Source organism: Rhineura floridana, chromosome 4, assembly GCF_030035675.1.
Source record: "Rhineura floridana isolate rRhiFlo1 chromosome 4, rRhiFlo1.hap2, whole genome shotgun sequence".
Taxonomy (NCBI): Eukaryota; Metazoa; Chordata; class Lepidosauria; order Squamata; family Rhineuridae; genus Rhineura; species Rhineura floridana.
In genome coordinates, this window is record NC_084483.1 from 15,444,185 (window position 1) to 15,656,903 (window position 212,719).

General features: G+C 42.7%; 5 protein-coding genes and 1 long non-coding RNA gene across 9 annotated transcripts in view; 1 reads left to right on the forward strand and 5 right to left on the reverse strand.

The window, feature by feature from the left end:
- Window positions 1–25,844: 25,844 nt before the first annotated feature.
- On the reverse strand, window positions 25,845–35,677 carry MKKS (MKKS centrosomal shuttling protein). Its single transcript, XM_061622549.1, has 4 exons — window positions 34,686–35,677; window positions 31,041–31,216; window positions 28,232–28,342; window positions 25,845–26,611 (listed from the first exon to the last, which is right to left on the reverse strand). The coding sequence occupies exons 1-4, from the start codon at window positions 35,674–35,676 to the stop codon at window positions 26,171–26,173; spliced, it is 1,719 nt and encodes a 572-aa protein (XP_061478533.1). The 5' UTR covers window position 35,677; the 3' UTR covers window positions 25,845–26,170.
- Window positions 35,678–35,700: 23 nt separating this feature from the next.
- On the reverse strand, window positions 35,701–47,936 carry LOC133382907 (uncharacterized). The gene is made up of 3 exons (XM_061622551.1): window positions 47,852–47,936; window positions 47,051–47,239; window positions 35,701–36,009 (listed from the first exon to the last, which is right to left on the reverse strand). The coding sequence occupies exons 1-3, from the start codon at window positions 47,913–47,915 to the stop codon at window positions 35,810–35,812; spliced, it is 453 nt and encodes a 150-aa protein (XP_061478535.1). The 5' UTR covers window positions 47,916–47,936; the 3' UTR covers window positions 35,701–35,809.
- On the reverse strand, window positions 35,920–48,908 carry LOC133382908 (uncharacterized). 3 transcript variants are annotated; one of them, XM_061622554.1, is made up of 3 exons: window positions 48,658–48,908; window positions 41,654–41,892; window positions 35,920–36,009 (listed from the first exon to the last, which is right to left on the reverse strand). In XM_061622554.1, exon 2 carries the CDS (start codon window positions 41,871–41,873, stop codon window positions 41,682–41,684), a length of 192 nt encoding a protein of 63 aa, XP_061478538.1. In that variant the 5' UTR covers window positions 41,874–41,892; window positions 48,658–48,908; the 3' UTR covers window positions 35,920–36,009; window positions 41,654–41,681. The 3 variants fall into 3 exon arrangements, with proteins under 3 accessions (XP_061478538.1, XP_061478536.1, XP_061478537.1); XM_061622552.1 differs by lacking the exon at window positions 48,658–48,908 and adding an exon at window positions 47,852–47,940; XM_061622553.1 differs by lacking the exon at window positions 48,658–48,908 and adding an exon at window positions 47,051–47,139.
- Window positions 45,853–151,730, forward strand: SLX4IP (SLX4 interacting protein). Its single transcript, XM_061622550.1, has 8 exons — window positions 45,853–45,914; window positions 60,476–60,529; window positions 117,046–117,135; window positions 118,022–118,145; window positions 133,777–133,854; window positions 135,695–135,783; window positions 147,717–147,811; window positions 151,542–151,730. Exons 1-8 carry the CDS (start codon window positions 45,879–45,881, stop codon window positions 151,642–151,644), a joined length of 669 nt encoding a protein of 222 aa, XP_061478534.1. The 5' UTR covers window positions 45,853–45,878; the 3' UTR covers window positions 151,645–151,730.
- On the reverse strand, window positions 52,840–71,914 carry LOC133382909 (uncharacterized). The gene is made up of 3 exons (XR_009762122.1): window positions 71,795–71,914; window positions 70,789–70,887; window positions 52,840–53,223 (listed from the first exon to the last, which is right to left on the reverse strand). It is a non-coding gene; the product is annotated as an uncharacterized LOC133382909 (long non-coding RNA).
- A 17,378-nt stretch (window positions 151,731–169,108) lies between the features above and the next one.
- Window positions 169,109–212,719, reverse strand: part of JAG1 (jagged canonical Notch ligand 1) — a 60,614-nt gene continuing 17,003 nt past the window's right edge. The window contains exons 4-26 of one of the 2 annotated variants that reach the window (XM_061622556.1): window positions 200,339–200,593; window positions 198,656–198,716; window positions 193,217–193,347; window positions 192,854–192,973; window positions 191,881–191,994; window positions 189,441–189,554; window positions 187,337–187,450; window positions 186,812–186,858; window positions 184,884–185,057; window positions 184,318–184,471; window positions 182,875–183,039; window positions 181,100–181,213; window positions 179,807–179,920; window positions 178,721–178,834; window positions 178,391–178,507; window positions 177,741–177,768; window positions 176,511–176,596; window positions 175,505–175,618; window positions 174,828–174,937; window positions 174,502–174,738; window positions 173,242–173,373; window positions 171,847–171,997; window positions 169,109–170,762 (exon numbers count right to left, since the gene is read on the reverse strand). In XM_061622556.1, coding sequence (XP_061478540.1) covers window positions 170,305–170,762; window positions 171,847–171,997; window positions 173,242–173,373; window positions 174,502–174,738; window positions 174,828–174,937; window positions 175,505–175,618; window positions 176,511–176,596; window positions 177,741–177,768; window positions 178,391–178,507; window positions 178,721–178,834; window positions 179,807–179,920; window positions 181,100–181,213; window positions 182,875–183,039; window positions 184,318–184,471; window positions 184,884–185,057; window positions 186,812–186,858; window positions 187,337–187,450; window positions 189,441–189,554; window positions 191,881–191,994; window positions 192,854–192,973; window positions 193,217–193,347; window positions 198,656–198,716; window positions 200,339–200,593 — 3,224 coding nt within the window. In that variant the 3' untranslated portion in view covers window positions 169,109–170,304. The remainder of the gene's footprint in view (window positions 170,763–171,846; window positions 171,998–173,241; window positions 173,374–174,501; window positions 174,739–174,827; window positions 174,938–175,504; window positions 175,619–176,510; window positions 176,597–177,740; window positions 177,769–178,390; window positions 178,508–178,720; window positions 178,835–179,806; window positions 179,921–181,099; window positions 181,214–182,874; window positions 183,040–184,317; window positions 184,472–184,883; window positions 185,058–186,811; window positions 186,859–187,336; window positions 187,451–189,440; window positions 189,555–191,880; window positions 191,995–192,853; window positions 192,974–193,216; window positions 193,348–198,655; window positions 198,717–200,338; window positions 200,594–212,719) is intronic. The other variant, XM_061622557.1, reaches the window with a different exon arrangement.

Here is a 212,719-nt window from a genome sequence, read left to right on the forward strand (position 1 = left end):
CCAGCCTGGTGCCCTCCAGATATTGTTGGACTCCAGCTCCCATCAACCCTAGCCAGCAAGACCAATGGTCAGGGAAGATGGGAGTCGTAGTCCCACAACGATGGAAGTTTGGGGAAGTCTAAGCTGGAGAAGATGTTCTGTTTCACCTTTGCTCTGCCTTTCCATGCCTCCCCAGCTCCTCCCCTGCAAACACGGTATTCTGCAGCCTAACCCTATGCACGTTTTCTCAGAGGTCCTGCTGAGCTCAGTGATACTAACTCTCAAGACAGTGTGCATAGGGCTTCACTGTGAGATGATGCAGAGTTCAGTCTCTTTCAAAATCATGTGCAGAGCTGATTGTACAGTACCGGTGGTGGTGGTGGTGGGGCAACTTTAGTTTCCGTGCCTGCCAGTAATATACAGTGGTATAATCTTGCTGTCATTCTCCCCATTTTGTTTTGTTTTTGTTTAAATGTGCACCTTCTTGATGCGCACTTCATATGCAGGAAAGGGGAAGAGCACAGTTTTCAAAGAATGGAATACAATAGAGCAAAACTCAGAGTGGGGTATTAATGTGGGCCACTTGCACTATAAAAAGTCTTACTGTGCCATTCAGACAATTCCTGCCATTCAGACAATGAGGAGAAAGCCCTCATTGGGGTTGGGTGCCAGTTCTATGCAGGGGTTATCCGGGGTCTTGGGGGGATCTTAGAACCCTTACGTTTTTGGGAGCCAGGTCCCGGCAGGGTTCCTATGTTTCCAGGGTCCTATGAGCCAATCAGCAATCAGTGTTGGCCACTGAGAAGAGTCTTCTAACTTGCTTCGTTGTCCTTTCCTGCTGATTGGAGCGAGAGTGAAAAGAGGTGAGTCAGACACTGAGGAGACTCTAGCAGCAGGTAGATAAACGTGTAGACTCTGAATTCAGTCATTCAAGCAGTATCTCTGACAGTGAGAAAGGTCAGTCAAATGGTGACGGTGACAGAGAAGCAGAAAGCAGTAGTCAAGCCTGGCCAGGAGACATGGCTGTGAGGGGGCATGGCTGTGATTATTATGAAAGGAGCCTGCATTTGCCACTACGCTACTGGTTCTGTGGAGTGTGCCTGGCTGGCATTTGCCTTCTCAACAAAGCTGTGAGTAAAAGGAACAAAATAGGAGTGTGAACCGCCAAAGAAACAAAACTGACAACAATGCAATCGGGGGGGGGGCGGCACACATTTGACGCCCACATCCTCACTCCCCATTGGCTGTGAATATTCCCATTTCTAAAGCACATCCTCTATGTAAGGGATGGGGAACCTGTGCCCCCCCTCCCAGATGTTGCTGGACTCCAGTTCCCATCAGCTTCAGCCAGTATGGCCAACGGTCAGGATGATGGAGTCCAGTGGCATCTGGAGGGCCACAGGTTCCCCATCCCTGCTCTAGTCACTTAGTCAGCTGTCTCTTATAGATTCCAAAGGGGGAGAAATGAGTTCAGTGTATAGGACACGAAACCACTGTTTGTTTTAAACTAACATGACACTCAAACCAGGGTGTTATGAATATAAACTGTAAAAGATACTGACTTTTTACCTGGCCTTTTACTAATTGTAACACTATAAAATATTTTCCACAAGCTAAAATACCAAAACACTAAGCTTCTATTCTGGCCTAAAAATAATCAGTCTATTTTTTCCTGTGGAGAGAGGATCTTTTCATGTGATTATGATAAAACCAAACACATTTGCTTTCTTCATACAAAAAAATCATCTTGCCTAAGGCTCAGAATCAAGTCGTGTTTCTGCTTCCCTAAGTTATTTGCAGAAATCTATTTCTTGCACATCTTGAAATTGCTTTTTTGAGATCTAGTCATTGCCACCAGCATTGCCACACTCCTTAGCAATGCATTCCTTTTTTGTAGCCAAATTCTCCCTTGCTGAAAAGAATAGAAATAAAGGGTTGTAGCTAAGATTTGGACTGGGCTTTGTTTTGCAGTAAGATGCCACTGATGGATGAAGAGTTGAATACTGTATGTGACAAATCTGTAAACCGCCTATAAGGCCTCACCAGGAGAACAAAAGAAATGATGAATTCTAAGCAGATTTGCACATTGGTTTTCCAGTTCTGACATATGTGACTGAGTGTTGAGTACTGCCACCTGTTTAAACACTTTGACAGCTGCTGAAGATTAACAAAGCTTCCTAAATTCTAATCTATTGGGAAAACAGCAGAAGACAGGCCTATTCCTGCCTTACTGATGTTTTGGAAAAGCCGGCATATTAGAGTCGATGGGTGTCTATTGAAATGAGTTGCATGACTGATTCTAGAGTTTTACAACTGTCGCACAAAGACTTTCTTAACGGTTGAAAGCTAGGGCCTAATTTTGGGGCAAGAAATGTACATCCGGATCCTAAGCAGGTCTACTCAGAAGTAAGCCCAAATTATTTAATAGGGCTTATTTCCATGTCAGTGTGCATAGAGTTGCAGCCTTTGATATATTTCCTAGTGGTGATGGAACCCCTTTTCTTAGTTAGTCTGAAGATGTCTTTCTGGATTGCTCGACCAAAGAGGAAACACCCGAGTTTAATCCGTGCCTGTGTTGCGAGCCCATTCTTCAAGTAACACCACGGTAAGTGAACTAATATCATACACAGGGGGAAAGTGGCAAGCACAGGCTACATTTACCAGAATACCAAGCAGCTACTCAAGCATAAAACAAATTTGTCCTGGAATAAATAGAAGAATGACCCCAGTTTAGAGATCCTTACTTTGGCACTGTGTTGATAGTGTTATTATACGGTTTAGTCACTAGGTGGCACTGGACATAGTTGTACATCAGATGAGTCAGGAATTTCCTGTTCCTGTTCTGTTCTTGTTTATTGTCTCTTAAAGTTTTTTCTAGCTTCCCAACTGGGTGTGTTCTCTAAGCCTTCCATGACAGGCACCTATATGCCGTATCTTCACCCACCACGCAGTGCACTTTTTAGTGTGTACACAGTGCATGGCTGCATCCAAAAGGCTGATCTCTTTGTGCGGGCAGACCATTCTTGCTAGATGCGAGAGGATATGTGTTCCACTGGTGTGTCAAAATCTGTCATCCAATTTCTTGAAAGGTTTCTTCATCTGCGAAAGAGACTTCCATCTTCCTGCCTCATGCTCAGGGCCAGGAGTGTAGTGGCAAAATCAAAAATGCACAGTCCCTTCATCATAGTCACAGCCATGCCTCCTAAGATTATACAACCTTCTAAAATGATAGAATAATCTGGCCAGGCTTGAATACTGCTTTCTGCTTCTCTATCACTGTTATCACTAATAAAGCCTTGCTTGCAATTGATAGTCATTGGGGCCTGCATAACCAAGGCTGCTTACAATGAAGCGTTTCTATTGGCCACACCTGGAAGGGGAACAGGTTGATCTGCCAATCAGTTGCAAAATCTCTCTGAAGCGATTTTTTTTTCAAAAAAAAAAATGCGCTCAAGCTGACCCCACCAGGTTTTACAGTAAAAAGGGGCAGGGTCGTGTGCTCCCGTTTTCAGAAAAGAGAGGTGGAGAAGCACTGGAACTGGCAGAACAGTAAGCGTGTCTCTATCCTGACTCAGAAAGCCCTACAGCAATAAAGGCTCTCCCCTCCCACTTTCTTTCACGGGTCGGGGCGGGGGGGGGGTTGGTTGCTGCTGGGTTAAGACAAAACCTGTTTTTCCTAAATGAAGGAATTTATTTATTTATTGTATTTATATACCGCCCCATAGCCGAAGCTCTCTGGGCGGTTTACAATAACTAAAAACATTAAAAACAAATATACAAATTTAAAACACATCTTTTCAAAACAATTTAAAACAATTTAAAACACATGCTAAAATGCCTGGGAGAAGAGGAAGGAATTCACCTTCTTTAAGCAGGCCACTCATTTTGCATAAGAATTTTGTAACCTTTTGAACTTCTAGAAGTCAGGAAGGGATTTTTCTACCCCCCTTCTCCTATCTCACTGGGTCACCCCCTCCTCCCTCCACACATACCTACAGTGTTAGAAAAAGACAGAGGTTTTAGCCCATTCAGATAGTTTTTCATCATCGCTGTAATGTAAGGAACTTTCTTTGCTGAGTTTCCCTTCTTGGCTGCCAAGAAGACTCAGAGTAATTTGGGCAGACCTAACGAGTTTAGGAGAAAACTTAAGCATGACAATTCTTGATCCTAATCTCTGGTGTTGGCAGCACTACACACAAGAGACACACACACATTCTTAGCCATATTCATTTGCGTTTCACTTACCCTGCGTGCCACACGTATATACAAGAACATTAAAAGCTGAAACAGCATCACATACACACTTTCTCCCTCACCCTTGAACATATTTTTCTGTTTTCCTCCTCTTCCCCCCACTCCTGGTTTTGGACTGGAACAAAACCACACTTTTTTGCTGCTGTGTTGAGAATGAGATCCTTATTAACAAACAAACAAACAAGATGTGCAGCAGAGAGAGAGAGAAAGAGAAAGAGAGACCCCTTTTCAGCCCAAGTTCTTTCTACCGCTTTTTCCACTTTCTCTCATCTCCCATCATCTTGGCTGTGTCCACTCTCTTCCTCTGCAAACTCCGTTGGTCATTTGCTCTTCATCGTCATCTTCATACTCTTCAGTCCTACCCATGCACACCTTTTCCCAGAAGAACAGATGTCCTTGGGAGCCAATCAGCAGGAGAGTGTTAGCCACTGCGAAGAGTCATCTCAGTGGTTGACTCGCCTACTTTCACTCTGATTGCCTCCAATCAGCAGAAAAGGACAAGGAAGCAAGTTAGTAGACTCTTCTCAGTGGCCAACACATCTTTCATACTGATAGGCTCATAGGACAATGAAGACATAGCGACCCTGTTGAGACCTGGCTCACAAAAAGTAAGGGGTCTATGCCCCCCCCCAAGGCCCTGGACAACTACACCCCTGCTCAGGGCACTTTAAAATTTTGTTAGCATTTCTTTAGTGGAACTGAGCTTATTTTATCATTCCAGGGTGACTGTGGCTGACTCCTTCTCCTTGATACTTAGTTTTCTGCATGCGGGGATTTATTTATTTACTTACTTACTATGGAGAAGAATTCAGTCCTGTGAGCTGTCTTCTGCAATCTGGAGTGATCCAGTCCAGACGTAAGTTTACCAAGTGATTGAGAACGAGGCCTTCTGCGCTTGAATTATTGAAGCTTTCTTTATACAGAAGTGGAGCAGATTATATGTCCACTTGGATGAGCCATATATATCAGTTGCATTAGGTGTGGGGATTTTTACAGGAGCTTGCTTTAGGGTACTGGGTCAAGACAACTCCTTACCTTGAGGTGAAACTTTAACAAGGGGTAAAGTAGAGAGAGAGCATGTAACCCAGTTGATAAAATAGTCATTTGAAACATCCGGCCAATATTTTTTTGGGGGGAGGGGCAGAAGCACACCTCTGTTTTTCCAGCTTTCTGATCCAATCCTTATCTCCCTGGGATATGTGAAACTGCCAGGTTGGTTTTCCTGTTTCTCGTTTTTCTAATCATAAGTTCAGTTCTTCACAGTTCCACATCAGTTTCCAATTTTTAAAAAAGTCCTCATGAAAATTAGTGTGAATTTCTCCTAAAATTCACATTTTTGTGTGCAACTGCCTAATATTCACCATTTTGCAAAGCAATTTTCCCTAGTATAAAGCATTTTTTGCACACGATCTACATTTTTACACACGCTTTCCTCTAGCATATGCATTTTTATACACATTACTAGGCTGGAGAGCTGCACTTCAAAGTTTGGAGAAGGGTGAATTTCAAAGGATGGCTGCATTTCAGTATTTGTGTTGTTTCAGAAAGTGCAAACTGGGTAGCTTCACCTTTAAATGCAAACAGAACCAAATTTCTCCCCCATTCCCTACTCCTCCATGCTTACCACTGATTGAACATTAACTACCACTATTTTTGGTGGTGGTGGGGAGGATTATCATTTGCATTGCAGTTATGTGTTGCGTAACAAGATTATCAGGTGCGTCTGTATTCAGTGTCTGTTAGAGAGAAAGACAGATCCTAGAAGCCATTTTCTAGCATATTATTAATCGTGCATCAAATGTGCTTGTCTCATAAGTGCTGAGCTTTGTTGCCCTAAATACAGGTTTCCTGCATGCATTGGGGTGATCATTTCTTCCCATGTCACTTGGGAAATTTACAAGGAGGGGTGATGCCTCCTCAGCACCGTCTTCTTCCACAGCTCCAAAGGCATGAAGTGAAGAACCAGAAGATTTCTCAGCAATAAAAGTGGAGGAAGGAGAAGAGGGAGGGGAAGTATTTTGGGGTGTTCTTTTTTAAGGAGTTCACTGGAGCTGAAGTCAGACACTCGGCAGAGAGTGCTAAGCAATTCTCAACATGCACGAATGGTAATAGGATATTAATAATTTAGGAAATTAATCTCCTCGAGGGCGAGCACACAATCTTCCCACTCTACGAGCCAAAACACAGGAGTGACATCTGCTGTTTACCAAGCACATCTAAAGCACTCTTCCCCCCTCTTTTAGTAGCCATTTTAAATTAAACAGATGGCAACAGAACTCTCCTAACCTTCCCAGTAACAGAGTTATACTTTTGCACTAGCAAGGGGAAAGTCTTCTGTGCAAATATTTGATTTCCGCCTGAAATGCAAACATACCAAACCATTGCTTAATATCATTGCTGCTGCCTGTAATGCTGGGAACACTCCTCAAAATAATAATTCACAGCATTCAGCCTTTGGAGAAAATGTATCATCATCATCATCATCATCTATGTATTCAGTTAGCACTAGCGGTGCTGGCAACACTGCTCCAGGCAGGATTGAGGTTGGGTGTTGAGCTTCCATGTGGGAGGAAGGAACCTGCTGCAGATTTGTAAGGGGGGGGGTCGGACTGCCCAAAACCTGTAGCGCGGTCTATCCAAAAGGAAACTTCCTTTTGTGTGTGCCATGAAATAAAGGGGAAATTCTGAGGCCACAGGTAGATTTTTATTAGGTTTAAAGAGATATGCTAGCTACACCAAAAAAAATGATATTTCTTCTGTTGAAGATGATTACAATTTCTTTTTTTTAAAAGCCCATAAAGCTATATACATGTTACATGGGGATATTTTGAAATATCTTTTCACCTGCTAGGGGAAAAGCAGTTGGGGAGGAGCCAAACAGCTGGCAGGGAGAAAGTTTAGCAAGGCTTTTCCTATCCCCCTTGCCCAGGTCCACATTCCCACAGGTAGTGGAGGCTGGTTTATTAGTGCAAATGAAGCCCAGCCCCAACAGTTAGTTTGCTCTCAACCACCCCTCTCCCGTCTTCTTTCCTACATCCTGTCCAGGGAGTGGCATTGCCTAGAATCATTTGGCTCTGGTTCCACCTACTGTAGGTCTTCCTGTGTTCCTCCCCACCGTTTCCAATGAGCAACAGCCACCGTTGCCCACAGGTGCTTAGTTTTCTTAGAAAACAACAACACAAAAACCTTGGTGTCTTTGCCTTAGGGGAAAGTGCCCCCTCATGCTCAATTTGGGCCCTCTGATTTTTACTGATTTCCCTCTTTGTGCTGTAGACCTCTGAGCCATGCCCCATGCTCTTCCAGAGAGTACCCCAACCTTCGCGAGCAGCTTTTCATGGTGGAAAATGTTATTGTGGGGGGGGGGGGTCAACAAAAATTGGGTGCCCCAACTCACGTGACTGGAAACACTTCCCACCACCACCTTGAACAACAGAGTCTCATGCCAGATCACAACCTGCTTTTAGAAGCCTCCCAAGCTTCAGAAGCTTTGCTATGTGGATTGGTAAGGGCTGCTGTTCAAGAAACAGAAGCCCAAAGAGTTGGATTCCAGGTCATATACATTAAAAGCTCATTGCTACTTGCAATATTGTGCGGTGGAAAGTTGTATGCCCGGCAGAGCACTGTAAAGCATCATTTATCATTCTTTCTATTCCCAGTGTTCAGGATATGAGAGCCATTGCTGGTGTCGCCAAAAATGGCACCACCCACAAGAGAGGGGTTTCAGCAGGCTTGGGAAACCCCAAGGTTTATAGAAATACAATAAATCTTTAGTGGGGGGTCAGGAGGACCCACAACAGGCCAGTGAGGCACTGAGGACTGAGCGTGCTCAGTGGGTATGGAATCCTGATTGACTCTTGGAGGAGAAAAATAAAAAGGGGGGGGGAAGGGGTGGCTAGCCTTCCACATGGCAACATTTTGCTGCAAATCTCACTTTTACAACTTATTTCTGACCTGATCATTGCCCACTGTGTCATCAAGAGCAAGTATTTGGGGTCAAATACATGATATTCACATTTTTCTAGGTTCTTTAACCCAAAAGAGACTATTTTTTCAGAGGTATTTTTCATCTGGTATTTTCTAACGCAACATTTTTGGGCATTCCAGACATTCCAATTTAATCTATATTTCTCTCCCCCCCCCTTCAATTTAATTCCTTTTTATGAAAAGAATGGAAGGAAGGAAGAAAAAAACTCAGAGAAGTTGCTTATTTACAGCTACTAAAATTGCTGGTCAAAAAAAGAGAGAAGGGGAAAAAGGAGAGGGAGCGGGAAGATCTGTATTTAATTATATGCTTCAATTTGAATTACACAAAGTGGCATCTTGCTCTTGCATCCCTTGTACAAATCGAAAGAAGCATGAGACAAAAAGATTCTTTGCATGAGTAATTGAGACCTACTTTGTGGTAAAGAATGCTGCAAACAACTTGTCCCATGTGGGCTGAAAAGCGGAGGGTGAGGAGGTTGAAATAAGCTTCAGCAAGAACTGTTGAAATTGGTAATATGTGTGTGAGTGTGTATAAACTTTCCATCATTCCATCTACAGACTTCTTGTAGGATTAAACCAAGCAGAGTAGCTTGGAGCTCATTTTTGTTTCTTGAACAGTAGGAATGGAAAGATCTGTCCATTTCAGTTATCTTCGTTTTTCACTTTTCCAATCTTCAGTTCTCCATATTTCTGCAGTAATTTGTAATTTATGTGTTGTTTTTTTAAAAAAAATCTTCAGGATTTTAGTTTTAATTTCTTCTAACGCGCATATTTTTGTTTGCCATTTTAACTAATGCACACATTGTTGTAAGTAATTTCTACCAATATATCTTTCATTAAGATATTTCTTTTTATGTACACTTTCCCTAATATGGAGGTTCTTAACCTGTGGTCCTTAGGCCCCAGGGCTTCAGAGGGTCCATGATCTAAGCCAAATAAACAAACAAACAAATAAATCCAAAGCAATAAAATAAACGGTATGCACAATTTTGTGTGTATGTGTTTATGTGTATTTTTTCAGAGGAGACAGTCCATATCTTTCATGAGATTCTCAAAGAAGTCCATGACCCCGAAAAAGGTTAAGAACCACTGCCCTAATATATGCATTTTTATAAACTTTTTTGAGGGGAAGAGGGGTTGGAGAACTTCCAAATTCAGATAAGCGTGACTTTCAAAGGATGGCTGCATTTCAGCGCTCATACTGTTTCAGAAAGTGCAAATTTGATAGATTAGGCTTTAAATGCAAACTGAATGGAATCCCTTCCCCCATCCTTTATTGAAGAGACATTCAAAGGAAGGATCGTAACTGGGGCATTTGTAAGTAGCATAGTGAGAGAGGGGATGGGAAAGTCCTTTTGTCCCGCATTTAACTTGGCAGCAGTTGTTTAACTTCCTTTTTATTTCATTAACTTCAGGTTAAAGGTTTAATTTTTCTCTTTTGCTTCTGAATGCTCAGTTGTAGGCCGAAAAGACCACCTGTAGCCATTGAAAGAGCCAGGTCATATGCATAGCCGCACATCCCAGACCAGAGGTAGCCAATGTGGTGCCCTCCAGACGCTGCGGACTCCCAATGCCTAGCATCCCCAGCCAGCATGGCAAATGGTCAGGGATGTTGCCAGTTAAAGACCGACTCCATCACCGCCTTGGCTACCCTTGCCCTAGAAAAGTGCTTCAATGTTAGGAATATAGGCAGCTGCCTTATATACTGAGTCAAACTACTGGGTCTTCTGTTCAGTATTGTCACTGATTGGCAGCAGCTCTCCAGGGTTTGAGATGGGACATTCCCAGCCCTACTTGGGGTTACCAAAGATTGAACCTGGGACCTTCTGTGTGTAAAGCAGATGCTGTGTTACTGAGCTATGATCCATAGGGCTAAATGGCCAAACTATACATGCCCATTGTTGTCCCACTTTTAAAAATATTCATGTATATATGTTTCACTTGAATATAACTTCTTTGAAGTGTTAAGGGGCACGCATATCACCCCTTTTATGTTCTTTTAATGCATCAGGGGTGATATGCACCCCCTTAACACTTCAAAGAAGTTATATTCAAGTGAAACGTATTTTTACCTTAGGTGTCACAGGATTGTACACAGGGCCAGCCCCAGGATAAACAGAACCCTGGGCGATGTTTATCCTAGGACTGCTCAGCGAATGTATGGGGCCTGTGAGGTGTGAAGTTGGGGGTCCTGCTGCTGCCCCCTACAAGGACCCATCCATGTGTGTAGAAAGCTGGAGGCCACATGCAAGAATTGCTGCATGCAAGGACTACTTGTGCGAATTCTCACCTGCAGCTCCTCTTTGCCCTGGGATCAAGCAGAATGATGGGTGTGCTTAATGTTTTCTTACATTGGGGTAAGGAATAGGGTTTGGGTTGTGCTTTTCCTGAATACCTCCTCCAAATTCCAAACTCCTTCCAGCAGCACTTATTTCTGCTTTCTGGGGCTTCATCTCACAGGTCTTCTAGTTGCGGCCTTCTGCTGGCCTTCTGCATTACTCCCTCACTCAGGATTCTTCCCTTAAGGCCTGACCTCACACTAATCCTACACCTTTCCCTGTGGTAACTGCCACAGAAAATTACCCTCTAATGGCACCTTGCCTGAATATCTTGGGTAGCGATCACTCTCTCTCACGCACCACTTCAACACATCCTGAGCAGCAGTGGTGCACTATGCAACACGGCAGAACTATCACAGGTTTTACTTTTAATATTTTTTGTTTTGTAGCAGTTCTATTAAAAGCCAGCAAAGACATACATTATAGTCAATAAAGACTTACCGAACTTACTAAAAACTTAAAACCCATCAAATACTAAAATAATAACTGAGTTGCCACACATCAAGGGCTAAAGGCCTGGGTGAAGAGGAAAGTCTTTGCCTGGAACTTAAAGATGGATAATGATGGTGCCAGAAATATTTCTCTGGGAAGAGCATTCCACAGCTGTGGAGCTACCTCTGAAAGGCTTAGTTTCTCCAGACAAAGCAAGAGCTGTAACCTAGGTTTGTCTAGATTGGAGAGAACTAAACCATGAGCCCTGGTTTGGATGACACGCTAAGCCAAACCATGGCTTAGCTCAGCCATCTCCTCTCAGACAGCACATTTGCTCATTCATGCCAAGTCGTGATTTGGTCTGATATATGTGTGAACTAGATCAAAGAGTCATATGAAGTATTATCTGGTCAATGTTCTGTTTATCCTTCATGTTTTGCAATGGATCAACGCAACTGCAAATATTTTTTGCAACTCTTCCAATTCACCCCAAAGCTTCCTCCCTCCCACCTGGCCTTTTTCATTGTAAAATCAGCATCTCCTACAAGTCAATTTCCTTGTCAAGGTCACACTTGACAGACAAAATAGCCAGACTGTTTAACTATTTATTGAAAAGCTGGATACCAGTTTGCAATCCTTTACCTTCTTTTAGCTCCCTTGATTTAATTTCATTATGTTTCTGGCAGCTTGATTTGTATTTTGCGCTAGACATCCCTCTCTCTCTCTCTCTCTCTCTCTCTCTCTGTGTATATATCCCAGCAGCAGCAGCACTGGCTCCCACTGTCCCTGAAAACAATATGCCGTCTGATGGAGCTTTGCCCCTCCCACCAGCTGCTCTCTTTCTCTCCTGCCTTTGCACAAAGAATTCTAGAACTAGTAGTTCTTGAGAGAGCACCTCACATAGCGTAGCACACGTCTCTCTGTGTCTGAAACTACAGATCCTAGTGTATCTAAAGGAGCGCCCCCAGCATCACCAAGTATGCCGCCTGACGAGATCAGCCTCTCAAGACCTTCTCTTGGTCCCACCAATTAAAACAGCTAGACTGGTGCGGACCAGAGAGAGGGCATTCTCGGTTGTGGCCCCCACCCTCTGGAACTCTCTGCCATATGACCTACGCCATGTCCCCTCCTTGGTAGGTTTCCGCCAAGGACTAAAAACATGGCTGTTTCAGCGGGCATACAGAATCCCTGGTTAATTTTAATTCTACAGTGTACAGATGTGGGTAAATTGAATATGTTATAATTGTATTTATATGTGTAATTTAAATTTTAATGATGTACGCTGCCTAGAGTGGCTGTTCATTCAGCCAGACAGGCGGCCTAAAAATAAAATTTTATTATTATTATTATTATAACTGCTCAGCACAAACTATCTGTTCTAGGAAAGGACACTGGCCAGCAACTCACTGTTCAGAATACTACTTGTTCTGCTCCAACACTGCTTCTGATTTGGCTCCAGTGAATCTCACATCTGTGCAATTAATATATAGATGCAGGGAAGTAGGTTTCACAAATATCTGTAGATTTGATCTACAGTTTAGCCTCTATTTTTTTCTCTTATGGGTAATGCAATTGCAGCCTGGACCAAGTGTTCCTGGATCTCTGAGGTCTAGTAAAGTGCCCTACCACCACCACCCCTTTCAGGCTGGAACCCTAAAGAGAAGCACCCTTCTTAGGATATAGTGCAACCAGTTCCACTTGCATTACCTACTAGTACAGCTGTCTGGATTCCAATTCTCATCAGCTCCAGCCAGAATGGCTAATGGTCAGGGATTATGGCAGTTGTAGTCCCAAACATCTGGAAAAGGTTGCGCTAGTCAGTGTTTCATGATAAAATTCTCTAATAGGCAAAAATAACCCTTGAGGTTTAAGAGCGTACCTATATTATTATTATTTATTACATTTGTATACCGCCCCATAGCTGAAGCTATCTGGGTGGTTTATAATAATAATAATAAGTTTTATTTGTTAGTCGCCTATCTGTCCGAATTGACGGACACTCTAGGCGACTTACACAATATAAAATAAAATACAATATACAATAAAATGCAATATACAATATAAAAACACAATCATCAATTACTCTAACATCAACCATCAATAATATATCAAAAAGCTAATCTACCCCAAAATTCTTGTAGGCCTGCCTGAATAGCCAGGTCTTTAAAGCTTGGCGGAAACCCATCAGGGAGGAGGCATGACGAAGATCATAAGGGAGAGAGTTCCAGAGGGTGGGGGCCACAACCGAGAACGCCCTCTCCCTGGTCCGCACCAGCCTAGCTGTTTTGACTGGCGGGACCGAGAGGAGGTCCTGTGTGGCTGATCTTGTGAGGCGGCCTACTTGGGGATACTGGAAGCGGTCCTTCAGATAAACTGGGCCGAAACCGTATAGGGTTTTAAAGGTCAAAACCAACACCTTGAATTGGGCTCGGTAAACCACTGGTAGCCAGTGTAGGTCTATTAACACTGGGGTGATATGATCCCGGCAACGGCTATGCTTAATTAAGCGTGCCGCCGCATTTTGTACCAGCTGCAGTTTCCGAACCGTTTTCAAGGGTAACCCCACATAGAGCGCATTACAGTAGTCCAGACGAGAGGAGACCAGGGCATGTATCACCTGTGGGAGCAGATGTACAGGAAGGTAGGGTCGCAGCCTCTGTATCAGATGTAATTGATACCAAGCCACCCGGCTCACTGCCGAAACCTGAGCCTCCATGGACAGCTGGGAGTCGAGAATGACCCCCAGGCTGCGGACCTGGTCCTTCAGGGGTAATTTCACCCCATTAAGTACCAAGTCGATGTCTCCCAGCCTTCTTTTGTCACCCACTAGCAACACGTCAGTCTTATCGGGGTTCAGTTTCAGCCTGTTCTCGCCCATCCATCCACTCATGGACTCCAGGCACTTGGACATGGTCTGCACAGCCAACTCTGGTGAGGATTTAAAGGAGAGATAAAGCTGAGTGTCATCTGCATATTGATGGCACTGCAGCCCAAAACTCCTGATGATGGCTCCCAGCAGCTTCACATAGATGTTAAAAAGCATGGGGGAGAGGATAGAACCCTGTGGCACTCCACAATTAAGAGGCCAAGGGTCCAAAACATCCCCCAATGCCACCCGTTGGTATCTGCCTGAGAGATAGGAATGGAACCACCATAAAACAGTGCCTCCCACTCCCAATCCCTCTAGGCGATTTAACAAGATACCGTGGTCAACGGTATCGAAAGCCGCTGAGAGGTCCAGGAGGACGAGGAAGGTATATTCTCCCCTATCCAACGCCCTCCTCATATCATCCACCAGAGCGACCAAGGCTGTTTCAGTTCCATGTCCAGTCCTGAAGCCCGATTGGAATGGATCCAAATAATCTGCTTCATCCAAGTGAGCCTGTAACTGTTTGGCCACCACCCGCTCTATCACCTTGCCCAAGAATGGTAAGTTAGAGACTGGGCGAAAGTTGTTCAGCTCTTGGGGATCCAAGGAGGACTTTTTTAAGATGGGTTTTATCACTGCCTCCTTGAGGGCTGATGGCATTGCACCCTCTTCCAAGGATGCATTTACCACTGCCTTGATCCCTTTGCCAGTCTTTCTTTACAGCTCACAATGAGCCATGAAGGGCAAGGATCTAGCAGACAGGTAGTTGGTTTCACAGTACAGAGCACCTTGTCCACTTCCTCAGCGAGGAGAGGCTGAAACCGATCCCAATGGACCGGTATGCAGCTGGCCGACTCTGGTCTACTTCCTGTATCCACAGCGTACGGAATCATGCTCTTCAGGCGCTCGATTTTATCGGCAAAGTGTTTAGCAAATGTGTCACAGGAGGCTTTAGAATGTTCCATAGGTTCCTGAGCAACTGGTCTGACCAGGCTTCGGACCACCTGGAACAACCTCCTGGGACAGCACTCTGCCGACGCAATAGAGGCAGCAAAGAATTTCCTCTTTGTTGCCTTTGTTGCCACCTGGTAGGCTGCTATTGCTGCTCTAACCAGTGTCTGATCGTCTTCGGTGCAAGATTTCCGCCACCGGCGCTCTAGTCGTCTCACCTCCTGTCTCAGACCCCGCAACCGTGGTGTATACCAGGGTGCTGTCTGAGTTCTACTCAGGGGGAGAGGACGTTTTGGAGCCACCCGGTCTAACGCCCCCGTGATCTCCCTATTCCACTCCATCACTCTCGTGCCCAGGATGAGAGGCAATAATGGAACTCGGGGATGTGATTAATTCTTGCTTTATTAAGGAAATTTCCACATTGAATTTACTGTGCTTCATGCAAGCCCCTAATCTAACTCACTAGATTCCCTAAGTGCCTATTCCTGCAGCATTGAAAGAAAGTTGACAGAGCGAAGTTTTCCCGCCTCCCCACCCCTTATGAAGGAGGGAGGTGGTCGCGCAGCCTCTCACTCCTTCGGAGAGATCCCCCTCCCTCCGCCTTTTTCTGTTCCTCCCTCCTTTGCAGTCTGCGAGCTCGAGGGGAGGGGGGTTCCTCTCCCTCTGAGGCACTGACGTCTCTATCCCGAGCGAGGGGGGCGGGTGAGTGGAAACTAGACACTGGCTTCTTTATGGGGCTGCTGGGCTGAGGAGGGGTTACGTATCCTCTTCTCTCCGTCTCCTCTTCCATCTCCCCTCCCCGCTGCTCGAAAGGAGGCGTGAGAACTGGCAGGGCTGAGTCCTCGGCCGTTGGAATCCCAAGGTCTCTTACTGCAGACATCTCTCTCTCCCCCCCTCCTCTTCACTCCCTAACTGCAACTCCTGGAATTCCAAATCCCTCTCCCCACTCTCTCCCACATCGTCTTCAGGATCCCGATCCAAAGTCTCGACAATCACCAGGGTTTCGACCGGGTGCCCTTCAGTCAGCTCCAGATCCCCCAGCGCATTCAGGAATCGATCAGATTCCATCAGGCGTCTGGGGCGGACCATCCTAATCAGTCCTTGACCCCTGCGGAGGGTATGCGGCATTGAGAAGTCTATATTCACCAGATGGTGATCTGACCATGACACGGGGTTAGATAAAACAGCCCCCATTTTCAGAGCACTTCCCTCCCCTCCTGAGACAAACACAAGGTCAATAGCATGACCGGCTACATGGGTGGGCCCTGTATTACTAAGGTGCAGTTCCCAAGAAGTCATGGTTTCAATGAAATCCCGAGGGGCTCCCATAAGAGCGGTCTCAGCGTGCACATTGAAATCCCCCAAAACCAATAGGTTGGGGGAGAGCAACCGCACAGCTGAGACCACCTCGAGCACCTCGGTCAGGGAGTCTACTGTGCAGCGGGGTGGGCGGTACACAAGTAGAATCCCTAGACTGCCCTTTCGGCCCAGCCTCCAGTACATGCAATCAACAAACTTGGTCTCATGGAGAGGGGGTCTGGTGAAAACCAAAGACTCCCGATAGATAATTGCCACACCCCCTCCCCGCCTACCAATCCTCGGCTGCTGTGCATATTGGAAACCGGCTGGACACATGGCCTCCAATATGGGAGCTGAGGCCTCATCCAGCCAGGTCTCCATAATACACACCAGGTCTGCGTCCTCATCCAAGATCATATCATGGATGATAGATGTCTTCTGCACTACAGACCTGGCGTTACATAACAGCAGTCGATTGGCTGGAGTACTGCATCTCCCAGTTATCTTCTGGTTGTGGACAGGCCCGGAACACGGGATGGATATAATGCATCTATCCCTTGTTCCCCTAGGTTAGCGTGGCCTGCCACCCACATTCCAGGATCTGCCGCCTAGCCTTTTAATGTAGCGGCTCCCCACTCCTCCTACAACATCCCCTTCCGGTCTACACATGCCCCCCCCGTCCGCCGATCAGGCAGGCCCCCCACCCCAAGAAGTATAATTAAATTTTCCGTATCTCTCCTGATCTACAAGATGGATTAATTCGCTTATAGCCGAGGCCTCTGCCCTCTTGCCTCTCGTCGTTCCCGGGTCTCCACAACAACTCTCCTCGTCCCGTTCAGCTGTTATCTCCACCCCCCCTGCCGCCTCGCCAGCACGACCAATAGTACCGTCCTAGTTAGGGTCCATCCGACCAGGGCACCTCGTCATCCACTCCCCATTCATTCAAAGTCCTGTTCTTCTCTCTTGCTCCAACCGCTGTGGCAGATGTAAGGTGGAGACAGGCAGTGGAGCACACCTGACTCACACCTAAATCACAACGCAATTCCCCATCGCCAGTCCAACAGCAGCGGCTGAGTGTATAAGCCACAGTGGTGGCAGCGGCGGCGACAACAAACCCACGCCGCGACACGGACCCCGGCGGGAGGAAAACACGGCCGCAGCGGCGGCGGCAGCAGGGAGAACGGGAAGGGCCCAGGCGCGGTAACGGCGCAGATCCCGGTGAGCCGCAAGAAGCACAGGCCGGACTGGAGACACCGGTCCCAATGGCAGCAGCAACGAGGGAATGGCAGCGGCCAGAAAGCAGAAGCTTTAAAATTAAAAACATTAAAAACAAATATTTTAAAAAAACAATTTAAAAACACATGCTAAAATGCCTGGGAGAAGAGGAAAGTCTTGACCTGGCGCCGAAAAGATAATAGTGTTGGCGCCAGGCACACCTCGTCAAGGAGATCATTCCATAATTTGGGGGCCACCATTGAGAAGAACCTCTCCCTTGTTGCCATCCTCCCAGCTTCCCTCAGAGTAGGCACCCGGAGGAGGGCCTTTGATGTTGAGTGTAGTGTATGGGTGGGTTCGTGTTGGGAGAGGTGTTCCATCAGGTATTGTGGTCCCAAGCCTATAGCCAACAGAAATTTCTAACAAACTTTAAAAGCAGGGAAATTGGGCAGCTGTACTGAATGCCCCAGGGGAGCAGGTGACCTGACCTCCTGTCTGAGATATTGTACTACCCTACAAATCTGTAAAAAAATGCAAACACAATTTGGGTTGCTCTTTCACAGTCCAATCCACTTCCTGTGTAGCTTGGAAGAATTTGGTAACGTGCCTCTGAGCATATGGGAAGACCACTCTGGCCACTGGAGCTCTGTGAGGGGAATAGAAGTCTACTATAAACTCTTAGCCCCTTCACAAACTAAACTTCCCAGGATACCTTGGGGGAAGCCATGACTGTTTAAAGTATAATAAATGTCTGGTGTGGGTGTGGCCCCGATTAGCCAAGCCAAACAGCAGTGAGTCTGGCTTTTAGAACACTGACAGTTGGTTCTTACTAAGCACGCCTGTGCTTATCATTGACTCCAATGTTAAATTTCTTAAATTAATTAAAAATCAATCAGGCATTTTTTTAACTTTTAAACTGCAGATGTTGAAGGTCAGAGCACGGGACAAGGTCAGTAATAGGATTACAGGTACTCTGTGAACATGGCTGATTTCAAATTAATTTCAACAAATTATGAGACCACTGACAGAAAAAATCCAACTGGGGTTTGGATTCTTTTCTCTTGTTTTATACACTGAACTCTTGAACTCGTTTTGTGTATCGCCATGAAAACTTAGAGGGTTGTTAAGCAAGCATTTCTGAGTTCTGGATTATAAATTCTGTAAAGCTTTGTTTTGAAATGAGTTTATGGGAAGCAGCAGAACGGAAGGGGGAGTATTTTCAATTTAACATTACAGAATGCGAAAAACCCATTCTGGCTATAGTTTACAGCCACTCTTGTGGCTTAAAGAGAGTACAGTAGAGAGTAAAGCTTAAAGATAATAGCCTTTTGACTACAGTTCAAAAATATGGTGGTTTTTCCTTTATTGCACAACAGGGGAGGTCACAGTCAAACAAGAGATTTAAAATACTGCAAGCCTCCACATCAAAAATAAAGCAGGAAAGATTTTAGTAACAGGGCCAGTCTTAGGGATTAAAGGCAGTGGAGTCTGGTCCACTGGGACTACTGGAGCACAGCCCCTCCCAATGAGACTGTCAAGCAATTAAAAAAATCCCCCCAAAACTCAAACCACACTCTTTTCCTTGTTCCACGCACATTTTATATTTCTCTTTGAACTCTGAGAAGCTCGGCAAACATTTCTGTCAATCTACTGCTCTCTGGCCAATCAGCTTCTTGTTCTCTGGCCAATCAGCTCTGTGCACCACTAAGCCAATCCTAATCCAAAAGTGTAGCTGTGGCAAAGAGGCCCCTCCCCTTGGTCTAACACAGGGACTAGAGCAAATTAGGGAGGAACCTGGGAAGAAGCTAGAGTGCTTCTAGAACAGCCCCATTTGGTAGTTGTAGCCTATTTTAGAATCATACATAGGTTCTGAGCATGCTCAGAGCTGTGAGAGTAAAAGGCCGGGCATAGTATGAATCTAAGTTTTGTCTTTCTATAATAAATATGAGACTTTTTATTGCATTTGCATTTAATGTTGGGAATAGATGGGGAAACAATTGACAGGAGTCATGTCAGCTTGCTTCTGTTTGCGTGTGCTTTGCTGAAACAACTTATTTAGCTTGCTGGCCTGGGTTGGGGACTAGGAGTGAATGAGGTTTTTTTCAATTAGTATTGGTTAATCAAGAGAGACAGCAACTGCGAACAGTATGAGTTGCTTTCTGTACTAAAGATTTGGTTTTTTTTCTTCTTATGCTATTTACATTTATTTTTGTGAATGGTCTGTGGGATACTACAGGATTTTTGGGAGAAATGGTTGACTGGTCTGCGTCTCTGCACTTGATGGACTGTTGGGAGGGGGATAGCTGGTGAAAGTGAGTTATTTTCCAATTTCCCTGCCCACCCTCCATGTGCTTGGCAGTTGTTCTCCTCTTTTGCAAGTGTATTTACCCCCAAAGGCTTTTGGAAAGTTGGGAGCAGGAGGCTGCAGTAATCCTCCACTCTCCTAATGTCCCACCCACTTTTCTGTACTCTAAAGTAAACCCATGAGATTGCTGACAAGTAGTTGGTAGGAGGGGGTGGATCATTGCTCCAATCCAATTTTTGCTCCCTTGCTAAAGTTGCAATCTGAACCCCACTGACATAAAAGTAAGCCCCAATGAATTCAATTGGACTCAGTTCTAAGTAGACATAGTTAGGATTTTGCTGTAAAGTGGTGACATGCTGAATTAAAGACTTCTGTAAGCTTGTTTGCTCACAAAGGCTTTTGGAAAGTTAGGAGGAGATTTCAGTAAGTACATATTCTGAAATCCCATCCAGGCTCCTCTTTCAGCAAGTTTGTTCACAGGGGCTTTGAGAAAGTTGGAAGGGGGAGGATTTTGTGGTCATAAATCTCTGCTCCCCCATGTCCCATCACCTTCCTCTTCTGCAAGTTTATTTGCACATAGAGATTTTTTTGAAGGGGAGGTTGTGGCTGCCTTCCTCCCCTGTAAATTTGTTTGGCCAGGAGAGCTGTTGGAAAGTTGGGAGGAGGTGTTGGATCATTGTTCCAATCCAGTTTTTTGTTTCCCTTGCTAAAGCTACTATGGAATGCTTTAAAAGAATTGGGGGTGGCACAGCATCAGATTGTCCTGATGTTCAACCTATACTGTGGACAAGAGGCTACTGTAAAGACAGAATATGGAGAAACCAATTGGTTCCCAATTGGAAAGGGTGTGAGACAGGAGTGTATTTTATCACCCTATTTGTTTAACCTATACGCAGAACATATAATACACAAAGCGGGATTGGACCAAGACGAAGGAGGTGTGAAAATTGGAGGGAGAAATATCAATAATTTAAGATTTGCAGATGATACCATACTACTAGCAGAAACCAGTAATGATCTGAAAAGAATGCTGATGAAAGTTAAAGAGGAAAACACAAAAGCAGGACTACAGCTGAGCATCAAGAAGACTAAAGTAATGACAACAGAAGATTTATGTAACTTTAAAGTTGACAATGAGGACATTGAACTTGTCAAGAATTATCAGTACCTTGGCACAGTCATTAACCAAAAGGGAGACAATAGTCAATAAATCAGAAGAAGGCTAGGACTGGGGAGGGCAGCTAAGAGAGAACTAGAAAAGGTCCTCAAATGCAAATATATATCACTAAACACTAAAGTCAGGATTATTCAGACCATGGTATTCCCAATCTCTATGTATGGATGTGAAAGTTGGACAGTGAAAAAAGTGGATAAGAGAAAAATAAACTCATTTAAAATGTAGTGTTGGAGGAAGGCTTTGTGGATACCATGGACTGCGAAAAAGACAAATAATTGGGTGTTAGAACAAATTAAACCTGAACTATCACTAGAAGCTAAAATGAAACTGAGGTTATCATACTTTGGACACATCATGAGAAGACATGATTCACTAGAAAAGACCATAATGCTGGGAAAAACAGAAGGGAGTAGAAAAAGAGGAAGACCAAACAGGAGATGGAATGATTCCATAAAGGAAGCCACAGATTTGAGCTTACAAGATCTGAACAGGGTGGTTTATAACAGATGCATATAACGACGACGACAACAAAAGCTACAATCCTTATCCCATTTCCCTGGGAGTAAATCCCTTTGGACATACTTCTGAGAATATGTGGTAAGGATTACGTGATAAACTGGTGACTTGACCAACTAAAAACGGTGCTGCTCTTTTCAAATCTCTGTCTGCATCAGTAAAGTCTGCAGTGCAGTCCTATACATAAAAACAAGGCTGAGAATTAGCGCAAGGCAGGAAGTGAGCAAAAATATGAAGTGTTTTTGAAATGTTAAATTGCACATGCTCAGAATATCTTTTTTAGTCCCTGAAAGCTTGTACTATAATAAATGTGTTAGTTTTGAAGATAGCACAATACTTATTTTGTGGTACCTTAATTAATGTGTTCCTTTCTAGTAGAAGGGGTCTCTATTTTGGAATTGCACCAGGGCTTGTTTTTTAGGTTGAGTTTTTCATGGTTCCAAACCTGCACCCCCAATCCAGGGACAAGCAGGTTGGAAATAGATTTTTAAAAATATTTTATTGCTTATTTATCAGTATTACATTTATATCCACTCCCTCCACCTTTCTTCCAAGTAGCTCAAAGTAGCATTCGTAGGTGTCCTTTTCATGTCATTCTCACAACAACCCTATTAGGTAGGTTAGGCTGAGAGATAGTAACTGGTCCTAGGTCACATAGTGAGTGTCATGGCTGAGTGGTGATTTTAACGAGGGTCTCCCAGGTCCTAGTCCACTTAATTTCCCTGCGATTGCAAGGACCCCTTCTCAGCCAAGATAAAGATGCTAAGGTGCTAAATAATAACACTGCAGTGTTTGAAGTGTCCAGGGTTTTTTTTCCATAAAGGAGGAGGATAGGGAGAGAACCAGAATAGGTGGAGGCCACATTACTTTTTTGAAAAATAGCGTTGACAGCATGGGCCCCTTCTAAACCAAAGTAAGACATTTTTCAGCTAAGTTAGCTGCTAACTACTGTATTTGTAAAACAGCAGTGCTTAAGTGTCTACAAAATATTTGCAAGGGAGGATGTGGAGAAAACCAGAATAACCTGGCCATGCCCCCCCCGGGCCCTCTCACTGGCCACGTCCCCGGGCCCTCTCAGCAGCCCCATCAGGTTTAGCGAGGCACCAGCTACCATTGGGCATCAGGGTGCCTGCCTTTGTGTAGATGCCACTGTGGGTAAAGAGGAGAGAGTATGAGACAGATCAGAGAAGTATCCAGCCTGAGCCTGTAGTTCTCACAAACAGACACTGCTACTTCTTCCAGGGAAAGGAGTCAGGGAACTATTCGAGGATATTACAGCCACTTCTTCCAGTTCCTGGCCCTATGATTTCTCTCTTATTCCATATCCTCTCTCCCCCGCAAAACAAATTACTCTTTGTGGCTCGCAAGCTGCATCCCCAGAGCGACATAAGGAAAAGTGGGAGGGTAGTGCAAGCTCCTCTGACATGACACTTAAAGTGGACTCCTCTAATCAGGGAGAGGCTTGGCATGCAACCTCTGTGCAAAGTGGCAAAAGTAGCACTGTCTGTTAAGGCAGTGGGCCCTTCTGCTGGCAGTGAGGAGGCTGGCAAATGCCCACATGTGCCACCCTGGAACCAATCCTGTGGGGGAGAAGTGGGAATGCTCCTTCCTCCCATGGGGGCATTTTTGATGGCTGGGTGGTCTGGAGTTCTGTGGCATGGGCTATGAAGAAACCTGGTGCCACACTAGCAGTCATACCCTTTAGCAGAATGCTGAACCTGGTGTAGAAAGCAAAGAGATGAACAGTCTACAGAGACTGCATAAAGACAGTCTCATCCCCCTTTTTAAATTACAAATCAAAAGCAGAGTTGTTTATAGTAACCAGGCCTGCCTTTAAATACATCAAAACGTAAAAATAAAGAAGCCAGCAGTGAGCATTTACACATTCCATACCCATCTGCCGATTTTGTTTTTATTTAGCCGGATTATTTGACATCATATTGCTGCCAGATGGCACAGTATGCCTTTTGAAGTGACCAACTAAAAATTTATTAGGATGTTCCAGCGTGCCTTTTTGCAAACAACTGTCCTGCTTGCCAGTCCCAAAAATAAGATACCATCTTCTCTTAGACAAATTAAAATTGTTATTTGTGGCAACTATAATATTTACTCCCCATTTTTTAAAGAATAAATTACGACAATTTAAATTCTAATAGTCTGGGATCTAACATAGAGCTACGTTAGGCTAGCTTACTGACTTGATCATGCCCAGCGGGATTTGTTTTTATCACACACACACTTTAAACTGCAGGCCCCTGTACTCTTTTGACCATCATCTTAATTTTTCAAAAAATGTGGTTGTCATGTGGAATGGGGGAAACCAATGTTCAAGAAATTCAACCCCAAAGCCCTCTTGGGTTTGGATCTCAACTGTAGCAAGGCAAAGTAGATCTATATCTCTTTGTCATGTATTCTTCTTACATTGGACATTAAAGTCTGTGGCTGACGTCTTGACCTCAGTCTTATCTGAAGCCAGATGTTACTTGTTTTGCTTGTTAAAAGTATATTAGAACAGGGCCGGGTAACACTTGGCCTGCTAGATCACTGTTCTTCAACCTTGGGTCCCCAGATGTTGTCAGACTACAGCTCTGATCAACCACAGCCAGTTAACCAAGTGGCCAAAGATGATGGGAGTTGTAGTCTGACAACATCCGGGGACCCAAGGCTGAAGAACAGTGCTCTAGATACCATTGGATTCCAACTCCCATCAGCCCCAGCCAGCATTGGCAATGATCAGATGACAGAAATTGTAGATCAGCATCATTCTGGAGGAACACATTTCTGCCAAGCACAGCACAGGGAATCTACTGTCTGTTACAATCAAAGTTAAAGTGCAGGTTGTATCTAGTAAACAAGAGTGCATCCTCTGCCAAAGAGAGATGATTTTAACTGTTTTTGCAAAATCTACTATCCTGGTTAAATGTGGTGCAATGACTGCCTGAGAAGCTAGTTCCTGGAAAACCACTGAACTGACTAATAACTTACAGGTCTTGGGAAAGGTGCCTGTGGACATTTGAATGCTGGTTCAGATTAAACATGGGTTTGGCTGGCACAGAGCATATCTGTTTCTAACGCAAGTATGTTCATTATGTAGGAGTTTTTGAAAGTTGTCTGTCCTTTAAAAAAAAATCCCTAAAACCAGAAAGCTAGCAAAACAGGGAGTAGATTAAACTAGAACAAATATCTCTTGGTTGTTGTTGTTGCAGGGTATTTTGAAGGAGAGGGAGCAATTTAAAAATTATCTGCTACCTGCAGTCTGAAGCAGTATAACCCATTCTACCACCTCACCCTGCATATATGTGTAGACTAGGCCTGAATGATCCAAAATGAACCCATTAGATGTAGAAGTGTACAAGTTCTTTCCTGCTCACCTTGGGTTAACTTGGAATCTATTTGACTACTCTTTCTCAAATTAGGAAAAGAATTTGGATGATTTTCCAACCCAATCAGAGGCTAGAGAAAATGCCTCCCTTGCATAGGTAGGTGCAAAGAGCTCCAGTGGAGATGGGCTTTTGCCCCTTCTCTTTTTACCAGGGGCAGTTCTTCAAAACAGCCCCTTAGAGAAAACCATGGAGATGTGCCTCTGCTGCTTTGCTTAGAGGCTGTTTTTGAAAGGCTGCTGCTGGAAAAGGGGAGTGTTTTTGTGTAGTGGCAGGGCACAAGCCCACCTACAAAGGAGCCCCTTGTGACAAGAAAGTTACAGGGTTTTTCTTCTCAGTGTTCCCAGGAGCAGCCCCTCAAAGTAGGGTTTACCTCTTCCAACTCAGATGTTAATCCAAGCCAGAGAAGAATTCCAAGGCTTCTAATTATCATTTCTCCGTTGAGTCTGGCATTTCCTGAGCCTCTGAAGCTCCTTTCCAAGCCTGAGTCCTGTGAACTTTGCTGGCATTTCTAGTCAGAAGAATCCTATATTGACCATGTGTCCTATTCACAGATCCAGTTTTGAAAGCCATGTGGGTAACCAGCTCGGACATAGGCCGGCCACAAAGAAGCATTTACGGAATCATTTCAAAAAGTGAAGACATGAGTGTAAAACACTAGGCAAGATCTCTTATCTCAACCTTCAGAACCAGCTGCCATTTTTTGTGGATTATAATGTAGAGTGGTGGAGCAATGGGGAAAGGGAGATATTTGTATGAGAGAATATTTGTCAGGCAAAGCCAGGACAGATCATCATTCAAGCAAAAATAGAAAGAGCTGCACATGCATGGCCAATTAGTTCCTGTAAACAATTCTGTGTGATAGTTCCTGTAAATTAACCAAGAGGAAGAGAACAAACAAAATCTAGGTTTTTGCTGCGGTGATATTTGTGGAAGTTAATGGGATTACTACTTCAGAACTCACTTTCAACGCAGTGGCATTACTGGGTTCAAAATGGGTAATTTAAAAGCCTATTAGGAAAACACATTTTTAAAAATCTTCCTTTTCTGTTTTTAGTAAAAGATTTATTCTTAATTTCTAGTAAGGAAACAATATACTCTTTGTATTGGCCTCCAAAGAAATCAGAAACAGGAGCAAGTAGCAGAAGAACAAGAGGCATCATTTAATACATCTAACATAAATATCAGGAAAAAGCTAAACGTTTACATCATAAATTATGCCTGAAAAAATATTTTGGCCCGCATTCAACGCTGCAGCACCACTCAAAGGGTTTTGAGTCAAGGATTGATCTATTCCAATGTTTGCAAACAATAATCTTTTTGCCGTTCCTACCAAATATGGAGGCAGGGATCCAGAAAGGCTTGTGTGCATGTGCAAAGTGCTTCTAGGTGTGTGGAAGGGGCGGAAATAGCTGATTTTCTCTTCCAACTGCAGCTCCTTATGTGACATTGAATACATACAAAGAAAACTTAATTACAATCTTCAATTATACAGGCCAGATCTAAAAGTAGATTGGCTGTCTCCACTGCAACTTGTAGGCCATTCCTTTTTGCCGCAAAGCAGTCCAGAATGGGCTTATCAGTGGAGGTTACAGAAGACTCGTTAACACAACTTTGGGGGGAGAAAGGAGTAGAATGACATTGTAGCATCCTCCAATTGAGGCTTTGCTGTGTATCACAGAGGCCACATCCACACTTCAAAAGTACATCAGACCAATCCAACTTGTTAGGAACATCGGGTGGAACAGACCAAGAATGTCCCCAATTTGTATCACTGAGAACGTCGCCATCATCATGCTCTAGGCAGCAAGCCACAGATTCGAGTGAGCAGCAAAAGGAATCAGTCACCAACTGGAACTCTGCCCGAGAACAGCATAGATTATCCAAGGAGCTACTCGTCATGGCACAACTCTAAAAAAGGGAGGAGTTATTAAAGCCATAATTACTCAATGGTCTAGTTAAGTTATGATTAAGATACAAAACAAATATTGTCAGCATGCATTGTTTATTTATTAATTCCCATTCTGTTCATAGAATCATAGAGTTGGAAGGGGCCTTGTAGGCCATCGAGTCCAACCCCCTGCTCACAGCAGGAAATCCACAGCTAGAGCATCTCCCGCAGATAGCTGTCCAGACTCTGCTTGAAGACATCCAGCGAAGGGGATCCCACCACCTCCCTAGGCAGTCGGTTCCATTGCCGAACTGCCCTTACTGTCAAGAAGTTCCTTCTAATGTCCAATCTGAATCTACGCTCCTGCAACTTAAAACCATTAGACCTAGTCCTACCCTCTGGGGCAGCAGAGAACAAATCTGTACCCTCCTCTATGTGACAGCCCTTCAGGTACTTAAAGAGTGCAATCATGTCACCCCTCAGCCTTCTCTTCACCAGACTGAACATGCCAAGTTCCTTCAACCTTTCCTCATAAGACTTGTTCTCCATAGTGCTTGCTCCCAGAAAACTGGGGAGAGGATGACAGCTTCAGTATAGGATTACAGTCATTGAAAGCAAAGGGACAAAAGCATTGCTGATAGAATAAAAAGCTTATTAAATAAATATTTTAGCTGGAAAACAAATTAAATTACCATTATAATCACTTTTATTGCCACTGTGTTATATCCAGACTTGGTCATACTCAAAGTAAACCTAATGAAATCAATGGGAATTAAGTCAGTCATGCCAGTTTTAATAATTATTTGTTACTCTTCCTTCGGAATTATTTAACTTTACAATAAAAAAGTTAATCATGACTAACTCAAATCCACTTATTTCAGTGGGTTTACTCCGAGTATTAAGTCTGGATCTAACCTATTAAAAGTTATGTATTCAGGGCTTATTCTGCAATAATAATAATAATAATAATAATAATACTCAGCTGGGTTTCATGTATCATACATCAGATAAGTAACATTAAAAATATCTAATCTCTATGAAGACAAAATCATTCCATAAAGTATCAGTTTACAGCAATATAAGAATTTTTAAATAGTAATTTACCCAATTCTGAAGAAATATCAGGAATATAAGCAGATATAAGACAGTAAATGTGGCTGAGGCATTTACTAGAATAACTGGATATGATTTTAAAAAAAAGTAAAATACAGGTTTGAGGACTATAAGGCTCAAACTACTCAGTAACATGCAGAGATCTGTGAATTGGGCTCATCAGGGCAGACAACCAGCCCTCACGCCATTTTTCAGTTCAAAATTACCCTTCCTAAGGAGGGCTGTGGTGGGAAATACAGGGAAAATACAGGGCTGCCATATGTGCGACAGCCATCCACCCTCCCTGAAAAGGGAACAAAGGAAGGAGTGAACATTCCCTTTCTCTGCACCCCTCCTTGCAGCCTGCCTGTGTTGCTCTGGATTTAAACCATCAGTACCCTAAACCATATGAAGTTTTAAGAATCACATACTTCTGCATGCTGTTTAGAGCCTCAGTAAGGTGTTTCACCCCTGCTCATAATCCCCTCAATATAATGAGCAGGCTTAAGTGCAAACAGCTTTAAAAAGCCTCCCGGATCTCTGCGTACCTTGTGCCTTATGTAGGAGGACAAATGTGTTTCTGTACAGCCGCCACCTAACAGTACCCAGGGATCATTGACAGTTAATTGCAAGACATGCTCTGCAGTTTGACAAGCAAGCTAGACAAGAAACAAAGGACTTTTGTTATTAAAAAAAGCAAAGAAAGATCCAGGTAAATAAAGGAATATTTGGGGACTATTTATAAAGTGGTGTTCTCCACATGCAACCTCCCTCTCAAAGAAACCACCACAATTCATTAATCATATCCGTATCCCACCCTTCCTCCAAGGAGCTCTGTGTAATGGACATATAGCAGGTGTGAGGAACCTTTGGCCCTCCAGGTGTTGCTCAACTGCAACTCCCATAACTCCTGAGCATTGGCCATTCTTGCTGGGGCTGATGGGAACTGTAGTTCAGCAACATCTGGAGGGACAAAGGTTCCCATACCTGACATAGGGATATCCACATCATCCCTGTGAGCTGATTTAGGCTGCAAAGTCATGACAGGCTCTTATCACCCAGTGAGCTTCAAAGCTGAGTAGGAACGTTAATCCAGGACTCCAAGTTCATTGCTGTAGCCATTATTATCATGCCAGTAAAACTAAAAATGATAAGTTGCTTATGTAATAGATACATTCTGCCTGGTTTCATAAGAATGCCTTCTTACTCTAATAATAAAGAAGGGTTATTCAGTTGTTGTGGCACTGCCAAATCAAACACAGTATTATTCATTAATCTTTAGTCAGTAACAAAATGGCATTTCACAGGTCAGGGCTCATGCAACGTCTGGAAGTGGATAATCTTGAATCAAATCTCCATTTAGGGCCATCCACACCAGATATTTCAGGCACTATTATACCACTGTAAACAGTCATGACTTTCCCCAAAGAATGCTGGAAACTGTAGTTTGTTAAGGGTGCTCAGAGCTGATAAGAGACGCCTATGCCCCTCACAGAGCTACAATTCCCAGAGCGGCTTATAATCAACCCCCCTTCTCGGGGAACTCTCAGCACAAGATAACAAACTTACAGTTCTCAGGCTGCTTTGGGGGAAGCCATGGCTGTTAAAGTGCTATAAGAGTGCTGTAAATGTATGGTGCAGATGTCACAAAGACAACCACACGTGTTGGTCATGTGTCTGCCCTGTATGAAGTGGGAGGAGTCTTGTTTTTACAACAAAAGGGTCATGCGGGTTAGGAAAATTGGACTTTCTCCCCCACCTTACATCCCTGTGCTTTGTCACTGCAAGCACACATCTTCAGGTGCAACAGCCAATATTGGAAATGAGCTAGGTTAAACAGGAAAAGAGCCTGAAGCAACAGGGCACCACAATACAGGACTAAGATGGCTTCTACTCCCCTCATACACGTGTACCTCTGGTTGTAAAAAATAGATCCGCACTCTTCCCCGCACACATTTCATATACAGACAAGGCAGAGGCTTGAATAAGCAACTGTGGGTCTAGGTTGGGCTGGGCCCTCAGCTACGAGCCCTGTGTTTGGCCTTGGCAAAGCACTCTGTCACAGCTCATCTTAAACGGAGGCATCAAGTGGGAGTCCAGAAAGCTGAGCCAGGAGCCAAGCCCGAATCATTGTCCACAGAAAGCCCCATCCTGAACAGGAAGTCTTTATAGCTGGGATAGGCAACCTTAGGCCCAGGAGGCACATGCGACCCTCCCTGCCTCTCTATCTGGCCCTCAGGACTCCCCTAAGTACACCCATCACCAGCCTTGCCTGAGTGTTTTTCCTGGATGGAATGTGTCCTTGAACTCTGATCATGCTTCTTGCTTGCCTGGGTATAGAACAGAGGAATGTGATGAGTGCGAAGAAACTCAGCCTATTGTGCGAAGGGTAAAATTCACTTACCCTTACTTACCTACTTTTGCCCATGGCATGTGGCCCCTGGAAGGTTACCCAGAAGGAAATGTGGCCCTTTGACTGAAAAAAGTTCCCCACCCTGCTTTAAAGCCTTTCCTTCTGAGTTCAGCCAGTGGCTGGCCTGTATAGGCAGAGAACCTGAGAACCTTGCACTGCCCAGGGGGATGGTTCACCCCATAAAGTAGCTGTGTTTAGAGCTGTGGGTTCCTGGTTCTAGCCCCTGCAGACACATTCTCTCTCAATTTAGCATAATTGCTTTGAGGAGCATTCTGCGCAACTTGGAAAGAACAGGAAACAAACACAACAAATACATAATACACAAATAAGAGACAGAACCCACAATTAAAATACACAAAGAAAACCTCAACACAGAACTTGGCTTCGGAGTCTACCAAAAGCATGCTATCGAATTCAGACTCTGTTGCAGCCTGGCAACTTTCCTGACTTCTAGGAAAGGCAGGAGTGGAATTAACTTCGATGTGTGGAATGGTGAGACTGTGCAAACTGTTAAGGTCAGCCTTTCCCAACCTGGTGCCCTCCAGATGCTGTTGGATTGCAATTCCCGCCAGTGCCTGCCATCATGGCCAATGGTCAGGGGTGATGGGAATTGTAGTCACACAAAATCTGGAGGACAACACAATGGGGAGGACAGATTTAGGTGAAACGCCTAGTTCAACTGCAGTTGACTTTGTTACCTGTGTGAATTAGCTCAAGAGATCTCACTTGGAAGTGCAATATTGTGCCTTAAATAGCGTAAGCTCTGAGACCAATATTGGATGATGTCAGTGTAAACTGCTTGTAATCTGCTTTGTTTCTGTTAGCATAAGAAGAGATAGACTAGCAAAGAGTTTTCTAAGCACTAAACTTTTAATAATATGTCCCCTCAATATATTTCTCCAAGAGTTGGCATTACAGTAGTTATTTATAGAGATTACGCCTACCTTCAACTCATCCCATGCAGTTTCGTTCCTATTACAGAGCACGAAGCTGCAGACAACTGGGTCATTAGGAATTAGATGCAAGAACCATTTTGAAGCAAAACACTCAGTCTGCAAGTCCTTCAGACAGCCATAGCAAGCAGGGGACAGAAACTGTAGAGAAGGTATCGGCTGAGAACCTGTTCAAATTTGAAAAAGTAATGACAGGCGTTATTTCATAAAGATACGGTGTAGTCCTGCACGGAACTGAAATGCATCAGTTTGATTCGAAATAAACATTAATAATTAATAATTTAAGAAGGGAAAGTATGATGTTATGCTATGCTATGCTATGTTTTATTTATGTACCATGTTTTGGCCCCAAAGCCCCCAAAGTGGGGAACAGCATATTAAAACGAAAGAAAGATACAACAAAAGTGCAATCAATGCAATCAATCAAAACAATGTAAAACAGAAAATAATCAAATACCCACCAATCACATTGGATATGCGTTCATGAGTTACGCTCATGCTCTCACCAAAGATGCAGCTCCCTGGCAGTTCACTTCTTACTTGGAGGCCAGGTTAACTCACACACACCCCACTCTCTCACCAAGTTGCAAGCCCATCCATAACCAATCACCCAGGGGGAGTGACTTACCCTCACCATAACCCGAAAGAGAGAGCCCAAAGGATAACCTCCTTTGGTGTGATTCTCTTTGGGCACCCATGGCAACCTACCGTCAACACTGGCCTCAAAATAAATGGGTTTCCCCCCTGAAAATAAGCAAAAGCTGCACCAAAGTACTTGTTTTTTATGAGTGGGGCTAGGTGGCCAGAATGTCTGGCTGCTCCAACAGGCTATTGTTTCCCAGGTGCACCAGAAAAGGGGTGGGGAGGCTATGGTTGATATTCAGCACCCAGCTAACACTAGTCCTGCTACTATTCCTTGCCTCCTCATGGAGAAAGTGCTTCATTACACAACACATAATTAACCCGAATTCACTGCCACAAGATATGGGGATGGGCACTGGCTTAGATGGCTTTAAAAGGGGACTAGACACATTCATGGAGAACAGAAATATCAACGACTCAGCCCCATGTTGAGAGATAGTCTACCTCTGATTACCAGTTGCTGGAAGACAAACCATAGAAGGCAATTGCCTTCAAGAATGTTCTGCTTGTGAGTTCCGTAGAGCAATCTTATTGGCCACTCTGGGAAACAGGATGCCAGAATAGATTTGTGTGGCTGCCCAGTATTTTTGCACTTCCTATGCAGCTACATGTTCTCTTATTTAGCTCCCAATGGATAAGTAACAAGGGAGCAAGGATGAACAAGTCCCATGAACATATGAAGTCCTATACTAAGCCAGAGCATGGTCTACTTTGATAGGTTTTCAGGTAGCAGAGCTGGGTAAAACCGAAATGGAGACCCAGCTTGGTTCTGTATATAATACAATGGCCAATCTATGAACCTCCAGCATTTGTTGGGACTCCAATTCCCATCAGTCCCAGCGAGCATGATAAGTGTCAGTCTCAGTAAGGGATGCTAAGAGTTGTAGCCCAACAACTTCTGGGGGCTGCAGGTTAGCACCCCTGGTGGTTGAAATATGTTACAGGGGATTGGTAGAAATCAGCAAGCTTCCCTGCCATGGGCAAAAGTGACTTCTCTGCCTCTAAGCCACTATCTTGTCCTTGATCCTAAGCATCCATTTTTCCTGATACAAGCAAGAGGCGTTGGGTTGTATCCAATGTTAGACATGCTCAGAGTAGACCTACTGAAGTTAATCAACATGACTTAACTTAGATCCATCAATTTCAAGAGTTCTGCTCCGAGTAGAATTTAACTGGATACAACGTCGCATACGACAACTGTCTTTGTGTGGGCAAATAGTCATTCACGCTAATATTTCGGTCTTAGAAGGCACTGATGGTTAGGGTCAATGGGTTTTATTCAACTAAGTCCTAGTAGGAGTAGACCCATTAAAATTAATGAACCTAAGCAGAGCTTGGAAAAGTTACTTTTTTGAACTACAACGCCTATCAGCCCCAGCCACATGGCCACTCGATTGGGCTGATGGGAGTCGTAGTTCAAAAAAAGTAACTTTCCCAAGCTCTGAACCTAAGTTAGTCATGTCCATTAACTCCAATGGGTCTACTCTGAGTAGGGCTAGCACTATGTTATGAGTTTTTCTTGTACCTAATTTTATAAGCAGTGTTTACACTATGTGGATACTAAAGAGGATGCTTTGTTCAGGAAATTGTGTTTCATCAATTGTGGGTTTTTTGTATCTGCTGTTTTAAGATGTTTTGACTTATGTTGTACACCACTTGGAGTTTTATTTAAATATAAGCGGTATATAAATGGTCTAAATAATAAATAATATTAATAATTGAATACCACCTTGTGAATTCTTGGTGCTGTGGTGCAATCATAAATTCTGCCTAGTTGTATGCACAAAGAAATTATAATGGAAAACATTTCCCCTCAGCATTCTGGAGATTATCTTCCCTTGAAATTTCCTCCTAGAAAAGTATCCTTTATATATATATGAGGAGGGAACAGACAACAGTCATCATTCCCACTCTGGGAAAACTCAACTGCTAAGCAGAAGCAAGTCTACAGCCACTGAGGATATGGACTGTTTTGCTTAGGCCAGTGGGGAACCTGTGTCCCCCCATGTTACTGGACCACATCTCACACCATCCTTGGCCATTGGCCACGCTGGTTGGGGCTGATGGGAGTTGAAGTCCAACTGCATTTGGAGGGCCATGGGTTAGCCACCTCTAGACAATTTCTCACTGAAGTAGTAAACCTGTGGCTAGGCTATATTACTTCAAAAGGCGAGGGCGAGCTCATTTCATTTTGTGTATGGTTCTCTCTACATAAGCAACCAGCTGCCAAGAAAGGTTCTAGCCCAGGGATGGGGAGCTCCAGGCCCGGGGCCCAAATACAGCCCTCCAAGCCTCACTATCTGGCCCCTGGGACTCTCCCCTCTGGCCATGCCCCCTCCCAGACACAACCCCTCTCTAGCTACACCCCTCACTGATCCTGATCCACACCCTCAGGTGTTTTTGCCTGGCTGGGATGTGTCCTTAAGGAGCATGCTTCTTGGAGCATAGAGCGAGCTGTGTGAATGTGTGTAGAACTTAGCCTACTGTACAAAAGTAAAATTGATACTGGTTGCTCTGCCTCATTTTGCATCTGGCCCACCCCACCCCTGGCATATGGCCCTCAGAATGTTGCCCATATGAGGATGTGGCCCCTGGGCTGAAAGAGATTCCCCAACCCTGTAACAGCCTCACCCCTCCAATATATTTGTTTTCCACATGCAGGGTGTTAGCAGGGAATAACATTGTTACATGAGCCACCAACTGCATTTTGTGGTAGGAAACACTAGATGGCTGGTGCTGAAGGAAATGTAATGTGCAAGCAAGTACCCTGAGGCTGAAAGTCTCTAAAAATTTGGCTGCAGGACGTGGGAAAATAAGGTGCCGCATGTGGCTTTTGCTTAGCTGTATATGCCACATTCAAATAGCACACTCTAATTATACAAACTAGTGCCCATCAAAAGAATCATCAAAGCGAGTATTTATGCTTATGGTATGTGACATCACTTGCTTGAGAAGCACATCATGAAGCTTTTGAGTACAAAGCTTGTTTATTACCTGTCATTTGTTTCAGGGGCTCCATCATTGCCACTCCAACTCTCTCTATAGCAACAACATGGTTCTCCTTCAGGTACTGTTTCAAAGCTGGGTGGATAACTTTCTGACACACCACAAGGCCCACACCGTCATTAACTATTTGCTTGCCTAAATTAAGCAACTGATTTAAAACTGCAGCTTCCAGAGAAACTCTTTGATGGACAACGATGGTTCCTTCTCCGGTGTCAGACAAGTCTCCTGACAAAGACATACAGAAAAGCGCCATCCTGATTGTGCCTGAAGTAACGGTTTTGACAGGAAGCATCCTTGTCAGATGCAAGTCTGGCACTTCAATCAGAAGTCCGGGATATACAGCAGAAGCTGTAACAGTCTTATCTTTTACAGGTATGTAGAGACATTTCCCTAAGACAACGCTGGCCTCCGCGTTTTGTGGGATTGTCAACAGAAAGGCCTTTAAGACCAACATGCTGATGTGATCAGCTTCATTCTGGTTAAGCATGCAGGCACGTTTGCTGGTTAGTATGCTGCGTACCAAACTGAGGGGAATCTTAGAACTGCTAAAATCCACTGGTATTCTACAACCGCATGCTTCAGATGCTAGATAGTCAGTGCATAGGGTCAAAAGGTGCTGGCTGATTTTAATGAAAGTACATGGAGCAACGTTTAGGGCTTGACATTTTTCAAGCAGGCTGCAGCAAAAAATGGCTGTAAATAAACCACAGTCACTGAAGCGTGCAAGATGATTCTGCACAGAGGCTGTCAGAAGCTTTAATACTGGATGAGTGACGGAAAGGCCACTGAGCAAAGCAGAAGACTGCGATGTGGTACGGACGTATCCTCCCATACCATTGTGAAGCTGTTTAAACCTACCCATGGGGCCATAGCAAGATTTCACTATTTGACTGAACACGGACATAGCATGGCTAATGGCCTCCTTAGTCAAAGGTTCACTGGTACATAATGAAGACTTTTTAACATCAGCGCGAGACATTTTCCCAGGTAAGACTCCAGTGAGAACATTTCTACAAGACACATTTAATGAACTATACAGTCAATGACAAAACAAATGCATATAAAAACACACTTGTTGTGCAAGTGATAAATGTGACGATGCAGAGATCGCTTCATTTGTCAAAATCCTTTGATTTAATTTCCAAGCTTGATTTAGCAGAGGACTTTGCTACTCTTTGAATAAGATAGGTCCCAACATGGATACTGAGAAATGACAGTCCAGCCACGAGCAGCCAGTTCTTCCTAATCCATCTGATCTTCTTCATCCCTTTTGTTTGTGATGCAAGATTTAAATCAATCAAATGAAGTGTCCCTACAATTAAAAAAAAAAGTTTTTACAAAGCTACCATCACAGGCACAGTTTCACAATCATTGTCGATACAACTTATTTCAGTTAGACCTGTGGCCAAACAACAGGCCACCTCTGCAAAATATGTGATCATAGCATAATGTACATTCAAACTGGTTGAAAGCCCCCCCCAACCCTTCCCAATATAATTTGTTATGCAAGCACAATTAAAACATCAAATTTTCCAAAAATCATTATTATTTAATAATAATAATAAAAACATCTTTAAAAACATATTTTAAAAAAAGCTTTAAAAACATCTTAAACCTCTTAAAAAGCAATTGCAACACAGACAGACTGGGATAAGGTCTCAACTTAAAAGGCTTGTTGAAAGAGGAAGGTCTTCAGTAGGCACCAAAAAGGTTACACCGATGGCACCTGTCTAATATTTATGGGGAGGGAATTCCAAAGGGTAGGTGCCACTACACTAAAGGTCCGCTTCCTATATTGTGCGGAATGGACTTCCTGATAAGATGGTATCTGCAGGAGACCCTCACCTGCAGAGCACAGGGATCAACTGGGTATATAAGGGGTAAGACAATCTTTCACGTAACCTGGTCCCAAGCTGTATAGAGCTTTGTACACCAAAACCAGAACCTTAAACTTAGCCTAGTAGCTAATGGGCAGTCAGTGCAATTCTTTTAGCAGCAGAGTGACATGCTGGCAATACCCTGCCCCAGAAACTAGTCACACCACTGCGTTTTGCATTGGCTGTAGCTTCTGGACCAACCCCCACATAGAGTGCATGACAGTAATTCAGCCTGGAGGTTACCAGTACATGGACAACAGTGGTCAGGCTATCCTGGTCCAGAAACGGCCACAGCTGTTTTACCAGCCGAAGCTGGTAAAAGGCACTCCTAGCCACTGAGGTCACCTGAGCCTCTAGCAACAAGGATGGATCCAGTAGCATGCTGAGGGGGAATAGTAACTGATGTAGGCAGCTAAGAAAACACCATAATTTCGACTCGCAGCGTTTTATTTCACCTGTACTTTGGGATATGCAGCAGAAACAGGACTGAAATGTTTATACCTTTTCCTCAGCTTTCATCTTGAGCCAGCTCACACTACACAGATCAGTCGGCATGGCTGTGGAGTCGGAGTCAGAGTCGGGAGCAATTTTGGGTGGAGTGGGAAGCAATTTTGGGAGGAGTCGGAGTCGGTAGAAATGTACCGACTCTGACTTCCAAATAAATTTTGATTGACAAGAAGCAATTTTGGGTGGAGTTGGACAGTAGAAAAATAGAGGAGTTGGAGTCGGAGAGTAGAAAAACAGAGGAGTCGGAGTCAAAGGTTTGGCATACTGACTCCACAGCCCTGTCAGGTTATCATTTTAACAGGGCTGTGGAGTCAGTACGCCAAACCTTTGACTCCGACTCCTCTATTTTTCTACTGTCCGACTCCGACTCCACCCAAAATTGCTTCCAACTCCACAGCCCTGGAAAGGGCTGTAAATGTCTTTTTAAATTGGAAGCTCTCATAGGAGCATTTTTATCGCTGCCTGAATATGCGCTGATCTTGCATCACAGCATTTGTCTTCCTCTGGGTCCTGTGTCATACCCTGACACACAAAATGTTTTCCATCTTGAGTTATGGTGAAATGCTCAAGTACAGCTGACTTCATGGGAAGCTTCTTTGACATTTTGAATTTATATTTTAAAAAATTTGTCAATCAAAATTTATTTTGAAGCCGGAGTTGGAACATTTCTACCAACTCCGACTCCACCCAAAATTGCTTCTGACTCCAGCTCCACAGCCCTGCATTTTAACATAGCTTGGGCCCATTTAAAGTCACATCATGTCTCTAACAGGAGACACATCATGTCATCTGCTGCCCAATAACTCTGGCTGCATGACAGAATATTGGAAATCGTGGAAACATCCCACTTCTTTATGCTAGGGAAATGCTAAAAAGGTCATCTCCATATCCCACTGGCCAGATGTTAAGGGAGTACAGCTGAATGGCATACACTTCAATGGCTTTTTCATGATGCTGACATTTCATTTTCTTTTTAATGAAAAAGAATGTCGCTTGACCTCATGAGGAAAAACTGTGCAGGTGATGCTCTGCTAGGAGCCCAAGGGGAAACTAGGAAAAGAGGGGTTCTTCATTGTGAATGTTCTGTTCTTTCTCAACCAACCAACTCCTGTGCCCCTCCATGTTCTACACATATTGTTCTCCAAAGGGTGTCCTGTGAGTCCTTACCAATACATAAATTTGGAGGCAGGGGGATCGAAACTAAAGCATGCAATAAGCCACAACTCCCAAGGACAGCATAAACCCACAGCACCAACGTTCAGACTGAGGACTACTCTATGTAATCAATGCAAGAGAGGGTGCCCCAAATCAACCCACATATTGAAGTAGCACTGCTAGTAGGCTCACAAAGTTCAGACAGTCCAGCTGGACTTTTCCAATCACTGCCCAACCAAATAGGGGAGCAGCATGCATATCCACAAAGGACCACAATGCACATTATGAGGCTGACATACGTGGCTGGTGGATATCCTTTACTGTCACTGGGGTTATCTGCAAACGTCTTTGGCCATGTGTGTGGCAGTTGGTTGATGTCAGATTCTGTGGCCATCAAAACACTATATGCTGCTAGAAGATAAGACCATGTTGGTTGTTCTTGGCCCTGTGTGTAGGCAGGAAAGGGATCTCGGCCATTTGTGGGCTGTACCTGGTCATGAGTACTGGGAAATCACAATATGGAATGGAACGACAGTGGTTCTTGCAGTTCATGCCCGTGTGATAGAAGAGAATTCTATGGTTTGGTTCCTATACTCACTGTGTCTGGGCACCTCGACAGTAGTCCTTGCAGCCATTCCTGCATTTGTTCTCCCAATGGAGGTTTTTTGGCTGCCTTTGCCCACCGGCTTGTTTTTCCGCAGGGGGTGGGGGAGAGGCTGCTAAGTCCACCCATGTGTCATTTTTGGCTAATGCTTCATATGTGAGACTGAGGGCAGGGTGGTTTGAGTGTTGAACGTGTGCTTCTGAGTTTTGTCACGTGTGGGGTCTCTGGATCACTGCCTTAGGGATTTGACGCAGTATGCTTAATTAGCATATTTAATACATGATGAAATGTCTCTCCCGCCACGAACCCACCCATACACTACGCTCAACATCAAAGGCCCTCCTTCAGGTGCCTACTCCAAGGGAAGCTCGGAGGATGGCAACAAGGGAAAGGGCCTTTTCAGTAGTGGCCCCCAAATTATGGAATGAACTCTCCAATGAAGTTCGCCTGGTGCCAACATTGTTATCTTTTCGGCGCCAGATTAAGATTTCCTTTTCTCGCAGGCATTCTAAGAGCAAGTGCTGAGCTCTGACTCCAGGTCTTTTACCTGGTTTATCTGTGCTTCATGGTTTTAAACTTTGTATGATTTTAAAAAATGTATATTTGTTTTTAATGTTCAATGTTCTTAATTTTTGTAAACCACCCAGAGAGTTTTGGCTATGGGTCGGTATATAAATGTAATAAAATAAATAAATATTTTGCTTTTGGAATGGTGGGAGAGAGGCAGTTAGCCTAGAATCTCCTGTTTGTTCATTGCTTTTCTGATTTAGGCCATCCTTCATCATAGCCAATCCCAGATCATGCCACAATCATGGACATCCACAGGAGCAGAGGAAGGGGGGCATTCCCCTCCCCCAAAGGACTATGATCTTCAGATTTCATTTACGTTTCTAGTATTTGTAGAACCTGAAATCCAAGGCAATACATACAGGCAATATTCTTCTCATTTTTTGGTGAGAAACTAGCTTCAGCATTTAACTTTGCCCACCTCCAGCCTTGAAAAAATTCCTACAGATACAATACTATTAAAACAATCACAATTAAAGAGTCCACTGAAGAACTAGAGCAGGTTAAAAAACATAAGCAAAAATCCTCAACCCATAAAATGATCTTTAAGACATTTACACATGAAGACTGTATATTGAAGTCCCCAACTCTGCTTGCACAAATCAGCTGAAAGGGTTAGTGAAAACTGCACTTATATTGGAAATTAGCAATAAACATTTATCTATGCTCACAGAAACAGATATTTTTTAAAAACTTCAGTTATAATTATTGAAGTTTGCAGACAGGCAGGTTAAGAAAAAATAGGTTCAGGATGTGCTGCAATGAATTATGCATACAGAATTGTATTTACAGCAACTCTGCTAAGGCAGCTGGTGAACTGCAGCTGCAGTACCTCACATTCACTACAGATGTGATCAGCGCCCACATCCAGTTTTACCATGTATGATAATGTAAACTTCTGAAAAATGTCAAAGCAGATGAATTCAAACAACCAGGAAAGGACACTTAGATAACATAAACAGGTGATGGGGGTGAGGAAATGGTTATTCCTTAAATTTAAAGCAGCAAATCCCACAGTCAGATGTTCCTTCACAACCAAAGGAGAAAAGATAAAATCAAAATGAAAGCTCAGATTATAAAAGAACCCAGTTGCCCACCGCTGTTTTTACTATTGCTAATCCCAATACATTTTCATGGGTCTTGGAGCTGCCAAGTCTTCAGAGTTTTGAAAAAAGAAACTTTAAACCCGGTTAGTTTTGTTTGGAAATGATCCCATGCTGCCACTGCAAACAAAGAACTGCACACAACACTTAGCATTTATAGTCTGCTTTTGAGTTTTCATGTGCTTCACATTTTGTTCCTTACAACAATCCTGTAAGGTAGGGTCTGTGTAATTATTTGAATATTCCTGGCAGTGGGAAGGATGGGGCAAGGCTCAAAGAGAATGGCTTGTCACTTAGTGCATTTATGGCAGAGGTGAAATCTCAACCAAGGACTTCCTGATTTGTTGTAGCTACTACGCTACTGCAGCTCTCTAAGGGTTTGCTGCTGTAGGTAAAACCACCCTATTCTAGGCAAGCAGAGTAGATAGGCTACTCTGCCCATTTGCCAAGAAAGCTTTCTAAACTCATCCCTCTTACTGATTTACTTCCAGAGATTGCTAGTGTAAAATCTGTGCCTGCGCTCTAGAGGCAGAGCCACCTGGATGGCTCTTAGGATTTGATGGAAAGGGCGATCTATCATGGACCACTTCTGTTCTGTGCATGGGGAGGTTCCAGAATGCAGAGCTGTGTGAAATGTAGGGATGGAAGGATCTGTCAATTCCAGTTCTCTCAGTTTCTCATTTCTCCACATTTCTACAGCAATCTGTGAATTCTGTTAAAAATTTCTCATGAACATTCATAAGCATTTTAGTGCGAATTTCTCCTAATAAACACATTTTGTATAGTTTTTACTAATGTACACATTTGTAAAAGCAATGTTCCCTAATATAATGCATTCTGTATGTTATTTTCCCCAATATATTTTTTATGCACCGTTTCCCCTAATATATGCATTTTTGTAAACATTGCTTGGTTGGAGAACTGCAAAATTTGGATCTCATATTGTTTCAGAAAATGTGAATTTGATAAATTTGCCTTTAAATGCAAACAATCAAATTTCTCTTCCTTCCCTCGTGACAGGGGACGATTCCCATAAAGGTGGAGAGGGTGAAAGAAAAGCCAATCCTGAATTTAGCTGTGTACAAAATTCTCGTTGATTTGCATTGCCTTAGTGGCTTTGTTCTTGCTGCAACAGGAACTTACCTTTCAATTATTCTGCAGCACTGTGTGGCTATTTTCCATTATTTTTGTTCTCCTGTTGCAGTACGTATGCCACAATGCCAGGCTCGGAGGCAATGTCCTCTCTCTTTGGTTGGAAAACAGGATTGGACTGGATGTTATACCAGCCCCAATGTACCAGCACAAGGCCAGTTCCCATAACAATCAAAACTCTGTAGTTCTTCCAAATGGATTTAAGGCCCATATTGTGTGCTGGCCGCTACCTATGTAAAGAAGTTGAGAATTTGAAGTATGTTGTACTAACCACCATTTTAGCATGCAGGCACCCATATGCTCCAACCACGACAGCAGCAGCACAATTATGCAAAACCTGAAGGTTCCCAATTTTGTAGCTGGATCCTAGCTAACCTGAAATCACTGGTTGAGAGACTATTTTTAGCTGTTCTATTCTACTGATGTGTTTGCTGCCCTGGGCTCCTTTGGGAGGAACAGCCAGATACAGATTGAAAAAATAAATACATAAGCAGGACTTCTTTCCAAGGACTGCAGCTTGAACTACCCTGCAATATAACAAATAACTGATGCCAGTTCATGCCACTAATGGGGCTACAGCTATGTGACTGGGGGAGCAGGGGGAAGATTTTGTACCTTGTCTCATACCTATATAAAATATAACAGAAAAAATTGTAAAGGATTCAACAAATTGCCTCAATTAGCTTATAAACTGCAAAGCAACTCCCAGGCCTGGTCTACACTGGTATATGCAGGTCCTGTCTGGAAACTGGGTTGGAAAGTGCTACTAGCCAACAGGGTAACAAGATTACTACATCATGTCCAGGTTCAGGCTTAGACCAATTCCCAGTCACACAGTCAATCTGTATCAGCGGTTAGTTAATTTATTTATTATATTCATAATTAAATTTATTTATTTTATTTATTTATTTATTAGATTTATTAGTCGCCCATCTGGCTGGTTATCCAGCCACTCTGGGTGACATACAGAATAAAAACATACAAATATATTAAAATCTCAACAATATAATAAAAATATTGTCTACTTAGACAATGTTTCTAAAAAAAAGCAAAATATAAAAACTTCACATAGATCAGATCCTTTCTGTTAAGTATTTTGGCTCGTATTCTAATGGTTTATAACCAATATCAAGCAAAGAGGACGCTTAGATTTCCTTTTATAGTAGATAAATAAAGCGGTTCTAGTTTGCCATGAAATTATCCTGTTGCTTGCTGTCCTTTGGTTTTAAATTTGTGTGTCATTTTTGCCATTAAGGCAAATTCCCAAATGTTCCCCGTCCACTCACTTTGTATATATGACTTATAATCACCACTTTTCTTGCATATTTTTAAAGATGTTTTGTTTTGAAGATGTTTTCAGTGCTTCATAATTTGTTTGCGGCCCTGGGCTCCCTTTGGGAAGAGCAGGATAACAACAACAATGTGCAGAGATGGGGAATGTTTTTCAGCTCGGGGGCCATATTCCCCTCTGGGCAACTTTTCAGGGTTGCATAACAGTGGTGGGTATGGCCAAACACATACGCCATTTTCCATCCTCCATTGAAGCAAGCAAGAGCTATTATCACACATATGAAGGGCCCATTCCAAACAGCTCATATCAATAGAGGTGGGTGCAGAGCACAGCCAGTGAGAGGCGTGGCATGGAGGGGCATGGCATGGAGGGGCATGGCCTGGGCAGAATCCTGAGGCCCAGATAGAGGGGCATGGAGGGCCACATTTGGCCCCAGGGCCTGAGGTAGCCCACCCTGATACAGTAGCTTTTTTTTTTAACCGTAATGATTTCCCATCTCTTTTTTACAGTTCCAGCATTTACTTAGTTGCTATTCATCCTGTTTATAGTCACATCTAGCCATTATCTTATAGTAATTTTAAATTTAAATTTAGAGAAAATCTGTCCTCCTCCCCACATAATTTCCTCCCTTTCCAAAGGTAAGTGTCCACTTAATAAGAGAAATCCTTCACTACTTACAAAATCACCTGCTCCCCTATACACCAGCCCAGACACTGAGATCAAGTGGGGACACCCTCTTAACGACTTTGCACTTACTAATTGGAAGAAATAGGATAGTGCACTGCAAAGTGATGGGGGAGCACACATATATGGGGGGCATGCAACCCTCATAGCACAAGAAGATTTCTGTTGCGCAAGCAGGTGGACATCATTGGATGTCACCCATAACTTCTTATCTTGGTGTACTGATGTCTCCATGTATCTTTAACATTAAGGCTTATTTTTATTGTTTTGCCAAATGTTCCAAGGTGTCTATTTTTGCCCTCAGATGTATCCTTCATAGGATTCAGTACCCCATTCATATCTACTGCTATCAGTATTCCCCTTCTGAAAATTTAATTATCTTAAACAAACTGTCATAAAATGAAGGTTGACCATCATTTGGAGCATATCCGTTTCCAGCTGGCAATTTCTTAGTGGTGTGTTTACATTTAATAAAATAAACTGCCCTTCAGGGTCTACAGTTGGATTTTACAGTCCATTTTTGATTCTACAAATAAGCTGCTAAACAATTACTTGTTCTGCATACTACATATCCTCCTCCATTTTTAACAATGTCTCATTTCCTTCCTTGATAAGTGTTTCTTGAAAGCTTTCATATTACCTTTCATAAAATATTTGTCTATCTTCACTTAAAAACATATTTTCTCTTTTAATTACATGATTAATGCTACACTGTACCAGGATCCTACAACTTGAGATTGGAATTGAGGGATCACATGATGGAAACGGTAAAGGTAAAGGTGTCCCCGCACTTGTAGTGCGAGTCGTTTCCAACTCTTAGGGTGACGTCTTGTGACGTTTACTAGGCAGACCATATATATGGGGTGGGATTGCCAGTTCCTTCCTCGGCCTTTCTTTACCCCCCAGCATATGCCAGGTACTCATTTTACCGACCACGGATGGATGGAAGGCTGAGTGCACCTCGACCCCTTTTACCGGAGATTCAACTTCCTCCTTCCGTTGGAATCGAACTCTGGCCGTGAGCAGAGCTTCGGCTGCGTTACCACCGCTTACTACTCGGCGCCACGGAGGATGATGGAAGCCCCCCCCCCAAATAAATCTCTACACATAGAAAACTGGCACATCAGAGGAAGTTGAAGCTAGAACCTTTCCCCCTGAAAACTAGTTTTCTATGTGAAGGGGAAATTTTTGTAGTGACAGCCAGTTGATCATACTGAGGCCCATTCAGTGATATGAGCCACAATCCATAGGCAAACTGGTAAAGCTCAGGCATGGCTTTATCACCTCAATGAGAACTAGGTTTAATCTGCAGACCCTCCTCCCCCTTACCTAGATTCCTTCTTAACTGACACTGGGATGACTGTGTTTTTCACATGGCAAGCTTTCCTGCCCAATCTAAATAGTAAGCTATTCGTCAAAATGTACACACACAGCTCCCCTTGGTCCAAATCTAATTGCAAATACAGCTGGTGAGTGTTGAACCAAAATGGGGACCAACCAGAAGCAAGAGGAAGGTATCTGCATACTCAGGGAAACCCCAAGGTTAGCAGAAGTATGAAAACACCATCTAAGGAGACAAGCCCCACCAAAAGCAGCCTAAGGAAGATTGGCAACAGCAGGTAGTGCTGGGGGGAAGGGGAGACAGAAAACCAGGAAGAGGGGGATAGAATGAAGTATCTTGGGAGACAAGATGGTTGGTTGGCTGGCCAGAACCCTGATTAGAAGCATTCCACGCTACAACATTTTGTTGCAGGTCGCACTGGCTACCATAATACCCTAACTCAAGAAAAGCAAACAGAAAACTAATGTTTGCAATATAGAAGCATACATGGTCATTAACTACAATGACGTCTACACACATTTAGAATGCTTAGCGTGTTGCCAGGACATTGTGCTTTGCGGAGTAATCTGTTTATAAGGTTGGGAGGATTGATGCTGATCTTTGTGTCGTTTGTGGAAATAGCTGATCATGTAATCTAGGACTGTTTGAAGTACAGGGATGAAAGAGAGCCTCTCCTTCATAAATGTAATGACTTGGGCACAGCAATTTTGTCTTTGGGGGTTGTCCTTTGGGACAAAGATCTTTGTGAGTCTCTGTTAAAGTTTTTCAGATATAGGAGGGTCTGTGAATGCTAGTGGGGTGCAATAACACTGTAGTGTAGACTGTAGGTGGCAGTAATATGTGGCCTCGTAACACCATTGAACTCTGAGAAGAATTTCCCCATCCTTGCAACACACACGATGGCAAATCTGCGCGCCACAAAAAACAACGGAAAGGTAGGTAAAGCGGGGGTATAGCAGGGGGATGCTTCTGCGGATCGAGGAGGGCCCCTTGTAGCTCCAGGGGCCCTCGGGCCAGTGCCCCACAGGCCCCCAAGAGCTCCAGGCCCCTAGGCTTCAGCCTACTAAGCCTAATGGATAATCCAGCCCTGCACATGAATGAAATATGGATTCTATTGTGTAGTTCAAATTGTTTGAAAGCCAGTGTGCTGTAGCGTTTAAAGTGCTGGGCAAGGCATGAATTCAACTGCCTACTCAGTGATGAAGCTTACCGTGTGACCTTGAGCCAACCACTATCTCGGCCTAACCTATCTCACAGGTTTGTTATAAGGCTTACATACAAAGCAGAGCAGAAAGAAAGCCATTCAGGCCGCCCTGAACCTCTCTGAGGAAGGGCAGGATAAAGAAATCCTATACAAAAATAATAATGATCCGATGCCTTAGCGACTGTCAGTAAAGAGTGAATTGTTTAACACGAAGTAAGAGAGTGTAAGCCTGTGTATGCAGTATTGTATAAGACACAAAGGGGCAGTCAGCGCTCTTAAGCAACCTGAAGACACAGCAAGCAGCCCCCTTATCAAGCAGCAACTCTTGCTAAGGGGAAGACCTTCCTAACTGTTACCAGTCTAATGATCCCAGATGACCTTCCCCTCCTCAACCTGGGGGCAGCAGATCAGACGCCTAGAAAGCTGCAGGAGGCTGGGTCAAACTGAAGGAGGAACAACGACGAGAAAAGCGGAGGATCAAAACCCCCAACTTTCACAACGCTGCAAATCAGGCTTGCTTAAACAATTAACAACTTCCACATATGTTTAAATTTCATTGGACAGTTACACTGTAAGCTAACACAAGAGGTCAGAAAGTGTGTGTGTGTGTGGAGGGGAAATTAAAAAAACCCACCCATTTTGCATGCAAGCATTGCTGTACGTGCTTTCCACTTCCTCTTCTTCCGCATTAATGATTTTGCAAAGGGGGGGGAGGGAAGAGTAAAACTAGCTGTCTACTCTCCTTAGGCACAGTTAAACCTTTCTCAATTGAACGCCCGTCCGCGCCCCAGCCCAAAGAAGGAAACAAAAAAAGAGAGACACGGATTCCCTCCCCTACTGATCATCTGCCTTATGTCAGTCCAGTACCTCTTCTCTTGTGAAGCGGGCCAGCGAATAGTCTGGACACCCGAAGGTCTACTCTCTCCAAGCCTTTAGATGCGACCGTTCTACCCGGAAGGGGACTCAAGAGGCTGAGACTACAGATCCCAGGGTACACCACGAACACCAAGTACTGTGACCAACCTCCGACAAACGGTACCCGATGCATTCTGGGAGCTGTAGTACGGTTGAAGAGGAAGATTGGAGCACAGGGGTTGGAGGGAAATAGAAAAAAACAAGCCTCTCTCACCTTGACTGGAGGTGTCACTTTCCTCTTTCTAACGGCTATTTCAACCAACCAAAAAATAATAAAAGGAATATAAGAGTTCTCTAATATTCTCCCATCTCTCAACACATCCTCTATTATATAATATAATCCTCTAATTAAATGTTCATCAGGGCGACGTGTATTAATTCATCAAGCAATATTAAGGAGATAAAGAAGGACGGCGCTTTCATAGGAAAATACCAAGCTGCCTTATACTTAGTTGAACCATTGGTCGACACGGCCTAGCAGCGACTTTCTAGGGTTTCAAGCAGCTTAACTAATTAAAGCTATCCTGTTCTTCAGCCAAAAAAGGCTCTCAGAGCAAAACTCTCTCTATATATGGGGGGGGGGGGGGAAGCTAGCTCCTGCACAGCTAAAAAGATCGCACTGTTTGAATCCTGGGAAACCTGATTAACCGCGTTAACCACTCAGTTTTTGTTTGTTTTTCATAACCATCCTGACTCTGAAGTAAGTCTAATAAATATACTTTTAAGTAAAAGTGCAGTCCATTGCATAATTACCTGGGAGTACTTGTGAATAAGCACCACAGCCCAAGCTCTTACTCTTAAACATGCCTAAAACCATTCATTGCAGTGGGTGCTACCTTGCAGAGCAAAGCTGCAATCTCCAATTAAACCGGCAGGCAATTGCACCCGCTGTGGAAATATAAAACCTATTGGCTGTTGCCAATTATGTGGCGTAGAAGGTGTAAAAAGTTCCCGGATATCCCATATTAAAAGGAGAAGTAGCGGTCGACATTCTTGAATACGGTGGAAAGCACTGAGTTAAGCTGCACCTTTTGTTTCCGTGGTAAAAGACTTGTAAATTGGACGGATGAACAGAGGAATCACGAGGGTTAAGTTCCTTTGCTTGCACACTAGATTTCATAGCTATTTTTGAAGCCTAGGAGCTGTAGTTGAGTGGTAAAAGTGACAACTACGCATAGTCGTTGCATAGATTGCAACGATAGCTCTATAAAGCTTAGATTTTAATTTTTGTAGAAAGTAATAATAATAATAATAATAATAATAATAATAATAATAATAATAATAATAATCCTATCAATGCTTCCTGTGTTAAGATAAGATAAATAAATTATCCGACATTGTTATCCCCACGCATTTAGTTGGAAGTGGATAGGTGTGACACTAAGATGCCCGTAATGCGGGTGGTGGCGGCGGAGTTGAAGGTGAGAAAGAGCGTCTAATGACCTGCTTGTAGTGCAGTCCAGTGTTAATAACTCCATACTGCGCGGACGGGGGACATTGAGGCAAAGTGGCGTATGATAATCCTACAGTGAGGCTGGGGCTGAGAGGTAGTGACTTACATCAACTGATGAATGTGTTTTCCATTTTCTATCGCCCATTCAAACGTCCTTCATTCCAGAGTTTAGGCTCACTTGAGTGCAAACAGGGTATGAGATACTGCCACTCCGAGAGAGCGAAGAAGATCCCAAATATAACCGGAAACTAGGGGTCCTTGCGTGTTACTCTAATCTTTTCTCTATATACTGCTTTGCAAAGAGGTGCTGGCGCGGAGGTTTGAGTGACGCTGCGGTGAGTTAGTAGAAGAGTCGCAAGTGAACTGGTACTTATTGCGATTGTGACTCCTGGCCTCCCAGCTGGGTGTAGGCTTATATATGACATTTCTTATGTCTTCCGCAGCTGCCCCCGTTCTGTCTTATCTACAGCCTTTTATGACCTTCTCTTGTAGCTTTCTCAACTCCGCTCGCGAGTTGTCTCTCTCTGGGTTCACTCTTCTTTTTTCTACGACACCTCAACCTTCAAGATATATGCTATAGCTGCCCCTGATAAATCACTGCTCCTTGAGGGGTGCTTTTTTATTATTAAAGAGCGCACATTCTCTTTACCGCGATCCCTCTAGCTTCCTATCTATACAGTAATTGCTGCTGAATGATTCCTGCATTAAGCAGGGGGTTGGACTCGGTGGCATTATAGGCTCCTTCCAACTCTACTGTTCAATGATTCTATGTGTTAGATGAACTGCATCTGCGTTCTAAATATAAGCAATTCAAATTTATTTACAAGTGGGACCTACAACAAAAAATTGCAGCGTGGAGTGTATCGGGTGCCGGCCAGCCGTTTCCTTTTCCAAGAATCTCCATTTTACCGCCGCTCGCGCGCGCGCACACACGCAAGCTTTCACTCACTCCCCTCCCCCATAGTCAGCCCATATTCTGTGGCCATTGAGCATGCTCAGTCCTCAGGAACTTTGTGTGTGTGGAAGTTGCCCCAACATACTTTTTTTTTTAAACCAGTTTTGGGGTTCACCCAAGTCTACTGATACCTCCCTCTTGCGTGTGGATGATGACCCACATTCGGAATATGAGCTTTCTATTGGTTTATATAGGAATACATGTATAGGTTCCATTTCCTCTCAGGAGCTTAAAATGGTCTGCATTGACCCTTTTTATCATCACAACAACCCCATAAAACAGTGAATACCCAAACTGAGCACTGTGGCTGAAGAGGGATTTGAACGTAAGTCCTAGGCTGATACTCTTCTAGCCACTACATTACATTGATCCTTATTCTATTAAAGATAAACTTTCTCAAGAGGCGCTTGTGTTTTTAAAAAAGGAAACATTAATGATCATGCTAATATGCCCTGCTTTAGCAGCGTTATGAGAACAGGCTGTTGCAGAGTAAATGAACATTAATACAGCAGAGAAGAACTGTCAGCTATAAGTAAGGTAGTGAAGTGAACTTAGGCCAAGAATGGCCCTCCAGATGTTGGCTTCCAATTAACATCAGCCCAAGCCAGTGTGGCCAATGACCATGGATGATGTGAGTTGTCATCCAGCAACATCTGGAGGGCCACAAGTTCCCCATCCCTGGCTTATGCAGTGATCCTTGATGTGAAAACGGGGATGCTAAAATGTTCACAAGTGCCCCTACTCTCATCCGTGGAATGTGACATCGGTGGTTTGTTTCTGCAGTTGCAATATAATATATATTTAATGAGTGAAGCAACTGAAATTTGTCCAATAGACAGCTAAATTTGTAGACAAGCAGTGAAAAAAAGGAGGGGGGAAAATCACCCAATGATGTCAAGTGGTTTGGTGCTATGTAAAAATAAAGCAGAATTGTTAGTGTCGAGGGGAGAACCTGGCTTGATCTTTTCCAGAGATGGAGAATCTCCTTCCTGTTCCTTCGTTACCCCAAGCAGGGCAGTAACAACAGAGTGAGGCACACTACCCAAGGGGAGAGACTTCTGGTAACACAAAATGGTGAGGTAGTCTGGAATTCGGGGTGCTGGAAAAAATGTATTCCCCCCCCCAGTGTATCTATAGAGTGTTTCCAGTGGTTAGGACTATGAATTCTTTGCAGAGGGCACATATTAATAGAAAAGTGGATGAGCAAAAAGAGTATGAGTCAAGGGAAGATTTTGTTTATTTAAAAGAAATTTAAACTGTTTACTACTTTAAAACTCTTTTAAGTGGTATACAAAAATACAATGTAAACAGTACAATGGTTGTAAGAGTTTTGGGAACTAAGACTAGCAGCTTGAATAGTGCAGAACAGAGCAGACTTGATAGTAGAGGATTTGGCCCCAAGCTCAGGCCAGCTCTGTCAGCAAGAGAGTATTTGTGTAATCAAGGAGATGCTCAAGGAGTTCAAGAACCAAACCAGGCATGCCAGTGTAAGGTTATATAGGCTCCCAGAGGAAAGGGAAAGCAAGCACATTGCCTGATTTAGAGAAAGCTGATGTAGCATGGATTGTATTACACATCTGGAAGTCTTCCCTCTGCTATGTACTCACTTGGTGGCCTGAAGCAAGCCGCTCTCAGCGCCCCCTTATTTTTGGTGTGAGGATAATAATATAGACCTACCTTACAGTGTGGTTGTAAAGATTACAAGAAGATATTTCAATAAGTATTCCTGGGGCAGTTGACATAAATATCTGCCCTCCATAGATGCATAAAATTCTAAGTATTATTAATTTGTCTGGTCCAAGTTATGGATATGTTCCCCTTTCCTTGATTATTAATGAGTACATGCAGCTTGCGATTCTCCCTCAAACAGTAACACCGTTTACCAGGATGACAAGCAAGAAATGCAGTGCTTGAGAAAGCAAGAAGCAGCGCACATCTGTTGTTCAGAGATCAGGAAATGTTAGTATCTTGAGATATTTCTGCTTCGAATGTTGCAGGCAGACATTCCAACCTTTTGCAGAAGCAGAAGCACATGTTACCCAATTCTTCCAAGCTACACAGGAAGTGGATTGGACTGTGAAAGACCAACCCAAATTGTGTTTGCATTTTGACAAATTTGTAGGGCAGTACAATATCTCAGAGAGGAGGTCAGGTCTTCTGCTCCCCTGGTACATTCATTATAGCTGCCCAATTCCACTGCTTTTTAAAGTTTGATAGAAATATATGTGGGCTATAGGTACGTTCTTAAACTGCAAGGGTTTTTTTTTAGTTTTAGTGAATATTATTTAAGGAGTCTAGAAAATTGGTGGCTTGAGGAAAAGAAGGTGGAGAAAGTAAAAGGAAAGACCCTAACTAGAAAGGGGTGTGTGTGTCACTCCTCCATGGGAATCTCTAAACATGGCATCAGAGAACAATTAGAGCAGAAAGTACAAAGCTCCAGTTTTATGTAGTTAGTGACTGTTTCTGCATTAATAATTCTTTTGAACGCTAGATGTTGCTGTTGCATTATAAGGATAAGGTGGATAAAGAATGTTTGATGACAGCAGAGTGTTTCAACTCTGTTGTTAAAGTGATGAGCTAAACTGAAAATGAGTAGGATTCTTTTTTGTAAGGAGTGCTATTATTATTATTATTATTATTATTATTATTACTACAAGATCTGAACAGGGTGGTTCGTGACAGATGCTCTTGGAGGTCACTGATTCATAGGGTCGCCATAAGTCGCAGTCAACTTGGAGGCACATAACAACAAATTATTATTATTACTATTATTGTAAGATATAATGGATATTTCAATGGTTTATGATTTTGGTTTGTTTTAATCATATAGTTTAAGTGGTGTGCCATTTTTATTATACTGTTAAATGGTTGGTGATGGCCTTTGGCTAAACAATATAGATTTGCATTATAAGGACAACTCAAATAGTTACTTTTGAATCCTCCACAATGCTGTGTATCTAGTGATTTTTATTTATTTACTGTATTTATGTCCCACCTTTTCTCCAAGGACCTCAAGGTGGCATACATGGTTCTCCTCCTCCTCATTTAACCCCCACAACAACCCTGTGAGGTAGGTTAGGATGAGAGGCAGTGACTGGCCCAAGGTCATCCAGTGAGCTTTGTGACTGAGTGGGGATTCGAACTCTGGTCTCCCAGGTCATAGTCCAACACTCTAACCATTATACCACACTGGCTGTTAAATAGTAAGGGGTTTATAAAGCTTTTAAATAAAATGTTAAAAATGTATGTTAGGATTTTAAAAAGTAAATAAATAAATGCAAGAGTTTACCACCAATTTTTACTCTCTGCAGTCTTGTGCTAATTTATAGAGTGGCTTCTCCAGTATTATTTGTATCTGAGCTGAGAATCTGAATCAAGATTTTCCCGGTCTCTATCCTGCTGGCAAGTATGAGTGTTTTAATATACTTTGTGGATTCTCGCAACACTTACCTAAATATTCATGTACATTTAGTTGCCCCTTGCCCTCAGCAATTTCACTAGGCTCTTCCTTTCTGTGCCTTCATAACTTGCTTTTACAAATGTAACTGAGAAGAATATCGTTGTGAGGAGGATGTGTGCGAGCCAGTGATTGCAGATGATCACTGTAGCATCTCCTTCAGCTCCATCAAGGGAATGGGAACAAACAGATGATAGCAGCCGATTGCCATGGTGTCCCTCTTGCAGCCCGCTCGGAGGACGCTCACTGATGAACCACCCCTGAAAAAAGAGCAGGTGGTGGTAGTTGCAGGGACAATTGGCTTGGAATGCTACATGTTGTTGGTAACATAAGAGGAACTGAACCTGAAGGAAAGAGATGTAGCAGTGTGAAACTGAGACAGTGGAGCAGGGCAGGCTACAAGAATACAGCCCTTGCCCTTCAGCAAGGGAAAGTAAGGAGTGGGAAAAGGAGACCGAATTGGAACTCTAAACTAAAGTGGTCTGAGCAGGAAGCTCAATAAGCTAAAAATTGTTGTTCGTTGTAAAAAGATGCTGCTGATATATGTCCTTATATTCTTACAGAGCTAGGAACCCACCTGGCAAACCCTGAGGTAAGGGAACACTCTGAGGGTCTGAGAGCTTCCTCTAGTGAATTCATAATAAGAGTCTTGCAAATGCTTTTAAAAATTTGTTTGCTGCCTTGGCTCACCCATGCCCCCCACCCCATCCCAGTCTGCTCTCCTAGCATTGCACCATTTTTTCCTTGATCAGAAAGTGTGGCGTAGCACATTGCAACTAGGGGTTCATTACTTTAGACCGGGGTGGCGAACCATTTTGAGTGGGTGTAGCCCAAATTGGTGATAATATTCTAAAAAAAATTCTTCGTGACCGTGGTAATTTTAAGCAGCAGATTCTCATTTATTATTATATTTGTATTTTACAATTTTTTTTTAATGGAGAAAGAGGACAAAATGCTTGAAAGCATTCTTAAAGAAGTCTGTTTAGGCAACGAATAACTCTTCTGAATTGTTTAAAATGGGACAGCTTTAGGAATTACATGTTACCAAAATACAATTTAAATAACATCCCAGAAGAATATAAAGATCAAATAAGGAACAGGTTTGAGGCTTTAAACTTAGCTGACAGAGAACCAGAAGTACTATGGACTGAAGTAAGAGACATTATCAGGGAAGAATGCAAAATGACAATACCTCTTGTTAAAAAGAGAGAAAGACCTCAATGGATGACTGAAGAAACTCTTAAAATGGTTAAAGAGAGAAGGAAAGCAAAAGCAAAAGGAGATAGAAACATGGTCAGAACCCTACATGCAACTATACAATGACTAGTACGTAGGGACAAAATAGTTATTGTATAGAAATAGAAAAGGACAACAAAATGGGAAGAACAAGAGCCCTATTCCAAAAGATTAGGGAAATGAAAGGGAAATTTAAACCAAGAGTAGGGATGTTGAATAATCAACAGGGGAACACACTGACTGACCGAGATAAAATAAAAGGAAGATGGAAGCAATACACTGAAGAGCTCTATGACAGGATGACAGATTCATTCATGGAGGAACCATATGATGAAGAACCAGAAATTTTAGAATGTGAGGCGAAAGCTACTCTTAATATTCTTGGAAGAAACAAATCACCAGGAACAGATGACATACCAATAGAGTTGCTACAAGCTACTGAGACTGAATGTGTCCAAATTTTGACAAGAATTTGTCAAGAAATATGGAAAACTAAACAATGGCCCACAGACTGGAAGCTTTCAATATAAATCCCACTTCCAAAGAAAGGGGATCCCAGAGAATGCAGTAATTACCGAACTATTGCCTTAATATCCCATGCAAGTAAAGTAATGCTCAAGATTCTACAACAAAGGCTCTTACTATATATGGAGCGAGAAATGCCAGACGTCCAAGCTGGATTTACAAAGGGAAGAGGCACCAGAGATCATATCGCAAACATACGTTGGATAATGGAACGGACCAAGGAATTTCAGGAGAAAATCACCCTGTGCTTTATAGACTACAGCAAAGCCTTTGACTGTGTAGATCATGAAAAACTATGGAATGCTTTAAAAGAAATGGGGGTGCCACAGCATCTGATTGTCCTGATGCGCAACCTATACTCTGGACAAGAGGCTACTGTAAGGACAGAATATGGAGAAACCGATTGGTTCCCCATTGGAAAGGGTGTGAAACAGGGGTGTATTTCATCACCCTATTTGTTTAATCTGTACGCAGAACATATCATACAGAAAGCGGAATTAGACCAAGATGAAGGAGGTGTGAAAATTGGAGGGAGAAACTTCAATGATTTAAGATACGCAGACGATACCATACTCTTAGCAGAAACCAGTAATGATTTGAAACGAATGCTGATGAAAGTTAAAGAGAAAAGCACAAAAGCAGGACTACAGCTGAACGTCAAAAAGACTAAAGTAATGACAACAGAAGATTTATGTAACTTTAAAGTTGACAACGAGGACATTAAACTTGTCAAGGATTATCAATACCTTGGCACAGTCATTAACCAAAAGGGAGACAATAGTCAATAAATCAGAAGAAGGCTAGGACTGGGGAGGGCAGCTGTGAGAGAACTAGAAAAGGTCCTCAAATGCAAATATGTATCACTGAACACCAAAGTCAGGATCATTCACACTGTGGTATTCCCGATCTCTATATATGGATGTGAAAGTTGGACAATGAAAAAGGCGGATAAGAGAAAAATCAACTCATTTGAAATGTGGTGCTGGAGGAGAGCTTTGCGCATACCATGGACTGCGAAAAAGACAAATAATTGGGTGTTAGAACAAATTAAACCAGAACTGTCACTAGAAGCTAAAATGATGAAACTGAGGTTATCATACTTTGGGAAGACAGGATTCTTTAGAAAAGACCATAATGCTGGGGAAAACAGAAGGGAGTAGAAAAAGAGGAAGACGAAACAAGAGATGGATTGATTCCATAAAGGAAGCCACAGACCTGACTGAACTTACAAGATCTGAACAGGGTGGTTCATGACAGATGCTCTTGGAAGTCGCTGATTCATAGGGTCGCCATAAGTCGTAATCGACTTGAAGGCACATAACAACAACAACCTTGGATACTCGTGCCAGAGGTTCGCCACTCCTGCTCTAGATGGTATCCCAGTACTGGAAATAAAGAACCCTGAAGTGCAGAGAAGGCAGCATGACTTGGTGTCCTGTCCTCTGAAGAAAGAGGTGTGCTGCTCGCCCAGGGCAGGTGGGCATGTGCCTAGTTACATATCCAAGATAACACTGGGGATAAAGCTTCTGTTAGAAAATGCTTCTAGTAGAGGCAATTCTTATGACATGTGTCTCAATGTAGTTTTAATTTAAAGTTGGGTTGGTGTAATTTTTTAAAATAAGAACTTTCAATCCTGCTCTGCTCTTTTGATGTCCGTAGATTGGCATCAGAGCTTTCTAATGCAACACCTTTATAGTTATGTCTTCTACATACTTATCCCATCGGCCTGTAGGCCATCATTTAAAAGTGTACTGCAGCCTGTAAATAATCATGGCAAAGTCCCTGATAGCACACTACCTATAACTATGTCTTTGTTGTTGCATCACTTTTTTTTTTTAGGTTGCAGGCAGTGGAGAATCAAATTCCCAGGTACCCGCTGCTAATTTTAGGCATGTGGAATTTTTCTGTTGCTGCTGCTGTAAGGGCCTTGATTGATTCGTGTGCTACATTTTTCTTTTTTATAGGAAGGCAAGGGGGCCCTTCATAAAGACCATAAAGAGATTCTGAAACATCCATCATAAGGGATGTATCATCTGTGTCAGTTTTTCATTTCTGTCTAAGAAAAGCAGCTGTAATGGCAGTACAGGGAAATTTACTGTTAAAACCAGAACTAGGAAACAGTTTGGCATTCTCAAATGCAAACTGAACTCTCAGGCAGATATCGATTATAATTTTAGATGCACTCATATGCATGTCTGCTCAGAAGTAATTTCCACTAAGGATTGCTGTCTTCATGAGACAGAATTTCTTTAACTACAAAGTTCCCAAAATGGAATAGTAACATTAATGAATACAAGTGAATTTCAGGTATACAAATTCAGGTGTACAAATTTTTTGAGGTCTGGAGATCAGGGCATAGATCATTTACTTGTCATATTTCAGAAATGAAGCAAAACAAAACAGTAGCAACATGATTATTCCAAGCCCAGTTTATGAAATATATATGATTTGAGAGATAAATATGTTTCAGTTGTGAAAAATATATATTTTGGGAGACCTAGCTTTTGATCACGGCTTGAAATAGGTTTGGGAAGGAATTATTTCTGCATGTCATGTTGGATTGTTCTTGTTAGTTTAGAGGTGACTTGGCTCACTTATTTGGGTAACCTTGTGGATCATATACACACATATGCACAGTGGTTTGTCTCAAAACTGGGTCTGGCTAAAGAGCTCTTAGTAGCTGTTTTGACTCTTATATAATATAGTGCATTTAAGGTCCTACTTCACTATGCTTTTATTGGGTACTGTGATGGATTTGCTGCTTTTTAAAATAAAATGTAAAAAAACCCTTAAACTCTGTCTGAATAGCTTGTTCCACTCGTGTCCCTCCTAAATACTGAAGGACTCTCTCCCCTTTGCTCCACTCAACTAGCTTTTATCCTGTCCTGATTTATTTTGAATCCAGTAAACATTTGCTTTTAATTTCCCAGCATTAGCTCTTCTGTCAGATGGTTAAGTGTTGAAGTGCAAAGATTAATAATAAAAGAATCTACTGTATTTTTCCCAGGGTTTGAGGAATGCATAAACCATTTTGGTCTGTCTGATGAATGGCCTGGGTTGCTTCCCCCCCCCCCAGCCTGAAGCATGATTCAGGACAGTCTGGAGAGCCTAAAGGGAAGCTAAGCACTTATCACAGTATATGATACTTTGGAAGTCTTTCCATCTAGGGCTGTTTTCCTTGCCAGAAAAATAAATTAGGCCACTTACTTCATTAGGGTGCCTACAGACATGCATACACATTTGGAACCGTTGGATTCCTCCCTCCTTCTTGCAGTTTCAGTTTAGCTCTTCCCCCTTTCATGATCCCTTGACAGACCTACTGTTTGGCAAATTGAATGCTGATCCAGTACTCTGCCTTGCCCGTCCCCCAACATTTTCAACCAGCAGGGTAGTGGAACAGACAGCAAGGGGTGCTAATCAGGAGTTTGGGAAAGTAAATTAGGTTGCATTCCGAACCTCCCCATACTTGTTCCACTTGGGTCCCCTCTTGAATACTTTGGGGATTTGGGTCGGCTTATCTAGAAGCTATTACCCATAGCTTCCCAGTATAGGCAAACTAAACTATGGTTAACGGCTTCCAAATCAGCCAACTTTAAACCATGGCTTGTTTTGAAGCTATTAACCATAGTTTCTGGGATCACATGTAATGGGAAGATATGGTTAAGGGCTGAATCAAGTTCCTTAAGTGGCAAGGTGTTGTTGTTGTTTTGGTAAGTGGGTGGCTGTTTTTTTTCTGTGCTGTACATCGGTATTGCAGGTTTTGGGCTCTGTTGAATCAGGCTTATGTTTAATGAAGTGAGGCAAACTTGAGAGAAGAGGAGCAATTCCTTAAGAGTGTGATCTACAGTTGGACCAAGCAGATTATCACACCCCTTTGTGTTTTCTTTTGGGAAATGGACTTGGTTTTTTTAAAAATGTAATTTTTCTTTTTCTGATTGTTTATCTCTGTTGGAGGTAGCTGTAAATTCATTTCTGTAATCTGCATCTTTTTGCAGGAACATTCCAATTCATCAAAACAGCAAATGGATAAAGAGCATTTAGGAAGTTGCATTAATACTTTATTTGAAGTGCTTTTTGAAATATTTCTCAATATAAAAGGATAGAAAATGTTTGGTTTTTTAAAGTCATTATTGCCTGTATTTAAGATGCTGGTACGTTGTTTAATAGTAATCAGCTATGGAAGTAAATGCAGAAGTGCTAATATGAAAAGTCAGCATTCTTGGGCTGCCAGTGGATCAACTTTGACAGGTGGATGGGGATTCTCACCTGTCAATCACCTGATGTCACAATGATACCAGGTGACTTGTTTTCCTTGGTCTGTGCAGTTTGCAGGGGCAAAGGAACAGCACTCTGCAAGTGCCACTGACCAGCTAATCGTCAGTGCTTGCCCTGTGCCTTTGCAAGCACTAGTGATCATAAAGAGAGCCACACCTTTACCTGCCCCACGTCTGACATCATATATGATGGCAAGTGTAGGACAGTTGGCCATTGCTTGGCCCAAATGGTTTCTTAGGCCAAATGGGGAGGCCTGGCAGGCCTAATTAGGCTTGCGGGCTGGAGGTTCTGCATCACTGGGCTATAGCATCTATTGATAATGTGCATTTGTGAATGACCTTTAAACATTTTATGTCCCTCTCAAATGCAGTGATGTTCAGAAAACTCCACTCATTCTTACACACTTGGAATCGAGGTGGCATGCCACAGAAGACACATGAAGGGACTACCAATGCTCTGTTTTTACTTGACTGCGTTAGAAGGGGGACTCCAAATTTAATAATAGTTGGCTAGGGGAGGAATTGTTTAAATTTATTTATTTATTTTATTAAGTTTATATCCTGCCCTTCCCAGTAGGAGCCTCCTAAATCTGCTTTTCTCCCCTACGGCAGATAAGATGTGTGTACCTGCTATCTTTTCTCTTACAGGTGGGAAAGCAGGGGTGGGTGGCATTTGATAAAAAACACAGGCCACAATGAAAGCGTTTAAAATACTCTTTCTGTTTATTGTTACACAAACAATATATATTAAAAAATTCAGTTACCTTTCAAGGCAAAGCCCTTCCAAAGTGGCATACATAAAATTACTGTAGCTTATTTGGAATATTATACTGTAATCTAAAATAGCAGTTTAAAACATCTCACAGTCTAGCCCAGGTGTGGAGAACCTTTGGCCCTCCAGATGTTGCTGAACTACAGCTCCCATCACCCCAGGCCATTGGCTATGCTTGCTAGAGCTGATGGGAGTTGTAGTTCACCAAGGTTTCCCCACATCTGGTCTAGCCCATGACTCATATATGACATAAGATACTGGAAAACAATTTAAAACCAACCACAAACCATTAAATAGTCAGGTAATGGCAATTCAAATTGATTTTCAAGGCCCATTTAAATGCCAATACTGATGGAGACAAACTTTATGTCCTCCGGTTAGGAGGTTCCACAGATATGGGGCTGCCATCAAGATGGCCCTGTCCCTGGTGCTTATTGCTGCTTCAATCAAATCCAAAGATTTTTGTGGCTACAGTAAAGTAAAACACACACACAAACACATGTGAGGACACTTCATGTATCTCCGATCTTATTAATAGTTTGGCCTTCAGCTGTAAGTCAAGTGAAGAGATATCAAGTGATGTGCATATGTGTACAGAAAGCTTCTCCCTCTGGTGACCTTCCATTGTGAGCTTTTGGGCACTTTCTCTTAAGTGTCAGCATCTATTGACCTTCCCTTAAAGTGTCTCTTTTGTTTTCGTTACAGGCTCCATCTGAAGTTGAAGAGGCTGCCATGACATTGCACAAAATGGTTATCAAGGTAAGCTGCTGTTCAGAATCTGAATAGCAGGCAATTATTGATTCAGTAGAATTTTCTTACATTGAAGTGCACAGTCTTAAGATCCTAATTTATTCCTGTTCAGTAGCAAATTGGCATTACAAATTACAGTGTTGGTCCAGGCAGCTATTTTTGTGTACAACAGCAGCAGTCTGTGGCTTTCTGAATATAGGTTCAGTGACTAAGTGCACCTTCAGGCAAAGGCCTGTAATGTGCTAATACTTATCCAGAGCTTGGAAAAGTTACTTTTTTGGACTACAACTCCCATCAGCCCACTCTAGTGGCCATGCTGTCTGGGGCTGATGGGAGTTGTAGTTTAAAAAAGTAACTTTTCCAAGCTCTGCTATAACCATAAAAAACCCATATAGGCAATCAAATAAAAAAAATTAAAAGCAATATCCCAATTGCACATTGGATTTTGGTGAAATATATTAATGAGTTGGACCCTAGGAGCCACAAATGGAAGGAAAATATCTAGTACAGCTGTTCTGCAAATTGTTTTCACAAATGTTCTTGCAGTATTACAATTGGTAGATTCTGTGGCAAATCTTATAAGCCTGCTTTGCTATGACCATGATGATGTTTGTTTAGAGGAAAAGCACATCTGGATTCAACTTCATTTTTCTTGCCCAATAAAGCTGTGTTTCCATGAGTTAAAAGCATAAAACTGCACTTCCATTAGTTGAAGATTCCTTCTGCATTCAGAAGGACACCTTTTAAGTCAACCCAATGTTTTAGTCATTTTCATATATCATTTTTTTTAAAAAAAAACTATGAATGGGTAATCATAAGTTTAGTTATTTAAATTAGGCTGTTCTCTTTATAAAATTTTCTCATTTTACCTGTGCAATTTTTTTAAATCAGAAAACGTGATTTTTGTAGTGTCTTGGGAGTAATTGCATACTTGGGTGGTCAGTCTGTTGTATTACTTATGGCTGTTGGAATATCTCATTTTTTCCTACTGCAGCTTTTTAACAGATAGCAGACATTATTATCTTAACCCATCTGCTGGGCTTCCAGAGTTGACAAGTTAAGGTTAATAGTTACGGACTTCATGCGTGGTACAGCTCTGCTGTCTTGAGAAGCCTGCTAGTGTTGTACATATTACCAGTTCCCCCCATTGTGCAACTTTACAGAATGTCAAGTAGTAGTGAACAGGCAGACCAGAGTGGAGGGCATTAAATTTCCTGCTGCATTCAATGAAATAAGGAGGGCAGGGCAAGTGCTTGGGGGCACCAGAGTTTTCTTCTCACCACTTTCTAACCATAACCTTTCTTTAACCCCCTTTCCTTCCCCCTGACATCTTGGATTATACGGCTAATTTTGAGTTACAGATCATGTAGTTCTGAAACTGTTCATTTGAGAGCAATTCCACTAAGTTAAATTGGGCTGCTTTAGTTAGTGACTTGAGGCGTTCCACTTAAATGTTAAATTCCATTAAGTCATAGGAAGAAGAAAAGCAATCCAAGTGGAATGTGTGTTTCCTGGCCTAAGTACAATTAAATATTTTCTAAAGAAGCAGCTTAAAACCTTGGAATACAGTTCTTTTGAGTTTCCACAGAGTAACCATGTTTGTTGGGGCAATGTGCTGTGATATCTTACATAACGAACAATATTGTGGGATGAGTAACGTGGGTAACAGCCTAGTTCATCAAATGCATAGAGTGTGTAGCTGGTGTCTTTTGCAGAAAGAAACGTGATGTTCTCCAGAAAAAAACATGTTGTGCATGCAGTAGTCTATAGCACCTCCCACTCCCTGGTCCCCCCCCACATGCAGCAAACGCAGATTAATATCTCTCCACTTTACTTATTAAAAGCCTTGTTGCCTTTTACCACTCTTTAACTATCCTGGATGTTGAAAAATTATTAAGCAAAGAGCCGATCCACAGATGATTGTGAACATGTCCCTATTCGTTTTTATGTCGTGCAAGGGTGGGGAAACTGTGAGCCTCAACTCTTGGACTACAGCTCCCATAATCCCTGGTTATTGGTCATGCTACCTGGGTCTGATGAGAGTTTAGAGTCCAACAGCATCAAGGCCACAGGTTTCCCACCCCGGTGTGGTATCTTCAAAGCTTTCTATCCACAGTCCCGCCTCTGAACAATCTTGGGAGAGAGTCCTGAAGAGTGGTTTGGTAGGCTGAGATTTCTCTTTTCCCTGCCGCATGTGGTGATGACTGAATTCTGTGCCCCAATAGTTTAATAATGGATTTAACCATTTTAAGAGTACCAAAGTTTCAAATTATGCATTATCTTAATGTGCAAAAAAGCCTGACACCAGCCTTGTCTGTGTGCCTTTGTGCCACTAATTACAATGAGTAATGTCATGCATGCATAGTACTGAAACTGCGAGCTTCCACCATGTCCCTCAGATGAAGGAATGACAGCCCAGTGATCTTCTGTCAATGTTCAGTATTGTTCATGGGCTATTGCATTTAACTTCCACCAAGGAATGCATCAGGGGATGTAGACTGCTATTGGTATTTTCTATCCCCAGCAGTGCACAGCTAATTTTACCATGAACGTCCAAGCCACGTTGTGGTCTGGAGACCACTGACTCATAAACAATAAACCCAACTCATGTGGTGAGAGGAATAGTATAAGAAGGGCAATTAGCTTGATCATTCGAGTCCTCCTGACTTCCTTAGGAGACATGTGACTGCCAAAGTAAATAAGTGAGTGAAGTTTCCATACAGTATCAGGAGTCCAGAAATTGTTATGGTTGCTGATCAGCAATCTTGTGTGGACTCCTCATATGATGCAGAAATTCAGACATTCATAGCCTACCTCTCCATTTATTTTGGCAATCAGCTTTTCCAGTGACATCAGGATAATTAAGCAACACAGCAGCTTCCTCTAGAGGGCTTATTACTGCCACAAAAGTAAATATGCACTCAGCATGGCTTCTACAGAATGAGAGAGACTCGTTTAAAAATATAGATGTATTTGTATTTCTACTCATGTACTCAAAATAAATCTGCAAATTTGTTTTGTTTTGGGGAAAGATAATTGGAACTGACTTCATCATTATGATATCTGTGAATATCTTGGGCTAATTCCTGTAAACGTATTGTGGCTGCAATGCTATACACACTTGCCTGAGAGTAAGTCCCATTGAACATAGTGGAACTCATGTCTGAGTAAACAGTGTCTTGATAATGTTTTACTAACATTGTGAGCCTTCATTCTGTTCACTTGTGGAGGAAGGTAATATTTTCTAGGTATGGATGTTTATAGTCCTACTCCCCACCAACACAACCACCAAATAAATGTTTGCTCTGCTCTCCTCCTTTTGATGTTGGATATATTTCACTTTCTAAGCTGTTTACCAAGAGTGTCACTCTGAATACTTTATGGCTGCCAAAACAGTGGAAGGAATGTGGGAGTATAAAACTATTCATTGCAATAGGTTTCGGATTATAAATCAGTGACAGCCTATATGGTAATGTGTTTGGTGTCAAATTGAAATATAGATTTTGTTTTCTGTGCAGAAATATATGCATGATATCTGCTCTGTACTATATTATCCAAAATGTTTTCACTAAGAACAGCTTGCAAGACTCTGGAAAATTCATCTACTCATCTGTTTATGTCTCTGTGGTTTCAAATGTAATTTAGAACCAGAAGAACACCTACAGTCTTAATAGCTTTGCTTCGCTGGAGCACATGTATTATATTAGAAGGCTCCCAGAGGATTTCAGAACATTTTCCTGATGCAGTAGTGCAGTATTTTCTGAAGGGGGAGCACTTGATCTATATTTGAACTGTAATCTACCACTCTTTGGTTGAAACATTTACACCACATAAAATGAGGATTGTTTCACTAATCTTATGGTATATTATGGAAGGCTGTTATGTTCCAAGTGCATGCATTTCAGTTGCTCCTTGGATGGAATGCTATAATGTGCTGCAATAAGATATATTGCAAATAGACATGTGTTGCAAAGTAGCCCTCAACTCACTCAGTTGAACATGAGCCCTATTGATGTGAACAAAGCCACATAACTGTATATAAGTTCAAATGTAATGGTGTTGGTAGCTCTGCTTTTTCATTTCTGAATACTGCCCATGCTAGTCCTTTTTATAACATTGTGTTACTAAAATAGCAAGTCAGTACACAAACTAGCAGTAATTGGCTGTGCTTAAAGAAAGTTGGTACAACATAGTCACCCATGCCACAACGGGCATTTGTGTTAAATTATGAAAAGGTTTTTTTAACCCTTTTTGGAAATAATGCAAACTGAAGCTGCAATGCTAGGGACCCTTAATTTGGAGTAAGCTCCGCTGAACCCAGCTGGTTTTACTCCTCAGTACATATTGTAGGATTGTTCTCTGAATCAACCCATGCCTGGATAAGGACCATAGATTACTCTTTAAATCTGTAATAGATACAGCATTTTTACTGCAACAACAGTATTGCCAGTTCCACTGATTTCATTGATAACCAAGTATAATTTTGAAACGTCATTAACAAATGACATGCAACACAAACCTACAGTTGCCACTGATAGGACTGCATAAAGTAAGATGTTGCCATCTTAATGGCTGTGCCTTACTTAAAGTAAAAGTCAATCATCTGCAAGTGTAGGTGTGTTACTTATTGTCTGTAAATTTGACAAAACACTGCCCCCTGGACCGCGTTTTAAAAAGAGCTCAGCACTCTGAAGTGATACTGAATTATCAAAATGATCTACTTTCTCATTTTCTTGCTTTTTTCTTAGCTTGTAGGTGTACCAACTTATCTCATTCTTAATGTTGTTTCCAAAATATGGCTCTGCATAGCTGATGTTCTTTTATCTTTCTGCACTGCAGGCCCCCTTGAGAGGATGCTGCCTGCCTCCTCCCTCCCCCTCCAGTAAATTAATAAACTGTTGCCTAACAAGTAAATGTGCTTCTTGCGATCATTTGATGAAAATGATAGCTGTGATTAAAATATGAAATATGAAACGCTCTCCCACAAAAACAAGTTTGAGTTCTTCACACTTCCTTAGGGCACTCTCTTGAAGTGTAGACTCCTAATAAAACTGGGATTATCTGCTCATTCCCTAACTTCCCTACTGGTTCCCCTGAGAAATTGTGCACTTGCCAGACATTGTGCACATCTGCCTTTGGGATTCATATCAGTGAACTGTAAGTCTTTGGCCAAGACGCAGACCTGGATGTATGCAACGTTCTGTTATACAGGAGCTTTTGAGGCTAGAATACAAGGCTGAGCACATCCTTTGGCTTAAATCCTGGTACTTTTTTTGATCATATCAGTTTTCTGGTCTATGCATTCTGATTGCTTAGCTGCCAAAATCCTTTTCCCTCTAGTTGACAACTTAGGTTGACTTCTTACTGATTTAAACCAGTTACAGTTAATGACTTTGTAAAGTTTATGAGCTGCAACTTTAGGTTTGTGTTGTAAGGGATGTAGTTCAGTGGTAGAGCAGCTGCTTTGCATGCAGAAGGCCCCAGGTTCAATCCTTGGTGTCTCCAGGTAAGGCTGGAAATGTCCCTTGCCTTAAATGCTGGAGCGTGGCTGCCAGTCACTACTGAGCTAGCTGGACCAATGGTCTGACTCTGTATAAGGTAGCTTCCTATGTTCCTATGACTTGTAGATCGTTTGGGTTAAAATCTCAGTCCTATGAGCAGAGGCAGAAGAGAGGCCCAGACATAATAGTGGTCTTGCCTTACAATCTACAAATGTCTTCATTATACTTTACAAATCAGGAAGCAAATAGATTTTTTCCTATGAGATATATATATATATATTAGTTACTTCCTCTTCCGCTTAAAGACTTGAGGGAATATACTATTTGTACCAAGTTGGTTATTTAAAAACCATCTATGAAATGTGGATAATTATTTCAACTAGTATGGTTAATTATTTCAGTATGTATTGTGTTACTGGCAGGTAAGGCACCAACACTGGTAAGTGCTTCCTTGAAAATATAAAAATCTCTTTTGATTCCTCTGCCCACCTTTTTATTATTTGGGGTGGGAGTGGGGAGAAGAAAAGTTGAATTATCCCCACAAGATCTTTTACATTGGTCATGGCAGTAGCTAGGTCCCTCTGCTATTTGTCTCCAAGAAGAAGACTCACAGGGGAGGCAATTAGCTCAGTTTTATTTATTAAAAACAATTTATATTGCCTTTAGTTCAGAATTTTTTTAAAATTTCATGCTAGTGCACAGTACTATTTTTTTCTATGTGCTATATGTATATTAATAAATTGTGGGTTTTACATGATCCCCCCCAGTATAATGTAGTTATGTTTTTAAATGTAAATTACTTGGAGATCTTTTAGGTAACAAACAATTAAAAAGTCTAAGTAATAATAACAATAATATTCAATATTACTACATGAAATGGAGCGCAATATACAAATACATTAGTCGGAAAATAGCTGCAGCTGAATATCAGTGGCCTGAAAATGCTTAGGTGAATAAATACTTTTTTAACTGATGGTGAAAACACTGTACAATTAGGCCATGTTCACACCGTACATTTATTTCACTATTAAACTATCTACTTTAAACAGTGTACTGTAGTTTGTGAAGGGTGCTGAAAGTTGTCAGGAGACTCCTGTTCTTGCAGAGCTATAGTTCCCAAGTTGTTTAACAGTCAGTCCCTCTTCCCAGGAAACTTGTGGAATTGTAGCTCTATGAGGGAGATAGGGAACTCCTAACGACTCTTCGCACCCTTCACAAATTACACTTCACAGTCTTCTTTGGGGAAGCCATGACTGTTTTAAGTGGAATAAATGTATGGGATGAATGAGGACTTACTGCTTACTCTCAGAGGTGAAGGCAGATACACAACGGGTGCCACCATGGAAGAGGCTCTGCTGTGCTCTGAGTTACTGCAAAATGGGCTAATGCAGGTCATGGCACAGCCATTAAAGATCTTAATGAATCAGCACGTATTCTTTCAATACTGGCTCTTTAAATCAGGGGTGGGGAAACTGTGCCCCTCCTAAATGTTGTTGGATTCCAACTCCCATCAGCATGGCCAGGGATCAGGAATGAGTTCAACATCTGGAGGGCTATAGGCTCCACACCTCTGCTTCAAATTTTAAATGTTACCCTAGCAGTGTGGGAAGTTTTTTTTTTTTTAAGAGTGGCGCCTATGTAGCTGGGATAATGTTTAAATGGCCCAGCCATGTGGGTGAAACCTGATTGCTTAGGTCCTGACTGAAAACAGTACCCTGTCTTTTAGGGGTATTCCAAATCCATAGGGATGGCTCATTTTATTGGCTCCTAGTGATGTGATTGGGTCATTTAAATGTTATTCAGGCTACATTGGAGCTACTCACAGAAAGGGACTCATATGGGTAAATAGCCTTATTAGATATCAGTTTGCTTCCAGGCCCAATTCAAGGTGCTGATATTAGTGTTTAAAGCCCTGAATGGCCTAGGTTCCAAATATCTGAAAGACCACTTTCTTTTCTACAGACTGTCTCAGATTTTAAGATCAGCAGAGGGGGCCCTCTTGGTAGTTCTGTTGCCCTCAGAAGCTCTGGGGCGGTGGTGGCCTAGAAGAGGGCATTCTCTGTGGCAGCTCCTAAGTTGTGGAACTGGCATCTGGCACCTTCATTCACCTCTTTACCTTGGCCTTTGACACTTGATAAATATTTTTTTAGGACCTGTCCTATTCTTATGGTTGTAATTTGTTTTAAACTGTTTTTGATATTGTGTTTTAAATTGTTGTGACCTGCCCTAGGACGTTAGGGTGAAGGTCGAGTAATAAATCAAATTATTATTAACAGGTATTGCAGCAATGATGGCATTAGTCAACCACAGGGCTTTCTGTGAGGTGCTCAGGGAGCCAATTCACTGGGGGTCTTGCTGCTGCTGCTCTGCAAAACTGCTCAGTCTTGACAGCCAGGCTCTTGCAATGCACTTGGTTGGTGGTGCTCCTTTGAGAACATTCCTAAATGTTACATTCAGCACATGAAAACGACCCATGTGCAAGCCAGGCTCAGTTCTGAAGATAGGCAGAGAAAGCTGGAGTGGATTAAAGCCAAACTCACAGGAAAGCAGGTACTAGCAATTGTTATCACCACTTATCTTCTATATCCTTACGTGGCTAATTGTCCCTCCTCCCTCTTCTGGTCCCCAAGACAAATTAAGGAGGAGCGATGAGATAAGCACTGTCAAACAGGTGGAAGGTGGCCAGTGGCTCCTGCTTCTCTGCTCCTTGGCCTATAATCAATCCTCCCAAGCTTTCTCTACCTGTCTTTTGAGGGAATTCTTAGCAGTTGTCAGAAATGAGAGTCAGTATGGCTTAGTGGTTAGAGTGTTGGACTAGAACCTGGGAGACCAAGGTTCAAATCCTGACTCAGCTCTGAAGCTTGCTGGGTGACTTTGGGCCAGTTACAGTCTCTCAGCCTAACCTACCTCACAGGGTTGTTGTGAGAATGAAACGGAGAGGTGGGAGAACCATGTATGCCTCCTTGAGCTCCTTGGAGGAAAGTTGGGATATAAATGTAATAATAAATAAATAAATAGAATTGGTCTCTGCAATTAGAGGCTATCCAGCCTGTCCTATATGTGACTGCTTTTTATCGTGTTTAATATAATGTGAAGCCAGACTATTGGCTACATTTCCAATTGGTGATGCTACTTTGTCATGTCTAAGACTGCTCCTAGCAATGCATTCTCAGTATTACTTGGAATACAAATTAATTAGTTAAACCTGGTATTACAGTAAATAATGTCCAGTGCTTTATTTGTGACAGTGCTCACTGCTATGGAGCACCAACACCTATTTTTTTGCTGCCCATGGCAACCATTGTGTGCTGGCACTTTTATCAAGGTATGACTACCAGTACCTCATTAAAAAAAAAAAAAAAGCACTGGTTGTGTCTATATGAAACAAGCAAGAGATAAAAGCGTCTTTCTGGAGTTGGCCTTGATAAACCAGTAGGTTTTTAATTGTCCTTCAAATGGTGCTAGATTAGGCCTGCTGAAAGTAGGAAGGTGAGACTAGAGAGTATGCTATAGAATTTTTTAAAAATATGCTTAACAAATTATGAGTCATGGAATGATAGGACTTGTAGAATGTGGAGGAATGTTAATTATTCTTTGATGTAGTATAGACTACACGGCAAATCTTGTTTAGCCTCTTTCAGTAGCTGATGTTTAAAAAAATAGTTTATAGCTAAAGTGAAATACGCACCGATTATGAGAAGGGAGTTACATTGGCTTGATTCACACATAACACTAAACCATAGATTAGCTGCAGGTTTTGTGTGCTCTCTTTTCCTCATGCACTGTGGCTACAAGAATAAGATCAGAAGTATTCGCTTCTGGTATGTCTGAATAGGAAAAAAACTGTAGTTACTGTTAACTATGATTTATTGAAAAAAGCAAACTGTGCCGTTTTTTAAATAAACTGTAATTAAACACTGACAATAATTTGGCACAATATGGACAAAATATCAGACAATTTAGTTGAAAATGGGAGTGAATGGTTCCAGTCTCTTCCTTGGGGCCACACTGGAGAGGGGAGCACACCAGCACAAGGTGTGTATAGTTAATACTAAATTGTATGAACAATAGTGTTCTGTCAGGTAACTCAGCATTTTGAGATATGGATATTTTGAGAAGTGGACAGAAATCTGATTATAAACATGGAAACCAAAGAGATAAGCTGAAAACTTGCAACTTCTTCACATGAACTTCCCTTTTGCTGTTTACATTTTTCAGGCTGATTTTCTCTGCCGTCGCAACACAAATAAGCTACTTTAGCTTATTGTGTAGCGAGGATGTGGGTTTAGTTTCACTTCTCTAATAACCATAGTGTTCCTGAGCACCACACTCAAACGGTTATTCTTAGCACTGTACCATGACTCTGCAAAAAGTTGCTACATTTCAACAGCTTACACTGATTGATTTTTTATATATATAAAAATACCTCTGTCATTACGGTTAGTAAGCATCTGACTCACAGCTATTGGAGAAGCCCCTTTGCAGTGCTGACTAATGGTCAGCTGATGCTGTGTGGTCACACCATGTTTAACTTAGTTACTGATGTTTTACCCAAAGAACTCATGTACTTAAACTCTAAAGTGTAATAATAATTGTGAAAGCTACGATGGATTAGTTATAAACTCCCATTGGTTAATATAAATTAAGGAACTGAAAATGTGTCTGGAAAGTGAAGAAATAGCAGTTGTACTATGAAAAAGCTATGTGAGTGTGTCCTGCTTGATGCTTCTGACGTGAATGGTGCTAGTGAAATACTGTAGTGCTTACCGGATTCTCAATGGAATTAACTGAAGCCAAGTATTCACAGATACTTTTGAAGCCTGTTCTGTGTATTCATCCTCATATTGTTTGTCGGAATGGCATGAACTGTAACCGAGAGAGTAAATTTCATTCATTCCACAGCATTCTAAATTTTACTTTTAAGTTGTCAGGTACCAGTATCTTGCTGTTGGGTATAATAACCCAAGAGTTATGAGATGCTTTAGACTTCTAGTGGAAATTGCTGTGGCAGAATAAAGTTTTATTCTGATATACATAGAAAAAACATATCAAAGTGAACATTAAACGTTCTCTGTTTTTTCCCTTGATCAACAGCAGCCTGGCAAATACACCAATGCAAGTTTATGAGCACTCATAAAGTTTTGCTAAACCGCCCGCCTGTGTTCGCCTGATCAAAGCATTTATAACATGGGGCTGTGGAGACTGCCCTTGTCTTAACCATCTTTCTTGGTAATCCCCTTTCCTCAACACTTAATTTTCCTGTTTGTCACCCATTTAAAAAAATACTCAACTCTCTGCTAAAGATACAGAATGGTCACATCCATGAAAAAAATTAATTCAAAGCAGAAACAAGTAGGCAAACCTATCTGAGTTACTGAGAACGCACACAATAAAACATCAGTCAAATAATGATACTAAAATAAAGTGTGATCTATAGCCTGATCTGACATAAGAATAGCCCTGCTGGTCAGGGCAAAAGTTCCTTCTAGCCCAGGCATGGGGAACCTGTGGCTTTCCAGATGTTGTTGGACTCCAACTCCCATCAGCCTCAGACAGTTTGCCCAATAGTCAACAACAGCTAGAGAGACACTGGTTCACCATCCCTGTCCCAGTCCATTGTCCTATTCCCCATAGTTAATGGCCAGGCAACTATTTATGGAAAAGCTAAGAGAAGTCTATGAAAACAATGCATATTTACTTGGAAAGACCCATTGAAGTTCAGCAGGATTTATTTCCAAGTAAATATGCACAGAATTGTAGCCAAAAGTCTTACCTGTTAAAGGGAACCCATCAGTTAGCATTTGCTGTTCATAGGAGTCCCACCTGTTCACCTAGCTCACTGTCCCTAATCTCTTGTCATATTCTAAGTTCAAGCAAGAGATGTAAAAGTGCCCTGTTCTTGCGCTTTAGTGATTTATGTGTAGGGTTGTGACACCTCTTGACCAATTGGATTGTGTCAGTTGACTCATCGGTCATTTGTCTAAGGCCAGATATTCCACATGATCTAGAATGCCTTTGTATGGAGGACGGGAAGTGACTTAAACTGCATTATAATGTCATCTGATGACAAAAAGTAGAAGTTCAGGGAGACTTCTGAAGATTAGCAACAGCACTTAGGGATCATGCATAGGTGCAAGGAGGAAAGGCATGACTTATAGGGGAGGGGGCCACAGCAGTTTCATTAGGTCTTACTACTTATATAGGTGGCACGCCTGAAATGCAGCTTGTTGACTCTTTCCTGGAATATATTTCAAAGCTACTGTAACCAAATATTATTTACAGCAAGCAGGATTGTAGAAATATAGATGCAAAAGTGAAAACTGCAAAGGGGTGGGGGTGTACAGATTATATATTTTGCTCCTGCCTTTTCTCTTACATGCCACCCCCAAAGTAAATATTTATTTATTCCTTTTCTATCATATCATGATCCCAGGGTGGATTACAAAACAACATAAAGCTATAATAAAATGCGCAATATTAAAATAATAACTTAAGATTGTATCCATTAGGCAAACTCAGAGCAGACCCATTGAAAATAATGGACATGACTAATTTGGGTTGATTATTTTTAATAAGTCTGCTCTGAGTATAATTTAATTGGCTGCAACCCTAAGAGCGCAATCTTTACCGTGGGTGGAATTCAGCATAGTACTATATCTCTACCATTGTGCAACAGAATGTTCTCCCCCTCTCTCCCCCGTGCACATTCCCCAACCCCTTGAACTAGATGGGGGGGGGGTAGAGGGGGAAGCCCTGTTGTGCAAGGGGAAATCCTTGCACTGATGTGATGTGGTAGTTGAATACTGTCCCATTTCTGCTCAGAAGTAAGTTCTATTCAGCTCAGTGGGGCTTATTCCCAGGTAGGTAAGGTTAAGATTGCAGTCTAAAACAATTAAAACCATTTCACAACAAATTCTTAGCTGATTAACAATTAGCTAGGCTAAATAAAATCTCTATAAAAGCTTGGGTGAAGAGATGCATCTTCAACTGGCACCCAAAAGTTATCAGCACCAGTTATACCTCAGAGGGAGGAAATTCTTCAGTCGGGCCACCATCACCAAGAAAGCTCTGCCTGTGACACTATGTACTTCACTCAGTGATGGGACAAGGAGGTGATCTTCTCCACAAATCTTAAAAACATGGGCTGGTTGATATAGAGGGAGGTGCTCCTTCAGGTATCTGCATCCTAACCCATTTAAGGCTTCATGTTAACCCCTTGATTGGGCTTGGTGGCAAATAGGTCACCAGTGCAGGTTCTTTAGGATCAGGGTTAATGTGATACTTGTTGGGTGTACCAGTCAAAATTCTGGCAGCCACATTCTGCACTAATTGCAGCTTCTGAATTTTATTCCTTATATAGAATTTTTAAAATGTTTCAACATTGCTTCTCAATTTATATTTATATTGATTATTATTTATTAGATTTATATTAGATTTATGTAGATGTATATAAGATTACTCTAACCAACTTTTATTTTATGAATGTAAAGGGTTTTTTTTGTTTTAAAACATATTAATTGCACTTACAAAATAGTTACATCTTTTGTCTTCAGTTTTAGTCATCCTGTCTCTGTACTAGCCCACATTACACCAGCTGATAGTAAGCAGTAGTGGCAAAGTCTAGTTTTCTTTATTAGTCATTCAGGATGTTATGATCTTAACATTTCTGTACATTTGGAAACAGTTCCACTGAAGAGTACTATTTTCATTCCACAAATAAGGGCTTGAACGTTTGTTTTTTAAACATATGTCTAGAAGACTACTCTCCTTAGCCCATAGAACAGCTCTGTAGCAAGCTTGGGGAACTCCAGTTTCTGTTGCTATAGCAACTGGAACATTATCCTAGTTTGCATGGATACTCTCTTACAGCAGAGCAGGGCAAGGTATGCACAACCGAAAAATGCCATTCTTCATTCTTCCATATATTGAATGATTTGAAGATTACGTTACATTTGTCTTGGTTCTGACATGGGAAATATTATCTCATGCTGCAACATGAAACTTTAATATTTAAGGGCTTTTAATGAAATTCCTTGTGACAAAAGGTTAGTCTCCTCAATAAACCTGGAGACGTTTGCTAAGTGGAATGATATAAATGATTTCCTTTATTTAAAAAAATCTGCAAGCAGGCATACAAGATAAGATTCTGCTGCTCACCTTTCAGAAGGACCTTTCAGAATACAGAGTTGGATCCAGTGGTGGCTTTGTGCTAGCAGAAAGCATTTTTGCTTGTGCAAGATGTGGCACATAATTTTCACAAATCCACCCTCCCAAAAACTGCTCTTGAGGGGTGGTGGATCCTCTGGAACAGTAGGGGATACATCAGAGGGCTGCAATAGGTAAGGAGGATTTGTGAAAATTGGATGCTCCACCTTATGTGAGCAGAAACACTTGAAGGTAGTGCAAATCTACCTGTGGATGCAACCTGAGCTCTGTGTAACTCTGTGCTCCATGCTTTGTGCAGCCGAGGAAATCCAAAATGAATGATAAGCTCTCCATTTGTTAACAATTACTCCTTGTTGCTCATGGGGTTGCTTTTTGAACTGATTCCAACGAGTGTGCATCCATAGAAGCAGTTGTGAGTTTATATGGATTACTCACTGTATTTGGGCACAAGATGATGAACCCCCACCCCCGATTGTGGCATAATACAAGTGCATGTGCACACAGGATCTCTGCAGAAGTCATCTTACATGTGCCAAATTTTAATTTGTAAATGTGTACAATAGCAATGGGAAACCTGTGGTCTTCCAGATGTTGTTGGAATCCAACTCCCATCAGCCTCAACTGGCATGATGGCCCATAGTCAGGGTTGATGGGAGTTAGCATTCAGAAGGCCAGAGGCTCCTCATGTGTGGTGTATGGTATACAAGGAACCTTGCTTTTTGCAATTTATCCTTGCAAGGTTTGTGTGTGTGTATACTACAGTTAGATATACTTAACTGGATGTGTATTCTTTCTCTCTTTACTCTCTGTTTACACTTTTTCCATCTTGCTGGGTGGGCAGGAAATCTGAGAAAGTAAGTGGGAAGAAGGTCCAAGAGGTAACAGAGCTAAGGGATAGGACTGGGCAGGAAGTGGGGGGAGGTAAAAGAGGTCCAGGGAACTGAGGGGAAGGCTGTGTGTGTGTGTGTGTGTGTGTGTGTGTGAGAGAGAGAGAGAGAGAGAGAGAGAGAGAGAGAGAGAGAGAGATGATTTTCACATATCAGTTGAGATAACCAACCAAATCTGTTTATGGTACTTGACTTATGCATACACAAGCTTGTATGCTACTGGTATTATCTGCCTTTTGAAACACAGGCAGGTATGTTAACCGCAATTAGAAAAGAGTTTTGATTATTCTTCCCTTCTGGCAGATTGAATTGCTTTTCTTTTAAAAAGAGAAAGAAAGGAAAGCAAAAGAGAGACAAAATGGCACAGGAAACCTGATACAGTTCTAGGATAATATTGCACTTTTCTCTATCACGTGTTTTTTATAATGGTAGTGTTGATGTGTTTCTATGCCATGGTTTCCCTTGAGAAGTATGCTATAAGCTAGATTCTAGAAGCATGTTTGCTTTCTGAAATCCACCCAAAACGTTTACAAAGCATGTTCTTCGCCCAGGTGAGATCTTCAAATTGTCTACTCGTTCTTATTTATTCTGTAGGATCATCACACAGACATAATGCTTGTTTTAAGCATAAAATGTGGTGTTTTAGAAATGTCTTTTCATTTCTTCATGCAGTATTTAGCCCTAGGGTGGTGGTCTGAAAGCTTGAACAGCATCTGTCACCAGAAGGGCTGAGCAAGACTTCATAGGTCAAGAATGGAGCAGTGCATCCTGTCTATCTCCTGCTACTTCTTACCCTTGTGGTTTTTCTTAAGGCTGAAGATTCCAAAAGGAATAAATTGAATTTCTTTACTAACATTTGCCAAATGATATACAAAGACAGAGTATATGCACATTATGCTTGATTTGCAGGAATCTGAGGATGGCTTGCTGGTAAAGAAAACCTTTTTTTATTTGAACATTTAAAAACCATATCCGTTTGGAAAAAAAGACATTGAAAATGGCATTAAAATGTAAAATGGAAAGGTATGTTTTCTGTTAGCCACAGAGTTTGAAACTAAGCTTTTAACTTGGCTTTTTAAACATATTTGAAACCCATCTATTTCATGGTGACATAACTGCCATATACTGCTGTGATGTTCCTGTATGTGAATGTAATGTAAATATAGTAAGTGCAGGTTTATTATAGGAAATATGGTAAGTGGAGTGAGTGAGAAGGGGGAGTAGATGGGCTGTAGAATGCTGGATGATGATTGCCTGTGTGTTTGAATGGCTGAAGGTATAAATGAGAGTATGACAGTTGAGTCATGGTGGGGGTTGGACAGGGTGGTTGTGGACAGGAAGGTTGATGTGGAGAGTAAGAGGTGGCTGTTGAGATATTGGATTGGGAGCTCTGAGGCAAATAGTAGGAATTAGGAACATAAGAGAAACATATGAAACCATATGCTTGTCAATAAAATCTATAAGTAATCTTGTTATTCTTAGTGTTATCAATAAATATTTTCTTGGTTTACTTAAAGCCTGATTCCTCAGCTGGGGGGGGGCACAGACCAGGGGGGAGGCAGAGTAACCAAGGCTGAAAAAGAATTGTATTGAATGGTGGCAGCGGTGAAGGAAGAGATATTGTATCAACATCCAGTACCACAGAGCAACCCAGAGCTGTGAGCTTCATAGGCAAGAGGCTTCAGGGGGGTTGGGAATTACCTATACACACAAACACAAGGTATCAGAATAACCAGGAAGAGACTAAGGCACAGTCTAGAGGTTATAGTGGATACACAGAGTGTTGGGTAGTGTGGCCTAGCAGGGGGATCTTTTGAGATCTGTGCTACAGCGGAGAGAGGTAAAAATAAATACGACGATCTTGACTGCTGGTAGCCACGAGTGAGAGCGACACAGATGGTGCCAGGGAAGGACGTCACAACTGCCAATTCACATCACCCATTTTTTGCCCGAGAAATAAGTTGCCATTCTTGCACTCCATTCATCACCTGAGATATTTGTCTGCCACTCAAACACTCAACTGCTTTATACCAGTATACCACCCTCAAACAGCTGAGAGATTAAGTCAGGCAAAATACTTTAGCAGGACTTACTCTCTTGGCAACAGCAAGAGGCAATAGTAAGACCACTTCTGAAGAAATCGTCCCTGGACCCAGAAAATCTTAACAACTATAGGCCGGTAGCTAATGTTCTGTTCCTGGGCAAGGTCCTGGAACGAGTGGTTGCCGACCAGCTCCAGACACTTTTGGATGAAACCGATTATCTGGATCCATTTCAGTCGGGTTTTAGACCCGGTTTTGGCATGGAGACAGCCTTGGTCGCCCTGTATGATGACCTTTGTCGGGAGACAGACGGGGAGTGTGACCCTGCTGATTCTCCTTGATCTCTCAGCAGCTTTTGATACCATCAACCATGGTATCCTTCTGGGACAACTCTCTGATCCGGGAGTGGGCGGTACTGTGTGGCAGTGGTTCTGCTCCTACTTGGTGGGTCGTCTCCAGAGGGTAGTACTTGGGGAGCACTGCTCGACACCCTGGGACCTCCAGTATGGAGTCCCACAGGGGTCAGTTCTGTCCCCCATGCTTTTTAATATCTATATGAAGCCGCTGGGTGCGGTCATCAGGAGTTTTGGAGTGCGTTGCCATCAGTACGCTGATGACACGCAGCTCTATTTCTCCTTTTCATCTTTTTCAGGTGAGTCTGTCGATGTGCTGAACCGATGTCTAGCTGCGACAATGGACTGGATGAGAGCTAACAAACTGAGGCTTAATCCAGACAAGACTGAGATGCTGCTGGTGGGTGGTTCTCCTGACAGAATGGTGGATGTTCGACCTGTTCTGGATGGGGTTACACGCCCCCTGAATGAACAGGTTCGTAGCTTGGGAGTCCTTTTAGACCCATCCCTGTCACTTGAGGCTCAGATAGCCTCGGTGGCTCGGGGTGCTTTTTACCAACTTCGGCTGGTGGCCCAGCTATGCCCCTATCTGGACAGAGAGAACCTCGCTTCAGTAGTTCATGCGCTGGTAACCTCGAAATTAGATTACTGCAATGCGCTCTACGTGGGGCTGCCTCTGAAGATGGTCCGGAAACTGCAGCTTGTGCAGAATGCAGCGGCCAGACTATTAATGGGGACCAGACGGTCCGACCATATAACACCAATTCTGGCCCGCCTGCACTGGCTGCCTATTTGTTTCCGGGCCCGGTTCAAAGTGCTGGTTTTAACCTACAAAGCCCTACACGGCACAGGACCACAATACCTGTTGGAACGCCTTCCCCGATATAAACCTGCCTGTACACTACGCTCATCATCGAAGACCCTCCTCCGAGTTCCTACGTATAGGGAAGCTCAGAGAGTGGCAACGCGGAAAAGGGCTTTTTCTGCGGTGGCCCCCGAACTGTGGAACGACCTCCCAGAGGAGATATGCCTGGCGCCAACGTTACTATCTTTTCGGCGCCAGGTTAAAACTTTCCTCTTTGCCCAGGCATTTTAATATGTTTAGTATGCACTGACATTGTTTTAATCTTTTTAACATTTTAAATTTTTAATGTGTTTTATATTGTTACATGTTTATTGTATTTTTGATGTTTTCTTGTTCTTGTGAACCGCCCAGAGAGCTTCGGCTATGGGGCAGTCTATAAGTTTAATGAAATAAATAAATAAATAAATAAATAACTGTTTCATGTAGGTAAAATTTAAGATGGCAAGTTCTGCCTCCCGTCTGTCCTTTTGTGGATTGTTAAGAGCATCTTCATTTGACTTCTGTCTTCAGTAAATCCTGAAATTGCTTGTTTGATTTCCTGTCTCCTCCACTGTAGCTTATCTTCTGTTGAATCATTTTTACTCAGCATGTGTGTGTTTAGAACATGCTTTAAGTTGTATCTTGAGAATTTTAGTAACCAAATTGTGGCCTCACTTGCAAGTAAAATGATTTCCATGCTGCTCTTCTTTATACTTGAGGTTATAATATTGAAAAATAGACCACACACAGACAGCCAAGTCTCTAGCTGCTTAAGCATGTAAACAGTCTGGCCTCTTACGAAGTGGAAACATTTCTTGTGCACTGTTCTTAATATGATCATCATGTTAAAAGTCCTGTGTGCAACTGTGTCAACTTTGCGTGGCATTCTCTTCAATCCTGTAGCCTCCTGATAAACTGGAACTAAACTGTTTACTTATGCAGATTTTATGTAGCAATTAGCGTCTGGACTGAGTTAAGTATTATTCATAGTTTTGTATCAGCTGCCCTTAAAGCAAAGGGAGACTCCATGTACTTGAGGTGATGCGACCAAATTTTAATGTGTTGAACCCATTTATGAGAAGTCACAACTCTCCATTTTGTTATAATGGCCATGTGATTGGCAAGCCTCAGTCGACATGTGACATTTAGTTTTCCTTCCATTTCTGAGTTTTGATTTACTTCTCAGTATGTACTTTGTGCTGGGAGTGCCTGCTTAGAACTCAAGGCCAAGACCATCCTCTTTTTCACTCTGGATATGCAGTGTTGCAGCTGACTCTTCTGTTTGCTCTCCAAGCTGCAAAGGCACTTTATTAGTCTTAGGCTGCAATCAGACAGCAGTTTAGTCCGTCTTCTGTTTTTCCACAGTGCTTTCAGACAATGTAGTGCTTACCACATTTTTTTCACTAGTTTCCCAATCTGAGGTCTAACTAGGGATAGCAGATTCTGTCGGTTTCGGTTCTCTTAGTTTCTCTGTTTTCCCATCTTAAATTCAGTTCTCCAGGTTTGTGCAGGAATTTGATATATATTTTTTAAAAAATCCACATGAAAAGTCTTCAGCATGTTAGTGCTAATTTCTCCTAATAAACACATTTTTGTCTGCAGATTTGATGAACATGCACATTTTTGCTAGCAATTTCTCATAATATGCATTTTTGTGTTATTTCCACTAATATATTCATTTTTAGACACATTTTCCCTTGATATATGCATTTTTTGTAAATTTTGGTTGGAGAACTGCATTGTAACATTTGAATAAATGAGAATTTCAAAGGTTTGCTGTGTTTTGGTTCTCGGACTGTTTCAGAAAGTGAATTTGATAGATTCAGCTTGAAATACAAACTGCTTCTGGCAATGCTGTTGTAACTTTGCAAAATCAATTGCAGCAGCCCTCAAGCAGGAACTACAGGCCCACAACATCTTACCTTTGGCTGAGGGCTGTTGCAATGACTCCAGCAACAATCACAGCAGTGCCAGTTGGAAGGCAGAGAGGCTCAGCATCGTATAAACTTGTGACATGAAATATATGTGATACTGTAGCTCAGTGACAGTGGATCTACTTTGGATACAGAAGGTTCGATCCCCGGCATGGGCACATAAGACTGGGAAAGACCCTGTCTGAAATACTGGAGTGCTGCTGTCAGTCAGTGTAGACAGTATTTGCTAGATGTTCCTGTGCCTGGGGTTTGCCACGGCTTGACGATCAGCAGTGATACGGGAGGAAAGGCTTGCTGGTGCACTAGAAAACTTGTAAGAACTTTGCCTGCAGAGAACATCTGTTTCACTGATACCTCTGTCCAAATGTGTTTGTGAATATTGGTATCTGGTATTCATGAGAATATTTTCCATAATCCTGTATAGCGTGATCTGATAACATTCTGTGGTACTGATTCAGTAAAAGTACGGATGCTATGTCTACATAGGCATGAAATGTTTATACTGATTATGGAATTACTGCTACAAAAGGTTCATGTTAGATCTGTTTGTGTAGAATGGTAGATAACATACTCAGAGCTTGGAAAAGTTATTTTTTTGAACTACAACTCCCATCAGCCCAATCCAGTGGCGATGCTGGCTGGGGCTGATGGTAGTTTAACAAAGTAACTTTTCCAAGCTCTGAACATACTGCTGAATGCCATATAAAGGAAATGTTAAACCTAATTATAATGAGTCTTCCAACACCATTGTTCTATCCAATTGCCTTTTTTGTTATTTTGAATTTTAAAAATAGTAAAAATAGCAGATGTTAGTGGTGAGGTGTTCTGTCGGGCTCCTTTTCTAGTGTAAGTAATTATTAACACGAGAGAGAGTCTCAATCTCCCCTCTCAGGAGCGGGCTTCTTGAATCTTCTGTTTTTGGATAAAACTGTGTGGAAAGGCTGGTGTGTTTTTCCCCCCATTAATTTGTGTGACTAAGAACTTTGTATAAGGATTTAGATTTAGTTATAATTTCTTGGGTGATATCCATATCTGATACCTGAAAGATTGCCTTACTCCTTATATACCCAGTTAATAACTGTGTTTGGTCGGTGAGGGCGCCTGCAGATACCATCATATCAGGATGTCTGTTCCACACAACAGAGGAAGCGGACCTTTAGTGTTGTGGCACCTGGCCTTTGGAATCCCCCCCTTAAATATTAGACAGGCATCATCTGTGTTAGCTTTTTAACACCTACTGAAGACCTTCCTCTTTCAGCAAGCCTTTTGAGTAGAGTCCTTATCCCAATCTGCATGTGTGTTGGAACTGATCTTTTAGATTTTTAATTATTTTTTTTTAAAAAAGATGCTTTGTCTTAATATGTTTTAAAGTTTTTTGTTTTTAAGATGTTTTAGAGTGGTTTTTAGTGTTTTTGTGTGCAACCCTGGGCTTCTTCTGGGGAGGAGGGTGAGATATAAATTTAGTAAGTAAATAAATGAAATCAATGCGTTGAGGGTGTCCTCCCCCTTCTTCTCCCCTGCAGTCCTCACCCCTCTAGATCTGCCTTAGCGGGTCCCCCAACCTTTCCACAGCAAATGGAGTGGGAATGCAGGGGGGAGGAAAGAAGGGGAAGACTCGTTTCTCTTATGGACAGACTCAGTGGGATGTCATCCCCTCATTTTATGTGTACACATCTTGTTTTATGTGTACAGAACAGAAAATTGTTCTGCTAGTGGAATAACATTAACATGCATAACATTAAGCATGGTGAACAATGTCTATTATATGACTATACATTAAACAGAAGATCACATGTTTAATTCAATTTAAGTGTCGTGATGTAAAATTCTTGCAAAAGGTATTCAAGCATGGTGTGGGGGGAGCCACATTTATTTATTTATTTGTGAGATTGCAGATATTCAAGCATCTTAGCAATATTAACGCAGGGCAGTCAAGTGGTGAGGAATGACCCTGATACTTACTATATCTTTACTTGCCAAAAGAGCAGGCTTTTGACAGTGGGAACCTCCAGAAGAGATTAGTGTGAGTTGCAGGGCACTTGGGAACCAAGACTGATGAAGACCAGAGCTGTATTTCAACAAGTAGGAGGGATAAAAGTAATCTTTAAAATTTTAATGTGCCAGCAATTATTCACTGATTATATAAACCAGAATTTCTATTTTTTATTCCTAATCTTGCTGTGATAGATAAAAAGGAATGGAGAGCTAAAACATTATTGCTTTTGTTGGTGCATAAAACACATAAGGAGGGGGAGATTTTTCCCTGTTGAAAGCCCATGTTTTGCGTTTCTTTAAAAAAACACAAGTGTATAATGCCTTACTTTCTGCAGAAGCCTATTTATTATGCACACACTCCTGAAGTGTTTGGAAGTCACTCTTTGGATATTTACTTGGCATTGCAATCTTATGCATGCCTACTCAGGAGAAAGTAGAGATGTGAAGGCCTGGGAAAAACAGAAGAATTGGGCTGGGGAGTGTGTGTTTTGAATCCTTTTTTGTTTCATTTTCCAAAAAAAATTTGGATTATGAAATATTTTCTTTTAGAATTAATAAAATGTTTAAGACAAGGTGTTCATATATTTACTCTCTGTAAATCATTTCATAAACCAAGTAACAGGAAAAGTTAAGGGTGCAATCCAACTGCTATTTATGCTGGGCCAAGGTTGATTTGATTTAAATCAAATTGATATAAAATGCTTCTCTGAAGGATTCAGTTTTAATGATTTAAATTTAAATCGGTGAGGATGATTCTGTTTAATCATAATTTTTAGTAGAAGTCCATGATATAACCTTAATACATATTCAGAGATGTAAGTTTCATTAGAAGGAAGGTATACATTAAGCAATTATTATGAATTGTTTTCAAATTAATTTTTATCAAAAATTGGATAATTTGATCATTTTAGTACTAAAGCAAAACAAAATTGTGAAGTCATTCAGGAGATTAACCAGCTTCAACTGTGCAGGCACCATCTCTGCTATCTTTTCGGCACCTTTGAAGACTTTCCTCTTTCAACAAGCCTTTTAAGTTGAGACCTATCCCAGTCTGCGTCTGTGTTAGAATTGCTTTTAATATGTTTTCTTTAATAATATGTTTTTAACCCTTTTTTTAAAAAAAAGATGTTTTTAAAGCTTTTTTTAAAAAATGTTTTTAATGTTTTGTTTTAATGTATTTTAAGGTCTTTTTATGATGTTTTAAAGTGTTTTTAGTGTTTCTGTTTGCCGCCTTGGGCTCCTGCTGGGAGGAAGGGCGGGATATCAATCAAAGAATAAAATAAATAAAATTAACTGTTCAATTAATCATATTTTTGTCATGATGTGCCAGAATCGCCTCCAATTGTACTAATAAGATTGTGTATTCTTCTGGTTAGTTTTCTTCTTCAGCAAATAGATTTTTGAATAGTTAATTATTTCAATTTTTTAGATAAATGTAAAGTTCTTAAAAAAATAAAATTTAGCCAATTTTGACCAAGTCAACATGAGAAACTTAAAAATATTGGGTGGTACAGTCTTCTTTGTCTGGAAAAGAAATGCAAGGTTTCCTGCTTTTTCAGTTCCAGCTTATGTCTCAGTTTAGAATGAATTAGTACAAAGGAATTCTCTCTACACCTGCAGAAGAAGCTACTGCTATTAACTGCTGGATTACAACTTCAGTGGTCTTCTCCTTGTTCAGATCTGCTGCATCTATTGACCTTCTCTATCTCTGCACTTAGAGGCAAGGCCTTGAGAGAGCACGAGACAGAGTGTGTGTGCATTCCATGTACACCACCTGCAGAATAGGACTGATTAGGTTTTCTCCCAGCTCCATAAACTGCTGTTAACATATTCATAGAACATAATTAGAAATTGTATAATTAGTATTCATTATTATATCTTTGACCTTGGTTCTGTTTTTACTAATTGTTTTAAGAAAATTTTGAAATCTGATTTAAATTTTAAAAAATCCAATTTAAATTTTAAAAATCCTATTTTTTAATTTATTTAGAAGGAAGCAAAAGAAAGTTCAATACAGCTTTTTGAGATTTTGAAAATTGGTATTCATCTTTTGAATCAATGTAATATTTCTCTGGTGTGTGTTTAAAACACAACAAATTACTGTTTTCCAAATTACTGCCCATTACCACAGCCGCTTGACATTATGATCGTTAACTGTGGGAAATATTTTCCACCTAGTAACACAATCCAGTGGAAATTAAAAAGAAGTCTTTGAAGTATTAAACTTGTAAGGGCAAGTTTGGAAATGCACTGTTTGTATCTTGCTGTTGGAAGTATATTTGGAAATAGTCGCCTTTGGTCAGTAATATTTCTATAAACAGAACATGTGGCTTCTTGAACACATTATCTACAAATCGGGAGCCTGTGAAAATTCAGACAGGTGTTGTCTTCTCCCTCATAGATAGGAGAGCAATCACTGAGCTCCAGTCTGCTAGATTCTCGGCAGGTTCACAACTAGGTCCAGCCCCCCCCCCAAACTGCATGGACCCCCCTCCCTTCCACCTTTTGGGGACTGATCCCTGAAGGCACATCTTGTGAAACAAATTCTGCTAGGTTTTCAATGTGAAATATGTGTGTATTTTAGGGTTGCCAGGTTCAATCCCTGAGACTGATCCTGTATCTTTAGGAGAAGAGAAAGTCAGCCAAGTGCAGGTGTTCTTGTAACCGTGTAATGGGAAAAACCACAAGGTGGAATTCTTCCTCCCCCCTGCACAACTTTTAAAGTTACAAAAGACCTCTTGGTTGCCAGTCCCAGCCTCCAAGAGGTCTTTTGTATCTTTAAAAGTTGTGCAGGGGGAAAGGAGAATTCCACCTTGTGGTTTTTCCCATTAGAGGGTTGCAAGAACACTTCTACTTGGCTGACTTTCTCTTCTCCTAAAGATACAGGATCAGTCTCAGGGATTGAACCTGGCAACCCTAGTGTATTTATCATTTATAAAGGGTTCGTAGATGTGTTAATCATGTTATTTCCCATTTAAACATAAGATACTGTTTTATGTCAAGTGAGGCTATTGGTGCAACTAAAACCCACCCGTACACTACGTTCAAGATCCAAGGCCCTCCTCCAGGTGCCTACTCCAAGGGAAGCCCGGAGAACGGCAACAAGGGAAAGTGCCTTCTCAGTGGTGGCCCCCAAATTATGGAATGATGGTTCCGACGAGGTGCGCCTGGCGCCAACACTGTTATCTTGTCGGCGCCAGGTCAAGACTTTCCTTTTCTCCCAGGCATTTTAGCATGTGTTTTATATTGTTTTAAATGTTTAAATTGTGTTTTAAACTGTTTTTTAAAAAAGATGTATTTTAAATTGTATATGTTTTTAGTTACTTTAAACGGCCCAGAGAGCTTTGGCTATGGGGCGGTATACAAGTATAATAAATAAATAAATAAACTAAATTCTGTCTACAACCCTAACTGGTAGTGGCTTTTCAGGATTTCAAACAGGAGTCTTTCAGTCGCCAAGAACTGAGGGTGGTATTCAGTGCTAGTCCTCCTCAGAGTAGGCCCACTGAAGTGAATGGGCATGACTAACTTAGGTTCATTACTTTCAGTGGGCCCACTCTGGGTAGGACAGTTGAATATAACCCTGAAGCCAGAACCTTTTGCATGCAGAGTAAGAGCTCTTCCACTGAGCCACGACCTTTCCTCTCAGTTTGTATTAAAATTATACATCAGTAGTGCAGAGAGTGTTGATTTCTTGTTTTGCTGTCCACATAGATTTCAGAGGAATAGGCTCCCAAATCCGTGATAAATATGTACATGATAAATATGTACTTTGTAATTTGGGTGTTGGAATCTGGAATACTGCGTTCAGTTCTAGGCGCCTCGTTTTAAGAAAAATATAGACAAGTTAGAGCGGGTTCGGAAGAGGGCGACGAGGATGATAGCCGGTATGGAGAACAAGTCTTATGAGGAAAGGTTGAAGGAACTTTGCATGTTCAGTCTGGTGAAGAGAAGGCTGAGGGGTGACATGATTGCACTCTTTAAGTACCTGAAGGGCTGTCACATAGAGGAGGGTACAGATTTGTTCACTGCTGCCCCAGAGGGTAGGACTAGGTCTAATGGTTTTAAGTTGCAGGAGCGTAGATTCAGATTGGACATTAGAAGGAACTTCTTGACAGTAAGGGCAGTTTGGCAATGGAACCGACTGCCTAGGGAGGTGGTGGGATCCCCTTCGCTGGATGTCTTCAAGCAGAGGCTGGACAGCTATCTGCAGGAGATGCTCTAGCTATGGATTTCCTGCTGTGAGCAGGGGGTTGGACTCGATGGCCTACAAGGCCCCCTTCCAACTCTATGATTCTATGATTCTGTGAGTAGCAGGAGATACAGAGTAACTGCACTTCCAACTAAAGTCTTTTTGTTAAAATATATTTTCATTTCATCCTTCACAGAATGCACCAAAGCAGCTAACAGCCAGTTATTTATGTAAGAAGATAATGCAAGGATACTATAATTACTTGACACTTAGAATGATTCCTAGTCAGCTTACACTACAGAAAATGAACAAAAGTCTTCCAACAGCCTAGACAGGGGTAAAGATGTGTTAAGCCACCATAGAGAAAACCCTGTTCCAAGTTCTGCCCAATGGACCATGGATAGAAGGTAGCTGGTGAAGGACTTTCTCAGATGAGCCCAACAGGTGAGCAGACTCATACAGGAATAATTTTTCATTAAGACAGCTGGTTCAGGCTCTTTAAAGGCACATAAGGCCAGCTCCCTGCTGAAGCTAAGCAGGGTCAGGTCTGGTTAGTGCCTGGATGGGAGACTGCCTGGGAACCATATGTAAGCCGCCTTGGGTTTCATGAAAAAGAAAGGCGGAATATAAATGTAATAAATAAATAAATTATAGGTTGTTGCCCAGGAAGCTGAAAAGCAACAGGTACAGTTAACTTCCTCATGCATTCTGCAGTTTAGTAGACTGGTGTGTCTGAAGTACCTTCTAGTCTCCATTGTTGAGGTCTGAGAATGTGGGCAAAGTGATTGGAGGAGTTTGCTCAACCTTCCTGTTCATTACATTTATCACAGAATCATAGAGTTGGAAGGGACCTCAAAGGTAACCTAATCCAACACCCTGTAAATGCAGGAAACCCTGATACCCTTGTTTTAAAACAGCTGCATTGGTCCAGTTTGTTCCCAGGTACAATTCAAGGTGCTCATGTTAGTGTTTAAAGCCCTAAATGACTTAGGCCCCAAATATCTGAAAGAACGCTTCCTTCCCTACAGACCCTTTTGGGTGATAAGATCAACAGAGGGAGCCCCTCTTGGTAGTTCCAATGCCCTCAGAAGCTCGGGGGGTGGTAGCCCAGGAGAAAGCATTTCTGTGTCAGCCCCTAAGTAGTGGAACGTCCTCTTCACACAGGTGTGTCTGACATCTTCATTTTACTGTAGACACACCTCTTTATGAGATGTATATTTGTAGGGTCCATCCTATTCTTGGGGTTGTAATTTGTTTTAAACTGTTTTAATGTTGTATTTTAAATTGTTCTGACCTTCCCTAGGACCTTAGGGTGAAGGGTGAGTAATAAATCAATAATAAAAATAGTAATAATCATCATCACCCTTAAAAAAACCTTTAACGAAGGAGAATCCACCATCTTCCAAGGCAGTCTGTTCCACTATTGAACAGCTTGCAACTGCCAGACGTTCTTCCTAACATTTAATCTAAATTCTTTCTCTTCTAATTTGAACCCATTGGTTTGGGTCTCATCCTCTGGAGTTGTTGAAAATAAATTTGGTCCATCCATGTAACAGCCCTTCAAATATATGAAAATGGCTATCATGTTGCCTCTTTATTATCTCCTCTTCAGGTCAAACATACCCAACTCCTTCAGCCTTTCCTCATAGGATATGGTCCTCTGGACATGTTTCAGTTTGTTGAGATTCTTAAACTGCAAGGCCCAGAACTAGACATAATACTCTAGGTGAGATCTGACCAAAGCGATCTGACCAAAGCATAATAGAGTGAAACCATTACTTCTTGCAATCTGGACTCTGTGGGCGGTGTTCAACCAACTAACTGCACAAGCGGAAGAACTTCCACTTGCACAATGGGATGTCACCCTCCCTCTGTGCCTCCCCTCCTGCACCATCTGCTCCAGAAGGTTGGGAGAATCCGAGAACAGATTGAGGGAGCATGCGGGGGGAGGAGAGGAGAAGAACTTTCTGTTGCACAAGGAAAAATCCTTATGTTGATGGCTTGTTCACCTTAGCGCTACTTTGAATACAATCCTTTACTTCCATTGATTCAACCTAGAACTGTATTAGCCTTTTTTGCCATCACGTCACACTCATGTTTATCTTGTAATCTCTTAAAATCTCTAAATTATTTTCATATGTACTGCTGTCAAGCCAGGAGTTGCCCATCCTGTATTTGCACATCTAAATACAGACTTTTTATATTATATCTGCTCAGTCCAGTTTTTAATCTTTACAAGATCATCTTAAATCCTGTTTCTGTCTTCTTGAAAAATAGGATAAGTGCCATGAGAGTGGAGGCAGGCAAATGTTGTCCCCATCATCTAAAGGGGAAAGAATCCCAATTTGGCTTTGTAAGCAAATTTTCTGAGCATCCCCTCCACTCGTTTATCTAAGGCATTTTAAATGATATACAACTGTAGTTCCAGGGCAGAAAATCCAGCCGCTCCCCAATTGTCACTTCTCTCTGGTTTGCTGAGGAGCTATTGATTAGCACTGTTTGGGTACAGTCTATCAATCGATAGCAAATCCATCTAAGAGTAGCATCATCTAGCCCAGCCTTTCAGTCCCCAGTTGTTGCTGTACTACAGCTCCCATCAGCCCCAGGCAGCATGGCCAATGGTCAGGAATTATGGGAACTGTAGTCCAGCAACATCTGGGGACCCAAAGGTTGGAAAAGTCTGATCTAGCCCACATTTTACCAGCTTGTCAACAAGAATATTATGAGTGAAATCAAGATATATTATTTTATTTTATTTATTATTAAATATATACTGTGCCCTTCCTCCCAAAGGGAGCACATAATAAAAAATATGTGACTGGCATTCCACTAATCTGCCAAACTAGTAACTTTATCAAAGAAGGAGATAAAGTTAGTGTGGCATGATTTGTTCTTAAGAGACCCATGCTGGTTCATTATGATTGTAGCTTTTAAGAAGAATGCTTGCAGGTTGATGGCTTAATGATTTGGTCTAGAACCTTTCCGATATCGATGTCAAGCTTCAGTCAGTAGTTGCTTGGGTCCTCCCCCTGCCCCCCCCTTTTTTGGAAGTTGAGGACATTTGCTTGCCTCATGGTATTTTACTTGTTCTCCAAGAATTTTCAAAAATTGTAGACAGAGGCTCTGAGATCAGATCTGCAAGTTGCTTTGGTACCCTTGGGGTTTAATTCTTCAAGCCATCAGGACCTGAATTCATGTACAGTGATTCCTGTACTATTGCTTGCTTATCTTGGGCTGCAACTTCTTCCTTTCCTCATTTGATCAGTTTTCACCAGGCTAAGCACAGTTCCCTGTGTGGGAGAGGGTGGAAGTTAGGAGTTGAGCAGTTCTGCATTCTCTCTGTCACCTAAACATTTCTCCAGCTTCTCCTCTCAATGGAGCTACCATTTTCTTGTTCTAAACAGCAAAGTCATTCAAAAAATATCATGGAGATGTACAATAAAATAATGAAAACATCATATAATTATAAAATCATATAGCACAGAAGAAATGACCAACACTGAATCAAATTAATTCTCTAAAAATACTTGGTGAAACAGAAATATTTTCCACAGGTGGCAACGTAGCAGAATTGTGGGTGGCTGATTTCAGTGGGAACAGTGTTCCAATGTACTGGTTTCACTATGCTAAAAGTTAGGCAGAGCCATCCAACTTAGGGAAAGCCGGTGTAAGTTGTTCTGGAGCAAGAGAAGCCGGGGTAAAGTTGCCTTTCAGAAGCCTCTAGGTTGGCTGAATGCTGGAGCCAGGAACTGCTCTCCCAAATACCCCTACCAGGGCATAAGCCCGCTCCCTTGACTTCTGTTGCAATTATTTTCTTAGGCTGACCTTTTCCCTGCATAACTCTTGCCTGGATTGGGATGTGCAGGAGATCTCTGAAATGAGATGGATGTGGCCTGAGTCCCTTCACCTCAGCCCTTCCCCTGGCACTCTCCTGACATGCCTCTTTTTCAGGTCTTACACCAGTTTACACTGGGTTCCACTGCACTGGTCTCAGCTGAGCTGGCTGGATCCAAGTTGAGCTGGGCTGAGGGACGTAGGCCAGCTTAGCCCAGCTGAGCTGGGGCCCAGCCAGCGCTCCACCTCATCCAATTCCCCTCAGCCCGCCATAAATGCAAGTTGGATTGAGCCTTTAGTTTGCATAGAAACTGAACAAATAAGAGATCTATGGGACAGTCAGGAGGGCTTCTCCAGATGATCAAGTAATCTGGCCAGTGTTTAAGGGAAAAGACACTCCTTCAGGTAACCTGGTTCTAGGTCATTTAGGGCTTAGTACACTAATAGCAGTGCTTTTTTGTTCTTTGGTTTTTTAAAGAGGTGCCAGTACTCCATACCACTGAGTACTATCACAAAAAAAGCCCTAACAGTAACATACTGGCAGCCAATACAAAGATTTCAACACCAGTATAATGGGCTGCAGCATTCTCCATTTGCTGCAATTTCTGAGCCAGCTTCAAGGGTTGCCCCATGTAGAGCACAGTCTAGAGGTTGCCAAGGCCTGTACCACTATGGCCATGCTATCCCTGTCCAGGAACAGTCATAGCTGGCTTACCAACTGAAGTTGCAAGAAAGTTACCAATTTCATATAATGACTTGTTGGAATGGAAACAGTCCAAGGAGAGGAGGATCTGAAAGTTGCTGGTCTCTCAGAAGGACTGATGGACCGGTTTTGCTTCCCTTCTCTCCCTTTTCCATAGCCCAAAGGAGGGAGGAGTCTGAAGGGGCTGGCTTCTCAGCAGAATTGATAGTAGCCTTTCTTCCGTTCTTGCCCACTGCTGCATCCTGATGGAATCTTGCAGGAGAAGGATGTTCAGTTGGATCTAGGAGATTATTAATGCCTTCTTGCAATAAAAGAGGGAGTAATCCTAGCTCAGACCCTCCATGGTGCAGAGTGGTAAGCGGTGGTAATGCAGCTGAAGCTCTGCTCACGGCCGGAGTTCGATTCCAACGGAAGGAGGAGGTCGAATCTCCGATAAAAAGGGTCGAGGTCCACTCAGTCTTCCATCTATCCGTGGTCGGTAAAATGAGTACCCAGCATATGCTGGGGGGTAAAGAAAGGCCGGGGAAGGAACTGGCAATCCCACCCCATACAAAAAAAACCCCAAAAACGGTCTGCCTAGTAAACGTCAGAAACGACTCGCGCTAAAAGTGTGGGGACACCTTTACCTTTTTAATCCTAGCTGACTTGAAAGAGCTGGTGTGGGGGAATTCACTTGGAGGTGATTTGAACTGAAGCAAATTGCAAGTTTATTCAAAGCATACAACGCTGGAGAGCGAAGCAGAAAACTGCAACTGACTCTGCCTCTCTAAAAAATAGCTCAGGTCTTTATAGTCTTTCAAGGAACAAATACTTCAGGAGAGAACACTCACATTTTGAGCATGCGTAATACACAGGAAATTCCTTTAGTTCGAAGCATGCTGATTATCTATAAACTGCTAAGGCAGATGTTAGGCTGGCTATACTGTCATCAGTAAGACACTTCAAGGGCATGCAAGAAACTACAAAGACATGCTTGCTTAGCCAACCATTCTATCAATTGTTTTCCCACACTCTGCAGTTTTTACATTCTGCATTTTTACATTCTCCAGACATTTGCAGACAGAAGCAATTCTATCAAATAGAATCCTCTGCACCCTGGTTATTTGCTTCCACAGTGGTCATGAGACCACTCTCAAGGAAGCTTTCTCTGGAACTGATTCAAAATATCTACCAGTCAGTAATCTTCCTTTCTGGGCAAGTTTCTCAAGTGGTCGGTAGCCATGCCATGCAACCCCAGACTTTTGTGGATACAACTAAATTATCATGGTCACCCTGATGTATGATCTGTTCTTGGAGAATGGCCAAAGACGTGTGACCCAGATCATTTTCCTAGACCCCCCCAAACAGCTTTTGACACCATTGATCATGTTATCCTTCTAGCTGGTTGTCTAGTATAGCCATCTGAGAACACTGTGCTTCAGTAGCTCCAATCCACCCTGACCATCCAAGAGGTGGTGCTTGGAGACTTTTACTTATGCCCCATGGCACTTGGGCTACGTGTTCAACAGGTGCTATTTTCTTTTCCATGCTGTTATCTATCTACAGAAAATGTCTGAGTAAGTTCATTCAAAGTCAGATTTAGGTGAGGCAGTGGAAATGCTGAATTAGTGTCTGGGACAAAGAGAAGCTCAATTCTAACAAGATGATGATATGGGATAGTCAGGTCCACCCTTAGCATGTGCAGGGCCCGGGGCAAAAGCATAGTTGGGGGGGGCACATTCTTTCTCTCTCTATATATATATATTTAGAGGGAGAGAGAGAGAGAGAGAGATTTTATTTACAAATATATGTAATTATAATATTTACATATGAGGCTAACAACCTATTAAATACAAATATGATTACCTTCACTTCAGGGAATAGGCCTCTAGTCAACCTGTTCCATACATATCCATTTCTTCACTGGTCTCTCGACATCTGTCTTCCCTTTGTTGATATCTGCTAGATATGGCAGTCTATTTCTAGGCATATTTTCCCATCTTTATCTTCCTAACTAAACAATTGAAAACACTTCGTGCAGAACCATTGTTTTAAATATCGAGGATGACAGAATTTAATCATTTCTGTAAATGTCTGGGCCTGGCTGCTTTGTTGATGGGCAATTACTTTTGGATTAAAATTAAAATAATACAAATATAAGAAACTATATATTTATTCTCAAAGATTTATTTTCCTTGCTTTCACTTCTGCAAAATCATTAATCAACTTGTCAAAATCTAGATTTTCACAGCTGATGAGCGGCGGCAGCACAGGGAAGCCACTGACTCAGTCATACAGCCGAAGAGCAGGCAGGGGATTCAAACCTCCCGCCTAAAATTAGCTGGCTAAGCGCCACACACCTGCTTCACAGCTGATGAGTGGCGACAGCACAGGGAAGCACTGACTCAGGCATGCAGCCAAAGAGCAGGCAGGGGATTCAAACCTCCCGCCTAAAATCAGCTCGGGAAGCAACTGGCGAGACGGCCACTGCACGGCTAAAGAGAGAGGAGAAACCCCGCCGCAGCCCAGCTTCTCAGATTGCCAATTGCGGGGGGACCCCAAAGCACGGGGCCCGGGGCAACTGCCCTGCTTCCCGGTGCCTAGGGGCGGCTCTGGGGATAGTACATGGTTTGTCTGACCTAGGATGTGGACAAGATCCTTGGAGCGGCGCGTGCCACCACTTGTTGAATGGACCGTTGCCCTTCCTGGCTCATTAAAAGTACCAGAGGGGGACTGGTCGATTGGGTCAGGGGAGTGGTTAATGCCTCTTCGCAACAAGGCAGAATTCCATCATGCTTAAAGGAGGCAGTTATAAAACCACTGCTGAAAAATCCTTCCCTGGATCCCTCTTTACTGGGTAACTATCGGCCAATCTCCAATATTCCATTTCTAGGCAAGATAATAGAGCGTGTGGTGGTCGCCCAACTCCAGAGATTCTTGGATGATATGGATTATCTGGATCCATTTCAATCTGGTTTCAGACCTGGCTATGGGACAGAGACGGCTTTGGTCGCCTTGGTGGATGACCTACGCAGAGAACTGGACAGGGGGAGTGTGTCCCTGTTGGTTCTACTGGACCTGTCAGCGGCTTTCGATACCATCGATCATGGTATCCTTCTGGGCCGCCTTGCTGAGATGGGACTTGGGGGCACTGTGTTACAGTGGCTTCAGTCCTTCTTGGAGGACCGAACCCAGAAGGTGGTACTGGGGGACTCCTGCTCGACCCCTTGGCCATTGACCTATGGGATCCCTCAGGGTTCAGTTTTGTCCCCCATGTTATTTAACATCTACATGAAACCGCTGGGAGAGGTGGTCCAGGGTTTTGGGGTTCAGTGCCATCAGTATGAGGATGACACTCAACTCTATTTCTCTTTTCCACCTGAAGCCAAGGAAGCCGTACAGGTCCTAAACCAGTCCCTGACATCAGTGATGGACTGGATGAGGCAAGTTGAGATTAAATCCTAATAAAACAGAGGTGCTCCTGGTCAGTCGGAGGGCAGATCGGGGAATAGGGATTCAACCGGTGCTGGATGGGGTCGCACTCCCCCTGAAGTCTCAGGTTTGCAGTTTAGGTGTACTACTGGATTCAGCTTTGAATTTGGAGGCCCAGATTACTGCTGTGTCCAGGAGCGCATTTGCCCAATTAAAACTGGTGCGCCAGCTGCGCCCGTTCCTGGAGCTGCCTGATCTGACTAGGGTGATGCATGCCTTGGTTACATCCCGCTTAGACTACTGTAACGCGCTCTACGTGGGGCTGCCTTTGAAGACTGTTCGGAAACTTAAATTGGTACAAAGAGCTGCAGCCAGAGTGCTAACCGGGGCTGGTTACAGGGACCATACAACTCCCCTGTTACAACAGCTCCACTGGCTGCCAATTTGTTTCCGGTCACAATTCAAAGTGCTGGTTTTGACCTACAAAGCCCTATGCGGCTCAGGTCCAGGCTGTTTGGCAGATCGTATCTCCCTACATGAATCTGCCCGGGATTTGAGATCTTCAGGTGAGGCCCTTCTTGTGCTCCCCACACCTTCGCAAGTACATATGACGGGGACACGAGATAGGGCCTTTTCGGTGGCCGCCCCTAGGCTATGGAACTCCCTTCCGAGTGAGGTGCGATTAGCTCCCTCCTTGCCGTCTTTCCGGTGACAAGTAAAGACTGTTTTATTTCAACTGGCATTTGGGATAGAGAACGGGCAGGATTAAGTGTCATAGGATGGGTGACTACATTATGATCTTACTATTTTAAATTATCTGCTGTTCTTAAATGTACGTTTCATAGTTTTTAATTTTTCTCATAGTTTAATTCTGTTTTTAATTGTATACATTTCTATGTTTTAATGGTGTGTTATCTTTTAGCTGTAAGCTGCTCTGAGTCCTATTGGAAAAAAGACGGGGTAGAAATAACGTTTATTATTATTATTATTATTATTATTATTATTATTAGGAAGTGGTGATCAACTTGCTCTGGACAGAGTTGCATTCCTCCTACAGGATGAAGTCTGCTCCTTGGGATGCTGTTAGATCCAGCCTTGTCTTTAGATGCACAAGTAGCATCAGTAGCATGAGGTGTCTTTCACAAATTTACAGTTGCTGTGGCACCTGAAATCTCTCCTGAACAGAGACACTTGGCCACTGTCCATGCTTTGGTAATTTCAAAGTTAGATACTGCAGTGTATTGTACATGGGATTGCTTTTCAGGACTTCTTTCGTTTGATCCAGAATATAGTTGACGGACTGTTGATCAGGACTGGTTGGACAGACCATGTAATGCTAGTTCTTAAATATCATTGCTGGGTACCAGTCCATTTGCAAGCACAACTCAAAGTGCTAGTTGTAGCATTTAAAGCACTGGTTCTAGCTTGGAACCCAAGTATCGAAAGAACTGCTTTTGTCCGTACAAGCTTCCTTGAATATTGAGATCATATTCAGAGGCCTGTATTTGAGTGCCCTTGCCTTCTGAGATGTAGCAGGTGGCAGCCAGAGAAAGGTGCCCCAGTGAAAAGGCTCCCACTTATAAAACACTCTCCACGAATACGCACTTCAGGCCAAGTCTTGTCCTTTCAGTTCTAGTAAAGACATTTTTATTTACCTAAGCCATTTCAGTTTTGACTGCTTTTGGCATTACTGCTGCTGATTCTCCTTCTCCCCCCCCCATTTTTAGTTGTGTTTCACTTCCTGGTGTTTTTTGTCTTAAATTGTGTTATTTTATTCTACAATTGTAAGCTGCTCTGATGGATGTAACTGAACTGAATGGTGGGATATTAGATTTTTAAAAAACAAAACGGTATTATGCCTTACATTGTCATCTCCTTTCTCTCTCAAATATGAATGTAAAATACTTATAAATGTCACTTTTGGAACTTGGTGGATGGGTGGGATACAAGTGTGATAAACGGGAAAAACCTTAGTTGAGACTATTCTGCAAGGAAGAATATGAATGGAGTCAAATATATAAGCTGAAACTTTGTAGTGTTGCAAGTTCATGTCTGTGTAATCAACACATAATTTAATGTACTGAAATGTTCTGGCATAGGAATTTAACATCTGCAGATGTTTTTACGCTGGAATATGGTGTGCATATGATGACCTAATGAGTTGGTTTGCTGCGGTAGGTAACATAAAATAATGGGAAAATGAAAAGAACTAAGGCACATGGGACACTCCCCTCCCCTCTGTCAGTGGAGTTGGGAAGCTGACTTTTATGGAAAACTGCAAACTCTGAGGAAGCCATTCCCTGCTTGACAGTCCTTTAGTAGCATGGCTGAAAAGTAAACTTCCTCCCCCTCCCAGTTTTCTGCATTTGCCAGAAATGTGCAAAAAGATTTCCTAAGGACGTTAATTCTTTCCAAACTCACCTGAAGGGTGTGGGCTTCTTACATTAATCTTCGATTCAGTATTACCTTACCTGAACTTTTATAGCTTTGAAGGCCTTTGTGTCTGACTGAGGTGGGCTTCTTAGTACAGTAATAATACACATCAAAAGCTGCAGAGATTATAATCTTCTTTCTCAATACTTCTGTATTTTATTGTAATTTACTAATTGAATGAGATTTTTGTGTTTCATTTCATGAAGAGCTCATAACAGATCCCTTCATTCCTGTTACTTTACCATTAATGTTCTTTATTTAAGATTTTTTAAAATCTTGCTTCTGCACTAGCAAATAGCCACCTTGATGGCAATTTTGTATGTGTCTGAGAGAGAGTGGCTGTATACTATAGCCAGCATGGATTTTTCGTATTCCGCAATGTTAAATGGAAAATTCCCCCATACCATTTTGATGCTTCCCATATGCTAATTTTAAAACAAATCCTTACAAACCTTATAGTCCTGAACTCAGAAACGCTTGCTTAACAACCCTCTAAATTTACATGTTGATACACACAACAGTCATAGAGAATTGAGAGTTCAAAGTATAAAAAGAGAGAGAGAAAATCCAGACCCCAGTTGGACTTTTTTCTGTCAGGGTTCTCATAATTTGTTGAAATTAATTAAAAATCAGCCATGTTCACAGGGTATCTGTAATACGCTTACTGAGCTTGCCCCATACACTGACCATCTTCTGCAGTTTAAAAGTTTAAAAAATGCCTGGCTGCTTTTTAATTAATTTAAGAAATTTAGCATTGTGCTCAATGATAAGCCCAGGCATGCTCAGTAAGAACCAACTGTCAGTTCCAAAAGCCAGACTCACAGCTGCTTGGCTTGGCTAATTGGGGCCACCCCCACACCAGGCCTTTACTTCACTTTAGATAGACATGGGTTCCCCCAAAGAATCCTGGGAAGTGTAGTTTGTGGAGGGTGCTGAGAGGGGACTCCTATTACCCTGACAAAGCTCCAGTGGCCAGAGTGGTTTAACAGTCAGCCACTCAGACTGAAGCTCTGTGAGTGGAACAGGGCATCTCCTAGCAACTCTCAGGACCTTTCACTAACCACGCTTCCCAGTATTCTTTGGGAGAAGCCATGCCTGTCTAAAGTGAAATAACAGTCTGGTGTGGATTTGGCCAGGGACAGCTTTGGTTTAAATTTGGGTGGGAGGCAACATGTGCCTGCTGTAGAATAAAAAGGTGAGGGAAAGGCTGAAAAAGGATACTGTTCACAATGTTTTCCTTTTGGAAAGGAAAGGGGCTTCCCGTCTGCCCAGTACCCACCCATGTAATCTCCTCCCCCTCCCCTTCCTCCCTCCCCTCCCCATCTCTCCCCCAACTCAGTTTCACCTATCCTAAGCATAATTGCACTGGAGTAAATCCCATTGAACTCAAAAGGCATGCAAGTGATCAAACCTGCCCTCCCCTTCTCCTCCCCCCTATCCCCTCCCTCTTGCCCCTTCCCTCTCCCTTCCTTCACTCCTTCTCCCTCCCCATCCCATCCCTTCTCCTCCCCCTCCTCCTCCCCCATGGTCAGTTTTACCTGTCATAAGCATGATAGTAGAGGAAGGCAATAGTAAACCACCTATGAATACTGCCTACTATGAAAACCCTATTCATAGTGTCGCCATAAGTCAGGATCACCTTGAAGGCAGTCCATTTTTCAAGCATGATTGTATGGGAGTAAATCCCATTGAACTCAATAACCATGCAAAAGATCAAACCTGCCCTCCCCTCCCCCTTTTCATCACCTCCCTTTTGCCTCTTCCCTCCCCCTTCCAATCCCCCTTCCCCCTCCCTCCTCCTTCCCTATCCCCTCCCCTTCCCCATGGTCAGTTTTACCTATCCTAACCATGATTGCATGGGAGTAAATCCCATTGAACTTAATAAGCATGCAAATTATCAGACCTTCCTCTCTCCTCTCCTGTCCTCTCCTCTCTCTTCTTCCTCCCCTCCCCTCCCATCTTCCTTTCTCCTCCCTTGCCTACTCCAGCCCACCTGCCCGCTCGCCCTCCTCCTCCATGGTCAGTGTCACCTATCCTAAGCATGATTGTACGGGAGTAACTTCCACTGAACTCAATAAGCATGCAAATGATCAATCCTCCCCTCACTCTCCTGCCTGCTCCCATCCACCTCCTCCCCTCTGCCCTTCCTCCTCCTCGGCTCCCCATCCCGTGGTCAGTTTGACTTATCCTACACATGATTGTGGGGGAGTAAATTCCATTTAACTCATTAAGCATGCAAATGACCAATCCATTCTCAGCAAACTTGCACAGGATCCCATTACTTACCTCCCGGATTAAAAAGCAGAGAAATTCACTAACAGGCAAAAAAAACCTTGCGGTTTAAGAATATACCTGTAGCCAACAGATATTTCTATCAAACTTTAAAAAGCAGGGAAATTGGGCAGCTATAGTGAATGCAGCAGAGCTGCAGCAGACCTGACCTTCTCCCCAAGATATTGTACTGCCGTACAAATTTGTAAAAATGCAGACACAATTTGGGTCAGTCTTTCACAGTCCAATCCACTTCCTGTGTAGCTTGGAAGAATTTGGTAACATGTGCCTCTGAGCATATGGTAAGTGGTGGCAACACTTGCAATCAGCCCAAATAACAGAAACAAGACATGTGCTGTGCTGATCTTGTTTTAGTAGGGAGGAAGCAACAATATTAAGACTGAGCAGATCTGGTGATTCATCTTAGTGAAACAGCAGTTAGCTAGTTAGTTAGCTGGTTGCCTGAAGTTATTTGTACTTGCCATAGGCAACCAGCCTTTGCATCTCCATATACCTCAGCAACTAGAAAGCTGTCAGATAATATGTAATGAGTTTCCAGTTCCAGATGCTATCGCCGGTTGTACCTTGTTCATGTTTGGAGAGAACTTGCATTTCATCATCTTTTGGCTTTCAGAAGAAGAAAAAGTGCTCTTGCAGCTTCAAAGAAACTAAACATTCCCAACAATTAAAATAGTGAGATGACTCTTTTGTTATGAAATATGGCAAGAGAAGCAAAATAATAAATAAATCCAAGGTACTAAATCAACATCATGTATTTCTATAACATAGATATTAAAAGTTTGAAACTTTACAAAGAATGAATCTATAGCATAGAATATAAAATGGTAACCAAACAATCTTATGTGAATACACAACACTTAGATGCACTCCGTGTGTACTATATCATATCATTGTGTTCTAAAATATCTAGGTTTGGTGACTGGATATATCTTTCAAATGCTGACTGTACCACAGCAATGAAATACAAAGATTCACTAATAGGCAAAACACCTTGCGGTTTAAGAACATACTTATAGCCAACATATATTTCTATCAAACTTTAAAAAGCCGGGAAACTGGGCAGCTATAGTGAATGCACCAGGGGAGCAGGAGACCTGACCTCCTCTCTGAGATATTGGACTGCCCTACAAATTGGTCAAAATGCAAACACCATTTGGGTTGGTCTTTCACAGTCCAATCCACTTCCTGTGTAGCTTGGAAGAATTTGGTAACATGTGCCTCTGAGCATATGGTGAGTGGTGGCAATACCTGCCATCTCCAAAGATGGAGAATTGCTTTTTTGTACATTTGTGGGTGTTCTTACTTTGCTTCTTTTCTGTGTTACTACCGTTTCTACAGACTCTAACCTAGAAAATTATATTTCTCTCATTATTCATCCTAGAAATCTGTGTCAAATTCATTTTTATTTATTTCAAAGCCTTTTTATTGGTCGATGTCATATGATGGTGAAGAGCCTTTTTTGTTTGAAACTGGAGGCTATGCTCTATTTCTATTTTGGGCGCATTCATAGTTGAATCTGAAACTGCAGTTTGATGTAAAATCAGACTGATTACAATATGTTGCTACTTATGACTCTGGCTGTTGGAAAAAGCAAATTTGGCCTTCCCAAGCTGCATGTTTTCAGCCTGCCATGCTTAAACTACTCCACTTAAGGAAAGATGGGCATGGTCAATTAAAAACATAGACCACAGAATTTTGCTAGAATATATTTCACCTCCCACTGTTTTTTCTTGTGCAAACTGAGACACTCCTCATGTCCATTGGAAACTATTCTGCAGAACAGTCAGTGCAATCATTCCACAATTGTTTTTGGAGCTTTTTTTTTAGTGTTGCAAAGTGTTGCTGTACTTCACATATTCACAGAAACAGAAGCAAAAGAGAATGATTTCCTATAGCAAACTTCACTAAAATTGCAAAGTAAATCAAATATATTTAAAGTGACTATCTGAACAATATGAATGTTTTAATATAGTTGCTTCCTCCCTACTAAAAGATCAGCACATAACATGTCTTGTTTCTGTTATTTGGGCTGACTGCAGGTGTTGCCACCACTCACCATGTGCTCAGAGGCACATGTTACCAAATTCTTCCAAGTTACACAGGAAGTGGATTGGACTGTGAAAGACCAACCCAAATGGTGTTTGCATTTTGACCAATTTGTAGGGCAGTCCAATATCTCAGAGAGGAGTTCAGGTCTCCTGCTCCCCTGGTGCATTCACTATAACTGCCCTATTTCCCTGCTTTTTAAAGTTTGATAGAAATATCTGTTGGCTGTAGGTATGTTCTTAAACTGCAAGGTTTTTTTTGCCTATTAGTGAATTTCTCTGCTTTTTAATCCAGGAGGTGAGTAATGGGATCCTGTGCAAGTATGCTGAGAATGGATTGATCATTTGCATGCTTCATGAGTTAAATGGAATTTACCCCCCCCCCCGCAATCATACTTAGCATAGGTGAAATTGATCACGGGGTGGTGGTGGATGGGAGCAGACAGGATGGGGAGGGGAGGAGGAGGGCATGTGTGATCATTTGTATGCTTATTGAGTTCAGTGGGATTTACTCCCGTGCAATCATGCTTAGAGTTGCTAGGAGATGCCCTGTTCCACTCACAGAGCTTCAGTCAGAGTGGCTGACTGTTGAACCACTCTGGCCACTGGAGCTCTGTCAGGGTAATAGGAGTCCCCTCTCAGCACCCTCCACAAACTACACTTCCCAGGATTCTTTGGGGGAACCCATGTCTATCTAAAGTGAAGTAAAGGCCTGGTGTGGATGTGGCCCCCTGATTAGCCAAGCCAAGCAGCTGTGAGTCTGGCTTTTGGAACTGACAGTTGGTTCTTATTGAGCATGCCTGGGCTTATCATTGAGCACAATGCTAAATTTCTTAAATTAATTAAAAAGCAGCCAGGCATTTTTTAAACTTTTAAACTGCAGAAGATGAAGGTCAGCGTATGAGGCAAGGTCAGTAAAAGGATTACAGGTACTCTGTAAACATGGCTGATTTTTAATGAATTTCAACAAATTATGACATAGTGGGGAGGAGAGCCTAGCTGGGAGTCCAGAGTCTGTGAGTTCAAATCCCCGTTCATCTCTCCTGGGTGTCAAGGACCAGCTAAAATCACCCCACAGTGAGTGGCTCAGGAGTTACATGCCCTGCCACCTGTGCAGCCGTGGGCAGTCTGCATAGTCCCAAGGAGCCCAGTTGCCCCCCAACTGGCAGTTGCAGACAAGGAAGGGGCTGGCTTGTGCAGCTGTGGCAAGCTGAGCAGGCCCAAGCCAGCTGGGGAGGACTAGCCTCAGAGGGAGGCAATGGTAAACCCCCTCTGAATACCACTTACCATGAATACCCTATTCATATGGTCGACATAAGTTGGGATCGACTTGAAGGCAGTCCATTTCCATGAGAACTCTGACAGAAAAAAGTCCAAAAGGGGTCCGGTTTTTTTCTCCCTCTTTTTACACTTTGAACTCTTGATTCTCTCTGACTGTTTTGTGTATCATCTTGAAAATTTAGAGTGTTGTTAAGCAAGTGTTTTTGAGTTCAGGACTATAAGTTTTGTAATGTTTTGTTTTGAAATGAGTTTATGGGAAGGATCAGAATGGCACAGGGGTATTTTCAATTTAACATTGTGGAATGCGAAAAATCCATGCTGACTACAGTATACAGCCACTCTCGTAGCTGTATACAGGCATACCCCGCTTTAACATACGCAATGGGACTGGAGCGTGTATGTAAAGTGAAAATGTACTTAAAGTGAAGCAATTATCTATGCATGTACTGCACTGCAATCGCCACTAGATGGCAGCGGCGTCATGCCATTAAGTGTCCGTAATTGCGAAGCGCGTATGTTAAAGTGGGGTATGGTGGAGTATGGAGCATGTACTTTATAGCGAGGCGACTTTAAGTGAAGCGACTTTAAGCAGGGTATGCCTGTAATATAGTTGCCCAAAGGCTTGATATCCTGAAAATGAAGACAGTTTATAACAGATGTGTTTCAGAAAACATGACAGATGCATTTCGACTTATAAAGTCTTCTTCATTGAATATAGTTGAAAAAGAGCATCTCCTTGTGTGTGGGCTCAGAGGGCAAATTCAAATGATATAATACAGTAGAGCCCCACTCATATGGCGGGTTACGTTCCGGACCCCCACTGAAAAGCAAAAACTGCTGAAAAGCAAAACTGGTTTAATAGAATGGTGCGCGATGCCTGAAAACCTCTGTAAAGGCGGAACAAGCGCCGTATGAGTGGGGCTTTAGTCTAATTGCGGCTAATTGAGACTGCCACATTAGCGAAGCGCCGTAAAGCGAAGCGCTGTCAAGTGGGGCCCTACTGTATTCCACTGCAGACTTTTGTAGTTTAAGAAAAAAATAGTCTAAGGCTCTTCTGCAATACAGCAATGTCCAAGCTTCAACAACTGTCAATCTTCACTTTTGTCAGAGAGATACACTCTGCGCTGCTGCTTTATGAAATACAGTATAGCAGTATCAGTTTTGGAGACTTTACTTCCCTGTCTGTGAGCAGTTCTGAGCTTAAAGCAGATGGCATTTGTTGCATCTCTTTATGGAAGAGTGCAAAATGGTTCTCAAAAGAGAATGTCAGTGGCGGGAGGGAAATGGGCCAGCACTCCCTTCCAGTGGGATGTACATCCAAATGTGTATCCCAGCAAAAGTATTGCAGCATGAGGGAATATCATGCTCAGGTGCCACTGCACTGCACTGCATTATTTTCACTGGGATGCATCCAGTTCTTATTTATTTATTATTTGATTTATATCCCACACTTCCTGCCATCTGGAGCCTCTTCAGCAGCATGTGCCCCAACTACATTATACGTCCAGTGTTGAGGGGGAAAACCCACACTAATGGTTTTTGGTGTGTATTTTCTACCCCAATGAAATTTCCATTGTATGTGGGCTGATATATTGACCCCAGAAGAAGTATGGTTGACAATACCCAAAAACCCAAAGCAAGAAAACACTTGTTCAGAGGAGGTAGAATGTTGCTCTTTTTTGGTCCCGTTTACTAACATTGGCTGGGGCAGTAAATACAGCCCAATGCATTTCTGGGACATTTTATGCTTAAGGGTTTTTTTTGTGTGTCCAGAAGGAAAATGCTAAATGGTAACTAGCTGGAATTTGGGGATGTTGTACTATATGTGACAACATCCTAGAAAGACTGTCCTGTACATCTACATTCTGTGCACAATGAAAACTGTGCCAGGGGTTAGGTTTCTGCCCCACAAAATGGGGTGAAGGACATGACCTTTCCCATTGAATCCTGGGAATTTGTTGGGAATGTTAGCTCTACGAGGGTAATAGAGGGTCTCCAACAACTCTCAGCACCGTTTACAAACTGCAGTTCCCAGGTTTCTCTCAGGGAAGCCATGATTGTTTAAAGTGGTATGATATTGCTTAAAATTTATATATGCAATGAGGCCCTAGAGAAGTCCCAATCCTTCAACCCTTCCAAGTAACAGAGTGGGGAATAGCTGTGTACATGATGAAAAAACAAAAGTTGAAATTTTTGTGAACTATTTCACACATCTCACAATTGAACCGTGCAAAAATTCAGCACAGCCCTAGTTGTTACTATTTAGGATCCATTGGACATCACTCTCTCTGCAGTTGTGAAGCTTTAACGTATACCATTTTTAAAGACAAACGAACACATTGTCTAAAATTAATAATTAAGATAATTTTAATAGAGGTGAACATATCTTTTGAAAGTGTCTTGGCAATTATATTTTGCCCCATGATAGAGGAAAGCAAAAACATTTTGACAATGTTGTTCTGTGGGGGATGGCTTAGATGTATTGTTGGGAATCAAAGGGGATTAAAAATCATCAACTTTAAGTTGCAGGTATCTTACTTAATTGTCCAAAAGAACCAGTGCTTCTATGATAAATCATTGTTGTTTCCCCAGTATCATGTGCAGCATGATCTGGGAATTGATTGACAGACTTTTATTCCTGTATCCACCTCTTTCTGTCCCTTCCCCCCCCCCCCGGTTAATAACTAACTAGATTGAGGAGGAGAAAACAGCTGGTTGCTAACGAAACCACAATTTCACTTATGCTCTTAATTTGTGGCCAGTCATCAATGACTTTACAGTTCATCAGAGCAGAACTTTAGAAGGAAAAGTTGAATGTAGTTTATTGATTTCTTATTGGAAACTCTTCAAAGCAAACACACCAAAAATCCAAGAAGCCATAATGGTCTATTGGAAAAGATCCAAGGGATAGTAATAGCACAATACCTGTCTTAGGGCCAACTGAAAAGCTGCAAGGAAGTGAGTTTGCTTTAGGCCAGGAGTGGAGATGGCTCTCTAAATGGGGTTGGACTTCCAACAGTCCCAGCCAGTATGGCCAATAGTCAAGGATGATGGAAGTTGTAGTCCAACATCTGGAGGGCTACAGGTTTCCCACTCCTGCTTTAGACTTTCACAGAACCCTTCCTCAGGCTCTCTCTGTGTGTGTGTGTAAACGTAATTGTTCTGCAAAGAGCTTCCTGACTTGCCATTTTAAGATTATTTATTACATGTTGCAGATACCACCCCTTTACCTATCAGCGACATATTTTTTCTCTTCTCTTCTTTGACACCCACACGGATGAAGAGATCTGTGAAACTTGAAAGCTAGCTCAACGCTATGTGACTTTTAGTTGGTGTCATGAGACCCACAGAAAGGGGGTGGAGTGGTGAGAACAAGGAGGAGGTGGAGGACTTTGAATGGGATGACGGTTCCAGTGATGGGCCTACAGGTGCTCTGGATTCTGAAAGCCCTCATGCCATGGTCAGTGACAGCTCTGCCCCTATAGCTCCAGTTACCAGCAAGGAGGCTCAGCCCGGTCAGGAAGTTGCCTTTCCACCTAATGTTTACCCCTTCTGACCCCGACTTCACTGCCGCCACAGCACAGTCCCTGTCCCTCTGATGGGGAGGATCTTGCTGAGGCAGAGCAGCTGCCCTCTCCTCATACACGGAGGCTATTGCGCTGGTAAATTCAATGCACCCCCAGGCCCCTCTGAGGAGGAACATTGTGTGCGTGCTCATTCTCAACAGTGACACTCAGTGCATGCAAGTAGGGTACCTGCCCATCCTTACTTAAGCATGCTGAGGAGGGATGTGACTAGTTTTATTTATTTATTATTTGATTTATATCCCGCCCTTCCTCCCAGCAGGAGCCCAGGGTGGCAAACAAAAGCGCTAAAAACAAATCAAAACATCATAAAAACAGACCTTAAAATACACGAAAACAAATCATCTTTAAAAACATCTTTAAATAAGGGTTAAAAAAACATATTAAAAAGCAATTCCAACACAGACGCAGATTGGGATAGGTCTCAACTTAAAAGGCTTGTTGAAAGAGGAAAGTCTTCAATAGGTGCTGAAAAGATAGCAGAGATGGCGCCTGCCTAATATTCAAAGGGAGGGAATTCCACAGAGTAGGTGCCGCCACACTAAAGGTCCATTTCCTATGTTGTGCAGAACGGACCTCCTGATAAGATGGTATCTGCAGGAGGCCTTCACCTGCAGGGCGCAGTGATCAACTGGGCGTATAAGGGGTAAGACGGTCTTTCAGGTATCCTGGTCCCAAGCTGTATAGGGCTTTGTACACCAAAACTAGAACCTTGAACTTGGCCCAGCAGCAAATGGGCAGCCAGTGCAATTCTTTCAGCAGCGGGGTGACATGTTGGCGATACCCTGCCCCAGTGAGCAGTGTCACTGCCGTATTTTGCACCAGTTGCAGCTTCCGGACCAACCTCAAGGGCAGCCCCACATAGAGCACATTACAGTAATCCAGCCTGGAGGTTACCAGTGCGTGGACAACAATGGTCAGGCTATCCCGGTCCAGAAATGGCTGCAGCTGTCTCACCAGCCGAAGCTAGTAAAAGGCACTCCTAGCCACAGAGGTCACCTGGGCCTCTAGCGACAAAGATGGATCCAGGAGCACCTCCAGACTATGGACCTGCTCTTTCAGAGGGAGTACGACCCCATCCAAAGCAGGCAACTGACCAATTCTCCGAACTCGGGAATCAACAACCCACAGCGCCTCCGTGTTGCTAGGATTCAGACTCAGTTTATTGGCCCTCATCCAGCCCACCACCAAGTCCAGGCAGCGGTCAAGGGCTTGCATGGCCTCTCCCGATTCAGATGTTACGGAGAAATAGAGCTGGGTATTGTCAGCATACTGCTGACACCTCTCCCCAGATCTGATGACCACTCCCAAGGGCTTCATAAAGATGTTAAACAGCATGGGGGACAAGATGGTACTCTGCGGCACCCCACAGCACAACTACCAGGGGGGGGCGAAAGACAGTCACCTAATGGTATTCTCTGTGGAGATAGAATTGGAACCACTGTAAAACTGCCTCCAATACCCATCTCACCAAGTCGACCCAGAAGGATATCATGGTCAATGGTATCAAAAGCTGCTGAGAGATCAAGTAAGAATAACAGGGTCGCAGTCCCCCTGTCCTTCTCCTGATAAAGGTCATCCATCAGGGCGACCAAGGCTGATTCAGTCTCATAACCAGGCCTGAACCCAGACTGGGATGGGTCAAGATAATCTGTTTCATCCAAGAGTACTTGCAAGTGCTGTGCCACAACCCTCTCAATCACCTTCCCTAAAAAGGGGGCATTTGCAAGCAGTCGGTAGTTGTCACAAACCAATGGGTCCAGGTTGGGCTTTTTCAGGAGTGGTCGGATCACCGCCTCTTTCAAAGCGGCTGGAACCACTCCCTCCCGCAATGATGCATTGACCACACCCTGGATCCACTTGATCAGACCCCCTCGGCAAGCTTTAATAAGCCAAGAAGGGCAAGGGTCAAGAGGACACGTTGCTGGCTGCATCATCGCAAGCACCTTGTCTACGTCATCAGGCCGCATCAACTGAAACCGTTCCCAAAAAGTTGTAGCAGACATTGCTGCAACATCTTAGTGCAGTGCAGTCGTGCCTAGTTACTTCTAGTAATGATTCTGAATTCTGTATAACCTGTAAGCTGATTCATGAAGTGCTCTGTGGTGAAACTTTCTATTAAATCTACTAAAGAAAAGCACACCTCCGAGTTTGTGTGTGACTTTAGTGGGTTTGGGCAGGATATTTGGTGTACATAAAGGAGTTGCATTACTGTTACAGACTGAGAACTATGATTGTCTTTGCTGGTCTTGTTTTTATGTCTACCACAGTCCATTCAACCTGCCAAAAAATGGTACATCCACTTCAAGTGCATGATGTTGGGAGACTTGGCTTACACAAATAGCTCCTTGGTTTGTTGTTTGTTTCCTGTAGCATGTATTATTTTGAACCTTGCTTGCAAAAACTTTCCTGTTGAGTGTTGGCAAGTGAAATAACTAGAGAGGTGAGGTGAGCCTGGAGGCTAGGAAGCTGAGAAGGAAAATAATCTCCAAGGACAGGTAGAGAAACTAAGGAGCAGAACACACAGAGGCAGACTGGCTAAACAGGGGGGGAGGGGCAAAGTAGGACTGAGAAACAAGAACAAGGGGAGATAGAGGCTCAGCTAGAAAAAGATTTGCAAGGAAGACAAAATAGGGGAAAGGAGGAACCAATGAAGGGGTTGGGAGCTGAGGGAAAAGTGAAGGAAAAGCTCTCAAGGCCCAAAGACTGAAGAGCAGTATGCAGTAGTTGTCAAGAACAGAGGCGGGGGAATAAGAATGCTGAGCAGTTGGGAGGCTGGCTGAGAGCAAGGTAGGCTGAAGAATACTGACAAGGAGGCAGTGAGTTGGAAAGCAGAGATGTGAGGAAACAATGAGAGGTGGAAGCAAAAGGAGTGAAAGTGCAAAGTTGATGAAAGGAGGGGGCAAGCCAAATGGGGAGCTGTAAGAGAACATTGGCACAGGAAGGGATGCAAGGGTTGCTAGGAGGGTTGCCAGGGAGGGCCTCTCAAGAGGGCTTTGGGGGTTGGCGGAGTGTAGGCCAGACGCCAAGGGGATCTGGGGCTATCATGTCCAACAAAGGACTCCTGTGTCATTAACAGCTGTGCAGAACATCATCAGGTGGGCTTCACCTGTCAGTGCAGCACTACAAAAACGAAAGAAACATCCTGTGTTGAAAGCTTTGCAGCCCTAAAAAGTATATGGAATGCCCTCTTGGGGTCCTCATCTGGTAACCATAAGAGGAGAGTTGGGGGTTGAATTCCACACATTTATTTGAACTAGGGATGCTGCTATAATCTGACATGTTTGATTTCTGAACTGTAGTTCTCCATATGTTCAGCTCTATCAAGTATATATTATGTTGGGGGGAAACGTTCTTGGCAGCTGGATGCAAAATTCTTGTTTTAAAGCTAGTCAGAGGGGAACATGGAGGGTGGACACAGAAACTATAGCACAATCTATTTGAGGAATCATTTAGGAATCATGGAGTGCCGCTTTGTATGTGCATCCAAATGCACACCCAGATACACAATAGAGTAGAAACTCAAGTATACACATCTGGATGTGCTTTCAACTGTGCATATCACTACAAACAATGACGTAGCTGGACTGCATCTGCATTTGGATAGTGCATGTGATTTATTGCCTGTGGTTCCTACAAGTAAGAGCATCTAAGACATTCCACAGAGTTTTTGTGGTTATCCAAGACAGTGGGGGCAGGAACAGAGAAAGCTTCATGCTAATATAGAGAGAAGTTACCTCTGCATATCCTTAAATTGAACTAATCACCAAAATCCATCACACAGGGAGAAAACCTTGGGAAGGCTTGGTTGGCCTGGGCCAGGATTGTGTCAGTGCAGGCAGATTCATTCAGTGGAGGGAAAGACTGATGTACAAAACTGCACTGGCATCAGGCTTCATTTGTTCCGTTTGCTGCCACTACCTCTCCTCTTCTCTTATTTTCCTCTCTCATGGCTATAGGACACAGAAGGGCAGCAATTGTTGGCTGCGGGCATCTTAACAGGAATATAAAATGAGTTGGATGGCATTCTTCACTGTACACTGGATGATATCAAAGACCTTTGCTCCTATTCCTTTTTAAGAGAAACTTAAGATTTGCTGATTGGGATGCTTCCAGACAGGGGCATAATTTGAAAACATGTCATTGTCAATAGTTTTTGGTTTTTGTATTTTTACTTACTGGGTTTTTTCTGGAAAAGGTACATCTGGATTAAATGGGGGAAAATATGGGCTGACATTTTTATGCTTATGATGTTGTGTAGACACTGCAAAAAACTTGCTTGCATGAGAAGCACCGATCCCTCAATAAACACCTTTCTGGAAGCACCCTGGGTCACACTGAGTTCAACACTTCTAATATATAAAAGATACTTCCAGCGCTAAAGTTTAGTGCAGGTGCAGGGGACCTTTGGCCTTCCAAATGTTGCTGAACTACAGCTCTCATCATCCCTACCCATTTGGCCATGCTTGCTGGGGCTGGTGGGAGTTGTAGTTTAGCAATATCTGGAGGGCCAAAGGTTCCCCACCCCAGAAACATCTCAGTGAGGACTGACCATGCTCAGGGGGCACAAAATGCTGAATGACTCTTGTGGGGGTCGAATGGAAAACCAGGAGGGTGGGGGAAATGTATGGAGCATCCTGAACAAGAACACGCTGCACTGTAACAATTGGTCAGTCTTGTCAAATATAACATGGTAGGTTTTTTATGTAAGCACGTGATATACTGGGAGTACATTCTGAAATCCCACAGAATGTTTAGTGACTTTAAAAGTTCCCAGATCAGTTCAATGTTAACTAATGACCCGCTAGGGATTTTTCAGGAACTCTTTATCTCATCGAATTAAAAACATGAAAAGTTTTGGTATAGCAGCCATCTGTTAATTCTTTATTCTTTGGAAGAAAACAGAAGGCAGGCTTTTGATAAAACAGATCAAAGCATTCTATTCTTTCAGTGAGCGATACCTGTAACATGGAGGCCTAGAAAACTGGTTTCACAATGACCCAGTTGTAAAGGTGCATTCCAGCTATTGATATGATATTTCTAGTACTCAAAGAACCTTAAATGCTTTTAAAATTGCCTTAAGTAATTCTGCACTATGTATGCAGCATGTTGCAATAACCAGGCCTAGGCCAATCCAAACTATGCACTCTCAGGTGTGCTACCTTGGTAAGTTGGGGGGAAAAGCGTGTAACAGCTGTGGAAGCAGCACCTACCAAAAGACAACTATGGAGAGCTGCCACGATTTGCCACCTCCTCAGTGCAAAACATCTTTCCCCTTCAGCCAATCTTCTTGCTGCTCACAGACATCTTTATTATTTAGGCCAGGCCTGGGGAAACTTCAGCCCTCCAGATGTTGAACTCTAACTCCCATCATCCTTGACCATTGTCCATGCTGTCTGGGACTAATGGAAGTTGGAGTCCAGCAACACCTAGAGGTCCAAAGGTTCCCCAGCCCTAATTTAGGAGCACAAGCCTGGCTTCAAACAATATATATGTCTTTTTCGAAGGCTTTAAGAAAGTGCCAGCCGTCTAAAGGTTTCCAGTGTTTGCCACCCATTTGGACTACAGTTAGCTGAGATAGTCCATAGGTACAAGGATAAGGACACTTTTTATAGCCACCAGCAAGAACTTTAAAGTGCTCACCAACTTTTCTGAGTATTCACCTGGTTTAGCTTCTACCCTCTCATGGCCTCTTTCAGAGAACTCAGAATTGTAATTTGTAATGATGCCAAGAATTCCCTAAATTTCTGGAGTGTGTGGTAGTCACTCTGGAGAATCAGTCTTGTGGAGACTGATCCCTGTCCTGCCATACTATACAGAACTACTTTCCTTGTGGATCTCTGCCATCGCATCTTGAGTTTTCATCATTTAGTTCTTTTCATGATATGGCTCTAAATTGCCTTGAGACATATATGTAAAAGGCAATTCATAAATTAATTTAAATAATAATTATGATGATGATCCTGGTGGCTTCTGGCAGGGTGTGTGGAGATTTGCAACAAGATAATTTCCCTTTCACTTTTTCTGCTCTCGGCAATCAGAGTTCTGGCAGCAACTTCAGGAACCCACCTTGTATAATGGCACACACAAAGGCATCAGATTAAGTTTTTTTCTAACCAAGGGCCCACTTGATGATATCTTATTATCTCCACAGTCATGATAAGGAGCAGACATTACATCTGGCAATGATAAGATCCCCATTTTAGTCTCTCAGTGGTCATCCCACTTTACACAGCTTGGAGAGGGCCTGTAGATGAGAGAGGAAACATTTTTTTGCTATCTTCCTTTCAGAAGGTTCTTATTAAAGGGTTAAAATCCAAGGCAAATAAGCTATGTAGTACCTATTAATGTTTCAAGTACAGCCAAGTTATACCAGTGGGAAAATCCTGCTCTATTCACCACCTGCTGGTTACTGCTTGGTTAAAGAAATTGAGCTTGTGTTAGTGAAAAGCTTTGGAGGAATTAATTGATGAAAGGCTGCCCCCTCTCATTTACTGCTAGAATGTGTGGTTTAAACCTGGTTTACTTTTATTTGCATTACCATGGTGCACACTGTAATATTTTAATTGTTATTTGAATTGTGAAGAGAATAGAAAATTTATATGACAAGCTGCCTATAAATAATACTTACAAAAAGCTTTTATCATACAAACTCTTACCCTCGTGTCACAAATAAATTTATAGGGCATACATAAATCTTCACTGAAAAGTCATACATTGCAACAAAGAAAATCCATACAATTTTGAAATCAACTGAATGAGTTTTGACACCTGTCTACAGTAGATTTCCCACTTGTGTCATTTTTTGGCTATCATCACTATGCCTGAAAATTTGCAACTCTTGTGAACTTTTGAATCTTTGTAGTCTCATTCACTCATCAGAATAAAAATTTAAATTGTCGCAGCAGGTATCTCTCTCAGAATTTCTGAAGTTAAAACTTTTTTGCCAACATCCTGATCCTAGCCCCAGACTCTGGGAATGGAAATAGTGGCCTACCTATCATTTTAAATTGTTTAAAACTAGAAAATAATGTCATGTTGATGCTTCCATGTAGATAGAAGCCTTCAGTCACCCTGAACAATTTGGTATCATCAGCAAACATGGCTACCTCACTGCTCACCTGTAACTCTCGATCATTTATGAAAATGTTATAAAGCACAGGTCCCAATACCAATCCTTGGGGGGGGGGTTCCACTTTCTACATCCCCTCAAGGGGGAAACTGTCCATTTATTTCTACTCTCTGTTTCCTAGCTAGTTCCTGATCGCAAAAGGACCTCTTCTCTTATTCCATGACTGCTAAGCTTACTCAGGAGTCTTTGGTGGAGTACTTTGTCAAAAGCTTTTTGAAAGTCCAAGTACACTTTGTCCACTAGACCTCCTCACTCATAAAGAGCTCTGATAGGTTAGTGAGACAGGACTTACCCATGTAGAAGCCATGCTGGTTCTGCTTCAGCAAGGCTAGCTCTTCTGTGTGCTTGGTTATTTTATCTGTAACAATACTTTCTACCAGTTTTCCCGGGACAGATGTTAAGCTAACCTGCCTGTAATTTCTGGGATTCCCCTAGATCCCTTTGTAAAGATTGGTGTTATTGGCTGCTTTCCAGTCCTCAGGTATGGAGGTAGATCTGAGTGGCAAGTTACATATTTTTGTTAGATCAGCAATCTCACATTTGAATTATTTGAGAATGGATGCCATCCGGACCCTGTCATTTCTCAGTTTTTATTTTGTCTATTAAGCCTATGACTTCATCTCTCATCACCGCTCCCTTCCTGCAAAAGTTAGTTCAGGCATAGGGATCTCCACTGTGAAGACAGATGCAAATAATTCATTTAGCTTCTCCGCAATCTCCCTGTCCTGCTTTAGCATTTCTTTGATTTCCTTGTCATCCAAGGGTCCAGCGCTTCGCTAGACAATCTCCTGCTTTGAATGTATTTTGAAGGATTTTTTGTTCTTGGTTGTTGTTTTTCAGCAATGTGCTCCTCAAATACTTTTTTAGCATTGCTTATTGTCTTGCATTTCTTTTGCCAGAGTTTGTGTTCCTTTTTATTTTCCTCATTTGGACAAGACTTCCATTTTTTGAAGGAAGCCTTCTTGCCTCTAAAAGTGTCTTTGACTCTGCTTATTAACCATGCTGGCAACCTCTTGGGCCTGCTGGTACCTTTCCTGATTTGTGGTATACACTCCAGTTGAGCTAATATTGTGTTTATAAACATCTCCCAAGCATTTTGGAGTGGTTTGATCCTCTTGACTTTGCCTTTCAACTTTCTTTTTACCAATCCCCTCATTTTTGCATACTTTCCTCTTTTGAAGTAAAATGTGACCGTGGTGGATTTTCTGGGCAATCAACCATTGACGTGTCTGTTTAATTTAATTTAATAGCACTGTGGTTACTGCTTCCAGTCAATTCAACAATACTTACATCTCACACCAGGTTCTGGGCACCACTTAACATTAAGTCTACGATTGCCGCCCTTCTGGTCGGCCCCATGACCATCTGTTCTAGGGCACAGTCATTTAGGGTATCTAGAAATTTTATCTCTTTGTAATGACTGGAATACATATGTAGCCAGTCTATGTCACGGTAGTTGAAGTCATCTATGACTACATTTCCTACTTTGGATGCTTCCTCAGTTTCATTTTTCATCTCAAGATCTCCCTGAGCATAGAGATAGAATGTCCCCAGGGCTAAGTTTATTTATTTATTTATTTTATTAATTAAACTTATATACCGCCTGACTAGCACTAGCTCTCTGGGCGGTGAACATCAAAAAATACAATAAAATTACACAATCTAATAAAACAAAGTATATAAAAACTATACAATCTAAGATCAAATACAACAATTTAAAATTAAGTTAAATTAAAATGCCTCAGAGAAGAGGAAGGTTTTAACTTGGCGCCGAAAAGATGATAATGTCGGCGCCAAGCGCACCTCCTCGGGGAGACTATTCCATAGTTTTGGGGCCACCACTGAGAAGGCCCTAGATCTTGTCACCACTCTCCAGGCCTCCCTATGGGTCGGAACCCGGAGTAGGGCCTTCGTAGTAGACCGTAGCGTACGGGTCGGTACATATCGGGAGAGGCGTTCCGACAGGTATCGTGGTCCCGCGCCATATAAGGCTTTATAGGTTAGTACCAACACTTTGAATCTGGCCCGGAAGCATATTGGAAGCCAGTGCAGGCGAGCCAGAACAGGTGTTATATGCTCCGACCGCTTGGTTCTTGTTAGCAGTCTGGCTGCCGCATTTTGCACTAGCTGTAGCTTCCGAACCGTCTTCAAAGGTAGCCCTACGTAAAGCGCGTTGCAGTAGTCCAGACGTGAGGTTACCAGAACATGTACCACTGACTCTTGGGATCACCATCTACAATGATTATGTGCAAGAGTGCCGTTTTGGGGATTCTAGCTTGCTGGATTCAATGTCCTCTTTCACATATAAGGCAACACCACCTCCAATATGTCTTTTGCTGTCCTTCTGATATAGTTTCAATCCAGGGAAAACTGTGTCCTATTGGTTTTCTCCATTCCATCAGGTTTCAGTTATGCTCACTATATCAATGCTGTCCTCAAAGATCAAGCACTCCAGTTCTTCCATCTTGGCTCAGAGGCTTCTAGCACTAGCGTATTACACTTATATACACTCTTCAAGTGTCTTTGGCACTTTTGGTGTGGTCTGCGGTACTTTGGCCTGTCTGAATTGCTGTCCTGTTCCCCTATAATCACAATGCCTAATTCTAGGCCTACCCCATTTCTTTTTCTTTACCCCAAGGGGGAGATTAGTTACAAACCTGACCCTCCTCAGCTCCTGTCAGCTTTCCCCCCTCAATCAGTTTAAAAACTGCTCTGCCATCTTCTTGATTTTAACGCCCATGCTCTGGTTCCATCCTGGCTCAAGTGGAGCCCACCCCTTTTGTACAGACCTGGCTTATCCCAAAATGTTCCCCATTGCCTAACAAATCTAAATCCCTTCTCCCAACACCATTGTCTCATCCATGCACTGAGGCTACAAAGCTGTGTCTGTCTAGCTGGCCCTAGGCGTGAAACCAATAGGATTTCAGAGAAAGCTACCTTAAAGGTCCTGACTTTCAGCATTCTACCTAGCAACCTAAATTTTGATTCTAGGACCTCACAACTGCATTTCTCCGTGTCACTGATGCCAGCATGCACCATGACCACTAACTTCTCCCCAGCACTATCTACCAAGCTATCTAGATGATGGGCGAAGGAAGGCAAATCACCCTGCAGTCTGCACGCCAGTCACACACCCCACTGTCTATGTTCCTAATGATTGGAACACCCACTACTAGGATCTCACCAGCCCCTGGACAAGTATCCTTGGCATGAGACAGTATCTGCTGGTTCCCCAAGGAAAGGGTCCCTTCTAAGGGATCGTTTCCCTCTTAACATGTTATGGGCAGTTTACCAGTAAGTATGAGGCCACTGCCTTTGAGAGACAACTGAGGGGAAGGTGGCCCCAATAACTGTACTGCCAGGCATCGCTACGCAGTGGAGGCCAGGGGGCTGCACTCAGTACATATCATGGATGTCACGGCCTACACGCCTGCTGGGCAGTCAGCAGCTATATATCTGAATAGTGCTGACCACTTAGCCCCTGTGTCTTTGTGCTATCACCACAGAATATCCACCAGTAAGGATGTTCTTGGTCACTGGTCAGTGGCAGCCACCTCTTACCCAGCAAACTATCTCATCAGCTGAAAAGGGATACTTGTTGTCCTTGACAATAGAGAGATTCTTCAATTTCAGGTGACCTCTAGAGCACACTGGTCTTGCCACAGGTGCAACTTACACCTGAGGAATGCTCCTGACGTGTTCATTTCTGTTTAAGCCAATATATCTTACCTAGGCTGGGAAAAAGAAAACCATATCTATTTTACGTGATGTAAACAGTTTGATAGAAGTGTTGGGCAGTCTTTTTAAATAACTTATCAATTCATTTAAAAAATAAAGGTGTATATAACAACACAGTGTAAAAATGATTTTCTATTCTCTCCTTACTTTTTCTCAAGTGTGGGAACTTTGCTGTCCTGGTGGATTTCCATATTATGCCACAAGATTCCAGTAAGGACACGGTGTGGTTTTCTGATCGTGAGAGAGAGGTAAAGCTCAAGTCATTCGTACTTTAAAAACACATTATTTAAGGGGGGAAAGCATGAGATTGCATTGGCTTATTCACAATTGGTTACTGCATATTACTGTATGTTTGGTATCTTTATTTGTGCCTGTGTGGATGGGGATGAGATGACAGAACAGCTACAGTAGTGATTTGTGCCTCTGCAGCCAAGAAGCATCTGCTCTTCCCACTGTTACTACTTGCTTCTCTTCACCCTTCCTCCTAATTGTAGGAGTGCACCAGTCCCAGATTCCTGTATGTCACAGCAGCCCATAGAATAGCATGTGGGGGACGGAGCAGAAAGGAAAATGTTTGAATTTGTCTGTGGAAAAACAGGAGAATTTCTGTATTGCATTTTGTGCCTTCTGCATTTCCTGCTTTGTTTCCCTCCTCTTGTGTGTCTAAGGTTGAGGGCTCTCTCTGTATTTTGACTAATGTCTATAAAATATAGTATACCAATAACTGATTGAATAGTCACCTGGCTGCCTCTCCCCTTCTCTATAAGATCGCTGTGGGATTTGTCACTAAATTGTTTTTTATTCTCTCTCTCTCCTTTCCCACCCCCCAAATATCCAAAGTGCAGGAACTTTACACTTTGCCTCACAGTGCCTAATTAATCACAGTGTCTAATTAACATAAGTGATCTAGCAATATTAATAATGTACTTAAAAATAAATACAATTGGTTTCAAGTTTGATGTCAAATCAAGTTTAGGATGGCAGTCTGTGGTGTTGTTTTCTTGTTTGCAAGAACACATAAGCTTGCAAAGGACTCCTTCCCCTGTAGAATAAAGAAATTTGAGCATTCTTAAGTGATTTCTCAGATTTTGCAGAGATCGTTTAAATCTATCTAGAGACAAATTTGTCTTCTAGGAAGTCTGCATGCTACTGAAAGACACAGTTGATTCAAGAGTGAGGCAGTACCTGAAAGCTCGTAAAGGGCACGGCCAGTGGAAGCAAACAGATCTTGCAGAAGCTAATCCTTTGTCTCTGAAAGGTAGGAGCTGCTTATAAAAATAAATACCTGTAGATTTCACCATCAGTGGTTTGTGTTTAACCTTTTGAGTAATGAATCAAATAGGTGGACCAAACACCTTGGAAATAGTCAAACATTATGAGAAATTATTTAAAATGTGATATGTTGGCTTGGATGGGGATACAGTCATTGGGTCAAGCCAGCACAAGATGTCCTGTCAATTCAGGTGCAATTGTCCAGAATTTTATGTTACAGTTCAAGGTAAAAACAAGTGAACTAATATGTATATGGATCCATAGAATGGGCAGTCTAGCACCCTCCCTCCCTAAAACAGGTGGAATGGACAGAAAGGAGGGTTTTTGTTTTTGTTTTGGTAATCATCAAGTAGCAGCAAATTAGCTGGTGGGTGATGCAGGGCAGACTAGCTAAGCTCCGGAGCCCAAGTTGCTCCCTTTCTTGTTATTTATTTGCCCCAGTTTTGTAACTGCATGAGGGTGAAAACTGTCCCATATAACATAAAAGACAGCTGTGACAAATTTGGCTGGAACTAGAAGGAATCTATTTTTTTTGCTTGCCTGCTTGCTTAGTTTAAAATAGTAGGTATCGCATGAGTGAATGGTGGGGTAAATGGGGAGTTGAATTTGGCCTATAACCCACCAATTCCCAACTACTATTCTAAAGCTTTTTTTGTTGGCTTTCATTTCTTTTTTCTAAAAAGGCAAGAAATTACATCTTTGTTCTCACAGTAGTTCCCTGCTCCTGTCCTGGGGCTCATATTATCTTGTCTTACTTGCTAAAAGCAGCACAGCTATCCCTTTTCCACTCCCAGAAGGCTATATCCCCACAGAAGGTTGTCTGCATCCCAAGCCTTTCTCTCCAGCTTCCCCCACCCACCCCCTAAAAAGTATCCTGCAAAGGAAAAGGTAAAATGAGATGGGAAGTTTTGGTTTGATCATGTGGAGAAGCTCTTAGGAGGTGGGACAGAAAAGCCCCACTGGATTTGGGTAGAGACAGAAGATTTGTCCAGCTTGGGAGATCTTTGGAGTATAGTCATGTATAACCCATCCTGGGTGAAAGCAAGATGTAAATATTTATTTCTATCATTTGGGTAGGTGGAGAGACAGGCAATGTGCTCTTTATATTCCTTGAAAGAGAGTTTAGAGGCAAGGTATGCCCCTCTCCCCTAATGTTGGAAAGAAGTGCTTAGAGAAAATTACAATGCAATTCTATACATGCCTGCTTGTCTCATTGAATTCAGTGGGGTTTATTCTCAGGTAAGTGTAAATTAGTTTGGAACCTGAATTTTAAACATGGGCATGGAGGTATGTCTGCTTTTGAGAGCATGCCTTCTTGCAGATGCTTGCATTTATTATTACATCATTCAACCTGGTTGAAAACAAATCTTCAAGCATGAAAGGTTTGGTATGTATTTTCATTCTAGCATTTTTCCTATGTTGTGGTCAGAACTGATCTTTGAAAACAAGCACTTCTGCTTTTCTTTTCTTTTTTTAAACTAAGGCAATAGAACAATCTAGGGCCTTTACAGTGACACAAGTACGTGAATGTTTTCCAGCATCAGGACTTCAAATACAAAAATAAGGGATCTGATGGTAACAAGGGAAAAGTTTTGTATAAAAAGGAAAACAACTGTAAAACCAGAAAAGAGAACTGAAGAACTTCCTTGCCTCTAAACTTTGATCAGATGTTTAATAGCACAAATTCCTCCACTTTTTTCAACTGGAAATAAGCAGAAAGGGTTTCATCTTGGATTTCTATGCAGTTTCTATAAGTCATCTAGCTGTATTGCTTGAAAACATATTTGATGATCTATTGCAAGAAGGAAAAACTGAAGATGACAAAACTGGAAATTATTTTCCTAAAATTTGAATAGAGATTGGATTTAACCAGAGCTTGGAAAAGTTACTTTTTTGAACTATAACTCCCATCAGCCCAATCCAGTGGCCATGCTGGCTGGGGCTGATGGGAGTTGTAGTTCAAAAAAGTAACTTTTCCAAGCTCTGGATTTAACTGTAACCTGCCCTGGTTTCCTAAACTATTTCTGTTCTCCTTACTCTTGCACTTCATGCTGTCTGGGTAATAGTATTGTCAGATGTTGGTTGGTTAGTTAGTTAATTAGATGTATTTCGTACAATCAGAAGGAGTCCTGGAGCAATTTACAAGAACAATAAAATACAAATATGCAATATATAACAAAATATCTATTAAAACCATACAGATGTACTAAAAGTGTTCATCCGAAAATGGAAACGGACTGCCTTCAAGTTGATCCCAACTTATGGCGACCCATGAATAGGGTTTTCATGGTAAGCGGTATTCAGAGGTGGTTTACCATTGCCTTCCTCTGAAGCTGAGAGGCAGTGACTGGCTCAAGGTCACCCAGTGAGCTTCATGGCTATGTGGGGATTTGAACTCTGGTCTCCCAGGTCGTAGTCCAACACTCTAACCACTACACCACACTGGCTCTCATCTGAAGAATAGCCTAAAAATGCAAAATATCCACCCAACACAAGAATGAACTCTAGACAGTGGCCAAAAGCAGGACCAATAGTGCTGTCTAAATGCCTGGGGAAAATATTTATTTATTTATTAAATTTATTAGTCGCCCATCTGGCTGGCTGTCCAGCCACTCTGGGCAACGTACAAAGCAAAGACATACAAATACATTAAAACATTAAAAATCTCAACAATAATAATAAAACCTAACCCACCCCAAAAGCCTGCCTGAAGAGCCAGGTCTTCAAGGCCCGGCGGAAGCTCATCAAAGAGGGGGCATGGCTGAGATCATTTGGGAGGGAATTCCACAAGGTGGGGGCCACAATTGAAAAAGCCCTCTCCCTAGTCCTCACCAGTCTAGCTGTTTTAACTGGTGGGATAGAGAGAAGGCCTTTTGAGGCTGATCTTGTTGAGCAGCATCCCTGATGATGTTGGAGGCGCTCCTTCAGATAGACTGGGCCGAAACCGTATAGGGTTTTAAAGGTCAGAACCAACACCTTGAATTGGGCCTGGAAAACAACTGGTAACCAGTAACTCCTTCAGCACTGGAGTAATGTGATCTCGCCGGTGGCTGCCTTTAATCAGGCGAGCCGCCGCATTCTGTAGCAGTTGCAGCTTCCAGACCGTTTTCAAGGGTAACCCCACGTACAGCGCATTACAGCAGTCTAGGCGAGAGGAGACCAGGGCATGTACCACAAATGGGAGCAGATGGTTGGAAAGGTAGGAGCGCAGCGTCCATATCAGATGGAGTTGATACAGCGTTGCTGTACAGCCGAGACGTGAGCCTCCATGGACAGCTGGGAGTCAAGAATGACCCCCAGGCTGCGGACCTGGTCTTTCAGGGGCAACTGTACCCCATTGAGCACCAGGTCAACATCCCCCAACCTTCTCTTGTCTCCCACAAACAGTACCTCGGTTTTGTCAGGGTTCAGCTTCAGCTTATTCCTTCCCATCCAGCCACTCACCAACTCCAGGCACTTGGATAGGGTTTCTGCAGCCAACCTCGGTGAAGATTTGAATGAGAGATAGAGCTGTGTGTCATCAGCATACTGTTGACACTGCAGCCCAAATCTTCTGATGATAGCCCCCAGCGGCTTTATATAGATGTTGAACAGCATCGGGGAGAGGATGGAGCCCTGTGGCACTCCACAAGTGAGAGGCCAAGGATCCGAAACCTCATCCTCCAATGCCACTCTCTGGTACCTACCAGAGAGGAAGGAACGGAACCACTGCAATACAGTGCCCCCTATGCCTAACCCCTCCAGGCGATCTAAAAGGATACTATGGTCAACGTTATCAAAAGCCGCTGAGAGATCCAGGAGGACAAGGAAGGTGCATTCGCCCCTATCCAACGCCCTCCTCATATCATCCACCAAGGCGGCCAAGGCCGTTTCAGTCCCATGTCCAGGCCTGAAGCCTGATTGAAATGGATCCAGATAATCCACTTCCTCCAAATGCACTTGCAACTGCTTTGCCACCACCCGCTCAACCGCCTTGCCCAGGAATGGCAGATTTGAAATAAATCTGGTTTTTGAAATAAAAAAATCTTTGCCTGGTATTAAAAGGATGACAAAGTCGGCACCAGGTGAGCTTCACTGGGAAGAGCAGTCCATAGAGGCTACCACAGAAAAGGTCTGTTCTCTTATTGCCATCCTCTGAACATCTCTTAAAGGAGGCACACCAAAAAGAGTCTCAGATGTCAGTCAGGGTCCAGGTAGGTTCATGTGGGAAAGGTAATCGTTGATGTACTGGCGTCCTGAGCTGTGCAAGGCTTCATAGGTCAAAACCAGCAGTTTGAATCATGCTTGGCTCTTCACATGGGTGCAACTAGAGCAGTGTCTATGCAGATCTGCCTCATTTAACACTGGAAGGCCCTAAAAGCTCCATTACATAAGCCAGTCTTTAGAATACAACTACATGAAATGCATGACACAATGAAGTCCTTGCACCTGTACAAAGTGCATTGTGAGAGCAGTGTCTTGTAGGCTCTGGCCTTTAGAATAACTTTGAACGGAAGCAAATTTATTGCTGACCTTATTGAGGCTGAATCCTGAAAAGACAGGGATGTTATTTGTCCGGAATTCTCATGTCCAGGAGGTGGGAAGACAGCCTGTTCTGGATGGGGTTGCTTTTTCCGTGAAGGAGCAAGTCCGCAGCCTGGGGGTACTTCTTGATTCCACACTGTCCTTGGAAGTTCAGGTAGCTTCATTGGCTAGGAGTGCTTTCTTTCAGTTCCAGCTAGTTCACCAGCTTCAGCCCCGTTTGGACACAGAAGGTTTCGCCACAGTGTTCCACGCTCTGGTAACTTCCAGATGACTCAAAAACTTCAACTGGTCCAAAATGCAGCTAGGGTTCCCTTTAGAACTCATATAACCCCTGTTTTAAAACAGCTGCACTGGTTGCCAGTTTGTTTCTGGGCCCAGTTGAAGGTGCTCACGTTAGTGTTTGAAGCTCTAAATGACTTAGGCCCCAAATATCTGAAAGACTGCCTCTTTCCCTACAGACCCTCTCAGATGTTGAGACCAAGAGAGGGGACCCTTTTGGTAGTTCCACTACCCTCAGAAGTTTGGGGTGGTGGTCCAAGAGAGGGCATTCTCTGTGGCAGCCACTAAGCCAAGGAACTCCCTTCCCACCAAGGTGTGTCTGGCAACTTCACTGTACAACTTTCAGCAAATGCTGAAGACACACCTCTTGACTCCGGCCTTCGACATCTCAGATGTATATTTTTAGGACCCACCCTATTGTCTGCGATGATTAGGTTGTTTTTAACTGTATTTAATTATGTGTTTTAAAATGGTTGTAACCCGCCCTTGGATTTTTGGGTGAAGAGCGGGTAATAAATTCTAACAACAACAACACATGTTGTGTTAGAAATGAGTCCCACTGAGTGGAGCTTACATCCAAGTAAGTGGGTGCAGAATTTTAGCCTTAGAGAAGTGTAGTGTAGTTGCTGTGGTCTGATCACTGCAAGAACTGGGTGGTAATATTTTAATAGTTTTGTTTTGGTTCTGAGTTATTTCTCGGCAAGCAACTGGTTTGAGCTCTATAGCCATGGCTTGAAAAATTCCAGGCACCTGTACTTGCCCTCACACCCTGCAGTGAAGATAAAGGACCACAACTTTGTTGGAAGCTTACACAGACTTGCAATAATTGGAACCTTCCCAAAACATACTGAGCTGTATAAAACCAGACAGTGCAGGCTTCCTGAGGGCACTCTCCCACTGCCTTTACGTGGGTGAGATTTCCCCATCTCCATGTGCTAGATCAGGCTGATGACTGTCCTATGCTTTTCTTGCCTGCTCACTTTAAAGGAGTGCCAAGGAGGCACGTGATGGCTTTCTCTTCAACCCAACTGGGCAGCCTTACATAGGAGAAAGTGCCAGATCCCTTCACAGATCTCTTCTTGCCAGATACCTGTGAAAGGTGGTTGGGAAAGACCCCTTCCCAATCAAGACTGCTCACCTGTGAAAGGCAGTTGGGAAAGACCTCTTCCCAGTCAAGGCAGCCTTTCCTGCCCTTAATTCCCTCATAGCCTGCACAACCAAATTGGTCAAATTACAATTATTCACCCCACACCCCCAATATTTCCTGCAGTATAGAGTAGGTGGGAAATGCTTCTTCCAATGACAAATTTGGGGGATGGCCTAAAATTCCTGCTTTGCCCCAACCAGCACTGCAGGGTCCTGGTTCATGTATGTGAGAGTGGGGAGTCTAAGTACTTGTAAATGCATTTGTACATACCCAGCCCATTCTCCTTCCCTCTGTCTTTTCCTCCCTGTGTTGCCACTCTCACTGTTGAAATTTAGATTGTAAGTTCATTGGGAGAGGGGGCTGTCTTAGTTATTTGTTAGTTTGTAAAAAACCATATGCACTGATGGTGTTACAGAAATAAATAGTAGTAAATGTGTGTGCTGAGAGGAGTTGTCAGTGTGTTTCTATTTTGACTGTATGATTACAGGCCAAGCTTCTTGGAAAGTGGGGCAGCTAGTCTGTTTGCTTTACCCTCCACAGTTGTAGGCCTAGTTCTCACAAATAGCAGACAAGACAGTAAACGTGTGCCTGGTCTAGACTGCTTCAGACTGTAGGTGGGAGCTCACTGTAGGTGGGAGGCTGGATACAGCAACAAACACAAAGCAAAAACCTCCATGCAAAAAAATTAGAAAACTAAATTCAGAAACAATTAGAAAACTAAATTTAGAAAAATAATTTCAAATAGAAGCAGATTTATTGATGACCTGTTCTTACGCATTAGAAGTTAGTTAGTTCAGTGGAGCTGACACCCAAGGAACTGTGTGCAGAATTTGTGTGTGCAGTTGTGGAGAATGGTTCTTACATTCTCCCTGGCATATTAGTTTCTTGCATGGATGAATTTTAATATGTTTCATAGAGTAGTTTTCTGTTCAGTCATGTAAAGCTCCACTTGAAGAGTCTGAAGAGGGACAGTCTAGATCAGCCTTTCCCAACCAGTGTGCCTCCAGATGCTGTTGGACCACAACTCCCATCAGCCTCAGCCAGCATTGCCAATGGCCAGGAAAGATGGGAATTGTGGTCCAAGAACATCTGGAGGCACACTGGTTGGGAAAGGCTGGTCTAGATCATTGGTCTTCAGCTGTTGAGTCAGGAGCCAATACTGGGTCACGGCCTGATCTAAAGCGGGTCGCAACAACAGCACTACCACCATACCAATGCATTCCCAAATGCATGTTTGGGTTAAAGGTGGATTCCCAGTCTTAACAGATTGAAGACTACTGGTCTAGATAACAGCTTATTTATTTATTTATTTAAGCTTATATACCGCCCGACTAGCAACAGTTCTCTGGGCGGTGAACATTAAAAATACAATAAAAATAACACAATACAGTATATCACAATACGAAACTGTACAAAAAACTGTACAGTCTAAAATCAAAATATAATAATTTAGAATTAACAGGAATTAAAATGCCTCAGAGAAGAGAAAGGTTTTAACCTGGCACCGAAAAGATGATAGTGTCGGCGCCAGGCGCACCTTCTCGGGGAGGCCATTCCATAGTTCGGGGGCCACCACTGAGAAGGCCCTAGATCTTGTCACCACTCTCCGGGCTTCCCTATGAGTCGGAACCCGGAGGAGGGCCTTCGTAGTAGACCGTAGTGTACGGGCCGGTTCATATCGGGAGAGGCGTTCCGACAGATATCGTGGTCCCGCGCCGTATAAGGCTTTATAGGTAAGTACCAACACTTTGAATCTGGCCCGGAAGCATATTGGAAGCCAGTGCAAACGGGCTAGCACAGGTGTTATATGCTCAGACCGCTTAGTTCTTGTTAGCAGTCTGGCCGCCGCATTTTGCACTAGCTGTAGCTTCCGAACCGTCTTCAAAGGTAGCCCTACGTAAAGTGCATTGCAGTACTCCAGACGCGAGGTTACCATAGCATGTACCACTGATGTGAGGTCCTCCTTACTCAGATAGGGACGTAGCTGGGCTACCAACCGAAGTTGGTAGAACGCATTCCGGGCCACCGAGGCTACATGAGCCTCAAGTGTGAGGGAAGAGTCTAAGATGACTCCCAGACTACGCACCTGTTCCTTTAGGGGGAGTGTAACCCCATCCAGGACAGGGTATATATCCACCATCCGATCAGAGAAACCATCCACCAACAGCATCTCAGTCTTGTCAGGATTGAGTCTCAGTTTGTTAGTTCTCATCCAGTCCATTGTCGCGGCCAGGCAACGGTTCAGCACGTCGACTGCCTCACCTGAAGAAGATGTAAAGGAGAAGTAGAGCTGCGTGTCATCAGCATACTGATGACAACGCACTCCAAAACTCCTGATGACCACCCCCAGCGGCTTCATATAAATGTTAAAAAGCATGGGAGACAGAACCGAACCCTGCGGGACCCCACATTGGAGAACCCACGGTGTCGAGCAATGTTCCCCAAGCACTATCTTCTGGAGATGACCCGCTAAGTAGGAGCGGAACCACTGCCAAGCAGTGCCTCCAACTCCCAACTCCGCAAGCCTCTTCAGAAGGATACCATGGTCAATGGTATCAAAAGCTTAGTGCCTCCTCTCCTAATTTTTTGAAAAACAAGCCTTACTTATTTTAATGCATTTATATATGGCGTTTCGGCTGAGGCATTCAGAGTGTTTTCTAATATAGTACAAAACCAAACACAAGTTGCAAAAGTTTTTAAAAGTTACAGAAGAAGAAGAGACTATCTCAGGCCAGTGGCATTCTCTTCAGGAGCAACTGACATGAGGTCTCAGGCCTGAGCTTCTCCGCTCCTGTCTTTCCTCAGGATGCACAAGGCCTTAAGGAGTCCCTAGAAGGATCGGGGAAGGGCTGCCCTAACATTGCTATCAAGTCATAGACCTAGACATAGTCCCTTCAGGAACTGATGGCATGAGTCCTTGGCCTGGGTTTCTTCCCTCAGGACACACAGGTCTTGAAGGGAGAGGCTCTCACAGCTGAATTAACTCATGCCATTAGTAGTAGTTTTCTAGAGGCAAGGTGTCTTCAGATGAAACTATAAAGTTGTGAGCCCAGATGACTCATGCAGGAGTGCAGTTGATCAGATAATGCCTTGCTCAGCAGTGCTGCATGTTGCTTATGGATCCCATGGGCTATCCCTGTAGCCCTGTTCACATGTTAATCACATGTAGGGGCTTGCCATGTGGACAGAGGAATGAGGCTGTGCTTTTAGCCCCGCCCCTAATATCAGTACCCTTTTCTGCAGCAACCATTTGTTGCATGGGGTTCCCTGCAATGAAATTCTGATGCGCGAACACCTATTTGCAAGTAAGTAAATGTGATTAGGTAACCTGCACAATTGGGTGTCCTGATCACACTAACCCCCCTACTTGTGAGTACATGCTCACATGTCGGAATATGACTGCAGACAACCCCATACAACGTGTGGTTGCTGCAGGGGTGTGTGGCGATATTGGGGGTAGGGCTAAAAGCCTAATTTCTCTGTAAACATGGCAAATCCCTACATGTGAGTAGTACGTGAATAGGGCTTCAAACTTTTTCCGTTCAGAACTTTCTGACTCCTCTGGTTCATCCCGCTAGGCTTCCAGTTAAAAGGAGTGACAATAGGTGGATGGACAAACATGAAGGAGAATTCTGTGGCTCCTCCCCTTCATCAGTGCCACCTGTCACCAGCTGCCCTATGGGAAGGATTCCAGGAGAAAGCAGGCTGGTGATGGTAATGCTAAGCACACGCTGCTGTTCCAGCTGAACTGTCCTCTCCTACATCTCCAGGACCTTCTACTATCAGCTGCCCTTCAGGAAGCATTCTAGAGACATGTTATACTTTGATATCGTTGATTGTGATTTTATTAATGGATTATACCCATTGTTGCATGAGCAGAAGTAGAAGTAGAAGCAGAAGTTCCCCACCAGCTTGGATGGCTTTAACAGAAGATTAGACAAATTCATGGAGGACAGGGCTATCAATGGCTACTAGCCATGATGGCTGTGCTCTGCCACCGTAGTCAGAGGCAGCATGCTTCTGAAAGCCAGTTGCCGGAAGCCTCAGGAGGGGAGAGTGTTCTTGCACTCAGGACCTGCTTGCGGGCTTCCCCCAGGCACCTGTTTGGCCACTGTGAAAACAGGATGCTGGACTAGATGGGCTACTGGCCTGATCCAGCAGGCTCTTCTTACGTTCTTCCTATCTTCCCCCTGCAGCCTACCCACCCAAATCTGCTGGAAAGGGTCTTCGAACCCTACAAGGAACATTTGGGGTGTGTGCAAGGGACTACAGGGGAAAGGAGAGGAAGGGGAAAACCTATTACGCAAGCAGAAGTCTGTCCCACTTACAGAGAGGCACAATTGGATATCACCCAATATGTTCTTATGTTACTAGTAAAGCACCTTGGAAGGATTTGTGTCCTGAAAGGCAGAATATAAATAGCTGTAACAAATACATAATCTGGCAAGGTTCCTATAATAATTTGTCTGATCAGTCGTGCAGCCACCTTTAATGTGCATACGTGAAGCTATTTTTGGTGACCATAAACTGTTCACATTGCATTTTCTTCCATATATATGCCACTAGTCTAAATGGGATTTCTTGAGTGTTTGACTGGCTCTGGAATTTTTACTAGGAGCAGCAGACAGAATTCAAATGAAAGCTCTTTTTTGTACCTTCCAGCTTGCTGTTGAAATGCTGAGTGAAGAAAGATAATTATGGGATTAGATGTAACTAAAAGCACTGAAAATGTAGAGCACTATATGCTAGTAGTTATGCTAAATATTTATATGCCCATGTGTGCTAATAGTTGTTACAATCTTTTTTTAAAAGTAACCAGATTAAACAAGTCTTTTAGCACTTTTATGAATTTCTGGTTCAATCCATTGTCTCTATCACTCTGCTTCCATTAAAAAAACCCAAAACTTTCCATTTTATCAATTTCCCCAACTATCAGAGTTTTTCAGTCCCTGCAGCACAGAAAAAGAATTATGTTTCAAAACATAACAGAAGCAATGAGCAGAGTATTTGTAATCTAAAATTTCTGGGTGGTAAAGAAAAAAATGTTTTGGAAAGAGCATGTAAAAGTGTTATGATCCGAAAAAATGGGAGTGACAGATACAAAAACATTTTGAGATCACTGTGGGCCTGTCTTGTGGTTTGGAGAAGATTTGCTGAATTCAGTTAACAGAGCTATTCAGGTGCCAGATTTTGCTGGGAAGTGAACACCTGCCAGGCTACTCCAGATAACTCAGCAGCTCAAAGGCATTTTCCCAGGCTCCCCAGGTGAATTGTCTTTAATAGCCGTGGGAGACAGCTTTCTGCTGCTGTAAACTGTACCACAGACTCTTATTGGCAGCCTTGTAGAGATGTCCAAGTCAACTTGTTTGTTACTCCTTTAGTAAACAATATTGCTGGGTAGCTTACCAGAGAAGGCTGCATATGATCTTGCACATATAGTCCTGGGACTATCAAGGTATATCAAGTAGGCTGGAATCCCACTTCCTTCAAAATACTTTACTTATGGTAAAACACCACTATTTAGAATGCTGAGAACAATCCATCATGTTCTGGCTTCCAGTGTATTGTATTTTTGAAAGGACTTCATTAACTTGAACATTTTGAAAAGATTGCTACTGGAGACCTATCTCTTACAGCCTCAGTCCCTTAATTATGAGCAAACAGCATTGTTTTAAATTACAGACTGTTTCCCATCCAGTATGAAATTGCAGGAATTGTTGCTCTTGCAGCAGCTCTTTATATGACCCCTTGTTTGACTCTAGGAATATAAACTTGTATAGAGCAGAGGTAGGAAACTGGATCCAGCTAATGTCAGGTGATTGATACCTGTCAAAGTTCAAAATTTGCTGTAACTGCCAATCAGCTGAATACAGTGGTTACAGTGAGCTCCTTTGAAGTCTGCTTGGAGGAAGTGGTTTGAATTCAAACTACTTCCTCCAAATGGAGCATTTCCCCCCCTGCAGAGGAAGTGGTTTAGATTCAAACCTCTTTTTCCAATTGGAGAAAGTGAGCTCCCTTGGTGGCAACTAGGGAGTGTCTGATGGGTTACAAAAAAATAATCAGTAACCCATTTTAACCTCCCAGTTGTTCCTTTATAGCTGCATTCATACCTGCACATACCTGGTGTTTTATATGACATCAAGTGTGGGACGGGTGGGTATGGTTTGTGGGGAATGGCTTCATGAGTCAAACTGGGTCCTTTGCCAGGCCTAATCGGGCCCACAGAGTGGAGGTTCCTCACCGCAAGTTTAAACTTCTGTGGCAGGCCAGAGCTTACTTGGTCAGGTGCATGAAGTGGTCACTGACTGGGTAGAACACCACTTCCTGATCCAGTGGACTCTGCCCTTTAATTGATTAGTCTTTCAGGAGCCAGAATACCTTTGGTTGTGGTTGCTGCTGCAGACTAACATGGCAACCCTTCAGGAATTTGTTCCTTGAAATGAAATTGAGTTGAAAATGTTGCCATTGTCAATCTGCATTTAGGGCCTTTTCAGTCAAGACATAAAACACTAAATATGTAGGATGAGGCTGTTAATCAGCTACTCTAATTTTCTAATCTCTAAGCACAGAGGTGTGAACAGAGTGTTGAAGGCCTTTGTCTGTAGATGTCATATCTAAGGCACGTTTCCAAGTGAAATTTGTATCATTTGAATGAGCTCCAACTCTCAGTGGAAACCTTTTTTTCCACAGTGCAGATCACATGTTTTTCTTTCATGCAGTGATGGGGAACCATAAGCTTTATGGAAACTTGAATAATTGAACTTCTGTTGAGACTTTTAACCCTTTTTAAATATGTCAGGATACAGTCTCAATTTAATAGCCCTCATCTGGCCCATTGTTGTTTCCAAGCACTGGTTCAGGACTTGCGTAGGCTCTGTTGACTTAGATGTTACAGAGAAATAGATCTGAGTGTCCTTTGCATACTGATGACACTTTGCTCCACATCTCCTAATGATTGTACCCAGTGGTTGCAAATAGATGTTAAATAGCATTGGTGACATTATAATGCCTCGCAGCAACCCACAGTTCAATTGCCAGAGGGCTGAGGCGCTGCTATTCTATCAAACCATCCCTACAGTTTGGGCTCGCAAGGGAGCTCTGCCCCCACAAGGAAAGCTGATGCAGTGGCGCCTCTCTTCGGACAGGGAACCAGCATCAGGCTGGTGGAGCCAAGCTTCCCATCCCTGGAAGGGAGGGCTTCTCCGGAGGCAGCAGAGCAGCACAGCAGTTGCCACAATTCCGTCCGTCCAGGCCCCTGGTCAAGGAGGAAACAAAATGGCGGCACCAGTGGCCAGACGCAGGACGCGGAGCTGGAGGAGCTGCTTGAGACACAGCACAAAATGATGCTCGCACAGTCTGATGGGCTTGGAGAGACCCCATGTGGAGCCAAGACGAGGATGCGCACCCAGGAAAGGCTGCGGTTGGACTTCTCCCACCGCCGCCATCACCACCTCCTCCTCGTGCTGCTGCCGCTGGTAGCCCAGCTAGCCAGTACAGACGGAGACTCTGATGAGGAAGATTTGGAGGGGCCCATTCGGAGGCAGGTCCTCCTGGCCATGGGACCAGTCACTGGAACTATGTAGACAAGGCAGAGTGGGCCTCCCTAATGTGGGGGTCACATGCAGTCCCCCATCAACATGACAGCCACCCTCTTTAGTCCCCAGCTAATGCCCATCCTGCTCTCTGATCACAACCTGCCTCCCAGAGAGATGCTCCGCCTTCAGAACAATGGACACACAGGCCCGCCGAGGCTTGAGTCCTGGAGCCTCACAGCTAGGAGGAAGGAGAGGCAAGAGAAATGGCGGCAAACCGCACCAGGGCAGTGATAACCTTTTACCTGCTTGTCGACCTCCTCCATGGTCAACATAATTTCAGTTTTCTGACACTTTCATAGAGTGGGGAGGGTGGCTTACGGGCTTCCCTTGGTGAATTCTGACTTTTATACTGTGTTTATGTATATGTTTATGTATATGGATATTGTTTATGTATTTTGCTTTGTAAATTAATATGATATGTTTTTATTGTACCTTGTAAACAGCTTTGAGATCTTTTAGATAATAAGCAGTCTGTAAATAGAAATAATTAAATAAATAAATAATACGGGTAAGAGTTGAACTACCATAATACAGTGCCTCCAACTCCCAACCCACAGATATGGTCCAGAGGAATGCTGTGATCAATAGTATCAAAAGCTGCTGAGAGTTCCAGCAAGATAAACAGGATCTCACTCACCCTATGTCTCTTATGGAGAAGGTCATCTGTCAGGGTGACCAAGGCAGATTCTCTCCTAAAACCAGTCAAAATGTAACTTTTTGAGCCAAGGTGTTTGTGAGAATACACACGAAGTGGAACTGTAATAGCTCTGTACAGCAAGAAGTAAACTGGAGTAAATGTATCATGGAACTAAACACCAGAGATTCATTGCATGTCTTTAATCACTACTTGTTCCTAATAGCAGGTAATTCATTAATTAAGATGGCTCCACACAGGGAAACTGCCAATTACTGTACTTTTATTCTTTAAAAGTAGTGTAGAAAGAAATACAGTGCAGTTTCTCACACACGGGATTTGGGCAAGCGTTTAAATAAACATAATAGCCTGATTCGCACATAACACTAAGCCAAACTATGGCTTAATGTGGACAAGCAAGTGTGCTGGTGCACAGTGAGAAAATCATGGCTGCTTATCTCCTCCCCCACTCCTGTTGTTGCTGTGTTACCAGGAGCTAAGGCTTGGTTTGCCTTAGCATTACACCTGAATCCACATTCCTGTTTTTCCCCCACTAAACAAACCACGAGTGATAAACCGAGAACAAACTTGATTTCAGCTCATAGTTTGTATCTCTGTTTCTTTCTTCATTGTATGAGGTGGTTTAATTCTTCATATCATGAAAATTTTCAGAGGGGATTTAAATTTAAAATTATTTTTGGTAGGAAAAGGCTTTCCTTTTTCTGTTTCAGATTTTTAATTTTTGTATTAGCATCACAACAACTAATAAACAATATAACAGCAGTTCACTACTATATGGCCTGTAAATTGCTTAGAAATTGATTGCACCAACAGTTCCTGTATTGGGTAGCTGTGGAATGTAGCAGAATGTCACTGTGCTGGGAGCTGGTATAAAGCGTGCATGAAGGAATGTAGCTTATAACTGGATCTCTAACCTTGGTCATAGCAATTAAATCTACTTTGAAAACAAGTGTTTGAGCTTCCCCAACCATCCAGAAATGAAGGCCGGAGAGAAAATTTCCAAATGTGAGAATGGGAAATATAATAGTATGGAAAAGGGCTATCCATTTGTCTGTAGCATCATCAAATGCCATGAGGGACGCTGCAGTTTGAGAAAGGAGCAGATTGGCGCACTGCTTTCTGGCCTACTTCAAAACTGTACAACAAAACATACATTTTTGTTTTGTTTTTAAATGAGCAATGAGGCTGGCTTTGGTGGCTAAGATTAATCTGGTAGGGCACAGCATTTTTATCTAACTTACTTACTTCCCGCCCTTCCTCCCGGCAGAAGCCCAGGGGGCCTTTTTCTACTTGGTGAATTTTTATTGCCTAGATTTTTGTAGATAGCTTTTAATCTAAATACATATTCCAATAACTTGTGCTGCTTGTGCCAAACTAGCACATGCACATAAACCTGTCCTGTGTTTTTATGTTGCAGCTGGTGATGTTCACATTGCGGCCTACTTTGTCAAAAGATGGGTAAACCTTCGATGTATTATGGGACAGCAGCATAGTGGTAAGTTGTCTTTTTTGTGTTTTGTTTTGTTTAACACTTTGGAGCAAATAGGTGATGGCTGGAGAAATTTGTTTTAAGAATGGCCCTCTCAGTGGTTTACTTAAACAGAAAATATGCAACGTAGACGGATTTCTTTTCCCGCCCTCTCTCTTTCACCTGCTTGAACAAGTGAAGTTTTCCCTGATAGCGCATTGACCATGTTGGGATGCATACATGTAACAAACACACACATAGTTGAATGGTACTGTCACACAGTGCCATGTTTAAGTACACCAGTGTGGAGTGACAGGAAGATCCTACTCAACAGCAGCAAGCACACATCTCTTGTGTGTGAGATCAGAGACAACATATCCCAGGTTGTGGAAGCTATGTGCTGAGGATCCAGTTCAAAGGGGTGATCCACATCCCGAAACATTCTTCCTTCCAGTTGCTGGGGAAGCCTGTCTGCTGTATCAGGATAAATAGTTATGTTATGATCTGACCACAGTCTTGTTGTTTACTGTTAACTAACTTTTTAATTTTTTTTAAGTTTGTTTTTAACTTTAGTCAGAGTGATTGTCTGGGCCACACCACATTTCTGCAATGATGAGACTCAGCATTTTTCTGAGTCGCTGGATTATGAATCAGTAGAGTTTGCCCTGTGAGTCAAGCCTATTGACAAAGGGTGGTACAAGTGTATGCAAGAAAGTGCTGTTGTTCAGTCTGCTTCTATAAAACGGCTTCTAGGTGCTATCATTGGACCTGATCTCTTCTTTATGTTTTCCCAAGCCAAGGAGGTCTAGAAGGAAGTGACATCAAATCTTACTCTGCCAGAAATAACAGCACTTTGAACTTTTAAGAATTAGACTGAAACCCCTACTTGAATCATGTTCATCTTTAAATTAGTGGTAGAATTTTTTGGAACACTTGTTAAATCCACTAGATGTGTAAGCTTTTACTCTGATAGCAGAGCTTAGTTTTTATGATGGCATCAGTCTAGACAATATCTGTTTGGGGGGGTTAGATTGTTTGCATGCATCTATCTGGGTTCAGTCACCTCCAGTTTAGATTACTATAGTGTGTTTTATTTGGAACTGTTCTTGAAAACAGTTCATAAGCTACAACTGGTCCGTAATGCAGAACTACAAAGGTTCTGCCTGGAGTTGTCCATTTCAGTCTTGATTCAAGATGCTGGCTTTGGGACCAGGATATCTCAGGAATCACATCCCCTTCATATTAGCCTACCCATACCCTTTTTTCCGTTTCAGAAGTCTTCTGAGGGAAGCTCCCACTGGCTCCAATGAAGGTTTCTCTTGAAATGTGAATGGCAATTTCAGAGAAGCTATTTTTGACAGGATTGTGGAGAGAGAAAAAGAAAGTGCAACTCCCTATCCCCAGAGTTGCTCAGACTTCCCCTAGCTGCTATTTATATACAAAAAGTGTGCACTCTAATTGCATTCACACAATCTCATATTTGGTTTGGCCCTCAGAGTCCAGTTTCCATTCTACATATTGTGGTGTGCGTTAAGATATGATTGGACAAGGTACAAAGAAACAGTACTATACGATTTTCTCAGGAATGTTTCCTGCCCTCTGCTTTGTATGTTGCAAAACCTAGAGGGTTTTCTCCCCCAATTCTACTTCTTCACTTCATTGTATTCTCCTGAAGCTTATGCAGGCAGGTTGCTCTTGCCTGTCAAAGGAGTAAGTAACAACAGCAGCATTGATGTCAATTGAATAATGTAGTATGTTTAAGACGAGGCCGTTGAGAGAGGGCCTCTAAACTTTTTGTTATGATGGAAAATGCCCCCAGATACATATGATATCTCTGCACTTCCTTCTCTTTTTTCCTTTTTAACAGAGTTGCGTGTATTTCCAGACCGATTTGTGATTTGTGTCACAAGACTTGAATCCAGTCCACCTCCTTGGGTCATTGAAAATGTGGCACCGGTATGTGTGAAACAGTATTAAGAAATAGCACGTTTTACCATGTGCTGGTTAGAAATCTGGGAGGTTTTATGTAGACCTTTGCCATTCATAGATTCTTGGCACATGCTTGAGATGGAAAATGTTACATAAATACTTGGGCCAAGTAGTTTAAAACTTGGAGTCATGAAATTGTTCTCTGGATTCACAAGCTACACACACAGGCAGAGAAGATGATGAGAGCTTCTGGGATGCTGAACACTCCTGAAAATCAGGCTTGTTCCTTAAAGTGAAGAATAAAGGGACCATACACCCTTATATTTGAATTTCAATTGTATGTTGGGTGCTTTTGCCATCCATAGTTCACCTAGTGAGGAATTCATTATTTGCAAATTCCAATACTATACACACCTCCTGAAGTAATGTGCAGATCAAAAAGTAGCTATCCATTGGTTTTTACACTTCTCCAGATTTTGCAGTGCAGTTCCTCGCTCAGAAATATTTATAAAGAATATATATTTTAGGAAGAAAATACATTTAGAAATGCTTTTAAAATGTATTTAAATGCTATTTTTTGCAGATTGCTTTTTTTAAAAAAATCACAGATTAATAGGGAAACAGGATGGAATGAATAAACACATAAGAAACTGACACAGACTTGAAATAGAGTAATCCATCCACCCCTTACTTTAGCTAAAGTATATTGATCTGTTTAGTAATTAGAAGTGCATTCTGTGATTCTTACAAACTCTAAAGTATATACAAGTATTACTTAGAAACCTCTGTATGTATTTTTCTCCCTGGGGATGATAACTATCACACTGTTGAAGATGATTAACAGTAACTAGTCTCTTCTAATGAATTGGGGAATGGAGTTAAGTGTTTCTGGGATTGGTTTTGTTTTGTTGAAACTCAACAATACAAGCCACTTTTGAACTCTTACAGGTGGAATATGCTGTTTTCTGAGTAGGTTTTTAAAAGTAATCATAATTGGTGACCCATTTCCAAATCAGACCAGAGAGTAGAGGGACTTATCACTAGTGAGTGTTTTTTTCAGGTTTTTTAGGTGTCCTAATGCTATAGTTGAAGTCTGAATCTCTTGTGTCTGTTGTTCATACTAGTTTGTTCAAGATCTGGTTGCTTCAGAGTGCCATTACAATTCTTCCATATCTTTTAAAAACAGTTCTATTTTCTGCTCATTGTTTTGGGATGAGAAAATCACATTCAGCTTTTTCAAACACTTCATAACAGAAAGCGTTTGTCAAACTAGATACATGTATGTTCACCCATCTTGGTGTTTTGATGTAGGATCGTATTGTTTCTTTATTTCAACTTTCAGTTTGTGTTTGCTCAGTGATTCTGCAGGTGGTGAGAATCTGCCTTAGTTTTGTTCATTTCATTACTGGGCAGTTTGCTGATGAAATAATTTTGCATCATGACACTGTGAATATATAGACATTTGAGGTTCTTTTGGCAGTCATTTTATCTGTTGTTATTTAAAATGTTTTTTAAGAGAAAGAGAGAAATAGCATAGCACATCTTTCATTAAAAAGTATGGGGTCAGGTAGGAGGTCTTGTGAACCACTGGAATAGTGAACAGACCATTTCCTGCCCCACCTGATTTTTTTGGATACCATCTGCCGCTGATCCCAGCTACTTAGGTGGTCTTTTACACATTATTTACACAGTCGTAGATTGTCCTATGTAGGATATAGGTTTGATTATCCATTTTGTACATCTGAAATATGTCTGGTGTTTTATTCTTAAATAGATGGTTTAACAATAATTTTTTTGCTCTGATAATACACTACCCAGCTGAAGCTGGCGGGATTCTTTATAGAGAAATCTTAAACTGCCATCTTGCAAAATAGATGGTGTCTCCTGTTTTTGAAGATATTGTTACTTTTATTTGAAAATCAGGTGAAACCAGCTGGATCTCGGGGAAAGTTGGTGTCTTAAGTTTCCAGGAAGCATATTAAGAGTATTGAGGGAAGGTTAATACAGAGCTCAAGAGAACACAAGAGAGAGGAAAGAAGCATTAATGTGGATTATGTAATAGAATATGAAGCAATAGAATGTTGCAGAGAGAGGAGTTGCATTATGCAGAGATTACCTCTGACATACCTGGTGAAGCAAACATCCTAACCGGCCAAGGCTAGGTAGTGAAGGATGTCTGTACTATATGATAGGCAAAGTAAGATGGCATGTCCATAGGGTATGTAAAGGCCAATTGATTTTCACTTGCAGGGCTATATAAGTCAAGCATCTGAATTTTTTTCTGCTCTGCTAGAGAATCTCAAGATTGAACATAATATTAATGTAAAAGTTTACATATTCTGATTTTAGCCTTGAGCCTTTATAGCAACTGGCTTATTGGGAAATCCCAAGGACTTCTTTACATCAGTGTTTCATCTCTGACACCAGTATCACATACTGGTTGAAAATATAACAGCTGAATGGCAATACCAAGATAGGCTGCTGTGATGCCATCCATGTTATCTGAAACAAGCAATAAGGATTGTCTTATTTCAAGGATACTGTTTGGAGGCATATTTAATTTTGATTGTTGCTCAGTGCTGCAAGGCAGCAGATTTAGTGTCCTGAACTCATGCCATATGTGTTTACAGAGAGCTGTTTTTTCTCAGTGGTCACTGGTAATTATTTCTCAAAGAAGGCTGTGTCCATTCTTTGGGCTTTCACTCTTAGATAATATTGAGCTTACCCCTCTGTCTGTTATGAGCTGTCATCTCTATTCAGGGCATACTTAGGGTCAGGTTATTCATTCAGCTAAATCAAATGGTAAAGTTTTTTCTGGAGTGTACCACGTCATGCTATAGGTTAGTGATTGCTTGTTTGACAATTCCCTCCACTTTTTGAAAAAACCAAAACAAAATCTCTACACATTCAAAAAAAGCATGACGGGGGAAGGTTTCATAGCAGCTGACTTTCAGACATGGTATTTTCCATTGTTCAGGAATTTTTATCATAAGGAATTGTTCAAACAAAGGCCTTCTTCATTTGTAGCCTGAAATGGTGTGGTTCAGGAAAAGCTTTTATTCCTGGCTCTTGAGAAAGCTAAAAGTGGAAATTGGGCATATGTAAAATGAGGTGGTATAAAATTATGAAGGGTAAATAAATATGGCAAATATTTTGAAGTAATTATGCTCCAAGTACAGCTGAGAGGCCCTCAAAGTATACAAATTAAGCAGTAAGTGGTTTCAGAGATCTGTTTTGTACAGTGTTGAGAGAACAGTTGGGAGAACAAGGAAGTTTGAATGAAACAAAGCAATCGACACACCCAGACTTGGGTTAGGAAAGAACTTCTAAAAGAGCAATGGTACATTTTCACTGTCTGTAACAATGATTGATAGTTGTCAGTACCTTAGACAGGAATAATTATACAGTGATATGTTCTTATATGTTCTCTTGGAGAATGGGCCACGACAAAAGAAGCAGCCCCGTTTACAAAGATTAGCAGTAGATTTCACATAACATGGCACCCTTGATTGTTTTTCAAAAATAAGAAGAGTGGAAAAACAGTCCGCATGAAATCAGATTGTGTAACCTATTCCTCTTCCCTGGTTCAGTGTTCTGTTGCTTCAAACTAAGAGCATGTATGCTTAGATTTGCTGTAACATGTTTTTCTTCCCTGAAGTCCTTTCATTTTCCCATATGTACAATCTGTGCTGTAAAATCTGTTCCGTTTTGCTTTCCAATCATTGATAACATTTTTGTTGCATATTGAACATAAAGTTGTATAACTGTGGAATTGGTAACTTACCAGAAAGATATTTCTGCCTCTTTTTGTAACTCTGTGAACTGTACATAAATATATTTGGGAAAGGCTTATGCCAGGCATAATGTGATAGAAAGGGGATAGAAGGTGCGGATCTTGCTGTGCTAGAATGAAAACAACCTTCATGAAAATTCATCTTGTGCCAACAGGTTTCTCCCCTTTTGGTAGTCAATGCCATGATTTCTGAAGCCTCGCTGGGAGAATACATACCAGAAGACCTACTACTGTTTTATCAGTAGGCACATATTTCTTATTTTTAAACTGTTTTATTTTCTTACATTTATATCCCACTTTTTTTCCATCATGGAATCCAAGCCAGAAAATAACATCCAGCAAAGGGAAGCAGGGGTAAGGTTCTTTTTTCTCCAAGACTCCAATAGATTTGCATTTGTGCAAAGAATTTGGATAAAACCCTATTCACCTTTGCAATCTAGGAAGACATTAAAACATATTGCTGGCATGTTTTTGCTTTCCCTCCCAAAGTCTTCGTCATATCATCTGTTTGGATGTAGTTATAAAACAAGCCCTCTTTCTACTTTCAAGAGAAGTTAAAAAGGGATGTGGTCCTGGATTGAACCATTAAATCAAGCATAACGATAACTGAATATTGGGAATCAGTTTTGGAGGTGCTCTTAATTCCTCTAGTTCAGTACTAATTCCATTCTTCTTTTTTCTTATCTTAAAGGAGATTTGATTTGAAGATAGAGCTAGTGCATTCTCCAGTCTTATACTTTCTACTCTCTCAGCGCTAAGCTAGATGTATGACCCTGAGCAGCCGTGTTTGCTTATTCATATGTTTGCTCCACTCACAGATTAAGCAGGAAGTGGGGTATAATTTTAACATGAAAAGGGGAGCGTGGATGAGGGGAGCTGAACTCCCTTATTTATTTATTTTTATTTACTTAAGAGATTTCTTACCCGCCCTTCACCATAAAGTTCCAGGGGCAAGTTACAACCATGTCATCCTATAACATGAATATCCAATAAAACAATTTAAAACAAACCACAGAATGACACACATCTTAAATGTCAAGGGCCATGGTAAAGAGGTACATCTTCAGCAATAAATGGAAAATATGTAATGAGGATGCTTGACACATCTCTATGGAGAGGGAGTCCCACACTTTGGGAGCTGCCTACCTTCCCATACCATGCCACCTCTGGCACTTTTCTCCCAGTTTGGGTTACTTACAGCATCTCAGCTGGGCTGGGGGGAAAGTGACTGAAACAATGGAGTGTGAGGAGAGCACCAGGTGGAGGAATGATCCGTTCTCTTCACCCGTGTTTCCCGTTTGGAATAAAAATTAGAGTGTGAACAAGGACAACATTTGATCTTAATATGTGGCTGGTCCCTTGATGGCTAGTATAACCCTCTACTTTATGCTGGGGGCGGGGAGGAAAGGAGGAAATTTCCAGGTACATAGAGAAAAAGAGTATTTATGTAAAGCCCAACATGTTTTGAACAGTGGTTCTTCCTCTGGGGCACTATAAATACAATGTAAAACTATTCAACAAATATTTGTACAAGCTTAGCTTATAAAACTCATAATCAAAACTTGAGACACTCCACCATGATTTGTTTCAACAAAATAAGGGATTTTTAGATTCCCAATATGATGATTAAATAATTAAAATACTAAACCTGAATAAGAATCCAAACAAATCTTTGTCTAATCACAATGTAAATGGCAAGAAAATCAGTTTATAAAACAGACTGTGAAAAAAGACCAGCCCCAAAAGTCTCAATAACAAAAGATAAATCGCCCCAAACAAACAAGCATTGCTTGCAAAAGAAAGTTATCCTCAATTAACCGTAATCATTTATTTGAAAATATACACATACATCGTAAAAACTGAACTACCTCTTTGAATAACTATTTTCAACACGTTGTCTATCTACCAATTGTTGCAATCACTCAGGATGAAGTTCTGCCTTATGCTATCTGAGTAATGGCTGGGATAAGTGGGGATTTGCTCTGGTAGTGGTGGTCCCCTAGTTTGGCTGCAATGCTCATCTAGGGCCAGTCGATACTGGCATATGAGCATAACTAATCTAAATCACAAGATCAAGGATAAGTACTACTATTAAACTTTGAAGTCATTAACAGATTGTTCAAGTTACCATAATTAGATCAACAAGCAGCCACTTCTGTTGCTGTTTTGGAATTTACCCTTTACTTTTTTCTGAGAGGAGAGGAGCCAGGGTGGGCTATCTATTTCGTGAAAAATAATGGGTATGTAGTGATTTTGTATAAAAGCAGCACAGTGAGACAACTGCACACACAACTTTTAACTGTCTGTCTGTCTGTCTGTCTGTCTGTCTGTCTATCTATCTATCTATCTATCTATCTATCTAATCTATCATCTGTCTGATTTATATCCTGCACTTCCTCCTAGTAGGAGCCTAGGGCGGCACTTTTGAAATCAGAAAAGAGTTATTTAGCTTTCAGTGAATTCTTAAGACTGGGACTACACAGTATTTCAACACACACATTATACACATTTGCTGGTTAACAATGATGTAGGAGATTTTTGCAGCACGAGGATTAGCAGAAAGATTGCTTAATGCAAGGGAGAATCAGGAGAATGATAAATGCAGCCTTTGTCAACCTGATGCCCTCCAGATGTTTTGGAGTACAACTCCCGTCAGCCTCAGCTGGCATGGATGGAGCTCATGGGAGTTATAGATCAACATATCTGAAGGGTGCCAGGTTGGCGAAGGCTGGCTTAATGGTTCCATCACCAGTTTTCCCCCTGCCCCAAAAATATATCTGGGCATATTCTACTCTTAGAGCTCACTGAAGGGAAATAGGACAAAAAGGGCTGGGAGGGAGAGAGAACTTGCAGTGGAGGAGGAGAAATGGCAAGTACAAGAATAAAATATTTAATATTTTAATTAAATTATTAAGTACCTTAATACCTTCCTCTTTCAACTTTTATGGAGAGACCTTATGCCAGTCTGTTTTGGCATTGCTTTTTAAGATGTTTTGTTTTTTTAAAAAAAATTAAGATGTTTTGTTTTTGAGATGTTTTAAGAAGTTCTTAGTGTTTTGTCCTTTGTTTCCTGCCCTGGGCTGCTTCTGAGAGGAAGGGCAGGATAGAAGTTTCATAAATAAAATAATTAATAAATAAAGTAATCAAAGTTAAACGATTCTCTTCCATCTGTCAATTCTCCCCTACAAATCCCCAGTGCATTAATGTTGTGTCTTCTTCCATAAGTAAGTACTTATTTGGGTGTTCCACTCTTCAGATATCCACAAAGAACTTTGATGACAGGAGGTCCATGTTGGTCTTCCGCCATGTTTCTTTTAACCCAATGATAAAAGAGGCTTCTTAAATTACTGAGTCAGAAATTAGAAGGTTTCATCTTCATTTCTCCCTAACCATTCTCTCTCCTTTACTTGCTTTAAAGTAGGAAAACTTCTATATTAAGAAGATAGTTTGACAAATGTAAGAGCATCGCAAACAGTTAAACAACCACATAGAAGGAAAGCTCCAAAGACTGTTTTGGCCTGTTTCCATTGCATATCATTAAGAGAATGTTGTCTTGACTTAAAAACTACTGACCTTTACCTCGCTTTTGTGTTACCAGTGAACAATAGATCCATTCTCTGCATATGTTCCCTCTGAATCTACTATCTATGGTCATTTGACATAATATACAATCAGAAGTAATTCATGCCTCAACATCTTAGCCTTGAAGTAATTATATGAAGTGTGTATGGCATATGTCCTAATATGTCCCAAAACATATAAGTGCAGCAGTTGTTTGCATGTAGCCACCAATTCCCTCTTCTAAGGCAGCATAAGAGGTGCATTCTGTTCCGTAATAAAAGTCAAAGCAGGCAAACTAGTACCTTGCCATTGAAGCATCTTCTTTTAAAAATAGTGAAAACTTATTTTCATTTTTCAATACATCTCAACTTTTTTTTTACTTTAAAATGCAAATGAGGGATTTTAGGGGAATCTTTCTATTGTGTTCTTTGCCTCTTAATGTGCATTCCAGTACACAAAAAAGAAGAACTCAGTCTCCAAAAGAAGGGGCCTGAAACTGAGTAGTCTCAGGGTCCAGAGATGCGTCTTGTTAGTTTTACCCTTAGCACCTATCCTGGTAAGAGGGCACCATGTTGGCTATCCCTGAGCTAAAGTCTGGAGGTAAGTGCAAGGCACTTGACAAAGGCCTTTGCCAGGTCTTGAGACTAATCAGTTTCAATTCCTATGTGAATTCCTTCTTTGAAGGTTAAGTACTTGTGATGTCTTCCAAGACCCTCAGCAATTTCCAATTGGTCTGTGAGGAAAAAAAGGTTTGGAAACCACTGGGTTAGATAGAACACAGCATGGTGGAGACATGGGGAAGCACGAGTCCGCAACTGGTATTAAGAACAAACCTGCAATATCATCTTACCCGTTATATACCCAATCAATTACTACTCTATGCAGTTGAGGGCCTTCTACAGATACCATCTTATCAGAGGTCCATTCTGCACAACATAGGAAGCAGACTTTAGTGTAGTGGCATCTACCCTTTGGAATTTCTTCCCCTTAAATATTTGACAGGAACCATCTCTGTTATCTTTTCGGCACCTACTGAAGACCTTCCTCTTTTAACAAGCCTTTTAAGTAGAGACCTTATCCCAGTCTGCGTTTGCACTGGAATTGCTTTTTAAGATGTTTTTAAAGCATTTTAAAAGAAGATGTTTTTAAACATTTTTTTAATATATTTTAGTCTGTTGCTATGATGTTTTAGAGTGTTTTTAGTGTTTTTGTTTGCTGCCCTGGGCTCCTACTGGAAGGAAGGGCAGGATATAAATTTAATAAAGAAACAAGAAAAGTGTTTTTTGACACACTGATTGTAGTATAAGTTTTTCTGAACCACAGCCGTCTTCCTTGGATGCATTAGGAGAGAACCACCAGGTTCCAGTTAGTCATCATAGGGTACAACTGCCTGTAGAGGTATTTTCCATGACTTAGTCCAAGATCCTTGTAAAGCTCTCTAAGCTTGTGGGCATCACTATATCTTGTAGCAGTGGATTCTATAAGGTAATTCTGTATTGTGTGAAGAAGTACTTCCTTTTGTCTGTCCTGAATATTCTGTCAGTATTGTCTAGTGGCCCCATGTTTTAGCATTATAGGGTGAGGGGGATTTCTCTGTTTTTATTCATGCCATGTATAATGTTTTAAGTCTCTACCATATCACCCCTTCCCTGTCCTAGGGGCCTTTTAGTTAAACTAACCCTTCCAAAACTTTTCTTCATAAAGAATGTGCTCCAGTTCCTGGATTATGTGGTTGTCCTTTTCTGTACCTTTTTTTACTGCCATGGTAACATTGTTCATACAATTCATAACTTCTGCAATCCTTTTTCTGTCTGTAATATTTCTCTTAATTTTACAGACTAAAAAGAATTTGAGATTATTGGACAGGATGAGAACAGATTTAATCTTTTCTTTTTCTTTCACATGCCTTGGCATTCCCACAGGAAATAAACAACAGTATCCTCAAACATGGTATTTTTTCTTCTCCTCTCCCTCCCTCCCCCGTCTCCTAATTAACTAATTGTTAAAGCAGGTATCACCATTATAGTGGACCTATAGTATATGATGTGTCCACTCTTTGTTACAACTTTTTTTGTTCTGTGTTATTCCAGCCTCAGGCAATTTACATCCCTCCTAAAAGCAAGAGCCTTTCTGGTTCCCACAGAATCGTTCAAAGAATGACTCATATTCCTTATGTTAATTGTTCAGTTCTCAAAATATAGCACTTACAGGGTGTGGCTCCAAGGGGAAAATCTACTATACTTATAGGGCATGTTGAGAAATGCTTCACATATACATCATTTTTTCCTTTTTATTTTTCAAAGCTTTAGCCCTTTTCTGTCACTTTTTAAGATGGGGCGAATATTATAAAGCAAAACAAAAGTTAAGTGCAGTAGTGTTAACACAGCTACACTTTCTGCAGTGAATTACTAACTTCAAAGCAGGTTTAGGCCACAAGTGAAATTACATACATGATCTGGTCCTACAAGACTGATTCACATTGCTAAAGGACAACTGTATGTTACATGGGAGATGCGTAGAATGTTTTACTTTAATGAAGCTCTGAGGAGGAAGGCCTCCAGATTTTGATTTTTTGGGGAAAAGTATATGGATGCCACACTTTTTCCCTCAGGTGACAAAGCAGCTTGTGTGTGTGTGGAGGGGGGCAACTGTGGTCAGGAAAATGGATTGTGGGGAAAGCGTTAAGCATCCCCACCACCACCACTGTTTGTTCAAAGTCTGAGCACCCTCCCCAGCAGCATGAAAGCAGCAAAAACAAAAATCACAGGGTGCCCTTCAAATGTTAGTCCCATGTCAAGTCTAATTGAGCCCATATTTCCAGAATGCGTTTTCTAATTGAACAGTAGACTCCTGTTATATTGAACTGTTTTTGAAAGGCCTACCCCACACTGAGATGGGGGTTCACATTATTGAATGCTTTTCCACAGAGAACACTAGATGGCAGAGAGAAAAGTAGCCCAAAGCCTTGCTGGTTTTCTGTGTTCAGGATTTGGTTTTGTTCTTTTGGTATAGAGTAATATTCAGTCAAGTGAACTACCCTCCTTCAGTCCAGAAGAGGTATTAACCACCTTAATGAAAACTAGAGGAGCATCCCATAAATTTTACGTGGTATGGCTGCTGTTTGAGAAACACATCCACTGTCTTCATACTCCCCCTACCCACCCCCATCCGATGTGCTCCTAGTTGCATAGTTATTTTGCTTTTCTTGGGAACTGATTTTCATCTATTAACAAAACTTTGAGAATGTGTCCGCGGTATGCAATCTTCAGTCTATTCAAATATTGCCATAGGCTTTATGTTTGCTTTTGCTTTGAGATTCAAAACTATAGTGCAGTTCTATCGTCTTGTGGAACTGATATGGTCAGATCTATTCAGCAACAGGAGAGGTATTATTATTATTTATTAAATTTATATCTCGCCTTTCTTCTCCAAAGGAGACCAGGTACATAAGAACATAAGAAGAGCCTGCTGGATCAGGCCAGTGGCCCATCTAGTCCAGCATCCTGTTCTCACAGTGGCCAACCAGGTGCCTGGGGGAAGCCCGCAAGCAGGACCCGAGTGCAAGAACACTCTCCCCTCCTGAGGCTTCCGGCAACTGGTTTTCAGAAGCATGCTGCCTCTGACTAGGGTGGCACAGCACAGCCATCACGGCTAGTAGCCACTGATAGCCCTGTCCTCCATGAATTTGTCTAATCTTCTTTTAAAGCCATCCAATCTGGTGGCCATTACTGCGTCTTGTGGGAGCAAATTCCATAGTTTAACTATGCGCTGAGTAAAGAAGTACTTCCTTTTGTCTGTCCTGAATCTTCCAACATTCAGCTTCTTTGAATGTCCATGAGTTCTACTATTGTGAGAGAGGGAGAAGAACTTTTCTCTATCCACTTTCTCAATGCCATGCATAATTTTATACACTTCTATCAGTTCAGTAAGTTGCACTTCAGATTGTTCAGTGGCAGGTGTCTTTCAGAATCTTCAGGGATATATTGGGAGCGGTGGGGGCAGCATACTGTGAGGAATATATAACTGGGCAGCACTATGGAGGTAGATAAATAAAATTTCTCATCTTACTCATATATTTGTTTTAATAATGAACAGAACAATTTGTTTCCGCTCACTCGCTCTCTCACTCTAGATTTAGATATACAACATTTATTACAGTGACTAACAAAACGCTTTAAATATTATATGTATCTCACTGTATCCCACGTTGTAAATATGGAAAATGATGGGAATCCTTCAGAAAATCATGGTAGAGACACTGTGCCATTAATAATATCTGACAAGCAGGCTGCTGCTGTCTACTACATAGACTCCTGGCATTTGTCACAGTTTGAGCCACAGAGACATCGAACATTTGCCAACAGTTTGTTCAGATTGCTTGGAATCTATTTTATTGGCCTTGTTTTTTGTGGCTCAGTTTAATGGCTGAAAAATGTATAGCAGAAGATTATTGCAGGGAAGTCATTTCTCAGTTTTACAAGATTCATGAACTTTTCTTCTTCTGGAGAGGTGGAAGAAGTAATAAATACCTGTATACTGTAACATTTGGGTAACTACAGTGTTAATGGATCACTCTTTGAAAACCTTGCATTATCTTTTCGGTTAGCAAGAGAGCCTTTCTACTGGGATGTCTGAATATTTTGGAGAATCGGTTGTAACTTCCCTGACTCAGCAGAAGAAGCAAGACACCCTGAAAAAGATGTAAGTGCTCTCGCTGTCCCACGCACAAAAACAAATGCAGTTTCAATATGTTTAAAATGTGAATACAAAACTTGATAATGTCAAGGCTTCAGCAAAGTACCAGAAGTGCAATGTCACCTCATCACTCCCACCCATACATACACATAAAAACAACTCCCTAGAAATAAATAACAAAGACCAGTTGGAACCCACAGGGGAAAGAGGGGGAAGGGGCTTAAAGGAAAAAGTATTCCTCTTCCTTCAGCTTTCTGTTGCAGTTAATTGATCATGGGTGAAAGGGAGAGAATTGGTCTCATGCAGGGTGGGGGGAGCACACCTTTCACACTTCTTATGAACATAATTCATCACTGCCACCAGCAGCAGTTGCTTCAGAGTGGAGGGAGTTAGCCTCCTTGAAGCAATGGGGGGGGCAGGAAATGGGTTCATCAGATTCCAGTTCCCTCCCTCCCTCCCCGTAATTGCTTTGGCAGCCCCGCAGCCCCATAGCAGTTGTTCTCCTCAGATGCCTCCTTCTTGCCTTCTCTTTTGATTTGGGCTGAGCAATGGTAGTACAAGGACATGGAAGAGCAGTACCAAGCACTTCCTAAGAGAGGAGTGGGGAACCTCCAGCCCAGGAACCAAAGGCAGCGCTCCAAGCCTATTGAGACTCTTCCCTAGGCCATGTCCTCTCCCAAGGCAAAAGTGCTTTTGCATGGTTTGAACGTGTTCTTGAACTGTGCTAATGCCTCTTGTCTGGATGGAGGATGGAGAGATGGGAGTGGGAGGATGTAGAAACCTCTGGCTTCTGCATGACTAGAATGTGTTGAACTGTACATAGATAAAAGTCACATCTGTTTCTCCACCCACTTTTGCCTTTGACCCCACCCACCACTGACATGTGGCCCCAAAAAGGTTGCCCATGAGGGTATGTGGCCCTCGTTCTGAAAAAGGTTACCCACCCCTATTCTATGATTCAGAAATCCTGGTGCATCCTCACATAGTTGGGCCTTTCTTTTCTCTAGTCCTTCCCCAATGGAGAAGGTAAGGAGAGGAGGTTCCACCTGCAATTCCTTTTATTACTTCAGGCCGAAGGAGTGTGTGTGTGTGTCTGCTCAGGTCTCCAGTGAGTCTGAAGCAATCATGGTGGCTTTCCTTGAGATCCAACCCCCACAGTGGGTTCTTTGGCTTGTTCCAAGGCTTTGTGTTGGTCTAAAAGGAAGCAAATGGCCCCTGCCACTACCCACGCAAAGTGCCAACCCTAGCCAGCTGCAGGCTAGCACTTGTGTGTTTGTCTCTACTGCCAGGGATATTCCATGTGAGCAGCATGCATGTGCAATCCTTGCCCACTTTAGGGGCTTGGGGGGGTACAGTGAGAGGTATTCTGACCCCCTGCTATTTTTCTAAAAAAGGTTTGGATGTCTATCAGTGGTAGAGCCCCCCCACCTGAGGCCTGCAGCAATATATATGATGCAGTTATTCAAAGTAGAAAATCATTAGACCCTACGCAAAAGGCAGAAATGAAGTGTTATGCCCAAATGATGATATTTGAAATGAATGGGGAAGGGGGGGGGAGAAAGGACTTGTTCCCCTTATGTAAGTTAAGTAACTGAAAACAGTCTGAATTTTTGGTTCCATTGGCTGATAAATATTACGTTGATCTTTCTCCAGGTTTCCCAGGACTTGGACTATTTGACAATTAAATTAGTTCCCAAGATATAGAATAAAATCCAGACCCTTTAGCTCCTATTTACTTGGAAGGCAGCTGAGGGTCCTTTAGGCTGAAGTAAGCACTGGGCAGAGGCACATTCTTTTTCTTCCACTTAATGTTTTTTATACCAACTACAAAAAAATAGTATTAGTCTGATTTGAACTTCAGTCTTCATTATACTGTGAACTTTGCACAGAGGACTCTCCCACCCCTTACCCTTAAAGCTGATATTCCCACAATTCTAACAAGGTCCAAGAAACAGTCCTGCCTGTGGTTAACAGTTTAGCCTGTTTAAAGTTCAGCTGTGTGAATGGCATATGCTGTCGAAAGGCATTTGACACCATGTTGTCTGGGATTTTCCTTGTCTCCTTATGCCTCCTGGAATCTCATCCAACTCATTAACTATCTGTTTTCCTGGCTAGCCCATGAACAAACAACTCTAGCACCAACAGAGGTGTGCTACAGTAAGTTGCATGTCCTGTAAGTCACTCTGAGGCAGCTTTTAAAAAGTTTCTGCTGTTCACAGCAGCTGGAATAAATGCTGAGAATATAAAACACGATGGGTTGGCGAAGAAAGTAGGGAAGGGGATCTGATTGTCTTCCAGTCCCTGGCCTTCAAGTTTGCTTTTTTTCCAGAGGACTGACTTAGTTTTTTATGGACTGCCCACCCCCATCTGTTTAATTGTTAAATTAGATGCAGTAGATCCATGGGTGTAAAGGAATCCTTATGTGGCTCTATTGAAATAAATCAGCCAGCCAATCAGGGCATGGGAGTTCAGCGTGGGCATCAAAGCAGCTATACCTCTACTAAATATTTATTTATTTTCATCCTGGTCCAAAAATCAACAAAGCAGCTTGTGATCGCCTAAAATACATCAATAGAAAAACAAAACAAACAAACAACCATCAGAGGTGCACACACAAGATAATTAAATTAAACAGCATACACACCAACATAACAGAAAATAACTCAAATCTGGTAAGGAGTGGTGTGAACCTCGAGTTTGAAGCATGGCATGAAAATCAGGAGGTTTGAACTTGAGATTTTATGGGTTTGCTGCCCTCTCCCAACTTTTCAGGCCCACAACCAGAAATGAAATGAGATGGACCAGTTTCAACGGCTCCCAGAGCAGTTCCTTCCACTTCCTTCCCTTTCCCAATCTTACCTGGATATGGTGGCTGTGGGGAGGTCTCATGGTAGGGCTTCTGTAGATCTGAGACACTGTTGCAAGCACGTATAACAAATGCAGCCATGATCATCAGGTCTGCAAGGAACCATGGCGAATGTAGTTCCCACACTGTCTTGATTGGGGTAGTCAATGTGGTGCACACCAGATGTTGTGGACTACACTTCCCATCATTCCTGACCATTGGCCATACTGGCGAGGGCTGATGGAGTCTAGAACATCCAAAGGGCACCACATTGGCTACCCCTGCCCTAGATGCAGCCATGATAAACCAGAAGATGTTCACCAGCATGATTCCCTAGAATTATTTCCAGTGTGTGTTGGGAGCATGGGTCCTCTCTTCTATTAAATCACTGGATGGGGGATTACATGGCATGATCTCCTGTTTTGTTGGTATCTGCTGTGTTTATGAAAGTGGCATACAATGTATGCCAGCTGAATACCCTAAAGTGCCACAGTGCTGACAAAACTGTCCATTCCACCAGTCTGGAAATGAGCTCCCACTCTGCGCCCACGTACATTTATTTTGTCTCTTTCAGCATTTCAAGACAGTATGCATTGTGGACTATGACATCTGGATAAATTTCATTCTGTCCTATGAATTCACACATGAACTCCTACACAACTCATTCTTTAGTAAATCTGATTCCCTCAGTGCAGATGGCTACTGGTTGATCTTTATCCATAATGGACAAGCATAGTTGTTTACCAAGACAATAAGCAAGCTTATTGTTTCCAAAAGCACATACTTCAGAAGCTTTTCAGCATTCATAGAAAGAGTGAAGTGAAGCTGTTGTGAGCTATGCATTATCATTATTATTATTATTATTATTATTATTATTACTATTATTATTAGAGTGAAGAGGCCAAAAACAAAGAAAGCCAATGAGAGAAAATCTGAGCCCAGCAAGGACGACATGGAAGTATATCTTGGCTCACTGTGCTCAGACAGGGAGTAGGAAGAATGCATCTCAAGCTCCTTCCGATGCTTGGCCTGAAGCGAAATGTAGGCGTATAGCACAACCAAAGGATTGCATAAAAACAGCTGAGAGCAGCTTGGGGCTTCCTGTTTCAGAATGGGACAATGATGAGAATTGGAGACAGCCGAGCAATTCTGGCAGCTTCATTTTGCGGCGTGGTTAGACATGATTTCTCTGCAGGAACCCTCAGTGGTGCTGTGAGTCAGCCTGGCCATATCCAAACCAAAGTCTAAGGATGACTGAAACGACAGAAATGCTGTTCTGAGCATGCAGGAGCAGGGGCAATAAGGGTGTCTCTGAGGCAGGATCACTTAGTTCCCAGACATGCAGTTGTGCTGGTTGTCCGGGGCCATCTTTTGGACAAATCCTCACCAAATCCCACATTGTTTTCTAAATGAGGCTTGGCAGGAGCCATGTCTGATGAAGAGTTGCTTACTTGAAGAAAAGCCTTCCCAAGAGACTTGTTTTTATGAGAAATACTACAGCCGTCATGCAGACAAATCAAAACCAACTGCAGTCACCAAAGAATAACCCTTAACGCTTAACTCCTCTTATATGCCAAGCCTGCAGAGAAGCTCATTCAAAGTGTGTGTTTGTGTTTTGGCCGGGGATGGGGAGTGGGGAAGGTTAGGGGAAAAGGCAATCCAAAAAGCAAGCCACAGAAAAACAGAGCCCAAAACTTAAAGCTATAGAAAGAAACTTGTACTTACATTATTATCTCTTTTGCCAGTGCCATAGGTAATATATATTGGCTTCTAACATCTAAATGAACATTTCTCCGGATCCAATGGCTTTGTTAAGGTTAAAAGATCCTTAAAGGCACTGAAATTTAACAAGACACAGATTCCATAGCACTGTGTTATACACACATTTCTTGACATCTTTTACTCCAGAGGCATCCTGGTGAATTCCTGATAGGAATCCACATCTGATAATTGGAGAGGTGCAGATTTCAGTATAGGTTATTGTTTTTTGGCTTCCAGTAAAGACCATTTTGTCATAAATCCTTTATGGAGCTTTGTCTTCTGAAGTTATTTACAGCCTAATTTTCATTGCTTATTTTCATGGAGAGGGAACTGGGATTTATGTGCTTTTGCATATATTTTTCTTGGTCTTATTCCTGTTTTATTGTATAACTTTTAATATGCAAAACTCATTTAGAAGACATAGAGTACGCTTAATAGAATATATCTCCACAACTAGCAGGTTGGGAAGAGAGAGAGGATAGAATCAAACCACGTTTGTACCTCAAATCCACTTAAATTTGTTTGAAGCTAAACATCCATTATTGGAATATTATGAGTTTTGCCATTCATTTGACTCATTTTTCCTTCCTTATTCTGTTACAATAAATGTTTATGGGGACATAAAACTGCATCACAATTTGCTTTAAAGAGGCTCAGAGCCTAAGTAGTCGCAAAACTAGTCAGTGTAATTGATCATGGAAATAATATACCCACTTTGCTTATTTCTTGCACACATTTAGATGTGTTTGCCCCATTTTATTTGTTTTGTTTTGTAGATCACCTTGTTTGAAACAAAAGTAACAAAGCATGAAGTAGCACAATGAGTCACACTCTTGAATGCAGTTTAATCTCTTTTTTTTTGATATATCAGAAGAAAAGAAAGTAAAACAAAGACATTTGAATTCCGTGACATATGCTCACGAACAGATCCTGCTGTATTTACTAATCTCTCACACACACATGTGCACACACACACCCTGACTCCCCACTACCTCATCTCAGTATGAGTATGGTCTGAAGGCATACCACCTTGACTCCCCAACAGAAGAAAGGCAGGATATAAATGTAAGAAAATAAATACATTTGGGAAGGTTTAAACCTTCTGCCCTGCAGTTTCCAGCACAAATCAGCTGGGGGAGGGCAACCGGGGTGGGGGGGAGATATGTGATGAAACTCACTGATTGCATTGCATACCACCCCCACCCCCACTCACTAGCTGATGAAAGCGGTGGAGTACATGTTTGCAGTGCCATCAGCTGGGCAGTGGTCCTACAGGCTGCAAGGAAGATGACTTTGGATCACTTGTGAGCTAGCTTCATTCTCCAGTTCACTTTAAATACATTTGTTGTATGTACCTTTCAATTTTTCCCTTTGTGGCAAATAGTTTCTTCAGAAAGTGATTTCAGCTGAGAAAGTGGTTCAGAGGAAATGATAGAACTCCCCCCTTCCCCAGCATCACAGTTCTGATCAGAATTGGGGGGAGGGAGCTGATTCCATTCGAAATCAATTTGGCCCTCCCAATGTCTAGTTTGACTCTAAATTGCAACAGATATATAATATAGATATATAGATATAATTAAATGAGCATGCAATGACTTGAGTATGGGAAATCACCCTTTTTCTTTTAAAAAATCCTTTTTGTCCATTAAGAGATTCTCAGCCCAGTTTCTCAAGACTCATTGACTAGACTTATTTTATAAGCCTTAGCATGTTTGAGCAAGCAGGGCTCAAAACACTGCAGCATTAGTTTCCTAAATACTTCAAATCCTTTCCTTGTATAGGAGGAGGGGGAAACACAGTACTCAGTTTAAACAAAGAAGGAAAATTTATGATCGCAGATAGTGTGTATCATGGGTGTAATTAGGATCACATCCACACCATACATTCAAAGCACTTCCCCCACCCAAGAATCTTGGGAACTCTAGTTGGTTAAGAGTTCTGGGCATTATAGCTCTATGAGGGGTAAACAACAGTTCCCAAGATTCTTTGAGTGAAGCCATGTGCTTTAAATATGCTTCAAATGTATGGTGTGGATGTGACCTTGGTTTCACCTTAATTGAATATTTCCACATTCAAGTTGGGAAAGGCACGGGGGAAGACATGCTACCCCCAGAACTTTTTTAAAACTTCCCGGAGTGGTGGGAGCCTATTTTGGCCAAGATGTTTACCCTTTTTAATTCTACAGGGATGCTACCACAGGGATGGAAACAAAGCATTGTAATTCCCATATTTAAACAGGCAGAGAGGCAAGATCCAAAAAATTATCGTCCCATTAGTCTACTAGATATCAACACTAAATTATACAGCAAGTATTTGCTGAATAAATTAGAAGAGTGGGAAGTAGCTAATCAGATTATTAGCCCGGAACAAGCAGGCTTCTGAAAAGGACAAAGCACAATAGATCACTGCTGTACCCTTTATTATCTAGCGAGGAAGAGTATGCTTGGCCCCACGAAGCACCTTTACGCAGCTTTTGTGGACTTGGCAGCTGCCTTCGACTCAATAAATAGATCTATGATGTGGTCCAAACTTGCCAAAACTAATATCGACAAGCGGCTTCTGTTTCTAATTAAACAACTCTACTCCAACACCACCGCTAGAATCAGAGTAGGCCCCTCTGGCTCTCTAACTGACCCTATAGCGGTTAACAAAGGGGTTAAACAAGGCTGTCTTCTGGCTCCTTAACGATATAATCACAGAATTATCGGACCCGGCCTTCTTCCCCCCTTCGGCAGCGAATAGGAAAGTCTCGCTATTGTTATATGCGGACTATATGATCTTACTATCTATCTCCCGTATAGGCCTAAGGAGACTTTTGACAAGTTTGAACCAATACTGCAAAAGGGAACAACTTCAGATTAATTACCTAAAAACAAAGGTTATGGTTTTTGGGAAAAGACAGCAGAATCTCAAATGGTCTATTGGGGGCCACGCAATTGAACAATGCCACACGTTTAAATATCTGGGTATCCAGTTCCAGGATACTCTTACCTGGAAAAATCAGCTTGCTGCTATGAAAGCCACAGCTCTAAGAACATCTGAAGCTATCCTTAGATTCTATAGGACTGCTGGGGGTAATCTGGTGGCCCCGGTATTGAAAGTTTTCCAGAGCAAGGTCCTGGCGCAACTTCTTTATGGGGCAGCAGTATGGGGATGGGAGGACTCTCTCCTCCCTTCCCTCGAGTCCATGCAAAATAATTTCCTTAGAAGGCTCCTGCGATTACCCACCGGTACGCCAGCCACGTTTCTCCGCGTGGAGTCCGGTCTAATGCCCCTTAGTGCATGCATACATAGTGCCCTGCTTACCTTTTGGGGGGTCACAACAAAGGCACCAGCTAAGATTTTATTGAATGCCTGTTACATAACCGCCTCCACCGATTTACAAACATAGCTCACAGGTACCATATCTCAATACAGACTCTAAATAGACTCAGTAGAACAAAGTTATGGGAATCCATTGTCGGGCACTGTGAGTGGATGGATAGATTAGCAATCACCAATGCCAAATTTTCGAGGTGGTATGGTCTATTTAAGCAGGACCATTTGAGGGCAAGCTATTTGACTTACCCTCTATCTGTCCAATTTAGGCATGCCTTTACAGCGTTAAGGTTCCAGATAATGCCCAGTGCGACCCTCTCCAGCCGCTATGCACAGGTACCCTGGGAGCAACAATTATGCATTTGTGGGTCCGGGGAGGTGGAAGACCTCCCCCACTACCTACTGGTCTGCCCTCTCTATAAACAGCCCAGGTCCAAATTCTTAGGTGATTTGATTCTATGGCAAGGAGTTCCACAGGGTATTAATGTTATCCCTTTTCTGCTAGCAGACAATGACTATACGATCACGTATAGGGTAGCCCAATTTGCCCTGGCGGCCCAAAAACTACGGATTAAACATCTCGATGGCCTGGGTCAATAGTAGGCACGTGCCTACCCAGGGGATCTGTAGAAGTGTTTTATTTAGTTTTATGTGGTGTATTTTTGCTGTACATCTGGTTTTAATATGAGATTTGTGTTTGTCTGTTGTTGCGACGGCCTATGGCTTTGCAATAAAATTATACCTACCTACCTACCTTAATTGAATAGAATGAAATCCATCTACTGTAGGTTTACCCTACTTTTTTCATGGTAAAGTTCAAGAAAGAGGAATATATCAATAAGTGAAATCACTGGCGCTGTGTAGAAGCATGTGGTATTACGTCATGCAGATTTATTGGTATATTTTGTCAAACTGACCCAGTTCGCACATCAGTAGTTTACTGTGAATGTGCTGATTTGGGCTACTTTGTCCTTCCCACTAGTGCACAGGAAAAACAAACCACAAACTGCCTTACCCCATATGTGCCCACTCGAGCACTTCTCTCTATGGAACAGGCACTGTTACAGGTGTCACATAATACTCTTTGGAACTCCCTGCCTATTGACATCTGGCAGGTGCCTTCACTGTATAACTTTCGGTGCCTGCTTAAAACTTTTCTGTTTAGGTAAAGCCTTTCCAGAGCCATTCACATAGATGTCGATCTATGTGTTAGTTAGCAGCTGTTTTAACTGTTTTGAATATGTTTGTAATGACTTGCTTTTATCTGTTTTATTTATAATTTTAATTTTTATATAAACTGCTTAGAGGTCTTTACATTCAACTTGAATATAAAGTTTGTTAAATAAATAAATAATCCCTGGCTTAGTGTTACATCCAAATCAAGACTTGTGGGGGTTTTATAGTCCCCCAAACCATAATCAGAATGCTAAGAAGAAACTGTGGCTTCAGATTATGGTATGTTTGGAGCAAAACAAACCATGACCCCTAGGTTGGCTGTAATAGAGAGAAGGTCAGGTCTCCTGCTCCCCTGGTGCGTTCACTATAGCTGCCCAATTTCCCTGCTTTTTAAAGTTTGATAGAAATATCTGTTGGTGATAGGTACGTTCTTAAACCACATGTTTTTTGCCTATTAGTGAATATAATCATAGAATACAGTAATACCTCAGTTGAGGAATCCTCCAGGAACCAAGCTCCTTTTAAGGAAGGCTTTTTTTTAAGGTAAAACTGACCTGCTTTGCTTTGCTATGAATAAACTTCAAGCCTGTGCCTTTGCTGTAAGGTGAAACTGACTAGCATGTGTCTTTACTGTGCTATCAATAAACTGATAAGCTTGTGCCTTTCCTTTATTTATTTATTTATCACATTTATATACCGCCCCATAGCCAAAGCTCTCTGGGCAGTTTACAAAAAATAAAAACATTTGCTAGGATGAAACTGATAACCCTGTGTGTTTACTTTGCATTAAAGATATATTCACTAATAGGCAAAAAAAAACACCAACCACCTTGCAGTTTAAGAACATACCTATAAGCCAACAGATATTTCTATCTAAAAAGCAGGGAAATTGGGCAGATCTAGTGAATGCACCAGGGGAACAGGAGACCTGGCCTCCTCTCTGAGATATCTGTACTACAAATTTGTAAAAATGCAAACTCAATTTGGGTTGGTCTTTCAGAGTCCAATCCACTTCCTGCGTAGCTTGGAAGAATTTGGTAATGTGCCTCTGAGCATATGGTGAGTGGTGGCAACACCTGCCATCTCCAAAGATGGAGAATTACATTTTTAGATGTTTGTTGGCGTTCTTTCTTTGCTTTCCTGTGTTACTTCTGTTTCTACAGAAAATCTAACCTAGAAAATTATAGTTCTCTCATTATTCATCCTAGAAATCTGTGTCAAATTTATTTTTATTGATTTCAAAGCCATTTTATTGGTCAATGTCATATGATGGTGAAGACAGCCTTTTGTGTTTCAAACTGGAGATTATGTTCTGTTTCTCTTTTGGGTGCATTAACAGTTGAATCTGAAATTGCAATTTGGTGTAAAATCAGACTGATTACAATATGCTGCTACTTAAGAAACAGCATGGGATATGTCAGCTTCTGCTGAGGCAAAATGAACACTATTCCATACTACTCAAAAGAAAGTAAGAAGAACCCCGCTGGATCAGGCCAAACGCTCATATAGTCCAGCAGTCTGTAGCCAACCAGATGAGAAAAGGGAGTCCAAAATGGGTGGGAGTTTCTAAAAGAGGAAATTCTAAAGGCACAATGGCAAAAAAATCTGTCAAGGAAAAAAGGAGGAAGACAGCAGAAGAATGTGGCTTCACAAAAAGCTTAGAGATGACCTGAGAACAAAAAATGACACATACAGGAAGTAGTAGGAAGGCCAGGCCACAAAGGAAGAGTACAGACAGGTAGCATGGAATTGCAGGGATGGTGTCAGGAAGGGTAAAGCTGAGAATAAGCTGAGGCTAGCAAGAGATGCTAAAAGCAACAAAAAAAGCTTTCTTCAGGTACATCCATAGTAAAAGACAGAGAAAAGAAATGGTGGCACAGCTACTCAATGAAGATGGCAAAATGATAACAGATGACAAAAGGGAGAAGTGATCAATCCCTCCTTTGGCTCAGTCTTCTCCCAAAAGAGGGTCTATAACCCTCCCGGGAAATGTGAAGGGGCAGGATTGCAGCTTGAACTTGTTAGACAAATGGTCAAGGAATACCTAATCACTTTGAACGAGTTCAGATCTCCAGGGGCCGATGAACTGCATCTGAGAGTATTGAAGGAACTGGCTAAAGAACTCTCGGATCCACTGTCTATTATCTTTGCGAAATCGTGGAGGATGAGTGAAGTGCTGGATGACTAGAGGAGGGCTAATGTCCCTATCTTCAAAAACAGCACAAAGGAGGAACCTGGGAACTATAGACTAGTCAGCCTGACATCAATCCCTGGGAACATTCTGGAGCAGATTATAAAGCGGTCAGTCTATAAGCACCTTGAAAACAATGCAGTGATTATTAGAAGTCATCATGGATTTATCAAGAACAAATCCTGCCAGACTAATCTTATCTCATTTTTTGATCGGGTCACCTCCCTGGTAGAATGTGGGATTGCTGTAGACATATGTCTACTTCAGCAAAGTTTTTGACAAAAGTGTCACATGATATTCTGATTAGCAAGCTAACTGAATGTGGGCTGGATGGAACAACTATCAGGTGGATACACAGCTACAGAATCATACTCAAAGAGTGCTTATCAATAGTTCTTTCTCATACTGGGAGGAGATAATGAGTGGGTACCATAGGGCTCAGACTTGAGTCCAGTGCTTTTCAACATTTTCCTTGAATGAGGAGGTGCAGAGAATGCTTATCAAATTTGCAGATGATGCAAAATTGGGAGGGATAGCTAATACCTTGGAAGACAAACAAAATTCAAAGGGATCTTAATTAGGCTGGAGCATTGGACTGAAAATTAACAGGGATAAGTGCAAAGTCCTACACCTAGGAAAAAGAAACCAAATGCACAGTTATAAGATGGGGGATACTTGGCTCAGCAATAGTACATGCGAGAAGGATCTTAGGATTGTTATTGATCACAAGCTGAATATGAGCCAACTGTGATGTGGCTGCAAAAAAGGCAAATGCTATTTTAGGCTGCATTAACAGAAGTACAGTTTCTGAATTCCGTGAATAATTGGTTCCCCTCTATTTGGCACTGATTAGGCCTCAACTGCATCCAGTTCTGGACACTTCACTTTAAGAAGGATGCAGACAAACTGGAACAGGCTCAGAGGAGGGCAACGAGGATGATCAGGGGACTGGAAACAAAGCTCTGTGAGGACAGACTGAAAGAACTGGGCTGTTTAGCCTAAAGAAGGGAAGACTGAGGGGAGATATGATAGCACTCTTCAAGTATTTGAAAGGTTGCCACACAGAGGAGGGCAAGGATCTCTTCTCAATTGTCCCAGAATGCAGGACGTGGAATAATGGGCTCAAGTTAGAGGAAGCCAGATTTCAGCTAAACATGAGGAAAACATTCTAACTGTTAGAGTGGTACAACAATGGAACCAATTACCTAGGAAGTTGGTGGGCTCTCCAACACTGGAGGCCTTCAAGAAGCAGCTGAACAGCCACTTATCAGGTATGCTTTGATTTGGATTCCTGTGTTGAGCAGGGGGTTGGACTTGATGGCCTTATAGGCTCCTTCCAACTCTATGATTCTGTGCCCACAGGAAAACAGCAAGCAGGACATGAGTGCAACAGCATTCTTCCTGCTTTTGATTCAAAACATATGTATTCAGAGGTGTGCTACCTCTGACACTGGAAGGTAGAACACAGCCATTGTGGCTAGTAGCCATTGATAGCCTTATCCTCCATGAATTTCTCAGCTATGACCTGAGAAGGAGCTCCTGGCTTGCTGGGTCACCATTTTCAGAAGTGATCTCTAGACCAGGGGTGAGGGACCTGTGGTCCTCCATATATTGTTGGACTCCAACTTCCATAAGTCCCAGCCAGCATGACCAATTGTCAGGAATGATGGGAGTTGTAGTCTAACAACATCTGGAAGGCCGCTAGTTCTCCACTCTAGAAAGGAAAAGACCTTTTTTTATGCCAGAGCAGGGAAGACTCCCATGACTTGGACATCTCATTTGAGGGGAGTGTGATATTGACAGTTTTCTCTAGGGAAAGGAGTAAAGGTTTATGTGGCAGGTGTGTTTGCATAGTCGAGTGTGCTCATAGTACAAGGGAGCTGAGTGGATAAGTACAGTTTTGGGATGCAGAGGGTGGGCTGGGAAGGACCTTGAAGTAATTGCAAATACAGTCTAGAAACGTCAGTGTAGCCACGTGGATGTCTAACACTAATTAGCAGGGAGTTCATTCCTTTTGTTCCAGTGATTTCCACAAGAGGAGTGTCTGGGAACTAAAGTTTTATAACTTTTAGGGACAGTGCCTTGTGAACTTTAGTTTGACACCTTCCAGTGCAAACATTTGTTTGGGACATCAGTATATGCTTACGGACAGTTGTGATACTGGGGCATCTGCTGCACCATCAAAACACAGATTAGCAACGTTTCTGAAGGTGAAAAATATTTTCTGGAGGTGCTAGTAACTAGTTTTAAAACATATTTTTTAAAATATCTTTTAAATGCTCAGTTTAGAATGGCCAGTTTTAAGATGTACATCTGGGGACCCCATGAGGAAATGTGGCTGGTGGGGGCACAGAATGGAAAGTGGTCCTCCTGTGTTTTCCTCCCCCCCCCCCCCCAGTGAGCCCATTTCCTTAAGCTAGTAGTGCTGTCAAACAGTTCCTGTTCATTTAATTGGGGCTTGTTGTGACCATTCTGGTTTACTCTGCCTTAATGCTTTGGAACATCAGAGTTATTTAACTTTCGCTTAATCTGTGATAAAAAAACCCTGTTTATATCGATAATGCTATAAAGATAGCAATTAGAAAAGATTTATTTTGTCTGATAACTGGGTGCCACTTTACAAGAAATGTAGCGTAATGCTCTAGTCCTGCATGTCTACTAGGTACAATGCCTACACTCTGGTTCTATTTGCTCAGTCGATAAAGTGGATTTCTAATCTCCCATCATTTAAATGCTGTTCGAATATACTGTAGAATCCTTCCCTTCTATCACCCTGGTTGAGGGCCAGTTTGCATGCCTTGCTGTGGGATGTGCTATAGGAACCACCGGTACTTTGCCCCAAGTCTGAATAAAACTCTGCTCCTGGTAACAATGGCAAGCCAGTTTTCTGAAATGCTCATCACAAGCACACAGAGATTCCATGTCAGCATTCAGTGTGGAACCAAAGAGGGGAGAGATTCTTACCTAGGTTTTGTAGGCTGCTCTTAGCTATATTCTAGATTAAGTCTCAAAAAGAACCAACAGTGGGTTGGTTCTCGGTACAATACAACAAGATATGAATGAGTCTTGTGGGTGTGCACAACCACTTCCCTCCTCCCTTTGCAGTAGGCGAGAACAAAGCAGGAAGTCTTCTTTTAATTATAGTTTCCTGTTACATCCAAACCAGGCAACTATAGTTAACTGTTCAACAAGCCAGGACATGAAGCCAACGTCAAACCATAGCTTCATATGCTGTGCTTGTTCTGAAGCCATTGGCCATAGCTTCTCAGTTCAGAAGCAACAGTCAATGATAGTTAATGAAAGTCTTCTAATTTTGTTTAGCCTCACCACAAAGGGAGGAACAAAGGGACTGTGTGTATGGCCAAGAGGCTTGTTCGTACCAGGAATTAATCAATTGAAATGTCATCAAAAATCAGCTAGTGTGCATAAGGATTTCTTGTGGTAGTAACTTTTTTACATGTTGTATTTACTAGCAATTTTCTCAACACAGGCCATTTCTATTTGTTTGTTTCACCAAAGGGATTTGTGCATATGTGTGTTCTTTGTACAAAAGACTCATTTGTAGTTCCTAGACACTCCTTTTGTGGAAATCACTGGAACAAAAGGAATGAACTCCCTGCTAATTAGTGTTAGACATCCACGTGGCTACACTGATGTTTCTAGACTGTATTTGCAATCACTTCAAGGTCCTTCCTAGCCCACCCTCTGCATCCCAAAACTGTACTTATCCACTCAGCTCCCTTGTACTATGAGCACACTCGACTATGCAAACACACCTGCCACATAAACCTTTACTCCTTTCCCTAGAGAAAACTTTCAGTATCACACTCCCCTCAAATGAGATGTCCAAGTCATGGGAGTCTTCCCTGCTCTGGCATAAAAAAGGTCTCTTCCTTTCTAAAGTGGAGAACTTGCGGCCTTCCAGATGTTGTTAGACTACAACTCCCATCATTCCTGACAATTGGTCATGCTGGCTGGGACTTATGGAAGTTGGAGTCCAACAATATATGGAGGACCACAGGTCCCTCACCCCTGTTCAGGTAAGTGAGTTTTGGTTGGAAGGAATGGACTGGATTTCACAAGAACAAAGTTGACAGAAAACAAATTTGTTTAGGAAGAGGCAAACTTTTTCCAGCCTCTAGCTGAATCATTATCCAAAGCACAAACATTATTTTGTGTGAGGCCTCTTCTGACGGACAAAAAACAACAACAAATAAAAATAAAATCTGTGGGTGTCTCTTCCAAAGTAGTATTCTGTGAAAAGGTAATATGCAGTTTCCACCCAAATTAACACATTTGTGTCTTACTTCTTAAATTGAAACATTCTTTGCCTTCCCCTTTATTTCTGCAGCAGTGGAAGTGATGAACCACAATAGTTTTGTATTTCAGAATTCTTTGGTTTGAACTCAATGGATGAGAGCAGCTCTTTATCTGTGAGTATCCTAACAGTGGTCCTGCCATTATGGATTAGTATTTAAGAGTGCTATTTGTTTGTTTTTTTGTTTTTATTATTATTATTATTAAATTTGTTAGTCGCCCATCTGGCTGCTTGTCCAGCTACTCTGGGCGACGTACAAAATAAAACGTACAAATACATTAAACATTAAAAATCTGAAGCAATAATAGTAAAACCTAGCCCACCCCAAAAGCCTGCCTAAAGGGCCAGGTCTTCAAGGCTCGGCAGAAACTCATCATAGAGTGGAGTGGTGGAGATCATTTGGGATCATTTGGGAGGGAGTTCCACAGAGTGGGGGCCACAATTGAAAAAGCCCTCTCCCTAGTCCTCACCAGTCTGGCTGTTTTAACTGGTGGGATGGAGAGAAGGTCTTTTGAGGCTGATCTTGTGTCCCCTCTTATCATGTTTAACTTTAAACTAATGCTATGTGAGAATCGTTCCCAACCATCTTGTACATGAGGAAAGGAAGCTAATCAACCCATTAACCACATCTGTAGTAGGGCTGCTGGCAAAGAGAAAAATCCCCAGCTTTATCCTCTAGCAAGGATAACTTAACATCGTGCCCTTTAGATGTTGTTGGACTACAAATCCCTTCATTTCTTCTATGGGCAATACTGGCTAGGGCTGATGGGAGTTGTGTAGTCCAATAACTTTTAAAGGACCACAGGTTGGCTACCTCTTCCCTATATACCATCTTCACGTGCCCTCGTGGTCCTTTATAGCCTTCTTCCAACCCCCAGACACTGAACTTTCAGACATTTTGGGTCAACAGGGAAGTGGGAGTGTTTGGGGGGCTGCAAGAAAGGTAACTTGTGTGGGCATTTTCACCCATTCTAGGATTGGCTTAGATACATGATCCAAGATGTTCTGGAACAACAGGAAGGCCTTGGTTCATTTTAGAACTAATCCAAACTGAGTTTGGGAGAGCTCACCTATCTTTAATCTCCATCAGCCCGGCCCTACCGGGCACCTTTGTTTCATGGCTATGCCTGCCATTCTCTATTGTCTATAGGCAACAACTCTCAAAGGGAGTCTGCCTTACAAGTGAAATTAGTTCTCCCCTCTTAAGAGGGGTGCGCGTCAGGTGATCTAAAGATGCTTCCCTCCCTCCCCAAAGAGACGTGTACGCTCAAGAGAGAGAGAGTATCCACATGGGTGAAGGCAAACAGGCACAACTTTCAGTGTTCTAGACAAGTGGCAAGAAGTTCCACATTAGCTTCTGTTTATGGCTTGGTTTTGCCTGCTGTTTCTGTTATGCAAACCCCAACTTTTATAAGGCAAATCAAGCAGTTTGAAGTGATCTTGCAGTTTAGTGAACAGTTGAGAGGGCATAGAGCAACCCTAATCTTCCATTAGAGAAAACAACCAGTTATAACGAAGGGCAACTTATAAGAACTGGTGCAAATAGCCTTTTAATGTTGATCACAGCAGCTCAGAGCATGTCGCTGACAGGTGTGGTGCCTGCAAGCCTGTCATAAAAGCAGAAGGGACTCTGCTCCTGCTCAGCTCACACCTCAGCCCAGTTCACACTGTGTAAGCGCTACTTGTCACCCTGCTAGATCTCATTATCTCTAATTGGTTTGTTTGAACTTGCAGTGGGAGGCAGGTATGAAATGAACAACCACCCTTGTGACCATGACAGATACAATCTGATGGGAAGAATGAACGAAGCTGGGGCTTTCTCTGCTCAAAAACAAGTGAAGTGAAGCCAAGAGAGTGGTGCTTAATCCCAAAAGCTGTTCCCTTAGAATTGCCCTACTGCTTTCTTAAAGAAAGTTTGCATGAAGTGGCAGAAATATTGTGTGTTCCAATAACTAAAATCCAAGGCCAGTTTAGCAGCAACAGCAGCTCACAAACACTCTAAAGGTAAAGGTAAAGGTGTCCCCACACTTGTAGTGCGAGTCGTTTTCGACACTTAGGGTGACGTCTTGCGACATTTACTAGGCAGACCATATATATGGGGTGGGATTGCCAGTTCCGTGCCCGGCATTTCTTTACCCCCCAGCATATGCCGGGTACTCATTTTACTGACCACGGATGGATGGAAGGCTGAGTGGACCTCGACCCCTTTTACCGGAGATTCGACTTCCTCCTTCCGTAGGAATCAAACTCCGGCCGTGAGCAGAGCTTCGGCTGCGTTACCGCCGCTTACCACTCTGCGCCACGGAGGGTCATTACAAAACATGCTAAGGTATGTAATATTGTTTGCAAATCCATTTGATAGAGCACCCTTCCCAAACCTGCCAGACTCCAGATGCTTTGAACTACAACTTCCATTATGGGAACTGTAGTTTAAAACATCCGGAGAGCCAGGCTGCTCTTTGATAAACAGTTGAGTGCTGAGAGAAATGCCCATGCCCTTCTGCAATGTTAAAATTGGCTTTTCATTACAGGGGCTTCTGCTGCTCTCAAAAGCAATGCATTTTGAGGGACAGGACTGCTGTTCACATCCTCACTTTGACAGGAGAGCCTTCATAAGCCAGTTTGCTGCTACAGAATCCAGAGTAAGTTGCCTTGTTTCACCAGGAAAAGTGAATCTCAGACTATTTTTGTACAGGAGTAACACCCAGAATTCTCAGCTCCTTGCGTTTGTGTACTTCTAGTTGTTGCTACATGGTGAAAGGAGCAACTCTGATAGCTAATACGAATAGAGGAGGGCTATTGCCTTCACTTGAGCTGAGCTGCAATTGGGGGCTAATTTTGTGGATATTTTTACATACAAATACAAGATCTCTACCCCCCCCCCTTTGAGCTAATGTTATTTGCTTTGGTCACTGCAATGCAGTTGTTTCATTGCCCACTCATACAGCATCACAGGAAATGGATCTCTATATCACAGATGCAACTGTTTGCCAGAGTTTGCTGGGAGGGCAAGAAATGGGTTGGATCTTCTAGACAAAGTTTCTACCTAAACTGAAGTTCAACTAATTCAATGGACTAAGCTGTAGCACACCAAGACAAGGTGCAATACAGGTACGTATTCTCTATCCACACACCCCACATTCTGAGGGGGGGGGGCTTAATTTGATGTTAGTAATATCACCACTCAACCAGGTCTGATCATCTACATGGCACTATACCTCATCACCATACAGCCCATGTGGTCTCAGCTAATCAGGGATCACCTAGTGACAGATGTTCTCACCAAAATGAAAAGATATAGTACAAAAGCAGAACAGATGTGCAACACCCCCCCCCCCAAAAAAGGACAAAGATTTGCAGGGCATTCTGTACTTCTCAAAAGCAGTGCTTCATCTCCCCCAAATATGCTGTGGTAAGAATCTGACATTGGTTGCAGGGGATCTTAGTCATGATTGACACTTGCAGGGATTATGGCCGGTAAGCCAAACAAGCAGTAAAGGAGATGCATTATCAATGCCCTATCATATTTTTTTTTAAAAGCTTAGGGCTGTGGAGGTTGTTAGTTGCTCCACGCCATTTTCCAATTGAGGTCACCAACACCTTAACACATGCTGCTACCAGCCCCTCAGCTGGGAGATTGGTATGCACATGGTGCCAGTCTCTATCCAGTGAACCTATTAGAAGTGTGTAGTGGTGGGGAGGCTTTCAAATTAGAAAAATCATACAGATAAAGGGGTTAAACACCTGTAAACCTGCACCTCTGTTCTCAGCAGAGGTTTTTTTTCCAAAAGATGATGGGGAGATCCAATCATAGATCTACTGTATGACACGTAGTTGGACCTTCATTGTCTTGGCTGAAATAGTGTAGGCTGTAACAAGAGCTGTTACAGTCGCAGGTCATCACTGGTTCGAATGTTCTGAAACCTCACCAAGAACATTACAAGCAATCAAGAGCACCCAAGTGACCATATTGCAGTCTCTTGACAATAGGGTTATTCTGCCAAAGCCTTATAACGTAAAGTCCAGAAGTGAGAGAATAAAAATATCTGCTCAGATGCAAGTTTGATATCAATTTTGGGGGAAAGAATTTAATGGAAATATATTCAAATGACTTGCTCATAAACCTGCAATAGCACGTGAGCTTTTTGCAAAGCAGGCCTGTTTTCAATAGATTTCAGGATTCAAGCATTATTTTAAACACAGTTTAGCTCCTTCACTACTACACTAAGCTTGCATCTCAACTCTGGCTTTAAGACAATCTTGCCTGATCTACCAAGTAAGCAGACAACTGTGCAATTTTTGTTCTTAAGTTTGGTCTCACAGGGGTCCTGATCTTTCAGCAACAGCCCCGCCAAATGATTTTCAAGAACTGCAGTTTAGGAGGAATGGATCATCTGTAGTAATTCACACCTCTAAATCAGTACCAAATTGCTGTCTGCCAATTCCTATTTCAAGTATGTGCTCTCCATCTGGTTGGCCCTAGATCATAGAGGGGCAGAACTAGAAGGAACAACATTTTCCTTACAGTATGTTTTGCTCAAAGATAATCAAGCTACCAAGCAAAGGTACAGATTTCAGAAAGACATGAAGGGCAAGTTCATGCTCATGTTGTAAGGGCAGGGCGTGTTACTTCCTACCATGATAATAAGCACTCGCTAGAGAAAAAGATTCTTGTTCAAGGCCAGGTTAAAGAAACTTTTACAGAATAGCCTCAGAATATGATATAGGATGAAGCCATGTGATATACCAACATTGCTGAAAACTGTGCAGGTCTGGTCAGTGTCTGAGATGAAGTCCTAAAGAAACCAGGACAAAGGCCCCTAAGAAAGAATTAAGGCAATTCCATCTGCTTTGATCTCTCTCTGATACAAGCTGGCTGGGGGGTGCTCAGAGAGCTTACAAAAGCAAATATGGAATAGGGCCTCAACCACCATTGCTTCCTCCAAAAATACACTTAAACTGAAGTAGTCCTATTGATCTCAGTAGGAACAATCCAAGTTTACAGCCCTAGCAGTTCACATTCTGGACCAGGGGTAGGCAGTGTAAATCCCAAAATCCACATGTCCACAAGGCTTATCCCAGTGTAAATACTGGCCCGCAGGCAAGTTGCCCCAAGATAAGAGCTGAAGAGAATGTTATCATCAGCTGGATGTGGCCTCAGACTTTATACTGCTTACCCCTCTTCTAGACTGTAGTTTCTGTTGCCAAAAATGCCTTTGGAAGACATTCAAGTTGGAAGTATCTCAATGAAGTTCAATCTTCACGCTATTTTTATACAAAAAATTTAATAAATACTTTTCAAGATTTATTGCCAGGAATAACACATCAGAGATGTATTTTCATGTTCATGTAACACTAATACAAGATATCCTCATGATCTCAGTGGATGACCTATTGAGATTACTAAGTTTTTAAGTCTTTTCTATTTTAATTTTCAATCTTCCAACTTTTGTAATAGCACTTTGATTTCCTCACTTTTTGTTTTTCAAGGCGGGCAGTGTAATCTATGGCAAATCTACACCGTGATCTTGCTGGACTCTTCAAGTATTCAACAGCTAGCTTATTAGAATACTTTCTATATAAAGTAGATCACTAAGAAAATAAATCAAAATCTACAAGTGGTTCAGTATTATCTATTTGTGGTGGTGGGGGGGAAATCAAGAGTTAACAAAATAAGATTTCGGTGCTTCCAACTTCACACGCTAATTTGATATTTTTAATTACATGCAACCACTCACATTTCATCTACAGAAGGTTATCACTTCTTTGTGTTCCCGTAAACTGCTTTGTAGCAGATTATCTGCCTGTCAACCTGTCTTCCCCCCAGCCCCCTGTCTAAAGTAGCCAGGAGGAAAAATATTCTAATCTAATTCTAAACCGCCTCAGCTGGTACTTAACAAATATTCTTAAAGTGATACTATCAAAGGTGTTCTCAAACAATAAAGACAAACACACTTGACATTGTACAGAAAGCCAGCTTCAAGGCCTGAGAGCCCTTCCTATAATTAAAAATAAAAACTGATTTTCAGAACACCTTAAATTTTGGCATGTAGGCAAACATGTAACAAAGGAAAAAAATAAAGTAAAAAAAGTAAAGAAGCCATAAGCTTACAATGCTATGGGGAAAAAACTTCAACTCTAAACACATACATATAAATAAAAAAGGAATGATATTTAAGGCTCTTGATTATTAAGTTAATAAATCAAATATACACAGTGATTAATAAAAAAAGGAATTATTTACATAACTATACAAACTTCTACTTTTGACACATTTTTCTCGCCATTCTTCATTTTTTTTACCAGCAACTGCTGACAAGAAGTCCCCCAACCCTCCCCCTTGTCCCCTCTCAAAAAAATACAATTAAAAAAAATAAATAATAAACTTTTTTTTGATAGTTGCTGTGGTTCCGAGCTGCAAAGGCACTTTCAAATACAGAACTAGTTGAACATCACCATAAAACCAATATACAAAAAAACTCTAATCCAATAAATAAATAAAATGTATTTTTCCCCTAAGACATCATGACATCTCGAGACAGAAGAGAAAAAAAGTGTTTTTGGCTACAGGGGAAAAAAAACTTAAGCAAGAGGCTACATGACACCTTATGAAACCCTTGCCAGGATGCATTACCTGCGGCTGTAATGACATGGGGGCACTTTTGACTAGTTTTGCATAGATGTGAAATGCAGCACTTGGTAATCCAGCCAACCACAGCAACTATCACTGCCAGTGTAAGCCAGCTTGTCAAAACTTAAATTAACACAGGGATTCTAAGCAAATAATAGCCTTAGACTCAAAATATTACACAACAATTTTAAGAACTACAAGCTCCGAGTTGACTTGAATGGATAGGTAAAGGCCCTGCACAGCAGCACCCGGCTGTCTGCTATACAATGTATTCCATTCGGTTTAAACTCTGTGCGCTTTCCAAGTCCCGGTTGTCTTGTTTGTTTGTCCAGTTTGGATGTTTTGTGGGAGTGCCATTGGGTGGCTTTTCATCTCTGTCCACTAGCGTGTACGTTGCCTGTTTGGCAAACCGGGTTTTTTGCTGGTGCTTGTCCATGTCGTCTTCCTCCACCTCAGAGTTGTGTGTCCTTATTTTGGCAATTTTGGAATTCTTGTTTTCATAGTCTTTGATTGGGACGGCGTTGGCGCCATGTTTCTCTATCGGGTTCTTGATCTGATTCAGCTGCTCCCGCACATTGTTGGTGGTGTTGTCGTCTGACGGCGTGTGCGTGTGACTGCTCTGCTTTCGGCGCTTCCGGATACACCAGTACAAGACAGTGACCAGGCAACAGATCCAAGCCACGGTTAAAACAGAGCTCAGTAACGGAACCAAGAAATCTGAAAGGCAAATTGGACTCTCATTAACACCACAAAAGCTACTCAATGTAGAGTGCGGGCTTGCTTTTAGGAAAAGACACTCCATACCAACAACTCCCTTCACCAATATAAAAACACTACGTTTGTATTCACATAGAAAAGATGATTTGCTAGTCTCAGAAGACAAGAGACGATTCCTTTTTCTCAGCAAAATAGATCCAGGGCTGGAAGTGCAAAATCAAGGACTCGAAGGATCTTTCCTGTCCCAGGGATAACAGGCTCTATATCCTCAATTTCTGATTTTCATCTTTCTACTCAAGGAGGGGATGGAGAAAGCTGTGTGTGACTCTCCAGATGTTGTCAGCCTCCAACTCCCATCAACCCCAGGCAGCGGTTAGGAATAATGGGACTTGTAGTCCAACACCCACATGGAGGGCCATGGGTTCCCCAGCCCTGATTTTATACCAACTAGCATTCTAAGAAGACTGGGCTCTTCTCAGAACGCCCATTAGGAAACTGATTTGAGACCATTCAATTCCTCTCCCATCTAAGGCCAATACCTCAACCATTAGATAACATGCCATTTTTAGAAGCTGAGGAACAGGCTAACACTTCATAAATATCAACTCTTGACCACAAAGGCAGAACGAACTGCTTCCTGGCACTATTTCAACAATTAGGGCAAAGCCATGAAAGAGTGAACATTCACAGGAGGTTGGGAAGGTTGCAAGCATAACAAATCAAGTCATTTCAAGCCATTCATTAAAGCTCGAATGGACAACTTCCAGTATTTGGAAGCACTTTTGTCTAGCAATGAATAAGTTATTTTAGGACAATCTTGAGATATGCAAATTTGCTTTTTTAGCATGAACTTTAACATAAGAACGTAAGAAGTACCCTGCTGGATCAGGCCAGAGGGCCATCTAGTCTGACATTCTCTTCTCAGTGGCTAACCAGGTACCTACCGGAAGCCCATAAGCAGGATCTGAGTGCAACAGCACAACCACAATTGTGATTCCCATGCAGAGGTATACTACCTCTGGACAGTGGAAATGGTGCACAACCCTCATGGAAAGAGAACACAGTCCTCTTTCACAATATTTACCTGTTTTGTTTTTAACTGGTCGCCTCTGTACTCGGACTTCTGCAACCGCTGCAATAAGAGTACTGTTCCCATCACGCTTGCTAACCAGATCAATAATTTTATCTGTTATTTCTTTTATTGGGTTTTCTTCCTCCTGGATATCTTCAGCAGACTAGGAGGAGATGGAGAATAATAGGATTGCATATTTATTTATTTACTTGATTTATATCCCGCCCTTTTTCCCAGTAGGAGCCCAGGGTGGCAAACAAAAGTACTAAAAACACTTTAAGATATTAGAGACAACATCCTTAAAAACAGACAGCTATAACTCAATCCTTGAAAAGACATTCAGAAGAGGACCGAACAAAAATGTCAAATCAGGCCTAACCCCACCACATAGGAAGCACGTCCTTCCACCAGTACAGGGCATGCATAACGTTATTACCCAGCACCAACAAGAAGCCTGTGAATTATATAGAACACCAGCCTTTCATTTTTAAAAATCATCTGACAGAGAAGAACACCACTAGACTTTAAAACCCTCTAACACTTTGGGCCCAGGTCACCTTAGGAGGTTTCCATGCAGGCCTGCCTGGGAATTTAGATCAATGTCAGAGGCCTTGTTCTGGGTGCCATCCTGGAGGATTTAGTGAGTGAGCACAAGAGACAGGACCTTCTTAGTCACAGTGCCATGATCCTGGAATTCCCCCCCTCCAAAAAAAATTCTCCAGGCTCACTCTTTGTGTGTCTTTCATTAGAAATTGAAAGTGCCTTTATTTCCGCAGGCTTTCAAATGTGTTAACGTGTAAGATTTATTGTTGCTAGTTTTAATGAACATTTTTTTACCGTTGCTGCCGCTAGGTTTATATTTTGCTTTGCTTTAAATGTTGGTTGTATTTGGTTGTTTTAGAAATTGTTTTACTGCATTTGCATTTTATCGTTTATATCATAGGGCTTCATGTTTATTGGCGATTATCCAAGTAAGTAATACTAAGAATAGATCTACTGAAATCAAGTCCAGTGATGTCAATGGATCTATTCCGAGCATGACTTAGTTGGATAATCACCCTGATTACATGCAACTTTGGATACACTTAGTAGCAGAGTGGGATATAAATCACTACCATCACCTCAGTAAGGCAGTATCAGAACCAATTATGTCCTTCAGATATTATTTAAACACATACACTCCATTAGTGTGCTCAAAAGGTGGCTTCATAGTTACATAAAGCAATTCCACGAACACAAAAATAAAAGGATTGAGGGCTTGACTATCTGCTGCTGGATGGCATAAAGTGGCTGTAGCAGAGATGAAGCAATCATTGGTCCCAGACTATCCTACTGAGACAGAGCAATAAGTCTGGGCATTTAAAGAGCCAGTCAAACATACAAGCACACACCAACCAGCTGACTTACTATGGCAACGTGAATTTCATCGTGTGCCAAGTGCGATGGTTCACAAGTGATGTAGATGGAGTATTCAACAGAGACATTTTTTAAGATACTCAGATTCCTCAGCTCGTTACATATATGTTCAGTAGTAAGACCCTGTAGGAAAAGCACACGCACAAAACAAAAAAAAAGCCATGAGAATTTTGACAAGAGGATGTAACAAGAACATAAAGTAACATTACTTCTCCCATTTCCAGTTGTACCTGGCTGCAATCACACAAGGAATCATGCCTCTTATGCCAAGGGTGTCTTTCTGATGTTGGTCTCCAACTCCCATCAGCCCCAGGTAGCACAACCAACAGCCAGGGATGATGGAAGTCCAACAACATCTGGAGGACCACAAGTTCCCTGTCCCCGATCTATGTTATAGTAGAAGCCATATTTGCCATGTAGCAGGGAGGTTTGATCACTGGCAAGAAGCAAGGGTCAATATACAGAGGCAAACCCAGCTCCCCAAGTGCTGAACTCAACAGGGAGCTAAAAAAGGATCACAGCTCCCCAATGGGCAGACCTGGAGGCGACAGGTTTTAGCATTCACACTTTAACATTTCAAATGCATGACTATAAAAATCTTAAATGTGGAGCAGCCCCAAAGTGGCTCGTTAAGTTTGGCTATGGGAAAGACAGGTTTAAGCCCTTGCTCAGCCATGAAGCTTCTTACGCTGCCCTGGACAAGTCAAGTTCCTTTGCCACAGGGTCAATGCAAGGAGATGGCAAGGTAGTCCCACACAGGCCAACCAGAGCAACAGGAGGGAAGGCTGAGTTACATTTGTGAAATGAACTACTTCAATCCCAGGGGCTGAATGGGGCCCTCTGGTGCCCCCATCTGGCCCTTGAGACACCCCTTACCAGCCTTGTTCCGTACCCTCCTCAAATGCCTGGCTGGAATGAGTCCTTGACTGTGAATGCTTCTTGTTTGCCTGGAGGGAGGGTGTGTGTGCAACACCTCTTGACTTTTATATGGCGGGAATGTAGCCTACTGTCCAAAAATTAGAGTCACATCCATTGCACCACCCACCTTTTGCCTCAGGCTCCATCCAGCAGTGGGATGTGGTCCCCTTGAAGGCGGCCCAGGAGGGAATGTGGCCCTCAGGCTGAAAAAGGCAACCCATTCCTATTTTACAGATTCTTCCAGACTATCGATGTGAGTCAGGTTACACTTTGGAGTCACTTGTAAAGATAGGTGCAATTTCTCGTTTTGCGCCATAGAGGAGAGCGACTTACCGGAGTCATCATCTTTTTGTTGAAAGTGAAAGTGATGTTAGCACAGTTGTCCTGATAGTACGAGTCAGAACTGCAGGTCGTTTTCACAGGCTGCTGACTGGAAGGCCAGCATTCACCCATGTTGTCACAGGGACCTACAAAGCAGTGGCCATCTTTCACAGGGTGACAGTTGTGGCCTGCAGGACATTCACTGTGACCTTTGGCACTTATTAGGCAAGGCTTCGGACCACACCAGACCTAGAAGATACAGAACATTTCATTGGTAACTGACCTCTTTGCATGGAAAAGGAGAAGGAACAAGTTAGCTGGGAGTTCTAGGACACTACCTTAGAACAGGTGACTTTCCCGTCCACACATTGACAGCTGTTACATTCGTCGTCCCATTTTGATCCATCTGGGATAATATGTCCACTGGCAATGCAAGGCCTTCCTGAAACTGAGACGTAACATAGCTGAAGGGATGTCGTCAGCTCAAGAGGATATGAATCAAAATGCTGTAAGTAAGGGAACCTACGTAATGTTCTCAGCCACCCTCGAACTAAAGGCAGGCGAAGCTGTGGCCCTCCGAATGATATTGGACTCCCAACTCCCATTAGCCCCAACAGTCAGTGTGGCCAATGGTCAGGGATAATCGGAGCTGTAGTCCAGCAATATCGGGAGGGCACCAGGGTCTTCACCCCTGCTTCAGTGCCAGCACTAAACATGTTTGCACTGTATTGGGTCTTTAGCAAGGCTACCCTCCTGACTATTCCTGTTCCCATCCTTCCTTCTCCCTGTTGACTGAACCACAGCCCATGTCAGAGGGTAGGCACAGACAGACATCTGGGCGACAGCACACAACACACGGATGAAATGACACCAATTTCCATTAGCATGCATCGTTTGTGCAACCCCATTAACTACTGGGAGGGAGGGTTTGTTTTACTGTACAAATTAAACATTTAATAAAAAACAGTATGCCAACATGAGTAATGCAACTATGCAATTTATTTTGTCTGGGTACCTTCTTGACATCTTGGACCACTGCGGCCAGCTGGACAGATACACCGGTATCCATTGATTTCATCGACACATGTGGCTCCAAAAGCGCAGGGGGAGGACTGGCATTCATTGATGTCTGCAAGGGTGGGGAAACAGAGATTAATAGGAAGATTGGGGGGGGGAGGGAAAGGAACCATGAAATTAATTATTACCCCCGAAGAAGAGATTTAAAGCTGTGAACATTGCTCAAAAGTTTTAAAAGACTTTGAAGAAAATCAGGACTCAAGACCACATCGTTATTTTAAAAAAGCCAGAATACAAGGCCATATGCTGTTAACATATGAAGCTGCCTTATACTCTGTCAGGCTAGGTCTCTGGGTCTTGCTGGAGATTTTCTGCCCATTGTGTGTTCTCAGCCACTAAGCTACAAGTTCCCCAGTCAACATATACGCCCTTCTGATATAGAATCCACCTCCGAGTTGCGTTACTGGCACAAACAAATTCTTCTTCTTCTCATGTTTGACTTTTGCATTTTTTTAAATGTCCTCTTGCTTGTAATTTAGCAGTAATTACAGAAAAGCATGCACACCATCTCAGAGTATCAAGGCAAAAATCATTAATAAGGAAACATTTTTATTGTCTGCAATTCATTATGGGAAGGTCATCCTCAAATGGAGTGCTTCAAAGCCCCTTGAAATGACTTCTCCTTGGAAGGATGACATTCCATGATACTCGAGGGGCACGATACACAGATTGCTAGCTGCATTTGAGCCTCATTGAAATCAATGGGATTTGAGGCAAGTTGTGCCGAACTTGTCCTATTGATTTTGAAACTTTTGTGTGACCAGTTTGCTCCTGTAAGTGGAGCACAGATCCCCAAGGGAAATCTCTCCAATTTAAGCGGATGCCAAGAGATACATGGAGTCCAACCTGCAAACTATAATTTAGCAACTTGACATTAACAGTGCACCTTCTGTTCAAATCTCACTTTAGGCCACAGGTTGAGCTGAAGGATTACAAACACGTACTTATCCTGCAGTCGGGACCCGCAAAGCCTGGAGCACACTCACAACGGTACCAGTTGTCTCCATCCACACATGTTCCACTATTATAGCTGTTGGAATGCAGGGGGGGGGGAGGGAGGGAGAGAGAGAGAGAGAAAGACCATTGCTTAGTTTAATTGCTCACTGTCAGAAATGCATGGCATTTAAGCTCTTTCACAAAACTATAAGTACAGAAATGCAACAAGAGGGTCCTGCAACAAAATATTGCAGTGTGGACTGCTTCTGTTCAGGCTTCCAGCCACTTCATTCCATTCTTCCTTCTGCCCGACTCCCCAGTCCAACAGTCAATTTTCACTGAGCTTGCTCAGTCTTCACTGGGCTATTTTGCGGGGTAGGGTTGACACACTGGGACCCAATCCCAGCTAAATTAAAATCTTGGATTCCCCCACTGATTTCTATGGGCAGCCCTCATCTTCCATCCCTGCAGACATTGAAAGATCGCTTCTTGCTATGGAGTGGGAAACGGCCTATCCAGACACTGAAGCACTTCAACACTTTTTAAATTCATGTCTCCCTACTTCCATCTGCCTTTTCCAGGATACTTCATTCCATTCCCCACTCCAACCTGATTTTCAGGTTTTATCCCCGCTTCTCTACAGTCAGCATTCTGTGGCCATTGAGCAAACTCAGTCCTCATTAAACTCTTGGGGGGTAAATTTCCCACCCTCTGCCTTTACAGAGGACTTTTTTGCTTAAAGTTTTTTTGTACTTCTGGGTAGGGGCCCACCTACCCTCACCCAGAGTCTGCATGGGTGGTGCCATTTTGGCTACATAAGCAATGGCACTCCCCCCCCCCCGATGCTAGAATTAGTACATATAATTAATTTAAATAAACGTAATAACTACTTAGGAGATGCTGCTAGTCAGGTTATGTGGAAGAATGTTTAGCTGGTCAATTCATCTATTGTTGATGGTTGTTAGAGGAAGAGAAGGATGGCAAACTGAAACCTAAATAGTCAGGAACTTTGAGGGCACTGAACAGAAGGCAGCTAGGTGCAATGGAAGTATTCAGGCCGGGAGAGGAAGGTAGCAAAGCAGCTCACTTATGTTTGCCTTTTTACATCCCACATCCACCCACCCAATTTCTACCCAAAGGCCCCTCGAGGCAAAATAAGACATGTCCTTTGAATCAAAGATACTTGGGGGCGGTAACGCCAGCAAAAGCCCAACTCACTCCCAGGTCCGGTTGCTTACCAAGGGTGCGGGCTGCAATCGTTGGTATCTAAGGAGAGATCAAAGAGATACATAATTAACCCCACAAAGCCTTGGCAAACCGCTCTGGATTTCAACAGTGACCTACAGATCTCCTTTCCCAGAGATTTGAGCTAAACTGCTAAAAAACAGAAATGGACATGGGAAGAGGATTCTTTGCAAAAGTGTCATCGGGAAGAAAAGTCAACAGAATCAAAAGTGGGTGGGCTGCTGTTACCAAGGAAAAGATGAGAGCAAACCAGAGGGGTTTTTTTTGTTTTTTTTTAAGGAAGGGAGCAGCAGTGTGAACAAGACGACATCTGTCTCCACTTATCTCTTTTGCAACTTTCTCATGCCCAGGTCAGAGCTCCATCCCATAATGTCACTAAAGCCAAATGATTCAGGTGATGCTTAAGCCCCACATCAAACAGCTTCCCCCTTCTGGTTTCAATCTCATATCCCCGAGGGCAACCAGATGAGCCAGCTTTCTCATCAGCCACCACTTCAGAAAGAGTTTGGGTATACATACATATATATATACGCATACATACACACACACACAAATATATATAAATATATACACATACATACACACAAACATATAAATATATACATATTTATATATAAATGAGAGAGAGAGAGAGAGCGCTTACTCTGAGTGCAAGTAGGTCCTTCCCAACCCTCTTTGCAGACACACGTAAAGGAGTCTCCACTAACAACACAAGTTCCGCCATTATGACATGGGTTTGGTAGGCAGCTGCTGTTCCTTGCTGTGAAAAAAAAAACAGAAACAAGAAGTGTTAGCTGTCAAGGTCTACAATCTGGGACGGGGATCTCCAAGCTGTCCTTGTGTTGTTGGACCCCAACACCAGCTAGTATGGCCATTGGTCAGGGATAGTGGGGAGCTGCAGTCCAGCAACATCCAGAGGCCCACAGGATCCCCACCTAAATGTATAATGGGCAGAGACCACACACACACTAACCTATGTTGCAAGTGGCTCCTTCCCACCCTGCAGAACACATGCACTTGAAGGCATCTCCCTCATCATAACACGTCCCTCCATTATTGCATGTAGCTTCATCACACTGACTGTCACCTGCAGAAATTCAAAACCAGGCAAATTAAAAGCAGGATTAGTGAGATGTGAGCATGCTCCCCCTAAGCTTGGTTTGAAAGTGGCTCAGGACTGGGAATCTCTCCTGGCAAGCATTTCAGAAAAAGATCCACTGTTTCCCAAGCACTATTACATTTACATCCCACCTACTTGCTCACAATATTAGTACATGAACACTGATTGCACCACAAATATATACATTATAGCACTGGCTCTTGGGAGCTTTAGTCTGGATTGATATCACGTGCATAGCAGAAGGTATAGAAAATGTGGGCACTGCAGCCCTGGTTTAAACATTTCCCTGTTTCATCTGTTCTACCTTGTAAAGTTACATGCCCATTTAAAGACCTTCAAATAGTTTCACACCAATGAAAAATTTTCATCTTAAAACAAAATTCTACACATGTGCCTATAAACCAGTTAGCTTTGAGCCCCTGATCTGATAAAACATACTTTTCAGTAACATACTTTGGGAAAGGGGTGGGAAGAAATGACATTCTGCTCAGAAAACAGCCAAGGATTGGCATCAATAGCACATCACAATAATCCATAAACCATGGCTTGCTGTAAACAATCACTACTGCTTTACTCTCCCACAGCATAACAAACCACAAAGCTTGGATCACCCAAGATTGTGGTTTCTTTCTCCCTAACGAAGCACCATCAACAAGCCAAGTTCAAATCGTGGCATGCCGATCACAGTTTGTATATGGAAGGAAAAAACAAAACCTAACTCCAGGTTCAAACATCAAGGTAAGCCAGGGTTTGTGGCTTGTTGCTCCCCTTAGAGGAGGAGCAATCGGGGATGCTACCTGTTCACGGTATATACTTTATGGCTTACTGTAATGTACGATGGATGAAGCTGTTATAAGCCGGTCAAATTCATATACTGAACCAGACAATTCTGAACTTTAGTGGTGGCACTAAACTGGAGTAACTCTCAAAAATACTCACGTGAGTGGCAGGTTTTTCCTTTCCAGCCATTTTTGCATTCACAGAAAAAATCATTCACCAAGTCTCGGCACGTTCCTCCATTGTGGCAAGGGTTTTTACTGCAGTCATTGATATCTGGAAGCAATAGGAGAGAAAGTGAGCTCAAAAAAAAAAGTGTTGTGCAGAAAGAGCTTGCTTTATCAGCATGCATGTTCTAGCCCTCTTTTTGGCCTCTAGTCCCAAGCATGGATTAAGAGCTCAAAGATCTTAATGCCATCACTGACGTTATCGTGTTTATTCTGCACTATACCCCACTGCTCACTTTCAGTTTTTCTTGCCAACACACACCACTCCAGCTCCCTTGGAACAAATATATTGGTTAAGCTGAAAGCAAACGAGGCCTTATTACATAATTATTCTGTTTCAAGGCCAAAGGCTAGCAGTTCAACCCTTCCTCGTGTTTTCTTAAAGCACGACAGAGAAAAAATGTCTATGGAAGATATTTCAGAGACAGCGAAACTTTTCATGGTCTCAAAAATATAGGACAAGCCTTGTACATTAGTCTCTTAAGCCAGGACTGGGGAATGCTTGGCCCTGCAGATATTGCTGGACTACAACTCCCATCATCCCCAACCACTGGATTTGCTGGCTGGGGCTGATGGGAGCTGGAGTCCAACAGCATCTAGAGGCCACCAAGTTGTGGAAGGCGCATCCAGATAGGTGTAACTGGCTTTTGTTTGTCTGCTATAGATGCTCTGTTTTTATAGAGGAAAAGTACTTGGAACTTCAATGAAATCTGGAAGTAAAATCTTCATGCCCTTTATTCAGAAGTACCCAGGTTAGTAACAAGACTACTCTGGTTTAAACCACTCATCTCCTAATGAATTCAAATCACTGGCAGCCGGGGTTTAATCACATTTGATGTACCTAGACTATTTATTTTTCAAGCACCTTGTTATAACCGGGTAAAATGTAGTTAGTGACTCTGGAGCTTGACTCAAAGAAGCTAGCCAGATTATTCAAGTAGCCGCCCAAATGGCCCCATCACAGTCGCAAACAAGGAGTTGCATGTCTCCTGGTCCAAATCAAGATCCAGAAAACAAGGCAGAGATGGATCAGATAGTATCGTCCTTTTAAAAACAAAAGCAAACAAGTAGCCGTTCCTCCTTAATGAGATCTGCCTTTTTTGACAACCATGCTGCAGACAACTGGAAGATGACAGCATGAATCCTCATAAGAACAGCTGAGCCCTCCATTCCTCAATGATAGGTTCCCCAACAGCTTTCCTTCAGGTAGAAAAAAAGGTCTACTTACTGGCTTCACAGAAGGTACCCTCCCATCCATCGCTACATATGCATTTGTAGGAATTGATGCCATCGATGCATGTGCCGCCATTTTTACACGGGTTGCTCTCACAATCATTGATATCTGCAACAAAAGGAAGAGATAACATTTGTAAATTAGAAGGCATTTAGAAAATTAACCCAGGGCTATAAAGAGAAGGTTGGGAAACCATCTAGGCCAGGAGTGGGCAGACTTCAGGCTTGTTGCATCTACTTGCCCCCCCATCCCCAGAAACTCAAACAGAATCCAGTGTGAAAGAAGAAACACTTAGAATTAAAGAACAGGACACCTCCAAGGACATTCCGACCCTAGCCATTTAAGCTCAGAGTTGGCTTCTGTCATTTCAGCAGCCTAGTTTGGGTGGGGAAAGTAGTTGTGATGGTTGAACAACTGGGAGTCAAACTCTTGCTAATCTGCTGCAAATCACCCAGAGATCTACCAGCAGATCCAATCAAATTTCCCTATCTTAAGTTATGGTGTGTAGCTTCCTAGGACAAAGTTATTTCTACCTATATTTGCAGAAAGCTGTAGGCCAGCCTTCACCCACCTGGTGCCCTCCAGATGCTTTGGACTTAACAGCTCCTTTCAAAGCTGCCTTTTATCGCGTCAGACCATTAAGTCCATCTAGCCTGACTTAAATAGACACCTGGAAATGGCTCTCTAGAGCCTGACACAGAGGGTCTTTCCCACTCCTGCTGCCTGAGATCCTTTACCAAGAATCAAATCCTGATTATTCTGCAGGCAACGCTTGTACATGCTCTACTGCTATGCCAGCCTTTCCCAACCTGGTGCCCTCCAGATGTTGGGGGCATTTCCAACTCCCATCAGCTCCAACCAACATGGGCAACAGTCAGGGATGACTTGAGCTGTAATCCAGCCACATTTGCAGGGCAGCAGGTTGGAAAATGCCTCATTACGCGAAACCTTAACTTCAAAAGACAAAGTAGGAGGGCTAGGCTAGTAAAAAGGAAGCATACTCTTAACATCTTAAAGTGTTTAAAAACATTCTTGTAAAGATGGGTCATAAAATTCTGAGTGTACATTTGCTATATACTACCAGAGGTCCATTGTAAATAAACACGACATTTAAAGAGTTGCCATTTATAAAAACAAGGCAACGCGTTCAGGGCTAGGGGCCTCTTAAAATGAACCTGGAGCAGAGTCCCAAAGGTCCTTTGCACACTGCAGTCCACCCCTTGCCCCCAAGGACAAAGAGGCTGATATTTCCAACAGGGCTGTGGAGTCGGAGTCGTGGAGTCAGAGTTGGAAGCAATTTTGGGTGGAGTCAGAGTCGGGAGATATGTTCCGACTCCGGCTTCAAAATAAATTTTGATTGACAAATTTTTTAAAATATAAATTCAAAATGTCAAAGAAGCTACCCATGAAGTCAGCTGTAGTTGAGCATTTCACCATAACTCAAGATGGAAAACATTTTGTGTGTCAGTGTATGACACAGGACCCAGATGAAGACAAATGCTGTGATGCCAAGATCAGCGCATATTCAGGCAGCGATAAAAATGCTCCCATGAGAGCTTCCAATTTAAAAAGACATTTACAGCCCTTTCTAGGGCTGTGGAGTTAGAAGCAATTTTGGGTGGAGTCGGAGTCGGACAGTAGAAAAATAAAGGAGTCGGAGGTTTGGCGTACCGACTCCACAGCCCTGATTTCCAAGGTATTTTTACACCGGTGGTGGGTTGGGGAGAGAGAGAGTCAGGCTTAAATAAAAGGGGGCAAGGAAAACTTACTTTCATGACAGTAGGTGCCAGTGAAGCCTTTGTTACATTCACAAGTGAACTTGCCTCCTGCTTGGCTCTTGCACTTGCCGTGTGGACCACACACATTGGAAGAGATGTAGCGAACCCCTTCCGGGGTGCTGTTGGAAGCCACTGCAACTGTGCAGCTGTCAATGACTGCAGAAGGAAGGAGCCCCAGACACAAAATGAGCCCTTGCTGCTCTGCAGAGATCACTACATGCCAGTCCCAACCTCCTGCCAGGGAAGCGCTCCCTGTTTTCTTTGAAAACAAGCAGGCTCCAAAGGGGAGGCTCACCTTTTTGGGGTCTGAGGGCTGCATTCAGCCTTGGCCAATGGAGGCTGCATGCTAGCAGTAGGTGTGGATGCCCCACTCTCGCACACATGTACTAGACAAACAGGCACACAGTCCCCCCCCCTCAGCTGGACCGTGAAGATCAGCTGAGAAAGGGGCTATTGCCCACTCCCTGCTCGAATGGATCAACCTGATAACCCAGGAGGGGGAAAATTGGATTTTCATTGAGATGCTGACCTAGGTGGGGAGTTTTAAACCTCTCCATCCCAGTGCTATGTTTATTTTTTATTATTGCAAATGCCAAAATTGGTGGGGTCTTGGGGGGACCTGGAGTTAGCCACCCCTGCTCTTTTTAAAAAAACCCATTGGGATGCCTTCTATCTTCTAAGTACCCACAAGACACCACAACTACAGCTAAGTTGTGGATTAAAAAAAAATTGAAGATCCCACGCTGAGCCACATATGGAAGAATGAGAAGTCTTGGCCTTAATGAAGGCACATGCGCTGCCACGGAAAGACTCTTTCCCCCAAAAGTAACACTCAAGATCTGCTGATGCTAAGATCATTTTTGCTTTCTGTATTACACAGCAGATAAAAGGGTGCCTTAGAGCAGCGGTGAGGAACCTTCTTCCGCCCAAGGACCACATTTACCTTATGGGCAGCCTTTCAGGGGCCACATACTAAAGATAGGTGTGGCAAAAGTTGCCGAGGCCAGGCACACACCACTCTCCATCCGGACCAGTAGGAGGTATTATCACAGGTGAAGGATACAGTCCAGCCAGGTTAAGTCACTAGAGAAGGGTCAGTGTGGGTTTTTCCCTAGGAAGGGGTGTGGGTCTGGGCCAAGTCCCAAGGGCTGAATCGAAGGGCCTGGAGGGTCGCATTTGACCCCCAGGTTCCCCACCCTTGCCTTACAGTGTACTGAATCAGACCACTGGTCCATCTAGCTTGGGGCAATTGGCCTCCAGGGTTTCAGGGAAGAACTTTCCCTGAAGACCTACCTGAAGGTGCCAAGGATTGAACCTGAGACCTTCTGCATGCAAAGCAGATGCTCTGTCACTCTCGCTGAAAAACGAGCAAGCCATGACAACTAGGCTGTGCAGCAAAACGGCTCCGCAAAACTGACGAGATGGAAAGCATACCTTCGCAGGGAGTCGAGCGGCAGTGATCTTTGAGGTGCGAACAGTTTTTTCCTTCGTAGTCGTCAGGACAGTTGCTACAGAAGTAATCGTTCTCATAATTGAAGCACTGGGCCCCATTCTGGCAAGGGTTGGGTTCACAATAATCTATATCCAACTAGAAGCGGTGGCGTGGAAAGGAAAAAGGGAGAAAGAACAGAGAGGCTGCCTTAAGACAAAGGGTTGATTCTTGTTACTCTTCCCACTGCCACAAGCAGGAAACGCGATGGAATCTGACCTTTTTTTAATCTGCTGCCTCAATCACTTGTGCACAAGATACACAACACAACACTTGCCAACCTCACTAAAACAAAAAGGTTATCAAGGAGCGTGCAGAGGTTGGACATGCAGGAGTTATTGCAACTTTTAAGTGCATTTTAACGAGCCATGAACTGTCCCCACCCCACAGCTATAAAGAAAGGGGGAGGGGTTCCATAACACTGCTCGCTGAATACAGCTATTCAGTACGCTGGTCCAGAGAACGGGCAGCTTGGTGCTCTTATCTGGAGCTTGCGTTTCACCAGCCCTACCTGACAGACGTTTCCTGAGAATCCAGCAGGGCAGAGACATTGGAATCCATTGATTTCATCTTGGCAATGACCCCCATTCAAACAAGGGTTGCTTGCACATTCGTTGATGTCTTTCTCACAGTGATCCCCTACATAGCCAGGTGGGCAGACACATCGATAACCATTAACCAAGTCCTAAAAGGAGTGCAAAGGGGAAAAAATCAGTTTTCTTGGTTCACCAGAAGCCTTCCACACAGACAAAACGTTTGCCTATGTATAGCTTACAGGATAGACTTCAACAGGGAAGAGACCTGGGTTCATATCAGATCCTCAACTGGAGCCAAAACTAGACATGATGTGGCACATTTGTTCAGGTTATATGCCCTGTTCCCATATAAAAGCAAAGGGAATAGGCTGATTTTTACAGCAAAAGGGTGAGGGGAGACATACTCCCCCCTCCCGCCCCGCATGCCTTATCTCCTCATACTCTGTGGCTTCAAGCGCTTTACTCCCAGGCAGCTTCACTTCACTTCCAGCATTATTGGGGAGGGGGGTAGGGCTCAAATGAACCCATTTTAAGGATGGAAAAGATGGGGAAAGTTCAGCCCCCTCACTCACACAACTCTCATTGTGGAAAAGGGACCACCACCCACATACACTTTTATGTGTGAACAATAAACACAGCTATCCCTAGTACACCTAGTTTGACTCTCCTCCATGTGGCCCACTGGATGGTCATGGGAAAAATCGCTCTCCTCTCAGCCTAGCCTACCTATCTAAGTTTTTGGGAGGATAACAAAAAATCTCCACCTTGGAGGAAGGGTGGGATAAAAAAAGGAATAGGTCAAATAAGAATTGACTGGGTTTTTTTGGAAATAAACATTTGGTGATCTCAATTAATATACTTTAGTTCTATTTCACTTTCCAGTGTGCAAAATGATTTAGAAATCCTCCAAATGACTCTGTGAAGAACAGCACCATCAACACTCCCATGTTACACTTTAGAGGTTTTGCACTTGGTCAGAATTGATTCACCCCAAGCACATATCCATGTAATTTTCAGTTAGGAGGAAACCTCCTAACTATGGAAGCAATCCTGTAATAGAAGAAGCTTCTGGGATTTAAGTGAGGGGCAAGGTGTCTGTGAAGATTGCAAAATCTGATCCCTTCGATTTTAAGACAAATTATTGGACAGAATCCACCTGGAATGCTTTGGTGGGGTGGGAGATTTTTTTTCTTAGTGCAGAGAAGTTGGACTGGATGGTCTACTGTCTGCCAGTGCCATGAATGGATACTTTAAGAATTCAATCTTTTGTGAATTTCAAAATAAACTGACCCAATCTGCACCTTCCAAGCTAATGTGTTTATCAGACACTATCTGTCAGCTTTCATACATCATAGGTTCTTCTGTAGTTCTCAGCTCAGAAACCATTTTAAAAATGTGCATTTTGATAGCTAAATCATTCATTTAGAAACGCATACTTATGATGCACAACGCACAAATTCACAGATTAAACATCAGAAGGGGACGGTATGGACTTAGGGGCAAAGGCATGCATAAGTGCCATGCATCGGATACAGATTGATTGACAATCATCCCTATTCTGTGGTACTAATTTCTTTTGAAAACTTACAATGCAATCCTGTACATCTCAATACATGAATTCATATACATTTCTACTCAGAAATAAGTCCCATACAGTTCAATGGGACTTGCTTCCAGGTTAGTGGGTAAAGGATTGTAGTCTTAAAACTTAGTACTGAAGTCACATCCCACTTAAACGCCAGAATAACCTAAGAGAGCCCTGTTGGATCAGGCCAATGGCCCACCTAGCCCAGCAAGCGGTTCTCACAGTGGCCAACCAGGTGCCTCCAAGAAGCCCCATAGCACAACAGCCCTCTCCCCACGTATGTTTCCCAGTAACAGCAATTCATGCAACATGACTTACCCTACAAGTCCCTCCATTCTGACACTGTCCAATACAGTCGTCAATATCTGCAGTTAAAAAAATACAACCACACACACCTATGAATTAGCAAGCCTGCAGAAGGCAACACACATTGGAAAGCCACGAGAAAAAATTCAAGTGGCTTCGAAACTCTACTTAGATAATCCCTTTGTCAAGTTTCCTGCATGCTTTCCTCTAGATAAGGTTATTATAATGGGTGGGAACCTTGAGCAATTCTTACAGTGGCGTTCAGCTGAAACTTCACATCATTGTTTCAAGTCACCTTATCTGCATATAGCCATGTTGTGGACTAATGGGTTTGATAAAATTGCCTCTTATTCATGCCAGTCTGACTACTCCCTTTCTAAAAACATCAGCTACTGACCACCACCCCTCCTCCCTTGCTGGCTGATGCTAAAGGCTAAACCTCAAAACTCAAGAGTTTGTGGTTAACTCGGCCACATCTTGCTTCTAGAAACCCAGGCACCAATGGTTTCATATCTATATACACAGAGAGATGCTTACTTATATCACAATTCTGGCCAGTCCAGCCAGCAATGCAGTCGCAGTAATAGCTGCCAATCAAGTTCCTGCAGGAATTGGCATTAAGACAAGGTTTACCCTCACATTCATTCGCATCTGAAAAGAGAAGTTGAATCGCCCAATGAAAAGACTGGTGGGGAACGTAGACACCTCACTTGTTTTCTCAGCAAACACTACAAGTTCATTAGAAGACAAAATAGTTCTCCCCACCCCCAGTTTACAGGAGTGGATTAACAAGACTTTACAAAGAAAAAAGGCAACGTTACTAGGCACTGAAGGACCTTCTGATTTTTCTCTAATTATGGTGTGTCGGCAGCACCAGTCGCTGGCCTCAATAATTAAGAGCAAGTTTTTTTAAAGAAAAGGAAAAAGGAGTGGATGGGAGAAGAGAGGGAGGCAAGCAAGTTGGAGAATTTCAAAGTAACAGAGCATCCCCGGTCACTGGGATTAATACGTTGGATGAAGAATGCAGACGGCTCATTCTTCATGAGATCATCCACAGCGTGGAATGCAGCTGTGAACTCCCCCTCTCTAGGCTGAAGGAGTTAATACTACTGGAGGGAATGGAAGCAACTTTCCCACCAGGCTGAAAGGGAGGGGGGGGAGAAAGAGGTGGGAGAGGCAGCGAAAGGACAACATGGCTTAAGAAGAAAGGTCAGCGTGAGACTTAGGAACACTCATCACAGCAGATCCTGCGAAGATAAGTCCCAGAAGGGGAGCTGCATTATGTCTGCTGCAGCAAGGAGAAAGAACCTTGTGGCATCTTAAAAGACTTATTCCACATACACTGAAAAGAGTATCATAGCACTTTTAAGAGTCACGGCTTCCCCCAAAGAATCCTGGGAACTGTAATTTGTTAAACGTCCTGATAGTTGTTAGGAGACCTCTCATGGAGCTACAATTCCAAGCATCCTTTACAGTTCCCAGGATTCTTTTTTTTGGGGGGGGGGGAAGCCATGATGATTAAAGTGCTATAAGAGTGCTTTAAATTTATGGTGTAGATGTGACCTGAATTATGGCATAAGCTTTCGTGGATTGTAGTCCGCTTCATCAGGTGCATGATGTTTCTAACTTAAATAGAGGCCACTTCACATGTTAGCCTGAGGGTGGAGGAGGGGAAAGGACTGCTGCAAAAGTGACTCCTATGTCTATAGAGTGATTACGGGGAGCCCCAGAGATGCTCCCAAGTCCAGTGGATCTGTACTCCTCTTACAAGAGCCAGCTCAGGCCATTTAGAAAGTTTCTCTGCACAATACATCCAGATGACACTGTTTCTAGGATTATAGCAGCTTGGGGTGTTGTGAGTGTGGGGGGAAAATCCATATGTCCATCATAGATTCTGTGCAACAGCTTTTGGAGGGCTGCAACTGCAGTCATGGAGAGTCCAAATCACTCACTGGGTTCTCTGCATGACTCCTTCCATGTTTCTGACACAGAAAAGCAAGAAAAGGCCCCGAAACTCTCACGCCTCATGTGCTCAAGGCCATACATTTTTAACATGCTGAAAGGGTTACTTTTAATAGCTATAATCCTCTAGTACCTTTTATGCAAATTCTAAACAATGCTGATTAGCATCACCCAAAAGGGAGAGGGGAAAAGGACCTCATCACCATTCTGTTAACAAGACCCAGAATATCACACTCTCAATGGGCTTAAGGATGGAAGTAACCCTAGCAACTGAATGAGGGAAAAAAAACATTCTGAGCAGCAACAGCTACAGCCTGGGGTTGAAAACCTTCTCCTATTAGGCCAAGCTCAAGGAGAAAAATGATCCAGCACCCACAGGCCCAATTTACCCAGCTGGTTGGAGCTGCCAATTGGATTCAGCAATGGAAGTTCCTCAGAGTGAAGCATGCAAATTAGAGTGCCCCTCAATCTGGAGCCCCATCTGGGAAGTCTTCCAACTGGTTATATTCTATTCCAGCCTTTCCCAACTAGTGGGCCACCAGATGTTGTTTGACCACCACTCCCATCAGCCTCAGCCAGCATTGCCAATGGTCAGGAAAGATGGGAATTGTGGTCCAACAACATCTGGTGGCCCACTAGTTGGGAAAGGCTGTTCCATAAATCTACAGTCCATACTTACCAATCTGACACGTTTTACCAGTCCACTGAGGTGGGCAAATACATTTAAACCCATCAACTAGATCCTGGCAAGTCCCTCCATGGCCACAGGGATTTGGAGAACAGTCATCGATATCTACCAAGAGAGATTTCGCTTTAGTATGGATAGTCAACATCACCCAGCAGTCATATTAACAGCCACACTATTACTATGATTATTACTATCATCCTCATCATCAACTATTACCCGCATCATCATCATCATTTATTACCCGCCCTTCACCCAAAGTTTCCAGGGTAGCTTGCAACAATTTTAAAATACGACATTAAAAATAACAAGAACAATCTAAAATCCCAAAATAGGGTGGGTCCCACATGTCTCAGGTGTCAAAGGCCAGGGTAAAAAGGTGCATCTTCAGCATTCACCTAAAACTATACAGTGAAGGTGCCAGATGCAACTCGGTGGGGAGGGGCTACCACAGAGAAGGCCCTCTCTTGGGCCACCCTCCCCCCCAGCTTCCAAGGGTGACAGAACTACCAAATGCCTCCCTCTGCTGATCTCAACACCCAAGAGGGTCTCTGTAGGGAAGGAGGCGATCTTTCAGATGTGCATGTCAAGAGCCATCCTATAGTCAGAAGAGAGTCTCTTCTCAATCATCCCAGAGTGCAGGGCATGGAATAATGGGCTCAAGTTACAGGAAGCCAGATTTCAGCTGAACATCAGGAAAACTTTCCTAACTGTTATAGTAGTATGACAACGGAACCAATTATCTAGGGAGGTGGTGGGCTCTCCAACACTGGGGGCTTTCAAGAGGCAGCTAGACAGCCACCTCTTGGGTATTCTTTAAGTTGGATTCCTGCATTGAGCAGGGGGTTGGACCTGATGGCCTTATAGGCCCCTTCCAACTCTACTATTCAGATTCAGCTTTTAGATCAGGGGTGGGGAACCTCGGGCTCTCCAAGCCTTTTCTCTCCATCTCTCAAGACTTTCTTCAAGATACACCCCTCACTGGTTCCCTCGTCAAGTGCTTTTGCCTGGCTAGAACATGTCCTTCAACTCTGATAACACTTCTTGCTTATCTGGATGGAGAGTTGTGTGTGTATGTGGGTGCATGCAGAACTCAGACTTTTGCATGGATAGAACACTGCTTACTGTACAAGGTAAGAGTCACATCCATCGCTCCACCTAATTTTGCCTCTGGTCCCACTCACCACTAGCAAGGAGCCCCTACAAAGCTGCCCACAAGGAAATGCAGCCCTTGGGTTGAAAAAAAGGCTCCCCACCCCTATCTGATATGAAGGCATGACTCCCGGTTTTCATTCTCTCCACCCCCACAGCTCTCCTAGGTGGATGACAATACTTAACACAGACACTGATTATTTGAAACACTTCCAAGTACTGAATATTCACATGGATACCACTTTCACAACTGAGTAACCTTCAGAGAAAAATGCCAGCCAAGCAATTTCACCTTGCCCACATGGTAAGGTGACTAGTCCATCGAAAAGATCCACTCGTGGATATTTATGTTCTACTAATTAAACTGTCCGGACTAGCGACAGAAGACGTATCCCAGGCTTGATTTCAAGTGGCCTCTGTTCTAAGTTTGGGCCCATTTCAAAACTGGACCCGGGAGAACTTTCTGCCATCGACCTATGCTGTCAACTCCACTCCCCACAACTTGCCAAGGCTGTGTAAGAGCATGCCTGGTAATATCCGGGTCTCTGTGTTGAGACCTGTGCATGTAATGAAGGCCTTTCCACTAAATGTCAGGTTCAGAAAAGGCTACAGCAAGAAAGCCCCCCCCCCCCAAAGAGCTCATTCTGAACGGGACAGACATTTCAGCAAAGTTTGAGTCAGATTCAGAATGTACACTGAAGTTTGTTTCTATCACTATCCCATCTCTTCAGTGGGGACATTAGTTAACACAAGAAATTCCAAATGGCTATAGCTACTCTCCATGTAACATTTAGGCCTGACAACTTTTGAAGAAAAGCAATGGGCATTAAATAAGACAATGCTGGGCTCTGGGGTCCCAATCCAAGCCATGATTTCCCAGCTTCACTGTTTTCCCCCCAGCTGAAGAGCAATTGTACAGATGTAGGAACTACTGACCCAACTTTGTGCTGGTAAAAAATACAAGACTGAAGAATGTTTTCCTTTTTATAAAAAAAAAGGGGGGGATCATGCAGGATGACAGATTTGAGTGGCAAGATATATTCATAGCAAACGGGGGTTATAAAAGATCTGAAACCCCAGTGTGCAAACCACAGAGTTCCAAGGAGAGTGGAAGCTATGCAGCATTGCTAGGAGCCAGTCAGCAGCACCCAGCACAGAGTTTTATCAGACAGTAGCAACCATCAAAAGCCACTTGAAAAATCTGCACAGCGCTCAAGAACCATGCCATTTGGTTTAGTGAGGGTCAAAGGTTGTGTTAAGTTGGAAATTCCAGTCCACTTACTAAGTGTGCACGTTGGTGCTGCCCAGCCTGGAGCACAGACACACTCAAATCCTGTAGAGGTTTCAAGGCAGCTTCCTCCATTGTGGCAAGGATCCGAAAGACAGGCATGTTCCGCTGCAGCAAGAACAGAATCCTCTTCAGCTTAGCCAAGGCCAGCGATATGAGCAACCTCTTTTTTCTTTCTTTTTTTAATCACCTGGTTATACTCCCTGCCTCCTTCAGCTCTTGGCTCCAAGCTGGTGCGAGACATAGCACCATGCCTAACTCCCATCTACCGCTGCAAGATTTAGATTGGAAAAGCAGTGATTGGCCGCTAAGCCACCTGATCAACAGGCCATCAACTCGCTTTCCAACCATCAGCTCATGTCTGCTTAAGGCAGAGCTACTACAGAATGTCTTATCCCTTCTTGAGAACAACTTAAAAAAAACAGAGGTAAAGCATCATCTGGAGCGGGATACTTTGGAGATGCCCACCAGTCATCATGCAAATATTTCTCCAATCAAGTATATTCTCACACACTAAATATGGGCAGCATATCCACATATCCAAGAATCTCAGCTTGGGAAGGGCCGTAGCTCAGGGGTAGAGCATCTGCTTTGCATGCAGAAGGTCCCAGGTTCAATCCCCAGCATCTCTAGGTAGGGCTGGGAATGTCTCCTGCTTGAAATCCTGGAGAGCTGATGCCAGTCAGTGTAGACAATACAGAGCTAGGTGGACCAATGGTTGGACTTGGTATAAAGCAGCTTCCTACATGTGTCAGCTACAATACCAAGATTTTCTCCCTCTCCCCAAACTTCACTGGTAAGATGCAAAAGGAGTTCAGTCCCAAGCACAACACTGTTGCCTCTTACTTCCTCTAGAAGCTGTTGTTGCTCTCCCCTGCCCATCTCTCCAGCGTAGCCCAAGGCGTGCAGACAAAGAACACAAAGCCAGTCCACCGCAGTAAAACTAGCAAATTGCTGGAGTCCTTACCGATTTCACAGTTCTGTCCCGAGTAACCCTCTGGGCAGGAGCACTGATATTTGTCAGGTCCAGTGTTGCTGCAGGTACCTCCATTCAAACAAGGTGGGTGAGTCCCACAATAGTTGAGATCTGCAATGGACCAGCAGACACGACCAAAGAATGAAAAAGAAGATGCATTTTTAGGTGTCCTGTGCAATCTGCAGAGCAATTCCACAATCGCCAAGAAAGCAACAACCAAGCCATGGAAGAAAATACAGCCTTACAAAAGAAGAGGCTGTTTTCTGGGATATCTGTGACCCAGACGGAGCCCCAACCTCCACCGCGTTTAACCAGCCTTTAAAAATTGGAGCTCCCTTGTTGGTTTCAGCATACCTTTATTGCAGAACTGGCCACCCCAGTTGGTTTCACAGAGGCATTGCCATGGTTCATTGCAAGTGCCATGGACACAGCCTGGGTGTGGAATGCATTTATCACAGTACTGGCCTTGCCATCCATACTGACACCTTGAAAGAAAGAAAGAGCTTGGAATTAGATCCTCAAAAACAGGCCCGTGCCTACAAATCCCTATTTTTATTTTGAAGATTTAAAGCGAAGGCTCCCTCTCCCAGGACTATCTGGAGGTTTCCTGTAAACAAACAGTTTTTACCAAGGTCTCTCAAGATGCAGCCTATTCTCACAAAAGAATAACTGTTCTGGGAGGCCCCGTGCGGTGCCCCTGAAGACAATAACATGCTATTCTGAAACTCATACAAATGGAAGGGGAGGGAGAATGGGTAAGGGGGCACACCATAGATCAATCCCCAGGGTTTGACAAATGAATTATAAGAAGGAGGGGGGGAGAAAAAGTCAGGAAGACCAATTCTCCAAGGATCCCCATGAATAGAAGGGTTTGAGGATACTTCATCACAAAGAAAAACAAGCGCAGCAGTAGAGAATAGCCATTTTACTATAGAGTTCCCCTTACACTGCACCTCAACATGCGCTCTGTGTGTGTGAGTGTGAATGTGTGTGTGTGAATGAGTGAGAGAGAGTGTGTGTGTGTGTGAGTGAGAGTGTGTGTGTGCGTGTGCGCGTGTGAGAGAGAGAGAGAGAGAGAATGAATGTGGCAGTTAGGAGGAAAGGAAGCAGGTTCTTTCAAGAAAGATATTAATCTAGCAGCAGTCGGAAGACAAAGTCCATGATGTTTCCATTTTGATAACCTAATAGCTGCACATGACATTACAAATTAGTTATTTTGCTTAAAATAATTGAGCACAGATAACTGAGCACAGTGAATCCAGATCCAAGATGATTTTTATCCAGTTTGGCTCAAGTGCTTATATATGTTCTAAGAGCATTACTTCCTGCTCAAGAAGCCAGTTTGATGTCACAAAACCAGGAAAGTAACCTAAAAAGGATTCCCCCCAATCTGAATGCAAATATATGGCATTAAGAAAAATATCCAGTTTGAGGACACTCCACACTGAGAGACCTTTTTTAAAAAAAAAAAAAGATTAAGAGGAGGGAGGAATACAGGACAGGTTGAAAGCATGAAATCCTGGGTTAACTGACAAGGGCATTTAATTACTGGAACCAACCTAGGAAGAAGTTATCAGCAGCAATTACTCACTAAGCTGGCCTTAACCTATTAACATAAAATTTTCCCATCCAAGCCAGTTGGGCTTTCGATTTTCAAAAAGGTACTCTGCCCAGCAAATCCTTGTCATGGGAAAAGCGATATGGATCTTTCCAACGGCTAATTGCCCACAGCAAGTTTTAACTCTCCTTCTGAAAACTTCAGATGGAAAGCCACTCCCCTAATTAATTTTTAAGAACAGCTTAGAGAGAGGGGGGAGAGAGACAGAGAGAGAATGAATGTCCTGTTCAAAGCCTCTGGGTACCTTCATGCATCCGATAAAATAGAAACAACACAAATATTCCAAGCCCAGTTTTGCAGTGCCTTGTCTGTGAGCAAGCCAGAGGAAATAAACTGTCCCCTTATTGATATGGAAAGCACAAAAGATGCAAGATTAACAGATTCTCCTCTCGGTCTCACAAACTTTCACTGAACTCCGCAAGCATTAAAGTTGTTTTTCCAAACAAAAGCTTACAGAATAGACCAGCAGAGAGTCAGTAGCCTTTGCAGTCCATGCTGCTCAGAGATGGAGAGCAAGAGCTTCTTTACAGACTCTCCGAAACCTGACTTACACTTTTAAATGCTAGGCACAGCCCATCTTGATAGATCAGTTCCAAACAATCAAACACTAGCCAATTTGAAGGGGGGGGGGGGGGAAATGAAGCCGTGCTAAGTTTAGCCCCAAGTATTTATTAAGTCTTTCCACATTAACATAACACAATCGCATTCTCATGTGAAGCAGCCTGGCTTATATACAGACTCATGAATCCATTTCATTTTTATCAGACATCCTTTTCTTGCTCCACGTTGCTTCCAACATGAATGAGGGAGGAAGGGGGGAGGGGAGAGAGAGAGAGAGAGAGGGAGAGAGAGACTCTTCTATGCATTATTGTTTCATATCTTTGAGCAGCTTCGGCTGGCGTTTTTATTTTTAAACTCTCGCATTTGTAACAAAACAGTCTATGACTCATCCCCAACTTAATGGAAAAAGAATTATAATCTTGTTTCTTTGGAGTCCAAGAAGATAATTGAGGCTGGGGTATCAGGAAGGCCAGCTACATGGCTGGAGGACTATGCAAAAGAAGTGTGGGAAAGTTGCACCTTAAGTAAATAAGGGCACTAGTGCATGTCTGGGCAGCGAGTGGGAGGTGAGAGACAGAGGAAGGCTTGAACTCTTGAAACAAAGCCTGTTGTTCTGGCTAGCAAAGAATGTGGGCAAACCCCATAAGGCACTTTGAGCTGGATGACAGAAACAGAAATCGTTTGGAGCTCTGGCTCATGCAGATCTTTGGGATCCAGCCCAGACAAAAATGGAGTGAACAGAACACAACAGCCGAATTTATCCTGATGCTGTGGACACACAGAGAAACATGCGCACGCGCACACGCACACACACCCTGCTACTATTATCAGGGCTGGTCAGCTTGTTGCATCACCCTTATCTAAGGACTGATTCATGTATGTTATCAAGGGCCAGGGGAAGCGAACCCAGGTTTGGGGGGTGGGGGCAGAGAAGGAGAGCAGAGCTAATCTCAGCTCCTCAAATATAGAAGTGTACGCTCCATGTGTTTTGAGCAGATGTAATCATGTTTTACATTTCTGAATTAGATGTCTGCCTAAAGACACGTGGGAAGCAGTTCTGGCTTCAAAGCCAAAAGGGGTGCAACTGCATACCTTGAGAACTGCTGTTTGAGGTGCTAATTGGATGCAGCAGAAACCTTGGTAATGTCGGTGGAATGCCAGATAAAGCACTGCCATAAGAGATACGCCAGTGGAACGGCTGAAATGGGGCAGAGTTGTGGGTGGCACAAGAGGAGGAGCACACTTAGGAAGTACCCTGTACTTCACGCACCTGCTGACAAAGCAACTTTATAATACCAGCCCTGGTTCTGGTGCAAGGAAGTTGCCCCTGGAAGGAGGGGGCAATCAAAAACAGCCGCCCTTGTAGCGCATCACCCTCACCCTGCAGGGTAAGAGCATAGCTCAAATGAAAGGGCATGCGGCTATAGCTCTCTGGTTCAGATCAGACACAAGCACAAGGGTGAATTCCAGGGTAGGAAGAGATTATGGGAAGAGAGCAGTTAGCACAGAACACACACACACACACACTCTTAAATACACTGGGTTGTATCTCAGAGTAAACCCATTGAAATGAATGGACATGACTAACTTTAATCCATTATATTCAACAGGTCTACTGTGAGTAAAAAATCATTGGCTGCAATCCATTGATGACACCTCCCTGCCTAGGACCCTAGCAGGTACCTCACCTTGGGACTCCAGACAGACAACCAACACTGAACCCCTCTCCCTATAGGAACATGCCTTGTACAGAGTTAGATGACTGGTCCATCTAGTATTGCCTGCACTGACTGGCAGAAACACTCAAGGGTCTCAGGCAGGAATCGTTCCCAGCCATGGCTTTGAAAAGATGGGGACTAAACCTGGAACCTTCTGCATGCAATGCAGATGCTCCCCCCCCCCAGCTATGGCCCTTCTATAGACCAGGGTGCTCTGTCCTGACAAGCCAACACAAGTAAGCAAAGAATTGCAGAAGCATGTGCTCCAGTGCCTGCTGCACATGGCCCCCACTCCCACCCCCTTGCTGTAGGCAAATTCAATGCCCCCCCCCAAACTGCTTGGCTTGAACATTCTCACCCAGCAAGCAGGGAGCAGCGTCTTCGACAAAAGGGAGGTACACATCCCCACATGCAGGTAAGTGCTCCATCCTTGGCACAGGACAGGCATGCCACTCCAACCACGGCCACTGCTGGCTAGAGACACTCAAGAGCACTTTTGTCTTGCAGGGCCATAGCCTGGAGCAGAATGAACAGCCACTGCATGTGCTGCAATCTCCAAGGGAAAGCATGCTTACAGTCACTGCAGTTTCCCCCTCCCATCAGTTGAGGGGGGAAGAGGGAGTAGGCAGTGGCATGAGAACTGGCAGAGCACTCGGGTGGCACCATTCTCTCTCTCTCTCTGTGTCTTTTGCTCTCCACAGGCTGCTTTCCAAGAAGGTCTTCAGTTATGTCTCTTAAAAAAAAGCTGGACAACTCTCTCCCCCCCCCCCCCCGCTCATGCCCCTTAATCTTCCCTATACCAAGACTTCATATATAATCATACAATGTAGGACGGAGCCACAGTTCTGGATCTATGGAACTCGCTGTGTAGGATGCAGGAGAAGAAACCACCAGAACTGGGTTCAAAGGAACGGATAAGTTTTGACAGGTTTGTTCATGGTATGCCCTTCTCTCTTTAGTTTGTATCTGGCCTAATGTGGGAGAATGAACCATTGGGGATCAAACTCTTCCCTGTGGCATCTACCACACACTAGCAGGCTGGCTTCAATCCTGTTTGAGCCAACAAGGTTGATGTTTACGTAAGACAGATACTTATGCTAGCTTTAAACGAAAAAAGCGACAGCCATAAAAGCAAGGATTACATAACCTCAGCAGCAGCATCCAGAAAACCTACCAATACAAAAGTGAAAGCCAACTCCCATTGTTAAAAATACATGCAACGGCTCTTGGCTTTCCAAAAGGAAACCCTTACATTGTTTGGCTACATGCATACTCTGCTTTTCTCTCTCCCCGTCCGCTGGCCAGAATAGAAGAGACTTCAAAGAACCACGGCAATGCTCTGCCTTCATCAGTATCTACGGACAAGATTCCATCCCAGCTATTAACCTCTCATCACTCTGAAGTCTGGCTCCCAAGAGCAAAGGAACCAAGAGGTTGCATTAATCCTATTCTAAAGAATGCTTGACTTTTGCCTATTGATGGAAAAAGTGGAGGGCAGGGATAAAAGCAGTAATGTAATTAAACACACTAGAGGAAAATGCCTCGATCAGCAGATTACACACACACACACACACACACACACGTTTATGAAACATTTTCAGTCACAGCTTGTTGGGAAACATTCACAAATGTATTTGTCCTCTTGCCCCCATTCTCAAAATTTATAGATGCTGGAAGTTTTAAAGCAAGCAAGCTTTCCAAATAAAGGCCTCTGACAGCATTTTGACTGAGAAAAGCTTTTTACCTCACCAACTCTGGTATGAAGAACATGCACTTAAACATGAAAGGGGAGAGAGAGAGAGAGAGAGACTTACTCCTTTCCCCCCATGGCTAGACAACCTCCTGTTTAATTTGAAGTTACAATTGCTTAGCAAAAGGAAGATTTGTTTGGTTTACCTGCACTCTCCTGGAATTTTGCAAGAACCATGTTTGGGGCTGCAACCCTGACGGCAGATAGCTGTGAAGAGAAAAGAAGGGGGGAATTAGAAGGGTGAGGGTTGTTGTTATTTTCCAAACAGCACAGGAGACCCCTTCCCGGATCCTCACCCTTATGGGAACATTTTGATCTCCAGCTAGTACTATAATCCTACCAAATCCAAGGTTTACATGGGTCCCCTGGATCAAGTCTATTGGAAAAGAAACGGAGGTAAGTAATGCCTCCCGACAGGAACTCAAGCAAGCTACAACTCCCACAATCCCTGGAGAAGGCCTTGGATATCAACACTGCTACTTAAACTCAGTTTTGAAACGTTCAGAAGCCTTCAGGGGCCTAAACCACACTCCCTTTTAACTTTTACACAGCAGGCCTTCATACCTGCTCATGAAAGAGTTCATTCCCTTCAAAAAGGGATAAAATGTTCTAGATGCACACATCCCCTACTTGTTATAATTGCAACAAGTTTATACTTTAAATGAAAACACACTTCCTTACAGCTGAAGTTTTATGATGCACTATCATAATCTAAAAGAACCATAGCAATCAAGTGTGTTTCAATATCAAGAAGAGGAAAACTTGCTTCTTCACACTTTTCTTCATAAATATCCAATTTACTGTCATATGTATGAACATATGACGATGCCTTAGACCAGGGTAAGGATGGGTAAGAAATTCGATTCAGTTCAAATTTCAACCCGAACCTATCAAATTGGCACTTTCCAAAATAATATGAAAACTGAAACACAGCTATCCCTTGAAATTCTTGCTTATTTGAATTTTGCAATGCAGTTTACCAACCAAACTATGCTCACAAATATTCACCTGTTAGGGAAAGTGTGCATAAAAATGAATATGAGTGAACATAACACAAAAATGCATCATATGACGACAAAACTGCCTACAAAAATGTGTCTATTAGGAGAAATTCATACTAAAATGCTAGATAATTTTCATGGGGGTTGTAAAAAAAACAACAAGCGGAAATTGCTGAAGCATTTAAGACTGTAAAACTGAAACACTGAGAACCAAAACTGACAGATCTTTCCATCCCTACACCAGGGATGGGGAATGTGTGGTTGGACTACAGCTCCCATTAGCTCCACGTAGCATGGCCCACGGTCAGGGATGATGAGAGTTGTAGTCCAGAAAGTTCCCTATCTTAGTCCCTTGGTCAGCTTGTCTCAAGTCTTATTGCCTACTCTTACTGACAGCAGGTCACCAGGGGCTCTGGCAGAAAGAGGCTGCCCCCATCTCCTGCAACCTAATTTTTATGACCAAAGATGCCAGGGATTGAACACAAGACCTTCTGGATGCAAAACATGTGCTCTTCCATAATCCCTCTACTGCATGCTAAACAAAGGATACATCAGGTAGAGCCTTGAATGTCTCAATCGCTGTCAAAAATCTAAGTCATACTGAGCCACAAAACGGACATTACAGGACACACATCGTCATCATCATGTATCATTAGACAAAGAAAACCCTCCTACTCAGGGATGTTGCAAGACACTTTGTCCAGTGGTTGGTTAGTTGTCCTGTTATGTTTTAGCTTGCCTGAAAAGATCGTAATGAACAGAAATAATCCCAAATTATAGACACCAATGAGCCGTACACCCAGGGAAAAGAACACTGATGCTACAAACCTTTGTCACAGTCCAGACCCATCCAGCCTTCCAGGCATGTTTTGTTGCCATTCTGATCACAGGTGTAGTGCCCAAAGAAGTCATCTCTTGGTCGACAGAACTTGTTGCAGCCAAAGCCATAGTAGTGCTCATCGCAAGTGACCCGGATCTGGTATTCAAAGTGAGCCACGCCTGCATTCTGCTTCAAGATTTGCCATTGACGACTTGGGTTGATCATACCGGAGTGAGAAGCTTTTTCGATAATGTTATCTGCATCTTAAAGGGAAAGAAAACAGATATCAGAAGAAAAAGAGCAACTTGCAGGTCTCCATTACGGAGTTGCTATTCCTCTAGTCTAAATGGACAAAAAAAGGGAGGAATCTGCATGGTATTCAGGAGATGCATGACTACACCCACTGGGTGGACTGAAGTAGAGCACTGCTTTGTAGTTAAGCCTGTCACCACCACAGCAGAGCTGGATTATCTTCAGAACTCAAGGCTGCTTCACGCTCGTTTCTACCATGGGTGTCAATACAGTAGTGCCCTGCTTTTCGGCAGCCCGCTTTTCAGTGTTCCAGTAATACGGTGGTTTTCAATTAGAGTAAGGCCCCACTCATACGATGCTTGTTCCTCTTTTACGGCATTTTTTGGGCGTCAGGCACCATTTTGTTGACAGAGTTCCACTTTTCAGCAGGTTTCGCTTTTAGGCAGGGGTCTGGAACGTAACCCGCCATATGAGTGGGGCCCTACTGTACATGGTTTTCCTACACGCTATACGTATAACATAATCCTGTGCAACAAGCACACACACATCTTCCATAGTGTTTTTACACACTGCAGAAACTAAGTCACTGGCCTATTACACGCTGGTGAACGTTTAAGCAGATCTTAATGCAAGATGGGCAAGAGTTAAGCATAGCCTCATTCATCCAAATAGCAAGATACCTGAACCATGGCAAATGCTGTTTATACAAGGTTAATTTGACTGTGGGAATATAGTAGACAGTACTTATTAATATTTAAACTATAAACTATCAACTGTCTTAGGCACTGTACCAAAATAAGACTGGCCCTGCCTGTAGGCTTAACAAGCAAACATTTCACCTCTTTAAAATGCTTTCTTTTTTTTTGCCCTTTACTAGCCATGCCAATTACCATCATGCACACTAAACGACACACAGACTGACGTCATAATATCTTAGGAAGCTGCCTTACACAGACTCAGACCATTGGTCCATTTAGCCCAGTACTGTCAACACTGGCTGGCAGTGGCTCTCTCAGGATTTCACCCAAGGGGTCATTCCCAACTCTACCTGGAGATGCTGGGGATTGAACCTGGGGCCTTCTACATGCAAAGCAGATCCTCTCCCAAAGGAAAAGGAATATGAGCAAAGGACAACCCTCCCGGAAACTTTCACCACAGCACTTTTGAGCCAAAGCAGGAACCCACAGCCAAAGAGAAAAAGGTCTGAGTAGCAAACAGAGGAGGGCAAAAGGCTGGAGGTGTATTCTGAAACAAGAACAAAAGTCTCCACTTGTTCATGCCTTGAACTTTGTTCTGATTATTCATCCATCTGCAAGATATCCTTTCACATAGTACTTATAAAAGCCCTCGGGCCATATACAGTAGCAGCGTTGCAACGGCCTACCGGCTCTTGGCAGACTCATGCCAAAGATTTCCAGCCAGGCAGGTATAAGCTGGAGACACTTTCCCTTCAGAGCCAAGCGGTGCCATTTGGGACTCCGTTTTCACAAGCGACCTAGTTCGTCTACGCTTACCAAAGCATGACCTTTTTTTTAAAATGGCAAACTAAAAAAGTAGTAGCAGGAGTTAGGGCTCAAAATTCTTTTAGTCGCTCAGGGCATGTGCGAACGATGCATCAGGCACAGATCATCTCCTTCAAAGCAGAGGCTCTGGTTCTAGGAGACTCTCCGCCTGACTTTTCCAAGAAAGCCCTCAGCAGGTACCTTATAGACCCAAAAAATCATAATATTTCACGTTTGCTTGGAACATCGTATGCATCTGTGGTATTTCGCTTGGTAGCCGAGTCTCACGACTTCAGTGATCTGACAGTGCCTTACAACTTGCTTGCAAGCAGCACTTGACTGCAGCATGCAAATCTATCATAAAACAGCCAAGAGATGCCCGGAGACAGTGTGCCAAAGGGAGAAGGGGGAGGACGAGGAGGAGAGAGAAAGAAGCATCTACATTAGATGGCAATAGCAATGAAGTATAATTAAGGCGACAGCAGGGCATTATCTGAAATATTAAACACAATTAAGAAGAAAAAAACAAGTTTGCCCAATGACTCAAAAATACTTGGACAGGGGTTTCCCCCCCTTTTGGAAATGGACCGCCTTCAAGTTGATTCCGACTTATGGTGACTCTATGAATAGGGCTTTCATGGTAAATGGTATTCAGAGGTGGCTTTCCCATTGCCTTCCTCTGAGGCTGAGAGGCAGTGACTGGCCCAAGGTCGCCCAGTGAGCTTCATGGCTGTGTGGGGATTCAAACCCTGGGGATTCCAGCACCTTAACCACTACACCACACTGGCTCTCTTCCCCCCTTTTTAAAGTGACTGTATTGCCTTGTCTACTCCAAAAGATCACTGCTTTCCAGGCTCCCAAAACTAGGGTCTTTCCCAGCTTAGCCGCCAGAGAACCTTTCAAATGGACGTGTCATCAGGAATTGGACCTGGGCTCTTCGGTATGTCAACTACCACTGAGAGAAGCCCAGTTTACAGAAGGAATACAGAAAGGGAAAGGATATAGACACCCTAAGCATCCTCTGTCCCAAAAAATGTTGTTCAGGGCATGATCCTCCGTAGTCATTTTATGCAAGGCATTTGTTTGTCGCCCTTCATACCGATTTATTCCAGGGCAGTTTACAGTACACTGTAAAAAGATTCTTCTGAAATTATTTGTCTTGATTGCACTCCAGTTCCCTAGGAAAGGATGTACCTGTCAGGGCAAGTCAGAAAGGGTTCCTCCACTTTCTGAATGCAAGACCAGTAATGCCTGTCAACACAACAGGGCTATATGCAGATCCAGCCAGCATTTATTCAGCCCCTGCTGCCACCAAAGGCTGCAGCTGGCTATATTAGGGAAGGGCCATAGAGCATCTCCTTTGCAGGCAGAAGGTTCCAGGTTCAATCCCCGGCATCTCCAATTAGGGCTGGATAGACCAATAGTCTGACTCCATCTAAGGCAGTTTTTACGTTCCTCACCATATACAGAGCAGTTCACACAATCCTCTGCCAGGGACAGTTAAAAGGAAGCATATGGAGACAGAGAAGAGCAGGGTCAGCTTGCATGCATGAACTGGGCCCCAGTATGGGGCTTTATTGGCCAGTTATTAGCTACCACACAGGGGGAAAAAACAACAACAGACAGACACTCTCATAAGCAGCTTCAGCAGGATTTTCCACGTATTCTTCACTCCCTCTCCCCCCCTTGGCAGCACACGCTAAACCAGAAGGAAATTAGTTCAGAGCTCCACAAGCCTGCCATTACTGGGCCACAAAGATGGAAGGTTAACGACCAGCAATCCCATGGCGGCAGACAGTGCAAGAATCAAGTCAGCCAGCCTGCCTAGACAGAAAGGGATCTTTACAGCTCCCATCGTCCGCTTACATGAATCACGTGATTTGAATCAAAAGGGCAAAAAAGGAATTGCAGCAGTCAGAAACTGAATGAAAGGGAGAGGGGCGAGGAGGATACACAAAGGTTCAGATATCCAAGAGGATTTTTTTTAGGGCTCAGCTTAAACGCTGCACATTCTGTGCAAGATTCAAAGCCACAACAAGACTTTGCTCACACAATGCAGTTATAACTCTACTGTACTGCACCACAACGCAACAGTAGAAAAGTTCATAGGGAAGCAGGCTCTTGCAATTTCAGCTTGGCGCACAGAGTCAGATTTTTGGAAGAAGAGTTGCTGGCGATAAAGAGGCAGAAACAGAGAAGCATGACGAGGATGCCACAGCTAATACCAGCAGTCAGAACTGGGGAACAGAGGCAGCCAACTGGTATCATATAGGAACAACTGGTCCACCTTGCTCAGTAATGTCTACACTGACTGGCAGCGGCTCTCCAGGGCTTCAGGCAGGAGTCTCTCCCCACCCTACTTGGAGATGCCATTGGGGATTGAACCTGGGGCCTTCTGCATGCAAGGCAGATGCTCTGCTACTGAGCTGCAGCCTGGTCTGTTGTCTACTCTGATTGACAGTATCTCTTCTAGGCCTCACAGCGGGGCCTTTCCCAGCTTGGCTACTCAAAATCCTTTTTTTTTTTTTTTTAAGGGAGATTGCCCAAGATCTTTCTGCAAGCCAAGCAGAGGCTCTACCACAGAGCCATATACCCTTTCCAGGTACACCACTCAAAGGCTCTTATGTGATCAATTTTTAAAAAGATGTATTGGAACTCTGGCTGCCAGAGGGAAACCCCTTCCCCTGATATCATGCATGTGTCAGTTGTAAGAAGAGTCTCTCAGCTGTGAAATAGGTCATCTTTTCCTGCTCAGAGGCCCTTGTTTATTACTCCTACACCTGCACTGCCACTTCACACCTTCGGTGCCAAAACCGACCATTGAACATAGTGATCACTTGGGTTAGGCCTCATCGGGAACCAGTTTTGAGAAATCTGGCTGTAATTTTACCCTCATCACCCTCGCAACAGGTTTCAGAAACATGAGTCTGCACACACTTGAACTTAAAAGGCTGCTGGAGTTCAGTGTGATGGCAACCAACTAGTACATTTATCTGCAAACACCTTTCTAAGGACTGCATGATGGTTAAGAAATGCACCTGACTGCACAGCAGCATTTCTGTTCCTCTGAATAGTCTCAAGTCTGAGAGCAGACCTATAATAACACAGAGCTTGTAGGAATTAGTAAGAGGACCCCTCCCTGCAATACGTCTCAGACTAAAAACCTACCAATCTTCACACTATCTTGAATTGACTTCCATTTCTGGAGAAATTCTGTTTCAAGGTTTTTCTTAAAAAAAAAAGATGGTTCATGACTCTCACTTGAAAAGCAGAGAGATGCTCCAAGGGGAATACACCATTCTTACAACATCACAACATCTAGCACAAGTGCTTTTTCTGCTGGCTCTACCACTTTGAAGGAGCAAAACACTGCTATAGTACAGCTGTATCCATGATCAAAGCCCACAGAGTATTGGTTAGGGTTACATACTGTGACAAAACCACCAATGGAGAAGTGATTTGGAAGAAAAAAGCAAGCCATGTAACAGCCTCTTCAGAGGCGACACTTTCAAAAGCAAGCCAAGAATGACTAAGGCAAGGACAACAAAATTATACAGTGCCATCCTCTTTTCTACCCTACACAATCAGAAAGTCTCTCAAGAGAGCTCAGTGTTGGTTCTTCAGACATGCTCCAGTCCCATCTTCAGAAGGAGTCGTGTCAGACACACCAGCAGCAAGTGAAACCTTTCCCACCACCCTCCATTGGTTACTACTGTCGCCTTCTCAGAAGAGGAGCTGGTAGTGGCGGTGACAACAGAGACAGCAGGGAAGCGGAAGACTTCAACCAAAATTTGATCTGCTAGTACATCTGACAGTTCATGCTTGAATATGCTGAGGCTGGAGCGCATCTGAAGAAAACTCCAAACTCTCATTTAGTATTATTATTACTATTATTAATGTCTATGTTCAGCAGGAAGACTGATAAACACATAGATCCATTTCAATCGGGTTTTAGGCCCGGTTTTGGCACTGAGACAGCCTTGGTCGCCCTGTACGATGACCTATCTCGGGAGAGAGACAGAGGGAGTGTAACTCTGTTGATTCTCCTTGATCTCTCAGCGGCTTTTGATACCATCGACCATGGTATCCTTCTGGAGAGGCTCGCGGAGTTGGGAGTTGGAGGTACTGCTTGGCAGTGGTTCCGCTCCTACTTGGCGGGTTGTCTCCAGAAGGTAGTGCTTGGGGATCATTGCTCGACACCGCGGGTTCTCCAATATGGGGTCCCGCAGGGGTCAGTTTTGTCCCCCTTGCTTTTTAATATCTACATGAAGCCCTTGGGAGAGGTCATCAGGAGTTTTGGAGTGCGTTGTCATCAGTATGCTGATGACACGCAGCTCTACTTCTCCTTTTCATCTTCTTCAGGTGAGGCTGAACCGCTGCCTGGCCGCGACAATGGACTGGATGAGAGTTAACAAACTGAAGCTCAATCCAGATAAGACTGAGATGCTGTTGGTGGACGGGTTCTCTGATCAGATGGTGGATATATACCCTGTCCTGGACGGGGTTACACTCCCCCTAAAGGACCGGGTTCGTAGTCTGGGAGTCTCCTTAGACTCTTCCCTCTCACTTGAGGCTCAAGTAGCCTCGGTGGTTAGGAATGCGTTCTACCAACTTCGGTTGGTGGCCCAGCTACGTCCCTATTTGAGTAAAGAGGACCTTACAGCAGTGGTACATGCTCTGGTAACCTCACGTTTGGATTACTGTAATGCGCTTTATGTAGGGCTACCTTTGAAGACAGTTCGGAAGCTACAGCTAGTGCAAAATGCGGCGGCCAGATTGCTGACAAGGACCAAGCGGTCCGAGCATATAACACCTGTTCTGGCCCGCTTGCACTGGTTGCCAATATGTTTCCGGGCCAGATTCAAAGTGTTGGTATTGACCTATAAAGCCTTATACGGTGCGGGACCACGATACCTTGCAGAACGCCTCTTCCGATATGAACCGGCCCGTACACTACGTTCTGCTACGAAGGCCCTCCTCCGGGTTCCAACTCACAGGGAGGCCCGGAGGGTAATGACGAGATCTAGGGCCTTCTCAGTGGTGGCCCCTGAACTATGGAACAGTCTCCCCGAGGAAGTATGCCTGGCGCCGACTCTGCTCTCTTTTCGGCGCCAGGTCAAAACCTTCCTATTCTCTGAAGCATTTTAAGTTAAATTGATTTATTTTTAAAAATGTTATTGTATTGGATTTTCGATTGTATTATTTAGTATTATTTTGTTGTTATTGTATTTTTTATGCTATTTTATGTTCACCGCCCAGAGAGCTATTGCTAGTCGGGCGGTATATAAATCTAATAAATAAATAAATAAATAAATAATATATATATATCTACATACCATTCTTAATAGGGATAGTTTTATGTGCCAGGCTTGGTTGGACAGTACAGGAATGGCACACAGACATATTCTCATTGCAATTATAGATCTTCCTTGCCTTTTGAGATTTGCCAAGCCTTGAATAAGAGGACCTGTTCACTTGAGGAGGGCTTTTGACTTCATGCCTTCTTGTGGGCTTCCCAGACGGAGCTGGCTGGTCACTGTTGTAAACAGGATGCTAGACCAGGCAGACTAGGGATGGGGAATCTGGCTCTCTAGATGTTTTTGCACTCCAACTCTGAACAGCCCTAGCCAACATGGCCTATGGTCAGGGAGAAAAGGCATTGTTCTCCAGAAATATCTGGAGGGCCACAGGTTCTCCATCACCTAGATAAAACCTTGGTCTGATCCAAGAGGGTTATTGTTATGGACTCAGTTTTGGGGACTGGCATTTTGTGGATTTTAGATGCTCACTACCTCTTTAACTGGCAAAGTTTTAGGTTTGCTATTTAACTATTTATCCAAATACATACTTTTCTGGATGGGTAAAAGCATGCATGTCAATAGAGGTACAACAGATATTGCTGTAAAGAATGTATATTTCTACAAAGCATTCTAGAACTTGAGCCACCTCATTCTTAAAATGTAAGAAGCACTATTAGAAGAATTGTACTATTCATCACAAAGTTCTATAAGACATGGTAAATGTTTGCCAATAGAAAATAAGCTACATCCCTTTATTAAAAAAAAAGAGTTCTTCACTGTACAGATCACCAGAGAGATCCAGTTAAAATATACAATGCTCAATCTACTGCAAGTTTAAATTATAAACATGTGCAGGGCCACATCTGAACTTGGTCAAACATGTTGTTAAAAAAATGCATTCTGACATTTTTGTTGGAGCACATCTTTTGCTTCAGAATGTTAGAAGAAATAAAGGATTCATTGTGAAGCTTTGGAAATCTCTGTTTCATGAAATAAAGATGAGATCTATTCAAAGGAGAGATAGCACAGGCTCTGAATGAAAAGAACTGGGATCTTCCAGCAAACAAGAGCGTCTTTCAAATGCAGGCATTTCCTAACAGAGGTCAATGCAGCAACACCTGTAAAAGATGTGTGCTCTCTTCCATTTGAGGCTAACATAAGCATGCATATTGTGCACTATCAATCATCTAATGCCATCAGCGTATATGGTAAGATACACTTGATTCAGGAACCAAATTATTCTTGGACCTCTTTTTACAATATTGTGACACCTTCTGACCTTTATGGCAATACCATCACCTTAGTAAGGGGCATCTAACAAGATCCACTTGGATAGGTGTCATTGAGACAGCTCCCTCTGGATGAGAATCTTTCACAATGATTTGGAGAGAAGGAGTCCATGGATTGGAGGGTGGCGGGAAGTGACAGCTTTACACTGTTCCAAGTTTCCTTCTCGATAAAAAGATCCCGTATTTCCTTTTTATCACTCAACACACACAGTGGTATTTTCTTTAGGGAGCTATGCAGATTTCAGAAGGAATACCCAGATATAACATAGCAGTTAAGAGTTGTTCTCTTTATCCCCGACCATTGGCCATGCTGGCTGCGGCGGGGTGGGAGCTGGAGTCCAGCAACATCTGGAGGTCTGCAGGTTCCCCATCTCTGAGCTAAAGGCTTCCCATCCACCTACACTCCTCCTCCTTTATGAATTAACTGAGCAGCCTTAGGGGAGGCAGTACCACCCACACTAATAATCACCCTGGGCTTACAGGAGTCTCTTAAAGCCAAGTACAAGCACTCTAAGCACTTCATATACATTAGGAAAACTGCTCTGTCAAATGGACGTATTTTGGCCCCGTCACTTTGCCTTCATCCGTCCTAGCTGTGGAGCCACTTTTATATGACAGCAGCCTGAAAATGTTGAACATTTCATCTTTGCTAGAGAAAACCCAAGCAAAACGTTCCATCCAACTGAGTGCAGTCACAATAGACACACCAACTATTTATGGTTTTAAAGAAGTGCGCCACCAGCCAGAAGATTCAGAAAACCATTTACTTTTATATTCGTGCAACACTCGCACCTGGCTTGGAAACACCATGATGTTTCAACATCAGAAGCAAGGGCCCCTAAATGTCACTCCTCCCTGAGTTGGATTCTCTACCTCTGAAAAGCAAGGTCAACAACTAACACCTCTGTCAGAAAAGGGATCTATGCAACCCACATTAAGTAGTCAGCTTTGATTGCAGTTTAGCAAAAGCTTTCTAACAGTGGGAATGACACCGTGTCAGATTTTTCTACTACGTCACTCATGGGAATCACAGTTTTCATGACTGTAGTATGCTTTTGGAGCTGCTGCAAACATATCCATAAATGGGTGTTCCCATGACAAATTGCATGTAAGTACTATAGGATAGCTTGTGAGGACAGGGAGCCCTCCAGATGTTGCTGGGACTAGAATGGCAGCGTGGGCTAGTAACAAACTGCTCAAAATCCCATATGTGGAAATGACTGAAGTAGCCCCACTGTTGCTTACGTCAAACTCTCTGGAGAATGGACAACATAGTTTTGACTTCCGGGAAGGGTGACTTAGCCTGTGCCTGCTTTTGAGACGGGCTCCTGCCTCAAAAGAAGCTTATTCAGATATATCAGTCAGTTTTTTCTTTTTTTTTGACTGATTAAACTTCTCCCGGGTAGGGAGAAACGAAGAGATTAACCTCAAAGCCTATTTTTGTTGGGACGACCAGATCTCATTAATTTATGGGACGAGGTCCAGCCGACGAAGGTGGGACGGATTTTCAACAGCAAGCTCTATCTGATAAAGCGAACGTTCACCTTATCTTCTAAGAGAGAACGCACTAACAGGCAAGCACCCTTCTTTCTATATTTTTCTTTTACTTGACTTAAATTGTTGCTGTTTAAAAGAGATTTGCCAGATTGATCGGTTTTTGACATCTCACTGGGGAGCCATAACTTCTCTCTGCTACGCACTAATTAATAGCTTATCTCTGTTTTTGTTGCAAAAAGCTGTCCTGGATTTGCATTCTAAAGATATACACAGAAGAGGGATTTCTATTCCAGATTTTTATTTTGAAGAATATTATATTGTCTGAGACTACTCTCTTTTTGGTCTATTTTATTTTGACGAATCTGTTTTCTGACGACTGCCATTAATTGTTTCGATCCTGGGAACTGCATTTTGTTTACTTAACTATGGAGAGATAAGGCTGTCTGCTCTGTTTATACTGTGATGTCACCAAGTTTGGAGTATTAACCCAATTGTTGCTGAAATAAGAAGTGGTTTTCCTATATTTTTCTTTTAAAATGGCTATTAAGAAAGTGGCTGAGAATCTGGAAATAACTATGTTTCAGAAAATAATGGATGAGATTGAGATAACGAAACAAAACCTGCGACAGGGTTGTAAGGAGTTGAAAATTGAATTGAGTAAAATGACGCAGGAGATTAAAGATATAGGGGTCCCTGTGAGAGAGGCGACCCTGGAAGGGGTCCCTGTGAGAGAGGAGACCCCGGAGATTGGAACAAACGTGGAACAGGAAAAAGATTTGGAGTCTATGGACTTTAGAAATAAAATCTATTGTTTGGAGACACAGGAGATTAAAGACATAGGGGTCCTTGTGAGAGAGGAGACCCTGGAGACTGGAACAGGGGTCCCTGTGAGAGAGGAGACCCTGGAGACTGGAACAGGGGTCCCTGTGAGAGAGGAGACCCCGGAGATTGGAACAAACGTGGAACAGGAAAAAGATTTGGAGTCTATGGACTTTAGAAATAAAATTTATTGTTTGGAACTCAATGTTATCTCTGAAGAAATTAATGAAGATTCTAGAGATAAAGTTATCAATGGCATGGATAATCTTCTGGACTGGAATGACGTGATGGAGCCCAATATAGAGAAAATCTATGGAATTAACTGCAGCCATGTGACAATGGAAAAACTTTCAAGAGATGACCCAGTGTATTTTGAAAAAAAGAACAGAGATATGATTTTACAGCAGTATTTCAGCAACCTATTCAGAATGGATGGCAAGAAAATATTTGGGATAGAGGTAATTCCCATCAGACTCTTACTATATGACTATGGCTTTGACAGCAAGATTATTATGGAATACTGATAATGGAAGATTGGATACTGAAATTACTGGACTTAACAAGACTACTGAAGATGGAAGATGGAAAATGGAACTAATAGGGATAATAGAACAATGGCTACTGAAATTACTGAACCTAACAGATTCTGATGTGATGGATTAATTGAAATGTTTATTTTGACTATGGTTATGACAATAAGATTATCATAATTAGTAATGAGATGGATTAATCGATATGCTTATCTGGAAAAAAAAATTGATAGATATATTTCTTAAAGAATTGAAACCTCTCTTTGACTTTTTGTGGAAAGAATAAAGTAATGTTTATGAGATTTGATGATTAAGTAAGATAACTATTGGAGGAAAGTGATTTTATAATATGACTTAAGAGACAGGATTGTTATATATTATAGACTTATAACTGATCTGATCTTTGACAAATGGGAAGTCAATATTTTACTCTTTATTTTTTATTTTTATTTTTATTTTTATTTTATTTTTATTTTTTTGTTTAACTATTTTTGATTTTGTTTTTTGTCTTTGAATGTTTTATGATTTCGTCTTGTATGTTTTATGAAAATTTGAATAAAAATTATTGAAAAAAAAAAAAGAGAATGGACAACATAGTTTTCAGTCACCTTGCCCAGGGAACACCAAAGAACTTCCAGTTATGCAGAGATCGCAGATTTCAGCTTGACTCAAAAGTACAGTACACTTGCATTTTTTCTGGGGCATTCCCCACCCCTAATGTCCATTATCTGCAATGCAGCAATCAACCCATGGTCCACTGGTGGGTCCTAACACTTAGCGTGGAGGTTGATTCTCCACATGAATTAATTCCTTCTCCAAGTACACAGGCCTTTTTAGCTCACAGGCCAGGAATGTACACAGGAAAGGAAAGAAAATCCTTCCATCTGTGTGCTAAAAGGATCTTCCAAAACTGAATCCCAAGGAAGCATAAGTGTCAGTCACCATTTTGCTGGACAACCCAATCATATGCAGATCGTCTCCAGTAAAGCTCACCCTGGAATCCTGGGAATTAAGGACCCTCCAGATAATTCTGGAAATCTGGAGGTTACCAGGTCAGAGGAGGCTGTTTTACACTCATCAATAGTCTCATACTTTTCTGGTCCAGAAACTCTGTGGACATTCAACCCCTTCTATAAAGCTGTTACTGCTGCTTGCTTTTAAATAGTTTGGGGGGGGAGAGAGAGGGGGAAAAAATAAAGC

Excerpts from the sequence above, each read along its gene's own strand:
- MKKS (XM_061622549.1), bottom strand. The coding sequence starts at position 35,676 with ATGTCTCGCGCTGATGTTAAAAAGTCTTCATTATGTACCAGTGAACCT. Across the intron at positions 31,217-34,685 it reads GCCCCTGAAACAAATGACAG|GTTCTCAGCCGATACCTTCT; the intron begins GTAATAAACAAG and ends AAATTTGAACAG. Across the intron at positions 28,343-31,040 it reads CTGCATGGGATGAGTTGAAG|CTTGCTTGTCAAACTGCAGA; the intron begins GTAGGCGTAATC and ends TTTCTTGTCTAG.
- LOC133382908 (XM_061622554.1), bottom strand. The coding sequence starts at position 41,873 with ATGGGCCTTAAATCCATTTGGAAGAACTACAGAGTTTTGATTGTTATG.
- SLX4IP (XM_061622550.1), top strand. The coding sequence starts at position 45,879 with ATGGCAAATCTGCGCGCCACAAAAAACAACGGAAAG. Across the intron at positions 45,915-60,475 it reads CCACAAAAAACAACGGAAAG|GCTCCATCTGAAGTTGAAGA; the intron begins GTAGGTAAAGCG and ends TTTTCGTTACAG. Across the intron at positions 118,146-133,776 it reads TAATCCTTTGTCTCTGAAAG|CTGGTGATGTTCACATTGCG; the intron begins GTAGGAGCTGCT and ends TTTATGTTGCAG.
- LOC133382907 (XM_061622551.1), bottom strand. The coding sequence starts at position 47,915 with ATGGTTTTAGGCATGTTTAAGAGTAAGAGCTTGGGCTGTGGTGCTTAT. Across the intron at positions 47,240-47,851 it reads TTATTCACAAGTACTCCCAG|CTCCCAGAATGCATCGGGTA; the intron begins GTAATTATGCAA and ends ACCGTACTACAG. Across the intron at positions 36,010-47,050 it reads CCCGCTTCACAAGAGAAGAG|GGACACTTCATTTGATTGAT; the intron begins GTACTGGACTGA and ends TTTTAATTGTAG.